The sequence below is a fragment of the Nyctereutes procyonoides genome, unplaced genomic scaffold (assembly GCF_905146905.1).
Source record: "Nyctereutes procyonoides isolate TBG_1078 unplaced genomic scaffold, NYPRO_anot_genome, whole genome shotgun sequence".
Classification (NCBI taxonomy): domain Eukaryota; kingdom Metazoa; phylum Chordata; class Mammalia; order Carnivora; family Canidae; genus Nyctereutes; species Nyctereutes procyonoides.
In genome coordinates, this window is record NW_026575046.1 from 55,436,307 (window position 1) to 55,696,878 (window position 260,572).

General features: G+C 40.0%; 5 protein-coding genes, 1 non-coding gene and 2 pseudogenes across 13 annotated transcripts; 5 read left to right on the forward strand and 3 right to left on the reverse strand.

The window, feature by feature from the left end:
• Positions 1-3,498: 3,498 nt before the first annotated feature.
• CCSER2 (coiled-coil serine rich protein 2) lies at positions 3,499-179,621 on the reverse strand. 7 transcript variants are annotated; one of them, XM_055325315.1, is made up of 13 exons: positions 179,485-179,621; positions 173,567-173,627; positions 137,017-138,466; positions 135,690-135,886; positions 92,756-92,846; positions 85,091-85,253; positions 73,399-73,594; positions 46,864-46,947; positions 41,268-41,354; positions 33,116-33,205; positions 17,508-17,640; positions 12,078-12,117; positions 4,667-4,860 (listed from the first exon to the last, which is right to left on the reverse strand). In XM_055325315.1, exons 3-13 carry the CDS (start codon positions 138,425-138,427, stop codon positions 4,797-4,799), a joined length of 2,556 nt encoding a protein of 851 aa, XP_055181290.1. In that variant the 5' UTR covers positions 138,428-138,466; positions 173,567-173,627; positions 179,485-179,621; the 3' UTR covers positions 4,667-4,796. The 7 variants fall into 7 exon arrangements, with proteins under 7 accessions (XP_055181288.1, XP_055181287.1, XP_055181289.1 ...); XM_055325313.1 differs by lacking the exons at positions 12,078-12,117; positions 17,508-17,640 and adding an exon at positions 170,276-170,335 and having other exon boundaries at positions 3,499-4,860; positions 179,485-179,620; XM_055325316.1 differs by lacking the exon at positions 12,078-12,117 and having other exon boundaries at positions 4,620-4,860; positions 17,556-17,640.
• LOC129510066 (U6 spliceosomal RNA) lies at positions 106,791-106,897 on the reverse strand. The gene has a single exon (XR_008664508.1). It is a non-coding gene; the product is annotated as a U6 spliceosomal RNA (small nuclear RNA).
• A 24,995-nt stretch (positions 179,622-204,616) lies between the features above and the next one.
• Positions 204,617-205,769, forward strand: LOC129509410 (heterogeneous nuclear ribonucleoprotein A3-like; annotated as a pseudogene).
• A 4,785-nt stretch (positions 205,770-210,554) lies between these two features.
• RGR (retinal G protein coupled receptor) lies at positions 210,555-231,027 on the reverse strand. Of its 2 annotated transcripts, none has more exons than XM_055324809.1 (7): positions 230,761-231,027; positions 228,949-229,105; positions 227,570-227,691; positions 225,597-225,750; positions 224,187-224,304; positions 223,054-223,167; positions 210,555-211,014 (listed from the first exon to the last, which is right to left on the reverse strand). In XM_055324809.1, exons 1-7 carry the CDS (start codon positions 231,011-231,013, stop codon positions 210,994-210,996), a joined length of 939 nt encoding a protein of 312 aa, XP_055180784.1. In that variant the 5' UTR covers positions 231,014-231,027; the 3' UTR covers positions 210,555-210,993. The 2 variants fall into 2 exon arrangements, with proteins under 2 accessions (XP_055180784.1, XP_055180783.1); XM_055324808.1 differs by lacking the exon at positions 210,555-211,014 and adding an exon at positions 222,011-222,636.
• Positions 231,028-233,305: 2,278 nt separating this feature from the next.
• Positions 233,306-234,086, forward strand: LOC129509848 (U2 small nuclear ribonucleoprotein B''-like; annotated as a pseudogene).
• Positions 234,087-235,465: 1,379 nt separating this feature from the next.
• On the forward strand, positions 235,466-245,576 carry LRIT1 (leucine rich repeat, Ig-like and transmembrane domains 1). The gene is made up of 4 exons (XM_055324753.1): positions 235,466-235,587; positions 239,758-240,209; positions 243,397-243,702; positions 244,663-245,576. Exons 1-4 carry the CDS (start codon positions 235,466-235,468, stop codon positions 245,574-245,576), a joined length of 1,794 nt encoding a protein of 597 aa, XP_055180728.1.
• A 510-nt stretch (positions 245,577-246,086) lies between these two features.
• On the forward strand, positions 246,087-247,276 carry LOC129509690 (malate dehydrogenase, mitochondrial-like). Its single transcript, XM_055325522.1, has one exon. It carries the CDS (start codon positions 246,159-246,161, stop codon positions 247,173-247,175), a length of 1,017 nt encoding a protein of 338 aa, XP_055181497.1. The 5' UTR covers positions 246,087-246,158; the 3' UTR covers positions 247,176-247,276.
• Positions 247,277-253,606: 6,330 nt separating this feature from the next.
• On the forward strand, positions 253,607-257,746 carry LRIT2 (leucine rich repeat, Ig-like and transmembrane domains 2). Its single transcript, XM_055324859.1, has 3 exons — positions 253,607-253,716; positions 254,207-254,988; positions 256,986-257,746. Exons 1-3 carry the CDS (start codon positions 253,607-253,609, stop codon positions 257,744-257,746), a joined length of 1,653 nt encoding a protein of 550 aa, XP_055180834.1.
• The last annotated feature ends 2,826 nt before the right edge of the window (positions 257,747-260,572 follow it).

Here is a 260,572-nt window from a genome sequence, read left to right on the forward strand (position 1 = left end):
CACTTTGGATCTTTGTGGAGAAGAAGATATCCAAGAAAAAGTACACCATGGAAGGCAGTGGTGAGGACAAGAAAACTTTTATAATTATGAACTTTATTTTTATTTACTATGCCAACATTTTCAGGAAAGAGACTTTACATCCAGTTTTTATAACTCATTTTACAAGCAAATTCTAATATACAGTATTTACTCTGGTTTTTAAAATCAATGGGGAAAACAATACTGCAGGTATTAAAGACTGTGGCGTTTTTGTTTTTAATTAGTGATGACTTAGAGACTTTAAATTCTTAGGGTCAGTGTTATTTTGTTATGGTGACGCTCTAATGAGGAGAAAGTGGGTAGCTTTTCCCCAACACAGTTAAAATATATGACGTATCTTTAACTGACAGCGTAGTTGTAGATTGGCACCCACCATCATAATCATTTATCCGAGTGTATTCTTTCAAACTGCTGCAGCAGAAAAACTGAAAGGAGGTGTGGAAAGAAAATTAGAAAATAGAATTCAAGCATCAGAATTAAGAAAAAATAGCAAGGCCATCATCCTCAAGGAAAAAACATCAGGTATTTGTACTACAGCTATAATTAATTTTCGAATGTGTGCTTAGGCATGCAAACGTAACCACCCGAACTAATTTATAAACACGAAAACTACTGTGTGAGGTGAAGAGTGAACTGAAACGATGCTGCAGTCTTACTGAACTTCGTTGCAGGCTTAGTCGGTGACTCCGAATCACATCGTCCGTGCCCCAGAGACCAGGAAATCATCGTGACAACTCTGCTCAGAAATGAAAAGTGCACTTCTGTGTCTGTAACGATCACCTATGCGACAGGAAGACCCAGAAGTGACAGCTATGGGGGATCGTGTTCTCTTTGATGCATTGAGTAAAATACTTCAGGGAACCATGAAACATTCAAAGAACTTAGTGCTTTAATGAGTAAAGTGACATGCTGAGGATATAATTCTGTGAAAGGCTGTACTTCAAACAGCAACAATTACAGAGAAATTCGTTTCAACAAAGAAAGCCACGCCCAAGAGGAGGCATTTCGATATTTCAGGCACAACTCCAAGCAATTAAGCTCATTTAAAGTGCAAATCTGATACTTTCTCTCATTATTCAGATTTTTACTTGTTAGAATACTTACTTAAATTCCCTAACATCTATATAAATACAATGAACAGTAGTCTATATGCCTGAAAACATTGCACAAATGAAAATGAGACTCCAAAAGAAAAATGCTAGAGGGTCTCAGTTATTAGAAACATTCTAAATGATACACAACTATTTAATCCTTTGTTTAATGCCTTAAAATCATCTGCACCTGTACTGATGAACTCCTTAGGCCAAGCTTTCTCTAAAGAATTTGACAAACATCCACCCACCAACAGCCAAATGTCTAACTCTACATGCTCTATTACTTTTCTCGTTCACAAATGTGAAACTTAACCAACCCCCACAAAACTTTTTCTTCAGGATTTACAATTCATATACTGCAGCCATCTACATTGCAATCATAAGAACTCAGAAAAAAAAGTGATCCGAGTTCCCGTAGAGGAGGATTTGGCACAGAGCTGACTTATAGAAGCACTAAACAGAGATCAAGCCAAATCTGAGAGTGACCCCTGATTATTCAGGCAAGTTACATCCTCACCTCATTTCTCACTTAACGTTGGACTATGGAGCAATTTTTAAAGAAATAGTCATGCAGTTTTTAAAAGCAAACTGCAGGCAAAACCTGTTTTGCACAAGCATCCTAGATTTTTTCTCTTAAATATATTAGGCTTCAATAATTATGTTGCTGAGCCAAGGCAGAGGCTCAACAAAAGCACAGAGAAGTTGATAAACTGATGGGTTAATGTTTCTGTAAATTCATCAGGGAGAAAAAAAATCGAGCAGGGAAAAGACTGGAATAAACAAAATTGCAGGAGTCAACATTTTTATGTAACAAAGGTATTTCCCCCAGACTAGGGGGTTTAGTTACAAATAAAGTTTTAAACTTTTATTTTAAACTTTTATTTGTGAATAATGTTTCACAAGAGTCTACACTAACTTCCAAATAAACCAGAAATCAATTCATCAATGTGTACTTTAGGAAAATACAGTGTGATACCCCATTTGCAATATATGACATCAGGTTTCTTTCTCCTCAATATGCAACACCACATGTACCCACTTACGGCTGCCAGCCATCACTTCTTGCCTCTATGAACAGAGAGCTTTGCTGATATGTCTGAGCACTTTAACAATATCTGGACTATGTGAAAACCTTTCTGAGCTTTAGGGCTTCTCCAACAAATGTGCTGTTGAAGGAGACTAGATTTGTGTTGCTCACCTGCTACCAAATCCACGAATGGTTTTTGTATGCAGTGAATGGCAAATTCACTCGGATGGTCCTCCGGTAGGTAAGGGAAGACTGCACCAAAATGACAGTAAACGGCTCTTTCAAAATTTCCACTAAAGCACTTGCTGTTGTTTTTCCTAAAAGGGGCAATTTCACCAGTGTACATTTTTTTAAGTGAAATTTCAAGAACTTTGAGTGACTAACTTCTTGGTCATAATCCCTTATGGTACATTTTTGGTCAGCTGATCACAACAAAGATTAACTTTGTAAAAGGCTATTTGTCGGAAAAGCATTAATTCTAATTAAAGCAGCAACAGGTGAACAGCCTAAAGATGACATGATTTGGGAGAACAGAGGTCAAATTCACTGAACCATCTGACAAGTGGCCCGCAGCATGATTAGGTTAGTGCATATGGTCCCTAAGTGGTTCCCCAGCTACCTTCCTAGAACATTAAGCTAGCTTTTAATACTTTATAATAAAACACAATGTCCCCTCTCCAATTCTATTTTTCATCCCAAAATCTACTTTTCAAGAAACTGCCATTCAAATATACCAACATAAAAGGGAAACCTGGAAAACTCAGAAAAACAAAAAGAGTTCCAGCTTCCTCAAGATAGTCTTACTAAGTTTATAATTATTCTCAAAATACTTTAACTGTTTTGCTATAGAAAATAGTTTCAATCCCTGTCCTTAGGGTATTTATATCTCATCAAAGGTTTGTGCAAACATTTCAAGTCCATTATTCCAGTCTCCAGATATTAGCAGAAAGTCAATAAATATAAATATTATAATAAAGACTTAATTTAAAATATATGCTGTGGAACCTTAAAACAGCTATCCTGGATCCATAAGCCTATAGGGTTCAAAACAATTACCAGCAACTCTAGCACCAACAATACATGTTACAAAATGAATACATCTTTAGCTACAGGCTTCAAGATGCAACCCAGGCTTTCTGAAACTTATGGAGTTGCAAAAAGAAATAGAAGTTGTGTGTTTGTGTGTGTGTGTGTGAGCCTGCAAAACAAGACATTCAAGCAACATATAATTGGTTTTTACATCACATGAAACATTTTTAGCCAGGGGAATTTGGTAAATAAATAAATACTGAGACTAACTGGCTGATCCTAGCAAGGAAAAATAAAACTTACATAGACTTCCCATTAAAAGCCTGATCTTTTATTCATCATAAAGCTTTTGCATAGACCTTTTGAATACACAAATCACTGGCCACAATTTTACTTACAGTCTACCATCTTCAATTATCACCCTATCTTTAGTTAAAACAGTAACCATATTCACAGGAGACACAGGTGAAAAGGGGTTAGGCTCTGAGAACCACAATTAATACAGGCCTTCAAAAGGCTAAATGAACAAAGCACATTGCTTGCCTGCTACACGGGATATCGGGGACTTCTTGATGTGCAGAGGGATGGATAACATGATTAGAGCCCGCTGTAGGCCGCTGAAATGGGTAAGCAAACTTTTATGTTTACCTGAGACAAATACGCTCAAATGCTCAAATATATCAACCAGGATATAAAATGGAAGAGCCAAACTATTAGAAGCTTCCACATTTTAATTTTAAGATTTGCAAGCTTTCAATGGAACCTCCGTCATGGTAGCAAACTGCACGTAAAGCTATTACAGAACAGATTGTTTTTTAAAAAAAAACAAATTGGCAGGTGATGGCTATGTACTTAATGTATCTTTGGTTTAGGAAGACGGGAGTATCGATTAGAGGCCAAACAATCCCCAGAATTCAAATTGCCGTTCAGATTCTGCATGATTTCCTTTCTTCTTATTAGTGGCCGTGGGATGCTTGTCTTGGCCTGGAAGTTTTGAGGCTCTAGTTGGGAGTTGCTTATTTGTTTTTGTCTGAAAGAGCCAGAAGGGGGGCGGAGCTTAGATGCTTTTGGATTCGGATTACTTGCAAGATTTGTCTGACTAGATGTTGGCTGAAGTTTTGATGAACTACATGGTGTGATTACTGGTGACTTTTTACAAGTGGGAGTCCTACTTGGAGAGGATTCAGAAACTGGAGGAGGTACCAAAGAATTTGAGACGGATGGTTTAAAAAGTGGTAAAGACTTGGGCTGGGATGTGTAGCCCTCCAGTGAAGACGGATTTCTTTCAACTCTCTTAGTCTGGTCTACTGCACTTGACTGGGGAAGCATCTGAAGAGAAGTAGGTACAAATTGCACGTCACTAATTTGATTATTTGCCGAATGATAAGGCTCTTGAGCATTCATGGTCATGTTCAAGTTTGCTTCAGAAGGTGTACTCTCAGCCACATCCTCAGTGAATTGTGGGCTTGAAGAAAAAGGCCGGTCTTCCACATCATAGCTGCTTTCTTGTTGTAAGCCACGTGTAAAGCTTTCATCCAGATGTGCAACACCCTGATGTATGCCCTGGATTGTGGATTCACTGTGGGCCTCGATATGTTGCGGCTTTATTAGTTTTCCCTGGGCGTGGTCTGTGGGTCTGGGAAGGCTGCTGGAAGGCTGTAGTACTTGAGGCTATTAAAATTAAAAACAACATTAAGCAACAATTCACTTTACATATGCCACCCAGAATTAATATAAGTTCCAATTAAGCTGTGTTGATACTTATGTTTTAATATAAGAAGTATGTGAGGGTTTTTTTTTCAATTGAAAAATAAACTGCAATATTCAGGTGAATTCATGACACACAAGAGTGATAATGCAAACAAAAAATGATACAAGCAGTAAACACTAAACAAGATTAAAAATAAAACAGGGGAAAAGAAAAATATTGAAGTACTTATTTACTGTAGAAAACAGATTTCCTGCCTTGATTCATTAAGTATTTAAAACTTTATAGGTAAGATACCTTGAGAGAATGATTTCTATAGCACTTTGATTTAATCTTCATAAACCACAGATAAAAACTGTGACCATTCGGAATATTACCCATTTTGAAGACTTTTTTTTTTTTTTTTTTTTTTTTTTAAGGAAAGCTGTATAACACTTTAACACACTTGGCTAGAGAAAGTATTAATTTAAAAGTGTCAAGCTGCTATACTTCTATCAAGAGTTAAAATCAACAACAGATAAACAAGGCTTAGATTGATTATATTCTTGTTGATGTGAAATTCTAATTACTCAAACAAAAACAGGTCAATACATTTAGCTAATATTAACCTATCTTTAACATTCTTGTTGAAAAGTTTCAGAATAAAATGTTTTCACAGCTTATTTGTTCTGTCTCACTGCCATATGAGGGATCAACTAGGGTTCTGGTAAATGGAGAACAGTTAACCTGCCCAAGAGTGAACACCCATTTAAAATTTAAAATGATCAGCCTTTTGAATAAACAACTCAGAGTAAAACAAATCTGAAATTACCTCTAATCTGAACTAAAGCTGAGCAACTTATAATAGCAAAATTCTTTAGGTCAATGTGCCTCACACACACTTTTCTGGAGCTCACTGTGTGATCATATTCCATACAAATCAGAGCAAACATGTAATTTCTACTATTACTTTTGGGAAGTCAGTAAAGAAAGTTCTCTTTCAATGGCCCAAATAGTTAAAGCATATGGGGCAGAGCCTATTGTTATCAATGTATAAACACAATACATACACATTCTCTATTAAATAATGTGGACTGAAAATATAAAAAAGTTTGCCAAAGGGCTCTGAAATATAGACTTTGATATTTTCTTTTTTTGCTATGCTAATCTACAAATAAATATACACCGTATCTCTGATTTCTCCAATGAAAGGGGCAAATCTATTTACACTGCATCATTCGTGTTCTGTCACTTTTTCACCTCCTCAACCAGTACTGGAGGATGACTGCGGAGCCAGGAGTCAGGCCAATTAGGGCAGGATAACAGATAATGGAGAGCCAAGTGCAATGACTTGTAAAGGGATGGCTGGCCAGGATGGTTTAAGGCCAGCAGGCTATTTAAAAAAAACAGTAAAATCAAGACAATGACTACTTAAAATTCATATAGATTATTACATTTAACTCTTATTTTAGAATATTTAAGACAAATAATCCATCTCAGTTTATTTAAGCTAAATGTCTTGTTCAAGCTTCAAGCTTTATGTCCTAAACTTCAAAGGCAGTGCGCATTTTCACAATAAACCACACAGAGATGAATACCTTCAAGAAGTAAGGTACCCAAATCACCAGGTAATTACAATTGGCTGGGAATCCCTAGAAAAAAATGACAGTGCCAAAGTAACCATATATTTTAGAAAGATTAGTAAAAATATAGAGTAGGACCATATTAAGCAAGCCAAAATCTACCAAAAGGAAAAAAAGCAACCAAAGAAGGGAAAGGTGCAGCATCAAATGGTTGATTGAAATGGGGATTTGCTTTCCCTTTTCACCTTCAAAAATATCAAAAGATATTCTACTCTTGAGTTAAAAATCTTAAAGCAACTTAAGACCTTTGAAAATATCAGTAGCAATTTAAAAATGACTTCATTGTAACATACCTATTGCTAGTATGAAAAAAAGGTATAGATGTGCTATCAGCTCAAAGCACAAAAAGGTATGACTTCCTAATTAAGTATTAAACTTAAGATTAAGACAGCCAAACCTCCAGAAAAGGAGCACTGTGAACTATAGATAAATTATCCATTAGTTCTATTCTCACTATAGTAGCCCCCCCTTTATCTGCATGAATATGTTCCCAAACCTCCCATGGTAGTAACAACTCTGTATTTACTATGTTTTTCCCTATACATACATACCTATGATAAAGTTTAATTTATAAATTGGGCACAATAAGAGATTAACAATAATCGCTAATAATAAAAGAGAACAATTACAACAATTATTATAGTAAAAGTTATGTGAATGTGGTCTCTCTCATCCTTCTTCTTGTGATGTGAGATGATAAAAGACCTACATAATGAGATGAACGGAGGTGAGTGATGTAGGAGTTGTGAATGATGTAAGAGTTGTGGCATAGCATTAGGCTACTATTGATCTGACAATATGTCAGAAGGACAATCATCTGCTTCCACATGGCAGTCAACAGCAGGTAACTGATGGGGGACCTGGGCGGCTCAGTGGTTGAGCGTCTGCCTTCGGCTCAGGGCATGATCCTGGGTCCCGGGATCGAGTCCCGCATTGGGCTCCCCACGGGGAGCCTGCTTCTCCCTCTGCCTGTGTCTCTGACTCTCTCTCTGTGGCTCTCATGAATGAATAAATAAAATCTTAAAAAAAAAAAAAACCTCCAAAATAACCAGCAGTTAACTGAAACCAAATAAAGCAAAGCTTTGGATGGGGGTGGGGGCAGAGAGGACTAGTGTACTTTTATTACTCAACTGACTACTGCTTATCAGAAAACTAAATAGAAGTATAGCAGGAAGATGTACTGCATGTACTAAATGCAATAAAGCTGCATATCAAATATTAAAGAATTTAAAAATAATAAGGTTTTTTAAAATAATAAAAATGAGTCATCTGAGGAGTTATATTGAACAATTATATAAAAGACGCCTATTACTTAATTACGGTGAATAAATTAGTAGTTTCTAAATGCTTTATAAATAATGCAGATTTTGTGTTTTTATTACAAGTTAATTTTAGCAGTGTGATCTAATTTCCCTATCCCCAAATAAATGTCCTGTTTTATTATTTATTTGAAAATTAGTTTGGAAATCAATTCCACTACCATAAGAAAAAAGTCTCTTAAAGAAGATAGAGAAATGGGGATCCCTGGGCGGCTCAGTGGTTTAGCGCCACCTTCAGGCGAGGGCGTGACCCTGGAGACCGGGGATCCAGTCCCGCGTTGGGCTCCTTGCGTGGAGCCTTCTTCTCCCTCTGCCTGTGTCTCTGCCTCTCTCTCTCTGTGTCTCTCATGAATAAATAAATAAAATCTTAAAAAAAAAAAAAGAGGATGGAGAAATGAGTATAGTGAGGACCAAGGCAATTTCTCCTCAAGGTGGATGACTGCATAGAACTGGTTACCCACTAAGGACTGAACTGTCATTAGCTACCTGCTGGCGAGTTAAATGACAAACTGCCTCTTAACCTCTACCAAACAAAGCAAAGATGCATTTCTGAGACCTTGTCGCTTGCAGCACAATTTCCCTAATTTCTGAACATTCAACTATATTAACACAAAGGCAAGATACTAACAATTCTTCCTGCCCACATTCATTACTGCTTCTATGCCCTCAGACACCCTTAGATCGAATTCTGAATAAATAAAAAATGATCCCATATTCTCATGGATAAGACCAACGGGAATGAATATCAAAGACTATTCATTTTTTTTGTAAATGTCTACAATACATCATGCATTGTACTAGGTATAGAAAAATACAGAGGTGAATACAATGCGGTTCTTATGGTTGAGAGACCTAGTGAGGGAGATACGTAAACAAATGATGAGACCATGTCTCAAGCATAACAACATATGAGAACAAAAGAAAAAATATGCTTGATTGTATGGGTCATAGAAGGCATCCAAGAATCACCAACATCTCAACTGAGTTTTAAGATGAGTTAAGAGTTTGCCAAGTAGACAAGAAGGGAAAAACATTCAGTGCTGAGCGCCAGCACATGCTAAACACAGAGGCAAAAAAAGAATATGGTATGTTCTAGTAACTTCAAATTGTTAGACTGAATTGGGAGATCCCAGTGCTGGCGGGAAAGCATAGGCAAGGGACAACGCATAAAGAAACTCCTGTCAGGCTAAGTGGTTCTGACTAACACTGATAAATTTAAACAGAGGAATCGTAAGATCATATATATATATATATATATATATATATATATATATATATATATATATTTAGGATGTTATTTTGGTGGAATTAGTGAGCAATGTACAGGAGGGGTGATTGTAAGCAGAACAGCCAGGCAGTATGCTATTACTAATAGCCTAGATGAAAAATTATAAGGGCCTAAAATTAATATACTGAAAGCAAAACTGAAAAGGGTAAAAGAGATTTTTTTTTTTTTAAAGTGGTCAAGTAAGCAGCTACTTGGAAAGAATTCAAGATGAGCTACAGGTTTCTTGCTTTGGAGATGCATGATGAAGTACTAATCTGTATCCAAAAAAGTTGTTCACCAGCCCATTCATTTCCTGGGCTCAGCACCCCAGAAGACTCAGGACAAAAGGAATCCCACCTACTGGGGAGTGGGGCAGACTTCAGGAAACAGCCTGTAGTCACAAATATGTAGAGCTTTAGTCCTCCACCCTTGCAGAGCTAAGCGCTTCTAACTAGACTCAGCAACTTCATGCCTTACTTTAGTTAGATACATCACCTCAGCACACCATTCTGAGAATTCTCAGAGGCAACGGTTACAGGTATGAAGGTCAAGAGTGCCACAGGTACTACTGGGTAACTGTGCAAGGGATTAGTAGGCTCTTCATTGATAATCTTAAATGTCTATTTTGGGCTGCTTATAAAAATAACCAGAGATACGAGCTCCTTATAGGTATGTACCAAGCTTTATTTGTTCTTATAGTTGGTGTTCCTAGTATTTGGCACATAGCAGGGATTAAATATATATTTTCTAGATAAATTAATAAATAAATGAATATTAGTAACTGGTATATTCCAGAACTGCTTCTTTGGTAATAAATAATCAAAATAATACTTTCCCTATTAGGTCAGGGATGCAGCGCTAATAACCAATAAAAACAAGTTAAAAAAAAACACTGATGAAAAATCTTATAACAGAAAAAAATGTTCTTTCTAAACAAGTTTGGGGTTAGCATAATGATTAATGTTTAGAAGGACAGCAGGAAGAATTATAAATTAACCAGGACACAGCACCTCCCATGATACTAGCTAAGCTACAACTATTTTTTACCTACAGACAGACATTTCTGGATGAAATAAGTTGGGAAAACTGAACAAGCATTCAACAATTTTCCATTTCTAATGTTAATAACTAAATATAATTATACACGTAAAACACTTAGCATAGGACCTCCTAGCATATCAAAAGTGCTCAATAAATGTCACCTATAATTATTAAAAGGTGTGAGAATGATGAATTCAAGCCATTGTCCTTTTGTAACAGGGTTTTGAAATAGAAAAGGCAAGTTTTATAGCAGAATAAAAACTAGTTGCTATACGGTAAGAGCTTTCTAGGCTTCAAATAAGTGTTTCAGTAATGTCAGTTATATCTAAGTGTTTTAAACCCATTGCAGGCATATCTGATATGATACAGAAGTCAAGATTCCTTAAGTGCCTTCCTGAAGATAAGAGAGAGCTAGGACATGCAAAGCACTTTAAAGTATAGAAAGAATTTATATACAGTTATATGGCAGAGCTAGTACAACACAATACTGAATCACTTAGCTTTTGAAATCAGACTGACCTGGGTTTGAGTTTTGACTCCATCACTTACTACTGGTGAGATATTGGTAAATTGTCTTACTACTCTGAGATGGAATTTTGTAATTTATAAAATGAGGATAGTAACAGTATTTACACCTTACCAAATTGCTGTAAATAATAAATGATAACATGCCTACCAAAGTGCTTTATATAGTACCTGATACATTACAAATACTTGAGAAATGCTATATTCTGGGCTCTGAGAGAACAGTTTCCCTTCTTCCAAGGGTAAAGAGTCAAACACTAAGTTTATATGTAAGTTTGCATGTGTGATCTCTGATTATCACAAGAGACTCAGTAGAAAGTACTGTCTTATTTTTGCAGATGAGTAAACTTAGTTAAAAGAAATTAAGTAACATATTGAAATTCACATGCTTTAGCAAATAGTAAAGTCACAATTTGAACGGAACAGAGAACTTAAAATGTGGCATTAAAACTATTATTCTGTTATTTGGGTAATTCCAATGAATTCACAGATGTTCAGAATACGCAAGTATAGCACGGTGATTATTTATAAAACTTAATAGGCAGGACACCTGTGTGGCTCAGCGGTTGAGCATCTGCCTTTGGCTCAGGGCCTGATTCCAGGGTCCAGGGATCGAGTCCCACATCGGACTCCCCGCGGGGAGCCTGCTTCTCCCTCTGCTTGTGTCTCGGCCTCTCTCTCTCTCTCTGTGGCTCTCATGAATAAATAAATAAAATCTTAAAAAAATAAATAAAAAATAAAAACATAATAGGAAAATTCAATACCAACATTCAGGGACTAACTTTCCTGGAAAATGTCCTATTTCTTCCTCAGGTGATCTATCCTACACAGATTAAGTCTTAGACACCAAACTCAAGTCATGATATGCAACAATATTTTGAGGGAAAAAAATGGTTCCAAGTGCCCTACTGGAGGAATACACTGAACACAAGAAAAGGCAAATTAGCATTCGCCACTGAGAAAAACTTCACCTTTATTGTTGTCCTACCATTTGAAAGATTTCTAGTATTAGCATAAGAAAAAATACTCATAATAGTTTCTGTAAACATTTTCTTCTAGAGTTACCAAAGATAAGATGGCAGCTAGGAACAACAAGTCCTGACTGAGAAAAATATGTCTACGTGTGTAAGGTAGAAAGCAGGAAATGTTCTAATGCATAATAATGCTACTGCATAGCAGACACAGGAATTACCTCAAATTATTTTCTTGGTACATATAAGTTTATTACTATTATTATTATTATCATTAAATACATTTTAAGCTATAAGATGGAAATGGAGCAATCTGTAACATGCCTGTATTTTCATGCAGGCTCTGACATGCATCATGCAAATTGGAAAAAAAAACAAAAACAAAAGGTGACTATGAGGAAGGTGGTAGGAAAAAAATCTGAAATTGTACTGTACCACGCTTTGTCAGAGAAGTAATGGACTAACTTCTCAACTCCTTGCCAATGGCATAATGGGAGAGCAGAGACAAGAAAAAGACAGGACAATGATTGTCAGAGACCACACACAACACCAAGGAATTGCCATGACTGGGTATAGCAGCCAACAGTATTTGCTTAGCTTTTGTTGTGTTTTTCCAGGTAGTATTATTTTATTTAATATATTTATGTAAAATGAAAACATTTTTAATAAACTTATACTCTCTTGCTAAAGAGGTTTGCAAGTTAATATAAATATTCATAATCACAGAACAAAATATATAAAACTTCTCACACTTAAAAGGAATCATTTGAAGAATCTTACCAAATAAAGTATTGAAAGGATTTTGACACAATATTTATACTCCAAAGATCTAAAAAGGTTTAGCACATGTAATCCCTTACAAATCAAGTAGAAATTTCTTTAATAATTTCAGAAAGTCTTGCACATTATAAGCCAAATATAATTCAACATTAGTTTACGTTTATTACTAACTGCTGCATTAAAGACCAATTAAAGTATAATCTGATCTTCACGTATGTCTGTCTTAAATATGATGTTCTAACTTATCCTCACATCACTACAAAGATGGAAGACATGATTGGATCCCTAATATAACTAGATTCAAGGAATTCTGCTGTATAATTCACATTAACCCATCACAACTTCCAAAGTTTTCTGGGAATCAGGAATGCTCTTATTCCTCTAGATCTCAGAACGGTGCCTCTAGATCTCAGAGAATTTAGAGAAGATAACTGATTGATAAATAGAAATTACATATAAACAAATTCTGAGATAAGGAGTTCAATGGCTTTTTAAATTTGATCAGTTAACTTGTTTAAAAACTATCACACTGATTCACATTCACTTAAGTAATAAGCATTTATTACCCAAGCACAATCAGTGTGAGGTGCTTAATTTTCATGGGTCTTTATCTCTAAGACATAGAACCCATTAGCATTTAACCTCTGGGATTCAGAGTAGTTCAGAAAACAAAACTAAACATAATAGTACCATTCCATTGCTGTGATCAATATCACATGATATAGTTCTCCAGAGTAAGATACTGCAGGCATATGGTACAACAAATACAGCTAACAAAACAATTCCACAATCTACAGAGCAGGTTGTTGTAAAAGGCTTATACAAAAAACAGCAACTGCTGTGTTTCTCATCATTGCAAAGTGCCCAGAGAAACTAGTTTATGGGACAGCCTCCTGGACCATGAGTTTGATGCACATTTCTAATCAATCAACCAATGACTAAACTAAACAGCACTTGGAATTAGCTGCAAAAATGGACAGAGTGTCATATTCTATATTATTTGTTCAATTTTTACTGAGTTATCCCAGTTTCCATTTCACTGAAAATATTTTATTTTTATGAAAAGTCACTCCCAGAGCTAATTTCTCATTGAAGCACTGAAGCTAATGCTACCCTTACATATAAAATTGATTACAGTCACATGGTAGAGCCAATCAGAGTGAGCCACATTAACATATGCCTTATGAACACGTTTGGCAGTTCAATAATACACATCAAGTGTTTCTAGAAAGTGCACAAACCCTCTGATTAAGCAACCTCCTTCCAGGAATCTACGTAAGAGAGATGATGATACTGATCTATACACAAGTATAAATGGCATTGCAAGAGTATCTCTATTTAGTGGGGAAAAATGGAAACAACATCAATGCCCAACAATAGGAAAAGATTAATTATAGTACAGTCACATAATAATGTATTAACATGTACCCATTAAAATGATACTTTCAATATTTACTAAACCAAAATGTTCATATAATGATACTATGTGAAAAAAAACAAAAGTTTAAGAAGAAAATATGAGAGTATTATATGTTCTAAGAGAAAGTATTATTCATTCAACTTTTATCTTAATTTCAAGTATACTTGTGTGCTGGGGTTGTAAGTACATAGTTTCGTTTAGTAAACATGTATTGGGTTGTGATATAAAATGAATTCTTAAGTGTCATTTGTCAAAAAGGTATGTGAAACACTCTCTGAGGGTTATAAAAAGAGGAGGAGGATATAAGAAAATGTAATCATCATTCTTAATGTAATTCTGGTTGGAATGCAGTTAGTTACCATAACATAAATTTAGAAGTCAGGCAATACTAACACTACATCAAGAAACTGCTGAGCTATTAATGTAGATGCACTTACATTATTTTTATTGTTTAAAAACAATTTTTGTCTCATCTAAGTGATTGCACATGAAAGGTAAAGCTTGAAAAGATTTCTGAATTCTTTCAAGGTGTTAAAGAGCACATTTAATAGTCTTTTTAGGCATGACAAGAAGTAGGTATTACTTCAAAATATACTTTTGGAGAAGTCAAGTATTCCTAAAAGCATATGATCTGGCAAGAAGTGCTACTTGAGATTATGATTAGGGCTTTTTACCTGCCAAAAGCCATTATTTTTATTCAATTTTCCTACTCTGAGGTAGGTTATTTATTTTTCCTGATTTTACACAGCTGGAAATCAAAAAGACTAAACCAATGTTAGTTAAGTCAATTCGGACAAAAGCTGAAGTCAGGACAAGAAAAAGACCCCTTCTATGTTTAAAAGTAGATATTTTCTACTAACCCAGAGAAAAATTTAATTTGAAATTAGAAGACAAGCATCAAGTTAAGACTGGTGATATACTCAAGAAAAGAAATGGAAGTCACAATTTCCTGAGAAAGATAAAAATATAAGAAGACCAGGATTTTCTTTTTTCTCCATTTTTCTAGAGTTATTCTTAAATTCAGTAAGAACATTCTTGGCCAGTGCAGCTTTTCTGAGTGACCAGAGCTAAACATTCCCTGTAAATATTAATTATTTCACTTTCTACATATCCAGAACAGGCTATCTCATTATGCTGGAAGATCTACTACTCTTATAATTAAAAACATAAACAAAACCAGATTGCCCTTATTAAAGCCTGCATGACTTTTGCATTTAGAAGAAAAGGCAGTTCACTTATGTTGATGTTAAGAGGGCCTCAGAAAGAACTTATTAATGAAACAGATTATAATAAAGGAGAACTCTCTCCACTATCTACCATCACTTACAGAATTAACCCATCCAAAAATCAGCCCTTTGAATCACATACTAACTAAATATGGAGACAAATATTATTTCACTAAGTTTAGTGTAGGAAGGGGAGATCTATTCCAAAACCCTCTGAAAAACCATTGGACTCCATACCCTTCTTTTCTCTATTTTAGAAAAATTCAAAATATTCTTTAAAAATTAAAATTCTGTATTTATATAATTTATATATAATTCTATATTTTACATTCTATAAAAATTCTACATTTTAGAGAAATTTAAAATATTTTTTAAAATTACAATAATAATAATGTTATTAGTAAACTGCTTTAGCTGTTTTCAGGATAAATCCAAAATAGTGTAGTGTTTAGAACGTATTTTTCCTTTAGGAATCTTCCCAAGCTCAGTCAGAAATATCAGAAAGCCATGAACACTATGGAAAATTATCACTTTCCATAAAGGAGGTCTACAAGTCTTAATGATCAAGTTCCAGGGACAGTTCTCTTACCTAAGCTGTTAGAACTTACTCAAGACTACGATGTGAATTATCTTCTGATAGGTGGCTAACACATCCAAATTCTAGAAAACCAAAACTTTCTCCTTACTAATTTGAAGATGAGGAGAAAGGAGGTTTGATTTACAAAAGTCAGAAAGACAGATCTTGATAGGGTTGCAAGACAGTGCTTCTTCATATTTGGGAAATGAAAAAGGCAACTCTAACCCAAGAGGCAAGAAGGAAGAAACATTTGAAAATGGAGGGCCAATGACTAAACAAAAGGACCAGAAAATTCTAAAGCTATACAAATAAGAAACTAGTGAAATGAGTGACATATTTTTAAAATAAACATAAATCTTTGTTTGCAATACAGAATAATCAACCTTAAACTTCAATTCCACATTATAGCTAACTGAAGGGAAGAAGAAAAAAAAATGAAGGGAAGAAGAATGAGGTAGAAGAATGGCAGAGAAAGAGGACAGGAACTAAAAAGGGGCTAGAGCAAATTCAAGGCAAGGATGTTAATCTGAGGTAAATCTGTCAAACGATGCAATTTACTAGCTATAAGCCTAAAAATATATTATCATGTTATAGCTGCCTTTGAAAGATTAGTTCACTAGCGGGTTAAAGTGATTTCTTATGTGCTAGGAATACTTACAGAGAGGAGGAAGGAAAGGGAAGTACTTGAAGACAAGAGAAGTAAAAGGGAAGCCTACAAAAGTGGTAGGAGATGGAAAAGGAGGAAGAGAAGGAATCCCTCTTCTCACTGCTTCCACTAAACAAATTAACTTGCTACTAAATAATTTGATATAAAAGCCTGTACAAACTTTCTATTTTTCTTTAAAACAAAAAGCACAAAAAGGAAGCAAAGGCAAAAAAGCCAAAAAATAAACCTCAAACCTTGTCTCAAATTCACACTGATACCTCGTAATTTTGCCTAATTCAATAAATGAATTTTTATTTAAATAAATCACATTCTTAATTTTAAACTGCTTACAATTTCTCCCTTTGGGACCTTTGATACTTCACATGGATAAAGATAATTTATGAAAAAATGATCTGAATACAAAATCAGGGCAAATCCATGGAGGAGGCATAAAAGTGACTGACTGACAATATTAGTACCTCTTTTTTATTAATATTAGCTTTTTTTGGGTGACTTTTCAAAAAAGATAAAATATAACCAACTTACCAGGTGTACTTAAGTACATAATATAAATAATAAAACACTGTTCTGGAAAGCAGATTCAATGTAAACAAAGTTCTTTTTTTTTTTTTTTTTTAAGTCAAACCATTACTAAATCATTAGAAATGTTAGTAAACCATGCATTTTCAGAAGCCATTTTCTTCTGGACTGTAAAGCAGCTGATGAATTACAAAAACATATTAGTCGTTAAAAAAAGTCCTTTAAATGATTAAAGACTTCTTTTAGATGACAGTGAAATGCAATAACAGCTTTTTGATTAGGTAATATTTAAAGAAATGTGCAATGGTCTAGTAAGCCTGCTCCCTCAAACAGTATGCATCTGTTCATATCACTGTATACAGTATGTATATTTTTGATGTAGATAAAAAATTGTTATTTATATATCTCAAGGTCACAAAAAAAGAAAATACATTTAAGGCAGATGCATGTCAGTAGGTCTAGGGCCACTGGCAATAGGTTTAAACAGCATTAGAATGAAATTAACTTCAGGTAGTTCTCCTAAGGCTCTAAGTAGAAGTCTATTCACATGCAGTCAAAGGAAGGGTTAATTAATAGGAGAGAGCCCAGGAAGTGCTGGTTTAGCACATGCCTGCAGGTCACTCTGGACAGGAGGCGGGGTGCTGGGGGAGGGACAGGTCATGCAGAGGGGAAATACCATGAACGGGAAGCCAGAGCAGGAGAGGAGTGAGAGACACAGACTCACTCTGTCTGCGGTGCGGCGGAACAGTCCGTGGGATCCCCTGGAAGGAGCCCTGCCAAGAAGAGAAGGAGGGAGCACAATACCCACCCTGTGCAGAGAGAGACGGGGTAGGGAGGTATAATAAAAAAGGGAACCGAAAAATAGAGAAACCAAAGTCATACTTTAAAAAAAATAACAATAGTGTTAATAAGAAGACAGATTTCATTCTTTTTTAAACACAGATAGTTCAAATGATTAAAAATACAACATAATCCAAACCTAGGTATTTTTTCAATATTGTAAGAAAAAATTATTTTCCCGTAGTATTTATAGTAATACATAAGAAATAAAATATTATTCTTTCTGGCATAGGTTACATTTATCATCATATAGTTCTTTTTTAAACAGCAGATCCCAGTCTTTTAACGTGAAAGCATTTAAAAGGGGAGATAGAGTTTTAATCGTCAAACACAGAAATTGCATCAATTATAAATCAGGCAACAAAAAACTATCATACAAAAAATTTTCATTTCTTTTTAAATCATAGGTTTCCAGAGGATTAGCAGGTGAAATAAAGAACATTGGCTGAAGATAGCAGAACCAACACAGCATTAAAAAAGACTTAGGATGTTTTGAGAGTAAGTATTGTCAAGAATGTGACATACAGGCCACAGGTTAAACATGCATGCTTTTTAGTATGAGTAACTTATGGCTTCTTAGATTTACTTAATAACATTATCAGAATTGGAATATATCTGCAATAGCATTTACTTCAATTTCCTCACTTTCCAGATAAAACTGGGTTATCAAGAAAAAATCTGTTCAATGTCTCATAAATAGAATCAGATTGGGTCGCAGGTCGGTTCCTAGCTCCCTCACCAACTAAAATATAACCACAAATAAAACTACTAAAACACTAACAAAACTGTCAAGGAAAATAAGCTGTAAATCATCATCATATCCAGTTCAATTTGCAAAAGAAGGTAAGCATAATTTTTCAGACGAATTAATCTGACATAGAAATAATTCATTAGAAAATTACTAATATAGTTTTTATTGGTGTTTACAGATTTAATAAACACTGGTTCAAATAAAATTTTTTTCCACTTCTGTATCAATATTTCTTGGCTCAGTTCAGTATAATCAGATACTTATTTAAATATAAGAGTAATCGTAGCTATACTGGCTCACTATAAAAAACAAAATGATCCACTTTCTCTGTTAATGAAGGGGGAAAATAGCTCCAAGAAATCATGTGGAATTAATTATTTTTAAAATATCCTAGTATATTATAATCCGATCTTCTGAAATTATTGTCTTTTCTCCAGTAATTTAGCCACAGATATTTGTGAAAAGAGCTTAGAAAATATTTAATAGGGTGATAATCCCAAGTGTTCTCCAAAGATAAGCATGATACAATTCTATTTTGCTGTTTCAGAAATGTTTTAGTTCAAAAGTTTACACAAAACAAGTCTTCAACCAAGAAGGGACATGCACTTTTGCTATGAGTTTCACCAGGGCCAAGCTTCTACCCACTGAACTGGGTAAACACACTTTCAGATGGGTATTTTGTAGATGAGCTAAACCAGCAGTCAGAGATTCCTTTTCTAAGAAATAAATGCTCTCTGAAGGTTTGTGAAAATAGTACTAACTGGGAGTCAGGGAACTGTTTTTCTTTGGATCTTCCCTAAGTCCTGAAACCTTGAAAAAGTCACTAATCTTCTGTGAGCCTCAGTTTCCTCATTTGTAAGATGCAGGATTGGAATGTGCTACAGAATGAATTGTTTGTGTTTCCCCAAAATTTCATATGTTGAGACCTATTCCCCCAGTGTGATGGTATTTGGAGGTAGGGACTTTGGGAAGTGAGCAAGTAGGTCATCAGGGTGGAACCTCGTGAATGGGATTAGTACCCTTATAAAAGAAACCCCAGAAAGCTCTCTTGCCTCCTCCACCAAAAAGGAACACAAGGAGATGGTTGTCTATGCAGGCCCTTGCCAGACATTGAATCTGCTGGTGTCTCTGCTCTTGGACTTCCCAACCTCCAAAACTGTGGGAAAAAGACTTCTATTGCTTATAAGCCATCCAGTCTATGGTGTTCTGTTACAGTTGCCCAAATAGACTAAGACAAAATGGTTCATTTCTAAGATTCTTTCAGTTCTTAGAAAGTTCATAGAATCATTATCCCCACTCCAATCATGGTTATCCTTTAATTTTATAACTATTTATATGGCATTTAAAACAATCAACTTTGTATTAAATGTTCTTGAATTAGTTCTTTGAAATAACTTAAGTCAAAGTATCTGCCACAATACCTAGAACCTGGCAGGAGTTTTAAAGGATGTTCAATGTCCTACTTTTGTTTGCCTAACAGTCCCTAACACACAGCAGACTCTAAATAATTGTTTATGGATTTAAACTGAATTAAATAAAGCTATTAAAACATAAATGAAATTATTGTATTTAACTAGAGATGAAGCTATAACATCAGGGCTGGATACACATTGCAAGCACCTAAGAATTTTAGAAACAAAACAATGATACCCATCTTTACTCACCCAAGACCAATAAATCATGATCTCTGGGATGGGCTTGAGTATGAGAGGGAAAGAGAGACAATCTTGTGAAAGAAATACGTAAATAGCTATGCCTGCTCCTGCCAAGGGGCACCTGTTTATTGAATTGGTTGAAGAGCTGTCATTTCAGTTTATGCCTAGAAAGGCAAAGAATATTACTCATTTTACTTTAGTCTCCCTTTCACTTTTCCACCCCCATCTACCTAATTCCTACCAAGCCTTCCAAGCCCAAGCCCATTTCAAACCCATTCCCTAAAAGCTTCTCTGGATCCTACCTAAATTCATTATGATCAATCTTGTTTATAAATATCTACATCATTTAATGGGCACTTGTCTTAGGGAATTTTTCTTCTGCTTTTCATTGTGTTGATTTGAGTATTTCTCTCTTCTATGAAATATAACTATCCTGAGAATAGCTTTCTCACTTTTCTGAGTGTCAACTACAGCTTCATTATGTGACTTTCAGTATAGAAATATACTTTGATTAAAATTTAATAGGAGCAGTACTTCCAGTTCTGGAAAGTTCCATCAAAAGATGAAATAGGTAACACTCCCCTCTTTTCTTTCTGCAAAGTACAGGCAAAACCTCTGGACATTATACATGAAATGAACATGAAACTCTGAAAGGTGGAGCTAAGAAGATAGACCAGCTAGGAATCTTGAAATCTGAGGACAAACATAGTAGAGAATGCGTGGGTTATCTTTTTGCTTAATGTATCCTAGACTAGGTGATGGAGAAGCCAGCACACAGAAATGCCAGTGAGTGAAGACAAAAACAAAAATAGAAACAGTGTCAAGAGAATCCTGAACCATGTCAAAGAATCAGGAAAGAGGCAGCCTAGCAGTTCATATAACCTGTACACAATGACCTGCTAAATGTCACAGGAGAAACTGTACCCCCGGCCCTAATCCCAACAGAAAAGACCAACGAGTGAGCCTAAGCTTCCATCCTTGCATGGCTCTAATATTGTCGTATGTCATTCTTGAGGTGTGTATAGGAAATATTTAAGACACTTACATTACAAATGGGACAGAGAAAGGGACTTAAAGGGTAGTAAGGTTCTCTACTTAGGAGACTACATAAGTTATGTAGGTATAATACCTACAACAACTATAACAGTTCCATACAAACTGATACACTCAAAACACTTATGTATAAACCAAAATGGAACTCTAAGAGATATACGTAACACACAGAAAGGCAGGAAAAAAAATAGAAGCAAAGAAGAGAGGAAGAAAACAGAAGAGAGGAAATAAAACAAAAAATAAAATGGCAGGCTTAACATACTGGTACATTAAATAAAAAGAATGTTCAGATACCAAGTAGACAAACTAGCAGAGTGGATAAAGAATCTTGACACAATCATATGCAGGTCACAAAAAATTCACTTTATATATAACAATATAGTTGTTTTAAAGTAAAACAAGAAAAAGTTCTACCATGCAAAAAAATAAAAGAAAGTAAGAGTGGTTATAAATTAGTATCAAATAAAGGAGGATTCAAAGCAATTACCAGGTACAAAAAGTGATCTTATAAAATTATAAAAGGGTCAATCTACCAAAAAAGACATCGTGATCCTAAATGTGTATGCAACAAACTACAGAGCTGTGCAACACATGAAGTAAAAACTGATAGAAGTGAAAGAAGAACAGTCAAATCCACAATTACAGCTGGATAGTCCTAACACTCTTCTCTTAATTGATAAAAAAATTAGGCAATTAAACTAGCAATGATACAGGACTCAAGGATGCCATCAACAATGAGGATCTATTCAATATGTACAGAATATTCCATCCAGTAACAGCCAAATATACAGTCTTTTCAAGAGTACATAGAACATTTACCAAAACATTTACCATAGAATATTACCACAGTGTAGGCCATAAAACAAACCACAGAAAACTAAAATAACAGAAATTGCACAGAATGTGTTTTCTGACCACAAGGGAATCAAATTAGAAATTAGTAATAGAAAAATTTCCAAACACTTGGATACTAAACAACATATTCATGGATCAAGGAAGTTTCAAGGAAAATTAAACACACACAGGGCATATACACCCTGAATACAAAAGAAATACATATCGAAAGTTGTGGAACACAGTTATAGCAGTAACAGAAAAGAGGAAAAAAAAACCCAGATCAGTAACTGAACTGCCACCGTAAGACACTTAGGAAAAAAATACCAAAATAAACCAAAAGTAAGTAGAAAGAAGAATACAATCAAGAGCAGAAATCACTGAAACTGAACACAGAAAAGTAGAAGTAATCAAGGAAACAAAAAGCTGGTGCTTTGAAAAGTTCAGTAAGATTGACAAACCACTACAAATGATAAAGAGTATCCGAAAGATGATTCAAATTGCCAAAATCATGAATGAAACAGGGTCACAACACAGATCCTCCAACCATTAAAAGGGAATACTCTGAGTAACCTTACAGTCATAAATTTGACATATGAGAAGAAATGGACAAATTTCTCAAAACCGCAAACTAAGAAAACTCATCTGAGATGACAGAGATCATCTGAATAGGTCTATAACAATCTAAAAATTTCCCCCAAAAAGAAATCTCCGGGCCTAGATGGTCCACTGGAGAATTCTGCCAGTGTTTAAAGAATTAATACCAATTCTACACATTCTCTTCCAGAAAATAGAACTAGAGGAAAGAATACTTCCCCATTCATTTATGAGGCTAGAATTACCCCAACAGAAAACCAGACAGTGATAGTATAAAACAAAAACAAAAACCGGAAATCAACAATTACTCCTCATGAATACAAACATAAACAATCCTTAACAAAATACTATTGATTAGAATTCAGAAATATATAAAAGAATTATACACTGTAAGTAAGTGGCATTTAGGTCAACAAGATTGATTCAAAAAGATCAATGCAATCAATAGTCTAAAGTGAAAAAAATGACACATTCATATGTATTAGTATAGCAAAAGGACTGAACAAACTCCAACATACATGATGAAAACTCTCAGCAAACTAGAAATAGAAAGGAAATCCCTCAACTAGATAAAAAGCATCTTTCAAATATCTATAGCTAACATTTAATTAATGGTGAAAGACTGAATGCTTTTCCCCCTGTAAATCAGGAACATGGCAAGAATCTTCACTTTCATCATTCTTATTCAACATACAATTGGAAGCCCTAGCTAGTGGCATAATATCAGAATAGGAAATAGAAGACCTACAGATAAAAAAGTGAGAAAACTGTTCCTATTTGCAGATAAGAAAATTGTTCCTATTTTGATGACATGCAGTCCACATATAAAAATCCATATCTACAGGAAAAACTCCCAGAACTAGGAAGTGAGTTTCCTAAGTTCATAGGATAAAAGATCCATATACAAAAATCAATTGTACTTCTAAATTCCAGCAATGAACACATGAAACTGAAATTTAAAAGAATATCATTTTAATCACTCAAAATGATAAAATACTTAATAAATCTAAGAAAGCATATGCAGAACTTATATTCTGAAAACTAGAAAATGTTGATTAAAGAAATAAAAAATGATATAAATTAATGGAGAGATATACCTTATTCATGGACTGGAAGTCCTAACACACTAAAGATGCTAACTCCAAAAGGATATTAGGTATAACACATTTTCTGTCAAAATCTTGGCAAGATCTTTTTTATTTGTTTATTTTTTATTTTTTTTATTTATTTATGATAGTCATACAGAGAGAGAGAGAGGCAGAGACATAGGCAGAGGGAGAAGCAGGCTCCATGCACCGGGAGCCTGACGTGGGATTCGATCCCGGGTCTCCAGGATCGCGCCCTGGGCCAAAGGCAGGCGCCAAACTGCTGCGCCACCCAGGGATCCCTTGGCAAGATCTTTTTTAGATAAACACAAGCTAATTCTAAAATTATGCAGAAAAGCAAATAAATTAGAATATATAAACAATTATGAAAAAGCAAAAGTACAAGGAATCATTCAACTTAAGACTTTTTATAGTTATAGCAATCAAAATAATGTAGTAATGGTGGAGGGGTAGACACATAGATCAATGTAATAGAAAACCCAGAAGTAGATCCATACAAATATATAATCAACTGATCTTTGACAAAAACACAAAAGTAATTCAATAGAAAAAGGATAATCTTTTTAAAAATTGATTCAAAGCAATTGGATATTTATCGGAAAATTATGAACCCTGACTTAAGTCTCATACCTTACATAAAAATTAACTGATATTTGTCGGAAAATAATGAACCCTGACTTAAGTCTCATATCTTACATAAAAATTAACTCGAAATGGATCACAGATTTAAATGTAGAATGTAAAACTAGAAACACTTCAGAAGAAAACAAAATTTTCAGTGTCTTGGCCTTGGAGAAGAGTTTAGATATAATGTAAGAAGCACAATTCATAAAAGAAAAAATATTGATAAATTGGACTTAAGAATTAAAATCTTTTACTCTTGAGTGACTCTTTGAAGAAGATGGAAAGACAAACTATCGGGGGAAAATACTTCCAAACTACAGCCTTTACTCTTATGTAAAGGACTCAGAGAATATATCAAGAACTCTAAATTTAACAGTAAAAAAAATAAAAATAAAAATCAAGTTAGAAAATACAACAACATGAAGACATATTTAAGAAAATGGCAAATAAGCACACAAAGAGACTTTAACACTATTAGCCATTAGGGAGATAGAAATTAAAACTACACTGATATATTACTACACACTTCTCAGAATGGCTAAAATTTAAAAATAATAACACTACTAAAAGCTGATAAAGATGCAGAGAAACTATCACTCATACAATGTTGATGAGAAACTGTTCTGGCAGTTGTGATAAACAGTTTGGGAATTTTTTTGAGTGCTAAACACAGAGTTATCATATGACCCAAAAATTACACTACTGGGCATTTATCCCAGAGAAATGAAAATTTACATCTATACAAGATCCTCTACACAAGTACTCACAGCAGCTTTATTTTTAATAGCCAAAAACTAGAAATGATCAAAATATCTCTCAATAGATGAAGTGGTTAAACTAACTGTGGATCATCCATATCAGGGAAATCTACTTGGCAATAAAAAGGAACAAATTATTGACAGACACAACTTCTTGGATGAATTTCCAAGGTGTTATTCTGAGTGAAAAAAAAAATCTCAAAAGCTCACACACTATATAATGTCACTTATGCAAAATTCTTGAAATGTCTGAATTATAGGTATGAAAAACCAGATTAGCGATTGCCAGGGGTTAGGAATGGTAGAGGAAGAAGGAAATTATTGTGACTATTAAAAGGAGGCACACATAGCAGAACTTTGTAATGGCACAATAATTCTGCATCTTAAATATGGTGGAGTTGCTGGAATCTACACAGTTATAAAATGGCACAGAACTACACATATACCAATGTCAATTTCCTGGTTTTGATATTGTACTATGCTAACATAAAATGAAATTATTGTGGGATAATGGTGAACCATACAAAGGATCTTTCTGTACTATTTTTATAACTTTTCATGAACCTGTAAGTATTTAAAATAAAAAGTAAAAAAAAAATTAGAGTAATAAAACTATAATGCACACTAGAAGAATACAGAGGAAAATTATTCAAAACACTGATTATAGTGGTAGGGTCATATTTTTTTGGGGGGGGGGATGGAAAACATATTTAAGAAAATTCTCATCTCTATAAACTAAAGGTAATTTCCTAAGTATGAAAAAGAAGAAAGATAATTTACTCCAACAGTAAACAATGGAAATAGCTATAAAATACATGACTAACTAAACTATGAGACCAGGCAAGTTCAGAAATACTGGACATCTGAGCAACACTAAGCAGCAGCACTAAGAGCAAGTGTTGCTTCCCCGTGATTCCCTATCTATTGGGAGTGTTTCTAAAACAAAAGAGAACTTGTGGAAAGAACTTAACTTAGAAACTTATTAGACTTAGATTTATAATTTGTAAGGAAAGGATGGGAGACCTGACCTTCAGCAAAAAGATCGCAGAAGCAAGACAAGTTCCCAGATGCATGGCTCTGTTTCAGCGGTGAGTGCTGGAACACAGTACACTCCTGAACTCAAGTATACTGTAAGTTACAGCAGTTTTAGGATGGATCTGAGAGCCAGAAGGTCTAGTTCTCAAATTTGGAACACATGTCTACCACCCTCTGGTCCAGAAACAGAGCCTAACTCTCCTATCATCTCTGATTTACCTTTGCTGTCTGCTTGTGAGCATCATAAACTAAGAATTGGTGAAGCTCCTGCTTCTCCGGGACAGTGCTTTCCTGTCCTGGGGGCACTCGCCCAGGCCTTAGCCTGGCTCCTCGCGGAGCCCCTCTCCCTTGGATGTCTTTTGTTTCTTTATTTCTTTTTTCCCCGTCTTCCTACCTTGATAGAAGTGTGAACTCTTCTCACGGTAGCATTCCAGCTGTTCTCTCTAAATCTCAGGCCAAATTCGTAGATTTTCAGGATGATTTGAAGGTTATCTAGGTAATTTGGTGGGGACAGGTGACTTGGGGACCCTACTCTTCCGCCATCTTGCCCCTCCTTCTCATAAACTAAGAATTAAGCAATGTCTTTGATTTAGTATCCAAAACCCTTAGCACACTGGATTGAAACATAGAATAAACTACTCAAAGTTCACTGAATGAATGAGTGAATGGTCTTATGGTTTAAAACCTGAAGGAATGTACTTTTTTTTGGGAGGGGGTCGTCAATTCCAGCTACTTAGTTCAGGTTTAAAGCCTAATCTAGGGCAGCCCCGGTGGCTTAGCAGTTTAGGGCCACCTTCCGCCCAGGGCATGACCCTGGAGACCCTGGATTGAGTCCTGCATCAGGGTCCCTGCATGGAGCCTGCTTCTCCCTCTGCCTGTTTCTCTCTCTCTCTGTCTCTAATAAATAAAAAATCTTAAAAAAAATATAAAGCCTAATCTAATGACCACCACACAGAAACTGAATTATGGATAGTCTGAAATGAAATGCTGTAGAAATGAAAAACACCCCTCAAATGGTAAAGATACACAAACAAACCCAAAAATCAGAATGTAAAATATCTCAATATCTTCTTTATATTGATTCCATGTTTAAATGATATGACTGGGTTAATCAAATATTTTATTAAAATTAAATCTGTGTGAGGTGCCTGGGTGACTCAGTCAGTTAAGTGTCTGTCTTCAACTCAGATCATGATCCCAGGGTCAAGGGATCAAGCCTCAATCAGATCAGTAGACTCAGTAGGGAGTCTACTACTCCCTCTCCCTCTGCCTTTCCCCATTTGTGTGCACTCTCTCTCAAAAAAATAAATAAAATCTTTAAAAAAATAAATAAATAAAACTAATTCTGTGTGTTTCTTTTTACTTTATTTTGGATAGTAGGGCATTTACCTTATATATGTAGCTCACATTATATTTCTACTGGAGCACGAATCTAGAGGGCAAAGTGCCTAATTTTTTCATAGTTGATACTATGAACTCATGAAGTTCTCTAACTCTAGCCAGAAAAGTATCTTTTTGCTCCTCTGAGTCTACTTTAAACTTCTGATGACTTTTTAGATGAAATGGTAGATAGGAGGTGCTTTCTGTTAGAGAAATCACAGTGGTTTCTCTAAAACACTTTGTTTTATATAAAAACAAAGAGGAGGAGGTATGCATATGAATATATTCCATCCAAGAGGAAAAATAAAATATACTTGTAGAAAAACATACCTGGGATATCTGACATATAGTTTTAACAATATACAAAATATTCTAATTATACTTTAAGTTGGTGGGAAAAAACAAAAACAAAATAAAGGAAAAAGAAAACACGAAAAATAAAAGCGTCTGAACTCAGGGTTCTAGAGGCAACTTCATTTCATAAAGCCTAACAAGACCAAGTCTTCACGTAAAAACATTTGTGTGAACTCTGTGTGGAATAAGGAGCTGTGAGCCAATTCCTCCAGAACACTTGTAGCTCTTCCCTCAAACAGCTGCTTTTTCTTAACATAGAGGTGAGAACAGATGACAGTTTTCACCTGAAGTTAGTGTGGGGATTTTTAACACTGAATTGTTAAAACTTCCTGATTCATGATTAGTTTGCTTATTTCTCCCTTTTCTGGAAGACTTTAGGAAGCTTCCTGGAATGGTCTTACTTGCTTGCAAAGGGCCTGTGGCACTTAGCACTAACAATACTGAGCTGTCCTAGTAGATGAAACTCTATCACTAAAGATTTGTCTTTCATATACTCAAGTCCCCTCTACACTCTGAATCTACATCTCCACTTAACTTCTGATTAATTTCTTCTGAAAGACTGATTTGATCAAGTTACTTCTTGAAAGCTAATAGAATTATCCATTTCTCACTGACTGCTATCATTAAATTTCTAAGAGTAAAATCTTTCTATATTTATACCCTTGATGTACAAGTCAATAAATTAAATTCTATATTACACAAATGAAATGGATCCCAGTAGTAGAAAACTTTGGTGCTATCCTTTTTTTTCTAGCTACACTGCAGATACAAACTTTGCTTCTTTCAATGGATACTTTATACAAAGCTTTAAAAATGCCCTCTTTGGTTTGGCACTGAAGGGCACAAATTTAGACACCCTTAAATTTATGACCAGACAAGTCACTCAACTTCTAAAATAAAATAGTCATATACATATAACAGAATTCTTGTTGTGTTGTCATAAATACATGCAGCTAGAATGTGATAGCTCAGCCACACAGATGGTTCCTGTCAGCATTTAGCTCATTGAAACAGTCCATATTCAATGGCCCATTTCTAAAAATGACTGACTAGACATTAACAATTTAAAAATAATTACATGAATCACATTATAATTATTTGGTTAAACACCAAAGTATATGAATATTTCACTTAAAATACTTCTAGTGGCATATGCTATATATAAACAATAGTGAATATAAATAAACACTTCCACAAAGAAATCATTTAATTCCCTTCAGAATATATATGCGTAGTAAAAGGACACCTCTCCAATTGGGATAAAATGGAATACTGAAGAATAAAATCAGGATGTTAATCTCACATAAATTAACTAATAATGCTACCCACTCCCAAATCAGGAAGGCATATAGTGTAAAAGAAAAAGGACTTAGGAAGAAGTCATCTGAAGACAAATCTTTGGGTTATGATGTTCCTTTCATTTAATATTTTGTCTCATCTCCCAAGCAAGCAAAAAAAAGGGAGGGAGCAGAGTCCTTTAACAGTACATACATCATGCTGCCCCTGGCAGACTCCTTTTCCTTTGGAAATTACGTACAGTTGACATGATTTCTGTGATATGTCTATGATAAGGTTTTCTGATTTTTTTTTCTATTTTATAAATAGTTATGATAGGAACATACTTAACTATGACATTTTGAGATATATGCATAATCCGGTAAATCTGAGACATTAGATCATAATTCTAAGCACAAAAATTGCTGATAATGTGGACCACATTCTAATTGTTGAACTTATTTTAGTTATATACATATCTATTAAATACATCATAAAATGGATTAAATCTTTGATTCACTACTAGAAACTAATTCTAAGAGAACATTTAAAAATGTATATAAAATCATGTTTTCTCACCTCTTTGCTATATAATAATGTGAGTTAAGATACGAGAGAAAACTAGTAAAGATCTAATTGTGTACATTCCGAATTTCAACTGGTAGACAACTTTCCCACTGATATTGATATAACAGCATTTCTTTCTACAGTCAATTTTAAGAGTAATCCATGTGAGTCATTATGTGACAGGTCAGGTGGATCCTTGGGTCCATCTTATAATCCCTTCTTGGAGATTCAAGGGGATAAATAATAAGAAGGTTGATAGTGTGAGTCTAGAAAGGTTTTCTGGTATTTTGGCTTCTCTAGTTCAGTAAGATGTTTAAACAAATGCTTTAAATGTATATATTGTGAAAATTTAGAATTTACTTAATGTGCAATCTTCAAACACTGATGTTAAATGCTTTGAAACAATACTGGAAATGCATCTAAAACATTTTAAATGAATCTTTTCACATAAGCGCCATCTTTTCTCACATAATCACCATATTCCTAGTATTCTTAGTCTTACTTCAACTACTTTTGTGTGAATGATTAGATACGCTCCACACTGCTGTTCTTTGCAGGTTACCCATCTTGCCACTTTATCAGGTACTCTGTCCCTCAGATGAGAATATTTCACCAGAAGCAAGACTTCTCCATTCTCCTCTGACGGTACCATAATTTCCTATAGCCCATTCTTATCTCTTTTCCCTCTTTCTTTCCCTCCCTAAATCTGAAATCCACTTCCTTTATTTTCCTTTATTTCTTCCAAAAATGTCTATTTTTTTTTCATGTTTCTTTCCACCTCCTAAATGGCTGCCAACAAGTATTATAGATGGTATCTCTCTTTTCTCCACCATCTTTCAATGCTTTCTACTACAAACAGACTTCTTCCTCGGATGCCAGGAAATGTTCTGAGGACATGCCTACATATGCCTCATAAACCTGATTTAGATTTTACTTCAGATCCTCAACTAACTCAGAGAGTGTCATTTAAATTTCTCAATATATTTAGGGAATGGTAAAGAACAAGGGCTCAGACTATAACTTTCAATCTTCCCAAACTCTTATGAGCCAGATCAAAAAAATGTCACCTACGTTAAACTTGGGGATTTTGAAATACAACATGTTTTGATTCTCTAAATCACTACCTAACAGACTCGTTGCCAAAGAAGAATCCCAACTGCACTACCCAACATCAATATCTTTTTTAAATATGTTGAGTTCCTGCTAAAAAAAGAACATGTAGAGTCAAGTATAACTTTTTAGAAGAGAAAAGAAAATCTTTATTATTGTAAAATGATTTCTAAGATACAATAATTTTATTTCAAATGGATTTTAAGTGCCAAAAACCTAAAAATCAACTTTAAAAATAAACTCGATATTTAATGTTAATAGTTAATAATTGTCTTAATATCATGTATTATATTACATTAACTAAGTAAATAAATATATGTAACTACCTCTTTACCTAAATACAACTCAGTAAAATTACTTTTTCAGTAATTCCTGGATAAAATTTTTAATTCTATCTTTCAAATGGGCTTTAACACCAACTTCAACTACTTCCCTAAACATACAACTGTGCTGCAGTTGAAATCATGTACTTACTATTGCCTAAATGTATCTTTCTACCTCATCATCACCTTTACTTGTACTGTTCCTTTTGTCAAGAATATTTCTCCCATTTCAATCGCAGAACCTCTCTCAATCCTTCAAGTCTCCTCAGTGTACCTTTGTGGGAAGGAACCTTGAACTAGCAGTGAACAGCCTGAAGCTACAGTATTATCTCAGTCACTGATTGATTATGAAACTTTAATATCCCACTTAATCTCCTTGCCTTTTGTTAGCTTAAATAAGTATAAAACAAAAGTCCTAAGCTAGGTGATTTCTAAAGTAGTAGATGGCAAGGAAGCCTAAAGTCTGGGTTTGTTAGGAGTGTTGGACTGAAAAATGGACCTTCATTTCACCCAAAATTATAGTAAACTAAGCAATGTCTTGGGGTTGTTTCCCACCATTTACCTTTGTCTGATTAATATCCAGTTTTCAGAACAATAAGATTGAAGAAGCCAGAGATGGTATAAAAACACCCATGAGGATGGGAAAATGGAACTTCTCACACTTAAAGAAATCACCAATCTACTTAGTAACAGTATCAGAAGGCACAAATATCTGTGAGGAAACTGGAGAAATGGGGGAGGCCCAAACTCCTATCTAGAAGCAAAAGGTAGTCTTATTTTGCAATTTCCTCAAACCAGTAAGTTTCCACCTCCTTTAAAGAAATATTACATCATCTCTGTCTACCGGTATATTTCACTTTCTAGAATTCAACCACAACCTTTACCTTCTTCAACAAGCTCCTTGATTCTTCCAACTAGACCTTCCTCATCTTTTGAACCTAACAGAACTCACTTCACTTTAATTGTATCACATCACCAGTTCCTTTGATAAGTACCTGCTAGTGGAAGAAGGAATCCTTATTGGACTGTGTATTTTCTTCCCCAATTCCTACTTCTACTTCAAGAGCCTAGTAACTGAGATGGGAGCTTACAAACTTCTGTTGAATAAATTAATTATTAATTAATTAATAATTAATAAATTATTAGCATTGTACCTCAGAGCACACACAAAAAATTACTTATTAGATGAAAATGAAAAAAAAAGTAATAAACTTTAAAGCCTATAGTTAGGTTTTAAAAAATTGGATTGCTGATTACATTAACCATTATGGTTCCCTGTTCATTTATGTTACTAGAATTCTACTGCTAAAATAAGGCAAGAGTCAAAAGTGGCTTATTAGGCATTTTCTTAACAAATAATGTCTATTAGTTGGCACCCAACAACAGGATTATGATGACTGAATGGCCATGTGATGATTCTCTGGCTCAGGAACACCCTGAACTAAGTTTCAGAACTCAGGTTAAATTATGGTCAGTGTATTTTAGACTAAATATATTTCAAAAAATAAGAAAGCATGGTTACTTTCTACTGTTTAGAAGAAATCATTCCCAAATCATACCTTAAACATAACCTTTACTATCTATATCTTAATGCCTTTATACTTGAGTAATTGTAGTAGAATATATTTGAAAGGTTTCAACAACAACAAAAGAATAAGCTACATCACGTATTTCCAGAGTCATGCTGCTAAAAAGGGAAGACTGCATTCTGTGGATTTCTGTTTCTTTTAGGGCATGGGGAAATACTACTCTCATAAATACATGCAATGAGAGACTAGACACTCAAATAAAATGGGCTACAGTGTGCAGAACAGAAAAGCTATTAAATGCACATTCATTTATATAAGACAAACAAGAGAAGCTTTAGAAAGCACATAAACACCTAAAACAAGAAAAATCAACTTACCTTGAAAAAATTACAGTCATGGCAGATTCAAAATTATTAGGTTAGAGGAATAAGAGTGGAATAAACATTGAAAGAGTAAATGACATGCGAAGAAGTTAAGGACATATGTTACTTACGGGAATTCTTCTCCAGGGTGTTTGAGTATATTTATCAGCATATGTGCCCTTTTCCTCTTTAGATTTCTGGTGGCAGTTACACCGGGTTGCCTGAATAAAATCACAAATGTTGACACCGGTGTAATTCCAAATACATATATTTACATACAGAGTAATCAGAGGCTCTCTCAAAGGGTACAAAAGGGTACAAGACCACCACCACAGAAACAGGGCAAACAGCCAGGTCTATTCAGTAGTTTCCCATCTGATTCAGAGATTGGGTTCTAGAGTCAGTCAGTAAAGCTAAAATTTTGAACAGTAAGAACTTTGGGAATCTCTTCATTGTCCATAAACACATTATTTATGATCCTATGTATATAAATATATACAATACTATGTATATGAATGTAAAATATATATATATCAACATACAGTTTATAAAGAATACAATTGCAAAATACAATGTATTTCTCTAAACTATAATGGTACTATAGACACTACACCACAGTTTCTTAAATTTATTTTTGACAGCAATAAACTGGATATTAAATACGACCAGTCCACAAATTAGGTTGTCTATTTATATGTGCAGTGCTTTTAAGCCTCCTTAATATGTGTTAACCTTATTGGAGTAAAGAATTTGAAGGACCACTGCCTTTTGATAAGATCCATCTGACCATTTCAGTTCACATATGAATCCTCTACATATGGTTTCACTCAAAGCATACTCATTTAGTCATTTATACAACACAAAGCAATGTACCTAATTGTGTGAACTTTGGTCTCTCAAATAAATATCAAATTTTTAAGAAAGAATGAAAACAATGATAATGAGAATTTCTCCCTAGTATGAAGTTGGACTATAACCATTTATGTATTAAACAACCTCACTGGAGGTAAACATACGTACTCTCTTGTAGGAAAACCCACATAGCAAATTCTTTTTTTTTTAAATATTTTATTTATTTATTCATGAAAGACAGAGAGAGGCAGAGACACAGGCAGAGGGAGAAGCAGGCTCCATGCAGGGAACCTGATGCGGGACTCGATCCCAGGACTCTAGGATCATGCCCTGGGCTGAAGGCAGACGCTCAACTGCTGAGCCACCCAGGCGTCCCATCACATAGCAAATTCTTGATTACTGCATCAAATTAAAACTATGTGTCTAGTTTAAAAATATTTACCAAAATTCAGAATTTTTCTTAATTTTAATCAGATTGTTCCCTTTTCCATATATAAAAGATCTAATTAAAAACAGCTCTGTAGTATAGACATTTTTCCATTCCTTATAGTACAGACATATTTCCCATTCCTAAGTAATGGGATAGTCACTGAAACAAAATTCACTGAAGAAGCAGACAACTGAAAAGTCTGTGTCATGGGGGCACCTAGGTGGCTCAGTTGGTTCAGCGTCCGACTCTTGGTTTTGGTTCACATCATGATCTCAGGGTCCTGAGATGGAATCTCACCTCTGGCTCTGTGCTCAGCACAGAATCTGCTTGAGATTCTCTCTCTCCCTCTGCCCCTTGCCCTGTTCATTCTCTCTCTCTCTCAAAATCTTAAAAAAAAAGTCTCCTAGAATTCACTGTAATAGGATATAACTTTTAATATATATGGGAGGTATGTAAAGATAAAACATTTACCTCTTTTTTTGTTTTAAGATTTTGAGAGAGAGAGAAAAAAAAGAGAGAGAGAGATCACAAGCAGGGTAGAAGGGGAGAGGGAGGAGCAGACTCCCAGCTAAGCAGGGAGCCTCATACTAGACTCGATCCCAAGACCCTGTGATCATGACCTGAGCTGAAGGCAGATGCTTAACCGACTGAGACACCCAGCCGCCCTAAAACATCTATCTTAATGCAAACACATTATGTATTCTATCCTGTGTACTGCAATTCCAGAATTAATTTCCTTTTTGTTGTCTATGTGTTAGCCTGCTTAATTAAGCTGAGTTCCATTTTCTATGACTCTATAAAGGAAAGTCTACACAAGTAATTTCACCAGATTATTTGAAGGACTCAATGAGAAAATGTATCTAAATTAACTATTACTTAAGTAGTATATTGAGGGGAAAATAAAAGGGTACTCTCAGCATTTTAAATAAGGTTTAAATAGCTGAGCTTCTATACTTTCCAGTTAAATTCTTGGAGCATTGCAATCTGATTTTATATGTGCACATTTCACACAAAATATGAATTCAACACTTTATATTGTCACTTTTCTGAAAGTCTGCATGCACACACAGGCTAGGGGTGAGTGCTTTTTTTTTTTTTAAAAAAAAAAAGGTAAAATTCATAGAAAGCTAGAACTAGAAAAGGACTTTGAAATCACTGAGAAAATCCTTCACATTTTTCCTTTTTTTTTTTCTTAAATTCCAGTGTGGTTAACATTCAGTGATAAATGAGTTTAAGATGTATAACATAATGATCCACCAATTCCATACATTACTGTGTTCATCAAGACAAGCACACTCCTAATTCCCTTCACCTATTTCACCCTCCCCATCCACCTCCCCTTTGGTAACCATCTGTTTGTTCTCAACAGTTTGTTTCCCCTCCCCCCATTATTATTTGTTTTTTTCTTAAATTCCACACATGAATGAAATCCTATGGTATCTGTCTTTTTCTAACTGGTTTGTTTCATTTAGCATTATACTCTCTACCTCTACCCATGTTGTTGCAAATGGCAAGATTTCATTCTTTTTTATGGCTGAATGATATTCTAATACATATACATATATGTGTGTGCTTAATGGAATACATATTTATGTGTATACACATACACACATACGCACTCTTGCATATATATAAACCATATTTTCTTTATCCCCTCATCTTTTGATGGACACTTGGGCTACTTCTATAGTTTGGTTATTGTAAATAATGCTGAAACAAACATAGGGGTGCATATATCCCTTCAAATTATTGTATTCTTTGAGTAAATATTCAGTAGTGTAATTACTGGATTGTACGGTAATTCTATTTTTAAGTTTTTCAGGAACTTCCATATTGTCTTCCACTGTGGCTGCACTGGTTTGCATTCCCATCAACAGTGTACAGGGGTTCCTTTTTCTCCACATCCTCACCAACACTTATTGTTGAGTTTTCTTACGTTAGCCCTTCTGACAGGTGTGAGGTGGTATCTCACTGTGACTTTGATTATCCCTGATGATAAATGATACTGAGCATTATTTCATGTGTCTGTTGGCCATCTGTAGGTCTTCACTGGAGGAATGCTTATTCATGTCTTCTGTGCATTTTTAAATTAGATTGTCTTTTTGGTGTTGGTGTTTAAGTTCTTTGTATATTTTGGATACTGACCCTTTCTTGAATATGTCACACACAAATATCTTCTCCCTTGCAGTAGGCTGTCATTTAGTTTTGTAGGTTGTTTCCTTTGCCATGCAAAAGCTTTTGATTTTGATGTAATCCCAATAGTTTATTTTTGCTTTTGTTTCCCTTGCCTCAGAAGAATGTTACGCTCTTCTTCTGGGATCCCCATATATTATGCTTGATGGAGTCTCTGAGTTCTCGAAGTCTATTCTCATTTTGCATATTTTTTTTTTCTCTCACCTGCTCAAATTGATTATCTTCCATTAATCTCTTCCAGGCCACTAATTCATTCCTCTGCTTCTTCTATGCCTGCTATTTATTTCATCTAGTTGTATTTTTTATTTCATTTGTTGTGTTATTTCTGATTGTGGTTCTTTTTCATCTCTTTGTTAAGGATCTCACTGATGTCTTCCACTCTTTTATCAAGTCCAGAGAGTATCTTTATCATCATTACTTTAAATTCTTTATCAGGCATATTACTTATATCTGTTTCCCTTAGAAGTCTCTTATTGTTGTCTTGTCCTTTTCTTTCATTTGGGACATATTTCTCTGTCTCCTCATTTTGTCTAACTCCCTGTGTCTGTTTCTAAGTGTTAGGAAATTCAGCAGTGTCCCCTGCTCTTGAAAAATAAAGCTCTTATGAAGAAGAGGTCCTAGAGTGCCCTGCAGTGCAGTGCTCCCTGTTCCCCAGGCATTTCACCTGTGGAGTTTCTCCTATGTGTGTTGTGTATGCCCTGGTGTTGTGTCCTGTTCACTTTTTCTTTTGTCTGCAGAGGTTCTCTTTGCCTGTTGTGGGCAGTGCTTGGTTCCTGGCAAGGGTGCAGTGCACAATTTTAACACCTTGGGCTTCCACAGGGCCTACTGCCAATGGGCCCTTGCAAAATGCCTGGATCAGGAGACAGTGTTGGCAAGGTTTATATAGGTCTTCTGGGGTAGGGGACCTGCAGTACTGGGGGTTGAAATAAGTATGACTGGGAAGGATGGATCTCCCAAAGCATGGGGAGGTGGGCAGGGCTTAGTGTTAGCAAGTTAGTTAGTGAATATCAGTACTTGGCTGGTTCACACAGGTGGCCATGTGTTTATGCTGGGGGAGTGGAGGAGGCAGATAGCACCGCCATCTCCTCTGTTCCTGCAGAAATCCCTCAGCAATCCTTGCCCCTCAAGGACATGCTCCAAAATGAGTAAACTACTCTCCCTTTTGTTTGTTGTGTTTTTCAAACTGCTGCTTTTATGCTGTATCTCTGTGGGTCATCATGCTATCTCTTGAAGGGCAGGGACTCCACTTCCTCTCACCCTTCAGGCTCTCTCAGATCCAAGCCCACAGATTTTTTAAAATTCCAGGCTTTAAGTCTCCCTGTAAGAACTCATGAAATTCAGTCCCTCTTGCTTTCAAAGCCAAATGTTATGGGGATTTGTCTTCCCTGAGCAGGCATCCCAGTGTGATAGTGTGTTTCTCTCCCTTCTCCATGCCTGGGCCTCCCTCTTCTCCACAGATGGCTGCAGTCTCTTTTGTTCCCCACCACATCTCCACTCTTCCTATCCTCTTTTTTTTTTTTTAATATTTTATTTATTTATTCATGAGAGACACAGAGAGAGGGAAAGACAGAGAGAGAGGCAGAGACACAGGCAGAGGAAGAAATAGGCTCCATGCAGAGAGCCCGACGTGGGACTTGATCCCGGGTCTCCAGGATCATGCCCTGGGCCGAAGGCGGCACTAAACCATTGAGCCACCCGGGCTGCCCCCTACCCTCTTCAATGTGGCTTCCTCTCTACCTTTAGTTATGGAGTTTCTTCCACCTGTCATCAGCTCATTTTCTGTATTATTTGCACTGATGTGAGTGTTATCTAGGTACACCTGTGAGATAAGCTAAGTTTAGGATCCTCTTACTCCACCATCTTCGCAGCTTCAAAAACCTTCACATTTTTTATAAGAAAAGCACTGGAAAATGGTAGAAACTGCCAATGTTATTCAGCTAATTAATACTGAAGTCAAAACAAAGCCCTCTAATTTATGATGATGTTTTGCTATTAAAAAAATAGTTTAGAGATGTGAGGAAAGAAAAAGTATTTTAAATAGACAATTTTAATTTTTATAATGTGAAAAATGTTGCAACTGATCTCTACCTACAGTGGTTTGTATCTTTCTAAATTCTCTTGATTTGAACAAGTGACTTCCTAGAGTTCCATTACTAAACTAAAGATAGGTAATGAGCTCTTCTAAAATAAATATAATTTCTAGGTTTAATATAGCAAATACAGAGAACTTCAAGAACCTTTTGCTGAGAAGTAATGCTTTCAACTTTTCTTTCTTTAGGATTCTCTTAGACATTTCTACAATCTATAAAAATTATTTGCAAGGTAAGTCTCTTCAACAAGTCAGTACAGTCTCTTCAACAAGTCAATACAACAACAAGGAAAAAGAACAGTTCTAAATTAAAAGAGATTTAAGAGATGTAACCAGATGTAATGTACAAAGGCACAGGATATTTTTGAAACTAGGGCAACCTAAAGATGTTAGGATATTAGAAGACATTAAGGATTCACTAATAAGTGGTTAAGGACAGTAATACTTCAGCTATGAACTGTTCTTATTTTCTAAAGAAATATATTAACAGAATACTATTAAAACATAATATAAAAAGCTTTACATTTTCATTACTTATTAATCATATTATCAATATACAGTGAGCTCTTTTCGTGATTTTTTTCCAACCTAAATTTTTTTTCTAGTGCAACCCCAGCATTTTGATGAGAATAATTTCATTCTGTTTCACTCAACCTTTTTATGTTCAGCATTATTATATCATTTTACGTGATCTAAATTTCCTTTATATACAAAGAAAATTAATGGATTTTGCATTAAAACCTCAATGAAACTGTGAGAGATAAGACCATTTTCATTTACTGTTATATTTCTTAAATTTGATCTAATCTGTCACCTTGGTTTTGCTGTTTTCAGATATCCTTGGTATTTTTCTACTTTTTATGTCTCTTTAAATATCTTTTGCAAGATTCATTATTCTAACCTAACAGTTATCTTAAAAGCATTTCATAAACATTTTATAATTTATTTAAGTATATCAAAATAATTTTAAAAATCCATTTGTAGAAAATAAAAACTTCAGTACTTCTGACTTCTTCAGGATTTTCCGTATTTCCTTCCTCAAACCTGCATTTTACTTAAACATTTTCAAGAATTTAACAGTAATTAAAAATTAAAAAAAAAACTTTTCATTTCAGAAAATAAAATGTATAAATTCAAAAAAGTCCAACATTCAAATGATATATAATTACATAAGATAAAATAAGGAGCAAAAAGTTTTCTCCCATTACTGGTTGGGAAGTTTAGCCCATCTATCCTACCTGAAAATGGTTTCATTCATTCATTCATTCATTCATTCATTCATTTTTAAGATTTTATTTATTTATTTGACAGAAAGAGAGTGAGTGAGCACAAGCAGGGGGAGTGGCAGACAGAGGGAGAGAGAGAAGCAGGCTTCCCCCTACCCCCAGCAGGGAGCCCAATGTGGAACTCAATACCAGGGCCCTGGGATCATGATCTGAGGTGAAGGCCGACACCCAACCAACTGAGCCACGCATTTTAATCTTTACCTCCCAATTCTTGAGTTATTTTTAAGTTCCTCCTTCAGGTATTCGGAATGCATTATTAAGCAATTTTACAAAGATAACTGAATGGCATGGTTTTCAAGACATTAAAGGTCTGAAATTTTACCTTGGTATATGAATAAAAATATGTTTAGATATAAAATATAAGGGCATAACCTTTTTCTGAAGTGTCCTAGACACAATTCTTGTGCTCTGTAATACATTTTTGCAAAATCTGAAGCTTACTTAATTTCCTGATGCTTTTTTCTTCTCCTTAAAAACTAGATAGGTTCCGATTTTAGTTTTAAAATACAAGTGTTAGGTCTTATTATTTTCCTTTTTAATTTTATATTTGGTAGGCCCTCAATTTGCAATATTCATTCATTCGTTTCTCAGATTTGTAAGTTTTCTTCATATACTTAAAACATAACATCTGATTCATCTGTCATTATTTATTCATCAGCCTGATTTCTGTAATCTGACCTCAGTGGCTCCGAGTTCATAATAACCTTTATATTCTAAGTGAGATTAATATTTCATATTGCTGAATTCCATTGTTATACCAAAACATGCTTTTGCCTTGCAACAAAGATTTTCCTTGGCCTGTTGTCATTTTTATGCCATAATGTTATTATCCTGGCCTTTCAGATTTTACGAACTAAATTATAATTAGGTTCAAGACGCTGTACATATTCTTTTTATATGAGACTGACACTTGAAATTGTAACAATTATAAAATTAAAAGACCCAAACATGACTCTGAGAGACCCTGCAATATATCCAAGTGGAGGAAGTATTTTCTTAGAATACCACTCACTCTGACAGTCTTACTGACAGAAATCTAAGCCTACTATCCAGTTTAATTTCTGCTTTCAGAGAGAATAAACGCCCTGTTCTCAATTCACCAGTTCATTTCTTTAAATATATATGAAGGAAGACAGGCCTTCATCAATAACATGAATATAAGTTGGTGAATTTCAAAATCTCCAAATGAAGGCTACTAAAAATGGTTGTTTGATGAAGACTTTCTTTACACTTGATACTTAGTATTTAGATTGAAGTAAATCACATACTTTCAGAGTTCATATAATCTAAATACAATAGTGCAACTTTGAAAGGCAAAAATAAAGTCAAATTTCAATTCTGGCTAGACCTTAAAACAAAAAAAAAAAAACAAAACACATGTATGGTGCAGTTTGAAAAGCCTCTACTTTTATGTACTATACTATAATACTTACAAGCTGATGTTCTAATAGTTGGATTTTTTCATCTTTTTTCTTTATTTCCTCTTTGAGTTGTTTTACTTCATTTAATAAATCTTCATTCTGAAATATTTTAAAAAATTAACAAGCATTAAATCAATGATGAAGAGTGAATAATGGATGGTTTGTGAAGAGGAAATTTCTTCTTAAATATGCCAGCAATTCACCTATACACAAACAAACAAAAACCCATTTTGGTCTTCTAAGAATTCATAGTGTAGGGGAGCCTGGGTAGCTCAGTTGGTTAAGCGTCTGACTTCGGCTCAGGTCATGATCTCAGGGTCCTGGAATCCAGCTCTTTGTGGGGCTCCATGCTCAGCAGGGAGTCTGCTTGTCCCTCTTCCTTTGTCTCTCACCCCATTCATACTCTGTCTCTCTCTCAAATAAATAAATAAATAAATAAAATCTTTAAAAAGAATTCATAGTGTAATAGAGTTCAAAAATGTAAAAAATGAGTAACAGTAGCAATACAGCTAACATTCATTAAGTACTTATCAGGTACTTTTAGATATCTAAGCTTTTGATCCTGAGTACAAACCTGAGACCCTGAGGTAGATAGTATTATACCCCCCTTTTACAGATAAGGACACTGGGACATAGGCCATATAGTAAAATATATTACAGACAAAACAGTAACTTCAGATAAATTTAAAGGGATGTATGAGAGTTGCCTATCAAAAACAATGCAGGGCACAACAAACAGAAGGAACAGCATAATTAAAGGCACAGAGCCATTTCACAGCTGGCTCAGTAATCAGCAAAAGGATAAACAGGGTAACAGCGAGATTCTTTTTCCATGAGCTACTTTCCTGAAAACTGCCTTACTCAAAGACAAAATACCCTGTCAATTTAGTTTATAAGAAATTCCTAATAGTATTAAATGGAAACCTACTATCAAGTTAAGCTGGAATCTCGTTACATTTCCAGGTGTAAAGTATCATTACCTTATAATTAGTTCATTGTACTTACTACTGTTAGATTATCCAGAAGTATATACTGAGGAAATAGCACCAGCAAGGAAATTAGGATATATTTGTGAATGATATATTTCCAGAGAGAAAAATATGTAAGCAAATAATTATAATATGTTGTTACTGAGCAAAGGATGTCATCTCTTGCAAAAACATTGGGAACAAACACAAAATCTCATAGTCTCTTTAATGAGATCAGAAAGAGACATTTCACAAAGGCTTTAGTATATCACATAAGTATCACAAACAATGGGGAAGAAAAGATTTTTGTAATGCTGTTATGTATATACTGTCAACTGAAGCAAGACTGTTTATTATAAGTAAAAAATGATTTCCATTCCAATTCAAAGAGTTTAACTTTTTTTAATTATAAATCAAGACCAAAAAAAGAGACAGACTGCAGATTATGAAGGATACACTTTTAAGCTATGTGGCAAATGAAGCTATTAAGATATAAGAAGTATATTTGATTATATAAAATTTTAAAGCATCCATACAGTTAATATTAAAGCTAAAAGCTGGTGAAAACCTATGCAAATATGATAAAGGATTTATACTCAAGTATATGAAGAGCCTGTTCAAACATAAAAGGATCATTTTCTAGGCCCCAAGACAAATAAACCAGTACTCACCAATATACAGATAATTGGCAAAATGTTGTATCTGACTTGTTGAAGAAATACAAATTCAAGAATTAAGGTATTATTTTATGGGTATTAAGTTGGGGGGAGAAATACTCAATGTGATTAACAAAATTGCAGGACAGAATGGTACATTATCAGACATCAAAACTAGCCTTTCTGGGAAACACATGGCTATACACAGAAGAGTCATAAAAATGCTTGCACTCTGATTCAGTTATCTCACTCAAAGAAACAATCCTAAGTATGGAAAAACCTATGACAAGGTATTACCTAAAAGTTTACAAATTCACAATTGTCTCAAAGGGGGGGGGCTACTGAAATACAACATAGCCATCATTCAGGCACTACTAGGTTCTGCCAGTGTTGGCAGAAATAGACTTGAAAATAAAATCAAAATACAATGTGATAACATATTAAGAGCCAACATGTATAGAGTACAGGCACTGCTCTAAGGATTTTACACATGATGATGGGCAAAGGAGAACATATCAGGAAATGGGTAACTCCAGGGAAGCCTTAAAGGATGAGAATGAGTTCCAAAGACACAGAAGTGTATCAGGCTTTGGATTTTAGAGTAAGAGATTCTCAGATACAGAGATGCTCTGTATTGTTGTATTACAATACAGAGATTATACAGTCCTCTGTATTATACAACAATACAGAGATGAAGGCAAGCCTAGCATACCATATTTGGAGAATTACAAGCAGTGATGTCGCTGCACAAAGGCTGTAGTGAACAGGTACTAATGTGGTTAGTAAGTTAGGCAAGGGCCCAATCATAGACAGCCATGAATACCAAGCATGGCCTAATAAGCCAGGGGAGTGCCAGTGCATTGAAGATGGATTTGACAGCTGTTCGGAGGATAAACTTGACAACGACAACACAATTAGGCTAGGGAACTTGTTAACAAGATGTAATACTCCAGATGACAGAAGGAGCCTGACCCAATAGAGTGATAATAGGGAGAAGAAGGAAGAAGAGCAGGAATCAAAATTAGGAGATTTTGGTGATTCTCTTCATGTGAAAGAAAAAGTACAAGGGGCAGTCAAGAGTAAGACATATATTTCTAGCTTCCTACCTCTGTTTCTAGGGTAATATGGTGATTAGTTGTGTCACTGGAAAAAAAAAAAAAAGAGAGAGAGAGAGAATAAAAGAAGAGAAATATATCCAAAGAGGAATATCTGTGAGTTTTAGATATACTATTAGAGATACCTGTGGGTGGGACACAGTGGAAATGTCCACAGGGCAACTGGATTACTAAGTATGAAGAAGAAATTTTATATGTTATCAAAAGATATGTCATATATGGAAATCATGACAGTAAAAAGTTCAAAAAGAACCAGATAAAAGATATAAATCTATATTCTAAAGAAGAGAAGGAACCTACAAAGAAAAGAGAAAATGGGAAAATGTTGAGGAATATAAGGAATTTTAGAGAGAATGACATAAAAATCAAGGATAAAGCTTTTAAGACAACAGTCACCCCAAATGTCTATAGCATTAAAACCAGTAGCTGCTTTCATTTTTCCAGGTTTCCAGGTTAACTGGAAAAAGGTTTAAGGAGAGTCAAGGAAGGTTTATTTGGTTTATGATAGGTAAAATACAGAAATTTATAAACTGAGGATAAAGAGAAAGTAGAGAAAGCACAATGAAGAGAGATGAGAGAAGAGGAGGTAGTTAGGTCTTAATAGCAGCAGAAGACAGTCAAGAACCTAACAAAGAATGGTCTTCTATAGTATATAGTGGCTATTTTTGCCCTGTAACTGGAGCAAAGTGAATGAGAATGATAACAGATACCGGTAAGTCAGAGGGCAAGAAGGCATGTACCAGATCTTGCTTGATGAACACAAGGCCACCTGCAGAAATGGAGAAGAGTGGCCAATAATGAGGCTTGAAGAGAGTGGTCAATATTGAGACTAGCTCATCAGGGGAATGGGAGAGGGAGCTGTCCTGAGATAAAAAAGATTAGAGACATGGCAGGTCCAGTAGAGATTTTAGACCCTAAATTTCCAATGACACAAGTCACCATATTTGTATCATTTAAAACTACACTGCTAAACCCTCTTGGACAAGAAGGGTACATAACTGGGAATTTGATGTGCAAGAGAGTCTAGTATACTGGAGCAGAATCAGCTATAGCATCTCACCTTCGAAAAGGAAAACTAGGAATGACTTAGAAGGAAAAATAAATATTGTGTAATGATATATCTACCACGTAACATTAAATATATAGACAAACTAAAAGGAACACTGAAAAAAACTGACACTAGTTGTGTAAAAAAGTTGGAATTAAATTTTTTTCTTTAAAAATTATTTCTTTATATGTGAAATTTTTCACAAAAGAATGCAGAAAAAGTCCACTTTACTTTGAAAATGTCAGTCACAAACCTTAAAATTGAGAGATGATCAGAGATCACCTAAGTCAATGGTTCTCAACCGCTATATATGTAAAAGTTTTTTTTTTTTTTTTTAAAGACCTGTCCTACTGCAGATCTGCTGATTTAGAATACTATACTCACAACAGGATGGAAGCACAGAGACAGGAAGAAATTTGCAAGAACACATAAGATAACATGTTGAAAAAGCAAAACTACAAAACCAGACGTGACTACTAATGCTATATTCTTTTGATTTTTTGGTTGTTTTATAGACAATATTGTTCCCAGTAAGTCACCCCATATCCTATGAGAAAATCATGCTTCTCTGATCTCTAATGCCAGGGTTGGCTACTTGACTTGATTTGGAAGTGAAATATGTAACATGCAAGCAGAATCCAAATGTGGTTATGCCAATGATCTTCTCCCTAAGCTACAAAAACATGTCCCAGGGTAGGGGCTAATCCTTCAACCTGGGTCCCAGAATGAAGCAGCAGCATAGAATTCCAGCTGATGTATAGCCAGTATGCAACATGTTAAAAAATAACAAGTGAAAAATACAGTTTTGTCATTGTAAGCAACCAGTACTTCAAGATTGTTTGTTGACTACCAAACCCTGAAAATAGAATGTAAAAGAATCAATTTTAACTTGGAAACATTAAATCAAGGATACTTCCATGTACTTCAGAAATAACTTCCCCCCCCAAAAAAAAAGCTTTTTTAAACTAAAAATGAGGGGTGCCTGAGTAGCTCAGCAGCTGAGCGTCTGCCTTTGCCTCAGGTCGTGATCCCAGGGTCCTGGGATCGAGTTCCGCATTGGGCTCCCTACAGGGAGCCTATCTCCTGCTGCCTGGCTCTGCCTCTCTCTCTGGGTCTCTCATGAATAAATAAATAAAATCTTTAAAAATAAATAAACAAAAAATGAGAATTATAAAAATACACTTTCAAATACTAAAATGCATCCATATTCTATAATTGTATTTTTTTTAATTTTATTTATTTATGATAGGCACACAGTGAGAGAGAGAGAGAGGCAGAGACATAGGCAGAGGGAGAAGCAGGCCCCATGCACTGGGAGCCCGACGTGGGATTCGATCCCGGGCCTCCAGGATCACTCCCTGGGCCAAAGGCAGGCGCTAAACCGCTGGCGCCACCCAGGGATCCCTATAATTGTATTTTTAAACATGAAAGAAGATGAGTTAATCTCATTTTCAGTCTATATCTTCAGTGTTGTGATTCTATATGAGAAGTACCTGTTAATCATTTTGATTGTAGTTAAAAACTTATTCATAATTATAAAAAATAATTTTAAAATGTAATAACTTATTGATTTAAGAAAAAGAATCCTGAATAGAGACAAATAATAATCCAACTGATAAAATAAATTCAAATTAAAATACTACAGTGATAACACTTTAACATCATAAGGTAACAAAAGTTAAAAGTAGACCTGATTAAAACTCAACACAGCAAAGCTTCAGGATTTGATACATTTACTACTAAATGTTTTAATGGTTACTGCTTTGTAATTTTAGTAATAAAAAAGAATTTTGAAAAATTTAGCATGACTACTATTTATACCTTATATATTTGATCACCATCTTCTGGTTCTGGACTGGATGGCAATGATAGCTGAATATCATGCAGCGAACCACTTCCATCATGCTACAGAGAGAAGAGAAGGAAAACATGAGATTAATAGAGTAATTGCAGACACTCACTTCAACCTGAATTCACCCCGACCAAACGCTAGCATGGCAAAGAACAGAAATTAAATTTTAGAAATCTTCTTTTTATACCTACACAGAGGTAGAAGACAATGTGGAGGAGGGAAAGAAGAGTTCTAGGGCAAGAATAATAAAATAACAGACACTACATGAGTGGATGAAATAAAAAGCCCTTGAAAGTTTTAGAGTAGGAAAAAGAATATGGAAATTTTCCTATAAAATTTGAAGATTATCTTAACTACAAAAAGCAAAATGAAAGTCAAATTATATGTGCTTTGGTTTAGATACGGTTTTGAGTATGTTGTTTTCCAAGTCAGAAACAATACCTCAACAAGGAGTGGCCACAAAAGTCATTTGATCAAAAGTATTAGACAAGAGTATACATATTGCAGGACTATATTTATACAAAGCCTGATAGCAGAAAAAACTAATTTATGGTGTTAGAAATCAGAACAGGGGTTGACTCAGGGGAAAGGGGCTATTGACTGGGAAAGAGCATTAGGAAACCTACTAGGATGCTGGATATGTCTTGACTGTATGGTGGTTATGTGAGTAGGTACATATGAAAAGTTTAAGCTGCACACTTAAGATTGGTATACCTTAAGTACCTTACTGGATGTACGCTATACTTCAACAGAAGTTGGAAAAAAAATCAAACTTCTTGTCCTTAAATGCAATAAAGAAAATGACAAGAATTAATAAGGTCTACCTCTTGCTGTATTGGTTAGGAATAACCAACTAAGAAATGACATATTAAGTAATTCACAATTTCAAGAAAGATGAATCAGTAAAGAATGTGCCTGGAATAATGGTGAGGGATTGAGCCCCTGACCAAGGCAGCACAAATGTGGCCGGACACCTGGTTTGTTCAGATGGTATCCAACTGCCTTGGGACACCTACTGAATCAACAAGCTTCAAGATCACTGCCATTACAATCTTCCTCAGACATAACTATCCTGAGAAAATCTCTTAGACCATAGAAATGTCCTGTATTAAAACAAGAGTGCTAAAGTATAAGACATAATCATGTAGGTCATTTTCTTTTTTATTTACTGTATAACCAATGAACCAGAATCTCTAGGTATGGGGTCTACAAATGTGTATTTAGTAAAGTTCAATAGGTAATACTGATTGACAGCAAAAAATAAGGATCTGTCAAATTTCTACAATAAATATATTTTTATTGTGCTGTTATATGAAGACAAAGAATTTGACATAAGAATGGAGGCAATGTCCTAGTGAATAACAAATGTTTTTAAAATGCCTCTTTAAATGTTTAAAAGAAAAAAGAAAGAAATTTTACAAGATTCATCTCAGTAAAAAGTTCATCTCTGTCGTAAACGACCTCACCTATAAAGACAATCCCACATCTAACTATATATTTGAGAATAAAAGGAACTGTAAAATCTGACTTATTTCCAAACATCTCCATCATCTTCCTGCCCATTGCAAAGCAGGAACCCTAGAGAATGGGACACAACACAAGTATACACCACTTTTGCCTTGGACATGGGTATAACTGTGGAAAGCAAGCAGCAGAACAGGAAAAATAAAACACCAGCTTTTAGGGTGGAGGAACAAAAACGGGAGCCCCAGGTAAAAATATCTGGGAGATCATGAAGTACCAGCACAGGAAAGTGACTCCAGAAAGCTGTATGTAAATTTCTAGGTTCACACCTCAGCAGCACTTGGCTTGAATCTGATCCTAAACAGTATATTAAAGACTGAGAAATAACATTGCCCAGACCCAATCTAGCCTCTGAAAGATGTATACTAAGAACAGATCTGACAAGCATGGCACAAAACCTTTGAAATAGAACTGACATTATGACCATAACCCAAACGTGGCTGGCCAGCTGGAACTTATAGTCTGAACCCAACCAGAGTATTTACCTGCTTTAAAATAAAAACAAAAAACAAAAACAAAAACCCCAAGTACCACAATATTCTCCATAGCATTTAAACAAAATTAAGTGTCTCACAGCAAACCATGCAAAGATCTAAGATATAATCCAAAATTACTCAACCTACAAACAACAGGGAGAATCTCAATTCACGCAAGAAAAGACAATCAACAAACACCAATGCCAAAACAAGACAGAGGTTGGAATTCATTGAAAGAGATTCTAAAAGGGCTATTACAAAAATTCTCCAAAAGTAAGAAGAGAAGTCTTGAAGGAAATGAAAAGAGAAAGTCTCACAAAGAAACAATACATAAAGTGGAAACACATACAAAATTTAAAACTACAAAGATTCAATAACTAAATTTTAAAATGCACTAGCAGGACTAAATAACAGCATTTGAGATGACAGACTGAACTTGAAGACAGATCAACAGAAATCATGCAATTTGAACAATGAAGAGAAAAAAGAAAAAAGGAGAAAAATAAAACGGAGCGTACTGAAGGAGCTATGGGACAAGAAGGAAAGATGTAATATTCACATCATTAAAGTCACAGAAGGAAGGGTGGGGGGCAGAAAAAAATGTTTGAAGAAATAATGGGTAAAAACACCTCAAATATGGTGAAAGACATAAATTACATATTTGAGAAGCTCATTCTAAAAGAATAGAAAATAGACAAAGCATGCTCTCTGAACACAAGGGAATTTAATTAGAAATATTCAAACTCTTAGAAAGCAAATTATAAACTTCCAAATCATCCATGGGTCAAAGAAGAAACCTGAAGACAAATAAGGTATTATTCTGATTTGAAGGAAAATGAAGTTACCACATTATCAAAATTTGTGGAATTCAACTAAAGCAATGCTTAGAGGGAAAATTACTGTAGAAATGCTTAGAATAAAACAAAGGTGTCAAATGCACCACTGAAGCAAAATAAATCCAGAACAAGCAGAAAGAAAAAAAATAATAAAGAGCACAAATTAAATGAAACTGAAAATCAAGAAATAGAAAGAAAGCCATGAAACCAAAAACTAATTATTTGACAATTGTAAAAGTGCCAAATAACAAAGTTAGAAGGCACAAATCAGATACATACCAGGACAAAGAAAGCATATACCAGGAATGAAACCGGGGATATCACTACAGATGTCTCAGGCTTTAAAAGTAATAAGTAAGGTGGAAAACCAAATGGCTCAGTCGGTTAAGCATCTGGCCTCAGCTCTGGTTATGATTCCAGGGTCCAGGGACTGAGTCCCCAAATTGGGCTCCCTGCTCAGCAGAGAGCCTGCTTCTCCTTCTCCCCTCAACCCCACTCCTCCTTTGTCTCACTCTCTCCCTCTCTCAAATAAATAAAATCTTTAAAAAAAAGTAAATAAGGCAATAATACTATGAGTGACTCTATACACACAAATTTGACAACTTACATCAAATGAAGAAATTATTCAAAAACCACAAACTATCAAAACTCACCCAAAAGAAACAAACAATCTGAGTAGATCTGTGATTATTAATAAAGTTAATTCACAATTTAATCTTTCTGTAAAAGAAATACTGAAGGCCAGATGTTTTCCTAGCAAATTCCTCCAAAGTTTAAGGAATAATATCATTTCTATATAATCTTAGAGAAAACATAAATCAAATTAAATTAGAAAATTAATCAAATCAAGTTAATGAGCCTTGATGCATCCAACTTTTGATTTTGTCTGGGGGTCGTGATCTCAGGGTTGTGAGACCTAGCCCCATGTCAAACTCTGAGCTGGGCATGGAGCCTTTTTAAGATTCTCTCTCTCTCTCTCCCTCTCCCTTTGCCCCTCCCACTTTCTCCCTCTCTAAAAAAGAAAAAAAAAGGACTTACAGATCAGTATCTCTCATGAATAGACACACAAAAGCCCTTAACAAAATATCTTTAAATAAAATTCAACAATATATAAAAAGGGAAAAAAGATCATGAACAAGTTAAGTTGATCTTTGGAAGATAAAACTTATTCAATAGTTAAAAAGCAATGTGATTCCACATATCAAGAGATATCTATATGATTATCCCAAAAGATACAGTAAAAGTTTCTGGCAAAATTCAGCATCCATTCATGGACAAAACCTCAGCAAATTAGGAACAGAAGGGAACTTGCTCAACCTGATAAAATCCATCTAAACGACCCTCAGAATTAACATCGTATTAAGTGAAAGACTGAAAGTTTTACCCGTAAAACCAGGAACAAGGCATTCTGTTGTACTGGAGTTTATGGCATATTATTTGAATAAGTATATAAATAAAATTTTATTCAGTGCAGTAAGACAAGAAAAATAAAAATACAAAAGACAATTAGGAAAGAAGAAATGAAACCATCTCCAGGTAATATAATTTTAGCTGTAGCAATTCTAATCTACAATACTATTACTAGAATACATGAATTTAAGAATGTCACAAAATACAAGATCAATATACAAAAATCTATTTCTATGGTGAAGAATAACTGAAAATTGAAATTTAGAAAAATGACTTCTATTTACATACATTAAACTAAAATCCAAGAAATAAACAAAATCAAGGGGAAAAATAAAAATCCAAAATTTTAAAAAAGGAAATATTTAGGTACAAATCTAACAAAATATAGACAAACTCTCTATTTAAAAAATCAATGGAAGAAATCAGAGATGACAAATAAATGGAGAGGTATATTAATGAATTTAAAGACTTAGTAGTTTTGAAATGTCTATTCTTTTACAAATTCAACTACAGATGAGTACCCCAACTCCACCAAATTCCTAGAATTTTTTGCAATAACAGAAAAGCTGCTTCTAAAATTTATATGGTATGGTAATAGAACTAAAACAAACTTTGAAAATAAAGTTGAGAGACATCATACTACTTCAAGACTTACTATTAAGCTATAGTAATCAAGAGAATGTGATATTGGCAAAAGGACAAACACTGATCAAAGGAACAAATCAGAGATCCGCAATAGGCCCACATATATGTTTAAAGGCATTTCTGACAAAAGTACCAAAGCAATTCAATAAAGAAAGCCTTTTCAACAAATGGTACTAAAATATCTATATGCAATAAAATAAAATTCACTCATACCTCACAGCATATATAAAAATTCTCAAAACAGTCTGTAGACCTGTATGTTAAACTTAAAACAACAAAAATTCTTCAAATAAACAGAAAAATCTTTGTAATTTTGGGTTGGATAAAGATTTCTTAAATATGATACCACAGATATGACCACAATACTGATATCTGACTTCAAGAGAATTTCTGCTCTTTAAAAAACTATTAACAGAATAAAAAGAGAAGCTATGAACTGGAAGAAAATATTTGCAATAATTCAAGTAAAATAATGAGCATAGTGTCTAACTTATAGAATATAAACTGTTGGGGATCCCTGGGTGGCTCAGCGGTTTAGCGCCTGCCTTTGGCCCAGGGCGCGATCCTGGAGTCCTGGGATTGTGTCCCGCATCAGGCTCCCAGCACGGAGGCTGCTTCTCCCTCTGCCTGTGTCTCTGCCTCTCTCGCTCTCTCTATGTCTATCATGAATAAATAAATAAAACCTTAAAAAAAAAGAATATAAACTGTTAACTATTTTTTAAACAATAACTAAAAATAATAATAATATGAAGCTCTAGGGTTTATAACGGACTTCATTAACTCACTATTCTACATAGTTACCTAAAAAGCAAATTCCATTTTTTTCAATATTCGTTTGTTTCATAATTTTCATGTCTGCTTAAGTACTTACATAGAAATACATAAAGAACTATCAAAAATCAATAAGACAACATTTTTGTTCATGGGCAAAATGACAGACACCAAGGAAGACACACAAATAGCAAATCAGGTACGTGAAAATATGCTCAACATCATTAGTCATCAGGCAAATGCAAATTCAATTCACAGTGGATACCAGTGCACATCTACATGAATGGCTTTTGAAAAATAGGCACAAAGATGCAAAACAACTACAACTTTCATTAATCAATCGCTGGTAGGAATATAAAATCATATAGCCACTTGGAAAACAGTTCCAGCAGTTTCTTAAGTTAAATATATACTTACCGTATAACCCAACAATCCTACAACAAGGTATTTACCCAAGAGAAATGAAAACATGTGCACATGAAAACCTGTGCAGAAATATTTATAGCAGCTTTATTCATAAATGCCAAAAACTGGAAAGTGGCACAAGAATCCTTCAACTGGTAAATAAATTAACAAATTATGATACATGCATATGGTGGAATATTACTCAGCAAAAAGCAGGAAAAGATCAGCAATATGAGGACAGCACAAATGAATTTAGAATTAATTACGGTAAGTGAAAAAAAAAGCCAGAGTCAAAGGACTAGATATGATTCCATTATGTGATAGTCTTGAAAAACCAAAATTACAGAGACATAAAAAAGATCCAGTGCTTGCCGGGAGATAGCAGTGGATATAGGGAATGACTGCAAAAGCTTGAAAAAAAAAAAAAAAGGAATTTGGGGGACGACTGTAACAGCTATGTAATTGTACGGATTTGTCAAGTTTACAGACTATACAATGAAAAAGGCTGAATTTTAGTTTTTAGTGTATGGAAGTTACACCTCAAAATAGCTGTACTAGATTGAACAGTGCCCCCCTAGAAATCCACGCCAATCCAAAACTTGTGACTGTGACTTCACCTGGAAATAAGGTTTTTGCAAATGTCATCATCAAGTTGAGGTCATAATGGATTAGCATCAAGCTTAAATCCAATATGACTGGTGTCTTTATAAGAAGAGAGAAATTTGACACACAGACATATAGGTAATGTGAAGGTCATGTGAAAATAGGAGGCAGAGACAGGTGTCATGCACCTACAAGGCAAAGGATGCCCTCAATTGCTAGCAACCAGCAAAAGCTAAAGAAGCAAAAAAGATTCATCTCCTAGAGCCTTCAGAGCACATGGCCCTAAAAACACCTTGATTTCAGATTTCTAGCCTCCAGAACTGTGAGAGAACAGATTTCTGTTGTTATATGGCCCCCCAGCTTGTTGTACTTTATTATGGCACCCTAGAAAATTAATAAAAGACCAGACTTTAAAAAAAAAAAAAACTAAAAGCAAACAGAAGGAGACAGTAACACCAGATAAATCTTAACAATCACAAGAAAAATAGAACTGATAGAATATAGATAGGGACGCTCCCGTGGCCCAGCGGTTCAGCACCGCCTTCAGCCCAAGGCATGACCCTGGGGTACTGGGATTGAGTCCCTGCAGGGAGCCTGCTTCTCCTTCTGCTTCTGTCTCTCTCTCAATCTGTGCCTTTCATGAATAAATAAATAAAATCTTTAAAAAAAAAACCCTGATAGAATATTACTATAACACAAGAGGCAAGGTAGAATTAAAAAGTATTAATGAGGATAAAAAAAGATTTTAGTGATCAAAGAAACACTCCACCAAGATGATGTGCCAATTCCAAACATTTATATACCTAAATAACAGCCTAAAGACACTAAAACAAAAATTGATAGCATTAAAAGAATAAATTGAAAAATCTATAATTATAGCAGGAAACTAACACTACTCTAAGAAACTCACAGATCAAAGAGAAAACTTTAGTAAGGATAAGGTGCAAATAATACAATTAAAAAGCTTAATATAATAGACATACTGCTACCTTAAATGTAGAGAATATATGTTCTTTACAAACAGACATAGAAAGCCACAAAAATTGAGCATACCGTAAGCCAGGGAATAATAAATTATGGTCCACAGGACAAATCCAGCCAGAGGTCTATTTTTATTATAGTCCATGAGCTAAGAATGGCTTTTACAGTTTTAAATGATTGAATTTTAAATGATTTTATAAATATCGACTAAGAGCTGCAATTTTGCTTCTTGCCCAAAAAAGCTAAAATGTGGGGCAGCCCGGTGGCTCAGCAGTTTAGCGCCACCTTCAGCCCCGGGGCGTGATCCCAGAGTCCTGGGATCCAGTCCCACATCAGGCTCTCTGCATGGAGCCTGCTTCTCCCTCTGCCTGTGTCTCTGCCTCTCTCTCTCTCTCTCTCTCTCTGTATCTCTCATGAATAAATTTTAAAAATAATAATAATAAAAAGAAAAGAAAAAAGCTAAAATGTTTACTATGTGGCTGGCCTTCTAAGGAAAAGTTTTCTAGCTCCTGCTTTAGGATACAAAAGCAAACATCGACACATTCCAAAGAACTTGTATCAGATAGATATCCTTTATTGTTAATGTACCAAGATTAGGAATCAATAGAAAATGAAAGCACATACACAAACCACTATTTTTGAAAATTGAAAAAATATTATTCTAAATGAAATAGATTTATAATATAGGCCAAAACAATTGAGAGTTACTAATGTTTAAGTTATTTACAATGCCTCAAAGAAAAAAAATCCAATTTTTTTTAAACATAAACTGTCTAGCAGTCCAGATTTAGGCAATCAAAGAGGGAAAAATTTATTTCCATCAAACCACAAGAGCTTAGAGATCATGAATAAAATCTCCAACTGAATCAATTAAAAAACCATCTCCCCTCCAAATAACTGACACTAACCAATGGTAATACTATTAAACCTTGACTCAAATAAAAAGTGTCCAAACCAAAATTGGGAAGAGCTTCTTTAAGCATTAGAGGGGGAATGGATAGAAAATTTTCTCTTTTTAAAAAACTGAGTAACAATCATGCATGTGAGGTTTGTGCTTCATATTACATATACTAAGAAACTAACATTTATTGAACAATGCTGTCACAGTCCTAAATATTTTGCATAAACATATTTAACAAATGCATAGATTTTAAAATACTAATAACCACAACACACTACTACACAAAAAATAAGCAATTCATAGTTAACAGACTGTCCATGTATACTGGGTTGCTTTATTGAGTAAAGTGTCTCAGCAGTTTCTATGGGTTCTAGTTAGGATTTTTGAAGTCTAAATACAATTAACCTTAATTAACTCAAATGCCATTCACATATTATTAAAGATTCAAAAAGATAAATAAACTTTCCTTTATTCTAAGAGCATTAGGAGACCGCTGTCTGCAAGTCATCTTCCACTTTTCTGTTTTGACATAGCATCAAGATAAACTTTTGTTCTAATATTATGAATCTTCCACATATTAACTTATTGGAAAATCCTATAACAAACTCCATCTTACCCAGGTGGTTCTTCCATGAGTTTGCAAAATCTGGGATCTTCCTAGGAGTTCCAGAGCAGCTGCAATGGACATAGATACTTGAAATGACTAACAAAAAAGTTTGGCAGCGTTGACCAATCTCTGCTGACAAGCATCATCAGTGATGTCAACAAAGCTGCCTTGTTTTTCAGATATGCTACAACATAATCACAAGAGGCATCCTAGGAAAGGGAGTAGAGGAAGAGGAGAGATTGATTTTTTCATTTTCTTTTTGAAAAGTTGCTCTTTTTAAAAACAAAAGTATATGGATGAACAATCACATCACATAGACTCTACAATGTCACTGAGAATAATTTTTGAGTTATGCTGTAATTCACCTAAGGGATTTAACATCTAATCATTCAAGCTATATTTGAGAGGATTTCTAAAATAGAAATGTATAAAGCCTGATTTTCAATAAGTGCTTCAGAGATGAGGGGATCCTAACAAATGGGTGGAAAAAAAGATATTTTTAAAACATAAAAATCTGGCATTCAAATTGTTATATACGGATAGACTAGTAATATTGTAAGCAAACACTATTTTCAAATTTCTTCTGTTTAGACTTTCATATTGAACCAAATTGTATGTATCTGAGTCAGGATATCCTTTCCTATAGGTTCCTTTTGTCACTTGAAAATGTTAGTTATAAATTTCTTCTACTTTGTTTTAATTTAAAAAATAAACTCTTTAAATCATCTGTTTACTATAGTATGAACTAAATAACTGCTTTTTTAAAATAACTGCTTCTATATGAGTTTTTCCTCAACATTTACTTTATAATCCTACTGCGTCCAATTGTTTTTTAGATCCTTCAGCCCATGTGTCTGCATTTTCTATTTTTTTCTGCTGCTTTATGTTTCTATTTGTGTCAGTACTATATCCTGCTCTAAAGAGTTCCCTCCCACCCCCCTTTCTCTTTTTGTCTTTTTCTTGTCTTTTTCAAAGAATGCAAAAAATAAGCTCTTTGGTGTTAACAATTTTGGAGCCACTTTCATGAATACCACAAATAAAGGTGTTTTGATTTTGACTAAAATGATATTACATCTATAAAAATAGTACTGGGAAGAACTATTAAGTTCCAACCATTTATTCAGTTTGTAACTTATCTTTTGTCCTTTGTAACACAACATTTTTATAATTATTTAATGCTTATATGTTTTCCTAGACTATAAGGTAGCTGTCTTGGTTACAATATTAATATCCGTAGGAGTAAGTTAATTTTTGCAACACTTAGCAAAACTTAGTCTTCTTATAGAACATACGTATTTCCTTCAACTCTTTTATACAAAATTTTGCAGGAGTCTTTATAAAATGTCACAAATATCTTTTAGAGTATTTACCAATGATTTAATGTTTTATTGATGCAGCAATCATTTCATTATTTTCTATTTAAATCTATGGTTTATAATCTTGGAGTTTTAAGTATAGCATTGTTTATGTATTAGAACAGGCTTATTTTGGGGGAAACCATAACCCACAATAAAAAGTATATTTATATCACACCAAGTTACATATTCATGAATATGTGTGCATGTATGTGTCTATATATCTAAATAAGAATGTAAGAACAGATAGTGGACAGTTATAAATATCACGTTAAAAACAAATTCAAAAACGATATTTGTCTTTGCTATATGTGATGCCCCCTGATAGTGCCTAGACTATTTTATTAGGAAAAAATTCTAGTTACAATGGTCAAAATTTATTTCAAAACCCACTAGCCAGTTGTAATGTATAATTTTAAGAAGAAAACACTACATAAAAGACAAGAATTGTGGGCAGCCCTGGTGGCTCAGCGGTTTAGCACTGCCTTCGGCCCAGGGCGTTATCCTGGAGACCCGGGATCGAGTCCCACGTCGGGCTCCCTGCACGGAGCCTGCTTCTCCCTCTGCCTGTGTCTCTGCCTCTCTCTCTCTGTCTCTCATGAATAAATAAATAAAATCTTAAAAAAAAAAAAGACAAGAATTGTGCCGCCTTTCTTTTTATCTTCATTATTACTATAGTCTTAGTACTCAACAGATGCTTAATAAAATATTCTAAATGATGGAATAACACTAATTAAATGAATACTAAAGTAAATGGTATTAGCTTTTTGAGTAGCCACATAAAATTTTGAGCAATGCAAGCAATTAAAAATCCCTGACCTTCACATTTTTTATTTTACACATCTTATATATTATTAGTAATACCTCACATTTATTCATTGTTTTCCATGTATCAGACATTATGCTTAGCACTTTATCCAAATTTCCTCATGTATTCTTTACAGCAGTCCCAAAATAGGAGCTATTATATTCTCTGTATCTTTTATAGGTAATTTGTCCAAGACCACACAACAAACAAGTGGAAGAACTGGTCTAAATTCACATTATTATTTTTTGAAATTACATTCATTTTTGTTAATTTTCATCATTAATATTTAGAAATTCAGCATTATCCCAATTATCCCACACCTAAAAACAACTCAAAGGTCTATCAACAGGTAAATGAGTAAAAACAAAGTTGTAGTATCTATATATGTGTATATGTATACACACACAACAAAATGCTCTTCAGTAATAAAAAGGAATGAACTACTGATAACCTCAATAACACAGATGAATATCAAAACCATGATCGTTAGTGAAAGAACCCAGAAACAAAAAGAGTACACATTGGATGATCTCATTTAGATAAATTTCTAGAAAAGACAAAACTTAGTAACAGGAAGCAGAGCAATGGCTGCCTGGGACAGGTTTGAGAGTCTCCAAAGGGAAAGAAGAGGATTTCTGCAGCCATAAAAATACTCTTTATCTACAAATGTAGACATATTTATCAAAATGTAAACTGTATAGGGATCCCTGGGTGGCGCAGCGGTTTAGCGCCTGCTTTTGGCCCAGGACGCGATCCTGGAGACCCGGGATCGAATCCCACATCGGGCTCTCGGTGCATGGAGCCTGCTTCTCCCTCTGCCTATGTCTCTGCCTCTCTCTCTCTCTGTGTGTGACTATCATAAATAAATAAAAATTTTTAAAAAATGTAAACCGTATAAAGAAACCGTATAAAGAAAATGGGTGTACTTTATTTGAATGTAATTCTACCTTAATGAAGCTGATAAAATTTCTTTTTCTAACTTGCTCCTTCTTCCTCTTCACTATCTTTTCCCTTCCTGAACAAGCCATTAGGTGAGACAGAGCAAGATAAGTCTCTACCCTAAAAAAGCCTACGTAAAGAATATGTTCCTGCAGAGGGGCAGCTTACCAGGCATGTCAGAGTCCACAGGAGTAAAAAGGACATTCACAGAGGGAGGAGGGGACCATGTGATAGCAGAGTCAAGCCTGAGTAGAATGAGAAGGGCACATGCACTAATGGGCAGCCTGGAATGGACTGCCAGGATCCAAGCAGACTGAGGTGGGCACACACACATGGTGTGGGCTGGCAGAGGACTACTAGAACTCAAACAGCATGAAGAGGGCATCTATACAGGAAAAGAACTAGTGTCAGGTGTCAGAACCAACTAGGACAAGAAAGGTGTCCATGTGCTGGTATCAATGGACATGTGGTATCAAGCCCAAGCAGAGTAAGGAAGCATCCAAATGGAGAGTGAGACTAGTAAGGAGTGTCCAAATCCATGGGGCTGGATGACAAGGCATCAGAGCCCAAGCAGAGTAAGGAAGGTGAACACAGAGGATTGATGAAATGAATAAACATATTAAAGAAAAAAAAGTTCTCACTGTTGGAGGAGAGAATTATAAACACAGAAAAAGAGAAATGCTGTATTTACATTGGATTAAGCTTATGATAATAAACCCACAGCTTCAATACATAGAGACAGATACAGAAATATAGTCAGAAGTATCCATATAAACACCCACAAATACATCCATGCATACTCTCAGGCCCTGAGAGGGCTTAAGGGCACTGACAAGTCATTAACAATAAGCACACCTAGCCCCCAGATCTTGGCTTCTAAATATCATTCTCCACTAGAAGTAACCAGGGTTCCTTGAAAAAATGGCTGTTTCCAGACAGGAATAGGGAAACTATTTTTTTTTAAAAGATTCTATTTATTTATTTTTTTTAAGAATTTTTTAAATTTACTCATGATAGTCATAGAGAGAGGAGAGAGAGGCAGAGACACAGGCAGAGGGAGAAGCAGGCTCCATGCCAGGAGCCCAATGCGGGATCCGATCCCGGGATCCCGGGATCGTGCCCTGGGCCAAAGAAAGGCACTAAACCACTGAGCCACCCAGGGATTCCCGGAATAGGGAAAATATTTAATAAGAATGGGATATCTTACATTTCCAAAAAAGTATTCAAAGAATGATGGGTACAAGTCAAAAATACAAAGAAGCCAACCCAAAAGAGTTCTCAAATTCCAAATCATGGACAGTGTGAGTATCAAAATAAATTATATTCACAGATTGATGACATAAAATAAGGAACTATGTGTATATGCATAATTATAATAAATAAATCACTGGGTTAAATGGAAATATGACAAGGAATACAATATTTATATAGTTTCAAAATTCTTCCCAACAAAATACTAATAAAGGGGAAAAGAGTAATGTTACAGTTGAGAAGCCTAGCAGACAATACCTTTATCAAGTCATGAAAGGTAGTATCACTAACGAGAAAACCAAAATCATGAGCCACCTGACAATGAGCAAAAGGCAATGAGAACAATGCAGCGCTGTTTCTGTGACATCCCTATTGAAGATGTAGAACCTGAATCATACGGCTACACAGACAAACCCAAACTGAGGGGCATTCTGTAGAATAATTGGCCTATAATATTAAAAAGTGTCAAGGTCATCAAAGCTAAGGGAAAACTGAGGAAGTATTGCAGTTTGAAGAAAACCAGAGACAATGACAATTAAAAACAGTATGTGATTCTAAACTGGATCTTTTTGCTATAGTGGACATAACTAATGGCAAGCTGTGAAGATTACATGGTAATAATGCATCAGTGTTCACTCCCTGATTTTGATGACTACATTGTGGCTACACAAGAGAAAATCTTTATTTGTAGGAAATATACATTTAATATTTGGCAGTGATGTACTTCAGCAAGCAACTTACTCTCATACTGTTCAGGGGAAGAAATATGAAATGAAGAAAGTACTTAAAATGTTTTTGTAAGAAGGAGAATGTTTTTTTTTAAACATTAAAAACAAAATAAAAAACACATTTCCTTCACCTCATAAAGGGTATCCCCAAAAGGATACAGTAAAATGTCATGCTTAACATTCAAACATTGAAAGCACTCCTGTTAAGTTTGGAGCAAAACAGGAACAATTCAGTATTAAACTGGAGTTCCCAGCCAGCACATAAAGTAAGGAAAAATACAAACACTGAGAAGGAAAAAGAACTGTCATTATTGCAGATTATATGATAATATAAATAAAAAATTCCAAATAAATCTATGGATAAATTATTAAATAAGTAATAACTGTATCTAGGTTACTGGATACAAACTCTTTATATCAAGAGTCTATTGCATTTCTGTAAACCAGTAACAATCCATTAGAAAATGATAGGACTTAAAATAGCAACAAAAACTTTTAAGAACTGGAAATAAATCTAAAAAAATTATACAAGTTTTTTAAATAAAACTATAAAACTTTATTAAAAATACCTCTTAAAACTGAATCAATGGACCTATATATCATGGTTTTGGATAGTAAGTCTAAATATTGTAAGATGTTAATTCTTTCTGAAATTGATCTATTATTAGTTCATTGTTATTCCCATTAAAATCCCAAAACAATTTTCATAGGACTCAACAAAATGATTCCAACATTTTATGAAAAAACAAAAGACTTTAGCATAGTTAAGATACTTAAGCAGAAGAACAAGATAGGGAACCATGATAATGCATTTTCAAGCCCTACTATAAAAATTAGATTGTGTTTCTTGAAACAGGGATAGTATCACATATATGGACCAGCACTGCATGTCAGAGGAAAAAGAGTGGACTCTTAATAGTTTTAGTATTGGACCCACTATATGATTATTCATATAGAAAAAAAATGAGGGACGCCTGGGTAGCTCAGCGGTTAAGCATCTGCCTTTGGCTCAGGGCATGATCCTGGAGTCCCTGGATCGAGTCGCACCTTGGGCTCCCTGCGTGGAGCCTGCTTCTCCCTCTGCCTGTGTCTCTGTCTCTCTGTGTCTCTCATGAATAAATAAAAACTTAAAAAAAAAATGAAAGTCGATCTCTATCTCATACTTACACACACTGAAATCAATTACAAAGTCTTTGCAATTTAATTGAGAAGGTCAAAACTTACTATTTTTAGAAAAGTAAGGGAGATTATGTCTATAATCTCAGGGCAAGAAGAGATTTCTTAAAGATTTCCGAAAGAGAAAACCACAAAAAATAGTCTGATAAACTCAATTATATTATAATTGATAATATTTGTTTATGAGAAGATAACACAGAATGAAAAAGGAGGCTACAGAAGCGAAGACATATAACTAAATACTTACATTTAGAATATACAAAAAACCTCTAAAAGAGAGACAAAAGGCATGACCAAGCACATATTCCATAAATACACAAAGAAGCTCAACTTTATTACTAGTCAGGGAAATGCAGAATAAAACCATAATTAAATATCACTATATTCCCATCACATGAAAAATTAAGAAGTTGGATAATACCAAATGTTGAACAGATGTAGAACAATGGAAAACAGCATATACTACTTAAGGGGAGTGAAACACATTGAACAATTTTGGGAAATAGTATGAAATTTCTTGAGTACAATATTTCTGTGTTCCATGATCAGAAATTTCACTCTTAATTTATTCAGAAGTTTTCACACATGTACAAGGAAAACGTTCATATTATTTGTGACAGCAAAAAAAATATTGGAAAGAAACAAAATGTACACCAAGAGTAAAATGGGCAAAGAAATTATTGTTTGTTCATAAAATTCAGAAATGAAAATTTACGAAACAGAACATAAGTATAAATGAACCTTAAAATGATGAATAAAAGAAGTCACAGAGAAACGCTTTTAGTATAATTTCATTTATATAAAGTTCTAAAAGAAGTAAAACTGAGGTTCCTGGGTGGCTCAGTTGGTTAAGTGTCTGCCTTCAGCTGGGGTCATGATCCTGGGGTCCTGGGATGAAGCCTTGCATTGGGCTCCCTGCTCCATGGGGAGCCAGCTTCTCCCTCTCCCCGCCTCCCCACTCATGTCCGTGCTCTCTCTCTCACAAATGGATAAATAAAATCTTAAAAAAAAAAGAAAAAGAAGCAAAACTAGTATCCACAGGACTACAAATATAGATGGTTAAAAATTAACAGACAAGGGAAATGCTAGATTCTGGAAGAGACGGCACTGCCATCAGGAAGGAATATACAGGAGCTTCTCAATGCCTCATTTATTAGCCTGGGCATTAAGTATAAACCTGTTCACATTTACTCATTTAACCATACCCTTATGTTGTACATGTGCTTTCCATGTAGATTTCATAAACTTTTTTTTTCTCCTGGAATGATGAAAGAAGTCTGAAGATAGAGAAGCATGCGTTCCCTGGCTTTTCTGTGGTTCTCCACGATCAAAAGGCATTATTTCAGCAGCTCCTTAATTCAGTACACTCACCTAGGATGCTGCTGCTGCCGCCGCTGCTCCTGAACACACGCACACACACACGCACACGCACACACACACTCACACAGAGAGCAAGAGCGATGGTAGAGGGCAGACAGGAGCATTATATGAGGGAAAAATTGCTGGTTTTATTCTCAACATTGAAGGTGAAAGGAAATAATTAAATAAAACATTTGTATTTACACTTGACAGTTCATAAAACACAATTATACATTTATTTTTATCCCCCAAACAGGTAGATAGGGTATGAATCATCAGGACCGATTATTTCACAATCCCAAAGAAAATGTCAGAGGTGTCATCATGCTCTTCTCATTATTACATTTTAAGAGTCTTCACTTCCTACCCTAGGGTCAAAAGAGATACTGACAATGATAATGTGATAAAAGCAAACAGGGAAAATAATAAAAAGAAATGAGAGGCAAGAAAATGGATGAGCATAACCACTTTGGAAAACTGTTTTTTGTACTACATACTAAACCTGAATATCTACATACTTTATGAATCAGCCATTCCACTCACATAGACACAACAAAAATGCACATATCACATATGTTCACCAATAGTATAGCAGCATTATTCATAATAATCCCAACTAAAAAACTGCTAAATATTAACTGTAGAACAAATAAACTGTGTATATTCACATCATGTAATATTCTTATTTATAGCAATGTGAATAAATGCAGAAAATGGATGACTTACAAAATGTTGAGCAAAAGAAGCCAAATACAATAGAGTATATATAATTTCACTTATATAAAGTTCAAACATAAAGAAACAAATCTGTTTTCAAAAATCAATAGTCATTAAAAATGAGGGACAGTGGATGCTTCTGTTTGGGGTTTTGGTAATGTTCTATTTCTTATCGGGTGCTGTCTACATGTATATTTTCAGTTTGTGAAAACTGAAATAGACATTTATTAACTACACCCTTCTCTACATGCATATTATGCTTCAAGTGTTTGAAACAGGACATATAGAATTAAAGTAAGGAGACAAAACACTAAAAATTATTTTTTCTGTATGTCCCCATGTTCTTCAGATCAGATCAAAATTCTTATTTAAAATTCCCTAAATTAGGCAACACATGAAGTGATAAGCTAAAAGATTTCAAAAGCCCTTAGTTTAAAAATAATTCTGCATTAGAATGCAACTGTGTGACCTTAATAAAAATAATTAAATCTGGGAATCTCAATGCTCTGTCATTAAAATAAGATTACTGCAATCCTCTCTGTCCCACGGTGTCATTGTAATAAAGAAAATAGGGTACATGAAAGTGTTGCTTAAACTGTGAAATAACCTTGAACTACATATAACAAAAACCGGATCAAAGGCCAAATACAATGGTTTACAATTTTAAATCTTAAAATTTTCTCATTGTGTGCAATGAGAACTCTGTTCAGGTGAATGCTTAAATATAGAGGCCTATTTAATAAAGATTCCAAAGCTGTGGGATTGGCTGAGGTGATGCAGGGTGATGTGATAGCGAGAAGTTGCCTTCACAGTCTCCTTCCTCTCCCTGTTGTCCCCCAGTGAATCGCCTAAGAATGCCACTGTGTGCAACAGGCCTTGGAATCATGAAGATTGAGGTAAAAAAAAATCCTAGTTTTATAACTAATTAGCTATCTTTTATTTTTAAGATTTATTTATTTAATTTGGAGAGCGAGCCTGTGGGCAGGGGGAGGGAGTGTTGGGGGGGGTGGGGGGACCAGAGGGGGAAAGGAGAGAAGCAGACTCCTCCTTCTCCTTGAGCTCAGAGCCCTATGCAGCTCGCTCTCATGACACTGAGATCATGACCTGAGCTGAAATCAAGAGTCTGACACTTAACCAACTGAGCTACCCAGCTGCCTCACTAATTAGCTTTCTGAGCCTCAACTTCTTCAGCTGTAAGATAAAGCAAGTTTCACCTACTTTTCTTTTTTTTTTAATTTTTTAATTTATTTATGAGAGAGAGAGAGAGAGAGAGAGAGAGAGAGAGAGGCAGAGACACAGGCAGAGGGAGAAGCAGGCTCCATGCACCGGGAGCCTGACGTGGGATTCGATCCTGGGTCTCCAGGATCACGCCCTGGGCCAAAGGCAGGCGCCAAACCGCTGCGCCACCCAGGGATCCCTCACCTACTTTTCAATGACTAGAGATAATGTGCATTAGAAAAATGCTCGGTATGCAATATAGACAACTACATAAAAGCTTTACATACACAATTCTGTAGGACATATGCATGAAAGAGAACACAATTTTAACTATTTTCAAAGCAATTAAATTTAACAAATTTAGGCTAAAACTTGGATTCTGAAACACTCTCCTAAATATTATGATTTAACCCATTCCCTCTGATATTCATTTTCTGAAAATCCCTTCAAATAATATTTTTAAAATACCAAGCAGGCCAGGCCACTCATCTGGCTTACTACTGCCTAAAGAGTAATGTTCAAGCACCTTTTGTGGCCCACAGGCCCTTTACAATCTGCCCTAAGCCTATCACTATTGCTTCTTCTCTAACATCCTACAGTGAAACCACAACCCATTACAAACTGATCTTTTAATAGGATGTGGACTATTTCAATAACTTTTTTTCTCCAAAATAGTAAATACATATTATAGAAATTTAGAAATGAGAAAATGTCGATTTAGAAAAAAAAAAACATCGCATGCTCACCATCCAGGTATCATCACTATTAACACCTTAGTGCATTTCCTTCTGGAGATACACATATATAGATATATGTAAATATATATGATTCTAATGCGTATACTGTTTTATAACATTTCTTTAGTCAACAATCTCTATCTTGCCATTTCAGAAAATTTTTACCTCATCTAAGACATAAGCCATATTCAAAACTTCCCTCAATGGGCCAAAAATGTCTGCCATAGTTGATCTGTCAAACAAATATCAATTTAGAATCTCACATTACATCTAGTTGTCCCTTAAATTTCTTTCAGTGTAGCACTTTCACCTCCCCGCACCAACTTTTTGGACACTAATAAGCTAAAAAGAATATTACTATTTTTCCTACAGAATTTCCAAATGTGAATTTGTTTGGCTCCTTCCTCTCTTTTTCTTGTATAAAAAGGAAGTTGTTAAGCAATGGCTTGAGGAATTAAAATTAAATGGTTTTGCTAGAATATAGTATGCACAATTACATGTATCACATGAGCAGATACATACTCTCAGGATAACTCAACTCAATAATGGGAAAACCATCTCAGGATTGGGGTGATGACAGTTTGATTTCTTCAGTGAACAAGTATATTTTTCTCTTGTAACTACAAATAATTTATATGATGTTATTTTGACACACTAACTGACTAGGAACCCACTGCCCATTTATCTAACATTTATAACAACAACTAATAATATTGGCATAAAGCAGAAATTTCTTTAGGGTTTGTAAAATAATGTTTCTCTAATTTTATCACACTTTCTACATTTATTTGCTGGCATTCTTCAGCAAACTTCCACCCTATTTCATTAAGGATTTAGTTACTGAAATACAGATCCCAATATAAATGCAGTATAAATGCTTAATTATTCTTAATAATAAACATTTTTACAGTAAGAAGTTGTATTAATAGTTACCTCAAAGTGTATCAGGTAAGCACTGCTTTTTCTGGCTTTCTCTTTATTATCTTATATACGCATGGGTTTTCCCATAGTCATTATGACAAATGTAGTTCATGCTCTCAAGAACCTATAACTATATTCATACTATCTCCCCCAAATTCTGCACCTAACAAATTCAGCTTACAGTTTCACATCTCCATAATGCCATAGAGTGAATTTTTTCATCTCCATTCCCAGAGCAATTTTTCTATTTCATATACTACGTAAAGATACCTCTAGTGTAATACTTGATTGCATATCTTTTTCATTCCCTGGACTTCTCTTTCACAAGTAAGGATAGTAACTTTCACCAGTGTGATTTACAGTTTGATTTGCAGATCATTTCTGGTACAAACTATATTCTGTCTGTGATACGCAAAAAAGCTTGCACCAAACTATAAATCAACTAGTCACTAAACACAGTTTAAGTTTTGGGTTTTTTCTTTGATAGCAAGAATTTCTATAAGAAGGATGAAATGTGTTTTCTATTCTGGCAAGAGCTACTTTAACTCTCCATGGACTAATAACAAACACTTGTATGAGCTACTCTGAATAGCACTGTCCAATCATCAATTTACCCTTAACTGCCAGGAACACAAAAGGAATATAAACAATTGTTTGTAGAAAAAGGCGGCAGCAAGAAGGAGTAAGGACCATGGGCATGTCACAATATCCTAAGGTGAAGAATAAGTCACTATCTATATCTTTCTATAACCAAAAAAGTTGTATAGTACCTAGTAGGCATGTTTGGATTTTGGAGGTAACATATTCCTTGTTTGGATGTGTTATTCTGGCCCATTTACCAAGTGACCCAAATAGCTGCTAGTTTTGAGTAGGACCCAGGAGGTTCTACAACAGGTCCAGGCTGCTGTGCAAGCTGCTCTGCTCCATGGATCGTATGGTATGGAAGTTTCAGTGACAGATAGGGATACCATTTGGAGACTACAGCAGGCCCTTGAAAGATGAGTCTCAGTGCAGGCCCTTACGATTTTGGAGCAAAGCCCTGCCATCCTCTGCAGATAACTACAGTCCTTTGGAGATACAGCTTTTGGCCTGTTACTGTGTCTTAGTAGTGACTGAATGCTTAATCTTGAGCCACCAAGTTACCATGCTACCTGAGCTGCCCATCATGAACAGGGTATTTATTATCTGACACACAAAGTCATAAAGTTGTGGGTGCACAGAAACATTCCATCATCAATCAGAAGTGGTATAAATTTGATTGGGCCTAAATAGGCCCTAAGGATACAAATAACTTACATGAAAGAAGTGGCTCAAATGCCCATTGTCCCCACTCCTGCTACACCGCCTTCTCTCTCCCAAACTACACTATGGCTTCATGGGGAGTTTCCTAGAATCAGCTGACAGAGGAAGAGAAGACTCAGGTCTGATTTAACAGATGGTTCCATACAATATGCAGACAACATCTCAAAGTGTTCAGTGCAACACTACAGCTCCTTTCTGGTACATCCCAGAAGGATAGCACTGAAGGGAAATCTTTCCAGTAGACAGAATTTCAAGCACTGCATGTGGTTGTTCACTCTGCTTAGAAGGAGAAATGTCCAGAAATGCAATTATATACCAATATACAGGCCATGGTCAGGGACTTAGAAGAAACATGACTGAAAAACTGGAGACAAGGAATGGGGAAGAAGTATATATGGATTGAACTCTGGGCAAAAAATAGCAAGATATTTATGTCTCATGCGAATGCTCACCAATGGGTGACCTCAGCAAAAGAGGATTTAAAGAATTAAGTGGATACTCTGATTCATTCCATGGATACCAGTCAGCCTCTTTCCCCAGCCACTTCTGTCATCCTCCATCAGGCTCATGAAAAAAATGGCAATGATGGCAGAGATGGAGGTTATGCACAGAGTCAGCAACATGGCCACCTTGGCTATGGTCACTGCTTCGTGCTTAACTCGCCAGCAGCAGAGATCAATATTGAGTCCTTCATATGGCACCACTCCTTCAATGATCAACCAGCTACCTGGTGGCAGGTAGATTGCACTAGGCTACTTCCATCATGAAAAGGACAACGTTTTGTCTTTACTGGAATTGACACTAGATATGGATTTGCTTCTCTGCTTACAATGCTTCTATCAAAACTACCATCCATGGACTTAAAGAATGCCTCCCCTATGTGGGTGGGCCTCATCCAACCCACTGAAGGGCTGAATAGAAAAAAAGGTGGAGTAGAGGAAAATTCACTCTCTGTCTGACTGCCTTTGAGCAGTCTTCTGCTGCCTTTGTATTCAGACTCATTCCACAACTTAACTGTTGGTTCTCCTGGTTCTCAGGCCTTCAGACTCAGACTAGAACTATATACCACCAGTTCTAGGTTTCTAGCTTGTCAACTGCCGATCTTGGGATTTCTCAACCACCATAATCACATGAGCCAATTCCTTAAAATAAATCTCATCTCCTCTCTCCTCTTCTCTCTCTCTCTCTCGGTTCTTTTTCTTTGGAGAACCCAGACTAATTTCAAAGGCAATTCCTTCAAACAAGTAATAGACACTCAGGGGTAATCTAGAAAATGCAAAGGTGGTTTCCTATTTGTTTTTATCAAGCAAGGCCTCTTGATCAGGTCCTGGTGATTAAGAAAATAAAGACAGCAATGAGAGGACACTGGATTAAGGAATAACCAGCAACTAAGGCAGGTAAGGCAATTACAAAACTGTTGGAATAAAATCAATCTAACATACATTTACTGAGTAGTAGGTAATAGGACTTTTACATATTTATATGTAAAGTTCTCAGGAGCTCTATAAAATTCTGTTGTTTCCACTTAAGAATTAGGCTACAGAAATCATTTTTATGCTATTTATATTTTCATTAATAGTTTCTTTTTAGTTTCCTTTCTATAAATTTAATTAAATCTTTTTTAAAGATTTAAAAAAAACTTATTTGAGGGAGAGAGCACACACAAGTGGGGGGAGGGACACAGAGAGAGGGAGAATCACACTCTCCACTGAGCACAGAGCCTGACTGGGGAGGAAGGGGTGTTTTATGATGGGAATTAACTGGAAGTCAGCATAAGGCAAGAACCAACTTCCAGTATTCTATCTCTACTCCAAGCAAAAAAAAAAAAAATAAAATAAAATAAAAAAAAATCAGGTTGCCTTTCTGGAGAAAACAGAACTAAGAAGGAAAAATCCTCTGCTCACTAGATACTGAGGGTCTCCCAATATCCATCCAGTAATACAAAATCAAGCCAGCCGGCTGACCAGCCCAGCCCACGTACAAAGAGTCCTGAATCAATTTTTTGGTTCCTCACTTTTAAATATTAATAAACAGATAATCATTAGATATTTGAGGAAAGATTCCAAAAGAAACCAAAATAAACACAAAGAACAAAATGACTACTTAGAAAAGAGATGTAATTCAAGGAACCTGAGAAATCTTAACAAAACCTAACAGAAAACACTCAATATAGTTACTGACAAAACAAAAATTAAATTATATACATAAGGAATGGAATATAATAAAGAATTTTTGGAAACTGAGGATACAATTGCCAAGATAAGAAATTCAACAGAAATGGAGAGCTGGAAAATGATATTGAAGAACTATACCAGAAAAGATAATCAAATCCAAAGGAAAGTATGAAAGAAAAAGATATAAGACTAAGAATCAATTCAGAAGTCCTAGTTAGCAATTAATAAGAATTCCAGAAAGATACAGAGAAAATGGGGTAAAAAAAAAATCATAGAAATAAGAAAATTTCACACTATATGAATCTCTAAAGAGTATGCTAAATTACTCATATATTAAGAGGGAAATATACAAACAACTAAAACAAAACTCAAATCTCAGGACATCATTGTGAAATTACATAATGCCAGAAATAAAAGATTAAAGTGCCAGAAAAAAAAAAAAAGATTACAAATCCCTCAGATAGATAACATAAACAGGCAACATAAAATGTAAAATGGATCAGAATGTAGACCCTTCCCAGCGGATAACCTGAATCCTAGAAAAGTAATGATTTCTAAGGGAAAATTCATTTCTACCCCTGCCAAACCATTAATATCAAATATTAGAGTAGACAAAAGAAATTTTCCATAAGGCAGTAACTAAAAAAAAAAAAATTTACCATCCATTTGCCCACTCTTAGAAAGTAAAGATATACTCTCGCAAAATGAGGGAGTAAACAAACAAAAAAGAAGGTATACAAAAAACAGTGAACCCAATCCCAGAATTAGGACAAAAGGAAGGCCCTACATGATAGCTCCAGAGAAATCTTCAGATGGTTATCTGTTCAGACTAGAATGGTTGGCTGACATGGAGAGAAGGACAAAAATACTGGATTTTTATTAAGTCTCTGAATACTATGTGAATTTTTAAAAACTATATCACACTGAATTTCTTTAAATTTAGTAATACTGAATAGGGAAAAAATAGAGGTAGTTATATGAAACCTTAGACTCATTCAGCTTTTAATTTCTATTACCATTTTGGGAAATTTCAAAGGTGCCCTAAAAAAATTCTGCAACTTTTCTTCTCATAATTTTTTCACTGCATAAACAAAAAGTAAAGTTAACTTGACCAGTGTTTACTGTAAAACTTCGGAGGTCATACAATGACAGAAAAGAGCTATTAAGAGAGTTACAGTTTTTCTTAAAAAAGTTTTCTATTTTTATGGTGGTTATCACTGGTTATCAATTCATGTATTTCTCTCCTGAATCATGCTACTTTTCCCATTACGCCTGGTCTGATTAGCTGGTATTTATCATGCTTCATGCTTCAGGGCAATAAACCCAGACACAAAAGAGGCTATGTGGTATATACAATGACTGATTCAAAGTAGATACCTAACATATTTTAGCCATTCCCCACACCTTCTGCTATATCTTCCTTTGACTCTGAAGCTTCTGATGAGAAAAATCTCCCCAGACTAATGAGCAGAGAAACACTATAAACCAGTCTATCTCCTAGTTACAGTTAAAATTCTATGCTCTATGTCTAGATATTTCAATCATAAAATCTCTTTCTGCCTCTAGAGAAGTCCAAGAATCTCAGACCTGAAAAAGATCTTCCCCTTTCTTGCTCCCAGCTAGCATTTAGAAAGGTTTCTTTTCAAAAAGTAATCCAACATCCATAAAGAATGGAGAAGACCAGTCCAAAAAATCCATAATCAAGTATCTATAAAACAATTTACATGACTTTAACAGGATACTTATACTAAACATCATTACTATTACTAACACAGGGGCTGTATTTCACTTCGGTTAGCCTTAACTGAGCATATATCAAGAGTTTAGTTTTGATGGACACCAGAAATTATAAGAATTGGTCCCTGCTCCTAAGAAGCTGTAACATACAAGCCTGACAAAGGTAATCCAGAAAGTAAGTTCAGCAGAAAAGCTAGACTGTTCTTCCTCAACCATAATTTTAAGCAAAATGTGGCTAGTCTACAACAAATAAAAATAGGTTTAAAACTAACCAAACATAATCATGATTTTAAATTAGTGTTTTATTCCTTAGTTTTCTGCTATGTATCTGACCTATATTCGGAAAAAAAATGTACTATTGAATGAGAAACCAGGTTCTACCATCAGCTCACCCTGTATCTTTGGACAAGTCCTATCACTGCTATGAGTCTAGATTTTCTCAAGTGAAAAATGAAAAGACTGAGGAAGACTAAACTTGAAGGTTTCAAATAAAAGTTAAATTATATGACTATGATTATATAAGTAAAAACTGCTGTTTATTTCCTACTCAGCTGAAATTATAGTAGCAGCCACTGATGACTAACTGCCTGAATACTATACTTCAGGTATTAGATCTCTAAATTTACAAATACTATTTCTAATTCTGTCAACAACCTTATAATGTAGGTACTATAAAAATAAAAAAAGAATATAGGAGAAAAATTGGGTTACTAAAAAATATCACACATTTCATAAATGTTGGAGATTGTACTGAAAGCATTATGCAAAATCCCATTTTGTTTTCTCCCACCAAAGTTATATACTATTTACATGCATTATTTCTACAGAAATTTGAAGACATTAGAAACCCAATTAAAAAAAAGTAAAGTCAATCCATTTTGCAATTCAAAATATTAGAGCTAAAAATGTTCATATATACTCACCTGATGCAACAGACGTTTCAGTTTGAGTAACTGAGTTTTTACAGCAGTACAATCTTGGACCATGTGCCGGAGTGTCATCTCATCCAGTATCACTGTATTTTCAGGTACATCTATAAACATCTTCTGAGCCTGGAAAAAGGGGGTCCCTCCATAGCTTTCAAAATGACCCAAAGGAGATTCTCTATAGGGAGAGCCTCTAGAAGGGCAGAGGAAAAAGTTGGGAGGGAAAAGATATACAATATAATTTCAGAAAGAAATAGGGTAATGAAATTATTGCAGAGATTATTACAAATCATTTATCATTATCACATAGCCTTTGATTTTGCTTATTTCAGACACTCAATTTGTTTCTACCAAAATTTCTAATCAGTTCTAGTTCTCATTAACACAATTATCTTCTGTACTCCTCCCCCTTCTTGTGTATTTTACACATTGATGAATAAACCTTATTCCTTAGAGAAACAAAAAACTCTAGGGACAGGCCTTGCCTAAAAAAATATTATATTTATTTTCCTTGTTTGAATAGATCATCTGCTCTTTAGCTTTTGACTTTAATTGGCCAAGCTATACACGGCATGATAAAAAAAAAAAGACAGCAATAATAAGTTAGCAAGGCAGTAAAACAAAAATATGGACTCATCTGGCATATAAAGAGAAGTTTTCAGAGAAAAAAGTTGACATACTTTGGAAGGTTTTCTTGGACAGGAAAGAACCTGGAATGAACTATAAAAGCATCAGGTTTGAATATGATGGAATGAAAAGCGAAGGCTTTCTGGAAAAAGAAAATGAAAAGCAATGGTACAAAGTGCAAGGCATGTTTTCCAGGGACAAGGAGACTCTTTAAATATGGCTTATGAGGCCACAGATAGCTTGAATCCAATTTATTCTTTAACTTCATCCTTCAACACATCTGCCTCCCTCAAACGGACTTCTTAATCCACAGCCAATTACCTGAAGCACACTACAATCTCCCTCATCTCCAAACCTATGTCAATCTCTCTGTACTCCTGGCCAGGCTGCCCAGCCTGCCCTCCACTGCACACTTGATCTGGAGAAGATAACTCCTCTTCATCTTAAATTAGTTGGCATTTCCTCAGGAAAAGCTTCCCTAATCCCCCAAAGCAGGGCTTGGTACTTCCACAGGTGTCCTTCACAGACCCTTCTAGTATGCCCCACCATAGTACCTAACATAGTATACTGTATTCATTTGCAATCTGTGCTAAATTATAAACTTCATGAAGACACAGACCATGTATTCTTTTCCTCTGTATCAGAGACCAGGTAGCTTTTTACTTGTTATTTATCTCTGTTATTGCTTTCACTGAATGATTAAGGAACATGGATTTTAAGCACTATGTTGTTTCTTTTCAAGCTTCCATTGCTGAAATTCTAAAGTTCTTTAGCTGTGACATAAAAAGTACTACTTTAAAATTATAATCTAGAAGCAGTCACATTAAAAAGTCCCAGTTAATAATCAAATTAAACTTTACTTTCTATGTAATCAAGTGAATAAAATAAAGATTAGAGAGGGAAGAGACTGAAGGAGACTGGTCAGCAATCTAAATATGAGAATCAGGTACAGAATAAGGCTTATTTTAGGTTGACTAAATATCAACCACATGCAAGGAACTAATGAATTAAAAACTTTCAAAGGAAGAGTCACAAATCTTTATCACAAATAATACAGGATCAAAGATTTGGTATCTAGAAAACCACAATGGTATAAAAGAGGCAGCTCTTGCCTAAGATTAAGGTTTAAATCCTGACTAGACAGTAACTAGCTACTGAAAATACTTAATGCCTTTGTGCCATAGTTTCTTTAACTCTCACTGTTTTCCAGTGCACACCAAATAAAGTTCATCCACCTTAGGTTGCATTTCAAACACTTCTACCATGAGACCTAAAATGAAACTTACATGTTCTCAGCATACTAAAATGTTACTTTCTCTAAAAGCCCTTGCTGATTCCCTCAACTAGATAAAATTAGCACTTTAGGATCCTTAATTTATTTAGTACAAATTAAAGAAATCTATATACCTATCACACTTCTAATTAGATCACAAGCCCTCTGAAAGCAGAGCCATTATATTGCCTGCACAGAAACCTGAGTTCAAATCTCAGCTCTGTCACTTACTAGCTAGTAACTGGACAAGCTACTTTATATATCCTTCATTTTCTTGATCTCTATTATGATGATTATAAGAGTACTTACACCTCATTAGGTTGATATAAGCCTAAAATGAGGTAATATATGTTAAAGTGCGTGGAACAGTGCCTGATATATAGATGTTAAATAAAAACTAATTGCTATTGTATTATTATTATTACTATAAATAATTTCCAACTTCTTTATATTGAAAAAATTTTCTAATATAAATGTCAAAAAAACACTATTATGCCATATAACCTTCACTTATATTCCCAAATTGGTAAATTTTACATGATTTGTTTATACTTGAGTGTTTGGTGTAAAACCATCTGACAATACATTGTAAATAACATAACACCTTACTGAACTTTGCTGGATAAAATTAAGATAACTGAGAAGATCAAGAGGCAAAAGAAGACAAAGATGGAACAGAAAGCAAATAGGTAACGGGTTATTTTCAGGAAATAAGAGGACACTATTAAAAACAGGAAAGGAAAAAAATAGGATAGAAAGATAATGAAGATTTTGAGATTCCACATTCTGAATGGATGAATTTGAATCTGAACTTTTGAATCTGAACATATGAAACGAAACACACATTTGAATCTGAACATTTGAAACAGAATGAGAGGTAAAATCACTTTGCAAGAGTGCAAGCACAAACCCAGGGATGAATACATAAAGAAAGTAAAGAAAAATAAACATGAGACAATAGAGGAATTATTGGACACAATACTCATATTAAGTTGACAGGCATTAATCTGTATTTGTATACAGATTTTAACAATTGTGGATTTCTGGTAGAGAACTTAGACGGTGAATGCAACAGAAGACTGCATGCTGTTTTAGGCAATACACTGGATGGTTAGCAGCGTGTTAGCAAAGGCAGATTCTATGTAGCTGACCATAGGCTAGGTAGGCTACTGAATACTGAACCAATACAGGTATGGTTAAGGCAAAAATGAGTTCAATAGTTACAGAAGCATGAGAAAGAAATGTCCACCATTACCAATATTATTTAATATTGTTGTAAGTATAGCCAATAAAATCACCCCCCCCAAAATGGGATCAGAATAACTTAAAAAAAAAGTGAATCTCTAAGAGATAAGCATTTTTTAAAACCCATTTAAATTGAATCCATACATTAGCAGCACCTGATATTCAATCCACACACCTAATAATCACATCACTGCATAATCCTTATTGCAGTTTTATTTTTTTATTTTTTATTTTATTTTATTATTTTATTTATTCATGAGAGACACAGTGATGAGGCAGATACACAGGCAGAGGGAGAAGCAGGTTCCATGCAGGGAGCCTGACATGGGACTCGATCAGGTCACGACCTGAGCTGGAGGCAGGCACCAAACCACTGTACCACCCAGGCGTCCCTCCTTATTGCAGTTTTAAAGGAATCTCCCCAAATTATGTGGCCATACCCATATACTTATATCCTTCACTTCTATTCAAACTTCTTGATTACTAAAATGTGTGATTCTGTGCTAATCTGAAGGCTTGTGACCCACACATTAGACTAGTAGGTAGAGATGTGCGTGTGTAAAAGACAAGGAGAAAGAGAATTTTTCTTCTTTATTTCCTAATCTGAGTCACATTTTGACTTCACAAAACCATTAATGTTTCTTTTCTCATCTTTAATAAAAATTGTATATTAAAAATAAATATATTATGTTTATATTCATGGTTCTTATATTTTTTCAATGTTAGATTCAACACAATCTCAATCAAAATCCCACCAAATTATTTTGTGAATATCAGCAAAGTGATTTTAAAGTCTACACGCACAGGAAGAAGAGCCAGAATAACCAATACCAAAGAAAAAGAGAGAATACTGACACTATCTGATTTCCACTTACTACATGAAGTGACAGTAATCGAGACTGTGGTACTGATGAAAAAATAGATCCGCGGAACAAAAAAAGAGAATCCAAAATGTATTCACACATATAATCAAATGATCTTTGACAAAAGAACAAAGTCATTTCAAAGGAGACAGGATAACAGAAATACCATATTAACTTAATAATTCCTCTACTGAGTATTTACCCAAGAAAACAAAAACACTGATTTGAAAAGATATATGCATGCTTATGTTTACTGCAGTATTTATAACAGCCACAATATGGAAGCAACCTAAGTGTCCACTGACAGGTGAATGAAGATGATGTAGTGTGTGTGTTTGTGTGTGTGTGTGTGCACACGCATATGTATGCACACAATGGAATATTACTCAGCTATTAAAAAAGAAAAGAAAAGATCTTGCCATTTGCAACATGAATGGACCTACATGGTATGCTAGGTGAAATATGTCAAACAAAGAAAGAAACAAACTTTTAAATACAGTAAACAAATTGATGGTTGCTAGAGGGGATGGGGTGTGTGTGAAATGAACAAAGGGTATTAAGGGAACAAATTTCCAGTTATAAAATGAATAAGTCACAGAGATTAGTCACAGCACAAAGAATACTATTAGTCATATTGTAATAATGTTGTTTTGGTGACAGATGGTAACTATCATGGTGAGTACTGAGTATAGAACTGCTGAATCAGTATGTTGTACACCTGAAATGAATATAACATTGTATATTAATTATACTTCAATAAAGAGATAAGAAAACCTAGGAAAAGATAAAAATAAAAAACAAAAAAGACTAATCTTCTCAAAAAGTGGTAACAGAAAAACTAGAATTCATATGCAAAAAAAGGAAAAATGACCTTTCACACAGTTCACAAAAATTAACTCAACATGTATCAAAGATCTAAATGGAAAATGTAAAACTACAAGATAACAAGGAAGAAAATCCAGGTGACACTGTGATGGGCAATAACTTTTTAGATACAATAGAAAAAGTACAATCCATGAAAGAAAAAATTTAAAAATCTGCCTAAAATTTAAAACACCTGCTCTTTAAAAAAAATTCATTAGGAGATTTGAAAAGGCAAGTCACAGACTGGGAGAAAATATTTGTAAAATGTCTGATAAGGGATTGGTATCTAAAATATACAGAGAACTCTTAAAATTCAACAAGAAAACAAATTTGAAAAGGAGCAAAAGTTCTACAAAGACATCTCACTAAAGAATGGCAAATGGCAAAGAAGCATATGAAAAAAATGTCCAACATTATATATCCTTAGGGAACTGCAAATTAAGACAATGAGATATCACTACGGCTCCTATTAGAATGGTTAAAATCCAAAACACAACACCAAATGCTGGTGAAGATGTGTAACAACAGGAGCTCTTATTCACTGCTGGACAAAATGCAAAATGTACAGCCAATTTGTTAATTTCCTACCAAACTAAACATCTTATTTATATGATCCAGCAACTATACTTCTTGATATTTATCAAAACAAGTTTGAAATTTACATATGTAAATACTTAAAGCAACTTTATTCATAATGGCCAAATTTTGGAAGCAATCAAGATGTGTTTCAGGAGGTGAATGGATAAATGAACTACAGTACAGCCACACAATGTACTTATTTAGTGATAAAAAGAAATGAGGTATCAAGCCATGAAAAGACATGGAGGAAATTTAAATACATAGTGCTGAGTGAAAGAAGTCAATCTGAAAAGACTACACCTACATGGCATTCTGTAAAAGACAAAGCTATGGAGACAGTGAAAAGATCAGTGGTTGCCATTAGTATTGATAGGGGTTGGGGGAGAAGGAAGGGATAATACAAGGACATGGGAGTCTAAGGATGTGAAATTATTCTGTATGAGAGGTAATGGCAGATACAGATCATTATGCATTTGTCAAAGGCTACAGGATGTATACACAGAGCAAACGAACCCTAATGTAAACTATGGATTTTAGTTAATAAGTGTATCAATAGTGACTCATCAATTGTAACAACTAGTGCAAGATGTTGATAATAGGAAAAATTGTATAAAATTGTATAAAAGAGGGAGTATACAAGGAGACTCTGGGTTCTGCTCAGTATTTCTAAACCTAAAACTGCTCTAAGAAATTAAGTCTATTAATTAAAAAAAAAAAATGAGAGTAGGTATTTCTAGAATGGCAGAATAAAGATCTCCAAAAAGCCCATTCTTCCATAAAAGCACTGAAAATACTGGCAAATTTGTCAAAATCAACTTATTCAGTACTATGGAAATCAACCAAATGCTTGCCACAACTAAGGAGCACTTATTAAAAAAGAAGAAGAAAAGGAAAGAAACCCAGTTTAATCGTGGTGAGAACAAGTCTATGGATTTTAATTTATTCTGTTGCCATGCCTATCTCCCCAGCTCTGTGTTAGCTTGAAAAACAAGAGCTTTACAAGCATAATAGCAGTGAAATGCAGCAATCACTAGGGGGAGGGGTAGATGGTAAACTGGGTTTGGAATTCTTTGAAAAGCACCATTTCCAGAAAATAGTTACTATTTGACCTAACTAGCACCTCCCTAGAAAAGGCCCATTCTCAGTTGTTTTATTTGACCTAATTCCAAGGTTTCTCAGTGGGAACAGCCTTATCTCTAGCACATTTGTTGAAAAAAAATAGTGCAATTGCTTAAAATTTCAAGCTGTGTGAGATGGCAATAGCAATAGCAATTGGGGTAAACAAGAAGGTAATCAAAAACCTTAAAAAAGAAAAACAAAACAAACAAAAAAAAACTGAGGAAGGAGATGCCCACAGGAGGCTTTGAAAAGCCCCAACATATTCTTGGACATAGAGGAGTCATACACCTGTACAGAGCTGCACACATGCTGAGGAAATGCCTGAGAAGGCCTTTACCTCTCACCCTTGGCTGACCCTGAGTCTCCGAGCAAGGAGGAAAAGAAGGCTAAGGCAGAGCTGCAAACTGCTTACCAGGTTGCTGAAAGTATCCTTAAACACACACACACACACATAAAGAGCCCCTTGGCAAAGGCTGGGATACTTATTGGTTTAAGGCATTTAAAAACAAAACAAAACAAAACAAAACCTGCTAGTCATTTGCTCAACTCCAAAATATATTAAGAGAAACACATCACAAGCTGTCAAAAGCTAAAGAAAAAGTGAGAATCCTGAATAAATCAAGAAGAATATGACTCATCAAAAGACATGCCCAGTAAGATTAAGAGAGCTGACTTTTCATCAGAAAGCATGGGGGTAGAACAGCCCGGGTGGCTCAGTGGTTTAGCGCCACCTTCAGCCCAGGGCGTGATCCTGGAGACCAGGGATGGAGTCCCACGTTGGGCTCCTGCATGGAGCCTGCTTCTCTCTGTGTGTCTATCATGAATAAATAAATAAAATCTTAAAAAAAAAAAAAAAAAGAAAGCAAGCAAGCATGGGGGACCAAAATGTTAAAAGGAAGATTGTCAACCAAGAATTCTATATCCCACAAAATTAGCCTTCAAAATTAAAGAGAAATTAAAACATCACCATATAAACAAAAACTGAGAGAATGTGTTGCTATCCAACCTTCCCTACAAGATAAACTGTAGTTAGAGACTTTAATACTTCCTCCTCATTAATGGATAGAACGAGGAAAAAGGTCAACAAGGAAATAAAAGACTTGAGCGACACTACAAACTAACAAAACCTAACAGATATCTATAAAACATCTATAGAGATTAATTTAGTAATCAAAAAAACTTCCACAAAGTCCAAGCCTAAATAACTGCGCTGATGAATTCTACAAGGTCTTCCAAAAACAGAAATGAAAGAAACACTTCCCTATTCAATATATATGATCATCATACCAAAAACACATAAAAAGCCATCTCAAGAAAAGAAAATTATAGACTAACACTTATTATGAATATATACACAAAAATCCTCAACACAATACTAGCAAATTGAATGCAGCAACACATAAAAGGATTATATACCATGACCAGTACAATGTATCCAAGAAATGCAAAGGCGGTTCAACAAATGTAAATCAGTCAATGTCATATACCATGTTAAGAGAATAAAGGCAAAAAAAAAAAAAGATTATCTCAATAGTCACAGAAATAGCATTTGACAAACTCCCAACACTCTTTCATGACAAAAACACTCAACAAAATATGAATAGAAGGGAAAATCCTCAATTGAGAATCATGGCATGGGCACTGGAAGCACTCAGGATTGCAGCAAAGCTTAAGATGAGGAGGAAAGGGTAAAGATTTTTGTCAGCATGGGTTAGGGGCCATAAGGAGGATTTGACTCAGCCAAATACCCTACATCTCAAAGGAAAGAGACTAAAGAATACTACAATTAGAAGCAAATAAGGAGTGAAGACAAAGACCTCACCTCTAAACAGTAAGCTACTAGATTGATTGGAAAATAAGAATCCTTCACATAAAAATACTACTGGGGGAATTAGTACATTTAGGAAAGTTAGATTTCAGCTACAATCTGTAGGCAGAGGTCAAGAATGCGATTTTTTTAGGATGTGAGAGAATTCCATATAGCATAGTGGAAGGTATAGAAAAAGAATGAGGTTGGGGAGAGAGAGGAGTGAAAGCTTAGGGCAGATGAAAAGAGAGCATAGTATTATGATTAAAAAAAATATAAAGGAAACTGGTTCTGAACTACCAGTCCTCTGAAATATGAGTAAGACATATTTCTATAATTAAAAAAAAAAAGACAATGATGAGAAGTAAAGGACAGAAAGGGAACTTATACTCAAGAAGTCACAGAATGGGAAAGAGATACTTTTGCATATGTAATGTTAAAAAGGTTCTGGGGTTAGTGCATCCAGATTTTTAAAAATCAAGGCATGGAGAGAAAAGAATAGTTTTAAGGTATACTGGAGAGTAATGCTTGTCTTAAATGGGGTTTCTCTCTGTACCACCCAACCCATAACTAGCTCTAGGGGATCTAGAAGTCCCAAACCCAGATGGCCATCCTAAAGGGCCATCCCCCCCGAAGGGACCAATAAACTGGTTAACCTATAACTATTCATGATGAACCAGTGCCCAATTGTTGAAAAGTTCTCCATTGGGTCAAATGACCAACCCCCAAGAATATGATGCATCTCTCTCTCCTCCCTAAGAATCACCAGTGTGGAAGATCCACAAATCACTAGTCCTGCAAACTACACTGTCTAAAAGGGATCTGTGGTCCTATGTTTTGTGAAATGGCTATATATTCTATCTTTTATTACATTTTGCAAAATAGTAGTACTATATTTACATCTTAAAGGCAATGAAAAGCCCACTATTAAAAAACTCATTTAACATTAATTTGTTTATTCCTATACTATTTGATCAGATAATTGCTCTTCTATACCTATTAACATCCAAGAATATGGTTTTTGGAAAGTGTTCTTTAACTTTTCTGAAGGATGACTCAGTCTCAGCTTTATTATTCCCAGGGACAGAGATTACTACCTCCATCCAGGTAATTCATCCATTTGGGGCAGTCTGATTTATTGTTCCATTTCAGGCTGAAATTTGCTATTCTATCTTAAAATAGAGACTTTTGCTGTTAAGAGTTAAAGATCACATCTATTCAATCCTCCAAATGACCTGGCAATCCAGCTATGAACTCAGTTCACTGAAAATGCCAAAGTACAGATACATGGTTTTGCACATGCTATTTTTTCCATCAAAATACTCATCCTTCTCCTATAGAAACTACTCCTCTGCAATCTCTACAGTCATACTTACCTGTTCAATAGTAACTTCCTTTACATACCAGTACCCTAGACGAACATCAGATGTTGCATGCTTCTGGAATCTATATAAATCACTTTACTAAGGCACCTATCAACACTGTACTGCACTAATACTGCAATATAACTGCCTACATACCTGCGTCTCCCACAGACTCAACATCCAAGAGGTATTTACTATTCAACTGTGGATGGGATGGAAGAGGCAAATCAATCTTCTACATACCCAATAACTGCAATGAAGCCAAGTGAGCTCATGCATTTTTAGCATCCTCAGAACAATGCTCTAAGAAGCCATTACCAATCCACAGTTATCACCTCTCACACTATCTCCAAATTCATCCCAGCTTGAGAATTAAGCACAGAGTTGAACATACAGGTTCTCAATGAATAACTGTTAAATGGATGAATAAATCTTATCATAAGTATAAGCAATGGCTCACATTTTAGTTAGGCTTCTAATTTTTCATAAGTTGGCCTTAAATTTACCTTCTATAAACCAACCATCAAAGATGAGAGAAGCATAATCTTCATTATTTGCAATCACGACTATCTACATCATATTCTTGCCTGATAATAAGAACTCTCCAATGTCCATTCCTTATCAAAATCCCAGCTATAAAAAACAAAAGCCAAAATAATGTCTAGAAAAATATATTCTCCATGTATTCTTCTAGATCTTCTATATTTTATCCTCACACCAAATTATACCAACGTAAGTATCTTTAGTTAAACCTCATTATTTTGTGACCCACTGCAGCACCGCCTTTTCTCACCTAGTGTAGAGATCTTTGTAGCTTGCACTAAAGAACATAAGTAAAAAACAGACTTGAAGAATTTGTCATTATTTCTACTTTGGGAAGCTGAGACCTGTCCACTATATCACAAAGCATCCCCCTTTTAAGAACTCATGCAAAGCAACTTCTTTCAGGTTTCTGTCTCATTAAAGCAAATCAATTCAGGAGAAACACATCCTTTATCTCATGTATAGTATAAATCTTGTAATGGATCAAGATTTGGTCTTTGTTTTTGCTTCAATGAGTCTTAGAGCCAATTTTTTTTTCTCACTTCAAGAACTATATGGGGTTATATATTTCCCTTCTATTGTTTCTTTATCCAATTTTATTATCTGTATTGTACCTATGTCTCAAAATGACCTCAAATCCCCAGTGAAATGAGATGAGGAAGTGAAAAGGAAGAAAATTAATAACTATCACCACTGGGTGCACACTCTAAGCCATATACTGCTCAAGTACTTGTGTCCCTTACCCTTGAACGCTGAGAGAAAGGTATTATTAATTATGTTTTACAGGTGGAAACTGAGGTAGAGAAGGTTTAAATAAATTATTTAAACTCACAAACCTATTTGTGTCAGCCCAGGGTTTGTTCCCAGGTTTGACTGTCTACAGAGCCATATTACACATAAAATCTTATCAAATTAAAGACTATGCAATGCTTCAAAAAGGCAAAGAATTCTAGCATTTAAAGTATCTTCCTCTGTTTCTAATTGTACTTGAGAACTTTTAAATTAACTTTTGAGTTACCTTCTAAGTTTTGATTTATTTATATAAGCAAAAGAAGATAAAAAAAAAAAGACAAATCACTTGGCACTAATTTCATACATCATTTTTAAATAATTAACTTTAACAAATTCAACGTATAATCATTCCCAAATAAGAGCTAGAAAGTCACACCAAAACATGATGCCCAAATAGCAAACATAAATATTTTTAGTTATGATAAAGCTAATGAAAAAAGATTTGGGCCAAAAAGAAAGAATCAGACATATCATCTAATTAGCACCGCATACAACTTGAAGTATTTTTTGGTGCCTCTAAAAACCAGATTAAAAGACAGTATTGTGGGGGCAGGGGAATAGTATGATTCAAAATTAATCAAAAGATAGGAAATGTAATCTAAATTAGACTCACCTGCTCAAGTCACTTTTTCCATGGTGATGATAGTGGTCAGGATGGCTGAGGTGGTAATGCTCCTGTCCACTCCACCTCTGGGGCGGCCTTTTCCAAAATCCTTCCTGAGACTGCCGAACATTTCTGTCTGACCGGTCAAAGCGGTTCATATTGTCACACTCCACTAAACAGATTCAAAAGCAAAACACTATAAACATGTACACACTCTCTAAAAGTTAACTACTTATAGCTTGATAATTAAATGCTGCAGAGAATATAAAAATGATATGCTAAAAATACCAGCCATTTATATGGGCTAATTACAACATCAACATTTCCAGAGGAGAAGTAACCAGTTCTTTTGGTGAAAACTGAACTCTACAGTATTCAAACTGAAGTAAATCATAAAACTTTCATATCACAGGCACTTAAGTAACAACGGCCTCAGTGTTTTAAAACAAGCAAATTATCCTTGTTATGAACATTATACATTTTAAACACCAGTAATCAGTTTTTAGTGGTTTTCATCATTATCACTGGCTGGTTCTGACTTCAGAATGAAAATGATCTGAAAAAACAGAAGATTTTAAGTCTAGCAGAGAACTCGTTCCCAAAAATGAACGCTACAATTAGCTTTCACTGATTTCAAGAAGCACAAATTAAGTTTTCGTCACAAACAGATCGTATTTCTTAAATTAAGCTCACAGTTTAGAAAGTAAGAGGCTTCAATCTGCCTACAGTAGAGTTTGTTCAAAAAGTCTAAAATGCCACTGAAAACAAAGCCAGTACTTTGCAGCAACAAATAGTACACTCCCTGAAATCCAAATGCCACAAAAACAAGGAAAGAATCTCCTTGAAACACCCCAAGCCTCTTCTTCACTTACCCAAACACTTTTTCCTCCAATATCTGAGCTCTCACTAGGAGAGTTACTCTGTACAAGGGAGACATTGTGTTGCCAGCTGCCTACTCAGACATAGTTGCATACAAGGCTCTGACAAACAGGCCTTCCTTCCTGCTCAACTCCCAGCCCTCCCTGTGGGAAGCAAGCCCAGTTTACCCTGTGACTCCATCTTCACTCAGTGGTTACATAGCTACTGAGTTAGGACTGTTACTAAAAATACAACCAAACACTAACTCAAGCCAGGAACAGGAAAGGTTTCTCTAGTCTGAGAATTATCACATGAGAAAGTTCAAACCCAGAATGCTCAAAATTCCTTGATAAAGACATTAGAAAGCAATGTAATCCCCAATTTTAAAAAAACTCATTACTTAAAAGATTATTTTCACTTAACCTAAAACTTGAAGTTGAAATATGAAAGTGTTTCATTACAGTACATCAGATAAAAACAAACTTCTCCACTCCAAGAAAGTAGTTAAAATAAAGTATAACTGTTTAATTCTCATAAACATTAAACTCACCGTAACATTTCTAAATGCATAATAATTTTGCATAACTTTTTAAAAGACTCTGAAACTTTATTTATAATCATTAGAGAAATCAACTTTGGGGAAAAACTATACATCTTATAGTTTTAAAATTTTTTAAAGGAAATTTTTTTAAAAAACCTTACATTTGAAATTATTTCAATTTCTTGTCATTTTATTGAGATTAATTATAATCTATTTCTTTAATTTTTTTTAAGTTCAATTACAGAAAACCTGACCATTAGATAAATAAAGGCACAGTGACCATTAATAATGAAAAAAATCAGGTGTAGAAGATGAGATCAGAAAAGAAAAATAAACTTAAAAATATCTCAGAAATAGGGATCCCTGGGTGGCTCAGCGGTTTGGCACCTGCCTTTGGCTCAGGGCGTGACCCTGGGATCCTGGGATCGAGTCCCGCATCGGGCTCCCTGCATGGAGCCTGCTTCTCCCTCAGCCTGTGTCTCTGCCTTTCTCTCTCTCTCTCTCTCTCTCTCTCTCTCTCTCATGAATAAATAAAATAAAATTTCAAAAAAAAATTTCAAAAAGGCTTAACACTGATTTTAGTTCATATTTGTATGAGAACTCAGAGACTCAGTTAAGCTCACTCAAGTATTTCTCAAGCTCATCAAGTATTTCTCGTGGCATTAAAATGTTACTTTGATTTAAGCAATTCTATACAGCTGAGGGTTAATCTGTATCTACTTTTATCTGAGATCATATTTAATTCAAAGCAAGTGAAGTTCTTCTACTCACTTCCCAAACAAATTCTGTCATAATAAAAATCTGATATGCAACTAGGATATCACCAACACAGCACATGCAGAGTAATAAGCAAATAAACCAGGCAAATAGGCCAGGAGATGGGGTTAAAAACTGTGGGAAATTAAAGTGCCTAAAATTGACATGCCATTTTTGTGTTTACTAGAGAGGTTGTTGATACTACACACAGGCTACAAATTAAAGCACCTGTATTGAAACAAGAGCTCAACCACAGGCACTATGGCAAATAAACACTGGAAACAAACATTTGCCATGACCACAAACGGCTATTGGTAGAAATGGAGATAGAGAGGCCTAAATTTTCAGATAAATGACTACTCGAAGACTCTTCAAGGGTCCTGCTTTATACACTGACCTTTGAACAATGTGAAAGAGGTATGGGACCTCCTGCATAGTCAAATATCCGTGAAACTTTTGACTCCCCCCAACTTAACTATTAATAGCGTACCATTGACTGGAAGCTTTACCAATAACACAGTCATTTAACACACATTTTGCATATTATATGTACTACATGCTGTGGTTCTTATGATAAAGTAAGCTACAGAAAATAAAATGTAAATAAAATTATAAGAAAAAATGCAGGGATCCCTGGGTGGCTCAGCGGTTTGGCGCCTGCCTTTAGCCCAGGGCATGATCCTAGAGTCCCAGGATCAAGTCCCGCGTCGGGCTCCTGGCATGGAGCCTGCTTCTCCCTCTGCCTGTGTCTCTGCCCCCCGCCCCCCCATGTCTACCATGAATAAATAAATAAATAAAACTAAAAAAAAAAAAAGAGAGAGAGAGAGAGAGATATCCCTTGATAAAGGTAAAAGAAAAAAGTAAGAAAATTAAAACAACTGTGTCTTTCAGATCTTTCCTAATCACAACTGAAGCCTAAAGTCCTTTCTCCCTTTATTCTTCCCTCATTCTATGCTCCTCCATTTTGCTCTGCCCCATCTCTCCCTTGACCTGTTTCCCTACCCTGAAGCTGGCAAGAAACCTTAAAGGCTCACTACATCTTTTAAAGTTAAACATCTTTCAGAAGAGGAAAACCCCATAAGGTTGGTCTCATTCTAAGCTGAGAGTCATGGCTATATGTTTTCTAAGGTCTAAATAAGACTGAAGCAATTTGCAGAGGAATTTAAAATACTTTCAGGAACTGATAACCCAGGATCCCTAGGTCTATTAGTTCATACGTTAGAGGAAACCCCAGGTGCAAAAAACAAAATGAAAGAGGCCAGTGTGAAGAATCTGAAGGTCACATGACTTAAGGACCCGTGATTGATTATGTAGAAGAGGAAGAGTTTTTCTTGACCCTGACAAGGCAGATTAACAGAAGGAAAGCATACAAACTTATTTAATATGATATGTGACATGGGAGCCTTCCCAGGAAATAAAGACCCAAAGAAACAGACCTATGTATTTTTATGCTAGGCTGATGAAAAGTGGTCAGTCATAGAGGAATACCATAGCTTAAGGAGTAAGAGGTAACTGCAGTAAACTGAAAGAAACCTAGCAAGCCCTATATTTTTAGGATTCTTCTTGGGAATCCCTTTGTCTTGGAATTAAGAATGTGCCTTTCCTCTGGGTATAGGGAAGGTACCTCTCAGTGAGGGTTATATGACCTCCTTCTGGGGAGGAGAGTGAGGTGGGGAAGAGGTCCAAGTCACTTTCCTGCTTCTGCCATTTTCTCAAACTCCTTGAGCTTAAAATATTCAATATACCACAGTGCCATATTTTGGGGTAATATGTACTGAACTCCCATCAATTGCATAGGAAACTAGAAGAGGTTTAGAAAAGGACTTCCAGACGCTGTCAACAAAGTCTTTATGAATGCAGACTGGGCTCTGATTCAGTTCTGTAAAGAAAGAAAAGATAAATCCACTGCAGACTTTAAGAGTAGACTAATGCCTTTAGGTAGCATTCAGGGATATATTCTGAAAGAAGTGTGACCTGTCTCTTCATGTTCTATAACAGATTTTTTTTTTTTTTTTTTTTATTTATGATAGTCAGAGAGAGAGAGAGAGGCAGAGACACAGGCAGAGGGAGAAGAGCAGGCTCCATGCACTGGGAGCCCGACGTGGGATTCGATCCCGGGGCTCCAGGATCGCGCCCTGGGCCAAAGGCAGGCGCCAAACCGCTGCGCCACCCAGGGATCCCAACAGATTTTTAAGGCAGAAATAGGATAAATATAGCCTCATTGCCAGACTTCTAATACTCAGAAAGAGTCTTAGAAAAGTGGAGAATACAATGCAAAATAAAATAATGTCCTCCACATATAACAACTAGATGCTTTCACCACAGCCAATCAAACACCAGAGAAAGAAGTCTCTCAGTATGCTTATAATAGCAGAGCATTGAAAAAACATGTATTCTGTATCACCTAAGAAATAAAAGAAAAAATAAAGGTGATTAATCAAAGTGTTCTGCAGGGGAAATCAAGTACTCAATTTCCAGTTTTACCCTTAGAAGATCTTGCAAATGTTTTATTGCTAGAGGAAGTACGGTATCAACCTTAAACCCTATATTATATAATCTTCCCCTCAGTGTCACCAAACAACTCAGTTATGGATAGTTCCAGTAACTCTCACTTCCCAAATCCTAGCCCCTAACAATCCAAGAAACATCTGACCAACAAATATTCTTTCCTCCTCTGTGTTATTACATATGCTACCTAATAGGTCATGATTTACTACACAAATGTAATTGCCACCTGAATATTCTCCTCATGGACTCTTCCTTGAAATCCCAGAAGATTCCTTATGAATAAGGAAGTCGTAACAAGCTTGTGTCCAACATGAAACCCAAACTAAAGATCTCAACAAGGTTTCAGTCTCTTGTTGGTAAAAACTCCACTGATATTGGCAGAATTAGTGATGCTGATCATACCAGCTTCAGAATGACCCATTCAAAACTCAATCCAAATTTGCTTAATAGCCACCAAAGCTAAAGGGAATGAAAATCAATAGTCAAAAGTAGATTACAAATCTCCTTTAAACCTAGTACCAGTCCTTGTAATATTCTTATCCTCCCAATCTAAAAACTCAGTGGGTGGATATAGTCATCCAGGTCCTCAGAGCTATAAAGAGAATAGTCATTCCTTACTCCCCAGTGGTACCAAAACTGAATACTATATTATGTCTGGTGCCCATGAAGGCTACATATTTTAGACCCATGTTCTGCTTTCTTCAGTGTTCAGTTAGCTCAAAACAGTCGATATCTGTTTGCCTTCTCCAAGGAAAATCTGTAATGTATGTGAGATGTTATGCCTCAAGGGTTCCCTCCTACTTTTCACAGTCCCCAATGAAGACTCAAAGACTTTAAATTTCCCTGTGATTCTAATTTTATCTAATATGAGGGTAACTTTTTGTTGTCCTCTAAAGAGGACGCAGGCTCATCTTTTAGCTCAGAAAGGGTATAAAGTTTCCAAAGAGTTGTTAAAATCTGTCAAAGTAAAATGCATTATCTAGGATGTGATTTATTCCAAGGAAGTATATCCCTCACTCCTCACTACCAGCCCTTAAGACTTCATATGAAGTCTCCTAGATCATCATCATCTCATTTTCCCCCCATAATTGTCAATGGTTTATATTTTCCCTCTGTGTTCTACAATATTTTTCCACTTGATCTTCCAGGCCACTAATTTAGATTTCAACACCAGCTATGGTTTCTGTCATCTAGTGAATTGTTCTTTTTTCTTTTCTTTTCTTTTCAAAAGATTTATTTATTTATTCATAAGAGACACAGAGAGAGGCAGAGACACAGGCAGAGGGAGAAGCAGGCTCCATGTGGGGAGCCCAATGTGGGACTTGGTACCAGAACTCCAGGATCATGCCCTTGAGCCAAAGGCAAACGCTCAACTACTGAGCCGCCCAGGCATCCTGACTGAACTGTTCTGTTGGGAAATCTTTTATAGCTCCAGAAAGCATTGTGCTGCAACTGTATTTCCTTGTGTTTTCATTATTTCCTTGGGCCACTCTAATCCTGGGAGTTCTGTTGTTTTTCCTCCCTGTTCTTCTTCCCAGATGCTGGCTTGATTTTTCCTTCTCAGTTGACTGGAACTCAGCTCTGGTTACCAGAGTACCCCAGGTGACAGCAAAACCTCGAGAAGGTGTAACAGTCTCTACCCCTATGGTAGAGTAGATAATGTTCTCAGCTCTTCATTCTCTCCTTTAGAATAATATATTCAGTGTCCCCTGTCACAGAGTTTCTCACTACAAACAGAATGCACTTCCCAGTACTACTGGTATTAGGCTTGGCCATGTAACTTGCTTTGGCCAACAGAATGTGGGCAGAAGGAACAGTATGTTGGTTCTAAGTCAGACTGTAAGAGATATTAAATTCATGTTTCTGCTCAACCTATTGTCCTGCCATCTGTCATGAGAGCAACTTGCTCCAAGTAATTCTGGTCTCAAAAGAAGAAACTAGGAGTAGACCTGAATTCAATTCCACAGCTGGAGCTGTCCTAATTAATTGCTAGTCTACAGATCCATGAATAAGGAAAATAAATGTTTATTTTGAAAGCCACTGAGATTCTGAGACTGTTACAGAGCATCCTGGCAGCACTGGGGGGGGGGGGGGGGAGAAATGACAAATGTCTAGTACCCTCAATAGCATTAGAACAAACACCTACACTCTCCGAAATATCCCTGCATTTTTCTAGCATCATGTATTAAAAGGACTTCATCACCTTCTTTGGTTTGTTCATCTCTCACCCCTGGGAGGCCTGAGAGACCAGGCAAATGTTGACTGACAGGGAATCCACAAATCTTCTGCAGCCAGCCTTCTCTCCAGAAGGATTTCCATTTCAACTAGAACCTTGCCCCAGGGACTTTTTTAGACTAGTCTCTGATTCTAGATCCGTCCTTAAGATAGAAAATCCTACAAATACTAAGTCATTGGAGGCAAGAGTACCTAAGCCCCTTTTACATACAGACCGTCTAAATCACTACTTCAGCACTTACTGGGATTCAGAGAGGAAGGCAGATTGGATTTGGGAATTAAAAAAAAATGGAGTGATTCATTCAGAAGATCACCATTTTCCCAGAATTAAGCTTTTTTTTAATTTTCAGAATTGATCTTTTAAAAAATAAAAAAATATCAACTTAACGAGTTTGGCACTGTTTTCACAAGTCAAATGATATCTGTTTCTCAAAATGTATTTCTTCTTAGAATCAAAATAAACAAAAGGAAGAAAAGTTGTATATGCACACAGAGGGGGAAAAGGACAAATCCTATCTACTACTTACTTTGTGATAGAGATATACAATTTAATTGGATCATACAGAATTATATCTAAGACCTACAAAACCAAGGTTTTAAATGTTTAAATAAGCTTGCAAATGAATCTATTTAAGATCACTTAACACTGCTTCTCAGTCTCAAAAGACTTCCTCCATTGAGATTAGGAAGTTTGTAAATAACAAATATTAAATTAACCATAGACAAGCAGCCCAACTATATATAGGTCCCTGGGGTTTCAATTTGTCTGCACTTACCATTTTCAAGAGGTGCATCCTCAGGCAGATCCACATCAAGCATAAGGTCATCGTCCTCAAGATCACATGATTCAAGATTATTCAGAATATCCTGTGAACAAAAACAGTAATAAATGCTATAACCTATTTCAAAAAATGTATCTAATCATTAGTTTTGAGAACATCTCTGTGAGTCTTAATTTACTCAATATTTGTGTTGTAAAAATCAACTTTTAAGATAAAACTTTTAACAAAAAAAAGATTCAGTTAGTTTACTTGTTAAACTATTTGTAACATCCTTCTCCTACTCTTCCTCCCACCAAGAAATTTTTAACTCATTTTTAAACTTACACAATGCTCAGTCTGCAAGATACTGTACTAAGTACTTTACTAATATTAATTCATTTATTTAATCTTCAAAATAACCCTATGATTTAATGACTAGTACAATTACTTGAAATTAATGCACAGAGAGCTAAAAGTAGGATGCAAACACAAAAAGCCTACCTCCTGAGTCCATGCTTTTTTTTTTAACCAATTTCCTTGATAATATGAGTAATTAAAAATGGTAAAGAACCTCCCAAAATTTATTCATATCTGGTGTAAGAGGTTGTGCTTTATTATATATAGGGATTGGACCACTCATGTAAAATAATGAAAGCATTTAACAACATGATTATTCCATTTCATTTCTGGTGCCAAGCCCATCTATATAGTACCACCTTCAGCACCACTACTAACTCGGCTTGGTTTGCCTTAATTTTTTTTTTTTCTATAAAAGACAAATAGGACTGGACTAGTCAAATTGGTATAAGCAGCCATTCCTGGGTTCTAGTTGTAACCTTGCCAGTTACCACCTATCTTGAGAAAAGTAATGTTTTGCTTTCAAAAATTCTTGTTCTGAAGTCTAATTAGCAAAATAAACAAAAACTAAGTTTAAAGTCAGGAACTGGGCAAGCCAGGGTGGCACAGTAGTTTAGCACCGCCTTCAGCCCAGGGCCTGATCCTAGAGACCTGGGATCGAGTCCCACGTCGGGCTCCCTGGATGGAGCCTGCTTCTCCCTCTGCCTGTGTCTCTGCCTCTCTTTCTCTCTCTCTGTCTCTCATTAATAAATAAACAAAATCTTTTAGATAAATCAGTCAATCAATAAATAATAAAGTCAGAAACTCAGTTTGACCTGTTGTCCACTAACGGATCCTTCCAATCCAAGAACCAATTCAATACTGCAAGATCTTTTGTTAGTATACATAAATAAAAAGATTAAAAAATCCACAAATTTTTAAACTAAGAAATTTTGGACTTGAAAAACTCTTATAGAGGGAGATGTTTACAATATTTATTACAGATAATATGAGTAAAATTAGAAATTGTTTCCTATGTTCAGTATTCTATACATAGTTTTCCAATTTTGTATTAATATAATGTAGGAAAAAATGCTAACAGTAATTCTGATTTACCACAACTGAAAATAATCTAGTACTCTTTAATATTCCAGATGGAATTAGATTAATAAACATTATGGAAGACAGTTTGTCAAAATTTAACTAAAACCTTTTTTAAAAAGACAAATTTTCCTTTCTAAGAAATTATCCCTCAGAAATAGATAAATGAAAAAAATATATGTGCAAAGTATGGTTATTGCAGCATTATTTGATGGCAAAAAAGTAGAAATGCCCAAGAACGGAAAAATGGCTAAACACAAAGTACAACACAGTCATACAATAGAATACTGTTTCCTTAAAAAATAATAATGAAAATATACAGACATGGAAAGATGTCAATCAGGGAAGAAAACAGACTTAGGTTGTTTCTAATCTTTGATAAATCCCTATAAGTCAAAAATAAAATAAGTAAGTCTAATTATGTATTAAGTCGATGGCATTATACTCAGAGAAATTATTTCAAGTGAGGAAAAATTTTCAAGCTATTTTCAGTAATTATATTATGGATGGTAGTACTGGTGTTATTCTGGTTGTGCATACATGAATATAAATGAAAACAGTTATACTGGTGTTTGCTGAAAAGTGGATTCTCATATTAGGAAAAAGGAAGTAAGGATGTAAAAACCAATGAAATTATATTAAAAACTCTACATTCCTGAATATAAGTGCAAAGTATTGGTGTGAACACAAAATGTTTTTAATCTTAAATGAAAAAAATACATTTTTTCCGCTGAAAAGGCCTACATATTAACTAAAAACTAGGTCTATAAAACAACATATACAGAATTATCCATTTCATGAAAAAAAATTGTATAATATGTATAGAAAAAAGCTGAAAGGAAACCAAAACATAGGTTATGGAGTTTTTCTTTCTTTTCTTCTGTTTTTGTATTAGTAACTGTATTTTCTCATTTTCTGCAATAAGCAATGACTTATTTACTAAAAAAATCATATCCCCTATATAAACATTTGGCTCTTGTGTATGTATAAGTATGTATGAAACAAAAAATGCTGGGTGCCCCAAGCCAGCTCTAATAACTAAGGACACAGCAAAGAATCAAAGGCAATAGAGAACCTTGTTTTCTTAATCCAGAGCAGGTCTTGGCTTGCTGAGACACACCAAACAGCAAAAGCAGCACTGCTACCACCATCAAAAAGATGTTCAACTTTTAATAACTAACTACACCCTACATTTATTTTGTGTGGTTTTCTGTAGGTTTCATTTTATAATGAAAGGTTTAAAAAATTAGTCTTAAAGAATGAGCCTTAAAGTGATGGAATGATTATGATATCACTCTGAGAACGTCCTAAGAAAGCCCACTGGAAAAGGAAGGAGAACATAGTTAACAGTAGTTACAACAGGGAGGAAGACAGGGAGAGAAAACCATCCAGATTTATGCCTCAAGTTAACACTCACCAATAAATCATTGCCTATGTTTCATAAATTTATCTGGTTACACGGGAAAATGGTCTATAACATGGGGGGGAGGGGAAAGAAGACTGCATATATACAGTATGACTTCATCTTCAATGCTAAAAAATACATTTAAACATCAGGATGGTAATAAACCAAAGGATTATTATAATTTTCCATTATGTGAAATAGTATGTACTATGCTTTTTATATTCCTTTTTATTTTTCTGTAGTAAGCTTTTATAATATGCAAAACTTCATGCTGGAAAAGTCTACCTCTCTTGGTATCAGCAAGGGTTCAAACCACACAAATATAGCCTGAGTGTGGGAACCCATCAATCTAGCACATCCCTTAACCACAATAAAAACCAAGCCAGCAGCCCCTCTTAGCTTCATTCAAACTATTCCACTCTGGGTACCTGTCCTGCTCTTCCCAGAAAGCCTCATTATGTGAGTAATAAATCTTTTCATATCTTCTTAGTGCATATGTGGCACCAATAGTTTTGACATCTAAACAAACAGGGAAGTTGACTCTGTCCCTCCATGTGGCAACTGCAAGACACACTCCCTGTAACTCAACACATATAAAAACCTATATATGCAAGGCATGGGATATACTCATAAAAAATAATCCCTGTCTTTGTCAAGAGTAGAGCCAAACTACTCTATGATATCGCTGCCTGGGCATCCATTTTGTGTGGCCAAGGGATCTGCAGGGACCTTGAACCGAAACCAACCCCTCCGGTGACTGCATGCCCTAGGTAATAACCCCAGCATCAGAAGCAAATGTGAATTGCTGATACGACTTCCTCAACAGCCCTTGTGAACAATAATCACCCTGTCTCCCAGGGTCTTCCTTTTGTGCACCCCTTAGACCCTTGTGGGGCTTACCAAAATCCTGCTCTTTTTGGTTTGAATTGACCAATCCAGACTTAGTTCAGGAATCCCAAAGCACTCTAGTCATCAACCCTAATAAAGTCACAAACCCCAGATCCTGTGACTCTCCCTATCTACACTGGTATGGCCCCTCCAGGCTGCCAACTACCTTCCTTCAGAACCTGTTAATAATAAACTTCTCTATTTCAATTTCCCTTATGGTCTTTTATTGAATTGGGGTTCACTATCCAACACTCCAGGGCTCTATTTTACAAATGTTAATTTAACAAATTGGCAACAGCACTCCAAGGCTACTTGTTTTCCCTCAGACAGACAGTTCCTTCACAATATGGTAATGGCTCAATTACTAGGAAAACACAATGGATGGATATCTAAGTCTTGAAATGTCAGAGAAAATCTAAAATCAAGTAAAGTCAGAGAAAACCTAAAGAACAGGCATATATGGCCTCTAGAACATGGAAGAGGAGAATGCCTTCTGAATAAACACTATGCTAAGAGCAAGGAAGTAAAAAGCATAATGTTACTATTCTAAATGATACCAAATTTGTTTTTCAAAGACAAAAAGTAAATACTTAGATTTTGCAGGCCCAAGGACAAAATCAGCGAATTATACAGGTATTTATATAACCATTTAAAGTGTAACCACCTAAAATGTAAAAAAACCTTATTTTTTAGGTGGTGAAAAACAAGGTAGTTGGTCAGATGTGACTTACATAACACAGTTTGCTGACCTGCTCAATGTAAATAATTGGAAGTAGTTCGTTAATACCTGTTATGGATTTAGTGTTTGTATTTTCCCAAAGTTCTTATATTGAAGCCCTAGCCCACAATACGAGGGTATGTAGACATAAGGTCTTCAGGAGGTTATTAGTTTTAGACTGGTTCATGATGGTGGGAACCCTATGATGGGATTAGCATCCTTACAAGAAGAGAAAGAAACCAGAGCACACACTCTCTGTCTTCCCGTCATGTGAGTATATCCTGAGAAGGTGGCTGTCTGCAAGACAGGAAGCGGGTCTTCACTAGGAAATGAATTTGCCAAACCTTGATCTTGGACTTCTACACTCCAAAACTGTAAAATAAATAACTGTTGTTTAAGCCATTCAGTCTACAGTATTTTGTTATAGTAGCCCTAGATGATTAAGACAACACTCACAGAGTATAACAGGAAAAGACAGAGAAGTAGATCTACATTACGAACAACTATTTAGGACAAATTAAGACCCTGGATTTTATGTCAATGACAGGGGTATGACTGATGAGTTTTCACAAGTGGTAAACTGAGATTTACATTAAAGAAATATTATCTTGGCTGCTGTGTACAAAATGAATTTAAGTAGGAAAGATAAAACAGTTTTGTGGCTATTGAAGAATCCATGCAACATATATGATGGTAGCCTGACATTAATCAGTGTCAATGAAACTGAAGAATAAGCAGTTATGAAATATACAAGGTAGTTAGGATCTATATAACCAAAGCTCACCGAGAAGTAAGAAAAGAGCCGTCGATAATTCCTTGGTTTCTGGCTTAAGAAACAAATGGATAATTCCTATTCACTGAAATAAATTATAAAAAAGGAAAACCAAATCTAATTTTAGAACCTAGTAATTTTGACATGCTTACTGAATCTTAGAGAAGGCATGCTCAGGAGATGACAATATATGAATGTAGCATTTGGCAGAGAGATTTGAGGTGTGGGAGTCAGCACCACACAGATGCCATATGAAAGATGCTGAATAAGGAGTTTCACAAGACAGACAGTCGGCAGAGTCGAAGACTGGATTCTAACATCTGTTTTAGATGATTTTCCCCTATTCATCTTTATAGGAGGTCTATGTTTACAGAGTTGTATCAGAGATATTATCAAGACTTTTCAGTAAGGATCTGGGCAAAGAAAGAAAAACAATTGATCTACTGTAATTTTTCTTCACCAGCTTACAAATGTGTCATCTGCCCAGGTTAGGAGCTGTATCATAATAGAAAGAAAACCATGTAGCATGGAAATTGGTTAACATGGGAAAGAGTTTCTGTTCCCATGTTTGTTTTGCCAGGCTCCTCTAACTGACAAGCCTGCACTTTTTGAGAGCCAATATCCACATATACCTATTTTAGTTGGGAGACCATCTAATAAGACCATTAGCTGGGAGTATGACAACAAAAACCTAAATCTGTACACTCTGGCTCCTACAGGCTTTCCACAAGCCTCACTGGAATTAAAACTCTGAATACATATTAGCAGAATCGTCACAGAATTTCCTTGGCCTCTGAGAATACTTTTCCAAATAGAGCAAGCTATGAGATAGTAGGCCAGTTCTTCCTTCTACGAATTCCTCCTTCACTAATAAACTGGAGAAAGCCTCCTATTTATTTTTGACAAATGGAATATCACTATCTGCTGTAATTATCATGAAACAAAATTATTTTCTCATGGAATACAGTTTATGAATTTTAAAACACATATTTTGTATAAATACCAATACAACTATGAGGCAGAACTGTCACCTCACCTGAAAAATCTCTCCTGTACTATCCAGTTAGAATTACACCTTCCTCCTACCCATAACCCCCAACGATCTGTTCTCCATTACTACAGTTTTGTCTTTCAAGATTGTCATATAAATGGAATTATATAGTTTGTAACTCTTTCAGACTGGCTTCTTTCACTCAACAGAATACCCTTAAGATTCACCTAAGTCATAGAACATAAAGTAATTCATTACTTTTTATTGCTAAGTGGTGTTCCATTGCATGGAAGTACCAGTTTGTGTATCTATGTACTCAATGAAGAACATTTCAGCTTTTCCAGTTTTTAGCTGTTATAAATAAAACTATTATAAACATTCATGTACAGGTTTTTATGTGAATATAAACTTTCATCTCCAGGAGTGGGATTGCTGGGTGACATAGTAAATATATGTTTAACTTCTTAAGAAACTTCTAAACCCTTTCTCAGAGTTGCTGTAAGGTTTTGCATTCCAATTATCAGTGAGTCTGGCCTTTCCTATATGCCTCTCTGCAGCTTGACTGCAAATCTGAAAACAGCAGATCTTGTTCTCAGTTTAGGACCTTGGTCCCTGTTTCCATAGAGCTCAGTGGAGACCTTATTCCAAAAACTTGTGTTTCTCTGTTCTAACTTGTCTGGGATTACCTGAATGACTGACACAAAGTGTATGTCTTTGTTCTGCCTAACTTAGAATTCACACAGGGTGGAAAAGTAATGGGCATTGCTCAAAACCACTGTGAGGCAAACAATCCACAATTACCCTGTAGCAAAATATTATAGTTGATATATATAATTGAATACTGAAAGATTGAGAAAAAGGCCAGGGAGAGTGTTCCCTTGGGAAATTAGATAATTCAAAGGTGCCATGTATAATAGGGAATTTATTCTTTGAGAGAGAGAGAGAGAGAAGTGGTGTATGCATGTACATGGTAGGGGAGGGATGGAGGGAGAGGGAGAGAAAGAATCTTAAGCAGGCTCCACACCCAACACAGAGCCTAACACAGCGCTTGATGTTCACAACCCTAAGATCATGAACTAAGCTGAAATCAAGAGTCAAACACTTAATTGACTGGGCCACCCAGATACCTCTATTGTGGGGAATTTAGAAAGCCACAAAAAAGCCCAGGGCACGATGCATCTCAGTAAAAACCGAAGAGGACCCAAAGCTTTCAACTGTAGCTGATGTCTAAGCTCAGAAAAAAGTAGTAAGTGAAGGTTAAGATAAGAGTTGTAAATGATCAGACAGGCTAAACACTGAAGGAGCACCCCAACACAGAGCCAAAATGCAAAGATGATAGATGAGAAGGGTTTTTTTTTTTAAATTTTGACTTTGAGAAATTTTTATTCCTCTGCTTTGAATTCTTCATTCTTTCTCTACCACCCTCTTTTTCTTTTCCTCCTTCCTTTCTTATTCTCACTCTTCTCTCCTCCTTTTGTCTTTTTTTTTTTGTCTTTGGCATTCAAGGAAATCTCTGTATAAAATACCAAACACAAGCTAAAGTAACATAAACTTCTTAGACCAAATATGACAAGCAGAATGACTTCACAAAAATAGTTTAGAAAAACTACTTAAAAAGCAAACACCTACAGCCTACAGCAAGTAACAAAACAAACTCTGAGAATAAAGAATAAGATTTCCAGTGCTGCCACATTAAAATATTAAAAATGTCCAGTTTTCAACAAAAATTAGGATCATGCAAAGAAAGTATCATCCATTCACAGAAAAAAAAAAAAAAAAAACAGAAATGATCACTGAAGAAGCCCAAAACATTGAACTTTGTCTATTGACAAAGACTTTAGAACTGTCTTTAATATGTTTCAAGAACTCAAGAAAACCATAGGTAGGGATCCCTGGGTGGCGCAGTGGTTTAGCGCCTGCCTTTGGCCCAGGGCGTGATCCTGGAGACCCGGGCTCGAATCCCACGTCGGGCTCCCGGTGCATGGAGCCTGCTTCTCCCTCTGCCTATGTCTCTCTCTCTCTCTCTCTCTCTCTCTCTCTCTGTGTGTGTGTGTGTGTGTGTGTGTGACTATCATAAATAAATAGAAATTTAAAAAAAAAATAAAGAAAACCATAGGTAAAGAAGATCTACCCAAGTACAGAACATCAGTGAAGAGGGAATTAAAAAAAAAAAATTCTGGAATTAAGGTACAACAAATGAAAAATTCACTGAAACTCCTGGGTTTATATTCACAATAACTGAAAGCAGGATCTCAAAGAGAGATCACCCACATTCACTGCAGTTTTATTCACAATAGTCAAGAGGTGGAAACAATCCAAAAGTCCATCAAAAGATGAATGGATAATTGTGGTGTATATACATATAATGGAATATTATTCTCTTTTAAAAAGAAGGAAACCTTATTACATGCAACAACATGGATGAACTTTGAGGACACTATGCTAAGTGAAACAAGCCAGTCACAAAATGACAATGCTGCATGATTTCACATATATGAAGTAACTAGAATAGTTAAACTCATAGACACAGAAAGTAAAATGGTGATTACCAGAGACTGGGGGGAAAAGGAGAACCTCTAGATCAATGGATATAGAGTTTTAATTATGCAAGATAAAAAAGAGTTCTAGAGATCTGTAGCACAACAATATGAATATAGTTAATGCTACTGAGCTATACTTCAAAATAGCTGAAATTATAAATTTTATGTAATTTTTTGTCACAATTAAAAATTAAGAAAGAACCATTAACGGATAATTCTTATGCAATTATACGGTTGTAAACCTACGTTTCTGCATATCTACTTGATGCCAGGTATTATAAGCATTTCAAATAAATTATCTTGATCTAGTGTTCATGAAAAAAAAAAGATCACGAGAATTTCAACAGCAGATTTGAGCAGGATTGGAAGATATATCCAATGCAATTATTCAGGCTAAGTAGAAAAAAAAATGAATAAAAATAAAAAGCCTGATCAAAATCATGACAAAATACCACTTCATATGGATCAGAATGGCTACAATTAACAAGTCAGGAAATGACAGATATTGGCGAGGATGCAGAGAAAGAGGAAGCCTCTTACCCTGTTGGTGGGAATGCAAACTGGTACAGCCACTCTGGAAATGAGTATGGAGGTTACTCAAAAAGTTAAAAATACAGCTACCCTGTGACCCAGCAATTGCACCACTGGGTATTTATCCAAAGGGCACAAATATAGTGATTCAAAGGAGCACAGGCACCACAATGTTTAAAGCAACAATGTTCACAATAGCCAAAATATGGAAAGAGCCCACATGTCCATCAACAGATGAATGGATAAAAAAGTTATGGCATATACACACACACACACACACACACATATATATAATATATACACATTATATATACACATATTTACATTATATATCATATATATACATCATATACATCATATATATAATGAAATATTACTCAGCCATCAAAAAGAATGAAATTTTGCCATTTGCAATGACAGGGATGGAATGAGAGGTTATTGTGCTAAGTGAAATAAGTCAGAGAAAGACAAATACTGTATGATTTCACTTATATGTGGAACTTAGGAAACAAAATTTAGGGGGAGGGAAGGGAAAGGGAACATAGGGGAAGGGAAGGAAAAATAAAATAAGATGAAAACAGAGAGGGAGGCAAATCATAAAAGACTCTTAACTACAGGAAACAAACTGAGGGCTTCTGGAGGGGAGGAGGGTGGGAGAATGCAGTAATTGGGTGATGGGCATTAAAGGAGGGCACTTGATGTAATGAGGACTGAGTGTTATATGTAACTGATGAATCACTAAATTCCACCCCAAAAACTAGTAATATACTAGATGTTAACTAAATTGAATTCAAATGAAAAAAAAAATTAAAAGCCTAAGAGATTTCCAAAGACACAGTAGAGGCACTTCAAAATACGCATAAGAACTTCAGAAAGAGAAGAGAATGAAAAAACAGGCAGAAAGAATATCTGAAAAAATAATGGCCAAAAACTTCTCAAATGAAAAAAGACAGGAATTAGATATTAAATAACCAAACTGAATTACAAAAAGAATAAATGCAGACAGCACATCAATACATATTGCAATTGAATTGTAAAAAGGCAAAGATAAAGTGAAAAGTGTAAAGCACCAAGAGGAAAGCAATGCACTATGCGCAAGGGATCCACAGTAAGATTAAGAACCAAGTTCTTGGGGCACCCCCGGTGGCGCAGCGGTTTAGCGCCGCCTGCAGCCCGGGGTCTGATCCTGGAGACCCAGAATCGAGTCCCGCATCAGGCTCCCTGCATGGAGCCTGCTTCTCCCTCTGCCTGTGTCTCTGCCTCTCAGTCTCTCTCTCTCTCTCTCTGAATAAATAAATTTAAAAAAAAAAAAAAGAACCAAGTTCTTATCACAAAGCATGGAAGCCAAAAGCCTATGGAATGGCATTTTCAAAGTGCTGAAAGAAAACTAAGAGTTCTCTATCCAGGAAACCTATCCTTCAAAAATGAAGGAGAAACTATGAGATTACACATTTAAAAAAAAAAAAAAAACAGTGAACACGTTATTCACAAAGTAAAAACAAAAAGCAAAATTTGTAACTAGTAGGCTTGCCTTAAAAAGATTGCTAAGGGACAAATACATAAAACAAGAATTAAACGTTAATGGGTAAACAATGTATTACGATATAATTTGTGACAATAACATGAAGAAAAGGGGAACAAAATTGTATAGGAGCAGAGTTTTTATATACTATTGAAGTTTGTATCAATTCAAACTAGATTGTCATAAATTTAGGATTTTCATTTTAATTCCTAAGTAACACAAAAAAATATTTTAGATAAAATTTTTAAAATTAGAAGAGAATTAAAATGATATATTGCAAAAAATCAATTAAACTCAAAAAAGTAGCAATTGAGGAAATAAGCAAAAGTACAAGACATGCAGAAATAAAATAGCAAAATGAAATAATAAAATCATTCTTTATCTGTGACAACTGTAAATGTAAATGGATTAAATACTCCAAATGGTTTAAACCACACAGAGACTATCAGTGTGGTTAAAAAATTTTTAAAAAATTCCAACTCTATAGTCAATATAGTCACCTTAGACTCACATTGTATAAAGACACATATAGGTTAAAAGTAAAAGGATGAAGGAATCTTGTCTCACATTTAGATCTTTCATCCATTTTGAGTTTATCTTTGTGTATGGTGAAAGAGAGTGGTCTAGTTTCATTCTTCTGCATGTGGATGTCCAATTTTCCCAGCACCATTTATTGAAGAGACTGTCTTTCTTCCAATGGATACTCTTTCCTCCTTTATCGAATATTAGTTGACCATAAAGTTCAGGGTCCACTTCTGGGTTCTCTATTCTGTTCCATTGATCTATGTGTCTGTTTTTGTGCCAGTACCACACTGTCTTGATGACCACAGCTTTGTAGCACAACCTGAAATCTGGCATTGTGATGCCCCCAGCTATGGTTTTCTTTTTTTTTATTTATTTATTTATGATAGTCACACACACAGAGAGAGAGAGAGAGGCAGAGACATAGGCAGAGGGAGAAGCAGGCTCCATGCACCGGGAGCCCGACGTGGGATTCGATCCCGGGTCTTCAGGATCGCGCCCTGAGCCAAAGGCAGGCGCTAAACCGCTGCGCCACCCAGGGATCCCTATGGTTTTCTTTTTAAAAATTCCCCTGGCTATTCAGGGTCTTTTCTGATTCCACACAAATCTTAAAATAATTTGTTCTAACTCTCTTTTTGAACTCAGCCACAGTAACTTCTTGCAAGATACATCCAAACAAAAGAAACAAAAGCAAAAATGAACTATTGGGACTTCATCAAGATAAGAAGCTTTTGCACAGCAAAGGATACAGTCCACAAAACTCAAAGACAACCTACAGAATGGGAGAAGATATTTGCAAATGACGTATCAGATAAAGGGCTAGTTTCCAAGATCTATAAAGAACTTATTAAACTCAACAGCAAAGAAACAAACAATCCAATCATGAAATGGGCAAAAGACATGAAGAGAAATCTCACAGAGGAAGACATAGACATGGCCAACATGCACAGGAGAAAATGCTCTGCATCACTTGCCATCAGGGAAATACAAATCAAAACCACAATGAGATACCACCTCACACCAGTGAGAATGGCAAAGAAAAAAAAATTTTTTTTTTTTAATTTATGATAGTCAGACACAGAGAGAGAGGCAGAGACACAGGCAGAGGGAGAAGCAGGCCCCATGCACCAGGAGCCCGACGTGGGATTCGATCCCGGGTCTCCAGGATCGCACGCTGGGCCAAAGGCAGGCGCCAAACCGCTGCACCACCCAGGGATCCCCGAGAATGGGGAAAATTAACAAGGCAGGAAGCCACAAATGTTGGAGAGGATGTGGAGAAAAGGGAACCCTCTTACACTGTTGGTGGGAATGTGAAATGGTGCAGCCACTCTGGAAAACTGTGTGGAGGTTCCTCAAAGAGTTAAAAATAGACCTGCCCTATGACCCAGCAATTGCACTGTTGGGGATTTACCCCAAAGATTCAGATGCAATGAAACGCCGAGACACCTGCACCCCGATGTTTATAGCAGCAATGTCCACAATAGCCAAACTGTGGAAGGAGCCTCGGTGTCCATCGAAAGATGAATGGATAAAGAAGATGTGGTTTATGTATACAATGGAATATTCCTCAGCCATTAGAAACGACAAATACCCACCATTTGCTTCAACGTGGATGGAACTGGAGGGTATGATGCTGAGTGAAGTAAGTCAATCGGAGAAGGACAAACAGTGTATGTTATCATTCATTTGGGGAATATAAATAATAGTGAAAGGGAATATAAGGGAAGGGAGAAGAAATGTGTGGGAAATATCAGAAAGGGACACAGAACATAAAGACTTCTAACTCTGGGAAATGAACTAGGGGTGGTGGAAGGGGAGGAGGGCGGGGGGTGGGGGTGAATGGGTGACGGGCACGGAGGGGGACACTTGACGGGATGAGCACTGGGTGTTATTCTGTATGTTGGTAAATTGAACACCAATAAAAAATAAATTTATTATAAAAAAAAGATGAGAAAAAAAAGTAAAAGGATGAAAAATATGTTACATGCAAACAGGAACCAGAAGACAGCTGGAGTGGCTACATTAATATCAGATAAAATACTGTAAGTCAAGAATCACTACAAGAAACAAAAAAGGATATCCTATATTGGTAATAGATGAATTAATCAAGAAAGTATAATTACAGACATGTATGAAGCAATCAACAGAGCAAAATATATAAAGCAAAGATTGACAAATTTGAAGGGAGAAATAGGGTTTTACGATAATATCTTTAAATGTCAATAATACGTGTTCAATAATGAAGAGAATATCTGGACAGAAGATTGTTAAGGAAATAGAGAACTTGAACAATACTATAAACCAACTGGACCTGAAACATAAGTATACATATAGGTATAGACACAGATATATAATATTTAGATATATACAACATATTTATATTTATATAAATTATTATAAAAATATAATCATTTTATATATGTTACATGTTATATATAAAAATTCAATTATATAAACATACATATATATGTATACACACAAAATAATCTACCCTATAAAAGCAGAATACACATTCTCATGTGCACAGGGCATTTTCTCCTCCAAGATACATGTTATTCACAAAATAATCCTCAATAACTCTTTAAAAACTGAAATCATAAGAAAATCTTCTTGGTCCAAATGTAATAAAATTACAAATTATAAGAGAAAGAAACCTGCAAAGTTCACACATATGGAGATTGAACAAAGCATTTTATTAAGAACTTTACAACAGTTTTTTTTACTAAAAATACGGAATGTTTCACAAACTTGCATGTTATCTTTGTGTAGGGGCCATGCTAATCTTCTCCATATCGCTCCAATTTTAATGTATGTGCTGCTGAAGCAAGCACTCAACAACATATTACTTACTCAACTGATCAAAGAAAAATCAAAGAAGAAATCAGAAAATATTTAGAGAAAAATCAGAGCAAAAATAAAACATACCAAAATTTATGGGATGGAGCTAAAAAACAGAGCTCAAAGTGAATTTTTTTGCAGCAAATGCATAAAAAGATAAAAAATATTATAAAAAATATAAAAAGATAATAAAATAATAAATAAATTTTTAAAAGAGAATAAAAATATAAAAATCAATAATCTAACTACAGCATATGGATCTAGAAAGATAATAGAAAACTAAACCCCAAAATTAGCTGAGGAAAAAAAAGAGAAAGATTAGTGCAGAACAAAATAAAATAGAAAACAGAGAAAAATCAATGAAACCAAAAGTTGGTTATTTGTAAAGCAAAATAACCATAGTAACAGACCATTAATTAGACTGACAAAAAAAAGAAAGACAAAACAAAAATAACTAAAATCAGAAGCAAAAATGGGGACATTACTACCAATCTTACTAAAACAAAAAGGATTTTAAGAGCATATTATGAACACTATGAACAGTATACAAATTAGACAATTAAGATAAATGGACAAACTTGTAGATACATAGAAAGTACCAAAATGACTCAAGAAAAAAATAGAAAATCTGAACAAACTTAGAACAAGAGACATGATCAGTCTTCACAAACAAACATTTCTCTGAAAAAAGATATAAAATAGCCAGCAAACACATGAAAAGATGCTTAACACATCACTATTCATTTGGGAAATGTAAATACAAACCACAATAAAATACCACTTAGCATCTAGTAAGATGGCTTTAATTAAAAAAAAAATGTTTAAGGTAAAAAAAATAAAGGAAAAAAACAGAAAATAACTATTGTCAAGGACATAGAAAACTGAAAGCTTTATACATTCCTGGTGGTTTATGATTCAGCTGCTATAAAAAGTTTGGCAGTTCTTCAAAAAATTAAACACAGAATTAGTACAAAGTACATGTCCTCAAAATTAAAGCAGGTACTCAAAGAAAAACATGTACATGCATGTTCATATCCACACTATTCACAATAGCCAAAAGACAGAAACAACCCCTATGTCCATCAACGGGTGAATGGAATGTATATATAATGGATATTAATCAGCTTTAAAAAAGAATATACTACCAATACATGCTACAATGTGGATGATCCTCAAAAACATCTTGGCAATAAAGGAAGCCAGACACAAAAGGTCACATATTATATGATTCTGTTTATATTAAATATCCAAAATAGATAAATTTATACATACAGAAAGCAGAGTAGAAGCTTCTAGAGGATGGGGAGGGGCAGATGGGAAGTAAATACTTAATGCGTATGAGGTTTACTTTCGTGTGATGAAAACATCTTGAAACTAGACAAGAGTGGTGGTTGCACAATATTGCAAATGTACTGTCACTGAGATGTTTGTTTTAATATGGTCAAATTTATGTTATGTGAATTTCACCTGAGGGGAAAAAAAGCTTTTGGAAATTAAAAATTATTGCTCAAATATCTTACAAAATTACTTGCACATTTAACATTTGGTCCAACATCACAATTCTAAGTATCTATCCCCCAAAATACAGAAAGACAAGGCTATTTATTAAAGATTTGCTTGTAACAATAAAAGCGTAATACATATGCTTAGAAATTGAAAGGAAGTAAATATACACAATATTTGCTTACTTTTTCTAAAATCACTGAAGTAACAAAAAAGTAAGTTAAAAAATTTTAAACAAAAACAAATATATTCATATCCTTTCCACTACTTAGCCTCCATAATATTATGTTCTTATGTAAAATAGATACTATTTGGATATTTGGGCTGTTTCCAATCTTCTCACAATTATAAACAATGCTGAAATGAGTCCCTAAAAATCCAAAGTAGAACTATACACACAAACCCAACTATGTATCAAGTTCATGGACTAACCACTCAGGGAGAAACTATTTCAAGTAGGAAAAAAAGGGGAAAAAGTCCTCAAACTGTTTTCAATAATTATATTGTCAGTAGTAGAATTATTCACAGAACAAGAGAATCCCATCAACTGTTGCATCCCCAATAGTAGCCTCTATCATTTAAGGCCTCACCAAGCAGTTCTGGTTTTACAATATGAGGTAAGGCATGATATTATTTTGCATAAAGCATTCAGGAAAAGGAAATCAATCATTTCACATAAAGCTTGTTTAAACACTCCAGTTTCTCATCAATCCATACATTACTATAGTCTCACAGTCTAAAAGTAGCCACAGTTAGGACATCATTTACAAGTTTTGATACCAAAGTATATGCGACTCCTGCTAAGAAGTACCAGAAAGGGGTTGTTTAAACCCAGTCATCATTTTATCCATTTGTGTATATAAGGCCTTAGGTCCCCAGAGGAGAAGTGTTAGGAGCCAAGGGACCCAGACCCTACTTCAATCTTCATTTTGACTTATCTACCAGACCACTGTCCCAGGGGATTCCAGGTCATTTGCATCTTTGCCTTTCACCTTTTACATTCTTCCAAACTGGGATATATAGAGAGTGGCCTTATTTAGGGCCTTTTAAGGTCGTGGAACCAGCACTGACTCCCACTGGTACACTCAATGTTCAATAGTATTAGACTGGCAACTCTGCTTCAACCTCCCCAATGTTCGATACATTCATCCCATTTCTAATAAACATCCACCCTGAAAGGACAAGTCTCCAGGCTCTCCCCTTCTGTCTTCTCATCCTTTCTTATTAATGATTCTTCTTTGTTTTCAGAGTCTTTAATAGCTATAAGGGAAACCGAGACAGCAAGTACAACAAAGGTTCTTGAACAGCTGCTTGAATTTACAGCATGTTTACATGCAATGCCCATGTAAACAGGGCCCCCTTACTCCTAGCAGGTACCATGATCTGGGTAAGGGATATACATTCAGTAGATGATTATCCCAATCACCATAAAGAGAGTCCAGTAGGGCTTGCTGTAAGGTATACAGGCACTTCATCTGGGGTTTTCCAGTAGGCATTTATAGAGGAAAGACTTTCTCTCTTCTCATGTGAACAAACTTCACAGCAGCTTTTATCCAGTCTACCAGGATACCTGCTCCCTTGGGAATCATCCACTGTATATTGCAATTTGTGACTGTTACATAGTGAGCTGTGGGTTCTATATCACCCAAACATTCTCTTCCACTCTGTAGCATTCAAAACCAAAGATACTACCCCTAAATTAGTCCAACCCATTTCAGTAAAAATTCTTCAAGAAACTGATGATGAACAGATCCACAAAATGAGACAACCCCTTGGCACTATAACCACTGGTTTCAGAAGTTTCTTGGTTTTGCCCTCCCTCCAACAGGACTAATTTTCCAGTAACCAGGGGTCATAGCAATGCTGTCTGTTGTCCTAGGATAATTGTTCCCATTGCAGGTGGCTTCAAGACCACTGATTGTAGTTCAAACGGACTGAAATCTAAGCTTGGCTCAGCATCAGAATCAGCTCCAGAACTCTATATTACTTTCATTTTAGCCATTACATATAACAGTAATCAGGGAATTGTATGTTTAGTTTCTTTCTTACGTATGTATCTGTGAGCCATCTCATTGGGAGTTGAATCTATCATCATTTCTAAATTCCATTCCATAACTTTTGCCTTTACTGATGGATCACAGCACAGCTGCAGTTTCATATCATGAGTGAATATATATAGCCATTGAAAAATAAAAATTTCCTCACTCTTTTGCCCCTTCATCCTTTCTCTTCTCAAACTACATGTTTCAGTGAGTCAGGGTAATGACACAAACTCCAATGTCTTTTCATGCTAGCTAACCAGAGTTAAAACAAACTTCATAGGTTAAAAGTATAGTCTTCCAAAGACTGACCTTAATTCAGACACTGCCAGCTAAAACTCACGGGTTCCCCAGCCCTAGAATAATCGGCTGACTACAAATCCAGAGGTTCCCAGTACTCCCTCAGGTTCAATGATTCACTAGAACAACTCACATAATTCAGGAAGGCAATATAGTTTACAATTACAGTTTTATTACAGCAAAAGTGTATAAATCATGCCCAGCCAAAAGAAGAGACACATAGAGCAAACTCTGGGATGATCCCAAATGCAAAGCTTCTGTAGTTCTCTCTCTGTGGAGTCAAAACAGGTCATTTCCTTGGTATAGTGATGATTAACAATATGCAGAATATTGGTAGCCAGGGATGCTCATCTGTGATTCAGTGTCCAAAGTTTTTATTGGAGTTTCATTAGAGAGATACAATTGACCAAATTACTGGCCATATACTAAAGTCAATCTCCAGCCCACTTTCTCTGCTCCTCAGAGGTCAGACTAATATCACATGGCTAAATGGCCTAACCCTATAATCACTGGTGTGGTTTTTCTTGTATTGTTTACCCCCATCCTGAGTCACCTCATTAGCATTAACTATCAAGGCCATCATGAACAAAACACTCCTACCACTTGTGAAATTCCAAAGGTGTACCGGTCCCCATGCACAAACTGTATACAAAAGCCAGCTGAATTCTTTGTTATACAACACAAGACTTACTTACTGTAAAACAAAACAACACAATAATACAGCATGTTATTGGCTAAAGAATAGACACATAGATCAACAGAACAAAACTCAGAAGTAGACCCACACAAATATACTCAACTGATTCCGACAAAGAGGGAGGGACAATTCAACATAGAAAACAGTCTTTTCAACAAACTGTGCTGCAACTCTTAAAGATTCTAAATTATATGAAAGAAAATTAACCCAAACACAAGTATTAAACAGAAACTAACTCAAAATGGACCACAGACAAAAATGTAAAGTACAACACTATAAAACTTCTTAAAGTAGAAAACCTACATGACCTTGGTTGGGTTTAATAATGATTTTTAATTACAATACCAATAGCATTATCTTTGAAAGAAAACACTGGTAAGCTAGAATTTATTAAAACTTCCGCTCTGTGAAAGACACTTTTTTTTTTTTCTGTGAAAGACACTTTTAAGAGAATGAAAAGACAAGGCACAAACTAGGAGAAAATATTTGTAAAACACATACCTGATAAAAGATTTATATCCAAAATACACAGAGAATTCTTAAAACTCAACAATAAGAAAACAAGTCAATTAAAAAATGGGCAATGGATCTAAACTGACACTTTACCAAAGATATATAGATGACAAGCATATGAAAAGATGCTCAGCATTATTATTAGGGAATTGCAATTTTAAAAACAATGAGATACCACTGGACACCTATTAAAATGCCTAAAATTCAAAACACTGACAATACCAACTGCTGATAAGAATGCAGAGCAACTGGAACTGTTAGTGGGAATGCAATATTGTACAGCTACTTTGTATAATAATTTGGCAATTTCTTTCAAATAAGGCTTTTAAACATAGCCTTACCATATGATCAAGCAACTGCACTCCTTGGTATTTTCCCAAGTGATTTAAAGAAACATCTGTTCCCAGAAATACCTGCATGTGGATATTTATGGCAGCTTTATTGATAATAGCCAAAAACTGGAAGCAAGCAACATTTCCTTTGATAGATGAATGGATAAACAAACTGTGGTACATTCATACAATGTAATATCATTTATCAGTTTAAAAAATGAGGTATCAAGCCACAAAGAGGCATGGGTGAATCTTTAATGCATATTGCCAGTATAAAAAAGCTATATATTGTATGATTTTAATTATATGACATTCTTTAAAAGGTAAAACTAAAGAGATTGATCAGTGTTTGCCAGGGGCTCACTGCGGAGAGGAGTAAACAGATGAAGTATAGGGAACATTTTAGGATGGTGAAACTACTCTTTATGATACTGCAATGGTGAATACAAAACATTAAGCATTTGTCCAAATCCACTGAACTTTACAGCACAAGGAGTAAAACTTAATGCATCCAAACTTATTTAAAATTCTTTCAGGAGTAAGGATCTCTGGAGGAAGTACAGAATGTAACAAACATCTAAATGTATTTATTACAAGTGCATGAAACAACTCACTGAAGGGGATGAGTGGTATAAGGTGCTGACCTAAATAACTTCAGAAACGGAGTCTAAGACTATAACTTCAGAAACGGAATCTAAGACTAAAGGCTATGAAATTCTATAAGCACTGTACTCTAGTTGATAAAGGTGTTTCCTGTAGAGGTATAAATTAACAACTCTGAAATGACTATACATATATACTAGAATTGAATAATTATACAAATGGATGATTGAAGGTAAGCAGTTTTCTTTCTCTTGGAGTGGGAGGTTACAAACAAGCAAGGGGAAAAAGCAAGAATGATGCACATGGTAATGTGCATGGTAATGTGAAATCATGTTTAGCTCAAAATGTAAATGGTTACATACAGAAATATTTATAGATAGGTGTATATATACAGGTTAGCACACATATATCTCCTCTTTCAGCTGACAAAATCTAGAACCCAACCTTCATTGCCATGCACCTCAGATGCAAATTTTCATTTCTAATACAATTATCCAATTAGAAACAGGCTCTTTGGGTGCCCAGGTAGCTCAGCTGGTTGAGTGTCTGATCTTTGATTTCAGCTCAGGTCATGTCTCAGAATCCTGATATCAAGCCCCCCACGCTGGGCTCCATGCTCAGCAGGGAGTCTACTTGAGACTCTCACCTTCTGTCCCTCCCCCTGCTCATGCACTTTCTAAAATAAATAAATCTAAAAAAAAAAAAAAAGAAAGAAAGAAAGAAACAAACAAACAAACTAAGGCTCTTTGGAGAAAGGGCTGATTCTAATACTGAGGCAGAAAAAAATACAAGGGGAGTTTGGAACATCTTGTAATGCCAGAAAGTTTAAAAACAGAAAAAGTTACCCAAAACCTAAATCACAAAAAAAAAAAATACAATGATACGGGTACAAATTAGAACCAAAAGTATAAAATATATAAGTCCATAATGATATAAAGAAATGATGGAATAAATAAGCAAGTGACAAATGAGAGAAGTCCCTTTCCATCTTGGTCTTCTATCCAAAAACCTATTTCCCCAGTCTAATCATAAGGAAAGCATGAAACAAATCCCAGTCGGGCAACATTCTAGAAAATATCTGACTACTAATATTCTTCAAAATTCTTCTTTCAAGGTCATCAAAATCAAGGAAAGTCTGAGACTGTCACAACCAAGAGGGGTCTAAGGAGACATGACTACTAATTGTAATACAGTATCCTGGAAGGAATCATAAAACAGAGAAAGGAGGGGAAAATGAAGAATATCTAAATAATATGGACTGAGTAATGAGATATCAATATTGGTTCATTAATGTGACAAATATGTCATATTAATGTAATATGCTAAAAAGGGAAAAGGAGATGTGGGATATACAGGTATATCGGCAATAATTTTATAAATCTAAAACTCAAAAGTTTACTAAAAATTGAACATTTACTGGGATCTTAATGATATTAAGAAATGACTTAATTTTTTAGAGATACAATAATGAAATTTAGCTATGTCTGAATAAGAGTCCTTATCTATTAGTAAAACGTTCAGAAATAACTAATTATTAAGGCATACTGAAATACCTACATATAAATGTACAAATGTACATTTACATGTAAATATTTTATATTACATTACCACATAAATCATGATGTGTGTAAGACTCACTCAACCCCATTTGGGGAGAGGAGTGGGTAAATACGGATGTAAGTGAAAAAAGGCCATGATTTTGATCATCCTTTAAGTTGAATACCTGGTATAGTGAACCCCCTTGGCTCTTCTCTCTAGGTTTGACTATGTCTGAAACTTTGTATAAAAAATTAAGTAACTGCCTGATCTAAAACTTAACAGAAGGGCCAGAAGATAAGACTCTAGAAGATAAGACTACCCTCAGAAGGATAAAGGACAAAAGAAAAAAAAAGTTAAAAAAATGAATGAAGAATGAGCAGAAATAGAGAAACAGGATATAATAATCAACTATTAGAAGTTCTAGGAAAAGGGCACAGAAACAATGGAAGGGATAAAATAGTAAAAAAAGAAAAGGAAATTTTCCAGATTTGAAAAGGATAATGGATCATTTAAGAAGGCTTGAAAAATTTTAGTTTGTAATAATCTCACAGATACCCAAAATATAGTGAGCAAAAATAAATAAATCCAAACTAATACTTAGCCCCAGTAACTTCTAAAGCAGTGTTTTTCATTTTCTCTCACTCCCATCAGAACACTGAAAAATTTCTGCTTAGAGCGATTTCAGATATAATACTTCTACAAGACTCTTCCAGAAATAAAGGCTAAGACAGTCTAACCCCAAAGAAAACTCAAATGGCCGGAGGTGATGACAGTGACCAAGTTTAAATAAGCTTGTAAAATATCACCACAATACAAATATTTTACAGAAGAAATTTCCTTAAAATAGAGCTTGTTCCCAGACTAAGAGACTAGAACAACAAGGCTCTATTGACATGTCTACTCAAATTCTTTACAAAGACAATGACACAAAAATCTTAAAAAAAAAAAAAAATTTAAATGACCATCATTGTATTATTGTGAATTATGTAACTAGAAAGAAAAGACTTCAGCTATAGCTCAATGCTTTATAAATTTCTTTTGCTCTCAAGACACACTTATCTTAGATTTTCTTCCATCCTTCCCAGGAACAAACCTACCTTAATTCCCAGGAACACCTTAAAAAAATAAACACAGTATACAGGGTCACAAATCTAAGAGCTCCAGATGACAAATGACTACTCACTGTTTCATTTTGGGATCTCCATGCTGAAATTATGATTTCTTATGAAATATTTTTAAGAATTCTACTGCAATAAAAATAGGAATTCCAGAGAAATGAAATAATTTTCCTGATAAGGAGAATAATTCCTGGAATAACCCCTGTGAATATGTTAGGTTACACAGCAAAAGAGGAATTAAGGTTGCAGGTGGAATTATGGCTGCCAGTGAGCTGACCTTAAAATAGGGATTTTATCCTGGATTATCCACATAGGTCCACTGTAATCAGAGGAGGGCAGAAGAGAGGCAGAGGAAGAATGGTCAAAGAGATGCAATGTTGCTGGCTTTAAAGATGGAGAAAGTGAGGAAGGAAGCATCATTAAAGGGCAGCTGCTTAAAATGGAAAAAGTTAAAAAAAAAAAAAAAAGGATTCTCCCCTAGAACCTCCAAAAAGAACACAGCCCTGCTGACAACTTGATTTTATCCCACGGAGATCTGTGTCTGACTTCCTACCTACAGAACTATGAGATAATAAATGAGTATTGTTTTAAGACACTAGGTTTGTGGTAATTTGTTAAAACAGCTAGAGTAAACTGATACACTGTTTCTTTAAATTCTATAATAAGACTTTTTTCAGTTTCTTCTGTTTTAAATCCAATCCTATTCCCATTGCCTGAAAACTTCATAGTTTAAGTATCTGTTCCCTCCATTCTGTGATACTTTCCAGGGCTGAAAGAAAGGCCAACACATAAGCACATTCCCAACTGAAAAGGAAAGAGAGTCAGTATGTGACTTGTGTGGTATTTCTGGTGGAGGCAGATAACTGTCTCTGCCCTGCCAATCTTATAATATACTGCACACCTGGGCGAAAAATCCAAGTCAAGTTCTGCTTGACTTAAAACCTTTCTAAAATTTACTTTAGCCTTTACAGGTTTCAGATGAGTAATTTTAGCCACACTGATTACCATGGTGGGTGGCAGATTTCAGTTAACATGTATGTTTGTTGACAGTTTAGCTGAGCTATTCCATCATATTGCTGCCTCAGCATACATTTTTCAAACAAACTACCAGCAAGGGCCTTAAACTGATCTTAATCCCTCGTGCAAGTATAAACCCTAGATAACAGCTCACAGTCACAAGCAAATTTAAGTTCCTTGCCTCCCAACACCTTCCCCTTGTTTTGCCATAGGCAAAACCCCTGAGAAGCTTACCAAAACCCTTGACTGGGTCTAACTGGGCAATCCACCTTAGCCCAGGAACCCTAAAGCCCTCTAACTCACAGACCCTAATAAAGGCATGTGCCCCAGTTCCTCACTCTTTCTGCCTTGATCTTCCTGTGTGGTGCCTCAAGGCAAGGGTATACTTTCTCCAGGGCCTGTGAGTGGAAAAGTTCTCTGTTTCTCTTGTGGTCTTTTGACTCACCATCCAGCACCTTGGAGGTTCTATTTAAAAATGTTGATTTAAGAAAATCATAACAATGTTTAACAAATTGAAATGCCAAATGCAGTAATGATTTAGTGTAGTACTCTTGTTGGATGATAGAAAAATAAATGTATTTAATGGCCCCAACTCCTTCAGTATTCTGAATTTCCTTCTTTGAGATTCAATTTTCTGTCCTTAAAACCATTCAACTTACAGCATTAGTGAGTGCTCACTTTTAGCTGGGCATCAGATTTTTTTTTTTTTTGCACATTACATCAAAGGGAGTTTAATATGCCTCTTTCTATGCCTAAAATGAATGCTCACCCCTCTCTTTTCCTTGGCCAACTGGTCAATTTTAACTCATTCTTTGAAACTCAACTCATTGAAACCTGAACACACAGAGTTAAAACTCCCTTCTGCATTATTTTGAGACCACATGCATACTAATCATAGCGTGCATATCAGTTATAAAATTAAACTATGATTACTTATATCTGCCAATCATACTAGACTTTGTATTCACTAAGGACAAAGACAGCCTTATCCGTATCAGTATCTTCAGCACTTAACAGTATGCCTGGAACATAGTAAAAGTTCAATACATAACTAGTAAATTTAACTTCAGATTGTAATAGACAATCTCTAAGAAATAATAAAGAGTGAAGAAAAATATGCTTCAAGGGTCACCACAACTATATTTGTTAAATTTAAATTTTTTCATATATAAAAGTTACATTAACAGGTCAAAAAAGAACCTACAACAATAATTAAATGCAAATGGAAGATTTACTAGTTTGACAAAAAATATATATAAATTAAAAGAAATTTAGTTTCCTCATCTCATTTTGTCCCCTTATCTGTAAAAACAAAACAAAAAACAAAAAATGAGTTGGATCCTTCTATGTGTTCAAATTCTGTATTCTCTATCACAGCACAGCTGAAAGTATCAGTTTGAAATTTTCATTTACCTATATTAAGACGGTCTCAACTTTCTGTAAGCCGTCCCTCCACTATGACGTCTATGCTAATGTCACAGTTTTAGTTACTTGTACCTTGCTATTATGACACGTGGTACCTTAGAAACTTACTTTGTAAATAGGTTATGTCACAATATGAATGGAAAAATACTGAGTAGTATTAAACAGCACCTTTAGTTTTTCTATTTATCTCAAATTAAATGGCTTGTCATTATAGTACCAATTTCAACAAGAATATATTAAGCCCCTACTTAGTGCCAGAAACCTAAGAGTGATGAGAGAGATGATGAAATATCCAGTATATTCAAGTATATTCTCCAACGTAACAGGAGGTTAAAAGCAACTAGACAGACCAGCATAAGATGATAACAACCCACAAAGAACCAGTCAAAGGAGTATAGATTTGACATTATAAGTAATGAGAAAACCAAGAGAAAAATAACAAGTCAAACCAACAGTTCAGGATAATTTTGGCAGAATGAATAGAACCAACAATATTAGTCAGAATTTCTAAAAGTGAGGAGGTTAACACTATTCTCCCCTACACTCAACAAATTATGCAATTTTGCCAACTGTACCCTCTAAACCTGTTTTCAAAATCACCCATCTCTCTAGATCTCCATTTTTCCACTTTAGCACAAGCTACTACCATCCTTTCGGGAACAATAACTTCCAGCATCTTGTCTAGCTCCCTTCTAATTCAATCTTCATAAAGAATATTTTTTAAATGTAAATCAAATTATGTCCCTTTCAAGCTTAAAATCCTCCCAGAATTCCCTTTTAATTTTTAGGACAAAGATCAAATCCTTTGAGCTCCATAAGAGCTCTGTACTTATAGCCTCCTCTCCTGCCGCTCCTCCCTTCTGTGTCAGTGCTCAAGCTACAGTAAGTAGCCTTCTCATAGTTCCTCAAACATTCCTTAATCCCTTCCTGCCCCAAAGCCTTCCCACATGCTGTTTACTAAAACACATAACATACTTGTAACTATGCATACCCTTTTAGCCCTAGGGCAACTTAACCTAAATATCATTTCCAAAAAATGCCTTATCTAACACCCACACTACACCATGTTTTCCAATTACATACTTTCATACTTTGCAATTCTCCTCTGTAGATCTTTCCCCACTTAATAACTGAAGATAGTTACTAAGCTAAGTATTACAACTACATCTGCCTCATTAGGACGCTAGCACCACTAAAATAAAAGCTCTAGCTCCGTGATCAACACATCCTCAATATCCTGCACCTAACAGTCACTCAAATATGTTGGATGGACTCATGGGGACCAGAGAAAGAATGGTGCTAGGAATGACAACAGAAATAAAAGTGAATGCCTAAAGAGTTTACACAGACTTACATTTAGTTTGAAAATTTAATTTCTGAATCTTTAAAATTTTTTGTAGTATTCTAATGCAGGAGTCAACAAACTTTTTTAAAAGCCCAAATAGTAGGGGTGCCTGGATGGTTCAGTCAGTCAAGCATCCGACTCTCGATTTCAGCTCAGGTCATAATCTCAGAGTCATGGGATCGAGCCTCGCATCGGACTCTGCCACTCTCAGTGCAGAGACTGCTTGTCACCCCACCCCCATCCCTAAAATATATAAATAAATAAAATCTTAAAAAACAAAACAAACAAAAAAACAAAGATTACCAAATTGTACTTTTTTTAGGTTTGCGGGCAATACAGTCTGATGCAACTATTCAATCCTGCCATAGCAGCATGAAAGCAGACATATACTATATGTAAATTAAAAGGCATGGTTGCACTGCAATAAAACTTTATTTACAAAAATAGGCAACCTGCAGGCTACAGCTTTACTGGCCCCTATTAATATATCCCAAAGAAACAGAAGGCAGAAATTAAATGCAAAAAATAAAAACTGTTCTCTTTTCATTTTAAACTCATAAAGAAGCTTTTTTTGAAGTGCCTTACAAACTTCCCCAAACTCTGAACTCAAAATGAGTTAGCAAGCATTAATTAAAAGCATACATGGAATCTTCCTTTAATGGTCAAAATTAAGTTTATCTCCTCTCTTAATTTGGATCTTAAAGTTCCTGTTGAGGCAGTAACTGTCTCTATTAATATGTATGTCTCATAACCAGAGTACAGAGCACATAGTGGAAATTAAAAACACATGCTGAACAAACGAATGAACCAACCATAGATTAGTCTTTCCCCTTTTTATTCTAGTCTGCTATAGTTTGGTGCAGAGACAAGAGGAGAAGCAATTAATCTGAATGTTTTGATTGTCAAAAAAAGGTATTCTCCAGTAAGACTGAAAAGAAACAATTTTCCAAAAGGCAGACATTTAATAACAAAGAGAAAACAGAATACAACGGTAAACATCTACTTCTTTACCTTAAAGAAACCCAGTATAAATTTATGGTGCCACATAGTGCAGCAGAGATAATAAACTGGGAGCCAATTTATTCCAAGTTTTAATTCCTCTCTGTTTCTTAAGGGATTGTGTGACTTAGCTTTTCTAAGTTTCAGCATCCTTACCTATAAAAAGAGTGGATAAGAGTAAATGATCTCTACGTCCTCAATTCCAGAGTATCTAATTTTTCTATATATAAAAGCCAAGAAGATGAATGAAAACAAATGCAAAATCTCATAAAACTGAATAATAAAGGGTAGGAAAGGGTAGTATACAATCTCCATTGTGATAAATATGACCAATAGGTCTAAAATGAAAATTCAGAATGTATAAATTGTCACAATATATGGAGATCCAATGTCCAAGAAAACAAAAACTGGGAGTTAAAAAGTAATCCCATCCTCCTTTATTTGTAAAAATAAAAAATCATGGTGCAGCACACTTAGCATGCTGAATAAATACATGTCAACAGAAACACAATGGAAATGCAGGACATCATTTCCTGCATTGGACATCAATGGACATCATCATGGACATCATTTCCAATTTCATCAAAGGAATGAAAATAGTCCACAGGAACAAAACAAAAATGAATAAGTAACAAAAAATGCTTTTATCTCAGAAGAAATCTAGATCTGTAGTTATTTTAAGGCAGCTATTGATGTAAAGCAATCAATAATATCAAATAGACACATTTATCATGTGCACTGTTAGCAAATAAAGACTATTATACTTTGTAATCAACACTGTGCTAATTCGTGTTACACTTATTTTACAGAACTGGACACTGTATTCAAGTCATTTCTATAAACAATTCTTCCTAAAAATTGAATTGAAAATATCTAACAGACCAATAATTCCATAATCCTCTAAGCTGCCTCTCTTAGAAATCAGTAATCTTTAAATTCCTTGTCAATTTACAGAAAATACAAACACATACACATACACACACACACAAGCTATTGTGAGTTATTTCCACTTATTGGAAGATAGCAAATACTAAGAATAAAAATATTCCAATATTTCCAGATAATAAAACCTATGATTAGCTTCAGTGATGAGAGACCTTGGTGAAGGCCACTTCAATAACTATGCCATCAGTTTAGAATAACGTAAACTGAAAAAAAAATGAGTTTTGCTAAACTGTGCTTAAACTTAACTATTTTATTTATAGTACAAGAGCTAAATTTATCAACGTCAAATGAATAACCATATTATTAAATTTAATAACCAAATTATTTAAATTAATAACCATATTATTTTTTTAAAAACTCAAAAGTATGTCTCCAGTCATGTTATGCAGAAACATAATGGCCCCCTCAAAGATGTCCATATCTTAATCCCTGGAACCTGTGAATGTTAGATTACATAGCAAAGAAGAACTAAGGTTACAAATGAATTACTATTGCTAAGGAGGAGACCTCAAAATAGGGACAATCTGGATTATCCAAATGGGCCCAATGTAAATCACAAGGGTCCTTAAATGGAAGAGAGACAAGGTTACAGTAACATGATGTGAGACTCAACCTACCATTGTTAGCTCCATAGATGGAAGGGGCTATAAGCCAAGCAATGTGTGCAGCCTTGAGGCTAGAAAGACAAGGAAAGAAATTCTCCTCTAGAGCTTTCAAAAGGAACACTGCCTTGCCTACCATTTTTTTTTCAGTCCACTGAGAGCCTGGGTCCTAAAACAGTATGATAAGTTTGTGTTGTTTTAACCTATCAAGATTTTTGGTAACTTGTCACAGCAATAAGAACAAACTAATACACCTATAGATTTATAAATGTGTTTTTAATTAAAATCTGAATCTGATTACAAAAACAATAAAAACCAGAATGCCTAGCATCTTTAATAATGAATTCTATTCTTCTTTTAAAGAATAGCAATTATGTAGTTCTTTACTGCTACAACACACAACAAAGATAGTATTATATGTGCTATATTTTTTCCAAATAAATATTATTTTTCCTCTTTGAAACAGTTTTGCAATAAATGCCTCTTTAATCTTAACGGTTGAGTTGATCCCAGGTTCTCAAATATCCTTCCAACACAAAACACTGTGCACTTTCCTCATTGATTATAATTTCACTGAACATTATGATAATCTAATTCACATTTCCTAAAAATCAGAGCAGTTCATGTCAAACTTTGAATGTAACCAGTGTTTGAAAAATGAAGCTTTTAGCTCTCTGGGCACTTCTACACCCAAATTTCCATTTTAATCACATAAAATAAAACAGATTCTATAAAATTTGCTACATATAGAAGCATTTTCCATGATTTTTATGAATTTTGTTGTCATTAGCTTTGATAATAAAACAGATACATGTATAGATCTGGAAATGTTTATACTGCACTGTATTATTAAGATTAAGATGTCCAAGAGCATCTTCATAAATATTCTTTCAAAGCAGGTATGATTGGGGGTGGAGGAGTGAGGCATGAGGAGTCAGAGACTGAGCAAGCTAAGGAAGACATACATACAGAGCGGCAGTGAACATGGGGAATTGGAACCTGAGTCATGTGAAAAGAGTATCCATGCTCAGGTTGGCCTAGCATATCAGGGCTTGAGCACATCAGGAGTAAAGATGGGTGAAAAGGGGGCATCTGAGGCTGGAGGTTGGCCTGGTATGAGATATGAGAATTTAAGCAGAAATATGTGGGGGATGGCTTGATGTAGTAAGCCAGAGCCCAAACAGAATAGAGACATTATCCATGCATGGTGGTGACCCACTTAGGGCTTCAGAGCCCAAGTAGGATGAGAAAGATATAAATGGGAAAGAGGAAGTGGTGGCAAAGAATAGAAATCCATTACACAGAGGAAGATAGATCACATAAGTAAATATTTTAACGATAACAGAAGTCAGGTATATCAGCATCAGAGAAGAGAGGTCACAAATCATAAAGACTCCTAACTCTGGGAAACGAACTAGGGGTGGTGGAAGGGGAGGAGGGCGGGGGGTGGGGGTGAATGGGTGACGGGCACTGAGGGGGGCACTTGACGGGATGAGCACTGGGTGTTATTCTGTATGTTGGCAAATTGAACACCAATAAAAAATAAATTTATTAAAAAATAAATAAATAAATAAATTTATTATTAAAAAAAATATATATATAGAAAAGGGAAAACTAGAATGAACCCTGTGGCATTGGATTGGAATTGGAGGTATTAATATGAACTCATGGTTTTCAATACATAAAGATAATGTAGAAACAAATATTGATGTAAATGTGTATGTATATAAGTAAACACACACATTTATATTCCCTCGTTCTTGGTCGACTGAAGATGCCTGGAAGCAGCAGCTTTTCAACAGCAGTGAGTATACCTAGCTCCCAGAATTTGGCATCAAAAACAGCATTTTCCCTTAAAAGGAACCAAAGCTTTTAGAGAAATGGCTGATTCCAGGACTAGGGTAGAAAAAGTGTAAGGCGAAACTAGAAATGTTTTGTACAAGAAAGCAAAAACTGCTCAAAGAATGACAGATCTAGCAGAAAAGGACACAGAAGTCAGCTACACATAGGCCGGAAGACTAAAGAAAGACCACAACAACCAAAACCAACATGTGATTCTAACTTGGATCTCTTTGCTAATAGAAGATATTATTAGTCAACTGGAAAAACCTGAGTGGCATCTGAAGATTAGAGAGTAGTCATGTATTAATGTTAGTATCACGATCTGAAAGGTCATACTATGGTTACATAGGAGAATGTTCCTGCTTCTCAGAAATTTTCATTAAAGAATCTGAGAGTGATGGGGCTGTAGGTAGGCAATTTACTCTCAAAGGGTTCAAAGAAAAATAAAATCATTTGTACTATACGCTGTCACTTTTTATTATGTACAAATGGTCTCTGGATCATTTGTAGATATTATCAATACCATTTATCCCAACCTCTTATCATCATCTTATAAATATGAATGAATGATGAAAGATCTCAAGAAATCTATTAATTCTTAAATCTATTAAGAAGAAAAGACAAACATGAATGAGGTCAAAAGTTTAGCCATGCAAACAGCCTTATGGACCACAGGCCAAAATCTGAGACTTTATTCTAAACTTAAACAATAGAATTTAAACATAAATAACAAGGAACTTAATAGTGATGCAAAATCTATGGTAAAATCTCTGGGAGTGGGGGGGGGTACAAATACCAGAAAATGAAAATTTTACAAAAGTAAATTAAAAAGTTTATATATGTAACTCACATCACTGGCACTCCACTTATCTAGGGTACTCATTTCACTTCACAATAGCAAGTTCTACCTCAAGATAGGAAGAAAAGTGAGTAAGACATAGTCCAGGGACTCCTGGATGGCTCAGTGGTTGAGCTTCTATCTTTGGCTCAGGGCGTGACCCCAGGGTCCTGGGATCAAGTCCCACATTGGGCTCCCCGCAGGGAGCCTGCTTCTTCCTCTGCCTCTCTCTGTATCTCTCATGAATGGATAAATAAAAATCTTTAATTAAAAAAAAAAAAAGGAGACAGACCAGTTCTTGCCTTCCAAAGTACTTCAGTATAGGTGGGGAGACCAATAAAAAGCTATATACCTCAAGGCAAAATAAAGTTTCTAAAGCTAGGAGTAGGAAGATGCAGTACAGTTAGAAGAGAGGACAGAGTAGTTAATTCTAATTGGAAAAAATAATTTACATTGTTCCTACATATATTAAGTCAGATTAGGGCAAAACTAGAGGAAAAAAAGGCAGTCTTTACCATCTAACAGGAAAAAGAAAAATAGAAAACCAGAATATGAGTGAAAAAGTGCTATAGGGTCTCATGACTGAACAGTTAACCCTTCCGGAAAGGGCATGAAGGGAAGTCTGAAGCCTTAGGAGGTGAACAGACTTGATAGGCAGAGGAATCATGGGAAGAGGCATGCTAGGCTACAGAAAAGCTTAGGCAAAGGCAGAGAATAGGAGCATTTAGAGAACTGTAAATAAACTCAAATGGTCTTTGTATATGGATGCAGGATACAGAGCCCCTGAACACAGATACAAATTTAAAGCAGCAGCAGCAACATGATCCCACTGGAGTTTAATGAAAACAGTCTGACAGTAATGTGAAAGACAGTTAAACAGGGTGAAAACCAAGCAACATGGAGACAAGACCACCCCTGAGATAATTTATGTGAATACACTTTAAAAAGATTAAAACACCCCCAGTCTCTCCCTTAAGTAAAAGTACTGCTGGCGAAATTAAACAAGAGTAAGACCACAAAAATTAGAGAATAATTTAAAACTTCCTGAGAGTTCCTCTAAAATTCACAGTAAAACCAAATGAAGCAAACACAAGCCAGATTTGATATTCCTCTCCTACATTTTCAACTACAGAAAAATTTAAAATTCAGTAGAGAACTCCTATTCCCCTAAACTATAGCTAAGAACATTTATGATATTCAGCACACATTTAAGTCTCAGCAAAGTTTAGCAATGTGAGTCACTGAAGTAGAAACCCAAATCTAGCTAGTTGTTCCCTTACTAAATCACAGGTAGAGAAATGTGGAATAAAGTGTGGTATCATGAAAAGTGAATGCACAACTACTTATTGGTGCACCAAAAGCATTCAAGCCAAAGTTTAAATATACACTTTAAAATAAAAAAATATATATATATTTTTAAGATTTTATTTATTTGAGAAAGAGAGAGTGACAGAGAGAGGGAGACAGAATCTGAAGCAGACTCCACACTAAGCACAGAGCTTGACACAGGGCTCACCCCTGCAACTACGAGATCATGACCTGAGCCAAAATGAAGAGTCGGACACTTAACTGAGTGAGTCACGCAAGCATTTTCCCCTGCAAAAAAAAACTATTTTAAGAGGTTAAACTTGTCTTCTGTGTGAAGATAAGGCTGATAAAACAGAAAAACAAAGCTAGGCACTTTCAAGGATTATCTGGTTCAGAAACTTCTAGGCATCCTATAAAAATCCTTCCCAAAATAAAAGCACTGTATGTGATTATTTAAAATTATCAGCTGCTGGGGCAGATGGGTGGCTTAGTTGGTTAAGCATCCGACTTGATTTTGGCTCAAGTCACGATCTCTAAGTGGTGAGATCAAGCCCCTGCTGGGCTCCGTGCTGGGAATGGAGCCTGCTTAAGATTGTCTCTCTCTCCCCTCTCCCTCTGCCCACCACCACCTCACACAGGCACGACTGCATGCACGCTCACTCTTTCACTGTCTCTCTCTCTCTCTCTCTCAAAAAAATATCAGTTCCTAATTATTTCAGTGTTAGGAAATCAGTCATCATGACACTGTACAAACCCCTCTTCAGTAAGAGCTTGCATATTGGCCATGGCATTGCAACAAAGGGGATCCAAAAAAGTTTTTGCCTAAAATCATGCACATACAATATGATTCTGATAATTCTAAGGAAATAATTGCTCTATTTAATTTTCAACAACAACAAAAAAAGTTAAATATCATTTAAGTTTATTGAGTTAAAAGAAATGCTAGTTATCCTGAGTGGATGTAAGGCTGAAAGCCAAGAATACCAGACTGACTATATAATAATTAGTAAACTAGTTCCCAACCTACTAATATTAATTCATTCAATTCCTCTGAAATTCATCCAAATCTGAAACAAGGGTTAGTGATTGGTCCATAGCTTCTCCAAAAGACTATCATAAAAATAAAAATTAGGGATGCCTGGGGGGCTCAGTGGTTGAGCATCTGCCTTCGGCTCAGGTCGTGATCCCAGGGTCCTGGTATCAAGTCCCTTATCAGGCTCCCAGCAGGGAGCCTGCTTCTCCCTCTTCCTATGTATCTGCCTCTCTCTCTCGTCTCTCATGAATAAATAAACAAAATCTTTAAAAAAAATTAAAAATTGAATTACCATATGATCTGGCAATTCCACTACTAGGTATTTACCAAAAGAAAAGGAAAGCACTAAATCAAAAAGGTACATATACCCTATGTTTACTGCAGCATTATTTATAATAGCTAAGATATGGAAGCAACCCAAATGTCCATCCATATATGAACAGATTAAGATGTGTTGTATATAAGCTATAAAAAAGAATGAAATCTTGCCATTTGCAACAACATGGATAGGACTGGGTATACTGCAAACTGCAATAAGCCAGTCAGAGAAAGACAAATACCATATAGTTTCACTCATATGTGGAATTTAAGAAACAAAACAAAGAAAAAAAGAAAGAAAAAAGAGACAAACAAAAAGCGGACTCTAAATACAGAGACAACTGGTGGTTGCCAGAGGGGAAGTGGGCAGGGGTAGGGGTGATAAAAGGAATTAAGAGTACACTTACCTTGATGAGCACAGAGTAATGTACAGAATTGTTAAATCATCATATTTTACACCTGAAACTACTATAAAGCTGTATGCTAATTACACTCCAATAAAAAAATATAAAAGATGATGAATAAAAAGATACTGTCATTCAGTGAACAAAGATAACTTTTTATCAGTAGCTGTCAGAGTCCTCAAGACCATCCCCCAGTTAGAGGATTCACAAGGACTCACAGGACACGATATACAGTCATACTCACATCTAAGATTTGTTCTAGAAAAAGGACATAAAACAAAATAAGCAAATATGGGGCAAAGTTGAAGAGAATCACATGTAAGTTGTCTAAAAGCCCTCTCCCGTTGCAGTCACACAGGATGCGCTTAATTTTTCAATGTCCACAAGCTGTGACAACACATGAAAAGTGTTGCCCCTTATGAATGTTCCTAAGAAATGTAGTGATTTAAACTGGAGGCTGGTCATGTGGGCACCCTCTGCCCAGCACGTACCACAACTCCAAAATCTCTAAAGGAAAGCAAGGGCTCAACATAAACTATGTATTTGTATAAACACTTCAGGCACAGTGAGCCACTTTTCTCTCTTAGGGAAAGGTTTACATCACTGTAGGGGAACCCTTTAGGAGGAAAGAGCTAGTGTTTCTGAGGACAGGCAGTATCAGGCCTGCTCTGTCAACTTTTTTCTTCACTGTACCCCATGTACATTATGAAGAAATATTAATAAGGTTAAATTATTATGCCTTATGCCAACTTCAAATAAGTCTTAAATTTAGAACAATTAAAACTAGAAGATAATAAAATAATAAATAGCTAACATGTACTGAGCTCTTGCTATAATTCTGGCATTAACTACAGTATAGATATGACCTTATTTCATGTTTACAGCAACCCCATGAGATAGAGATGATGCTCAAATACTCAACACCACAATCACATGGCTGTTGCACTACTCAGGCATGTACTTCCTAAAACTAGCCCAAGAAGTAGGTGCTATTATAATCTCCATCTTATCAAAAAAAGGAATAAACATAGAGAATCCAAGGATACATAGCTAGAACATGACAGAATGGGATTTTTAATTTAGCTTGTTCCAGAACCCTGGAACAAGAGAGTCCTGGCTCTTAATCACTGTGCTATATTGTCTCTCAATAATGCAAAATACCTATATGGTCCTAGGATAGGAAAAGATGTCTTAAACACACACACACACACACATACACACATACACACGCACACAGTAAAAAGTATAAAGAAAAAAATGCTAAATTTAATTATATCAAAATTTAACACTAGACATAGTAAAAGGTATAAAAATCAAAGTTAAAAGCCACTGGCTAAGAGATTATTTGTGACACATTTAACAAGAATTAAAGTCAGACCACATAAGAAACTTTCCTTATCGATAAGAAAAAAGGCAAAACAACACAACAGAAAAATCAGCAAAGTAAAAAAGTAATTCACACCAAAGGAAATCAAACAGCCAAGAAACATATGGAAAAAAGATAAAATTAATAATTATGTAAATGCAAATTACATGATATACAATTTCACACTCACCAGACTGGCTAAAATTTTAGTCAGATAATAGCAAGTGGGGTGAATATGAAGAATAATAGAAATCTTTCTTCTAAGAAAGATGGTAAAATCATTTTTGGAAGATATTCAGCAGCATCTAGTAAAGTTGAAGATCCAAATATCCTCTGATCCAGTAATGTTATTTTTAGGTTTATACACTATATACAATATGAGTAAGAATGTTCATTGCTGCACTATCTCAATATTATTATTATTATTATTACTATCAGTGAGGAATAACTTGAATGTCCATTAGCAGGGAAAGAGAAAAAACTGTCATTTAAGTGATACTGCACAGCATATTATACAGCAGTAAAAATGAATGAATAAATTTACTTATAATACACTTGTACCACAAAAACATAAAACTAAAGAAAGAAGTTGCAGAACATTATGTATCACTTATATAAGTTGTAAAAACACATACAAAGCAGTATTATTGGCCTCCTGGGTGGCTTAGTGGTTGAGCCACTGCCTTTGGCTCAGGGTGTGACCCCAGGGTCCTGGGATTGAGTCCTCCATTGGGCCTCTCCCTCTGTCTCTCATGAATAAATAAATAAAATCTAGAAAAGAAAAGAAAAGAAAAGAAAAGAAAAGAAAAGAAAAGAAAAGAAAAGAAAAGAAAAGAAAAGAAAAGAAAAGAAAAACGAAAAAGAAAAGAAAAGGAAGAAAGCCAGTCAGTCAACATGCCTACCTACCTAACATGGCTTTAAAGCAAGGCACGTTAGAAAAAACTCACTGCTAAATTTAGTACTTATTATTTACCATATAATAAAGTCTTCTCTTTATGAAAAATCAATGTATACAATAATAATAAAAAAACAAAGGCTGAAAAATCAATACTGTAATTTCCATGTCAAGAATTCTGGGGGGGAAAAAAAACAAAACTAAATAAATAAAACTTAGAAGGAAGGAAATGAAGATATGAGCCAAAATCAATAAAACAGAAAAAAAAAACAATAGAAAATTAGGAAAGCTCAATTTGGTTTCTGAAATGAACAAAAAGAGAGGAAATGCCAATTATCAATATCAGGAATGAAAAAGCAGACATCACTACCATACCATAAAGATATTAAAAGATAAGATAAAATCCTGAATATCCTTTTTTTTTTTTTTGAGAGAGAGAGAATGCGTGTGTGAGTTGGGGGGGAGGCAGAGGGTGAGAGAGAATCTTAAGCAGACTCCACATTCAGTGCAGAGCCCAACACCAGGCTCTATCTCATGACCCTGAGATCATAACCTAAGCTGAAATCAAGAGTCAGACACTTAACTGACTGAGACACCCAGGCACTCCTGAATAACTTTAACCAACAAATGACAACTTAGATGAAATGGGCAAATTCTCAAAAAGCAACACAAAAAGAATGGGCAGATATACTTAAAACATATTTGTTATTAAAAACATCTCACAAAGGAAACTCCAAGTTCAAAAGTTTTCATTTGGTGAATTTGTAGACATTTAAGAAAGAAGTAATATCAACTATACATAAATTCCTTGGAAGGGCAAAAAAAAAAAAAAAAAACAGAATACTTCTCAACTCATTTATGAAGTCAGCACAACCCTGACACCAAGTGTGAAGAGAAGAGAATAGAGAGAAGAGAGAGAGAGAGAGAGAGAGAGAGAGAGAGAGAGAGGGAGGGGAGGGGAGGGGAGGGGAGGGGAGGAGGAGGGAGAGGAGAGGGAGGAGAAGAGAAGAGAAGAGAAGAGAAGAGAAGAGAAGAGAAGAGAAGAGAAGAGAAGAGAAGAGAAGAGAAGAAAAATAGAGCCATCTTGCTCATGAACATAAATGCAAAAAATCTGAATAAACTATTAGGATATCAAGCCCAACAACATTTAAAAGAATAACACATCATAACCAAATGAATTTATTCAAGGAATGGAAGGTGGTTTAACATTTGAAAATCAAGAAAATAATCTACCACACTAACAGAAAATGTATAACATATAACAGGAAAAAAATTTTTGATGACTTTAATAGATGTGGAGAAAAATTAACATCTACTCACATAAAAAGAAAAATTCAGCAAATGAAGTAGAAGGGAACTTGCTTAATCTGATGAAAGATTATCTATAATCATCCCGCCCCCATATATAGACACACACACACAAATTTTAATGGTGAACTATTAAAACCTTGCTGAAATTCTATCACCACTTCAACATTATGATGGAAGTCCTAACAAGTTGAATAAAACGGAGGATGGGGACATGGAGACTTTGCAAATGGTATGACTTTATCGTAGAGGTAGAAATTCCAAAAGCATCCACGGCAAATTATTAAAAGTAGTAAGTAAATTCACCAAGATCATTGGAACAACAGCTCAAAATACAAAAATCAAATACATTTGTACATACAACAAAAACTTATTAAAATTTTAAAAGTGGGGGATCCCTGGTGGCTCAGCGGTTTGGCGCCTGCCTTTGGCTCAGGGCATGATCCTGGAGTCCCGGGATCAAGTCCCACATCGAGCTCCCTGCATGGAGCCTGCTTCTCCCTCTGCCTGTGTCTCTGCCTCTCTCTCTCTCTCTCTCTCTCTCTCTGTCCCTCTCTGTCTCTCATGAATAAATAAAATAAAATCTTTTTAAAAATTTTTAAGTGGTACTATTTATAGCAATGAAATCAAAAACCTAAAAATAAAGCAAATATGTATAAATTTTTATAGAAGAGTCAAAACATGAGCAAGAAATATTTCTGAAGTCCTAAATAAATGGAAGAACACACCATATTCACGAATTGGAAGATATACTGTAGTAAATGTGTCAATTCTCCCCAAACTGACCTACAAAGTTAATGCAATCCCACTCAAAATCCCTGCAGGTTCTGTGTAGAAATTGATATGCTCATTCTAATAATTAAAGAGATTGCAAAAAGTGAGCTAGGGAAACCTTGGAAAAAAACAAAGAGTAAGACATTACCAGATGTCAATATTTAAAGCTACAGAAATAAAAAGTGTAGCATAATACAAGGATAAAGGAAGAAACCAATGAACTAAAAGAGTCAAGAAATATATTGATATAGTCACTGATTTATGACAAAGATAACCCTGCAGCAGAGTAGGGAAATAACTTTTCAAAAAAAGAAAAAAAAATTAATCTTGACCTCTATCTCACACTATGAACAAAAATAACTTTTAGATGTCTCATATATCTAAGTGCAAAAAATTAAAAAACAAGCAAAGCTTTTAGAAGAAAACATTGGAATATATCTTTAAGACTTCAGGGTAAATGAAGATTTTGCATTTCCAAACAGTGCTAACAATAAAGGAAAAAATGTAAACTACACTATATTGAAATTGTTAACTTCTATTCAAAAGACACTATTAAGAGTTTTAAAAAATAACCCATATATATGGAATATATACACATGTATATAAATGTGCATGTATATGTGTGTGTAAAAAAATTTATGTTCCAAATACATGATGTTTTTACAAACTGAAAAAGAAAAAATGCATACAGTCCAATATAAGACGTCACAAAAGAGTATATCCTAAGGGCAAATAAACATATGTGAAGGTACTCAATAAGCAGTTATCACAAAATACAAGACAAAAATCTCAGTGCAATACTATACCCCCACCAGAATAGAAAAAGAGAGAGAGAAAGCACAAAAAGAAAGTGGAAATTTCTGAACGCTCATTTACTACAGTAGGACTGTACAGCCACTTTGGAAAACTAATAGCATCTAAAGCTATATACATAAATACTTAATCCAGTGGTACCTCTCCTGAATATTTTACCAACACAAATGCATAAATGTTCATCTAAAAGTATGTAACAAAATATTCCCAACAGTAGCAGTTGCCAAAAACTGGAAACAACCTGAATGTCTATCAATATCGGGATAAAGTAAGTTGTATTATCTACACACAAAGGAATATTATATAACAAAACCATAAGCAAACTACAAAAAGTATAAAATATTGGGTCAAAGAAGACATATAAAATAGACATGTTTATAATTCTACTTTTATAAGTATATACAGGTAAAACTAATCTATAGTGATAAAAATCAAAACAGGTTGCATCTCTGCGGGGAGGGGTTGAGAAAATGACAGAAAAGCGCAGCAAGAAACATTCTGGGGTGATAGAAATATTCTCTATCACAATGTGGATGACTTAAACAATTATACACAAATATTCAAAATTCTCTGTGCTGTATGAAAAATATTTGTGCATTTAATTTAATGTAAATACACAACAAAACACTATGCATATTTAAACAACAACAACAAAAAATCACCTAGATTCTAGATAAGTGATATGCAAAGTAATCAGCCTACAAACTGTTAAGAGTCCATAACAAGATAAGGAGCTTGCACTACAATGAATATCAACACATTACTTTCTTCAAAAAGAAAAGTTTTACCATGAAAACAGAATCAACTAAACTAAATAGTGGGTTGAATTAAACCGTATTAATAAGTGACACAGTGGACTCACATTCTAATGAAAGCTCCTTATCTTGACCTGGGCTGGAAGGAGCACCACTGTAGAGAACAACCATGATGGTGATTGGAGAACTAGGTGGGATGGGAGGGGTGTGGGGAGAGGAGACACAGGCTTTGGTGAGAGGGTTGGGGAGACTAAGAAAAATGAGAATATGTTAAAGTTCTTTTGGGATTAAGTTTTAAATATGTATTTAAACTACTCTAGGCAAAGAAAGGAGAAAAAAAAAAACAGAAAAAGGGACAATTAAATAAAAATAGTTAAGATGGCAGAATGAAGTCCAAATATATCAATATATGCAAACATAAAAGGACTAAACTCATTGGTTAAAAGAAAAGAAGAAATTGTAATTTAAAAAAATTATAACCTTTTTGCTATGTATCAAAAAGGTTCATAGTAAAAGGATGGAATATACATAAATAAAACTGATAAAATATACTAGTATCTGAAAAGGCCTTAAGACAAAAAGCATAATGAGGAATAGAGATCACTAAATTATGACTGTAAGTTCAATTTCACCAAGAAAACAACTCTAAACAAGTACCTAACAAAATACACTCAAAATATAAAAAGCATAAAAATAATAGATTTTCAGAAAATGGTAAATCCACTATCACAGTAGGAGATCCTAACACTACTTTCAACATTTGCCACCAATCCTCCATCCTTTCTCAGACTGTTTTCCTCTTAAATCAGAAGATCTAAGGTCTTCAAGACCAATGGTCAACCCAGGTGCGTCCTGAACTCTTTTAGAGGCATCATTAAGATATAGGAGAAACAATGTCAGGTACTACGTGGATTATTGCTGCCATCTGCTGGACACAATGTTCATTCCCACGTCGATCATACTTGACTTTAACAAGTCCTAGTGAGAAAGCTTATAAAGCCCTAAACTGTAATATTTTCTAAACTTGTTTTATCTAATGAAATAGAGATACTCTCTCTAAATTAAATATGTGTCCCTTCTATGTTTGTGGAATTAAACAATCCTCTAGTAACGATGCTTATTCTTTTCAAGTCACAGGTTTATGAGAGTATAGAAAATTACAATGCCTGAAATCTACTTGGAATTTAATATATCTATGAAGACTACCAATCTTTCCATACAACTACTGCAAAATCATATTTTATACACTGAGTAATTACAATGAGTCACTTCAAACACACCAACGATTCTCTACTCATACAGCGTATTAGCCACATTACTTGCAGTATCTCTTAAAATTTGCCTTCCAGGCACACAGGAAAATTACACTTCCTACCCAGTTAGTACCTTAAAGTTGCTAGGGTCAATGGTTGTGAGATAAAGTACCATGTGGCATCTGCACGCCAAGGCGAGTAACTGCACACGCGAGACCTGGCTGCATTCTCCCTCTACAACAGCGACAAGACAGGGCCTCCAAAAGAGATGGTGAAGCCACCTTCTCTTGGAGATGGTGAAGATGAAAGCAACTTAGAACACTGAAGAAAGTTGCCCTAGAGTTTTCAGACTTAGAATAGACTTGGGAAGAGGAAAAACAAGCTTTTATTGTGTTAAGCCACTGAGTTGGCACTTAACCGTTACCTCAGCATAGCCTAACCCAGGATTTCTCAAAGTGGCACTACTGACACCTTGGGCTGAATAATCCTTTGCTGTGGGTACCACTGTCGGGCATTAAGCAGCATCCCTGGCATCTTCCCACTACTCTTCAGTAGCACTCCTCAATATGACAACCAAAATTAGCTCCAGACATTGCCTTCCTCCCCAAATTTGAGTACCACTAGCCTACCTTAACCTGAATACAGTATATCTATATACATATACGTATGTATATTATTAATATGTATGAGAGTATATTTAACTCAATTGTCATATGACACAAATATATGCTTTATTAGGTACTAAGGTCAGACGTTTTATAGGCTCTTAACAGATATGAATTTCCTTTCTTAAACTAGGAGAGCTAATTTATAAACTTAAAAAAAATCCAATCAGTATTACAAGTCTTTCCATAGGAAGGTAAACAAAACGTTGCAAAGGGACATGTAAATCCATACATACAATGCTGTTCATTTCCGAGGATTCATAGCTCCCAACTGGATGGACATTTCCAATGGGCTCCAAACCCTCTTCATCCCACATGTATGTTCCATCAGAGCTATCAGATGGAGAGAGCTCAAATGAAGAACCAGCTCTGTAATCTGTATCTGGTGAAATCAAGTTATTCCCAGAAGTATGTTTTGTACATTCACTCCTGTCTTCAATTGATTTTTTAAAAAGAGAAAGAAAAAAAAAGTTATTAATTCACAAAAATGTATTTCTCAGGTTCTGAAGAGATAAATTCTAATAATTTATTAAATAAAAAAACTGGCAAAAAATATTAGTAACTACAGTATTTTCTAAATCCCAAACAATAAAAAAAAAACAAGAAAAAAATCAATCTTAAATAACCTACTGAAATATTTTCCAATACACATAAAGAAAATTCATTGAGCTATCTTTCACTTCTGAAACATTTCTAGAATTATAAATAAAGCTTCATATTCTTTTAATACTTCCTAAGATACTTACTTTTACACACTGGCCATGAACTCCTTACCCTGTATATAGCATTTAACCTTGCAGTTACCTCCTTGTAAGGGAAACACTTGTTCTGGTATTCACTTCTAACTAGAAGACCTTCAGACAGTCAAGGGTTTATGTATATCTTTAAGCATGGCCTAGACCCTTCACCAGATCACAGGTCTACACCCAATCCCTTCAGTTTGTTCTTTTTTCAGGCCATACAGGCACCTAGATATCTCTCCAGACTTTTAGTGCCAGGATAACCAAATATAAGGGAAAATGTTTAAACAGGTACTAATCTCACTTTCCTCAGTTAAAAATATAAAGTTCCTCTGAAAGTATAACTATAAAGTTTATTAAACAAGAAACCAAGTCCTCCTTTAAAAAAATGTATATTTCCTAGGATAAAAACATTCATTAGATTGGACATAACCTATATTATTACCAGTTCATTTACCCTTTGGCACAGCCTTACTCTAAACAAATAGCATCCATTACCATAAGGGAATAGATGGTCTAAACTGGCATGCCACTGTCGAGGAAGTGGGGGGGGGGGAAGAATTCTGAAGCATGACAGTCAAACAAGAACAAAGGTAAGATACATTAGGGGAAGAGTATTTTTACTGACATTGTTTTAAATAGTGAAAAATAAGACCCAGAGCCAAAGCAAAATAAAAGTTGTCCTGCCCCAATTTTATCTAGATCCATCCCTCCACAAAATTGACATGACATTATCTTGGAATTAATCAAAAGGTAATTCTAAATTTAAGTTCAGTTATATTATCTAGGAGAAAGCAAACAAACTTAAGGTATTAATATTTACCAGAGACACTTATATCTATCCACTCGTCAGTTTTACTTTTTTCATTTTCCTTGGGGGAATCAAATATATCCTTTGGTGGTACATTTTCATGCTTTTCTTCTTTGAGACAAATTTCCTCTGGAGTTATTCTAGTTCTGTTGGAGTCTTCTATATCTATAAAATCATCACTAAAATCTTCACTTAAATCATTCTTATCAGAAGATGACAAAGACGACAAGGAAATATCATCCACATCATCACTCAAGTATCTAATTTTAGCATCATGCTTCATGGTCTGGTCATTTTCTGTTCTGTAACTATCATTTTCAATTAGTTCTTGGTCCTTATTAGTAGTTCTGTCCTTAGCCATAAGTTCAGCATCTTCTTCTACACATGAATCAGCAGGTGAATTTTTATTACCATCAACTGTGATAGTGCCAGAAAATGGAGGTCGGTTAGATTTCAGTAGAGAGGGATGAACCATCCTATAACCCAAAGTGGAAGTTACACCAGGGCCATTTGGTAAAGCCAACTTCTTTCCACTAGCAGCATAAGGCCTATTAAATCCATACCCTAAGTGATCATTCCCATTGAGTACCTCTGACTGCCGGGAATTTCTTGCTAGCATACTTGACCTCAGAGGTACTCTAATGGGCAGCTGTTGGTTCTGATAAGGCTTTGTAAGATCTGCAGCTCTATTGAAGGAATGTGATCTGGTTATAGATGAAGGTGGAAGGAATGAATTCTGAATGGAATGTGAAAAACTCTGTGACCTTACCATTTTTTCACAAGTAAGAGATTTAATATTGTCTAGGGATTGTACTAAGCCTTCTCCAGAACTGCTTCTTGTGGCACAGGAGTTTGCTCTAGGCCTTTGTATGCTACTAGCTGAACGGTTTCCATATAATCCATTCAACTGTGATTTTGGAGCACTGACTGAAGAATATGAAGTCCTTCCTAATAATGTGCCTTTGGTGAATTTACCCAAACTAGGTGGTCCAGTCAAAGACTTTTGGTTTAACTCCTCTGTAGATGACACAAACATAGTGGATGGCTTTGCTAACTTTGATGAGAGTAAAGAAATACTTTTCAAGCCTCCCTTTATCCCATTTTTATCAAACATTCCTTGAGTAGGTGCATGTTTTTCAGGATCAATTACTTTATCGCGTGAAGTTTGAATACTGTTCCGCTCTTCAACACTTTGTGCACTAAGCTGGTATTTAGTTGCCATTCTCCAATTAAATGAATGGGATGATGGGCAATCAGAGCCATTATTTTTGATGTAACTTTTGACATTGTTACTCTTAGAAGTTCCCAATAAATCAACAGGTGTCCCATTTGACATTGGCTGCAGTGTACTTCTCACAGATTTTGTTCCATACTTTGGCAACTTGGAACCCAAAAATGTCTTGATTTGTGTTTTTTCTTCCATGAGCTATAAGATGCATTTGTTCTTAAAATTTGACAGAATCTGAGGAGACAAAAAAGGAGATAAAATGTTCTTAAATAAGCATAATTACATGGGTTATAACATAATAAGAATATATATTTGTAGACAATTAAATGCAGCAAAGCTCAAAACCTACTTATGATTCCTACCAAACTCTCAATAAATATTGAATGCACTAATTAAATTAATAAATTGTCATTAGGAGAAAGTAAAGAACATTTTTTTTAAGATTTTATTTATTTATTCATGAGAGACACAGAGAGAGAGAGAGACAGAGACACAGGCAGAGGGAGAAGCAGGCTTCATGCAGGGAGCCCGACGTGGGACTCGATCCCAGGTCTCCAGGATCACGCCCAGGGCTGAAGGCAGACGCTAAACTGCTGAGCAACCGGGGCTGCCCAAGAACATTTTTATAAACCTGGGCTATGCATAATGATAGCAAAATCCAGAATTAACAAAATTAGACTGCCAATTTTTATTGTATTTTTTAAAAAAGAAACACTTCTATAGAAAGAATGCCTATCTTCCAATTTCCAATCCAAATTATTTTTTTTTTCACTTTGGACATTATCTCCTTTAAAATAAGAAAATGTGATTTTATTATTTTTTAAGCACATTTGATCTTATAAAACAATACATTTTTAAAATTCATCACTAAAATCGTGGTAGGATGTAGGAAAAGAACACAATAGCACCAAAAAAATTCTTCTGATATTAAGTTGCATTGTATCCATCTCAAAAGAGCTTTCAACTGGTAATATAAACAGACACTATAGAAGGTGTCATGGTGAAAAGTATAATAGTTTTGATAAAATTGACTAGTCCACTTATCTCTCCCAATCCTAACATTAACAGAAAATGATTATATAAAAATTCTAAGCATACAAAAATGCAAAATATGAATAAAAGTAAAGTATATGCCTTATGGTCACTGATGGCTTTTAAAATTATATATCTTACAACACTGTTATTTGTTGGTTTTGTTTCTTGATTAAAAAAATCTGATTCTAAGCCATCCCTATGCTTTAAAAATTCAAAGTTTCTAGAGTATGCATGTTATTAACTCAAAAGTAAACATTTAGGGACTCATACATTCAAGTAAAGATGGCGCAGCAGCACATGTCTAAAACTTTTAAATGAATAAAAATATGTCTAACAGGCATGCTTATCCTAAGTGGTTCTGCCCATAGGAGCATACAATCAAAGTTTGGAGGCTTCTGGTTTAGACTTTGCAGAGGGATGAAACAGAATTCTAGAATTTCCCAACCCCAATAACTAATAAAAGGAGAGGAAAAAAAAAATATATATATATATATTCCTCTGTGTGTGTAATTTTTAGCCAAAACTCACCAGCTCTGTCAAACAAAAATTGTTTAAATACCTCTAAACTTTAAAAAGTAGTGGCCAGAAAAAGATTGTGTACAATGTGGTCTGGCTCCTAGCCTGATGACACTGACTAAAAGCAGTAATGAGAAAAATAAGTGAGTTGATAAAACTTCAAAGTTGTAATAAACATCCTCCAGTTTGGATAGAAATATATGATTTGGCATGCTTTAGAAAAGTACAGGAAAACATCTTCAGCACAGAATCTCTGAAATCTCAACTGAGGCACAGCAGGACCAGAACCCACTGACTTCCAAGACACTATTCTGACTTAAGGGAAGGGTCTGAAGCCCCTAAAATTGTACTACACACTCAGCAGGATGGAGTGAGGCTAGCAGACACTTAACAAAATCTAAGGAGACAGGAGAGCCTGGAGCACCAGAAGAGTCCCTCCCACAACACACCACCTTATACCCTTCAGCCTCAGAGAAACAAAAAAGAGAACAGCATACAACAGCTCAAAAGGTATACTGAGGGGATACAATAAAAGGAGGAGAAAAAGTAAAAGTCAAGGAGAAAAAGGTACCAATGGGAATTCACCCCTGTTATACCAGGGCAAATACAAAGTCTTGATCCAGCTATTCGAGTCTCTAACTAAAAAGATAAAAAGAAATGGCCACATAACCATATAAACAAGAGAGTAGAAGGAAGTAAAGTAACAAATAATGACTATGGTAAGCAGAACAAAGGAAGAACCCAGCCTGAAAGAAATCAACAACACAAGAAAATAAAATTCCCAGTGAGTTCTTTGTAACAGAGAACAACCTAGGAAGAACAAACATTTAATAAACAAGAATTCAAATATAAAAAAGACAAAACAGGTAAGTTGAGATGAGCTAAGGAAATCAATTAGGAAGGAAAGAAGCAAAGATTGAAAATTAATGGGCAAGGAGAAAAATCTTAAAATAACCTGAGTACTGAGGAGAAAAAAAGACAAAGAAGATGTAGGACAGAGATTGAATGGAAAGATAATTAGTCTCCCTGACACAGAATAGCTAAACAAATAGAAGAAAAAAAGCAGGTCGACATAATAGCAATACCCCTAAAATAAAGGGAAAACAACCTACAAAAGGAAAATTTTAAAAATTTTATTTTTTTTAATTTTTATTTATTTATGATAGTCACACAGAGACAGAGAGAGAGAGAGAGAGAGAGAGAGAGAGAGAGAGAGGCAGAGACATAGGCAGAGGGAGAAGCAGGCTCCATGCACCGGGAGCCCGACGTGGGATTTGATCCCGGGTCTCCAGGATCGCGCCCTGGGCCAAAGGCAGGTGTCAAACCGCTGTGCCACCCAGGGATCCCCTAAAAATTTTAATTAAAAAACTAAACCACATATCTAAGTACATATCTAGGTTAAGTTAATAAAATATCAAGGATGGATAAAGAAGTAATCCTCCAGTAATGCAAGAAAAAAAAATCACTTTGTCACAATGACTGAGAGTTCGATTTCATGGACTGCCATTTACTAATAATCCCTGGTGGTTTATAGAGACCTATTCTGTGTTGAGTGCGAGAAAAAGGAGAATTTGATCCATTAGTCATTTGTTCATTTATCTCTTCCGTTTACCTATTCTGAGTTCAAATCAATTAAGAATCTCACACTGACCAGAAAGAAGAATAGCTCTTTGGTATCTGGACAGGTTAGGTTTTATGTTTCTGTGTTAACTCTGTAGCCACAGCTAAAATTGTAGAATTGGAAACAATAAACTCTCAGTATCTGGGTGGCTATATATCCACAATTCAAAAAGGTCTTTATTTCTCATCCCAAGTACAGATTACTTTTTCTACTCCTGAAGAGTATTAATAAATTAGATTTATAAAGTCTCTTAAAGTAGCTCTGTTCCAATTAGCTTATAGAAACAAATATGCATTTATAGATTGAATATTACTAAAATTCCCAGAAAAGAATATTGATCTTCTAATATTTAAAATGTGTTATACTTTTAAAAATTATTCTTACAGAAACTAAGTCAAAAAGGTTTTAAGAACCAAGTCCACATAATTAAGGTAAGTATCTGGTAAACAAACCTAGTTTAATGGAACAAATCTGTCTTCTGATTTTTTTGTCAGTGTTAAATATAATGTAAGCATATATTTTTATCTCAGTAGAGTAACTTTAATGAAATACATACAGGTTTGGTGATCAAATAGACATTCTTATTCATAAAACAATGTTTAAGATTATGAAAATGTAAATCTGTGTTTAAACCGAATGATCATTCTGACAAACGTTTTATTTCAATAGTAATTATGTTTTATGATGTCAGCTTTATGGATAATTTTCAAGAACTTTAAAGGTAACCTAAAATGTTAGGCCAATATTAAATTGAATTAACTAATGAATAATCATTAACTTACTAGATCATTTCTAAGTAAGATAGAATACTAAAACATTAATTACACAGCATCATTTCAAGTTTACATACTTTTCCTTCTTGTTATTACAGAAACTTCTTGTTATTATACAGAAAGACTATACATTTGAGACAGGTAAAAGAACACACTAAGTTTTGATACTTTGAGAAACTGTACACTGGATCCCATTTTTATAAAGGCAGCGTGACGGAAATCACATAAAGATGTGGGTGCACATGTATGTTTAAACACAACAAATTGTTAATAGTTGTTATCATTAGAGAAGTGAGAATCAGGTGAAGGGAAGACTTCTTTTTACCTTTACATCTTTATTATTCAAATATTCTAAACATGCCCATATTTTTACAATGTAAAAAATTTTAACTACAAAACTGGGTCTTAAAAACACCCATTTATTCAATATGAAAACAAGTCTTTTAAAAAATTTATTTATTTATTTAGGTAATCTCTACACTCAATGTGGTATGCAAACTCACAACCCCAAGACCAAGAGCTGCATGCTCTTACAGCCAGCCAGGCACCCCTCAATATGAAAACAAGAATTAACAGTTTAACTAAAAACAATTACTCAAAATCCAGTTCAATATTATGTGAAATATACTTAAAAGACATAAAAAATAGAAGATGTCTGAATAAGAAACAAAGGATTTTTTATTCAACAGACAGAACATCTTCATAAATTACCATTTCTATTTCTCCAGACCACCTCAATTCAGTATGTTTCACTTATCAATTTTACCTTTAAAAATGTATTTGAAACTCATGATTTCCATTCTATAACTCTAGTTCTTACCCTCATCATCTCTTTTAATATTTCTACAAAGGCTTCCTACGTTATAAAGACTCCCATCTCACTTTTATTCAAACTGTCAACAGTTAGTTACACTCTTATAGCACAGATCTGATCATATCCTTCTACGGATTAAAAACTATCAATGGCTCAGGAACAACAAAATAAAACCCAGAATCCACTACAGAGATCAAATTTCTCTATTTGGCTCTACACTATCTTTGCTGACTATACATTCAAGCTGATGCATTGTTGGTCATTCCCCTAAATCTATTCTGTATTTTCTACTTTTTATGCCTCTGCTATTATAAAGACCACCCTCAAGGCTCGACTTTCAAAGCTGAAAATCCCTACACCCACAAACCTTTCCGGTTAAAACTGATTTCACATCCTTCTCTATTCCCTTTGTAACATTAATATAGCTGAGTCTGTCTTATAATTGTGGGCATGTCTATTTGACCCATTAGGAAGTACATCTGTTAAGAGCATAAAATGAGTCTTAAATACTTTGGGGCCTGCCACAGGACCACAAATTTGAAAGCTCCTAAACTTTTAAGTAAATTCACGGTCCCAGCGGGGCCTGTCTGGTAAGTAAGTTCACAATCTCTTAGTGCAAGTTAATTGAATAAATACTAAGTCAAGACTGAAAAATAACTTTGCTTTTTGGGCCTGTGATTGTAATGATATTAGATTTAAGGGTCATTTTGCAAATCACTAAATAACATAACATTAAAAATTCTGTCCTCTGGTGAATTTGTCTGTGAGTCAGGAAGGCTTTAACATTTCCTTGTCACATGTAGACTAAGGACAGAAAATTATATTCTTTCACTTCTCTATTCCTTTATTTTACTGTCTAAAATAAGAATAATGTATATTATCTCCCAAGAATATCTTAAGTATTAGTAACTTGGAGGCATAAGATAAGCCCACAAGAAAGACACACTACTGCTACAAAGTGTTTGGGGGGCTGCCATTCAGAACAACAACAACAAAAAAAAAAAAAAAAGATTAGAACCTGAATGAACTATTTCCTATCAAGAGTATATACTGATTTCTAAACACACAAACAATTGTAATAAATGAAATCCATCATCTTGGGCTGTGCTCTTAAGTCAAAACTAATCTGATGGCTCAACTGTAAAGCTTCCTTATCTGCTTATATTATGAATATTGTCACTTCATTAGTTGATTCATGAAACTTTCTCCTACATTTGCTTATATAACTATGACATGAAATAAAACTGACATTGTGAGTCTGCCTCATTTTAGTAGCTATAGTACCTCTGATGAACTTTCCCAGATATGTAGTCTGTTAAGTGATTAAAGAATACAGTCATAACAATTTGTAAAGTACATGCTGGCTACAAAATCTAATGATATCATCTTCTCTAAAACACTTCAGTATTGTCTGAGAGCTTTAATTTAATGGTGAACTAAAAATAATATCTGGCACATGGCTTAGAAATGTCTGAGATTTTCTGATTTAATTTCTGTAAAATGATTTTTACAATATAGCACATTTATAATGTCAGTATTTCACATTTGAAAGAATCTTCAAAACTACATATAAATTCCCTTTTAAAAAACTAGTAAATCAGGGGCGCCTGGGTAGTAGCTCAGTCAGTTAGGCTCCCAACTCTTGATTTTGGTTTAGGTCATGATCTCAGGGTCCTGAATCAAGCCCCATGTTGGGCTCTGTGCTTAGCGGGGAATCTGCTTGAGATCCTCACTCTCCCTCTCCTCCTGCTTGTTCGTCTCCAACACACATTCTCTCTCTCTCCCTCTCTCTCTCTCTCTCTTTCAAATAAATAAACCTAATAAATCAAAGTTTCTTGGTTTTAGGTTTTATTTTTTGTTTTATGCTTTTTAAAAGGAATCCACAATTGGATGAGAAGGGGAAAGAAAAAGCAAACTTTATTGAGCATTTACCTGATGGGTATCATGCCTACTATTCTATCCTTGTTTAATCTTCATAACGCTGTAAGGTTGTGGATGTCCTCCCATTTTAAATAGATAAACCAAGATTTGGAAAGGCTAAAATGCTTGTCCAAAAATTCATTCACTACTGAAATGGATTCAGGTTCAAGTCTACCTGATTCCAGAGTCCATGAAGACTGCCTTCCTGACAAAGGAATAAAATATTCTTTTCTTTTTAAAAACTTATTTGAGTGAGAGAGACAGAGAGAGATCTCTTGGGGGGGGGCAGGGGCCGAGGGAGAGAGAATCTCCAGCCAACTCCCTCCTACCCCAGCAGAGCCAGACTTGGGGCTAGATCCCAGGACCTAGAGACCATGACCCTAGCTGAAATCAAGAGCCTAACTGACTGAGCCACCCAGACATCCCAGGAATGAAATATTCTGAGAGGATTACTGAGAAGTATAAGGGACTCAATAGCTAAGGTTGGGAAGTATAAAGACTGCAAAGAACCAAGGTATAATTAAATCAAAAGTTTTGCAAAGCAACAGTAGAAGCTTTCATTTTTTTCAAATTCCTTTCATATCCATTACCTTATCATCTGAGGAACCACCCACTCACATTCTTTTTTTAGTTTTTCAAATAGCTTTTTAGAAGGTATGAACTGCCTGCATTTTAGGGATTTACATAGGCATAAATTCACTACTGACACCCAGAGCAATTAATTGAACAGTCACTTCTTAATATGCACTTTCACATTCAAATAACTGTATCTTAATTTAATTTTTTTGACCTTGTATTACTCAACCACTTCCCCCAAATTTCCTTCTGCCCTGTTTCTCCTAGCTTTCATCTGTGACATAAACGGATTCAAAGGCTTGACTGCAATAATCAAATAAGCAAAAATGGCACCTTTATCCAAAAGTAAAGGTTTAAAACAGTACCTCAATCCAGATTGTTTGTGGTTTTAAAAAGAGCACACAAAGCTCGACACAAAGCTCCATTACTGTATCAAGCCGACTTTTCTGTCCTCCAGCTACAACTTTTTACTCAGGCATATGGAGATCAAAGCAACTTGTGAAAGTGAGGCTTTAAACTAATTTGTGGCTTAGGAATATTAAATAATGTTATTAAATTTAGATTCAAGGCATATTATTTTCTGAAGTTTTTTAATTTAAGGAACAGGAGAATACTAGTAGATAAAGAGGAACCAGAAGCACCCTTGACCAAACACAAAAATTCTCTCCAAATTTTACCATTTAGTTCTGATAAAACTTAAAAATTATGTGGGGCATGCAAATGACATTAAGGTGCTGAGGGCTAGGTAAAGATGACAGGTGCCAAGCTGCTTGAATTATGACCAAACCTAATATCTGAGTAGTTGTGCTGCTTTTTTTTTTTTTTTTTGAGATGGGGGCGGGGGGTAGAGGCAGAGGGAGAAGCAGGCTCCATGCAAGGAGCCTGACATGGGACTCGATCCCGGGTCTCCAGGATCACACCCTGGGCTAAAAGAGGCACTAAACCCCTGAGCCACCAGGGCTGCCCAGTTGTGCTGCCTCTTAAAATAGTATACAGGCACAACAATTAACCAGACATTTTATAAAACACTGGGTATTGAAAAATCACAGTATGCAATCCTTTAGCATTTTGGTCTATTTAGGACTTGCTCAAGTAAAGTTTCTAAATTAAATAAGGCAATGAGAACAGGGATATAGAGAATCAGGTGTCAGAGAGAAGAGTGACAGGGGTAACATTAATACAGATGGATCATTGCTAGGTTATAAGTTCAAGGATGGCACAGACTGAGTTTGATACACCAGTGTACATTACCCAAGCCTAAGTTTGTTCAGTATATGGCACACACTAAATATCCTAAAATGAAACATTTTATTAAGATTTAAGATTTACTGAAAGAATACTTTCTTAGAGGAAAATAAATTTTGGTAGGAATTTTGACCTAATAGAATACAATATGGTAATTTAAAAAAAAAAAGAGCTATTGGTTACATGCAACAATACAGATGAATCCAGCAAGATCTTTTACACAAAAGAATCCAGAAGTTTAAGAGTATATATAGTGTGGTTCCACTTACAGAAAGATTAGAATGTCACTTCCACTTAGGATTTAGAAAGCTGCAATGAATGTCACTACTACCTAATAACCTGGAATAGATAATCTTCAAAATCCTAATTTTTTTTGAGCCTATCACAGAGCCAACATCAGAATACAACCAAATCAGCCAAATTCCAAATGGAGCCAAGACCATCCAAGAAGGGACATGACATTTTTTTAAGTTTCACTTTCAGCAGAGCATAAAAGAAGTCACCACCATAGGAGTATACGCTAACATTTTCATGGATGCATAAAAGCCAAATGTGGAGTAAAATGTCAGTTTGAAATAGCAAGTTCTTTTCCATGGGCCTCAACCTACTATTCAAGGAAAATACACTATAGAGAGCTTCCTTCCTCTCAGTGGCACAAGCATGCAGGAGATAAGACGCTAAGCTGGGACAAGGACAAAGCCCCACTAGCTTCTATGCATCCTTCTGTTTTATACAACAAAGCCTTCAACTGCTGGGGACAGGGCAGCAAGCCCTCTTACCCCTAGGATACAGGGAAAGATCCAGTGCACCTGGGGAAATAAAATGGAACATAAAAAATGCTCAAATGATTCATTTATATAACAGCAAGGTCAAGAACAAACTAATTTTGATAATAAGGATTAGAATAGAGCAATGGATCACCAATGTTGGTGTGTATCAGAACCACCTGGGAGGGCTTATTAAAAGAAAATTGTCCCACCCACACCCTATAGTTTCCAAGCCAATATGTCTAAAAAAGAGTAAAATATGTCTAAAATACACATGTATTTCTTTTTTTTTAATTTTAAAGATTTTATTTATTTATGAGAGACACAAAAAGAGAGGCAGAGACACAGGCAGAGGGAGAAGCAGGCTCCATGCAGGGAGCCCGACGCGGGACTCGATCCCAGGTCTCCAGGATCAGGCCCTGGGCTGAAGGCGCTAAACCGCTGAGCCACCTGGCTGCCTACAACATGTATTTCTAACAAATTCCTAGGTGATATTGGGGTTACTGATCTGAGGTTAACATGTTGGAATGGAGATTACCTCTGTGAGAATTTGCTGACTGAGGTGTCGGCAACAGCTATAAACTTAATCTGGATGGTGTTTTTCAGGTGAATGCTTATGTAAAAATTCACCAAGGGCTACATCATTTAAGGTATATACATTTTATTGTATGGAAGTTATAACTCAAAAAAAAGTTTCTCTAAAGAATTAAAAAATCTTTACACTAGTATTTCCTATATTTCAAATAATAATTGATGATAAAAGTTTTCCTTACAGAAGAATCATAACAAATGCAGAAAAAATGACAGAAGCACAAAATAAGACAACCAAATATACATGTTGTTGGGTGCAAGCAATCCCTAATTAATATATCCCTAATAAATATATCCAAGTAGCAATCATTAATGACTGTTAACTCCATTAGGTGAAAAGATACCTGATTCTGAATCAGTCTTATGTCCTATTATGAGACAACAGGACCTACACAGTAACATCTATGAAATATTCTTCCTAAAACAAACTCAACTTGAATCTATTCAAGCCTCTAACCAGTTTACAGGAAAGACAACGAACAGAAAAATACGTTAAACATTAGGACATCATCAGCTAAATCCAAAGTGTGAAAATGCTACAAGAGGAAGGATTTAGTTTCTTTCATCACCAAATAAATGGGAAGAAAATGTTATAAGTTTAAGAGATATATTAACCAAATGCAATGTGTAGACTTTGCATGGATCCTAAATTAATCAAACCTCCAATGATAACTGTTTTTGGGACAATTCAAACATGAATTGAGCATGAAATGGGCACTGGGTCATACGGATTTTATTTTTTGTTGTTGTTGAGTGTTAAGAGTATAATGCTTCTATTTAAAAAAAAAGTGAAAAAAAAAATAAAAAAATAAAAAATAAAAAAAAGTGTTATACATAAAACAATACTGACAACTCCTAAAAGTTGAGTGATAAGACACTGGGGTGAGGGGGAGTCACTATACAGAGAAGTATATCTGATACTCGATAATTTTTTCTTTAAAAAAGTAAACATTGAGGCACCTGGGTGGCTCAGTAAGTTAAGTATCCAACTCTTGGTTCTGGGTCAGATCATGATATCAGGGTCCTGAGGTCTAGCCCCAAGTCCAGCTCAGCATTCAGCACAAACTTTGCTTTAGATTGTTTCCCCCCTCCCTCTCCTTCCCCTCTGCTCCTCCCATTGTGCCCAGGTGAGCACTCAAAAAAACAAAACAAAAAAAAAAAACAAAAGAAAAAGAAAACTTTAAAAAATAAATGATTTTAAAAAGTAAACCTTAAATAAGGATGTTTCTATTAGAGGAAGAGAGATATAATAAAGTTTAGCACATTCTACATGTTCCCCTCCTCCTCATTAGCATTCATTTTACTCTCCAACCTCCTCCCCCCTCTCTTTCTTCCTCCCCTCCCCCTCAACCTCCTCAGAAGTACTTCTCTGTTTTCCTCCAGTAAGACTCAGTTTGTACTTCCATTCAGAGAACTCCCAATGCCTAGATCTCTACATTTAACTTCTCCGACAAAGGCCTCTTGATTTAGCAGCACCAAAAGCCTCAAAGGCCTGAGAGATTCTATCAAGAGAAAACTAACTATCTTGCCAAGTGATAAAGGGTAATGGTTAAGAGGGCTGTGGAGTTGCCCAGATTAGAATCTTACACTCAGGAGTGTAGCACAGGACAATACTTGGTCTCTCATTAAATGTTTTTCATACGTAAATGATAGATAAATAATAGTACCTAATCATAGCTTTTATCTTAGACTGTGCTGTTTTTAGATTAACATTAACAATCTAATCTGATGAAGCCAGTCTGGACCTGTTTTTTTAACATTTGCAACGGGATATTCAGTGAAAACACTATCAAGTAAAGAACAGGCACCCTTGGCCCTTACACACATGAGTTCTACCCTAAAACAAAGCTCAGAAATGATGCAAAAAGGGTTGTGTCACACATGACTTTGTGGTTCACAAAAGTGAGATACTTAATATTTATTTTTTAAGTAAAACAAAATGTTTCCACCAAAACATCTAGGTCACAATACAATGTATCCATTTTCAGTTTTATTATCAGCATGGCACAGAACCTCTCTATAATACTCCCAGCTCCCTTCCCCTATTTAAAAAACTTTAAGCTTTAAAGTTTAAAACTTTAAAAACACTGTTTAAAAAAGAAAACTATTTAATACAAGACAGTATATTATATCATAAAGCTCATATTTTAATATTATTATCAAATGTAACTTAACAAATACTTAAATAGTAAACCAAACTTGTAAACTAGGTAACAAATTGTTCTGATAACCAAATACTGAGTAATATAAGGAATTAAATAATATACACTTGGTGCAAGAGCTATAGTAACACCATAACGTAAGCTTTCTCTAATGATTCAGGAAGCACCTCAAGACCACAGGCTCTGTCTCAGAGTTATCACAACTCAATTATTGTTGTGAAAAATTGGAATAGAGATTTCACTGATTAGAGATTTCTAACTAAAATAACTGTACTGAGGCACCTGGGTGACTCAGTGGTTGAGCACCGGCCTTCGGTCAGGATCACGGCCTTCGGTCAGGATCACGGCCTTCGGTCAGGATCACGGCCTTCGGTCGGGTAGTGATCTGGGGTCCTGGGATCAAGTCCTGCATTGGGCTTCCCCACGGGGAGCCTTCTTCTCCCTCTGCCTCTGTGCGTCTCACGAATAAATAAAATCTTTTAAAAAAATATATCTGGATTGCAGTCCTCCATTCCTACATAACTTCAAAAGAATGGACATCTATGTTTTCTAGTTCCTTCACAGTTGCAGATAAATCAAGTTTCTGGTAATTCTTGAATTATATACAATAGTATTAGAAATAACTGAATTAGCTAATCCTTTAGAAATAAAGCTCTTAAAAAAAAATCTGTCTATAGCTGAGTTAGATGTCCCCATCATTTGAATCAGTAATAGCAGGAGGAAGTTACAGGAGTCCTTTCGAGGAGCAAGCTTCACACAGCCAATCAGGCTCCTGGGACCACAAGGCAAGAATAAATGCTGAAGGTTCACAGATCCTATATACCAAGGCTCCTCTACTCACTTTCTATTCATAAGCTGCTATACATGTGAGAATGAAGCAAAGTGAAGATATGAGAGAAGATACAAATCTTTTTCCCTCAATAATTCTGTTTGTACATGCCCATCAGCATAAGAAGGTTACCATGAATATGATACTATCTGAAGATAGACTTTTCTTGCATCAGCTAACTACTTGAACTAATGCTCCAGCAAAGCTGCAAAAACAACAAACAAACAAACTAGGCTGTCTTAGGTCACCATCTAACTTTTCAAGGGCAATTGTGACATTACGAGATTTTTAACCTACATGCTAACTAAAACCTAATTTCAAAGATGTCCTTTGTCATTACGTATGTCTTCCAAATGGAAGCATTTAGAGGCAGAAGAAATCAAGATAAACAATTTAAGATCACATGTGTGTTCTCTATGAAGTCTAAATGGCTAAACTACAGCCAGCAGGTAAGGAAAGAAATCTGACCTGAAATTAAAAGGAAAAGAACCCATAGCTAAAAACATGCATTAAATCACACTCTCTTCTCCAACAAAACTATTACCATATGCTTCTCATAACACTATTACAATGTTATCTTTAATACCATTTATTCACTGACTTAATGTTCACTGAGCACTCATTATAAGCCAGTCACTGGACAAGGTCCTGGGGAAACAGGTGTGACTAAAACAGACATAAACCTTGCATTCATATAGCAAAGACTAGACATGCATGTAAAGACAGTAAAACATGCATAAAAGTGTAATCACTGTAATAAAAGATGGTATCATGACATATAATAGGAATCAAGTCCAATGGAAGGGTAAGGGGGGTGAGGGAATTTTGAAGGTTTCTATGGATAGTAGGTAGTCATCTGCCCATAAGCGCTCATGGTTGATCTGTTGAGTTTTGGGACTCACAGCTCCCACAAAATATCATGGTCTCCCACTAACATATGTTTAAACATAGAGTTTCTTCTGGCTGGAATGCACAACCCCTCACCCTTCAGAGTATCAAGCAACCTTTGCAGAGCCCAGCCCATGAGGCTAAAGTTGTGGACTCTTATATTTTGTCAATAAACCAAGAAGTACTCCTCAGACCACCTCAGGTTTATGTTCCCTCTACTGGAGGCCAAGTTCTTTGAGAAACCAGACTCTATGCCTTTCACTCATCTGTTTCTTCACTCTAGCCTTAGGATGTAGCATGGCACAAAACTGGTGTTTTATAAATGTAGGTTGTTTATAAATGAACAGCATATCCCTTAACAATGTCTTGCTGAGAATTGTTTTACATCAAATCCACAATATTAACATTTTTGTATAAAAAGCTTAAGACAGCTTGACAGAAAATAGGCAGTATATTTCAACAAATATCTGAGGTCCTACAGAACTGACTTATAAGCTTCTGTTTATAAGCTCCTCTTTTCCTAGGCAAAAAAAAAAAAAAAAAAAAAAAATCCAAACCCACGATATTGGTTTTTTCCTCATCCTTCCACAAACCACAGTGGATTATGAAACCCAGTGAACAAACCATTCTCTTCCCTGATAGCTCCTTTCTTGGTTAGTAATTAATTCTAATTTGGACTCTCAATCCCTACTCCTATCCATGATGCCTAATTCTTTAGTCTTTTTCAAGAAGAAACCTACAATTTTTGGAATAAGACACCATTGAAAAAAACTAAATTACAAAAGAAATGTGACATGACACAATCAATCATAGTCTGAGAGTGCTTTTTACATGCTGACCCCTTGCGTGATTTAGTTAGAAGTATTCTTTTTAAGCTTTATTTAGTTAAAAGAGAGAGAGAGAACATAAACAGGAGGGGCAGAAGGAGAGAGAGAATCCAAAGAAGACTCTGCACTGAGCCCCAAGTGGGGCTGGATCCAACAACCCTGAGATCATGACCTGAGCCAAAACCAAGGCTCAGACACTTAACCATCTGCATGCACCACTTAGCAGGCCCTAATTACAAAGTATTTTAGATAATTACACCCCACGACTGTTAACAGCAAGTAGGATATACACACTTTAACATTTTTAAAAAGTAAAAATCCCCAAACTGGTTAACAGCGTTTAATCAATCCCTAGAGTACTGACAGAATCTTCTTGATTTGACAAATATCATAATGATTAAAGTTGGGTGCAATGTTTCCATCTATAAATTATGATATATGGATAAAACATAAGGACCATTAAATATAAGAATAATCTTACTGTGCGTAAGACAAACACATTTCAACTTTCTCCTCTGCAGGGAAGCCCCGCTTAAGCCACTGCATACCTACACCTCTGGTTACAACACTTTTATTAAGCACCTATGAGACAAGATGCTGAAAAGCAGACAAGGTAAGATATAGTACCTTCTAGGAGAAGCTTAAGATCTAGTAAAGGAATTCCTACCTAAGGAAAGAATGTCTCATTATGGTAATTACTTACATTTACTCAGTCATCAAATGCTTATTGAAAGCCAATTACAAATCAGGTTCTGTGTTTGAAGGTTCAGATACAATAAGACATTCCATACAGAGAAAAAAAATAGATAAGGAAAGGGCAATGAAGTTCTATAATGGCCATAGGAGAGTGTATAGAGTAGTACATGGGAGTACACGCACACAGACTCCTTAATTGGGAGAAGGGGATATCATAAAAAGCTTCATAGAGGAAGCAATGTTTAAGGTGGGTCTCAAATGATAAATAGCGAATAATAATAAAGACATTGAATGTGAAAAGTAATACAGCCTAAGAGCATAAACAAAAGCATAGAACCAGCATTTGCACATTCAGAAAACAGTTATTAACTATTATTAAACAAGAGTAGAGAACAGATTTCAAAGAAATGCAGCAGAAAAGGAGAACACTAGAGAGAAAAAACAGCCCACAAAAAGCCTTACGTGCCATACTAAGAAATGAACTTTACTATGGGAGTTAGGAAGTCAAGGGTTTTAAGCCAGAAAAACATTGATTTGACCTCAATATTAAAATTTTTGAAATTCTGAAATGATTTCAGTATGAAGGAAAGACTAGAGGAAAGGGCAGATAGGTCAGATTATGACATGAGAAAGATGGCAAGAATTATAACAAAATGGTTAGAGAAAAGGTACAAACTCAAAAGGCATTTTTTATGGCAATATTGAACCTTAAGAATTTTATCACAACAGTGGGAACAAACTGAGAGTACATTGTTTAACTGGAATAAATGGATGACTAACTAATTGTGATTAAATGTAGGAGATGAAATCAAAAATAGGGTTCATAAATTGCAGGCTGTCTGATTTGACAGATGGTAGTACCTTTAGCTGAGGGTAAACATTATTATCTGGAAAAAAGAAATCATGAACTTAGCATGTCAACCTAACTTTGAAGCACCTACAGAGGGTACAGGTGGGGTGTTTACAAATTATGTAAAGAAGTCTGAAAAGCAAGGACAACATCTAAATGGAGATGATGATTTGGGAATTGTGAGCACAGAGATATGGTCAAATGTTCCACAAGAAACAAGTGAGGTCACCTAGGGAAGATGCAGAACAAGGAGAAAAGGGCTAAGGGCACTGTCCAAGGAATGGATCATCAACATTTAAGGAATGAAGAGAAGGGGAAAAAAAAAAAAAAGCAAGAGAGAAGGCTAAGAATATATAATCCAAGAAGACAGAAAAGAACTGGAAGATAATTTTTAAATGGGAATAGTAGTGTCAAATTCCATAGATAAGGAAAGAAAATCTAAAAACTAAAAAGAATGATTGGACTTGGTAGTTTACAAATTTGGTCATTTTTGCCAGAGCAGTTTCAGGATACAAGTTGAGGCACAAACAAATGACTACAGTGAGTACAAGAGTAAAAAAAAGATAAATGAAGTCAGAAATATAACCCATTCTTTTAAAAGACAAGAAAGAAAAAGGCAATAACTTGAGAGGATATAAATACAATAGTTTTGGGTTTTTTTTTTTGTTTTGTTTTGTTTTCTAATTTTGTGCTCTCTTTTCTATTTCTAAGATGCAAGGAAAGAGCTAAAGAGAAAGCTAAAAATAAAAAATAAATTAAAAATGGTGGGAACAATAGCTGGAGCAAGCTCTCACAGGATATAAAATCTAGGTGGATTTCAGTCCAATTATAAGGCTTGGAATGTCAGACTAGAAGACAAGGCAAAGGTTCTGATTTATAGCTGTGTTGCAAGGAAGGTGGCAGTGTAACAGGCACACGGTTCAGGGCTCTAGCCCCAGGAACACTGAACACTGCAACTATGGTAGCCACACTAGTTGTAGGCCCCATCAGCCCACCTTAGTCAGGACTGGCTGAACCTATAGGGTATGGGAATTATACCTGCAGCTGAATGGAGCTAGAGAAGGTAGCAACCAGCTCTTACTAAATGTTATGAGCACACAGGAAAATTACACAATACAAATAACTTCAAAAATGTTAAGTATAATGAAAATACCTATAGTATATAATCAATAGTTTAATTAAAAGACTCAGTTTTAAAAAATTCTCAGCATCTAGCACAGAGTCTGACACATAAAAGACATCAGCACATACAACTGAATGATGTTCTGGGGCTACCTCAGGCCAAAATCTCAAGAGAGAGTAATCTGTGGAAGGTATACTCTGCAGTGTTTCCATGACTTGAACAAGAAACTCTTTTTTCCTATGGGACCAGGAGGGTAGAAAGACCTAATTGTCCCTGCTGAAGACCAGAGAGGACAACATGATTGTGAGGAGCCTTAATGATAATAGCTATTTTTTATCAAGAACAGTATTGTGCATGGTACTGTGTTAAGCAGTTTATAAGAATTATCATATCTTAACCTCACAACACATTAGAAATACATTTATTTTCATTTCAAAGATGAAAGCTGAGGTTTGCAAACATCAAGTAACCTGCCCAAGTTCATATGGATATTACAGGACCAAGACCATTGACCCCAAGTCAGTGGCACTCAATATAGAGTTCAGTAGTAGTACTAGTGGTAGGAGTAGGAACAACAGAAGTAGCATCTAACATTTTTATAGCTCTTACTATGTGTTAGGCAATGTTCTAAGGATTTTACATATATTAACCTATTTAATCTTCATAACTACTTTAAGAAGTAAATATCTTTATTCTACAAACAAGGAAACTAAACAGAGAGGGGTTAAGTAGCTTTCCCAAAGTCAAACAACTAGTAGTAGTGGGGCTAGAATTCAAATTTAACCATTACCCTATATAGCCTCTCTCCAATTCACTTTCTTAAGCTAACATTCAACATGCCTATGTTTTCCAAACTGCGGATCATGACATAAATATATTAGTTTATGACAAGCAAGTTTTGTTGTACATGAAAAGACTAGAATAAAATGGACCTCCCCCCCGCCCTTCTTTTCCCAGTACCTTCTTTAGTGCTGGACAAGGTGGCTGAGATCCTGAAGGTGGCAAATTGCAGAAAAAGCATTAAGTAATGGATCTGTTTAATTCTGTAACGAGTGACGAAGGAAATGAATTTAACAGTGAAGTATTCAAGAACTTATTCATGGAGCACAAATCAGAAAATCTGTTTCTTCTTTTATGAGTGTAATAGTTTTATAGAATAGATAAGAGAAGATGTTTGAAGATTATTCAAACTAACTATAAAGACATAAAAAATATTTTTTTAAAGAAATCAATACCTCAGGAAAACTTCTAGAAGAATATTAGGAAAAGGGTAGGAAGTTGAGAACAGAAAGCTGAAGATGCTCAACTTAACTCTAATAAAAAACAAAACAAAATAAAACATAGCCGCTGAACACAAGTATTATTATTTTTGTTTTAATAAAACAATTAAAAGAAAAAAATTAAAAGAAAAAAGAGCCAGTTACCAGACCCTTTGAAGAACTAAAAACAATATACAAACTGCAATTTTTTCAAGAGTATCATAGTAAGAAAAAAATTCATTTTTTGACAATGAACTGTAACATGGGTTCGGAATTGTATCTTAAAATAACTTTTTTAAAAAGTTTATTTTTTTTTTTTTTAGTAATCTCTACGCCCAATGTGGGGCTTGGACTCATGACCTCAACATCAAGAGTCACAGGCTATTCTAAATGAGCCAACCAGGCACCCCATGTATCTTAAAATAACTCTTTATGCAAACATAGCTAAAGCTAAGAAAATGAAATATGAAATATAAATCAGAAGAATACTACAAACAAGAAAAGAATTAAAGTCTCTTCTACATTAACCCAAAGAAGATACTTCTCACCATAAGAAATTAGAGGTGGTTAAGAAATCATAGAAATAATTGAAAAGTAATGCTCTAAATTGGAAAATGACTCCAAAGAATACAAAAACACTAATTCAAAAGGATATATGCATCCCCATGTTTACTGCAGCAATATTTACAACATCCAAATTATGGAAGCAGCCCAACTGCCATCAATAGATGAATAAAGATGTTGTGTGTATATACACCACACACACAACAGAGGAATATTATTCAGCCATAAAAAAAGAATAAGATCTTGCCATTTGCCACAACATGGATGGAGCTACAGAGTATAATGCTAAGCAAAATAAGTCAGTCAGAGCAAGACAAATAAATACCATAGGATATCACTCATATGTGGAATTTAAGAAACAAATGAACAAAGGAAAAAAAAGGGGGGGGGGCAAACCAAAAAACAGACTTTTACCTATAGAGAACAGATGAGTGATGGGAGGCAGAGGAATGGGTGAAACAGGTAAAAAGATTTAAGAGCACACTCATCTTGAGGAGCACTGAGTTATATGTAGAATTGTTGAATCAGTATATTGTACAACTAAAATGAATATAATACTGTATGTTAGCTATACTGGTATTAAAACAAAAATAATAATTAAAAATAATAAATAAATATGAAGATGGCAAAAGAGCACTGGAAGAAGTGGGTGATCCAGATGATGCAGAAATTCTGAAAAGCAGTTTGAGAAAGAAATATTAAGTAAAAGGAGAAATACTGAACTGAAAACAAGTCAGCTCCATCATTTTAAGGAAGCTAAGGAGCAAATAAGAAAAATAGTAGCTATAAAATGGCAACTGAAAAATTTTCAGTAAGACAAGACAAATGAAGGAAGAATGATATTTTTGTAAAGAGGAAAGAAGTGAAGTTCAGGGAAATCTAAAATTTATTAAAGAACAAATAGAAGGCAAAGAGATGTTGGAAGAGTACACACATACATGTAGGTATTGATTGTTTGAAAGGGAAAAATATCAAATGGAAACTGACTGATGTAACTGAGAAATTAAAATCAAAACTGTCTCAGGGTGAAAAAGAATTATCTTACTTGGGGTGAACTACAAAATACCCCTGGAATGAGCCACTATAAGAGAAAACACTAGCAAAGGAGAACAGAAGTTCTCAATTGCCTCAAAAGGCTTTATCTGAATTCTATAATCAAGCTGTCAAAGAAAGATTAAAGTAGGGAACCTGGGTGGCTCAGCAGTTGAGTGCCTGCCTTCGGCCCAGGGCGTGATCCTGGGGTCCTGGGATCGAGTCCCACATCAGGGTCCTATGTCTCTACCCCTCTCTCTCTGTCTCTCATGAATATATTTTAAAAATCTTAAAAAAAAAAGAAAGAAAGATTAAAATAGATTAATGATTGTAACATGGTTACCGACAGTTTCTTCACGTGGAGTGATTCTATTTGTATGTAGTACTGATCTTTTTTTTTTTTTCTTTTTTAATTTGAGAGGGAGAGAGAGAGAAAGACCATGTGCCAGCAAGCGTTGCGGGGCGCAGGGGGGACGGGCAGAGGGAGAGGGAGAAGCAGACTCCCTGCTAAGCTGGGAGCCCTGTGAAACCAGGCTCAAACCCAGGACTCCAAGACCCCTGAGCTGAAGGCACGTGCTTAACTGACTGAGCCACTTACGTACCCCCGGTACTGGTCTTATTGTCAGGTCAAAAAACCAAGGCATGTCACATTCGGTGGACTTAGAGTAAGAAATTTGTTCACAATGTTTCTTAAAATTAAAGCAGTACAGTAAAATTATTTTATGTAAACGTTTTTGCTTTTAAAGTGTCTCTTATAAGGAAAACCAATACAAAACCTAAGATGGTTATAGCTTCAGCAGTTTCTATAATGTACAGTTGGATTTTCAAAATTAATTTTGCAACATTTCAGTCATTTTATATTTTGGAAATTAGATTTACTGTAGTAATATCCTAAAGCAGACTTTTCCTATTTAGTAGTAAGTCAATATCCTTGCTACACATACAATAATAGAACAGAATAAAAACATAAGAAGGCAACAGGACTACAAAGTGTTTCATGACACTTTGTTATGTGTGCATATACATGTGCAGCCTGTAAAATGTTCTGAACATCATAAGACTTAAAATATACAGGATAAAACTTTTTATGTAATGTCTAAGAAATTTTTTTTCTGCATAGGTATTGCTTAAAATATAAAGACTATCAACAAACTTCTGCATATAAAGAAATCTTCTTGCACCTTGGCCACCACTCATCCAGAAGACTGTTCCCCTCATTCTTCCTCTTTCCCCAGTGCTTGTCCCATAACTAGCTGATCTGAGTGGACATTGCCACCTTACGGCCAGTGCAAAGAAATGTATGTCTAGGGACCCAGCTTATACACCTACTCTCCTTCATTCTACCTTCAAGACTGAGCCTCTTTTGCCTTAAAAGGACTGTGCAGACAAGTCACCATTTTGTCTATGTTCACTCTCATAAGTAATCCTATACCATACAATTTCTTATTCTGGCACTGTCCACAGAACTTTCTGTGATAATGCAAATGTTTGATGCCTGTCCTATCCAATACTGTAGACGCTAGCCACACGAGGCTATTGAGCACTCAATGTGGCTAGGGTGACTAAGGAGCTGAATTTTTACCTTTATTTAATTTTAACTCATTTAAATTTAAAAAGCTATATGTGTATAGCTAATAGCTACTATAATGGAAAGCACAGTCTTACATATAAACATAAAAAACAAAGTATTTATCCTTCTCCCCTTCTGTCTTTTAAATCCTTGTCCAGTTATTATTTCAGAGGAAAAAAGCCTTTTATTTATTTTCATTCTGGATATGAATCAAAAACAAAGCGTGCCTGTGGAAGACAGATAAAACTTAAAAAATAGATAAACCACATCTGTCAGAATGGCTAAAATCAACAACACAAGAAACAATAGGTGTTGGTGAGAATGTAGAGAAAAAGAAGCACTCAAGCACTGTTGATGGGAATGCAAACTGGTGTAGCCACTGTGGAAAACAGTACAAAGGTTTCTCAAAAAGTTAAAAGTAGAGCTACCCTATGACCCAGCAATCACACTACAGAGTATTTACCCACAGGATACAAGAACACTAATTCAAAGGGATACATGCACCCTATGCTTATAGCAGCATTATTTACAATAGCCAAGATATAGAAGCATCCCAAGTGTCCATCAATAGATGAATGCATAAAAAAGATATATAAGGGTGACTGGGTGGCTCAGTAGGATGAATGTCCAACTCTTGGTTTCAGTTCGGGTCATGGTCTCAGGGTCGTGGAATCAAGCCCTGTGTCAGGCTCTGTGCTAACAATGGAGTCTACTTGGCCCTCTCCCTCCCCACACTTGCACTTGAATGCTTGCTCTCTCTAAAATAAATAAATAGATAAAATCCTCAAATATTTATTTAAAACCCAGAAGATATAGTATGTATTTATAATGGAATATTTTTCAGTCATAAAAAATGAAATCTTGCCACTTGCATTGACATGGATGGGGGGGCTAGAGTATAATGCGAAGTGAAATAAGTCAATCAAAGATAAGCACCATATGATTTCATTTGTGTGTAGAATTTAAGAAACAAAACAAATAAGCAAAAGGAAAAATATGAGAGAGAGACAAACCAAGAAATAGACTCTAAATTGTAGAGAACAAACTGATGGTTACCAGAGGGGAGGTGAGTAGGGGATGGATTAAATAGGTGATGAGATTAAGGAGGGCCCTTGAGTGATGTATGGAATTGTTGAATCATATATTGTACACCTGAAACTAATAGCACACTGTATTATAACCGGAATTAAAATAAAACTTAAAAATAATGAATGAATCTATAAAAATATTTTGTCCAGCATGGTTATTTATGACTAAAAGGAATGTTAGCTGGAATGTCCCAGCTCATCAGAACCAGAAATGGAGTCTCCTCTTATGACTTTAAGAAAACTTAAAATTTTCCACACACACAGACTTATTACTTTCTCCATATGAAAATACAAAAGTGACATAAAAAAAAAGATAAACCAGGGATCCCTGGGTGGCGCAGCAGTTTGGCCCTTGCCTTTGGCCCAGGGCGCGATCCTGGAGACCCGGGATCGAATCCCACGTCGGGCTCCCGGTGCATGGAGCCTGCTTCTCCCTCTGCCTCTGTCTCTGCCTCTCTCTATCTCTCTGTGACTATCATAAATAAATAAAAATTAAAAAAAATTTTTTTAAAAAGATAAACCAGATAAAAGTACCTTCTTAGCAAGAACAGTATTTTGAAATGAAATATTTTAATGTAATAGAAGAAAGGGCTATTAACTTCTATACCTTTGAAAATGCTACTCTGTCTACAGTGTACTTCAATAAAGCAGAATTTTAGAATTGGGAAATTACAGCTCATACAGGAAACTGAATCGAGAAAAGTTAAGAGAATTGCCATTCAGAGTCTGCTGACCACAGAGCCAGCCTTTCTCATACAGGATAGGCCTAGCAATTCTTTCAGAATTCACTCAACCACCACTTATGACAAATTACTAGATACAAAGAATAAGAAAGAAACCCTGCTCCCATTCTTTCCAAGTGTCTACCTATCTCATCTAATAAAACTTGATTCTTTTTCATGTACCAATTAAAAGAACAATTCCAGTTTTATTTTTTAAATTTAATTACTAACATCCAATGGTGTCATTTTCTATTATTCTTGGTTGGCAAATATAAAATAATGCTTTCATAAGAAAAAAGCTTTCCAAGTTTAGACATTAAATAATTATTTTTTTTAAATATAGTTATCCATTTATTCACGAGAGACACACACACAGAGAGAGAGAGAGTGAGTCAGAGACACAGGCAGAGGGAGAAGCAGGCTCCATGCAGGGAGCCCAAAGCGGGATTCAATCCTGGGTCTCCAGGATCACGCCCCGGGTCGAAGGCAGCACCAAACCGCTGAGCCACCCGGGCTGCCCCTGGACATTAAATAATTCAATGCTAAAGACATTTTTCTGTAAAAATAAGGTATGGATTTATTTTTAAGATTGCTTTTAAATATGCTAATTTTAGCATATTAAGCTTTGTCTCAGAAATAACTGCCTAAACTCTAGTTATAATTACTACTTATTAGTTTTGATTATAAATAATATTAGGGATGCCTGGGTGGCTCAGTAGTTGAGTGTCTGTCTTTGGCTCAGGGTATGATCCCAGAGTCCCGGGATTGAGTCCTACATTGAGCTTCCTGCAGGGAGCCTGCTTCTCCCTCTGCCTATGTCTCTGCCTGTCTGTCTTTCTGTGTCTCTCATGAATAAATAAATAAAATCTTTGAAAAATAATAATATTATTAAAATATTAACCTATTTTAGGACAATTAGAGTATTGGTACAGAATATTCAAATAATATACTAGCAGTACTTTGAATAAATAGACAGCAAAAAATGCCTTACACAATCCCTTGGTCATTCACTATATTTCAGGTCTCTACCCAATTTGATATGTTACCATGAAAAATTCAAATATTTTTTAATCTCAAGAAACCAAATTTTGCTCCTTAGTTTAACAATTTTAACTGATGAGTTCAAAGGGGTTAACAGTGTGATAAGGCCACAAAACAAGCAATCTTACTACTACACTAAACGGAACATAATATCTAAATCAGAAGAGTTAATGCAGACTATTGAAGGCTCACTTCCAGCTGGGAAGACATTAACAGTTCTAAGCATTACATTTTCCCCTTATGAAACTAACCATAAACTAGTCAGTTGGCTATAATAACTAGATAAAATTTAACATTTTACTTTTTACATTCTTTTAAAGTATTTCCCACATTACTACAGTTACATTTATTATTTTAATGGCTACAATAGCTACACTATATTACATCAAGATAATATGCTTAAGTCATTTAACCACAAATTACTAGACCAAAGGTTATGAACATCTTTATTCTTTAATATGCCACTTTTAGACTTACTCTGACAAAATGGATATATACAGAGGGACTAAGAGTGAAGAACTATGTTACATAATATAAAGCATTTACAAATGTGTTAGCCTATCCAACAGAATATATGTTACTATCATATAGTTTAAGGTGTCAGAGAGGGACAGAATTAGGATTAATGGATAAAAATAACTGAAAGGCAGTTTCAGCTCAAAATAAAGAAAATCTTTCAAACTATTAGAATTACTCAACAAGGTAATGTGCTATCACATAAAACACTAAGGTGTGCCTCTGAAAACATTCTAAAACAAGCTGAATAATCACTTGCTGAGAGAGTGCCGACTCTTACACCGGGCGGGCAGCAGACCAGATAACCTCTTATGTTTCCTTTCACTAAGCATACTCAAATATTTAATCTCTTGCCATGATCCTAGCAAGGTGCTAGGTGCTAAGTATACAAAAGTTGACAAAACAGACCTGGCCTCTATCGCTTTTGCAATCACAGCCCAGTGTAGGAGACAGAGAAAAAGAGAAGGAAAACAAAGACAAGAACAGGCAAACAACTATGAATCATAAGTCCTATGAAGGAAAAACAACAAAGTGCTATAGGAGAAAACACAAGAATGGGCATCAAGGAAGGCATCTCAAGGAAAAGTATTTAAGTTATAACCTAAAGAAAGAAGAGTAACTAGACAGAGTGCTCTGGCCCAATGGAAAGCCACTGAAGGTTATAAGGAAAGTGACATGATCTGATTTTCATTTCTAAAAAGTCATTGTGGCCGCTATGTGGCAAATGAATTGGAAGGGAGAAAACACTGGAGCAGGGAAATAGTAAGCAGCTAGGCAGGAAAGAGCCTGGATGAGAAATGATGATGGACTGAGCAGGTTCAAGTAAATGGGTAGAAAGGAGTAGAAGAGTTAGTTGAAAATCCAGGCAGGGGGAAATGGGAACTGTGTTACTGGGTGACAGATTAAATGCAAGGGATGAGGAAAAAGGTAAAAAAAGGGAAAAAGAGAAATCAAGGATGACTCTCAGATTTCTGGCTTGAACAACTAGTCAAATGGTGCTGCCATTTTCTGAAACGGAAAGACTGGAGGAGAGAGACAGATTTGGAGTAAAAGGGGAATCCAACTTTAAGTTTCTATGATTTTCTTTAGATCCTTAATAACCAAAAATCTCATTCTTTATTTTCTGCTCTTTAAAAGGCAGTCTGTATAAGGAAAGAAACGCTATAAAGGAGACTTGGGGGATCCCTGGGTGGCGCAGCAGTTTGGCGCCTGCCTTTGGCCCAGGGCACGATCCAGGAGACCCCGGATCGAGTCCCACGTCGGGCTCCCAGTGCATGGTGCCTGCTTCTCCCTCTGCCTGTGTCTCTGCCTCTCTCTCTCTGTGTGTGTGTGTAACTATCATAAATAAATAAAAATAAATAAATAAACATTACAGCAAAGGGCCAGAAAATTTAAAAAAAAAAAAAAAAAGGAGACTTGGTCACTGAAAAAAAAAATGGAATGCAAATGGTAGATTAATTGTATCAGTGTTAAACTTAGTGAAGTCCATAACTGAATAGTGGTTAGATTTTTTTTTTTTAAATCCCCATTCTTAGAAAATACATGTGGAAAAGAAAAAGAAAAAAAGAAAATACATGTGGCTGTATTTAGGGGTAACATATGCAACTTACTCTCAAATGCTTGGGTGGGGTGTGTATATTGCATGTGTGTACAAAAGACCACATATATGTATACAGACATGTATGTACATGCATATGTATATACGTATATATGAAAGAAAGGAAATAATAAATAGCATTAAATTTTGACAATAGGTGAATCTGGATAAAGATTATTTGAATATTCTTTGTACTATTTTCATTCTTGCAACTTTCCTCTGAGTATGAAATTATCTCCAAATTTTTTTAAATGTTAAGCAGTCAATACTATACTTATCTTATTAAAACTAAATAATTCTAATTATTTTTGACTCACTTCTTTTGTATTTCTCCCCAACCAGTCATTCTGTCTTTTCTATTACCCAGAGTAGTATCCCCATCGGGAGACACGAAGCATATACAACAGCTCCACAAAGAAAGCATGACAAGAAGTGAGGGTATAACAGGCTTCTTGGAATTTGTAGTCTCCCATGACATACAATATCTATATCTCTTCTCTCTGGAAGGTACTAAGTCCTATGATCTGATCTGTATCAGTCTGCTAGATGACAGTGTTTTATAGTTTTACTTCTCATGTAATATATAGCAATAAACTCACTGTAGAATCAGCATGTTCATGTGACACCTGCCTGGATTAAGTGCTCCTCCTCTATGATCCCATACACCTCTGGGAATAGCAACTAACCCACCATTTTATTTTAAAAGCATATCTACATGTGTTCTACTGTCTCTATTAGACTGGGAGCTCCTTGAGAATAAGGACTACAATATATTTGGGTTTTTTCAATTCCTAAAGACTATCATAATATGTAGAAAAAACATCTAGTGAAAGCTATTGAGTAAAGAATGAAAGTTACTGAAAAACCTAAATATGCATGACTGCCCTTTTACTTAGAAGGTATTCTATTTCTTCCCCTTGGACATAACAGTATGTATAAAGAGTCACTCTAATTCCTTAGCAAGGGAGACATAATTTCTAAGTGTTGCTGATAAAGAACTGAAAATGCCAGTAATACTACACACAATCCCCAAATAATGTTTACTTCAATAACACAAATAATTATAATTTTATAAAATACGACTAATAAAATGTAAAAGTGTATACCGAAGGCTGAGGCCTAAGAATCAACCACACCTTAAAATCAAAGTACATTTATATTTAACCTATACTCACTAATGGCCAATCAATGCAAGGAACACTTCAGTGACAAGAAAATACATGTCATAATATTCTAGCCAGAACTTTGTTCTATCTCATCAAAGAGATTTTAAGCAAAATTACGTAAAGTAAGAATATTCAACTTAGTAAATAAATGAAAATTTATTTTACTAATCATTTTACTATTAAAGGTAGTTTTTTAAATGCTACAATTAATGTTGCCAAAGAATATATGATTAAATGAGAATATACATAAAGTACTCCAAAAACAAAATTATAAAGCAGATATTCATCCTTAAGAAAAATGACTATATGTTAACATTTCAAAATGTCCCAAATATCAAATGCTAAAATACCAAATGTTTAAAAGACACTTCTGAACTTATAAAAGTAACAAAACTTAGGTGAGTCCCTAGTAGGGCCTGATCTGTTTTTAGCACTCAGAAAGGGCAGAACTCGGAGATTCAAATTGAAATATAATTTAAAACCATCAGTTTGTCTTTCCAGTCACTTAGGAATTAGCTCTTCCTCTGTTTCAAGCTTGATACTGGTTAGGTCTACTTGTGGTTTATATCGTGTCTCTCCTGCACTCATGAGAGTTTCCTGATACTTGGTACACTGTCCCTGTGTGCTGCCCAACGTTATTGCTCTGGACTCACCTAGAGGGGCCCAAACACTCCAGCCCCACCTAGAGAATGGTAGGCAGCCCAGCTCTGCCGTTAGACCCCTGACAATGGTGAGTATGTGCCTCTAACCATCCTCTTCAGCCTTCTCCCATTAATGAAAGAAAAAATACAATGTCTCCTACCCAGCTAGGTATTCTGTCTACATCCTTGCTATTTTCCTAGTTAACTTTAGATTTTCCCAACTCATAAAATATAACGCACATGTCAATTTCTTTTAAAGGCGGGGGGAACAGAGGGAGAGAGAGAATCCCAAGCGGGTTCCATGCCCAGTGCAGAACCCAACACAGGTCTTGAACTCACAACCCTGAGACCATGACCTGAGCCAAAATCAAGAGTCAGAAGTTTAACTGAGTGAGTCACCTGGGGGCCCATATATGTCGATTTTTAGTAATTCTCAAATCCATCCTGTCTTCTCCAATACCACTTAATCTAGACTTTTACCATCATTAGCCAGAATTCTAGCATAAGGTTCCTTAATTCCCTATCTTCACCTTGTTTCTGTTAATCCACCCTTTATACTTATCTCAGACTTAATACTCAAAATTATAAATCTGACCATGTTACTCTTCAATTTTAAATCCTTCAATGGCTCTCCAAAGAACAAATGCCTTAAAGCAGTACTAACAGTAGCAGCTGGTACCTACTGAGCATTTGTGTGCCAGGTATCTGCAATACCTCATTTAAATCTCACAACAATCCTACAACATAGATAACTTTATTATTCTGATTTTGCAAATTTAAGGAAATTGAAACATGCAGAAATCACATAATCTGTCCACAGACACACAGATAGTAAGCAAATATAGCTAAGATTACAAAGGCTTTCCAAATATGGCTATGATATTCCTTTGCAGCTGTTCTCTCCTATCACTACCCAACAAACCCTGCCTTACACTCATGCCAAACCACCCACTCTTTTCTAGTTAATTAAAAAAATATCCTATAAGATCATTTTGCTGCAAGACCTCTGTTTCCCTATCTTTCCTTGCCTTTTCCCTTTAATCCTTAGAAATAATATTTTCTTAATCCGCAAATTTCTTATACAAAGCATAAATTATTTCTTAATATCATCTTCTAGAGATATTGGGAAATTGACCTTTTATGGATACATAAAGATTACTACTCCATGGTTCAGGTGCTACTTAGGGTAGAAGACAAAAAACTATTTTGTTTCTGCCATTCCTCCAGATAGAATCAACATGAATTTCTTTTTTTTTTTTTAAGATTTTATTTTATTTACTCATGAGAGATACAGAGCGAGTAAGAGAGAGGCAGAGGGAGAAGCAGGCTCCACGCAAGGGAGCCCGACGCAGGACTCGATCCCGGGTCTCCAGGATCAGGCCCTGGGCTGCAGGCGGCGCTAAACCGCTGCGCCACCGGGGCTGCCCTCAACATGAATTTCTTATACAATATCCAGCGTCAGGCAGAAAACTTACTTTAAAGGACTTTTTACAATGGTCTACTCAAGATATTAGAGCCTGGCCCAAGGAAACTGTAAAGGGAATGGAGAACAGCGCCAAGAGCAGAACTTCCCAGCTAACAGAAAATGAGGGCGAGGAGACCAGAAGTCAGGGTGATTCCCAGGTTTATAATTTGAGTAACTGAGTGACTGGCAGCATCATTAACCAAAATAGGAAAATGAGGTGAATACATGAGTCTAGAGAAAAACATGTACTTAATTTTTGATGTTTCTAAGTTTCAAGTTTTCTATTATACAATCAAGTGAGCATTATAAGTAGCAAACCTAAGGACTGGAGTGCTCAAGAGGTAAACAGGGCCAAAGAAATGAACACAAAGGTGATAATGTAACACAACATGTGTTCCAAGAAAGCATGACAGAATGAAGATAAAGAGGTCAGACTGAAAACCCCAGGTCACACCAACATTAAAGGATGGGACTGGTAAAAGACAGCTGAGAACAATAGGTAAGAAAAGGGAACAGGAATGATGTCAGGAAGGCAGACAAGGTATTATGAACATGGGCATGGTCATCTAAAAGGTTCACACCATATTTAACAACTAGGAACTACATCCAAGAATAGATACAATTTCAGTAAGTAAAAGAAGCAAAAGTAACAACACTGATGGCAGAATGGCTCAAACAAAGCAAAAAAGGAAAAGTATGAAGTGTGTTCAGAACGGAAAGTAGAAGAGTTTTGTTGGAATGGAGAGTTCATGTAGCAGAAGAAGAAAGGAAGTCTGGGCCAAAGCCTTTGCATTCCAGATTATATTCTATTTTGGATTTCCATGAGCAGAAAGAAGGACTTGGTTGTTTTTTTGTTTTTTTTTTTTTTTTTTAGACAATGAATCAATCTAATGACAGTGTTCATGAACTGGAATGACAAGGGAGTTAAGGCTAGACAAACTATTAAGCAGTCTTAAAATTATCTAGGGCCTGAAAAGGACTGGTAGTAGCCAAAGTAAGAATTAAGGAGTACATAAAAAAGAGATTTCTCTACTCCCAAGGTGCCCTAGATATTCCACTATTACTAAAGTACTATACTCATCATATATCACAATAGTTCACGGACTGAGACCTTCTCTTCTTCAGCCTCTCATCACGAGTACTAACAAATCAGGAACACAGGATGTGGCCAAAAACTATTTGTTGGATTATAATAGAACTCAATAATGATAAGATATGAAGTGAGACTTAAAAATACTACACAGAAACCCAAGTAACTTACAAGATGATGCTACAGAAAATACTAATGCAAAGTCAAGATCAAGTAGAGAAAATGAGTTTAAGATATGTCTAGGGTAGAGACGGTGAGGAAGGATAACCAAATAGAAACATCAAAGAGAAAAAAATTGAAACCACAAAGGAAAATATTCAGATACTCAGACAAAAAAAGATTTGAGATACATAATCTATCTGAATTACTCAATTGTATAATCTTTACAAATTATATTGATGCAAAAAGCCCAACCAAATGGGTCAATCAAAACCGGGTCAACATTGAATAATCCTTTGCTTTACTCAATTATTCAATCAACAAAAGTTTATTGAGAGACTCTAAGTTTAGTGTTGAGGTAAGGAAGACCCAGCCATGAAAGCAAACAGATTAAAAATACAGCAAATACTACAATAAGATAACTTCGTGCAAATGTTACAAGAATACAAGTAACAGAGAATATAATGGAGGAAGGATAGAGGAGACATGATGAAAATATGCCTAGAAGCTTTCCTAGAGGAGGAAACTTTTATTTGGGTTTTTAAAAAGAAGAGGTGATTTAACAAAGTAGCTAAGAAGTTGGATGGTATTCTGGAAAAAAGGAATATTATGTGCAAAAACATAGAGATGTCAGAGTTTCCCTTCTTCATGGAACCATGACAGAAGATAAAGGCCACATCAAGTGGAGGACTTCCTGTACACAGACAGCAATTTGACCATTCTTCTGTGATAAGAAACATTAGATATGCCTTAGAACCAAGTAAGGAGCATTCTGAATCCTCTACCACAGAGTGCTGGTGCAGGCAGGAGGTGAGCAAGAAGCCAAAAAAAAAAAGGGTGTCTAACATCCATAGACAACAGAAAGCCACAGAAGATTTTTAAGCAACAATAAGACCTTACCAGATCTGTGTTTCAGAAATTCAAGTCAGTAGTATGGATAAGTGGCTAAGGGAAGAAAATCTGGAAGAAGACCAATGAAGAAGATTAAAAAGCGATTACAGTAATGCTTCAGCACTAAATATTGACAACTACTTACTCAAACATAAATGAACCACAGAAGAAGGCATATAAAGTAATGTAACTGTAATATGGGCTTTCAACATAAGTTTCTAAACTCATCTCAAACATCAACTCAATAATCAGAAGCAATTACAGAAAAAGCGTGGCCAAGTACATTAGGAAAAAGGGAAAAGAATGGCCATCAAATATTTCTCTTAAGAATACTTCACTTACACTTTAAGTTTTTTTTAATTGAATAATTTTTTTCCTTTTTAAAAAACGGTACTTCACAGTAAACCTACCATATTGGACACAGATTACCAAAACAGATTTTAGAACCACAGGGCAAGCACTTGTGCAAAACTGCTGAGAATGATAAACAGGGAGAAGTTACCAGACAAAAACAGGTTAGCAAAACAAACAAAAAACACACATTTGTAACTCACAAATAAAAACTAGTTTTGAACTGATAAAAATTCACCAAATTAGGAATAGGAGATGTTCTTTAATACCTCTCTCCACTAGCTACTGCCTTAATTTGAAAGAAATAGGTCAATACAGAAGGATATATATTTGATAATGATAGACCGTGGGATCACAGATTAGAATTAATTTCATTTATTTTTCAAAGACATGGCTCCTTTAATTTTTCCCTCTCTATTGGATCATTTTACCGGCTATAAACATTTTTGTATTTGTTCAAATATACTAGAAAAGCATTCATCTTTAAAAAAAATAATTCCTTGACTCCACATCCCTTCTAGTTATCACCCTGTTTTTCTCATCTTCAATTTATAGCAAACTCCTTGAAAGAATCAGTTGTCTCCAATTCCTCTCTACAGCTCTCTCTTAAACTCCCTCCAATAAAGCTTTCATCACCATTAATCTACCGGGAACTTGTTATAATCACCAATGATTTTCATACTGCTAAATCTAACAGTCACAACCTAGTCCTGGATCTAATAACATCTGACACAGCTGTTCACTCTCTCCCTCCTTCTTAAAACACTTACGGGCTTCAGGGATACCATTCACTCTGAGACCCCCTCCCTCATAGTGCTTCTTGCTATCTTTTGCTAGCTCTAACTCTTCTCTAGCTCTCCCTCTCCTTTTCCCTTTCCCTGTCAACATTACAGGACCCTAAGGCAGAATCTCTGGGCTTCTTCTCCAGCCATACTTCCTAGATTATCCTAATCAGTTTCCAGGGTATTAAACACTACCTCTATGCCAATGACCGGAAATTTCTACCTCCAGCCCAGACCTCGGCCCTGAACTGCAGAGTCATGTATACCTCATTGTGTCAGACAACATCTCCACTTGGACTGCTAACGTAACATGTCCAAAATTAAACTCATTCCCACCTGCTTTTCCTAAAGTCTTCCCTATCTTAGTAAATGGCAATTCCAATTCTTCCACTTATTAGGATAAAACCAACAAACAGCCACATCCAATCCACCATCAAATTTTGTTGGATTTGCTTTCAAAATGTATACAGATCGCTAGCACTCCTGCCAATCCCTGCCTAAAATCACTATCGTCTCCCACACTGAATTACTGCGGGAGCCTCCTGAATGATCTCATTACACCTAGCCTCAGATAGTCTCTACATAAATGCTGAGAGGTCTATTTAAAACAAGCCAAAATCTTTCAGTGCTTCTTCCCTTCAGAGTAAAAGTCAAAGTCCTACTGGCACCCAAGGCCACGTATGATCTACCACGCACCCGTCTCCCAGCACCCCTTACAGTCCCCCACCTCATCTTCCACTAATCATTCCCCTCATTGCCTCCAATGATCTATGTGCGGCTCCTCAAGCAAGATGAGCATGCTTCAGCTACAAGATATTTGCATTACTTTCATCTTCCTCAAACACTCTCTCCCCTAATCTCTGCAGATTAGATCACAATCTCATTTCTTCCATATATCTGCTCAAATATCATCCATCATTGCAGCCTTCTCTAAGCATCTTATATAAAACAGCAGCATACTCCTTGCATGCTGTCTTATTCTGCTTTTTCTCCACAGCACTGTCATATTACATATACTCTTGCTTCTTTTCTGTATCTTGTCATTAGAATGAAAGTTCCACAACAGCAAAAAATGTGTTTTCTTCACTGCACTATTATTAGGAAGTGCTCAGTGGGTATTTCTTTAATGGATGGATGGCATGAATCAGGAAAATCCAGACTGAGGATCTGGTCTCAAAGCCTGGGTTGAGAAGATTTACAGTGTGGAACTTCTCAACTCCCGGGAAAATGCTGACTGCAAAATGGCCATGAAATGAAGAAAATAAACCCAAGAAACTTTTTAAGAATAAAAATAAAAGAATAAGAAAAAAAAATGGCCATCCCTGCCTTCCCACTCCCCAGATATGTTTCCTATAACCTGGCCTATGGACTCAGAGTACCACCAGAATATCACCAGACCCATTCTACACTTAAATAACTGTTACAAATAGTTCCTGCTTTTCTAAACTATGATTGTCAGAGAAAACTGTAATTGCCAACCCCAACACTGGCTGCCAAGTCATAATGGTCAGAGAAAGCTCTCAAATTTCCCCAAAGCACTCAGGCTGCAACCAAATATCATTAATATGATGACAACAACAATTCAAAGTACCTTCTGGTGTCTGCCTAAGTTAGCTGTCCCTAGTGTATTCTCTAGGGGCTCTATCGTCAAGATTATGGTATCCTGGTAAGGGGGAGGGGTGTGTTTGAGGAAGCTGGGGGAAGGACAGAGAAAGAAAGGAAGAAGAGGGGGGAGGGCAAGGGTGCTGGAGGGGGAGCAGGAGAGAGACAGAGGGAAGGAGGGAGGGAAAGAGAGGAGGGAAGGCGAGAGGGAGGCAGAAGGAGAGTGAATGAGAATTAATTCAAAGAAACAGGGCCTAAATTTATTTTTTGTATTTTAAAGAGAGGTAGATTGCCAGGGAATGGAAAGGATCTACTAAGCTATAAATTATCACATTACAGAAGGACCAAAACCCTGAGACATCCAGCATTCCTCAGCTAAAAAGCTGTCTTGCATCTCCCACTCCCACACCCAGAACTGAAGATATGGGGTAGGGGACCATGTTAAATTGGACAGTTGGGAGCGGTGAATGGGGAGAAAAGTGTGGTAAAAACTACAGAAAGGAAGGGAAAAGAAAAGTAGTTATCCTTTTGACGCCCTCTTTACCCCCTTTTTTATTGTACTTACCAAGTACAGAAACCAGCCAGATGAAAATTGGGAAGAAAGCAGAGCGAAGAGTAAGGATGCTCTGAAACAAACAAGAGCAGAAGAAATCAGGCACAAATTCCTTTTCTAAGTGGCTCTATGAAACCAGTCATGTGAAATAAATTGGGAACTGACCAAGGAAATTTAAAACAAGCCCCCCACCTTAGATAACTACAGGACAGAGATTCATAAATATTTGGAATGATGGCCCTAGGGCATTTTTAAGATCAACAATCCTCGAAGATGATCCAGCTATATTCAAACTGATCAACAGGGAAAAGTAAACAGATGAAGAACTTCAGCTTTCATGGATGGATCCAGTCTTTAGGACTCCTCTAGCTTCTCAATGGTTCCAAATCTCAAAACCACCAATCAGAAGTCTTGAAAGTCAGAAAAGTAACTCAGGGGGAACATCCGAAAGCAATCAACTCAGCAGAGAAGAGCTGAAAACTCACAGATTACATCTAACATATTCTGATTTGTCAATTCACTTAAAAAGGAAGGAGGATTCTGACTGGTTGCTCTCAATAGGCTGAGTCACATCCCAGCATCAGCACCAGTAGCAGGCGTTAGAAGCTAAACGCAGGAAAACCACAAGATACTGAGAAAGGCAGGGAGGAAAAAGTCAGTAACAAAGACAACGTAGCTGTACGTAAGCGTAAGCACCAGACAGCAGCGTATCCCACTGGGACACAACAGTCAGAACTGCCTATAGCCTCAACGGAATCCTGTATTTACCTTTGTGCTAATATTTCCCTCCCCTTAACACTCCTCCCCAGTCTGGCACTGATGGCTCTCCCTGCTTCTCCCTGACACCTGACACCTTCTAGAGCTCCTCCTCCTTCAGGCCCTCTTTAATTTAGGTGATTTGGTGTTTCCCCACCCCCAATTCAGTCTTCCGTCTTCTTCTTGTTATTAGTTCATCCTGTATTAGCTCATGCCTCCTACTCAGTCCCTGTCCTTGAAAAATGCACATAATCCAATAGGGCGGGTGAATGTGTCACTAGATTAGGTGCAATACATCATAGTCAGTGCCATGAAAGATAGAACAAAGTGTCGGAAGCACAGATTGATTCGTCATTACCCTACTCCATAGGGTAGGGAACACTCCAGCTTCCCACTCTCCTGCACATGAGTTACTAAGTCCTGTATCTTTCTATAATATCCCCTGATCTCCAAATCCACTCTGCATTTCAGGCTTCATTTCTCATATGACCTACTTCAACCACCTTCTATCAGAAACACAATTCAATATATTTCCACACTGCCACATCAGCCAACTCCCTAAACAACATACCCTATCATCCCTTTGCTCTCAAACATCTAATATCTTTCCATTGCCTACAAGACAAAGTTCAAATCCTTAGCACAGAAAATAAGATAATACAGTTCTCAAACAGAGCCTTTTAAAAGTAGTTGACTGGGTAACAGTTCTACTGCTCACTAGCTGTGTTACCTCTGGCAGGTCACTTTGCCTAAGTTTCCTCATTTGCAAAGTGAGGATACAAAAAGGACCTACCTCCTATGGTTGCTATGAGAGATAAGTAAGTAAGCAACTCCATGCCAAGTACCAGCACCGTATCCAGCATTCAATGTTAACTATTACCCTGGAATAGCTCATCTATCTAGAATGTCTCACTCCCCAAAGGAAGCAGATAACCGAAGCTTTACTTTCATATATTTTAGAATGATTAACAATAAGTGTTAAATCAGAAATGACCTTCCGGTTAACCATGAACCAACAAAAACTTCAATTAACCAAAATATGCTTTCCTGAAATTTTCATTTGTCAAAATTTACTATAATTTACTTAAAAACAAGTATCCATTCATTTAAAAAAATAATAACTAAGTTAGTTTTTTTTTCTTGTTTCCTATTCAAGCTCAGGAAGGAAAAAAAAGCAGCTGCTTACCAATGGAAACTCAGATATTTATAAAAATGTGATTCTCTATAGTACAAAATCCACATAAACTAAATTCAATCTTAATTGCATATGTTTCTAAAGATATATACATATGATAAAATAAACTCTAGAAGCTTAGGAAAATAAAAGTGTACATCAGATGGTAGACTGACATTCATTCTCAGACCTCACAATCAAAAGATGAAATCACAAAAAATTTTTTGTAAGTCAGTGATTTTAATAATTTTAAAAACTGCCAAGTCCACGATAATAAAAATAAAACAGATCAGAAACATATTTTAAGAAATTCAAATATTTATGATGTTAAGTGCTTACGAAAATTGGTAAAAAGATTCCAATAAATTTATGGGCAAAAGACAAAACTCATACAAAGGAGAAAGTAAAACTAGAAAAATACTGCATTTGCTTTTCTATTGTAGATAGTGATGTTAGCCCAGTAGGTACTCTTACACCTATTTTTAAAAAACAAACTCTTAAGAACCTATAAAAGTATGATGAAACTGGTCAACCAAACTGCAGGAGGCAGTGTAAATCAATAAAAAATAAATAAATAAATAAATAAATAACCTTTCAGAAATAAATTTGGCAATATTTTTCAAAAGTGACAAAAACCTTCATGCCCCTTGCCCTTGTAATTCTCCTTCCCGGGTCTTTATCCTAAAGGGAAGAAGCAAAACATAGCACAACCGTGTGATAACTGCATTCCTTGCAAAACAAGAAACTAGTATGTCCAACTATTAAAAATAAGTAACTCAATTCACTGTAACATTGTATAATTGAAATGTACAAAAATCACAGCAAAAAAGAAAACATTATATATGAAAGTAAATATTGAACATTGTATTTATGCTTTGATTATAGTATAAAATCACGTAGATTTGGTGAGAAACAAATGAGAAGAAAAAGTAAACTTTTTTTTTCTTATTTCTTTCATCATTAAGTTGTTTGTAAAGTAAAAAGCTTGTTGGAATTGATCAGGCCCACTAGAGTTAAGTACACGCTTGGAAACTGGCTTTTCAGAGGCATAAAACCACAACTGTCCATCTTCTTTCCCCCAAAACCTATGACGGAAGAGTAATAAGATAGGCTCTTCTCACGCACACACTAGCCCTACGTGTAATTTTAGCCGTGCTACCAGCCATCTGTAACCTTATTATATTAAAATCTCATTTTACCATCAAAACGTAACTATATGTGGGATCTCCATATGGCGAGCAGAAGCCACTTGTGATGGGGCATCTGGAGATGGCCCCAAGCACTGAAGTTAAAAACTATTTGGCCAACGGAGTAGTGAAGGTTAGGTTTCTCCTCTATCCCCAAATGAATAATCATGTTTCTCACCACTCAAGGGCTCTGAGGTCCCAAGAGTGGCAGCTAAGTATTCAAGGAGGGAGAAAATACAAGCTGGTTTGTTCTCCCTCTGAAAATTGGCAGCCTCCTCATCTTCCCCAAAAGCACCATGAAGTAATGAAAAGGACACAAGCATGAGGTCAGGAGATGTGGGGTACGACTGACTCTAAGCAACCTCAAACAAGGCACTTACCTTTCGAGCGTTAGTTGTTTAATGGGTAAAATTTTTAAAGCTGAACCAAGTAATTTATTAATTCCTTCAAATTCAACATTCTATTTATAGACCCCTTTACTAATACATGTCTATGCCCCTCAAAATCTTCCACTCCGATTGTAGAACAATCATTAAGACTTTGAATTAGGAAACTGGGGACAAAGGTAAAATACAGTCAAAGCTGTATCTCAGGTCTGTCCCTTTCTACCTGCATGACCTTGGGTCAAAATAAAGTCCTATGAATTAACAAAGCAGCAATCCTTACCGGCCATGCATTTTTTAGTCTTGCATCACAGAATGCATTGGTTTTTGCTGTCATAACTGGGGTTTTTAGTCCTAAGCAGCAATACTTTGGACTGTGTTCTTGGAAATTTCAATGCAACTCGCATATTCATTTTTCCCATGTTTTCCGATATTACAAGAGATAGTTAACAAAGTTCGCCTATCTTAAACCTATATTCAGAATTAAGAGCATTCCTCAAAAATTCAATTAACGGTTGAGTACCTGTACCACATAACAGTACATGGGAGAGTTGCAAAGGTCCTTTCCGAAGAAACCCGAAAATCTTATGGAGACAGACACATAAACACATCATCACTAACTGACAAATGCTAAATGCATAACAAATGATGTGCATTGGGTCAGTCAAGACAAAGGGGATAAGATGTCTGGACCGCTTCCAGAGGTGATATTTTCAGGAGGGTCTTGAAGAGCAAACTGTATACGAGGTAGAGAAGAATTCTCAACAGAGTGAACGGTGTAAAATCACAAAGGAAGATGTCATCTTCCGAGAACCCTTAAGTAGTCTTTGTATGGAGAGGTGGGCAAAATGGTAGAAACGGAATCAGAAACGCAAGTTAACAGCCACTGTAAAGGACTCTGACTTCGATCACACACAGATTATGTAGAGTCATGATGGACTCAGCAACCTATACTGAGTCACTGATGGAAGCAAAGTCCCCTTCTTCCAACACACCAAGCAGTTGAGCCAAAGCAACAACAACCAAAAAAAAAAAAAAAAAAAGAAGGTCTCCATGTGGAAATACAGGATAAATGGCTGGTTGTTGCTATTGTTTCAAATGAAGACTTCTTCCTCTCAGGACGCTTCTAGCGGTTTCTTACCAAGGCACATCAGTATCACACCGGGGTGAAAGAGTAAGAATTATGGCTAAAGGGCTCAGGAAAGTGTGTGTTGAAGTCAATGGTCAATGGTGTTGGGAACACTAAAGGAAACCATCAAATAATACTAAAGAGCCATAATAAATCACAAGACAAAACAGGAATAAATGTCTGAGAAGATGGACTCGAGGCAAAACATTCAGGAGCGTTTAAGACCTTATCGTATATGGATTGCAGATAAGCCATGTTTTGTGCATGTGGGGGGGGGGGGGGTGCCCTGAGAATCTCTTTCGGTTAAAGGAGAGCTGCCACCACTAAAAATCTTTAAACCAGCCCAAAAGATGATGTGCTGTTTTTGTTGTTTTTGTTTTGTTTTGTTTTTAAAATGGCAAAAATAATAGGCTCCATTATATTTTAATCGGGAGAATAGGAATGCCTTCGCAAACGTCTATCCTGAAAAGACTAGAGCTCAATTTTCATCACGGATGGGAGTGAGACATGCACATTTCACTCTGGGACCTCGAGGTCCGTGCGTCAGTAGGGTCCACACTGCCAAGGCCTAGTCTCGGGGCTGCAAGCCTCCCCGGCTGGGGAGCCCTACAGACATGAATTGGCAATTATTGCAATTCAAACTCGGGCTTAGCCACCAAGGACTGTAACTCAGAGGAACCATTCTTCCTTTTACTTTGATTTAAAAAAAAAAAAAAAAAGTAGGAGCATTAAAAAAAAAAAAAAAAAAAAAACCACCGATAGGTCTAAAGACAGCAGGTGTCCACAGGAGAAGAGAAGCAGCATCTGGACCCTCTGGCAACCGTGGGGTCCACCGAAGTTTGGTCTCAGGATGTGCCCTAGGGTGTGTCTTTGTTTGGGGCCCATTAAAAAAAAAAAAGAAGAAAAAAAAAAAAGAAAAAGAACAGCCGTCCTTCGGGGCACCCGGGTACTTTCCCCCATCAACCCGCACGAGCATCCTGGCTCTGAAATCACTGGGGGACGTGGCCTCGCCCTGACTGCTCCAGGAAGGCGCGGCCCCAGCGCCCGTCACTGCCCGCGGGGCGGGGGGCGTCCGACCCTCCCCGCCCGGGGCTCCGCGCTCGCACCTCCTCGAGCCGCTCGGGAGCGCGGGGGGCGCCGGGGGGTCACGGCCTCGCCGCAGGTGCAGGTGCAGGGCCCCTCCCCCCCGGACGGTCGCGCCCCGGCCCCGACCCCGACCCGACCTCGACCTCGACCTGACCCGACCTCGACCCCGACCCGGCCCGGCCCGACCCCGGCCCGCCCCCGCCCCCGGCTCTCACCGTGCGGAGGTCACGCCGCCGCCTCTCCGCCCGCGGGCCGCCCGAGGAGCCCAGGTGAGGCGAGGGCGGCCCGTCACATCCCCGCCGCCCGGCCCGCCGCAGCCAGCATCGCGTCCGCGGCCCGAGCCAGCGCCTGACTCCCGACGCGCCGCGCCCCCTCCCTCGGCCTGCGCCCGCCCTGGACTCCGCCCTCCGGGGCACGCGCACCGCGCACGCGCAGCCCCGCCCCCGGCGCCCCCCGCGCAGGCGCACTCCCCGCGCGGCCAAGCCCCGCCTTCGGACCAGCCTCGGCCCACCTCTGGCCCCGCCCCCGCCTCCGCAGGCCCCGCCCACCCCGGGCCGCCCCGCCCTCCGCCCGACCTTGCTTCTCCGCACCGGAGCTCGGGGGTCGGCCGCGGGGCTGACCTGGGCTGCACCCGCGCCCTGCTCTAACGTGCTCTAACGTGCTCTAACCTGCGCTGCGTGACCGCGGCCAGACCTAACTCCGCCTCCGACCCCGTGGAAGCTCAAGGGTTGAGCTTCGGGATGGATGGGGGCTCCCCTCCCGCCTGCAGTATTCCCATCCTGTCCACCCCTGCGCCCCCAGCCCTGCTGCGCTCTGCAGCCTGCCTGAACCCACCAGACCGCGGGGTCTTGCTGAGGCTGACGGCTAAGATTTGCAGCATCTCCATGGCACCGTCAATCTGGGTTCCTCTTGCCAGGAATTGGTTCCTGCTTTCCGCTGGAGGAAAGCCCGGACCTAGGTTAGTTCCACAGGACGCCCCCCGCCCCTCCCGATTCCAACCTGGAGCTTGCCCTCGGGTTCTGGGTGGCCTTATCCCATCGGTGCAAAACAGGCCTGCAGTACAGTAGTTTGAGAACATGTTTGCCCTGATACCCCTTCTAAATGTTGAGTGTTATTTTTGGGTATAAAGATTTTTCGCTCATGATTAAAAAGCCAGTCCTATGCATTTTTAAATATCCTCACTCCTGAGCTAGGTGAATTTCTTGGTCTGAATAGACTGGAGTTAGGGACTTTATTGGAGTCAAGACTTAATATTTATAAGTGTAAAATAGTATTTATTTTGTGCTACCTGCTTGCCTGGATGGCCGGCAAAATTGTTTTCCTTTAGGTTCTTTTTTTTCTTTTTCTTTTTTTTTCCTTTAGGTTCTAAGATCATATCCTTTTGATGTCCTCGGATGAGAATTACAGCTGCCTCCTTGGGTGTACAGCCTCAAGAAGCATTAATTATTTCAGGCCCATGTTTGGGGAGTTAGGGCTTGATAATAATCCCCTTTCCTTACAAACTGCCCCATAGGCACTTAGCACTGGAAAAGCATATTTGGAGTCAGTATAAATATTAATTTTTAGAGCTTTTGCCAATTGAAGAGCACAGGTAAATGCTATTAATCCAGCCTTTGGAGCATAAGTATTTATTGGAAGGGCTTTTGCCTCAATGGTCTTAGTTTAACTATAACATACCCAGCTTTTCTTTCTCCCTTATTCATGAAGCTACTGCCATCTGCAACTGTGGACTGTAAATCAATCATTGTTATCTGCATATTCAATAGGGGAATCTTTTAAATCTGGTCTGCTAGAATAAACAAGATCAATAATCTCTGAGCAGTCATGCTTTAACAGAGAAGTATGATGGTCAGGTACAGGCATAAGAGTAGCTGGGTTTAAAGTTTGACAGGTTTTAAATATTAATTTAGGTGTGTCTAAAAGCATAGCCTGGTATTTAGTAAGTCAGCCTCCCATCATCCATTGGTGGCCTTTGGTCTCTAGGACACTTTGGACCTGATGTGGAGTCATCAATGTCAAGGATTGTCCCATGGTAAGCTTTGAAGCTGCTTCTACCAGGAGGGAGGGCTGTTCCAGCCACTGCTCGAAGACCAGCTGGCCACCCATGAGCTACATTATCAAATGACTATGAAAAATAGCCCACTGGTCCTTTTTCACTTCCTAATTTCTTGATAAGAACTCCCAAAGCTTGTCCCTGTTTTTTTCTGTTACATATAAAATGAAAAGTTTTTCTAGGTTTAGTAAAGCCAAAGCTGGGGCTGATGAAAGCTTAGCTCTTAATGTTTGAAAGGCTGTCTGCTGGGCTTTAGTCCAGAGTAAAGTTTCTTCATCGGGGCCTTTAATTGAATCGTACAATGGTTTGGCTAAGAGCCCAAATCCAGGAATCCACAAGTAGCAAAAACCTGCATGCCTAGGCAAGTACGGAGTTGTTTATTTCTTAACTGGGGGTCCAAGGTCTAATATAGCTTTTTCCAGTCAGTAGACAGGGTGCAGTGACATGGTGTTAGTTCATATCCTATATATTGTACTTTCTGTTTAGATACGTATGTCTTTTTAGGGGAGAAGTGATACCCTCTGTCTGCCAACAAATTAAGGTAAGTTATGGAATTACTATCAGATGTTTCTTTTGCGGGGCTAGAGATTAAAATATCATCCACATAGTGAACTCTAGTCCCTTGAGACAGGGAGATATCATGGATATCAAGTGCAGCCCCGAGTAGGTGAGGACTATCTCTAAATCCCTGCAGCAAGACTATCCGAGCTGATTGAGCAGCCTGTGAGCTTAAAAGTGAGGTCCAGTCAAATTCATAGAATGGCTGTGTTTCTTCATTTAGAGGGATGCAAAAGAAGGTGGCTTTTAAGTCAAATACTGTAAACCAGTTGGGATAACCAGGGCCCTGGGTGAGAATAGTATATGGATTTGGCACTATAGGATGAGGAGACACAACTGCTTCATTTATAGCTCTTGAATCTTGACTCATTTCATATTCCTCATTTGGCCTTTTTACTGGTAAGATTGGAGTATTATAAGGAGATTGACAAGGTCTTAAAAATACCATGTTTGAGAAACTTAACCATAAGTGGTTGTAAGCCGGCTTTTGCCTCAGGTTTTTTAGGGGTATTGGGGGTATTGTTTTTTGTGAGGTATAGTGGTTGAGTCCTTTGAGGTCATTTTATGGGTTGGGCTTTGAGAGCCCATCCGAGGATGTCAGAATCCCAGACCTGCGGAGTTACTGCCTTCCAGATATTAGAAGAGATATTGGGGTAAGGTTTTAATTCTCCAGGTGTTAAAGAGAACATGTCATCCACCTTCTTTTTTAGTGAGAGCAAACCTGCTCTCTAGTTTATATATCAAGTCTTGTCCTAGTAATGGAGTGGAGCAAGATGGAAAGACTAGAAAAATATGAACAACCAATCGACTTCTATATTTGCAAGCTGAAAGCATTGTCTGGTGGCACATTTTAGTTTACCCTTCTATGCTAACAGTTTTATGGTTAGAAAGACAAGTAGGGCCAGAGTGCTAAATAAGAACAGAGTAAGTGGTTCCTGTATCAATAAGAAAATTGATAAACTTACCTCCCATATCCAAGATAACCCAGGGCTCTGTAATCTTGCTGTCAAAGGCAGCCAGACCAGCTTGAGGGGCCCATCATGCCAGACCCTCCAGTTTCTGCTCTTGGGTGGGGAAGTGAGTTCCTGTCTTCATCTTTCTCTGGAGTTGAGGACAGTCTCTCTTCCAATATCCTTTGTTCTTACAAACAGGACACGGCCCTGGTGGAAAGCATTTGTCTGACATTCTTTGCTCCAGTGTCTCATTTGGCCACACTCATTGCATGGGGTCTTACTCGATCCTTTGTCTGATAGAGGCATTTTCTTTGGCCCCTGGTTGGTCTGGTGTTGTAGGGAATCTGCAATAGCAGCAGCCAATATTTGAATCTGTATTTTATCCTGCAGTTTAGCTCTCCAGTCCTTTTCCTGCTATAAGGCCATACCTCTATTATTAAAGACTCCAGTAGCTACTTCTAATAGGCACTGGGTGGAGGTTTGGGGACCTAAAGTCATTCTAGTCATTTTTTTGGCAAATGTCAGGTGCCAACTTAAAAAATGCATGGTTAGTGTGGTTGTTCTCTCAAATGAGATTGTGTCCAGATTTGTATATTTATGGATGGCTTCTATTGAGCGACCCTGAAATAGAGCTGGATTCTCATCACCTCTTTGAGTGACTTCCTAAATTTTATCAAAGTTTACAGGTTTAGAGAATCCTTTTCTCATTCTTTCTATTAAACAGGTGATTATGGTCTTGTCTTTCCTTTCCCTGTCTCTTTTGGTAATTCCTGGGAGATTCAGTATTGTAAACAACCCCCCACCTGATGACAGCCTCTATTCTGGCTGCTAGCTCATCAGCAAATTCTTGAGCCCCTGCCCAGATATGATTCTTTTCCTCAGGAGTACAACAATGGGTTAATATGATGTGTATATATCTTGCCAGATCAAATCAAACTTAATAGATCATTGTTGAAAGCCCTCCATAAGTTGAGAAGGGTTTTCCGAATATTGTTCTGTTGTTTTATCTGAGTCAGGTCTGTCATGGAGAATGGGGCATGGATTTTAATTGTGCCCATTTCTCCAATAGCAACCTCCCTAAGAGGATGTGATCCAGATTTAGGTGGAGCTGCCAGATTATAGTTCTGCTCCTGGTATGTCCAGCGGGGCTGGGAGCTGAGGGGTCTTGAGGTTTATAAGGAAGAAGGATAGCAACAGAGGCAATGTCCTCTTTGTTTGGACCGGCCAGTGTTTCCTCCAGTAGCCAAAGTGAATTAGGAGGAATGGACCTATTTAGACAATCATCATCCAGTATGTCCAGAGAGATTTATTAACCTGGTTGGTAGCTAGACACATTCTGCAAGAGGGCCTTAGGTCAGGGTCCTGATTTAGGGCCATGAAGGCCTGGACACTAGGGTACCTCAGTCCATTTTCCCAGCTTTTTGCAGAAGAGACCTAAGTGATAGATTATACTGAAGCTTAATGTCCCATCAATAGACCGTTTTTCCTTGTCTCTCAAGGAGTACTGAGGCCATGCAGTATTACAGAAGAAGACCAGGTTTTTTCTTAAATCTTGCAATCCAAATTGATTCCAGTGGGTTAAAAGGCATCCCAAGGGAGAACCCTTGGGAACTGAAGAAGATCCCATGTTCCTAGAAAAGTAGAGAAAGTCCATTACCAGAAAAAAATCCATCCCCAACTCCTAGGTGGCATCCCATGAAGGATATGTCAGAGATTCCTGGTATCAAAGGACTGGAGCAGTCCATTCAAAAGAAGTTGCTATAATCACCACCCTGCCTTGTAGGAGGGATATGGGGGATATTGCCCCCACTTCCTGATTGCATCCTAGACTGCAAATGGTGCCAGTGAATGGTCCGAAATGTCATGCTGTGCCATGAAGAACTTGCCATTTTTAACCCAGGGAAAACACACAAAAAAAATGTTTTACAAGGGGAAAATTACCCAATTTTGTAATTTAAGTAGTGAGTAAGGGACATGGACAGAAAACAGTAAGGATAGAAATCCACCATGATCTAAGCGACATTTCAACACATGTAGTTTTTACAGCTGGCTTCCCTAGGAAATAGTCCCTGGTTGGGTTTTAACTCAACTGGGTACTCATTTCAGCTGGCTCCAGGTGGAGGTCATGCCACCAAAAGTGGTTAGGCCAGAGATGTGAAGGGGACCAGATTAGACCAATTAGGAGAAATCTCAGTCTTAAGATTGGCAACTGTCCTAGTGACTTAGATGACTGTCCTGTGCCCAAGAAAAGACAATTTTGCATAAAGACAGAAAGGATGAGAGGCCATCAAGTTTCTCGGTCTTATTACCATTCCGGTACCATGGTACTAACTTCCAGCCAACAGGCAGGTTTTTTTCCTCCCTCTAAAGTAGCCATGGGCTAGAGGATTACAGCCTGAACAATCAACATGAAAGTATTCCAATAAGCCCATAGTCTTTGAATAGCCCCTGAAATGACAGGAGAGAAAGAGAAGAGGAATTACTCACCAAGTTGGCACCAAAGCTCCGAGTCCAAGTGAGAAGACTTGAGCCCCAGGTTGAGCACCAGAATGATGAGTTTTGATGTTTGGGTCCAAAAGTGAATGGTCAAGAAAGAATTCTTGAGATGTTTCCAGTGCAAAAAGATGGTTTCATTAAAGCATAGGACAGGACCTGTGGGCAGAAAAAGCTGCATTATAAGTCTGAGGAATGACTGATTATGTAGTTTCTTATCCTATGGAAGGAGAAGGTGATATTAGGGCTCCAAGAAATTGAGTCTATAGGTTCCTGGAAGTCTGGCTACTATTAAGATTGTGTTTTTCTTGTAAATTATTAGGGCAGTGACAAACTGATAGAATTTCAGGTCCTGCATGACTGTGATCTTTATCAGTTGGCCATTTGTTTTTCTTTCTTTGTTCTTGGGCAGTCATGAGTGCCTGGGGAATGAAACACATCCCACTGCCATCTTGTGGGCCGAGGGTATGTGGAGTGTCACTTTGCCTTTTGCCCTCAGCTTGCCTTTTGTTACCTCATCAGTTTGAGATGCTGCCTTTGTCATATATTACCTTTATAAATGGAATTGAGTCTATTTCTGGATTTTTAAATTCTGTTTTATCGATCTTCCTGTATATTAATGGGCCATTACCAAAATGTTTTAAATATAAAAGCTGTATAAGATCAGCTCTAAGTCTCTCTATTGCTTTCTTTTTTTCAGAGGTTTTTTGTCGAATTTTGCTTCTCTGTTCCTCAAATTTTATCATCAACTAATGTGGTTTCAGAAAAAAAAAAACATAATATTTTTATTGGAATTGGTCTGCATTTATAAATTAGGGAGAATAGACATCTCTATGAGGTTGTATCTTCCTATCCAGCAACTTGATGTCTTTCCATTTTTTCATATTCAAATTTGGGATTTCTTAGTCATTTCACAGTTTTCCTTCTTTGGTTATTATGTCTAATATCTATGCCTTGGTATTTTGTGTGCTGTGATAAATGGGGACTCCTGTTTCTTGTTTGCATGTGTGAAGGTCTTTAGGTTTTATACATTAGTTTGATAACTTTTTTGGATACTTTACTAAATTGTCTTGTTTGTACTACTTTTCCCGTTAATTCTTTGGTGTTTTCCAGATATGCAGTTTGTTCTCTGTAAATATCCCTGGTTAATGCCTCCAACTTTATATTATGTAATAGAGGACATAATGACATTATTTTGTTCATTTCTTTAGCAGAAAAGCTAGTAAGGAGATAACTTTTGAGCTATAGTATATTTATTTATCATGTTAAGGATATGGGTATCAATTTCTAGTTTACTAAGTGTTTTGGCTTAAAAAAACACACAAATAGATGCTGAATCTTGTCAGATGCCTTTATTACATCTGTGGAGATGCTTATGTATTAATGGGTTTTCTAATATTGCCTTCTTTTGCATTCTTGAAATAAACCCCACTGGATCACAAGGTATTTTTTAAATTTGCTGTTAGATTCTATATTTTTTTTCATTGACATTCTTTAGTGAAAATGGTCTGTAGTTTCCCTTTATTTGAATAAAAATCTTTGGACTTTTTTCCAAATAAATTTGAAATTTATTGGAATAAAAACCTGGCAATCCTTATCAGGTTTGGGATTAATATTTTATATGCTTCCTAAAATGGAACACTAAGATAATTTAACAGTGGAATTACCTGATCCTTAAAGATTATGTAGAATTTCTTTGTGAAACCACTTGTCTTTTTTGTATATGCTTTGTGTTTTTCTTTTGGCGGAATAACCTTTCAGCCTTTTCATTTCTTTTACATTAACTAGTTTTTTCGACTGTATGTCTCTCTATTAGGATCAATTTTGGTAAGTTGTGTTTGCCTAAAAACATACCTATTCCTTCTAAGTCTTTACATTTATTTGCATAGTTATACAAAGTATTTTCTTCTTAAAAATCGTATTCTCTGTTTTCATGCTATTTCCCCCTTATCATTTCTATTTTTGTATATTTGTGCTTTCTCCCTTTTTTAAAGATTGTATTTATTTATTTGGGAGAGGAAGAGCATGAGTCGGGGAGAGAGACAGAGGCAGAGGGAGAAGCATACTCCCCGCTGAGCAGGGAGCCTGTCTTGGGGCTCAAACCCAGAACCCTTAGATCATGACCTGAGCAGAACCCAACTGCTTAGCCCTAAGCCACCCAGGCGCCCTGTGCTTTCTCCCTATTTAAAGCTCAAATTAGCTAATGGTTTCTGTATTTGTGTTTTTCAAATAAGCAACTTTTGGATTTGTTAATTCTTCTCTTTTCTGTTTTTGAAATTATTGTTTGTAAGTTCATCTTTACTAATTCCTTTCTTCTTTCTTTTGGCTTGTCTAATTTTTTTCTAGCTTTTCATTTTGGATGTTAAGTTATATTTATGTTTCCATTTTGACTGTACCAGGTATTTAAAGCTGTAAGTTTTCCTGTGGTACATGATACATGCTTTAGCAGTATCACAGAGATTGTGTGTGTGTTTTCATTTTTATCTTCAAGAAATTCTGCTATTTTATTTTTTATTTTGCCTTTATCCCAGTAATTATTTGAACATTTTTTAACTTAGCAGGGAAAAGAAAATTAAAACATTTTAAGAAATTGCCATTAATTTCTTTTTTAAAAAAATTCTATGTATTTATTTGACAAAGAGAGAAAGAGAGCACAAGCAGGGGGTGTAACAGGCAGAGGGAGAGGGAGAAGCAGGCTCCCTGGGGAGCTTAGGATCCTGGGATCATGATCTGAGCTGAAGGCAGACGCTTAACTGACTGAGCCACTCAGGCGCCCCTCTGTCATTAATTTCTAGAAGTATTATTACATTATGATTAGAGAATGTTATTTGTATATTTCTATTCTTTGGAATTTCTTGAGATTTTCTTGGTGGCATAACATTTGCTCAATTTTCGGCATATTCCATATTCACTTGCATAAAAAGGCATATTCTCTCTTTATAGGATCTATCTTTCCCACTTAATAATGGACAGAAAACCAAAACTGTAAGACACTGGAGGGCAACCTTTAACATTGAAGACAGAGACCCAAACAAAAAGACCCGAAGGAACCAGAAACTGCAGGAAGAAGAAAACTCCCCTCCATATACTCCCCTCCCAAAAAACTATAAATAATACGTGCAGAGAAGAAAGAATATTGTGTCCATGAAACAAGAATAGGTATTATAAAAAAGAAATGTCCTGAAAACACAAAAGAACCCTTGAAAATGAAAGAGATACAGCAACAATTGAAAACTCAACAGAAAGAATGGAAAATAAAGTTGAAAAATATCTCCCGGAAACTGATACAAACACAAAAAGGGATGGAGTGTAGGGGATAAAATGATTTAATTAGATCTCTTAAAGTTTGCCAAAGTCCTCAGCTACCAAGAGGAAGCCCCTCACCACAGATGATTCACTGTGGGATAAGGGCTTAGTAAGCTCTCCCAGGAGGCTGGGCAGGCAGGGTATGTGCCCAGCGGTAGTTTCCTTTTCCCACTGTGCAGCCTGATCTGGATGTTTGCCTCTGGGTGCAGGACAGCCCTTCACTGGTCTGGTATCCTTCCTGGGCACTCCAACCCAAACCCTTGTGGTCCTTTGCCCCTGTTCACACTAGATCTGACCCTTTCCAATCAGATGAGACCACTCCCAGATGGGCCAGGCACTGGACCCCAGGCCCCAAAGGTCTTCTTCCTGTCTTCTATCCTCAGCCATTTCTTAGGATGCTGACTCCAAATCCATCTAGTATCACTCCTAAAAAACAAACAAACAAACAAACAAACAAACAAAAAAACTCTCATTTTGTTTCTTTTCTGTCCTAACATGGCTTAAAGTCCTTTCAGGGAAAAATTCTCAAAAAGGAGTTCTGTTAGCAATGCAAAAGTGTCTGCTAAGTTAAGGAGAACCTACCAGTCCTTAGAAACACAATGGCCACTCTGCTCCTGCAGGGGTGAGAGGAAATGCTTTAATTCTTTCTAGATGAGTCACTGTTCCTGATGCTGGGCACAAGGCCACTTGCTAAAGCAGCAAAGACACCAATGCAGGTTTAATTTTTATGCCCTGGAATAAAACACAGAATTCCATATGACTCTTAAAACAAATGCGGTGACTATATGGGTACTGATGTGGAAAACCACCAGGAAGTTTAAGTGAAAACCCAAGTTTCCCTGTGTTGATGGAGCGCGTCGCTCCAGAGACCAAACACCTGGCTCTGAATCCTGGCTCTGCCACTTGACACTTTGCTTTGGGAAGCTCTAGGCAAGTTACTTTCTCTGTCCTTCAGTGTTCATACCTGTAAATGGGAATTAAATGAAGTTGTTATATATAAAAATAAAAAAAGGGGGGGATCCCTGGATGGCTCAGCGGTTTAGCGCCTCCTTTGGCCCAGGTCATCATCCTGGAGTCCCAGGATGGAGTCCCACATCAGGCTCCCTGTATGGAGCCTGCTTCTCCCTCTGCCTGTGTCTCTGCCTCTCTCTCTCTCTTTCTGTGTGTCTCTCGTGAATGAATAAATAAAATCTTAAAAAAAATAAAATAATAACATAAAATAAATGGGTTCATTTATATAAGCCCTTAGAACAATGCCTACCACATAGGAAATGCTAACTAACTAGATATTATAGTATATTTAAAAATAATGAAGATGTGACAGGGTTGTAAATTCATTTAAACTGTTATTCAGATATGCAGATGTATTCGTTTGCTATGGCTACCCTAACAAAGTACCGTAGACTGGGTGGTTATACAGCAGAAATGTGTTTTCTCACAGTTCTAGGGGCTGAAAGTTCAAGATCAAGGAGTCAGCAGGGTGGGTTTCTTCTGAGGCCTCTCTCCTTGACCTGTACACGGTCATCTTCTCTCTATATCCTTTACATGGTCTTCCTCTGTGCCTGTGCCCTAATTTCCTCTTTTTATAAGCACACACATTATATTGGATTAGGGCTCACCCCAAAGATTTCATGTTAACTTCATCACCACTGAATACCTGTCTCCAAATAGTCACATTCTGATGTCCTCAGGGACAGGACTCCAACATGTGAATTTTAAGCAGACACAGTTCAGCCCATAACAGCAGAGAAATTTAAATTCCTTTGTCTGACTATAACTAAGCTACCTTTTTTTTTTTTCCTGAATCCTTACCTGATGTTTTTTAGGAGGGAAAAAATTACTAAAATATCAAACTGTTTAAAACTTGGACATAGCTGATCCTTTAAACAATACCTTTGAAGAAGTTGGATCAATTCTGGGTAAAAAGGCCTAATATCTCCATGGCTTTCTCCATTCCCTGCCTCTCTCTCTCTCTGGGGGCAAGGGGGAGGGCCACAGCTTTCAAGACTTCACGGTGGTGGGAAGAGTTTTGATCCTCAAACATGATGGCTCCTGCCTCCTCTGCCCCCCTCACAGAGGATTGCAGAGGAGGTAACAGCAGATATAGTTCTCTTGACTTATATGGGGCTCCCTAGTTCTCCCTGGATGACTTAGTCTCTCTTTAGGTCCTGCAAACACAGAAGACCCTCTGAAATGTGTCTGTGATTCTGGGCAGGTGGTTAAACAATGGGCCAGGGAGGAGAAGGATGAGGGGTGATTCCAAAGCTCATGTCATTGAGGACATTGTCGACAGGGCTTCTCAAAGAAGGGACAGGAGTCTCCATGAGCATGCCACATATGTAGCAGGAGTTACTCAGGAGCAGGTGTGCACCTCAGTCTGGCCTAGTGGCAGCTTCTTGAAGCAATATGGACATCCTAAGTTGTGGGCAGCAGCTGAGCTCTTCCAAGTGACCCCTCTGATTTAGAGCTGAGCAGGGTGCTGGGTAAATATGCCCATGCATCAGCAGCCAACAGTGGTGCCAGTGATAGGAAACCATCTGCTTAGTGGCCCATGGGCAGCCTTTCTCGCTTCATCCCAACTGGCTCCTATGCCACATCTGGTTCCAGTTTCCCTGGTTCTGGGGACCGATTATGGAGAGGATATCCATCCCAGACCACCGGCCAGGAGCCGGTTCTTCTAACAGACATTAGAAGAGGATGTGTGCCCTTGAGAATAAGTGGTCTGTGCGTGACAGACAGGCAAGAAGTCTGCCCCTGACTCTGTGGGTCAGGCAGGTGTTAGGCTGAGGGTCTGAATACATAAGTGTCCAGGGCGTCACCTCCATAAAAATGAGCATGTTGGAATCCAACCTCCCAAAAGACCAATTTCAAACTGCCCCGTAGCCCTCTGCCCTGCCCCACATGCACACTGCACGCCCGCCGCTTGGCTCACCCGCTGACTAGGCCTGAGGTTTCACACTGAAGGATTTACCACGTTGGTGGGAAAGGCAGGGCTGAGAATGGCTGATAGCTTTTAAAATCCACATCTATAAACTAACCATTGCCATTACTAACAGCAGAAATTTAAAAATAGACAGTAAACTCTATCCCTTGAGAATTCTGAGAGGATGGTGGTTTGTTAGGATAGAGTAGAGATGAGAAAAAAGCCAGCAAAGTTCAACCTGACGGAGGCTGGAACTAGACCGAAATATATTCCTCCCTCGTAGAAGAGTCAGGGGTGTGTAGGCCCATGTTGGTAGGAGGAGTGTGACTCCATCAAGTCTCTACCATCTCTAGGGTGTGGCCCTCATCTTCAAGGTCTAAGTCAGCAACTGTGTTCTAGACAGCAGGCCACAGAGAGGAAGGAAGGAAGGAAGGAAGTGCAAAAGGCATAGTGTCTTAAGGTGGGTTCCTGAAAGTGGCCACAGGACACTTCCTCTTACATTTCCTCCACCAAACTTTATTCACGATCACAACTAGTTATGAGAGCCTGGCAAATGTGTTCTTTCTTCTCTGCAGTTCTGTGCTCAGATATAAAATCTATAACCACCGAAGAAAAGGAAGAAGAGGGTGGGGCACGTGGGTGGCTCAGTGGTTGAACGTCTGCCTTTGGCTCAGGGCGTGATCCTGGGGTCCTGGGATCGAGTCCCACATCGGTCTCCCTTCATGGAGCCTGCTTCTCCCTCTGCCTACATCTCTGCCTCTCTCTTTTTGTCTCTCATGAATAAATAAATAATTTTTTTTTTTTTAAAGGAAGAGTGTGTATCAGGGGCAGTCTCTGCCACAGATGACTTCAGTGCAGTGTTTGGTTCCTTCTGCCTTCACTCCTTTCACTCCTTTGCATCATCTTGAGGACCAAGGACACAAAACCAGGGGAGGCAGGAGCCTCCATTTCCCCCTGAGCCCTGGAAATCACTGGGGGCAGGAACAGGAACAGAAAGCAAGCAGAAAGACTGAGCACTTTTCCATCCTTCCCATCAAGTTGCTTTCCAATGGAACTAGAATACAAGAAGCAGCCACCAGAAGGTTTTAGAGCATATAAAAGGCAAGATTAGAGAAGAAAAAAAACCATAAACTAGATTGAGAAAAGGGACCATGCCTTCCTATGCAATTATATTCTTGGTACCTAGAATTACCTGTAATGTAGTAAGCATTCAAAAATATTAGTTAAGTTGGGGAGGAAAAGGCTAACTTTTTAGGAAGTGATGATGCAATAACCTGCATGATCAAGGAGTAAGGAAATTGAGATATCTCGCGGCCCTGGGCCCTGAGAAGGTTGCTGACCGTGACTTGTGGAAAGTGACCCCTTGTTTATATTACACGATAAACACTCTGATAAAGCAGAAAGGATTGCTGATTTGATACTGCTGAGCCTTGCCCTCGCTGTATAAATGCTATTTGTCTGCTATGGCTGGGGAGGTTTTGTGACTCTGGGCTCCTTGCCAGGCGTCAGCATGTCATTGTTGAAGGTCCACAGACTCCCTTCCAGAAAGAGCCATTTCCCTTTTCAGCTCAGCTGTTCTGGGAGAAATTAAAGTGCTGTGGTTAGAACTACTTCATTCTCATCCACCAGTGGTAGGAAAGCGGGAGAATTGCAGGGAGGGTGCCACCCGCTGAGTGGGGGGTAGGGAGGGGTAGGGTGGTGTCTGGGGGTTGGGAGAACTCAAGGGGTACCTATTACTGGAAGCTGCAATATAGGGAGCAGAGACGGCAGGTTGAGAGGTCCTCAGAATGACCTAAGACATTTTTCCAAAAGTCAAAGTCAAAGAAACGTAATGGCATTAACAGGAATGAGCAGCTCTCTCCCAGTCATGATGGAAAGAGGGAAAAGCCAGGTGAGGAGTAGTTTGTAGGGTGTGCTACAATTTGCATAGGGAAAAAGAAATATATGTATATGCACAAATATTTGTAAATTCAAAGGCCATCTCCCAAAAGATACACTCAAGAAATGTTAACAATGGTTGCTTTCGCTAAGGGGGATTCCATTACTGAGGGATGTAGCATGAAAGACTTTATTTCACTCTCTACCCTTGCGTGGTTTTTCTTTCTTTTTTTTCAGGTAGGCTCCACTCACAACCCCAAGGTTCAAGCCTCGAGTAAGATCAAGAGTCGAACATTTGACTGGCTGAGCCGCCTAAGGACCCCTCCCTTGTAGAGTTTGTCAATATTATATTCTGTGCAAAAACAAAAACAAAAACAAACAAAAAACCCAAACCACTCAAAATGGGAAATAAATAAAAATTACATAATAATAATAATACACAACCAGAAAAGAAATGACCAGAATCATTGGTGGAAGTATCATAAAGCTAACAAAATTATTCAATCTGAAAATAGGAAAAGGGTAGAATTAATAAATAAACCCAAGTCAAGAAGCGGAAACACACAGAAGAAGATCCAGAAATTTAATAAAGAAAAAAAATAACATAATTTCTACATGTATTAAGGACAATATTTTAAAGACATTGCACTATGTATCTCTCGATGTCCTCTAAATCAGGCTCCCCAGCAGCCACCCTGCCATTAGGGCTCCAGGGAAGGTGGCCAAGTGTCCACCACGGGAAGAAGGAGGAGTTAACACTGGAGAAGTGATTTCCAGACAAGAAGGGAAGTCACTGAAAGGTTCTGGGGGTGGCGTGGGGAAGAGGTAAGAGAGAGAGATACATAAAGGGTCAGGTGCCCGTGCTCTTGGTCTACCAGTATCCACATTTGGATTCTAATGTTTACATGGGGGGGAGACGACAGGGGGAAATCACCCCCTTCAGGGAGGAAGCCTAGAGCAAAGGGAGCTGGTGTTGCTCTTCCCCTTTGGTCCTGCAGAAGGGTGCCTCTCACAGGGAGCTCCCACGTCATTTTAGGGGCCCGGAGGGGGCACGGGATGCCCCTCAGAGGGACAGCCAGACGAAGCACTCCCCCAGCCCGTCCCCCTGTTTCTCTTGTGTGATGCAAGGACTCCCGAAATTCTCTCAGGCTCCCTCGGCAGGCACACGTCCATTTCCTCAATAATGTCAGAGCTTTAACAGTTTTTATAAAAGTCCTGCGCAAACGTGGCTACAAGCGCGAAGAGGATGGTGATGACAGTGATGAAGCAAAACCCTGCAGGACCCCTGACCGCACGCCAGCTCTCTCCGCACAACCACTTTTAATCACAACATTAGTTTTAGGTATTCTCTCTTCACTTGCTATAGATTTGAGCTCTCCTACGTCACCTGCTCTTCCCTCCATTCTCCCAATATAGCTCTATACTATTTTTGGTTAAATCGATAAACGGTGGCTACCTTATTATGTCTACGTTGACAATGTTCTTCGTAGAGCTGGGGAGAGGGTTATGACTCCGCTCCCTTTCTTGTATAGCTCTGTGTTGTTCTCTCCTGCAGTCCTAACATGCTTTCTTTTCTTTCATTAAATAATAACCACAAAGAAAAGACCTCATGGTATCAAGTAGGGAGTCATCTCCTTCCTTGACCAGCAGACAGAGCCCTCTCCTAGGGCATCTGTCTGCCTCCTCTGACCTGGGCCTGCTGCCCTGATGTCACTGAGAGGCTTTGGTTAGGACAGTGGAGGAAGAAAATGTGTCTCGTAGAAGGTGGTAATTAGCATTTCTCTCTAAAATCCAAAGAGCACCAAGGAAATGAGCTCCTCAGGAAGGAGGCCACTCAGGGCATGACCCAGGTCCTCATCCTGCCGTGGGCCTCCTGCTTGCACCTGCCTCCCTGTGGTCTCTTTTCTTCAAACCTCCACCCACCATTTGAGCCACACAGCCCCCATCCAAGGAGCTAGGCCTCGTTCCCCATGCCCAACCTATATGGCTCCAGCACTTGCGCAAGTCTGGGTCTTTAATCTCAAGCAGCCCCCTGGGCTTCTGCAAAATGATGGGGAACTCCTACCCTATAGCCTAGTGCCCTGTGAATCCTGGGCAAGGAGGGGCTTTGGTCTTTAGAGGCCAGTGGCAGAGGTATATGCTGCCTACCATCTGGTCAGCTTTCCTTTGTCACATTCCTACTGCTCTTGGGCTCTTCTGCTTCCTCAAATGATACACCCATTAAATCCAGCACCAACGCCCACATGTCCCATGGACATATACCAATGTTAATTGTCAGGGACAGTCCCCAAACCTACAATGAGGAAAGGGCTCTTCCCTGACCAGTCTTATAATTAGTAGCACACCTCTCCTTTTCTGGAGAGTCATTATGCTGCATTGTTATGAGATGTCCTATTTGGTTTGTTTTCTCGGGGCTGACCTAAAAAATAGAGAAGCCGTATTACCCTTTGGAGGGGCCCCTGGGTTATCCCGAGAGGGGCTGTGAAATGACCCAAAAATGCCTTCATTTCATTATCACCCAAGAGTCTTTGGTCCCCCAAGTCCTTTCCAAGAAGGAAAGGGAGATAATGGCCAGTTCTCCCCATTACAGGGATGTGTGGTATGTTTCCAATTTTCTGTATAGTGGGAAAAAAAGAAACTGGAAGGAAATGCATATGTGTGTTAGCAGTTGTTATCTCCAGGTCTGGACATAGATGTGATCATTTTTTCTTTTTTTATACTTTTCTGCATTTTCTTCTTTTAAAAAAGATATCTACCATGAGATGCTACCTAACAAAATTTTTTTTAATATTTTATTTATTTATTCATGAGAGACACACAGTGAGAGAGAGGCAGAGACACAGGTAGGGGGAGAAGCAGGCTCCATGCAGGGAGCCCATGTGGGACTTGATCCCGGGAGCCTGGGATCATGCCCTGGGCTGAAGGCGCCACTAAGCTGCTGAGCCACCCAGGCTGCCCCTAACAAATGTTTTTAATATTAAAAAATACCTGTCTGTCTGTCTATCTATCTAATCTATCTATCAAGTAGCAGGAGTAAAAGAACCTATCTTGAGTTTGAGTTGGAAGAAGTCTACTTGGACACGTTTGACCCTGGGGTCATAGGATCAGAGGTTACTCCCCAAGAGCGAGTGCTCCATGATGGCACAGACTGACCACTGTTGAACCCGCAGCACCTACAGCAGCGCCTGGTGCTGAGTGGGCCCCCAAAGTATGTTTTTAAAGTGCACTGGTGAGGGGCGCCTGGGTGGCTCGGGGGTGGAGCATCTGCCTTCAGGCAAGGGCATGACCCCGGGGTCCTGGGATCGAGTCCCACGTTGGGCTCCCTGCATGGAGCCTGCTTCTCCTTCTGCCTGTGTCTCTGCCTCTCTCTCTGGGTCTCTTGTGAATAAATAAATAAAATCTTTAAAAAAATAAAATTAAAATTAAACAAATGCACGGGTGAGTGAGTGAGAGGCAAGGAACTCCCGCAGGTGGAGCTTGATCCTCGGGTGGAGGCCAGGCCTGGCCTCCCTCAGCTTTGTCCCTCAGCCCAGTATTTAATACCCAAAGTTCCGGGAGAACAGGGTGTTGTAGGTAAAGCTGAGGGACTTCTGGAGACCAACCCCCTGCTTTGCAGCTGCACCAAGAACAGGCATCACAGAAGGTAGGGAAGGTATGTTCATTGCCCTGCTTCTTCAAAGACCACTCGTGCTCTCTGGCAATGCCCCCGCCAAAGCCAGGTGAAGCCCACCCCAGGGGGGCTGAGGGGCTCGGTGAGGCAGGGAGCCCACTGAGTAGTTCTGAGCCACTTAGCTTTCCCTGCCTCAGGCGCTGTGTTAAAATTCATGGTCAGCAGGATGCTCTCTTAAATATTCCTATTTGGGGGGAGGGCAGTGCAGTTTCTGCCTTTCCCCCACCTTGCCAAGTCTAATAATAGCTCGTTCTTGAAGGTGAGGAGACAAGACTGTAACGGAAAGTGGAACTTGCCACTTCGATCATCCCTGATTGTTAGGCCTGTGGCCTAATTTGTCCTTGTTCTTCCCTCCAGACAGCTTCGTGATGCCTGTTTAGGTATTCTGATCATTTTTGCCAAACATCATTGCTCAGTAGTCAGCATGAGGGCGGCAGGGGTCCCTGGACCATGGGTCTCTGGGTATAAGATGTCCACTTGAGGTCAAGTAGCAAATACTTTCTACCTCATTTTTATCTCTAGGTTATAAAGAGGGGTGTTGTAGGGGGAGGGACTCCTCAGAATTGTCCTCTCTAAAAATGGAATCGGGAGACTGGTGAGCACCCCTCAGAAGTCAACGTGGACTGACACGCTCAGCTCGGCTTCCACGTACTTTCTTTGGACGCTGTGATGGATAATTTTACGTCAATAGGGCTAAGCTACCATTCCAGTTGTCCGGGCGAATGTTAGTCTAGATATGAAAGTATTTTGTAGGTGTGATTGACATTTATAATCCATTGACTTCAAGCAAAGCAGATTACCCTCCAAAATGTGACTTGGCCTCATCCCATCTGTTGAAGGCCTTAAGAGCAAAAAACTGACATTTCCCAGAGAGGACACTCTGCCTCGGGACTGTACTCAAAGTTCAGCCTAGATTTCCAGGCAGCTGGCCTGCCCTGCAGATTTCTGACGGGCCAGCCTCCACAATTATGTAAGTTGATGCCTTGAGACAAATCTCTCTCTCTCTCTCTTTCCTTCCTCCTTCTCCAACCCACCCCCGACATCCATTGCCCTACATCTATTACCCTCCTTACTCTCTCTCCATATACAGATAACCTATTGGTTCTATTTCTTTGGAGAATTTTGACGGTGGCAGAGACTCCCTCCTTGGCCAAACTTAGCCTTGACTGGGTCCTCTTCTTGACTAGGCCCCATCCTTGGCCTGCCCAGCCCAGTTTTACCAAAGAATCCACCCACCATCCAGTCAAGCTCTTCTTCCTCTGCACTTGATACCTAACCAAATATCTCCTAGTGAGTTTGTGTCTTCTCCATCACCACGCCCTGGCTATAAATCCCCACTTGCCCCTGTTTGTATTTGGAGCTGAGTTTAGTCTCTTCTATTGCAATGGTATCGAGTAAAGTCTGTCTTGTCATTTTTAACAAGCATCCACTGAGTAATTCCTCTGTAGCAATACCGAGCCCCAAATCCAAGGCTGGTTATAAGGATTTTAGATTCCAAAATCAAACTCAGATTCTCCTATGGCTGCTATTTCCTGTGTTCCTATAGCAATCAGAAATGCTAAAATCAAGAAGAGCACACAGGCTGGCCTGGGGTGCAGCAGACACGGGGAGGGAAAAGGCAAGCAGAGGGAGGGGGGAGGCTGTGCTTTACTACAACTGCTCAAGTGTGGAACATTATGGAAGGTGGTAGTTTTAATGGATGGGAACGCTTCTAACTCCCTTTGGCTCACATGGGTAAATCAGATGGCTGGCTGCAATCTGGTGTGAGGTAGGGCCCAGGAACTGAAGAACAAGACTGTTTAATCACAACAAGCTTCCTTTGTGTATAGATGTCCTGTGTGAGGACATCTACAAGATCCACAGAAACTTTAGCAATATCAAATCGTGGAGAAGCTTAGGATGCCAGATTAGGTCTCCGAGGACTGGAGAGCCTCTCTAGAAAGCAGCTGCGGATCCACAGAGGGGTGGCAAGTGCTCATCTGGGTGAGGGAGTCACAGGGACAGCTGACACATTAAACAGATAATGCCATCCTTCTTCTGAACTCCTCACAGCGGAGTGAGCTCAGCTGCCATCACTCTTCCCCCAACCTCTTGAAAAGACCACAGGATCCAGGTGGGGATCCAGCCCCAGACAAGTGTCCAGCAGAGAAAATGAGTTGGAAACCAGGTCAGATAGACAAGGACAAGAGAAGGCGTAGCCTGGGATTCAGTGGGCATTGACTGTGGCCCAGCTGGTGGTTGAGGCTGTGATGTCCTCCTGTCCTAGTTGGAAATATTTCAGGATGTGGGTGGGGCTGCCTCTGCAGAGGAATGTCACTGACACTTCAACAGGGAGGGCCTGGGGCAGTGAGGCCCTATCCATCTTGTCTTTCCAGCTCCACTTCAGCAAATATAGAGACATATAAAGGAGTGTCTCCCTTTTGTTGTCAAAAATTTGCGACTTTTCCTTCAGTGACCTGCATCACTGCGTGGTAATGATAATACTACTACTACTCATAGCTACATTTTATTGTATACTTGCCATAGGCCAAGCACATAACATACCTAATTGTACACGATCAACCTTATTATCCCCATTTTACATATGGGAAAGCTCAGGCTTATAAAAGTAAATGCCCCCAAATTACACACCTAGTGGAAACAGTGTGAATGCAGACAATCTGTGTTGACACTTAACCACCACGTTATCTTACCACAAAAGGTTTTTCCGTATGTCTGTTGATTGCTGAACCAACCACGTCTCAGGCTTCAAGGTGGGTTCCTGGTCTTAGTTTGTGAAGCCGATTCTAATCACTGGTAACCTAACCACACACCAGAATATCCATAGGCTGTGGTCAAGCACTGGCGCTCTTAAGTCACTGTCTTAGGACATTGCCAGTCCACATCTTCAAGGGCTGATCTTACTTTCTCCCACTGAGTAGGGATGTAACTACTTGCTGGCTCCTTGTAGCACCAAGACGAGCTCCCCTCAGGGCTGAAGAAGTGGTTATGGAGGAAGAAGTATCCCCTGGCTTCAATCAGACCCCTACAATAAGAAGTAACCCAAGTATGTATTACCTCATCCAAATGCTCTTTAGTTCTTCTTAGGTAGGTCAAGGGTCTGCAGTGCTGTCAACTTTTGGAAATAGCAGCAGCCAGAGTATGAGGAGCTGGAGCTCTGAACTCTGGAGCTCTGAAGAGACCTGGAATAAAATTCTTCCACCACTGCTACAGCTGATTCATACAGGCTCTAGAGAGCTCACTGTGTGCAATTTTTCCCAACTGCGGTGATAGCATGAGCTTCACCATGGTGGGAATATTTATACCACAGAACAAGAGAAATACTACAACCCAGAGCTTCTTTATGGGAGAAATAAAGCATATGAGCACACCACTGGCTCAGGCTGTCAGAATAAGGCATAGGCAATGTCAAAGTCTCTCATTCATGCCTCTGGGTTTTCGTCTGTGCTTTTCTAACCACCCTTATACCACACAGGGGAAGTGGGAATTAACATGGTTGGTATACTAGTTGTCTATTGCTGCATAAAAAATTGCCCCAAAATTTATTGGCTTAAAGCAATAGTGTGCCTTATGTCTCATAGTTTCTTTGGGCCGGGAATTTGGGAGAGACTTGGCTGCATGGTTGTGGCTTGGAGTCTCCTATAAAAGTGCAGGCAAGATGTCATCTGGACTTCCAGTCTGAAGCCAGAGCTGGAGGATCTGAGCAAAGTTGATTCACTTCTATGGCCAGCAATTTCATGCTGGCTGTTGGCAGGAGGCATCAGTTCCTGGCCCCATGGACTTTATCACTGGATTGCTTGAATGTTGTCACCACTTGAGAGCTGGGTTCCTCTTGAATGAATAATCCAAGAAAGTGAGATAAAAGCTGCAATGTGTTTGCTGACTTAACTTTGAAAGTCAGATTTAAATGCTGCATTTCCACAACATCCTGTGGGTCACACATCAGCCCTATTCTGTGTAGAAGAAGACTACATGAGGGTGTCAATAGCAGGAGGCAAGAGTTACTTGAAGCTCTTGAAGGCTGCCTACCCAAATTTGTATACAGAAATTGTAATTTACTCATCCAAGAGGACTGGTAGCAAATCATTTTCTCCTAAATCCCATGGCCACCTGCCTGATGTCTGTAGCAAATAGTATTTTTCTAAGCAATAAAAAAGAGGGTGGCCATTGGATAAGCAAAAACAAATGACACTGTCTGCCACATTATACACTCTCCAGACAAGAAACCCTTCTTGTGTCCACCGTACAATTGGCCTCTACATGTGTCTCCCTTGCTTATTAACCAGAATAAATTGCTCCTGTGTCTTTTATGCTTGGTTTGCACAAGCCAACTTTGTGTCTCTCTGATTAAATAGAAAGCCTTTTCATGAGGTGGGGCTGGGTCTCCGAGCAGAGAGCAAATAAAAAAACAAAACAAAACAAGGCTGATGTGCAAAGTAAGAGTTTCTTTGCCCCTGAGGAGACAAGGGCAAATGCTTCCACTACATTTGGTCTGATCACAGGTGCATAATTCTGAAGCTGCTGCTTGCTGGGTTAATATCCAGGTGGAAGGAAAATGTTCTGTGACTGCTCCCAGACAGTTGTCTTGGAAGTATCTGAAATATTTTCAGAGCAGTGTACAAGGAAGGCAGGAGAGGCGAAGGCATTTTTTTTTTAATAACAAAGTTCTTCTGATTATTGACAACTGATTCCTTGATAGTATCAAAGGTACAAATGAGTTCCAAGGAGGAAGATACGGTGCCCTTCACATCACAGACTGTATTTTTTACTCAAAACTTTAATACGGAGAGCCTAAGACAGTAAGTGGTTAACAAACCTTCACCTTGTAAAAATATTTGGGTAAAGAAGACGTCATGGCTTGTGCTCTGTATGCCCTCCAAGGCCCATATCGAAGACTTAAATCCAAGGATTCTCAACTAGAAAATGCCATATGTTTTCCTCCTAACAGAGATATAACTGGGTCTGGGATGGAAGACTTTGAAAGCAGCTTTTTATTAATTAGATCATTTGTCCCATCCACCTGTTATGAGTGTACAGTGTGGAAAATCACACCATGCACAAGACTAGACTCCATCGAGCCACTTGTGATGGGATCACTAGACAGGCGGAGTAAAGAAGCGCTTCACACGGTGGTGTCTGGCCTTCAGTGAGGCATGAGGTGAGCACCTCCTAGTTACCACAGCGACAGACACAAGGGGTGGGGGCCGGATGGCGCTATCATAGAGACCGTCGTAACTGGTCGTTTTCCAGGGATCCCAAGTGACAACCCCTATTGACCTGAAGCAAGGTTCCCTGTCTCTTCCAGAGACTGTTCAATGTGTTCTTGTCAAAATCCCTTGAAACAGGGTCTTTCACAGAGCAAATGTTTTTCATTTTGATAAAAGTCAGATTTATCAGATTTTCCTTCTATGCATCATCCCTTTGGTGCTTATCTAGTCTAAGAATACTTTGCCTGGCTCTATATGCTATAGATTTTTTTCTTTTTTTTCTAAAAGTTTTATAGTTTTATACTTTATATTTATGTCCATGATCCATTTTAAGTGATTTTTGTATGAAGTGTGACACTTAGGTCAAGTTTCATTTTTATTCATTTATTTGTTTGCTGAATCCTACGGATGTCCGATTGCACCACTTCTCCCTCGCCAAAAATCAGGTGGACCTACTGAAATGGGTCTTTTTCTGAGTTCTCTGTTCTGTTCCACTGATCTACGTGACTGTACTTCTGCCAATATGACAGTCTTGATCACTGTGGCTCTATAATAAGCTTTGAAACTGGGTGAATGGATTCCTTCCAGTTTATTCTTCCTTTTCAAAAATTTTAAGGCATTTAAGTTCCCTTGCCTTTCCACATACAATTTTTAAAGATCTATATCTATAAAAAATTTTTGCTAGGATTTTAACAGCAATTGCATTATACCTGAGAATGAACATCTTTACTGTGTTAAGCCTTCCAATTCATGAGCATGATGTGTTTCTCCATTTACTTACATCTTTTTTTTATTTCTTCCATCAGCATTGCATGATTTTCAGCATGTAAGTCCTATATATGTTTTGTTAGATTTACATCTAAGTATTTCATTGTCTTTGAGCAATTGTAAATGGTACTGTATCTTAATTTCACATGCAAATATATGGAAATACAATTGATTTTTGTATGTTTTTCTTTTTTCCTTTTTTAAAGTAAGCTCCATGCCCAGCACAGAGTCCAACTCATGAGCCTGAACTCACGACCCTGAGATCAGGACCTGAGCTGAGATCAAGAGTCAGACACTCAACCAACTGAGCCACCCAGACACCCCCGTATGTTTTTCTTTTATCCTACGATCTTTCTTGAACTCACTTGTTAGTTCTAAGAGTATATTTGTACATTTGCTAGAATTTTCTATGTAGATCATTTGCCAACTGCAAATAGAGGCAGTTTTGTGTCTTCCTTTCTAATCTGTGTGCAGTTTATTTCTTTCTCTGGCCCTTATTACACTGACTAGAACTTCTAGCACTATATTGAGTTTACTCCTGATCTTGGGGATAAAGCATTTAGGTTTTTTGCCTTTAATATGATGTTAGCTCTAGGTTTCTTTAGATGTTCTTTATCAAGTTAAGGAAGTTCCCTTTATTCCTAGTTTTCTGCGAGTTTTTATTATAAATGGGTGCTGATTTTTATCAAATGTTTTTTCTACATCTGTTGATATGATTGTGTGATTTTTTTTTATCCTTCAACAGTTTAATCTGGTGGATTACATTGATAGATTTTCCCATATTGAACCAGTCTTGTATCTGGAAATTAACCCTCTTGGATCATGTTGTAAAATCGTTTTCATTTACTGTTGATTTTTATTTGCTGATATTCTAAGGGCTTTTGCATCTACATGAATGAGATATTGGTCTATAGTTTTCTCTTTGGTTTTGGTACTAGGGTAATTATAGGTTCATAAAATGAACTGGGAAGTGTTCCCTCCTCTTCTATTGCCTGGAAGAGATCGCATAGAATTCGTGTTAATTCTTCTTTAAACATTTGATAGAATTCTCTGTGTCTGGAGATGCTGTTTCTGGTAGACTGTAAATTGTAAATTCAATTCCCTTAATAGTTGTAGGGCTATTAAATTATCGTTTCATATTGAGTGAGTTGCGGTAGTTTGTGCTTTTTAAGACAACGGTCCATTTCATCTGTGCTGTGAAATTATGTGTATGGGGTTGTGCGTGGTATTCCCACATTAATTCTTCTACTATCTGCAGAGTCTGTGGCAATACTCATGTTTCATTCCTGATGTTGATAATTTGTGTCTTTTTTTTATTCTTGTCACTATTATTAGGGTTTTGTCAATGTTATTGACTTTAAAAATCTGTTTTATGGATTTTCTGTATTATTTTTCTGTTTTCAACTAAATTGATTTTACCCTTCTCTTTACTATTTCCTTCCTTCTGTTTGTTTGGGGATTATTTTGCTCTTCTCTTTGTAGATTCTTGAGGTGAGAACTTAGATAAGTGAGTTAAGACCTTTCTTCTTGGTCTCAAAATGGAGGTAAAACCACAGCCCGGTCGCCCCCAGCCCCACTCAGCCATCACCGCTGCTGCTGGGGGGAGGAGGGCCATGATCCAAAGGAACCAGAGCAGTTGAGAAAACCGTTTATTGGTGGTTTGAGCTTTAAAACTACAGATGATAGCTTAAGAGAACATTTTGAAAAATGGGGCACACTTACAGATTGTGTGGTAATGTGAGTCCCCCAAACAAGACTTTCCAGGGGATTTGGGTTTGTGACATACTCTTGAGTTGAAGGGGTGGATGCAGCAATGTGTGTCTGGCCACACAAGGTTGATGGGTGTGTAGTGGAACCAAAGAGAGCTGTTTCTAGAGAGGATTCTGAAAAGCCTGGTGCCCATCTAACAGGGAAGGAAATTTTTGGTAGTGGTATTAAAGAAGATACAGAAGAATATAATTTGAGAGACTACTTTGAAAAGTGTGGCAAAATTGAAACCATAGAAGTTATGGAAGACAGACAGAGTGGAAAAAAAGAGAGGATTTGCTTTTGTGACTTTTGATGATCATGATACAGTTGATAAAATTGTTGTTCAGAAATACCACACTATTAATGGGCATAACTGTTAAGTGGAAAAGGCCCTTTCTGGACAAGAAATGCAGTCTGCTGGATCACAAAGAGGCCGCAGAGGTGGATCTGGCAACTTCATGGGTCATGGAGGAAACTTTGGAGGTGGTGGTAATGTTGGCTGTGGTGGAAAATTTGATGGAAGAGGAGGCTATGGTGGTGGAGGTGGTGGCAGCAGAGGTAGTTATGGAGGAGGCGATGGTGGATTTAATGGATTTGGAGGTGATGGTGGCAACTATGGTGGTAGTCCTGGTTATAGTAGTAGAGGAGGCTATGGTGGTGGTGGAGCCACCAAGGAGGCAGATGTGGTGGTGGTGGAGGATATGATGGTTACAATGAAGGAGGAAATTTTGGAGGTGGTAACTATGGTGGTGGTGGGACCTATAATGATTTTGGAAATTAGAGCGGACAACAGTAATCAAATTATGGACCCATGAAGGGGGCAGTTTTGGTGAAAGAAGCTTGGGCAGTTGCTATGGTGGTGGTTATGGATCTGGTGGTGGGAGTGGTGGATATGGTAGCAGAAGGCTCTTAAAAAATTCAGAAAAGGCCTTCAGTTCTTAGCAGGAGAGAGAGCAAGGAGTTGTCATGAAAGCTACAGGTTACTTTGAGACAGTCATCCCAAATGCATTAGAGGAACCATAAAAATCTGCCACAGGAGGAACGATGATCCATAGTCAGAAAAGTTACTGCAGCTTCAACAGGAGCCCTTCTTGTTCAGGACTGTCATAGCCACAGTTTGCAGAAAGTACATCGATTGATTAATGCACTGTAGTGTCAATTAGATGTGCATCCCCGAGGTCCTTTAACTGTTGTAGCTTTGTCTTTTTCTTTTCATTACATCAGGTATATTGCCCTGTAAATTGTAGTCGTGGTACCAGGAATAAAAAATTAAGGAATTTTTAACTTTTCAATATTTGTGTAGTTCAGTGTTTCTACATTTTAGTACAGAAACTTTAAAAAAATGCAGTTTTGAAGGCGTTTCTTGTGACTTAACCAGTAAAGATCATTGTTAATCACTATTTTGTATGAATTTTGCTAAAGTGAACTGTAAAGAAATCCCTGCTGACTTGCAATTTAAGGGGGAAATCTATTCTCTGCGTTTCCAAACCATGAAATGAATGGGCTCTGACATGTGGAGAGAATAGATATTTGTATGTTTGCAATGTGTGTTTTAGATAAATAGAATTGGGTATTTAAATTAGCATATGTGTGAATTTGATATAGCATTAAGATTTACCTTCAAATGAAAAAAATCTCAAAATTCCTAAAGAAAAAAACCTTTCTTCATTTTTTAGATTGAGATATGATTGATATGTCACATTACACTCATTTCAGGCATTCAACATAATGATTTCGTATACGTACATATGGTGAAATGATCATCGCAATAAGCCTACTCAATATCCATCACCGCACACAGTTACAGATTTGTTTCTTGTGTTTAGAACTCTTAAATTCTATGTTCTTAGCAGCTTTCAAATATACCACAGAGTATTGTTAACCACAGTGACCATGCTGTACATCGCCTCCCCATGACTTACCTGTTTTATACCTGAGAACTTGTGCCTCCTGACCACCTTCACTCATCTTGCCCGCCCCCACCCCCTGCCTCTGGCACCCAACACTTTGTTCTCTGGATCTGTGAGCTTGGGTTGTTTCTTTCGAACTTGGTTTTTAAGATTCCACAAGTAAGTGAGCTCATATGGCGTTTGTCTTTCTCTGACTTGTTTCACTTAGCATAATGCCTTCTAGTTCCATCCACGTTTCAGCAAAAGGCAAGATTTCCTTCATTTTTGTGGTTGAATAATATTCCATTGTGTATACACCACATTTTCTTCATCTTGTTCATCCATCGATGGACACTTAGGTTGTTTCCAGGTCTTGGGTCTCATAAATAACGCTGTAATGAAAATAGGGATACAGATATGTTTCTGAGTTAGTGTTTTTGTTTCCTTTGGATAAATACTCAGAAGTAAAATTGCTGGATGATGTACCAGTTCTATTTTTAATTTTTTGAGGGACCTCTACTCTGCATTTCACCTTTCTTCTTTTCTAATAAATGCACTTAGTGCTGTCGGTTTCCCTCTCAGCACTGTTTTAGCCGCATCTCACACATTTTCATGTGTTGTATTGGGGTTAAATGCCTTTTAAAAATTTCCCTTGAATAAATAAATAAAATAAAATAAATCTTAAAAAATAAATAAATAAAAATAAAAATTTCCCTCGAGACTTCTCCTTGGACTCATGGATCATTTAGAAGTGTTTAGTTTCCAAGTATTTGCAGGTTTTCCTCTTATCTTCCTGCCACTGATTTCTAATTTGGTTCCATTGTGATCCGAGAACACACCGTACAGGAGTTTAATTACTTTAAATGTGTTAAGGCTTATCTTATGGCCCAAGACATGGTCTACTTTGGTGTATGCTCTGTGACTGCTCGAAAGACCCTGTATCCCACTGCCGGTGGGTGGGATGCCCTGCACCTGAGGACCCGAGGTGTTCCCTGGCGGCATCTGGGCTCCCCTGCATCCTGACTAACGCCCCACTTGTCCACCCACCACGGACAGGGAGCTGCGGTCGTTTCCCACTGGACTCTGTGTCTTTCCAGCTTCCTTGTCGGTTCTAGCAGTCTGTGCCTCACGTACCTTAGAGCTCGGGGGTTTTGTGAACACATTTAGGGTCGCTATGTCTTCTTGGGGAATTTATACTTTTCTTATGATATAGAATTCTGGTCATTTTCTTTGCTCCAAACTCTATCTGACATTAATGTAGCTCCTCCTGAATTCCTTCGAGTAAGTTCTCCTCTGTCCCCTCCATTCTGCCGTGGGGCCCATCCGCCAAACTTGTCATTTTGGTCATTCTATTTTTCACTTCTGAAGTGTCCGTTTGGTTTCTCTTTATATCTTCTGCTTGTTTGATGAGGTTTGCTAGCTATTTGTATTGTTTTGAGCGTGTGTCTAGTTGCTTGCTGAAACATTTTTATCACGGCTGCTTTGGAATCTTTGTCTAATAATCCTAACTTCCTTCTCATCTTGGTCCTGGCATCTACTAATTATCTTTTTTTTAAAAAAATATTTATTTATTCATGAGAGACAGAGAGAGAGAGAGAGAGAGAGAGAGAGAGAGAGAGAGAGGCAGAGACACAGGCAGAGGGAGAAGCAGGCTCCATGCAGGGAGCCCGACGTGGGACTCGATCCCGGGACCCCAGGGTCACGCCCGGAGCCAAAGGCAGATGCTCAACTGCTGAGCCCCCCAGGTGCCCCTGATTATCTTTTTTAATTCAGTTTGAGATCTTCCTGGTTCTTCATATAATGAGTGATTTTCAACTGGAAGCTGGACGTTTTCATATTACGTTAGGAGCCTCTGGATCTGTTTTATCTGGCTTTCTCTGGCAGAGGATGGTGACACCTCCTCGTTATTTAGAGGTGGAGGAAGGAGTTCAGGGTTTCCGTCTGGCCTCTGTTCATGTCCAAAGTGGGGAGAAGGCTCTACATTGCTGTCAGGTGGAGGTGGATGCTCAGGCTCCAAGCATGTTCAATGCTGATACCCTGGGGATTAACTTAGTTGAGGAGGAAAGTGCTAGCTCTCCACCTGACCTTTCCTGATACCACCTTGGCAGGAGCAATCGGGTGCATTGTTATAGCCTCACAAGAGTGGGAGTATAGTCTCCTCGCTCATTTTTTCTTAGTGCGGGTGAGGAAGGGGAGCCATAATTTTTTTCCATGGTGTTTGATTGAATGGGGCCAGTCATTGTCTAAAAGTGTTCTGTTTTGCTAGAAATGTCTTTGCTACAAATTCCACTAGAGAATATTGCAACAACTCTGGTGACTGGACTTATAATGGTGATCATTTCATAATGTATGTAAATGTCAAATCACTGTGTTGTATAATTGAAGCCAATAAAATATTGTGTGTCACCTGGACTTCAATTTCAAAAAAGGATGATGGAAAATCAAAAAATATAAAAATGACTGTGAAAAAAAATGTATTCAGATGTAGAAGAAACGTCCACTGACAAATGGATGGACAAGTGGGCCTTGGATTGTGTGAATATGATGTAAATAAAGCCCGGACAGAGGAAAGAAAAGCACTAGGAAGGAGTATCAGAGTGCAAAGTGGAATCTTTCTGCTCTGGAGAGGCACTGCTTTGGGACACGATTATAAGCCAACGATAGTCAGAGACCTGTGAGCTAGGAAAAGGACAACCTGCGTCACTTCCTCAGGGAAGCCCTCCTGGATCCTCCCTTTAACTTTTGACTTTCTTCTGAGCTCCCGTAGCACTTTCAACTCGCATACCCCAAAACTAAGGTATATGGGAAGATATATATTGAGATATCATTCACAGACCATAAAAATCACCCCTTTAAAGTGTATGATTCAGTGGTTTTTAGCATATTCGCACAGTTGGGCAATCAATACCACTATCTAATTCCAGAACAGCTTCAATATCCCCAGAAGAGCCCCGTATCCATTAGCAGTCACTCTCCTTTCCACGATTCCCCCAGTCAGACAACCACTAATCTATTTCCCGTCTCTGTGTGTTTGCCAATTCTGAATATTTCTTATAAATGAAATAATATATAATGTGGTCATTTGTGTCTTGCTTTTTCCACTTTCATCCATGTTGTAGCATATATTGGTATTCCGTTCCTTTTTATGGCTGAATCATATTTCATTAGCTGAATACATTACATTATCCACGTATCAGCTGGTTGGTATTTGGATTGTTTTCACATTTTAGCTATTATGGATAATGTTGCCATGAACATTAACATATATAATATTTTTTCTAGAAATATGTTTTCAATTCTCTTGAGTGTATACCTAGGAGTAGAATTGCTGGGTCACATGATAACTGTTTGTGTAGCTTTTTTTAGAGGAACTTCCAAATTGTTTTTCCAAAATGCTGCATTCTCACCAGCAATATATGAGGGTTCCAGGATCTGCACATCTCTGTGAACACTTGTGATAGTCGATCTTTTTTATTATAGCTGTCCCAGTAGGTGTGAAATGATATTTCATTATGGTTTGGTATTGTTAACTAAAAACTAATAATGTTGAGCATTTTTTCAGGGGAATAATTTGCTATTTGTATATATTTTTTGGGGAAATATATATAAAAATATTTTGCCTGTTTTTTAAAAAATTGGTTATTTGTCCTTCTATCATTGAATTGTAAGAACTCTTTATATATTCTGGATACCAATCTCCTATAAAATATATGGTTTGCAGATATTTATTGCAGTCTGCAGAGGCCTTTGCATTCTTGAATATCCTTTGAAGCACAGAAGTTCTTAATCATGAAGTCCAATTTGCCCATTTCTTTTTGTTGTCATTGCTTGCATTTTTGGTATCCTATCTAAGAAACCAGCGCCTAATCCAAAGTCACAAAGATACATGTCTGTGTTTTCTTCCAAGAGTCTTATAGTTATAGCTCTTACATTTAGGTCAACGGTCCATTTTGAGTTGATTTTTATATATGGCAGATGTCCAACTTTGTTCTCTTGCGTGTGATTCCTTGTTGTCCCAGCACATTTGTTGACTATTCTTTCCCTCTTGATTTATATTGACATCATTGTTGAAAATTGGTCGATCATAAATATAAGGATTATTTCCAGGCTTGATTGCATTTATTGATCTATATGCCTGCCCTCGTGACAGTAGCACACAGTTCAGATTGCTGTCACTTAAGAGTAAGTTTTGAAGTCAGGTAGTGTGAGTCCTCCAATGTTGTTCTTCTTAAAGATCATTTTGGTTGTTCTGGGTCCTTTGCACTTCCATGTGAATTTTAGTATCGGACTGTCAGTTCCTGCAAAAAAAAAAAAAAAAAGCCAGGATTTGACAGGGATTGAAGTAAATTTGAAAGCTACTTTGAAAAGTACTGTCACTAACAATATTAAGTTTTCTAATCCATGATTATAGCCTGTCTTTCCATCTGTTCGGGTTTTCTTTACTTTCTTTCAACAACTTTTTTATGGCTTTCAGTATATAAATTTTGCAGTTCTTCTGATGAATTCATTCCTAAGTATATATTTTTTTAAATTTCAGTTGCTATTATAAATGGACTTGTTTCCCTAATTGAATTTCCAGAATGTTCTCTACTGTTGTATAGGAAATCAATTGTTAATTTTATTCTGATTTTGTATTCTGCAAACTTTCTGTATTTGTTTATTACCTCTAATAGTGTCTGTGTGGGGGCATCCTAAGAATTTTTAAATATGAGATCAGGTCATCTGAAAATAGGAAAGTCTTACTTTTTTCCTTTCCAATCTGGATGTATTCTATTTCTTGCCTATTCATCCTCCAGCACAATATTGAAGAGAAGCTGTAAGAGTGAACACCCTTGCCTTGTTCCTGATCCTAAGCAGAAAGATGTCATCCTTTCGCCACCATGTATGATGTTAACTGTGGGTTTTTCATAGATAAGCTTTATCAGTTGGAGGAAGTTCCATTCTATTCCTAGTTTGTTGAATCTTTTTATCATAAGAAGGTCTTGGCTTCTTGTTAAATGCTTATACTATGTCTATTAAGAAGGTAGATTAATGTTTTTCATCAAAGTTATAAAAATTTGGGCTTTGATTTCTTCAAATATTCTCCTTGCCTCTTCTCTCTTTTGTCTCTCTCTCTGGGACTCCCATTATGTGCATGTTGATATTCTTCACTCTGTCCCACAGGTCTCTGAGACTCTGTTCATTTTTCTGAATTCTTTTTTCTTTCTACTGTTTACACTTGAAAATCTCTGGTGGTCTATCTTCAAGTTCACTGATCCTTTTTTTTTTTCCTGCCTTCTCAAATTTGTTGTGTTAACTTTGAAAACAACAAACCCAATCCAAACCCCTTAGTAGACAGATGAAAATGCAGACCAGAAAAATTCAATGAGTCACCCCCCCAGCGAATCTTTCATGTCAGCCACTGTATTTTTCAACTCCAGAATTTTTATTTATTTTTTTAGAAGTGGGGAGAGGGACAGAGGGAAAGCGAGAGAGAGAGAATCTAAAGCAGGCTCCATGGTCAGAGCAGAATCCGACCCGGGGCTCGATCTCACAACCCTGAGATCATGACCAGAGCGGAAATCCAGAGTCAGACGCTTAACTGACTGAGCCACCCAGGCGCTGCACAACTCTAGAATTTTTATTTAACTCTTTTTATAATTTTTTTTATTGACATTCTATACCTGGTGAGACATTGATCTTGTAGTTTCCTTCAGTTCTTTGAACATGTTTAAAATATCCAATTTAAAGTTTTTGTCCAGTATGTCCAATATATGAGCTTTCTCAAACAGTTTGTATTAGTTTCCTAGGTATGGGACATACTTTCTTGTTTCTTTGCGTGCCTTATAATTTTCTGTTGGAAATGAGATTTAGGAAAATTTCCTTAATAAACACTTCTTGGATTCTTGGAAGATTTTGGTTGATGTCCAGGATTGTAATAACACTGATTTTCTAATTTTTTTTTGCCAGTGTTCTCATTGCTTTCATGGTGATCTTCAGAGGCACTTAATTCCATCGTTTCTGCCTACACCCCATAGCATTTTGAATTAACCTCTATTATAGCACTTATAACAAATGGTATGTATGACCTACTTTATTCCCCTGCTAGGCTGCAAGCTCCTAGAGGGAAAGGATTGTGTCTCACTCACCTCCTTATTTTTCCCTTCCAGAGCAAATCCAGGTCTTTGGAAAATAGCAGGCTGTTGCTGAAGCAATGAGTGATTGAACCCCTAAGGAAGCTAACCACTGAGGAAAAGTTTATGTTAACTTAGAGTACTATGGTCTTATTTCTTAATCCTAGAGAATTCTGGAAAAACTATTCTTGCATTTGCATCTAGACAATTCTGGTCATTTCCATCCCAATTGTGGCACTTTGTAATCGAGTGTCCTAAGGCAGTTTTCGTAATCATTTAGAACCTCAGTTTTCCATATTTTTGCAACGTGGATAATAATACTTAAGATCATAACATTGCGGTCCTAGTATGGTTCAGAAGATTAGATGAGATGACACGTATAAAGCCCATAGCACAGTGGAAGGCAATGCTGCTCATAATTATGAGTGTTTATTATTCTTGCCTTTCCTAACTCCAGGAAACTTTAATCACTTCCTGTTTAATTTGAGCAAGGGTTTGGCAAATGCACCTGCTGACAGCAACTGATGAACAATGCTATCTTCAACTCTCTCATGCCTGAGCTTCCACAAAGGCCTTCTTTGAAACCCATGCAAGCGGAACAACCAAGGTGCTTCATCAATGGGGCTCATGTACTGGCAGGGCTCCAAACAGAAAAAATTTGCTGCCTTGTGGTGCTGGCCAGGTGTGGAGTCAGGGATTGTGAGGCAGCCTTCCTGGAGGACTGGAGGCTTCGAAGCTGGGGGAGGTAAGAACTCCAGGACTGACCTAGGAAGAGAAGCAACCCTACAGACTCCTGAAAAGCAAAACAGAGGGGTCCCCAGACCTTCCAGGATGATGTCCTGGGGGAAGAGAATGGGAGGCAAGTTGTGCTGAGAGCTCTCTAATTTATTGAGACTTCCTACTATGGCTTTTCTTGGAGAGAAAAAAAAAGTGTTTTTTGTTTGTTTGTTTGTTTTTAACTTTGAAAACAATGAACCTAACCCAAACCCCATATTAGACAGATGAAAAATACAGAGCAGAAAAATTCAATGAGTCACCCAAGATCAGACAGGAAGAGAGCAGCAAAGCTCCAAGGTAGCTGTTGTTCTGACTGGGAGTCCAGGACTTTTCCCATCTTATCTGCTGTGACCCCTGTCTTGAGTCATGTACATATCTCATCTCCAATAATCGTTTGTCTGACCATAGACACTTGGATCTACAGTGTTTAAAGAGCTAAAATTAGAATCAAGAGGGTGGGGTTCAAACACAAGACCTGGTGTCATCAGTTAACTTGTATGAATCTCATTGTTTTCATCGAAAAGATGGGGCTCCAAATCCCCTCCCTGCTTCTCTCTCCTCTTGTTATTCTAAGCAGCACAGAAATAAAAGACATGGAAAAGATTCTTCACTCTAATTTTTTTCATCCAGACATTTACGAAGATCCACCATTCATTCCCCTAGTAGCATAATATGGATACTCACGGCTTTATTTGGTTTGGAAGATCACTAGCCCTAAACCTTTAATCAGAATCCTAGGCCACGCCTCTCTTCCTACCAATCCCTGGGCTAGGAGTCAAGGGGACACTGCATCCGTGGCCTGACATTTGTCCCTCTGTCCCATACCTCCAGGACGCCATGTGACGTGAGTGACTCCACCCAGGACGATGCCCTTTGGCTCCTGCTTATATGTCCCAATGCTCACCGGACTCAGATGCTTGAGTGTCTAGGAGATACCTGTGCTTACTCCCCTCCAAGGGGCTCCCCTCCGAGCCTTGCGGTCCTCCCCATCTCAGCACGACACCTCCAGAAACACAGGTGTTTCTGTGTTCTTTCATGTTCTTTCATGCCCTCAAACCTAATATAGTTGACAGTAATGGAAGTTGGAAGTTCCTCCTCCACACCATGTGAATCTTCATGGCCGTGTAGCCCCTATACCATCTGGGTAGGGCCGCTCATTCCTATATCTTCCCTGGTACAAGCCAACAAGGGTAATCTCATCCCTCATCCACGTCGTGTCCGGTAACGTCCATCTAAGCTGACGAGGCTGTGGGCAACAGATATATAGTGGGGGTATGGGCAATTGTCCAGAGATGACTCAATCAATCCGAGATCAGGATTTTTATTTTACAGTTGTTGGAACGATGCCTGCCCCTCCCCCAGGCAAATAAGACCATCTTGCCACCATGTATAGGTCTTGCTGTTGAAGCCAAGAGGTATGGACTTGCATCCAGGTATGGACTCAGCGTAAGGATAAAGGGACGCACAAAGGGTGGGGGACAGACGGAGTGGGACTGAGAAGCAGAAGAATACATTTAGAGCCCTGATCAAACCTTACTTGAAGCCCACATCCATCATAGCTTTCACTTTATAAGTCTGTAAATCGTCCTTATTTTCTGAAGAAAGTTGATGGAGTTTTGTTTCCTGAAATCGAAAGAACCAAACCAATAAACGTATCCATGCCACTAGCGAATTGTTCTATTTGCTTCCGAAACCCTGTGTCGTGTCTGTTCAGTTCTTACCATGAGTGCCACCACCACCACCACCACCGTCACTGTCCTGGCCTCCACGCCGCAGCACCTCCGGCCCGAACCGGCCTCGTGGTCGTCGGCACCCCTCGCCTCCCCTGCTGCCTCCTCCCACGTAGTCGCCACACAGAGACACGAGTTAAAAACAGCAACCAGATCTGGCCACTTTCCTGATTAAAACCTTTCCAAGATGTTAGGTTGTTCTTAACACAACAGCAACAACGTCCAGCCTAGTCCATCCTTGTGTCCACACCTCCCGCCTCTCACTTTGCAGCCCCGCTGGGTGCCGTCTCTGAAGCTCCTGTTGCCCTGGCCCGATGGCCTCATGTCCCTTGAACAGGCCCGATCGCCATCCCTGGCCTGGGGAGCTCGTCCCTCTTCCCCCCCCGCCCAGAGCTGCCGAGCCAGACTCTGCCCCTAACAAGACCCCCGCGACCCTGCACACTGCTTGATGACGAGAGGACTCAGTCTCCCTCTGCACCCATAGCCCGGAGCCCCCGAGCCGGGGAGCTTCCCCAGACACTGGCAACCTTACCCAGTGTGTCCAACCTTTGTATGCCCCAGTCTCTCGATTACTCACAAGGCCCGACCCTATGAGCCTGTAAATGATATCATGGTGATAAAACAAAAAGCCTTGGGCTGAGGATCTGCTGGTCTATGATCTTTGGGATTTGGGGAATTAGTAAGAGAAAGATGAGAGCAGGCTGTAGGACAGGATGGAGGAGAGTACAAATCATAGGCTTCTGGAGGAAAATGTGCGTGCACATGTATGTATATTAACACCACGTGTGAGTTTATTTTTTTTTGCATGTGTGAGTTTATCAGTATGACTGTGTATATTATATATGCACGTGTGTATATATTAATATGGGTGTGAATATATACCAATATGTATGCACCTGTGTGCTGTAGACACATAGGCACGTATGTTATATATGCGTGTGTCTATATATCATACATGCATGTGTGTGCACATATATATGTATGGGTGTGCATATATTAATGTGCATATGTGTTATATATGCATATGTGTATATGTGATACGCACATGTGTGTCTTAATATGCATGTGTGTATGTGTTATTTGCGTATATGTGATATGCATATACTAATATGCATGTGTGTATGTGTTACATATGCATACGTGCACATATATTAATATGCATTTAATGGACGTGTGCATAAAACAGCAGAGAATGGCCTCGGAGATGACTCAGTAAATCTCAGCTAAATCACTCTTTGTAAGACGGCTGTTTCCCGAACCCCCCCCCCCCCCCCCCCCCCGCCTCCCATCACTGGTTCTTGATCCTGGTTGCACAATAAGACCACCTGGGAGCTTTTAAAAATCTCATGCTCAGCTCTTCAGACCAATTACACCATTGTCTCGGGGGGGGGGGGGGTGGACCCAGACGTCAGTAGTCTATAAATCTCCGCTATGTTTCTCAAGCTCTAAGTGCCCACAGATTACCTCATGGGGGGATCCCTGGGTGGCGCAGCGGTTAAGCGCCTGCCTTTGGCCCGGCGCATGATCCTGGAGACCCGCGATCGAATCCCACATCGGGCTCCTGGTGCATGGAGCCTGCTTCTCCCTCTGCCTGTGTCTCTGCCTCTCTCTCTCTCTCTCTCTGACTATCATAAGTAAATAAAAATTAAAAAAAGAAGATTACCTCATGGGGGGCTGTTAAAAAGCATATCCCGATTCGGGAGGTCTGGGGCGGAGCCTGAGAGTCTATCTTTCTAACAAGCACTTGGGCGAAAGTGGTGTTTTCGGGTCCAGAGACCACACTTGGAATCGCCCAGACCCAGATGATTCAAATGTGCAGATAAGTGTGAGAACTCTGAGGGTGTGTGGGAAATTAACTGAGGTAGTGGATTTGATGCTGCATATAATCGTCACTCCTCCACCACGATTTTCCTATATACCTGTTTCTTAAGTGACTAATAGGAAAATTCAGGGGGAAGCAAGAAATAGCCGGTAAGGTCCCTGATGGAGGGAGTCTAGTGTTTGTTGAACAGCCACTATGTGCCAAGTGCTTTAAGTTATGCCGCCCCGGTGAGTTCATTTTGGGGGGGTGGGGCATGGAATAAATTCAGAGATAAGGGCCTTGCTCCAACTGGGGTCCACACTGAATGAAAGGCACGTCCCGGGGTCATGCCCGGGTCTCTCCAATACCCGAACCTGAGCACCTTCTGAGCTGCCCTGCTGCCGCTCACCTAAGAAGCAAAGGCCTTGAGTGTGCTTGGGCAGCTGCAGAGGGACGGGCAGCTGGGCTGAGGGCGCCTGGCGGGGAGACAGCGGGCCATTGTGGGAGCGGCCCGGGGGGATGGAGGAAGAACAGGTGTGCGCTGTCAGGGCCAGGGAACAGCTTAGGAGGGGAACAGCAAGTTGCCACCACCAAGAGGAGGCGAAGATTCAGGGATTAGGATTTGGCCTCCGCCCAAGGCTCTTCCAGTGCCCGTTACCGTGGAAACACCACCATCACCAAATGCCATTTCCTGCACATTCGCTGAGGCTCGGGCTGGCTCTCGGAGCATAGCGCTTGGAATGTGCTGGAAGACTTTGGAGGTTTACATTTGGTAGGTTTCCAGTGACTGTTCTGGAGGCAAAGACAGGGGAGCTCCGTAGGGCCGTGGGGAGGCCTCTGGCTGATGGGCGGGCAGTTGTGTTTCTCTCAAGGAGACACATAGAGTCACATCATCCTCAGAGGTAGAAAACACTAGACATCAGGCTTCTGCACCCAGAGCAGCCAAGAAGCCTGCCTGGGATCCTGCAGGACCTGGGCTCCCCGGCTCTTCCCGAGGCCTGGGGCGGGGGCAGGCTGGAGCCATCACTGAGGTGGCACTGCCACCTGGCGGGGGAAGCCGGCACCGCGTGGTCCTGACCTGCGAGTATTCAAATCTCTGCTTTCCCCCTCATTTTCTCTTCCTTGGGACAGAGTCATGATATTCACGAGATGGGGAAAAGCATTCTGGGGGCAGTTTGACGGACTGCAGGGTGGGCTTGTATTTGAGCAGATTGCACCGGGAGCATCTCTAGCAGGGAAAGCAATGGAAATCCCATCAATTATGCGGCAAAGAGAAAGATACCAATAAATTAGGCCCGTTACCTTACTACCGAAGTTCTTTCTCTATGTGCAACAATCCCCTTCTCAATGTGCAAAAACCCTCTTACTTTTAAGCAAAAATATGGGCATGGTGTAGGCTCTACTTAATTCCTATTTCCACCTTTGCTGATGAACCAGGCGCACAGCCCTTCCCCTGCCCCAGGAAAACCATCCCAGGGGGGATGTGGGCGCCAGAGGCCTGGGACTGTACATTCCTATGCCTCAGACACGATTAGCTATCTTGTTAGTGACTTTAGTTCAAGTTCAGTTGTCGAAGGGCAGCAAGGAGATGGGGCGGGCGGGGCGCGGGGGGATCCTATTCCACGGTCCTTATGTCTCTTTACAAAAGTAACCTCCGGAATAAGTGTTCCTGGGGACGGTAGGTGATCTAAGAAGATGGGTTTTGTGCCTTTTCAACTGGGCTTCATACAATTCCAGGCTCTGCAGAGGTGAGAGTGGGTGGGTGCCCCACGTGCCGCTGAGCCGGGCCGCAGCTGGACGCCCCCTACCTTCTGTCGTCATGTCTTGAACAATACGCTTTGGGGTGACCCGCAGCAGCCACTAGGGCTGCTGCATGCATGCACCACCCGCCAGGCAGCTTGAACAACAGAGACGCATTGGCTCATCGTCCTGGAGGTACAAGCCCAAGATCCGGGTGCCATGGGGTGAGCGTCTGCTGTGAGCTCTCCCCTTGGCCTACAGACCCCCCTCCCTCGCCGTGTCCTCACCTGGACTTTCCCTGGGGCATATGCACAGGGGAGGGAGTAGAGAGAGAGCAAGAACTCTCTGGTATCTCTTCTTACAAAGACACTAGTCCTGTAAGGTCACCACCACCCCCCATGACCTCACCGAACCTTGAGCCTTTCTGTAAAGATGACTCTCCGAACATAGTGGCATTGGGCGTTAGGGCTTCAACAGATGAATTGTAGGAGGTACAGGAGCATACTCGATTCTTAACATGAACCTCGTTTGAAAATGAGTTAGACTTTCAATAGGGTCTGGAAAACCTGGAGTCCTTGCCAGAGCCCGTTCACCCTGGGATGGAAGGGATGGGCCAGGGAGGGCTTGTGGTTCACCTGGTGCCACCCAGAGAGAGGATGGCAGGCCTGGGGCCTCCTCACCCTGGGCTCCGGCCCCCCACAGGTTACATTTTTAAAACAATGGAGGCGTAAAAACTAAATAAATAAATAAAATAAATAATTTAAATAAATAAATAAATAAATAAATAAATAAATAAATAAATAAATAAATAAAACAGAGGTGTCCGGGTTACCAGGTCAGGCCACAGAGGCTTTGAGGGAAATCCAGAAGGGGTGCAGGACCCCACACGCTGCAGTCGCGGGGGACAATTCTGTTGACCTCTGTGACCAAGCCGGGCTTACAGAGAAGCCCCAGGGCACGTCTGACCTACCTAGAACGAGGGAAAGAGCGGAGTTTCGAGGTAGGGACTCGCAGAGGTCCCACAGGGCACCCCTGGGTCACGCAGACAGCCCCTCCTCCCCTGCGAGGCCACAGCCTGACCTTGGTCCCTACTTTCCACTTCTGAGCCACGTGATATGGTTTTTACTCACAAAAGCCAGGAAGAGATGAGGAGGCCTGGACTGGACGGGACCTGGGGGCTGTATCTCCTCCTCTGCAACGGGTGGGATGGGGGTGTGGGGTCTGGTCACCCCGTTCCCTCCGTGGCCACAGGGCCCAGGTTCTCTGGCAGGATGGTGATGGGGATGAGTGGTTGGGCTGGTGCATCCCTGTGGAGGGGCGGGGGCTGTCCCTACTGGTGGAGGCCCCATAAGTGGAAGGGGACAGAGAGCCGGCTAGGTGCTGCTGTCCCCCCGGGGGACGAGGTGGAGCTGGCCGGGGAGGGAGGCTCCCCAAAGTCAAGGAGCAGGGGGGCCGGGAACAGACGTTGGGGAGACGCAGTCACCACTTTCTGCTGTTTTTCCAACTATGTTCCCAGGAGGAAGTAGGAGCTTCGGGCTGGGGGTCCCGGGTGCTGACTGTCCCCCAGGTCAGGCCCGGGCCACGGGCTTGCAGGTGGGCGTCAGAGGGGACCGGCCACCACCTTCCCCGGTGCTGGCGGCTGGTGGCAGATGGGCAGGGAGGCTCTGCACACAGTGTGGGGAGCCCTGAGCCCCTGAGCTGCCCGGACCCCGGGCGGAGAGGCTCCACCGACACGGCCCCCTAAGCCATCGCTCGAGTGAGAGGCGTCCCTGAGCCAACGACTGCCGCGGCCTCGATCCCTCCCGGGGCCCTGTCCCCCCACCCCCTTTGCTACCCCCAGTCCAGGGTGGACAGGCCTGGAGCCCACTCCGGCCTCCCCATAGGCTCGGGCTGCAGGGTTGGCTCTGGAGGTGACCTCCTCCTGCCTGCCTGCACCCCCCCAACCCCCTGGGCACAGGTCAGTCCCCACGGGCTGTGTGGGGACACGGGCTACCCTGATCGGCATCTTCAGCCTCTTCATCTTCCCCTCTTCTCTCAAGTCTGGGGGTCACCTCCCTCCTCTTCTCACTGTTTCCTTGTCTCACCTTCCGGGGTTAGTGTCTCTAGTGGCAGGTGAAGGGCAGGCCCCCAGTAAAGACAGTTTAAGGACACCGGCTGTGGGGCAGGGTCAGTACCTCTGGGCTCTGGACACCCTCTCTTTGTAGCCATGCGGCCCCAGGACTTGCCTTCTCAGCTCCCACTGCAAGACCTAAGACCCCGACAGGCCTTGGAGGGAGGTTGGGTGGCATCTTGTCTCTACAGCACCCAGCCCGTGGAATAGACTAGAAGACAGAGCTGTGGGGAAGGTTGCGGCCCTGTTCACGCCACTGGGTTTTGCAAAATGACTGAACCGGCCTCCCGTGCAGTTACATCTCTGTGACCTGATTTTTTTGCAACCGCAAAGCTGAGAGGCAGGTCCTGGTAACAGGGAGCCCAGATGCTATGTCATGACCACCCTGCCCCTGCCCCCAGGGACCTGTTTCTTCCCCGCTCAGCATCTGGGGCCTGAGCCTTCATCTTTCCCACATGCAAGGTGCCTGGAGCAGTCACTGTCTCTTGGTCATCAGACCTCCTGCGGAGCCCGCCCACCAGCACCCTGCCAACCACCCCATTTCCCTGCAGGGTAACGGGCCCCACCCGGGCCTCTGCACCTGCTGCACCTCATCGCGGAAATGCAGACTCTGCTGGAAGCACAGATGTGCATCCAGGGACGGGGACCCAGCCTCACTGTCACAAACACAGATGCTCTGCAGGGACTATACATGCACAGCTGGTGGAAGGGGGCAAGCCCTGGGCAAAGGGGAGAGCTGCCCCGAGTCCTACAAACAGTCACCACGGAGCCTCCGGCAGGCTGCTGGGGCCTCTTCAGACATCTGGACTTTTAAATAAATTTTACCGATTTTTTTTTTTTTTTAAATGCTGGCAACTGAGCAACATGCAGCTCACTGTCTTTGACCGACGGGCGCTGGGGGCTAAGTGTCAGTGAGCACCTAATGTGCCAGGTAACGTCCTGGTCCCTTCTGCACGGCGAAGTCACCATTTCTGCCTCACGTCTCATGAGCCAGGGACAGACGCATGCACAGCCCCGTCGCTTGCACCAGCTCTCAATTTAATACGTGGCATTTGAACGCTGAGAGCCTGGGTCGCGCTCCCACACACAACGCGAGGCTCTCACCCCTTTCTGTGTAGGACCCCGAGCACAGAAGCTGCTGCCGTGAGTTTCTGCATGGGTGGCGAGTACACGCCATGTCGCTTAGACCTCACAGCTGCCCCGGGGAGCCCTTAGGTCACGGGTCAGGAAGGCCTGTGCAGAGGGAGTGACCTTCCCGAGGCCGCTCAGCCTCTGGAGGGGGTGATGGAACCTCGGGTCTGTCTGGCTCCAAGGTCCCGGGTCCTCCCATGCAGCCTGTGCTGTCTGAGTCCCCAGCATCTGACCCAGGGCCAAGCCAAACAGGGCCATCCTGGGGGCGGGGGGGGGGCAGGTGTGGAGCTCGGCTGCCGGGCAGGGCTCTGGGGCAGCATCCGAGCACAGGGCTTGGTGAAGGGCATCAGGCGTGGGCCCGGGGCCAAGCAGCCCTGCGGAGAGCCTCACCGCGCGCGGTCCGGCTGGCTCCTCTGCGGTGACAGGCACTGCCAAAGTCCCCCATGGACCGTGTCACTGCCCAGGGCATAGTGGATGGCATTGATTGTGGGTGCTGCTTTGGCAATGAGGGCAGGCACCTGTCATGACACAAGGGCTCAGGGAGGAAGCCTCGCCACCTCGGCCCCCCGCCCTGGTCCCCCTTGGTGAGCCCCCACCCCGCAGCCTCCCGGCATCTCCGCGGGGCTGGTTCTGCAGCGCCCAAGGCTTCTCCTGCCAGTTGGCTGGCGACGCAGAAGCACGCTCTGTCCCGAGCAGCAGTCACGGCCTTGGCCGGCTGTCCCTGCCCCTGTCCCTGTCCCTGTCATGGCACATGGGGCCCAGGCAATACCAAGCAGCAGCCCCGTGTGGCCCCCAAGACGAGCCGATGGCCAAGGCGCTCTGAGTGTCCGGAGGGAGAGGGGAAGAGACCACCAGGAGCCCAGAGAGCAGGAGAGATATGGGAGAGACGAGAGGCCCTGAGGTGGAGGGAGTGCGGGCAGGCGAGGTGTCCGTACCATCTGCAGCTTCGGGGGGACGGAGCGCACATCGGCCATGGTGGCGTAGAGGTACAGGAGGGCGTAGGGGCCCCAGCAGAGCAGCAGCGTCCTGGCTGGCACGGTGGTGCTCACCTGCGGAAGGGGGTCGGGACCCAGGGGCCAGGTGGGCGAAGGTGCTGCGCCCGCCGAGCAGCTCGGGGCCAGGCGGCCTCCCTGGCACCTGTTGTGTCGGCCTGCCCGGTCCCAGGGGTCACGTCTGCCAAAATGGCTTGATGACATCCACCAACCTGGAGGCAGGGATGGGGCGGAGGAGGCGCACCCTCTCTGGCCCGCGCTCTATTCGGGGAACCCTGGGCTGTGGAAACGACTTCCCCGGGGCCCAGGGCTGCTCCTCAGCGGCAGCCCCCCGATTTGTACCATCTTTTTCCAAGTCACAGGAAAAAAATAATAATGTGGCAAATTAAGTGTCTCAGCAAAGATTGTTTCTTTATGCACGGTGACCACGTGGCCCCTGCAGCCCCAGGCCTGGGTGGGTGTGAGCCTAGCCTGTCACTCCTGGGTTCGGGGCTCATCGCATGATCACAATCCCCCCCACCCCACCCCGAGAGCGGTTGCGAAGATGAACCAGCGAGGTGCACAGACCATGGTACTAGTCCCTGATTTTTTGTAATCGAAGCTTTGGCGCTTATGGCTCGTCTGCCAGGGATTGTCTGGGTGACACAAGAGACCCGTGGAAAGGGACTATCAATGCAGAAACTCAGAAACAGCCAGAAGGGCTTATTCCGCAGTCTGGTTTGCCTCGGGTGGATGGGCTTGCGGGTGCGATTTCACGCTGTGGTCACAGCAGCCCGTGCCGGAGATGGAATTAAACATCCCGGAGCAACTTAAAAGGAGCATCGGAAAAGCCTGGGGTTCCGCGCCAACCTTGAAACCCTTGGGAGGGACGACAGTGCCGGTGCCTGAGTCTGAGCGGCCCCGCCCCCTCCTCCCAGCGCTTGGTGATGCTCGGCAACGGGGACCCCCGGGCTCTGTGGGTGCTGAAAGCTCTGCTCCCCGCCGCAAACCCGGAAAACCCCGAGGCACGAGCTCTCACATGCTGGGTGGTCCCTGCCAGGGACAGAGGGACTCCCTCTCGGGGAGCGCGTCCTCACCTGGAGGTGGCCAGGCTTCTTGAGTTTCTGCTCCATGAGCCGATAGGACACGAACGTGATGAGGAGAGGCAGGAAGAAGTTGAAGAACGCCATGGTGAAGAGGTAGCTGGTGAAGCTCCTGAGGGCAGGGCGGGAACAGGGTCAGGACCGCGTCCCCGGCCAGGTCGGCTGTCCCCGGAGGCGCAGCTGCCGTTGCTGGGAGGAGCTGCTCCCGGGTCCCAGGCAGACGCCCCGCAGAGACAGGGGCCATCGGGTCCTCCTTGAACTTGCCTTTAGGAGCCCGAGGGCTGGGTCGAGGATGAGCCCCCCCAAGCCCCTGGTGGGCAGCGCGGGTGCACAGGGCTGCCTTCTGTATGCGCCCCACGTGCAAGACAGGATGCGTCACTTTGGGAAACATGTTTGCCAAACGGGGGCTATGTCAACGGACCTCGAGGGATGATCGTTCAAGGAGTGTCCTTGGCACAGGGATCTGAGTGGACACTGTCGCTGGAGAAATCATCGGAAGGATCCCGGGAGGACCTGGGGTCCCGGGGCGGGTGTCACGGGAAACTGGGAACAGGTGGGAGTCACAGGATGGCTGAACCCCATGCTGCGAAGGGAAGTGCGCGTCATCCTGGTGCTGCCCAGTAGGGAGGAGTAGGGGGAAAGGCTGCCTGAGGCCTGGGTGCTGGTGGGGAGGATGCCTGTGAGGGTGCCCTGGGAGGACACGTGTGCCCGCTTGGGCTCTCAAGTAGGCTTCCCCTGGAAAGCCTGTCATCAGGGCCAGAAGCTTCATGAGTAAGAGCAGATAAGCAGAAGCAAGAGGGGGGCTGGAGCCCATGTGGCCCCTCCCCAAGATGACCCCTCAAGTGTCTCCCTCAGCCCTGGTGTCCTCAGAGCCACTGGATGGGGCAGTATAGACACAGGCTCCATGATGTGGGTGCCAACATGCATCAGTCTTGTCTCCCTAGGGCTCGGCCCCTCAAGCAGATGCTCCGGAGCTTCAGAGAACTCAACCCTAAGTCAAGGAGGTCCCTCCCAACGCAAAGACCTTAACATCCTTGGACTGTCCTGAACAAGGGACACGACTCCCCTTAGAAGCTGCTCAAGTCGGAGCCGGGACGAAGGGGCCATGGGGCTTGGCGACTGTTGTAACCGGCGCAGGCCAACAGCTCGTTGGGGAACATCCCTTCTTGGGCACAACTGTATACCCCAAAGTTTGCATAACATGCCCGCTGCTTGGCCAGCGTTCAGAATGCGTTTTCCCAACTCCCGCTGCCAACGTGCGAGCGGGTATGGAGACCAAGGAGCTGAGATTGGCAAATGTTGATGGTTCCCCATTCGGACTTCCTGCTGTGACACTGGGGTCGTGAGGATTCAAAGCAAAGATTCCCAAGGGAGGGAGCCGTGCAGCCGCTCCTCCCTCCTCACCTGTCCACCCTGGAGTAGTCCAGAGTGCAGCACGTCCCCAGAGGCTCATAGTCATAGCGGCCCCAGCCCAGGAGGGGCAGGGCTGCCCAGAAGACGGAGGACAGCCACACGCAGAGCACCAAGGAGATGGCCGTGTTCCACGCCAGCTGGCTGCCTGTGGGAGAGAAAGGCGGGGGGCAGGAGGAGGTGCTGGCTGGGCAGAGCACCCCCAGAATGGACCTCATGGTCTCACGGAACGTTCCAGAATCCTGGCTTTGGTGCGACTAGCTTAGCGCTTCGGACCAGCTATGAGGTCCTGCGAACCCCCAGTTTCTCCTCCACAAAATGGGAATGAAAATCCCTGTCCCAGGGGACTGTCGTGAAGAATAAGAGATGATGGGGGTGAAGGTCTCCGAGTAGATGTTCTCTACCACCTGCTTTGGAGGACGGGGACGGGGACAGGGCCCAGGGAGCCACGAGGAGGTCGGTCACACTTCCCAAAGCCGACCTGGGGAAGGTGCACGGGCAGTGGTTCAGGGGGGGTGGCTGCGGAGGGACCCACCGTCGCCCCCAGCCCTTGCTCAGACACAGGTCACCGTCCCTGCTGCCAGGACACCCCCTGAGGACTGTTGACCCGGAGCTGGGGCCACCTGGGTGTGGATGGTGGGCCTCGGTCACGCTGAGCGGCCCCATCCGTGTCCCCTCCTCCCCGGCCCGCCTGCTGTTTACGGGTCCTGCTCTTTCGTGGGCGCGGCTGCAGGGCACAGGGCAGGACTCAGCATGGGGTTTGAGCAGCACAGAGGACCAGGCCTGTGGCTCCCTCATCTTGACGCTGTTTGCACGGACTCGGCCCAAGATGCGGGGACTGGCAGCCGCGCGTTGAGGTGGAGAAGGCGGGCCCTGGGCACACTCGCGTGTATGAGCGCACAGGCCTGTGTGTGTGTGCACATGTGCACGGAGCACCGGGCGGGCAGGTAGGAGTGGCAGGGAGAGGCGTGCCAAGGTCACATCGGGCGGGGCTGCTGGACCCCATACGGGCAGAGGCGGTTGTCCTGGTCCCCGAGGGTGTGGGACTTGCCTGGGCGGGGGTGCACCTGCGACTTTCTGGGCGTGCCCGGGGCCCAGGCCTTGCACAGCGGGGAGGCTGCCCGGGGCCCACTGTCCCTGCGGCTGCAGCCCTAGGCAAGCTCCGTAACTGCCGCGAGCCTCTGCTTCCCAGTCTGTGTGTTGGAGTTTGCAACAAGGGCGCGCCGAGCCCCGGCTCCCCGAAGTGTGTTCACCCAGCCCCGACGGCAGGTGGGATGCCGGGCAGCGCCGGGTGAGCGTGGCTTTTACTCTAGCACGTACGTACTACAATCATAGGGACACGAAGGCCATGATCTCAGTGACACTGTTTAGGATGAGACTAGAGCGGGTGTTTAAATTTTTTTTAAATGAATCCCTTTGAAGAAAAAAAAAAATCAAGTCCCTAACGGAGCGGAGTGGGTGATCCAGTGATCCGGCTAATTATGAAGGCGAGGGTGGGAGGGCGAGCTTGGGAAGTGCAGGGCTGGCCTGGCCTTCCGGGCGCCTGGCACGGGGGAGGTGCCGCGGGAGTGTGGGTGCAGGGACACGTCCCCCCCCCCCCCCCCACACACACGCGCAGGCTGCCTCTCTGCCCCCAACAGCTCCCGTCTGCAGGGGCTTGCGCTCTACCCATGATCTCACTTGACTTTCAGAACAAAGCGGGGGGGGGGGTTGCTCACACAAACCGCTCTTAGAAGAGACACAGGTTCAGAGAGGACTCCTGTCTTGCCTGAGGCCGTGTCGGGGCCCCTGTGGCCCTCCCAGCAGGTGCGCTGGCAGCTGCCTCCCTCCCTCCTGCGCCCACGCCCCACGCTTAGGGACACTCATGTCCACCCAGTCCCTGGGGTTGGGAAACACTGAGGGGACCTTTGTCCCGACTGACTGCTGCGCTCATCGTAAACATGCCTCCCCCTGGCGCCCAGACTTACGGGTGCAGTAGTGGTGGTAGCGCCCCCAGGCCAGGGCCGCGCTGCTGCAGATGCTGGCCAAGGCCGTGGCGAAGCCCTGGAAACCATGGGCCTGGCAGCCATCGGGGCCGTAGGGCCAGCGCCTGCGGAGACACGGGGCAGTGACACTGCCGTCCGGCCCTGCCCTCCCCCTGCCCCAGCCCCAGCCCCGCAGAAGCCTGGAGGGCAGGCACCCTCCTGAATGTGCGCCCAGCTCCCCAGAACACAGGGCTTCATTATCTGCTTTTCCTGCAGGGAACAGGGGCCCCAGAGGCCCAGTCCCGGGGGTGAACGGGTGGAGAGTCCCTGGTCTCTGTGAGCTCCGCTGCACCTCGCGGGGTGTCTGGGTGGTCAGAAGCCTCCAGCACAGGATATAGACATCCAGGGAGGAAAGCCTGTGCCTTTATAGACGGAGAGGGAGGGGCACTGAACCAAGGTCAGAGGGCACACGGAGGCAAGGTCACAGGGGAGGCCCAGGGCTCCCCAACCTCAGCCCCTTGGGCCAAGCAGGCATAAAAGCTCCCGTTGCCTCCCTCACCGAACCCAGCGAGGGGCAGGAGGAGATCAGGGCAAGGAATCCTCACGGATTCTGGCCCCACAGACTCATCAGCCCCGAGCCTGAGCCCTCCGGTGGGCTCCAGCCTCCGTTCAAGTGCCTGGAATCAGGGCAGGAGTGTTCAGGGCGCTTCAGGGCGCTTCAGAAAACAATCTGGTTGACACCGTGTTGAAAGATCCTGGTTTAGGGGCCCCTGGGGCTCAGTGGATGAGCATGTGCCTTCAGCTCAGGGCGTGACCCCAGGGTCCCGGGTTCGAGTCCTGCATCGGGCTCCATGCAGGGAGCCTGCTTCTCCCTCTGCCTGTGTCTCTGCCTCTCTCTCTCATGAATAAATAAATAAAATCTTTTAAAAAAATAAAGAAAGATCCTGATTTGCAGGTAAGGAGGTTTTAGACACTTGTCAAAATCCCTTTGGCTTTTACAAACAATCCTGGGTGGGCTTCCTGGGTGCCAGGTGTTGGTTTAAAGTCATTTCCAAACAATAATAAGTGAGTCTGGTAGTAATACTCAGCTTCCAGAAGAAGTCAAGAGATAGCAACACAGAAGCCAGGACTCCAATCGAGGCTGGCCACAGGGCTCCCGCTGGGAATCCCCACGGGCAGCGAGCTCTGTGAGCAGCCCCTGTGCTCCAGAACCGAGGCTCTGCCGGGATAGCCTGGGATTGAGGGTCAGCCTCCTCCGGCCTGCCCGTCCTGGCCCTGCAGTGCTCTGTAGGTGGGAAGCGTGACTCTGGCCTGGCTGCCTGGTGCCCAGAGGTCAAGCCCCAGGCCAGGCCCTGAGGGCAGGGAAGGGGGGTGTCTGGTACCGGAGGAGGCTGGATGTGGCTGCGACCAGAGCATTTAGGCTGATCCCAGTGTCGGCCACAGCCAGGCTCAGCACCAGCAGGTGGGTGGGGGTCCGCAGCTCCGGGGTCTTGCAGAAAGAGAGGATGGTGAGACCATTGAGGCAGAGGCCAGTGAGAGCTGGAAGGAAGGGAGAGGCTGGCGTCAGGGCTGGAGAGGCCACCGGGGGCCGCAGCAGGGCCTGGGGCCTCAGCAAGCTGCACCCCAACCCACCCCGTGCTCAGTGACCTGGCTGGTGCCGATCACTTTGCCAGGAGGGGCTGGCTGGGCGAGACCCTGGCCCGAGGAGAACGCACATCCCGCCTCCTCCTTCCTCAAGAAGGGGGGATCCAGTAGGTGGCCACAGGGTTCTTGCTGGAACGATTGCCCTCACCGACAGCTGCCGACACTTAACACAGGCTGGGCACAGGGCCGAGAACGTTCCGGGGACATCCCCGGCAGGCCTTCACCTGGACGCTGTGCTCCCCGCGCACAGCAGGGACCCGGGCTTCTAGGGGCTACTGCACTTGCCCTAAGCACACAGCCGGTGAGCCGGGCTGGCGCCCAGACTCATGTCTGTTTAGCTCCAAAACAGCACCCTGAGGGCCGCATGACAGCCCGAGGGAGGGCCTGGGAGAGGGGCCCCGAGGGAGGGCCTGGGAGGGGGGCCTGAGGGAGGGCCTGGGAGAGGGGCCCCGAGGGAGGGCCTGGGAGTGGGCCCGAGGCGCGAGCTGGAGCTGCCGGGCAGCTGGTGAGTGAGCTTGAGAGCCCAACCTCGGGTGGCACACACCTGACCTCGAGCTTCAGCTTGGTCCCTCCCTCCTCCTGCTCTCTGAACCCTGGCCTCCCTGTCCAAAGGGAGGAGTCGGGAAGGATCCTGCCTTTGCAACTCCCAGTGTTTAATCACTAGGAGGACAGGGGAGAGAAGAGCATTCTAGAAAAAGGGAACAGCATGTGCAGCGATTTAAAGTGATACGATTTCAAGGCCTGTTGGAGGATGAGAGGGATGCTAGGTTGAAGGGTTCCTAAAAAAGAGGGAGGACTCCCAGATAATGGTGTCCTGAGCCCCCCCCCACCAGCCTCCCCGGGGCCACTTGCCCGACTGACGAAGCGGGCTATTTCTGTGGATCTGCTGTGAACAAGGACCACGCTCCCTATTAGTCCAGTCATGGGCTGACCCAGCACCAGGTCTGCAGTCCCACCTCTGGGCCCAGGCAGGGACCTCAAGGAGCCAGGTAGCCCCTGGACTGGAAATGCTTAGGGCTGGGGAATGGAGATGGGGGGCAGGGGTGGGAGGGTGGAGCTGGACAGGATGGAGGCAAAGGAAGTTAAATCCCGAGCGTCTATCAAGGTAGGCACTTCCTGCCCCCGGCCCCCGCTTGGGGTCAGAGAACCGGGCTGACTTGGTTGCAACCACACAGAGAGCAGGTGACAGAGCTGCGTGTCCCCAGAGCCTCCCCAGAGGCCTGAGCTTACATGGGATTCTTAGTGGGATTTCCGGGGAGTGAATTAAACTTTCTCCCAGCTGGAGGGAATGAAAAGGCCTGAACCCTGGTTCATGGTCATGTTCCGGGCAGATGGCCTTTGCTCTCGCTCCCTGGGACTGGCGCCTCTCTCTCTCTCTCTCTCTCTCTCTCTTGCTCGGCTCCCAGCTGCAGCCTGCATCCCACAGGTGCACCCGCTGGGCACCCCATGGGTGCGGGCATGGAGGAGTCAGGCTCCTTGTCGCCTCCAGAGCTGTGGCCTGCATCCGGGGGCCCCTGGTCCCCATTCCACCCAGGGCTTTCCTGGCTCACCTTCCACCAGCAGCACCGTCCCCACAGCCAGCACCTCCAGCTCCCCGAAGCCGGTGGGCAGGGCCCCAGAATCTGCCATGCTGGACCCTTCTCCCCAGCGGGCCCAGCTCTCCTCCGCTCTCTGAGCCGGGCCCCACCTTTTAAAGGGCCGTCCCACGTGCTGGCACACGCAGGTGATCACGCTAGACCTGGGGCTCCTTCTTGGGGCCCCCGGCCCTGAACTGTGCTTCGGGCCCAAGTAGAAGGAGCCCATTCACCAGCAGGACAGTGCGGCCTTTGTGAGGCCGGAATGCAACGGCTCCTCATTCATTTCAGCCCCATCGGGCAGGATTAAGGTCGCAGAATCCAAACGGTGTGTGGACCAGAGCCAAGTCAGAAGAGTGTTGCATAACCAAGGGGGGTGGTGGGGGGCAGAGCGGGGCTGGAGCCGCAGCTGTGCCTGAGGCCTGGGCAGGAGCCAGGCCCTTCCACGCGTGACCTCACAAGCATCGGGGGAAGAAGCCAGCCGTGGTCGTCGAATGAATCCCAGCTGGGACCGGGGACTGAGCAGCTACATGCCTCAGAGTGGGACCCCTGGGGTCTCCTCTGTTCAGTCCTTAGCAAGCAGGGCACCTCCTTCCAGGGCCTGCACAAGACTTGGCGAGCAGCGTGGGCCACGGGGACGGCCTGGGGCGCTGACCCCGTGGCCCCCGGGAGCCTTGGCTCCTATAAATGAGAAGTCGTACTCTGGCTGACAGTGCACGTTACATCCGGGAACACTGACCGAGAGGAATTTCACTCGTTTTTAGACAAAGAAACGAAGGCCCAGAGCCCTGTGAGCAATGCAGCTCAGGTTTAAGCCCTGCTTAGAGCCAGGCACCGCGCTTCCTGACCTTAGCATGATTCCTACAGCAACTCCGTGAATTAGGGTCCATCATCCTTTGCACTTCATGTGGGGGAACTGGCTCAAAGCAGCTAAGAACTGACCTGAGGTCACGCAGTGATTTGTGAATGGAGCGAAACAAAGGCCTGATCTCCTGTCCTTGGGCTCCAGGCAGGTGGCTCGCTCTACTGCACGAATGTTCATTCCCCTTTTGCTTTTCGTGCTGCCGGTCCCCACATAGGCAAGCCTGACCACCCCAAGGCTGGGCCGATGGCTCACATCCTCCTGGAGCCCTTTCCTGATGACCCGGCTACCGCATTTCCCTAATTTCTATCTCGCATCCCTGGTTCACACGTTCGTCAGGGTTCTTTTCATGCCTACGAGACGGCAGGGAAGGCAGGACGGGGCCTGGGACTCAGGGTAGAGCTCAGTGAGGCCAAAGAGAGGCAGGAAGCCGCCATCCCCAACAGAAGGAGGAAAAGGCGGACATGTTGGTTCGGACTGGAGAAGGGATGGATGGGAAGCACCGAGAAAGCCACAGTGGCTGGACTGGAAGAGAGGAGGAGAAGGAAACCAACGTTTCCTGGAAGCCAAGATTGTCAAAGCAGACCCGGCATTTCATACGGGCCCTGGGGCCCGACGTACCCCGTCATGCCTCCCTGGCCTGGGCCTGCCTAGGCCTACAGGTGAGAGGGACTGAGGAACCTTCTGGAAAAGCTGAGGGAACCAGGAAGGGCATGCCGGACCGAGAGCAGAGCTGTGGGGTCACAGGCGAAGAAGGCACGAGTGAAGGGTGATGTCCACGTCTAGGTGTGGGGTGAGGTGGGAGGCAGGGGACACGCAGCAAACGCCGAGAGCGCTTTCTCTACAGACTCCTGCGCTCCTGACCCGCAGAGGACCAGCGTGCTCTCTGCCCTCATGCAGGGACTCCTCGTGCCTTTGGCGCTGATGACGACGCCCACGAGGCATCGGCTCTGCCGGCCAGTTCTCAGACTGGGGGGCCGTCCAGGGGGTGGCTGCTTGCGGGCCCCGGGACTCACCTCCGTGGGTGCCCCCATCTCTGAACCTGCCCAGTACCTGTGGGAGCAGGTGCCTGCAGGTACCCGGGAAACTGGGTCCTTAGTACGTAGCAGGGGGCCTGTACCCCCATAGGCCGTCGATCTGGGGAACGTGGGGTGGTTGATCTTCATGACCACGCAGCTCTCGGGAGAGCTTGGCTCTTGTCTCGTGGGGTCGAAGAATGAGTCTTGCACACAAAGGAGAGCGAGTAAAGCTTGCTGAGTGAGGGGACAGAGACGGCTCTCGGAGCGATGAGGTCCCGGCAGGGTCGCCAGCCTGGGCCCCTACTGGCAGTCTTTTTATTTAAAACTGACCAGGGAGCCTGTGGCCTTGTCGTCTTTGGGATGTCCTGATTTGAATAAGGACTGGTGGGGACACCTCAGTGGCTCAGCGGTTGAGCATCCGCTTTCAGCTCAGGGCGTGATCCCCAGGTCCCGGGATCGAGTCCCAGGTCGGGCTCCCTGCATGGAGCCTGCTTCTCCCTTTGCCTGTGTCTCTGCCTCTCTCTCTCTCTCTCTCTCTCTCTCTCTCTCTCTCTGTGTCTCTCATGAATAAATAAATAAAACTTTTAAAAAAATAGAATAAGGAGTGGCTCCGTTTCCGGTTTTCGGTTTGTCAGGGGCCAGCGCAGGCCTCAGGCAATTTGAACAGTTTAACTGCAAACATGGATATCAGACCAAATCATACAATTTACATTAACAATATGAATGACAAAATTAAAAAAGAAGAATTGAAGAGATCCCTATATGCCCTGTTTTCTCAGTTTGGCCATGTGGTAGATATTGTAGCTTTAAAGACCATGAAGATGAGGGGGCCAGCCTTTGCTATTTTTAAGGAACTGGGCTCATCCACAAATGCCTTGAGACAGTTACAAGGATTTCCATTTTATGGTAAACCAAGGCGAATCCAGTATGCAAAAACAGATTCGGTATAATATCTAAAATGCGTGGCACTTTTGCTGACAAAGAAAAGAAGAAGGAAAAGAAAAAAGCAAAAACTGTGGAACAGACTGCGACCACTGCAAACAAAAAGCCTGGTCAGGGAACACCAAATGCAGCAAATACCCAAGGAAATTCAATACCAAATCCTCAGGTCCCTGATTACCCTCCAAACTATATTTTATTCCTCAACAATTTACCAGAAGAGACTAATGAGATGATGTTGTCTATGCTGTTTAATCAGTTTCCGGGCTTCAAAGAAGTACGTTTGGTACCCGGAAGGCATGACATTGCTTTTGTTGAATTTGAAAATGATGGACAGGCTGGAGCTGCCGGGGATGCTTTACAGGGACTTAAAATCACACCGTCCCATGCCATGAAGATCACATATGCCAAAAAATAACATATGGCATAGTTGTCTTTCAAGGACTTGGTGTTATTTAAAGTGTTTGTTTTGATAACATTTGGTCAGGCCATTTTAATAGTTGGGATGTGGGTGAGTGAAAGAAATGTTTGTGAATTTAAAAAAATAACTTAGTTTTTCTTTAGCCTTATTGAGCTATGAAATAGGAAGGCCTCAATTTTGTACAATAAACTTTTATTTGTATTCTATACATAATTCTACGTTTATTCCATCGTCCTATCACCAAATGTTTATGCTAGTCTAGAGCACCTCTTAAGATATATAAAACTAATAAGATGCTTTCCTAGTATTATTTTGGAGCAGCTAATGGCAGAAACATTGACTTTTTTTTTTTAAGATTTTATTTATTAGAGAGCATGGGCAGGGGGAGAGACAAACAGAGAGGGAGAGAGCGAATCCTCAAGCAGACTTCTTGCAGAGCAGGGAGCCCAATGTAGGGCTCCATCCCAGGACCCTGGGATCATGACCTTAGTCAAAATCAGATGCTTAACTTACTGAGCCCCCCGCGTGCCCCCATTGAATCCTTTTAATAAAAGAGAATTAGATCAAGCTTAAAAAAAATAGAATAAGGGCTGGTGATGCCATCTGTAATGATTCCCCTTTGGGTCTGATCATTCTTTGTAGGTCACAGGTGACTCTCATAAAAAAAAGTGTCTCCTCCACCCCTACGTAGGTCAGGGTGGTCTGAGCTGTTCCCTGATCTCTGGTTTCCTTACATCTCAGCATTTGGGGGACTTTCTGTGGTTCTGACTCCATGGCCCCCTCCCATCTCTCCCCACCTAGCCTTGTCCATCCCTTACTCAAACACACTGAGTAAGTCCCACACACGTCCCTTTTCCAGATGAAGAAGAGACTGTGCAAGGTCACGGCCTGGAAATGGAAGAGCTGGGATTTGAACCCTGGCCCTTGCACTTGGGCTTTTTCTAATGTTTTGATGGCCTTCATTTCATTTTTTTTCCCGATCAAACTCTCCCAGGAGAGAATTTCCAATGGCCAGGACTGTCTTCATCTTCTCTGAGTCCAGGCACCCCAGCAGGTCTGTGTAGCCCCCGCCTGGCTGCACGGAGGTACTTCGCAGGCGAACAGCCAAGCTGGCCAGTTCGGGAGCCACTTGCCCCCCAGGTGGCTGCCCGTCTGCCCCACCTTGCCGCTCCCCGGCCCCTCCAGGCCTGGGGCTGTTGCCACGGAAGAGGGTCCCCCGCCCTCACCCTCCGGACTGGGTATGCCAGGAGCAGTAAGCCGCTGAGTGCTGTGGCCAGGGCTCCCTCCTAATCCCCGGTCTGTCCCTGTTTATCCGATGGCCTCAGGAGGGGGGGGTAGGAGTGCTGATGAGCCAGTGGGCAGCTGCTGGGCTTCCTGGGCTGGGACAAAAGAGCAGTCCGGGGACAGGGCCCTGCCTGGGCTATAGGGGAGCCAGGGGCCATGAGGGTGGCAGTGGGCATGCTCTGGCTCCTGGCCCTCTGGGGGCACCCCCACGCCCAGGGCTCCTGCCCCTCTCAATGCAGCTGCAGCCTCCATGTCCTGGGTGATGGCAGCAAGGCCAGGTATGGCACCAGGGGTGTGGGATGGGTAGCCCACGCCTGTCCCTGCTGGGCTGGGTCGGGATGGCTGGACGCAGGGGGTGAGACCTCCATCTTCCGGCCCTGGGGACCCAGGTATCCTAGGGCGCTAGTCTGCTCTGTGTTGTCTTCCAGCCAGCAGGGTGCTGGAAGTACCAAGTCCCTTCACTCATGGGGGTGGGGATGGGGCAAGAGTGTGCCCTCCAGGGACTCTGTCCTGAGTCCTCTTCCAGGATCCTGGGGGAGAGGAACCCTCTGAAGGGCAGGGGAAGCCTCCCCCTTTCCTCTTTCTTCTCTTCTCCCTCCTTTCTACTCCACCATCCTCCCTGCCTCTCCCCAGGCCTCTTTCATTCTCTTGCCTCACCTCCTGGGGGTACACAACCGCACCCCAGGTATTTCCTACCTCCCCACCCATCATGCAGCCCCCTGCCTCCTCACGCTTCCCCAGCTTTGGGGCTCCTCTGGCCCAAGCCGGGAAGCCTTGGCCTGCACCCAGTTCGATGTGCTCTCTGAAAGACCAGGCGTGCCCATTCCATTGCATGTAAGCACCCCTCCATCCTCGGCCTTTTCTTTCACTTCCCCAAGCCCCACCTGAGCCCCGAGAGCACCTCCATCCTCTCCTCTCCTTCCTTTGGGACTCTCCAAAGCCACTGTGAGTTGTAGACTCTTGCTCTTCTGCCGTCGCTCACTCTCCTTTTTCTCTCTGGCAGTGTCCAGACCATCTTTTCTCTGACGTCTTCAACTTATCCACGAATGACCATTTATTTGCGTTTCCTGACTTGCTCAGGGATTCTAGGTCCTGGCTCAGGAGCCAGAGCCATCTTTCCTACCATCTTTTCAACATTTTGGAGTTCCATTCTCTCTTTCTCCCTCATCTCAGATGGGTGCTGGGAGCCACTGATGGTTTCTGATCAGGGCAGCAAGGTACCAGTGTGACTCTTACAACGATCCTGGCCATGGGCGTTGGGTCAATTAGGGTGAGAGGGGATGGAGAGAACGGAGAGGCACGTCCAGGAAAGGATACCCCATGTGGTCCATTCTTGACTCAAGTCTCTGATGCTCCAACTCATATGGATCATCAGACTTAAGGATCTTTCCCCCCAATGAAAGCCAGGGCTGAGCCCTGAGCAGGCCAGGAGACCGCCTGTGGCCAAGACAGTGTGACCAGGGTGATAAAGAGCCTCTCCAGCTCCCCAGAGAAAGCCCAGGGCTCAAAGTCACGCAGCATCGGTGACCTGGTCTTGGAACCCAGGGCTTCAGCTCCATCTCCAGATCTCGTCAGTGATGCTGTCATGGGCAGGGATGCGGGGCGAGCTCCCCAGGTTAGCCTTAGGATAGAAAATAAAATTCCAAGGTCACTTTCCAGGGCCCTGAATGTCGGCTGGTGGCCATCCCTCCTCTGAAGGCAGAGCCCTGACATCAGTTCCCCTCCCTCCACCTGACAGTCTCTCGGCTCACCTGCACCCGCACGTCTGCAGGGCGCATCCTCTGAGGGCGACAACGCCTATAGGAGGCCCCGAGGTCCCAGGGGCCCCAGGAGGATAGCGTGGTCAGACAGAGGCTCTCCTGCATCTTAGATGCCTCCCTCAGCCCACCTCCAACCAGCACGGGTCAGAGGGGCGGTCCCTACACCTGAGCGCCTGAGGGACCTGCCTGTACTCCGTGCTTCCGCGTCATGGATACGGTGTGTGTACCTGTGGGTACTGTGGTTTCCTTGGGCGGCCCAGTCTGGGCACCTGGACACAGGTGTCCCCATGTCCTTTATGCTGTTTGCCCCGCCAGATGTGCTGGCTCCTCAGTGGTTTCTTTGGTCCCTCCCTTGATGATTTTTTCCGCCTTTCTGGACGTGGTTTCCCCTCGACTGCCTTCCTCCCTCCCCCATCCAGACCTTCCTCTCTGCGACATCCAAACCTTCATTCTCATTGAAAATATCACGCTCTTTCCTCCTTAGCTTGACAATAAGCTGTGAGGGGACAGGGGCTGTGACTATGACGTTCTCGTGACTCTACAGCACCCATCGCTCAGTAGGGGGACCATGCACATCTCAAGAGTGTGGGTGGGTGGGGGTCACCGTGCCTCATATCCAGCCTCAAGTTTCACGTCTTGGAGGCTCTTGCCCTGTGTACCTGACGTGACTGTGCTGCTCTGGGTGACAGCCCCCAGCACAGCCCTGATTCGTAGGCTCCCGGAGAGCAAGGGCTGCTTCCTTTCCTCTCAATCCATCCTCTGCTTTCCTGTCGAAGTTAATAGATCAGGGCTTAGGAAGTCGCTGTCTGGGCAGAGGGATCATGGCCAGCAGCTTGCGGGGCCTGATCGCCAAAGTTTTTGAGAGTCGTCCTCGCAGAGCGTGGCACCCCTGCAGGTGACCCACGCAGAGCTGGTTGGTTCCAGGAGCTCGTTTACACCCCGAACCCCCCCTGCAAGGGTGGATGGAGTCTGTTCCTGGAAACAGAGGAAGTGGCTGTGTAAGGTGCTCAGGGACCCGCGGCCAGCAAGTAGGGCGCCCGGATGGGAGTCCAGCCGCAGGCCCGCAAGGTCCGGGCCCGCCTCGTGGTCCCTGAGGCTCCCTGACGGCGGGTCCCCACTGAGACAGTCAGAGAGAGGTTTGAATCAGTACTCAGATCGGTTTTTTTTTAAAGATTTTTAAATTTATTTATTCATGAGAGACAGAGAGAGAGAGAGAGAGAGGCAGAGACACAGGCAGAGGGAGAAGCAGGCTCCATGCAGGGAGCCCGATGGGGACTCGATCCTGGCACCCTGGGGTCACGCCCTGGGCTGAAGGCAGTGCTGAACTGTTGAGCCCCCGGGGCTGCCCTGACTTAGATCTTTTTTTTTTGTTTGTTTTATAAATTAATTTTTTATTGGTGTTCAATTTACCAACATACAGAATAACACCCAGTGCTCATCCCGTCAAGTGTCCCCCTCAGTGGACTTAGATCTTTTTGATGAAGGAGAGCCAAAGCGGTCACAGGGCCTGAGGCCCAGCGTGACACGGGCTGCCCTCAAGGCTGCAGCAGCCCAGGTGAAGTGGGCTCGCCCTGCCTGTCCACTCTGCAGCCTGGCAGCTGGTGGGTGCGCAGGGACAGGTTAGCGGGAGGTCCCCGGGCCAGTGACCAGACCAGGGCCCCTTGGGCCCCCCCAGGAAGGCTCTGGGAGCAAGAGCAGCTTGGAGCCTGTGTTCGAGGCTTGATGCCCCGGCGGGTGGGGGGTGGGGGCCTCGGGACTGCCTCTAGGCCCCCCCCCCCAAGGCTCTGGGAGCAGGAGGATCTTGGAGCCCGGTTTGGAGGCCGGGTTCTCCGGGGGTAGGTGTGTGGGGGGGTGGAGGTGTGGGGGGCCCTCGGGACCGTCTGCAGCACCACCCCCCCAAACCCCCCTCCGGAAGGCTCTGGGAGCAAGAGCAGCCCTGCCCCTGCAAGGGCAGTAGGGCTGCTGTCAGATGCCCCTTCCCGCCCCTTGGCCCGCAGCTTGGAGCTGGCCGGGAGAGGAGGGGGGATGGGGTGGGGGAGCCCTCGGGACCGTCTCCATGCCCCGCCCCGCCCCCGGGTTGGCTCTGGGAGCAAGAGCAGCTCAGAGTCCAGGGGTGGGGGTGGGGGGGTAGATCGGGGTGGGGGGCCCTCGGGACCGTCTCCATCCCCCCCTCCCCGGGGAGGCTCTGGGTTCGGGGGCTGGGTGTCTGTGGGGGGGTGCTGGGGGGGCCCTCGGGACCGTCTCCATCCCCTCCCCCGCCCCCGGGGGGCTCTGGGAGCAAGAGCAGCTCAGAGCCTGGTTCGGAGGCTGGGTGCTCCGGGTCGGGGGGGATGGGGAGGGTAGATCGGGGTGGGGGGCTCTGGGGACCATCTCCAGCCCCCCCCCCAGGCTCTGGCAGCAAGAGCCGCCCCAGCCCCTTCAAGGGCAGTAGGGCGGCTGGGCTGTCGGATGCCCCCTCCTGCCCCTTGGCTCGCAGCTCAGAGTCCGGGGAGGCCGGGGAGGGGGGGGGGGGGGTAGGGTGGGGGGGCCCTCGGGACCGTCTCCATCCCCCCCGCCCCCCGGGGAGGCTCTGGAAGCAAGTGCAGCTGGGAGCCCGGTTCGGGGGCTGGGTGCCCGTGGGGGGTGGGGGTGGGGGTGCGGGGGGCCCTCGGGACCGTCTCCACCCCCCGCCCCCCGTTTCCCCGCCAGGACGGTGGTGTGCAGCGACCCCGACATGACCCTGCCGCCCGCGTCCGTGCCCGCCGACACGAGCCGCCTGCGCCTGGAGCGGACGTCGGTGCGCCGCGTGGCGGGGGCCTTGGGGCCGCTGGGCCGCCTGGAGCAGCTGTGGCTGCCCTACAACGCGCTGGCCGAGCTCAGCGGCCTGATGCTGCGCGGCCTGCGGCGCCTGCGCGAGCTGCGGCTGCCCGGGAACCGCCTGGCCGCCTTCCCCTGGGCCGCGCTCGCCGACGCCCCCCGCCTGCGGCTGCTCGACCTGCAGGCCAACCTGCTGGCCGCCGTGCCCGCCGACGCCGCGCGCTTCCTGCGCAACCTCACCTTCCTCGACCTGTCCAGCAACCGGCTGCTGAGGCTGCCGCCCGAGCTGCTGGCCGCCTGGGCCAGGCCCTTCCCGGCCGGCCAGCGCGCCTCGCGGGTGCTCGGTAAGGGCGGGGCGGCCCGGCCGGGGGGGGGGGTCAGGGGGTCAAGGGGGGCCAGGGGGTCGCGCCTGCCCCGCGCCCGGGAAGCCGGGGCGATGCTCTCTGCCTCCGAAGTTGGCAGTCGGGTGCAGAGGTGATGCTCGGCGCAGAGGGACACCGCGGCAGGCACGGGCCGTGCCCCCCCCCACCCCCCCCCCCGTCGCAGTCCCCCCGGGCCCCCCACCCCAATCTCCCCCTGCAGGGCAGCCTTGCCCAAGGCCACCCACCCTTTCTGGCCACGGCCCCCATCCCAAGAGCTCATCCCAGGCGGGGAGCCTCAGGGCGCAGCCACTTGGCGGGACCCTGCGGGGCTGAATCAGTGCCCAGGCCTCGGGGCTCCCTGCACCCACATCCAGCCCAGCTGCACGTCTGCTCCCTCTCCACGCCTTCCTTGCCTCCCCAGCGAGCACGCTGCAGGCATTAATCTCCGGGTCAGGTGCACCCCGGCACCCGGCTTCCAAGGATGCCCAGAGTATGTGAGCACCCCAGCAATCACGCTGCAGGCCTAATCTCCGGGTCAGGTGCTGCACCCCAGCACCCGGCTTCCAAAGATGTTCAGAGCATGTGAGCACCCCAGCAATCACACTGCAGGCCTAATCTCCGGGTCAGGCGCTGCACCCCGGCACCCAGCTTCCAAGGATGCCCAGACCATGCGAGCACCCCAGCCCCTTGAGAGCCTCCTCTGAGCACCACCAACACATACATGGAAGGAAGGCGGTCTGAGCTCCTGCTAACTGGTCCCCCTGCAAACTGGTACCCTCGCGCTGGCCAGGTGCTTCTGCGTGGCCTTGAAGCTTCCCTCAGTGTCCTGTCCCCCCACAGAACTCAGCCCTCACCACATCCTGGGCCAGATAGTCCCAAGCACAAGGCCCTTTGTTTTACAGATGAACAAACACACCCTGGGGGATGGTAGGAAGCAGTGGGGGGGGGGGCAAGGCCCAAGGCCTCCAGCTGTGAGGGGGTGGGCACCTCAGGGGGGGGGGCGAGCAGACGGTGGAAGGTAAGGAGTGAAGAGAGACCTGGTAGGAGGTGCCTGTGGCCTGTCCTGGCTCAGAAGGGCTCCAGCACCAGGGGCAGGTTGGAGCAATCTCAGAATGGTTTGGGGCAGCTCGTGCCCTAAGGCCCAGGAGGATCCTGTGAGGAGGGGATATTTGGAAGTCTTGTTGCCTGGGACAACAGCAAGCCCCATTCCAGCTCCATCCACCCTGCAGGCTTTCTCGCCTGATAAGGGATAATGTAGAGGAGAGAACTCAGATGGAAAAATTATTGATTCCAAAGTAAAATTTAACTAAGTTCCCTTTTAAAAAATATATATATGACATATCTCATATATATATGGAACTGATAACATATTCCAACAACCATGCGAGGGTTTGAGGCAGCCAGCGTAGGGGTGTTGAACGAGTATTTTAAATAAGGCAAATGAGTATAAGAGACCTCCAGGTCACACAGCCAGGAGAAGCCCCCTCCCTGAGACTCAGTTTCCCAAAGCAGAGTTGAATCAGTTATACTGGCTGACCCTTCTCTCTGATTCCTTCTTGCTCGTAATGAACCGATGGCTTACCAGCTGAACCAGATGTCTTTTCCTGCCCAAGGCACATGCCACGAGGATGACACGTGGCATTAACTCATTCTGGAAAATTAATATTGATTCTAATTACATGACTCACACATAAATGTATGTAAACGTTTAAGATATTACAGAGAAAGCCAAAAATCCTTTTGTTCCCTCTTCTGATTCCAGTTCCTACTCCCCCTTCTAACAGGTAGCCACTCTTAGGTTTATTTGCATGTTTCCTATCTTTTAGGATGCATTCGCAGTCACATATATATATGCACACAGAAAGAATTTCTGAGTTTTTCAAAAAGATTTTTATAGATTTATTCATGAGAGACATAGGCAGAGGGAGAAGCAGGCTCCATGTGGGGAGCCTGATGCAAGACTGGATCCCAGGACCCTGGGAATCATGCCCCGAGCCGAAGGCAGACGCCCAACCGCTGAGCCACCCAGGCGCCCCTCTTTCTGTGTTTTATAGAAAATCTCATATTGTATAGACCGTGCTGTATATATCAACCAGCACTGACTTTTTCACTCAATAGTACGTCTTGGAGATCTCTGTAAGTTACTACAAATGGATTGATCTCATTTTGGAGAAACTACTGCAGAATGTTCCAGAATACAGCTACACGACAGCTAATTCAGCCGCTCTCCCTTTAATGAGCCTTTAGATTGTTTCCATTATCTTACCAACCCCTAGGATGGCGCAGGGAACATTCCTGACCGTGCACCCTTAGGCACGCAGACAAATGTTTCCCTAGGATAGGACCTGAGAAGGGGACTCCTAGGCCATGCAGCACGCACTTAGACATTTTAAGATTGGTCCGGGGATGTCCAAGTGGCTGGGCGGGCTCTCGGCCCCCACGAGTAGGGCAGGAGGGACACCGGCCACGCAGGCATCCCCGCTCTGAAAGGTGACTGCCCGTCGATGTGGACTCTAGTTCTAGGGGCTGGGCATAGGCCGTGATGAAGACACACGGAAATCTCTTCCCTCCCAAGGCTAATAATGAAAATAGTGGGAACGCTGAACTTCAGCCAGTCTGAGGGGTGAACGTTTCCCTGTCATTTAACTTTGCTGTTTGCAGTAATTCGTGGGGGTCTGTGTTACAACAGGTAAGGGCCAGCCGGCTCACCGTGATGATTCTTGGGGGGCGGAGGTATCATCATCCTGCAAACCTGAGATGCTGTTTGCATCTGCTACCCTGTGCCAGTGGTTAAATGCAGCTAGCAGAGGGATGGGGGGAGGATGGCGGGAGAGGGACCCAGCGTCCCCGCAGCTAGTGCGCAGAAGGGCCTGAGACTCACAGATGTACAAGCAGGTGGATGTGGCCCCCTCAACCCCTGACGCTTCCCCTCCCAAATATATCAGATACGTGTATATAAATAAGTCACACGCCATTGATTCGTGCGTTCAAGATTAAGCACAGGCTTCAGGTTCCATGGCTACCGAGGCAAGGAGCTGCACCTGGAGGCCAGTCCCACTGACCCTGAGCTCAGGACATGCCGAGCCCTCCCTGAGGGGGAAGAGGAGCTGGGCGCGAGTGGATGTGGAGATCAGGGGCTCACCGCCGGCCTCCCTTCTCCTCCCCGCAGGCCTGCAGGACAACCCCTGGGCCTGCGACTGCCGCCTCTACGACCTGGCCCTTTTCCTGGAAAGCTGGGCCCCGAATCTGGCCTTCATAGAGGCCAGGCTAAAGTGTGCCAGCCCGCAAAGCCTGGCTGGAGTGGCCTTCAGCCAGCTGGAGCTGAGAAAGTGCCAGAGTCCAGAGCTCCGTCCAGGGGTGGCCAGCGTCAGGTCCCCTCTGGGCAGTGCAGTATTGCTGCGCTGTGGGGCCACCGGCGTCCCTGGGCCAGAGATGAGCTGGAGGAGAGCCAACGGGCACCCGCTCAACGGCACAGGTGTGTGAGCTCCGGGGACTGTGCAGACTGGGCGGGTCAGGGGTGGTCTGGGGACAGTGGCTCTGAACCTGTCCTACAGGAGCCTGGGAGCCCCTCTGTCACCCTGGGACGCCAGTTCCCCCACCCTGGGAGGAACAACATGCTGCCGTTTGGGGCGGGGGTGCTCCTAGTAGAAGTAATATTTAGAGTGAGTTTCCCAGTTGTGGTTGTGAAGCCACCAGGAGTCATAATCATGTGTGTTACCACCTACTGGGCTCCTTGGTGCACACGGAGTCACCGAACTTAAAAGACAACTTGATTATCCCTGTCCTATAAGTAAACAGACCCCGAGAGGCTAAGTGCTTGGCTCCCGGCACGCAGCCGGTGGTCTTTGTGCTGTGTAGACGGAGACGGTTCGTCTCTGGCCCGGGGGGGGGGGTTTGCAGGAGCCACGGCCCAGCTGTGTGCGGAAGGGGGGGTCAGGAGGAGTAGTTCCTTAGCACCTGACCCTGACCGGAAAACCCCGTGACCCGCCCCACTTGCTTGGAGGTTCTCCTTCAGCTGGGTCAGCGAGTGTTGCTCAAAGACCGGGGTCTGGAATCAGTTTACAAAGCTGTATGAGGAGCTCCGTTACATAAAACCAGGTTGAAAATGCTCGGGGTGGCAAAGCCTCGCATCCAGACCGACCCCCTTACCCTCGAGCTGCCTGCTGCCCTGAGGCCGTTCTGTAGGACTCCGGGGCCTGATGAACATGGCTTGAGCACCCCAGATTTAGAAGGCAGGTCGCCCTTAGACTTAGCTGGAGCCTGGGTCCCCCTAATGCGAGCCCAGGGGATCTTGAGCCCCTTGGCTCGTCTAAGAAAAGCTGAATAACTCCCAGGGTTTTCCCGGGACGGCGGGGCCCCCGTGCAGCCCTGAGTGCCTGCCGCCCAGGAGGGAAGCCTGGCCGCCAGGCCCACTCACTGGCCTCTGTCCCCCCAGTGCACCAGGAGGTGTCCGGTGACGGTGCCAGCTGGACGCTGCTGGGCCTGCCTGCCGTGTCCCCCCGTGACTCTGGGGACTACATCTGCCAGGCCAAGAACTTCCTGGGAGTCTCGGAGACCGTCATCTCCCTGGCCATCACGGAGCCCCTGGCTTCCACGGAGCGCGGTGGGCTTCCAGAAGCTGCCGCCTACAACAGGGTGGTGGCCCGGCATGTCCCCGACGGCCCCGCGCCTGGCGGCCCGGCCACTGCACCCCCTGGGCCCGACGCCGAGGAGGAGCTGGGCCTGCAGCAGGTGCAGGCGGGGGCCCCGGGGCACCAGGGGGCCCGGATACTCAGGTCCCTCAAGGTGGTGGGGGACACTTACCAGAGCGCGACGCTGGTGTGGAAGGCGCCGCAGGCCGGGAACACCACCACCTTCAGTGTCCTCTACGCCGTCTTTGGGCAGCGCGACATGCGGCGGGTGGCCGTGCAGCCCGGGAAGACCCGCGTCACCATCCACGGGCTTGTGCCCAAGACCAAGTACGTGGCGTGTGTCTGCGTGCGGGAGCTGGTGCCCCAGAAGGAGCAGTGTGTCATCTTCTCCACGGACGAGGTGGTGGACGCCGAGGCCACCCAGCGCCTCATCAACGTGGTGGTGATCAGCGTGGCTGTGGTCATCGCCCTGCCCCTCACCCTGCTCGTGTGCTGTGGGGCCGCGCGGCGGCGCTGCCGCAGGTGTCCCCCGGGGGGCCCCGCGGAGGCCGGGGCCTACGTCAACCTGGACAGGCTGGGCCACAGCGACGACGGCTCCGAGGAGCTGTCCCAGCACAGCCTCAGCGAGGCTGCCGGGCTCCTCTCCGCGCGGCCCAGCCTGGACTCGCAGGTGGTGGGCGCCCGCGGCGGCAGGCGGATCAACGAGTACCTGTGCTGAGGGCGCCCGGGCCACACACCTGCTCGGCCCACCCGCTGACTCGACCTGGGGCCACGCCACGGGGTCCTGGCCGCGGGGACCTGCCTCCGCACGCGCGGCCCACCGCAGCAGCAGCCAATGCTCACTAAGCCCTTACAGTGTGCCCGCCAGTGTCCTCGGGGCTTTATAGGCATCGACCTCATTAATTCTCATCACAGCCCTTTGCAGCAGGCCCTACGTGTTCTCCCCATTTTCCTGGAGAAGAAACAGGGGGATTGACCAACTCGCCTGTATCAGTCATTTTTTTTTTTTCTGTGTAACCACTAAAAGCAAGATGTTGGTGGTGTGCAGCAGCGAGCACTTATTTTCACACAACCTACAGGTCTGCAGCTTGACCGGGGCGGCTCTGCTCCGTGAGTTCTCTGCAGGGCCCAGGATGGAGCGTCAGTGGCGACTTGGAGCAGACTTCTTCCTTGGAGGGCTTGGATGATATCAGAGAAATGAGCAAAAACATGCAACATCGAGTGTGGAGGTCGTTGGTGTCACCTGCCAGCCGCCGGCTCCTGCGCCTGCTCTTCGGCTCCCTGCCCGCTCCAACCAACCATGCTCTCTGCCCTCGCCTGCCCTGCCGGCGCTGCTCTCCGCCGCAGCTTCAGCACCTCGGCCCAGAACAATGCTAAAGTAGCTGTGCTTGGGGCTTCCGGAGGAATTGGGCAGCCCCTTGCACTGCTTCTCAAGAACAGCCCCTTAGTGAGCCGCCTGACCCTCTACGATATTGCTCATACACCCGGAGTGGCCGCAGATCTGAGCCACATCGAGACCAGAGCAACCGTGAAAGGCTACCTCGGACCTGAGCAGCTACCGGATTGCCTCAAAGGCTGCGATGTGGTGGTTATTCCAGTCGGAGTCCCAAGAAAACCAGGCATGACACGGGATGACCTGTTCAACACCAATGCCTCAATTGTGGCCACCCTGACTGCTGCCTGCGCCCAGCATTGCCCTGAGGCCATGATCTGCGTCATTTCAAATCCGGTCAACTCCACCATCCCAATTGCAACGGAGGTTTTCAAGAAACACGGAGCTTACGACCCCAATAAAATCTTCGGGGTGACGACCCTGGACATTGTCAGGGCCAACACTTTCATTGCAGAACTAAAGGGTTTGGATCCCGCGCGAGTCAATGTTCCTGTCATTGGCAGTCATGCTGGGAAGACCATCATCCCCCTGATCTCTCAGTGCACTCCCAAGGTGGACCTTCCCCAGGACCAGCTGACAGCCATCACTGGGCGGATTCAGGAGGCCGGCACGGAGGTGGTGAAGGCCAAAGCTGGAGCAGGCTCTGCCACCCTGTCCATGGCATACGCTGGAGCTCGGTTTGTCTTCTCCCTTGTGGATGCAATGAATGGGAAGGAAGGAGTTGTCGAATGTTCCTTTGTTAAATCCCAGGAAGCAGACTGTGCCTATTTCTCCACACCATTACTGCTGGGGAAAAAGGGCATCGAGAAGAATCTAGGCATTGGCAAGATCTCCCCTTTTGAAGAGAAGATGATAGCAGAAGCCATCCCCGAGCTGAAGGCCTCCATCAAAAAGGGAGAGGAGTTTGTGAAGAACATGAAATGAAAGGGCAGCCAGCTAGCAGTCCGTTTCCCTAACTTATGAAGGCGTCATGTCCCTGCAAAGCCATCTCCTGTCCTCATGTTTCTGTTGCGTTAACCACCAGTGTCATGTTAACGTCACCGCCCCTTCCAATCGCAAGTCCGTCAATGTGTGCATCAATAAAAGCAGGCTTCCGTTTTTTTTTTTTTTTTTTTTAAAAAAAAACATGCAACATCTCTTAAGTTCTTGGCTCTAGAACCAGCACGCCGCCATGGCTGCCCGTGTTCTGTGGGCCAAAGCAGGTCCCATGGCCTAACCCAACTCTCACAGAGCAGCAGAGGACAGTTCTCCCAGGGAGCTGATGATGGGGCAGGAAAGAGTCTGCTGAGCAGTGATCTGATCTACCCCGCCCCTGAGGTACACAGCTAGGAAGTGGTAGTTGTGGACTCTGGACCAGGCAATTGGTTCCAGAATTGATGGTCCCTGCCGCTCCCCTCTCCTGCATCTTGATCACATTTATGTTAATTCATAGACACCCACACCTCTGCTTGTGCATGAGCCACATTTGTACAGACACACACAGAGATACACTCTCTGCCTTCATTGTATACACTTAGGGATTCCCAATGTTTTTTCTCTGGATGCTGCTCTGCCTCGATAATCATTTGATTTTCAATAAATTCTAGAGGTTTGGATGATGCCCAGGAGACTCCTGCTTGTTTCATCTCAGAATGTCAGGCTGGAGGAATCTGAGATGCCCTCCATGGTGGGTGGCACCGTACACTCAATGCTGTAGGGCACACAGCTCATTTGTCCTCAGAGAGTGGCCTTTGTAATTTGACTGAAACTTAGCTGGGTTCCTGAGGGTGTCTCAGGGCCTTCCCAGTTATTCAGGAAGCCACCTCAAAGTGGGATTCTTGCTCAGTTTGCTTAACACTGGGAAGCCGCTGAGATATCGTCTCTGCGCACAAGCAAAGGTAAATGTTCCCAACAACAGGGTCAGTGTCATGTCTTGTCTGCAGGACTGAGCTCCTCCAGAGTGTTTGGTGCCAGGGCCTTTAGATACCAACTAAGGAAATTCAGGGACGTCAAGGAAACAATTTTGCTGGTATCAACCAACAGACCCATATCGTGTTGAACATTTGCCAGATAGGAAACAGTGTGATGTGGTGATTTCTTTTTTTTTTAAGATTATAATTTATGAGAGGCAGAGAGAGGAGGACAAGCAGACTCTGTGCTGAGTGTGGAGACTGACTCGGGCCCAATCCCAGGACCCTGAGGTCATGACCTGAGTCAAAACCAAGAGTCGGATGCTCAACCGGCTGAGCTGCTCACATGCCCCAATACAGTGATTTCTAAAGTTACTGTACTCCCTCTCATATTTACAAAGACCTGACAACATATGGTTCTGTTTTCTCTCATTTGATCCTTACAACAACCCATTATGGAGGCTGAACTACTTGATTTTACAGATGAAAAAACTGAAGCCCAAAGAGTTGAATAACTTATAGAGGGTGGTGATGGATTTTTCTTGGAGGGTCTAAGTCTTTGATAACTTCCTGACCAGGTTGAGGATCTTCCTTCAGTGTTGATCTCTGCAATGTGATCTATAGCAGCTCCACTATGGAAATGGATTTTTTTTCAAATCATTGAAAGCCATAAGAACCATAAGACCACCAGTACACATGAGCATGGAGTTTAAATATATGGATATTTTCTGCCCATCATCTGGAGGGTGCATCTGACTATAACTTATGGACCATAGCCATTAAAAAGAGAAATTGTTTGGTTGGAAGTTGACAAAACCACTGGCTACATCACGGGTCAACAACCATATATGCCGTAAAGAAAACCAGATAGTAAATATTTTAGGCTCTGTCACTGACTCAGCTCCTCTGATGGAATGTGAAAGCAGCCATAGACAATATATAAGTTGATGGGCACAGGTGTGTTCCAATAAAATGTTATTTACACTAACAGGTGGCAGGCTGGATTTGAATTTTTTTTTTTTTTAATGATAGTCACAGAGAGAGAGAAGCAGAGACACAGGCAGAGGGAGAAGCAGGCTCCATGCACCGGGAGCCTGATGTGGGATTCGATCCTGGGTCTCCAGGATCGCGCCCCGGGCCAAAGGCAGGCACTAAACCACTGCGCCACCCAGGGATCCTGGCAGGCTGGATTTGGCTCCCAGGCTATCGTTTTCCAACCCCTGCGGTAGTTTTATCAAGGCATTTCTGTTGTTGAGACCCAAGACTCAGTTCTGATTGTTTGATACATGAGATTGACAGGCACTCCCCAAATTAGAACAAGATGGAAGCGGCCACCTATTGAAATGGTTAAGATATTTCTTCTAAATGATTGACTGAGCCAATCAAGGTTGAACAATTATAGGCCCAAAGACAACTAAGATCCAGTCAGTTTTATTAAACCTTGTTTGACGAGAATTCAGGAACTTAAAAGCAAGATTTGTTAGTATTTATCCAATATCATGAGGTGTGTGGGGTGGAGGGAGGAGAAAGAGAGAATTCAAACTTTTCAATGATTTCTTAAGACCTACTTTGGTGGTCTGGATGGAATGACCCCCAAGATGGTCAGCCTCCAAATATCCATCTGTCAGTCTTCCTTTTTGTGTTCTTTCTTCCCTGATTTGCTCTGGTAAAGAATCATCCTGGATTATGTTCATGAATATTCATACAACTGGAAAAAAAATGAATTCCCATTGTGAAAAAATAAAATGATACCTGGTTTATATATTGGTCTTTGGTATATGAGTCTGGTTAGTATAAGTTGGTCCCTGAAAACCTGCTTAGAGTCCAGGGAAAATAATTTCTGGTCTCCCAGTGGTGAAGACCATCCTGCACCATGGTGATCCTACAGTGTGCTGTCCTTGGAAACCTTGTCTGGATGTTGACTGTGATTCTCACATCTCCATCATACCTTTTTTCTGACTGCAACATGCTTATATTCCTTTTGAGCTGGGCAGGGGGCAGGTCTGATGTCACTTATCTCGAGTTCCGTGTGTTGGTTGCAGGGTACAAAAGGCAAGTAACAGAAATTATACCCTGGAAAGTGGATGTGGGCTGTTGAAATTAGGCTATCGATCAAGGGACTCAGTGAACAGTGTGTTTAGAGCTCTTAGAGCTGGAAATTTTTAACTATCATATACTCCAGTAGAAATAGAAATAAATTTAAAAGTCTTTGAACACGTTATTTGATTGCAAAGACATTGTAGTCAGGATAGCTTAGGCTTATGCTGTGCTAACAATTACCAAATTTTGGTGGCTTGCCATAGAAAGATTTATCCCTGTTCTTGAGTCTGTGGGAAATGTGGATGGAGAAAGGGTTTTGCTCCATTTATTCACCCGGAGACCCAGGCTGACGACGACTCCATCACCTGGAATGCTAACAACTGCTGTAGCAAGGGGGAAGAGAAGCTGGAAAGTCACGCAAGGGCTTTTAAAACATTATTTCCTCTAATAGTTCATTATCCAGAATGCTAGTCACATAGCCTGCCTACTTCGGGAGGGCTGGGAACGTAGTCACCTGTGTGTCCATCCCAGGCAGGCCACAGAGCATGCATAGCCAGGAGGACACCTCAGACGGGGTTGGCAGCAGAGGGAGGAGCCAGGGAAGAGCACCAGCTTGAGAAAGAGGAAAGACAGCACGTCTGCTCCCCGATATGTCACCTGGCTCTCTGTCTGAACTGCCCCAAAGTTCTTCCAACCCTGGGGTAGCATTTTCCAATTGAATAGAAAACTGTCTTAATAAGGTTCTATTAAGATGTGCCAGGGAGCCATCAGCAGGAAGCCATTTCTATCTTTTATATATAATCGTGTCATAAACAGAGTGAACCCCCCCCCCCATGGCTCTTCTCTACCAAAAATTCTAAGCCAAGTTCTTGAAAACATCCTTCAGGAAGGGACATGGGTGTGTCATAGTCTCAAACCCCTTCCCCTTGTTGTTAAATCTCTTGAGTTTAGGGACACCACTTAATCACTAGTTGTTCAAAGTAAATGACACAACCCAGCTTTAATTGCACCAGTCTCTCGCCTTAATTGACAACACAGCTACACCCCTGCATTCATATGCCAAATAAGGAGACCAGGGGATCCCTGGGTGGCTCAGCGGTTTGGTGCCTGCCTTTGGCCTAGGGCGCGATCCTGGAGTCCCGGGATCGAGTCCCACGTTGGACTCCTGGTATGGAGCCTGCTTCTCCCTCCTCCTGTGTCTCTGCCTCTCTGTCTCTCTCTCTCTATCATGAATAAATAAATAAATAAATAAATAAATAAATAAATAAATAAATAAATCTTTAAAAAAAACAAAAAACAAAGAAAGAGACCAGAAGATGAGGGGGTCAGGAGAGAAGAAGGAGCAATGCAGAAGTGGTCAGCATAATTCCAGAGACGACATGCCAGTGGATGTTCTTCTCAAGCTTTCCGCAAATCACCAGAAGGTTAGGTTCACCTGGATTCATCTGAAGAGGATAGCGTGGGATGAACAGAGGAAAAAATGTGGGGGATGGAGATCTCTTTAGGCCCTTATAGTTTGACGTGAGAAAAGAATTCATTAATGGGTTGCCCTGCAGTGAATTGAATCACATTTTTTTCCCCAAAAAGGCAAGCTTAACAAATCTTGGGCACCATGGTACAAGTCTCAGGAGTGAGATCAGAGTTGTCTCCTCACCCCATCAGGCCAAACTAGCTGGGCCCTTGGGCTCTCTTCACCCTCAGTTGCTGTATATGAGTTGCTTTGGGAAGGGCATGATCTCATGCAAGCAATCTTTGCAGCTGAGCATCAACACATGCCTTGAAAGGGGTCTAAGGCTGCACATCTCCATGTCTAGCACAAGCTTTGTACCCATTGCACTCTCTTTGTTTTGATTTTTAGCTTGAGAGGAAATCCAGAGATCTGGCCAGATTGTGGAACTGACAAGAAATTCAAATACATCTGGCATGGATGAAAAGCCTGGAGTGTAATCAGCTTAGTTGATGACCCATTTCCCCCATCCCTGGCTAACTACTAAGCGGATTTTCTTCCTTTAGGCCTTTTGTAGGGTATAATGTATATTATGAGTATTAGGAGAACCCAAGGAATGTCCATATTCACCAGGAAGTACCGTAAGTAATAAGGAAGCCGACTTTGTTGCTCTTCAAGTCTGTTGGTGTAGGAAGGGAATTAACATAACTCATGTACGTTAGGTACTTTATATAGCCTCAAAATTTCCTAGAAACACTATGAACTATTTATTAATTTCATTACTTTGCATAAGAGAAACTGAGACTCATGTACGTTGAGTGACTTTCCAAAGATTTCAAGACAAGGAAGAATAAGCTAGAGAGAAGACCCCATGGCAAAGGGTCTATAAAGTTTTGCCCACCAGTGATTCCTTGCACCCAGAAAGTGTGTGGCTTAGAGTAGATGGCCAATAAATATTTGTTGAATAAGTACCCCAAATCACATAAAACATAAGTCCTTCATTTTTATCATGTGAAATACACAGCATTCAGGGCAAGTTGTGAGATCCAGGATAAGAAACACACTTTAACTCATTCAGAAAACCTCTGTACTGTGATGCTTCTCTAACCCCGCTCATCCAAGTGGCAGAGGTAGCCGTCTTAGTGCAGTACAGTAGTGAATCCATCACAGGCGTCGGAGAAAGCCAGTGATGCGAGTGGTCACATCTCGTTACCCCCCAATCTGCATTCACTTCTAGAGAGTGGGTGAAAATCCTAGCTTTCAGGGACGCCTGGGGGGCTTAGCGGTCGAGTGTCTGCCTTCAGCTGAAGGCGTGATCCCGGAGTTGTGGGATCGAGTCCCACATTGGGGGCTCCCTGCAGGGAACCTGCTTCTCCCTCTGCCTGTGTCTCTGCCTCTCTCTGAGTGTCTCTCATGAATAAATAAATAAAATCTTTAAAAAGAAGAAAGAAAGAAAGAAAGAAAGAAAGAAAGAAAGAAGAAGAAGAAGAAGAAGAAGAAGAAGAAGAAAGAAAGAAAGAAAGAAAGAAAGAAAGAAAGAAAGAAAGAAAGAAAAAGAAAGAAAGAAAAAGAAAATTCTAGCCTTCAGGAGTCAACTGTGTAGATGAAGTATTAGATGGATTCTGGCCAAATAACTCAAACTGTTGTGTTCAGGATAGTATTACCTGCCTGTTTCTCAGATCATTCTGTAAGAAACTGAGGGAAGGTGGTATCAGTCCTGAGTAGGAGAACTGGCTTAGAGTTTGCTTTCTAGACTCAAGAACCAGACAAAGGGTGAATTTTGTGACCTTAGTTAAGAGATATAGCTCCTTCCTCGTGGTTCTGTTGAGCTTGTGATCTAGGCCATAACAGAGCATACAGGGGCTTTGTCACTGCTGTGCTGACCTGCATCACCACGGATTACCAGTAATAGGATTTGCCACTCAAAAGCCTAGACTACACTTACTGAAAACTTGCAAGGTAGTTTCTTGCAGAGCAGTATGGCTTCAGTTTCTCACTATTTCCTGCTAGTCCTGGTCTTTCTGGATTCAAATGCCGCTCAGCCATCCTGTCAGCCAGGATGTACCTGCTCAGAGGACAGTTTCGGCAGGTGCGCTCTGCTAACAAGATGCCAGGGGGTTGTAGGGGATGGGCTCTCTTTGGGGGTGATGTGGAGTGGGACCAGGCCTAGATGTGGCAGGAAATCAGTGAAATCTCTAGTTGGCTCTGAACTTTGGAGAACTGTGCACTTTCACCCATATGGGTCTCTTATTTCAAGTGAATAACATATATTTTTTCTTTGAACTCATACCTCTAATGCCAGAATAAACCTAATCTCACTTCTCTGATGTTTATATTTTTTGAAAAGATTTATTTATTTATTTGAGAGAGAGAGAGAGAATGCATGGGTGGGACGAGGGGCAGAGTGTGAGACAGAGGTGAAGCAGACTCCCCGCTGAGCTGGGAGCTCAATGTGGGGCTCGATCTCAGGACCCTGAGATCATGACCTGAGCATAATCAAGAGTCAGTGGCTTAACTGACTGATCCACCCAGGCGCCCCACTGATGTTCATCTTAAAGCATTTGTGGTTTCTTGTACAGGACTCTGCAGTGTATGTCTATCTCTTTGGGAAAGATCCCAAGGAACCTTCTTGAAGAGTTAAAGTGGTTGAGGATTGAAAATTCGCCCTTATATGAACTACCTCGAGGGTCCTTCATCAACATGAGCACTTTGGAACACCTTTGGCTTAATTTTAACAACATCACTGTGATACACCTGGGAGCCCTGGAGCACCTGTCAGAACTAAAAGAGCTGAGACTGGAGGGGAACAAGCTCCGCTCAGTACCATGGACAGCATTCCAAGCCACCCCTCTCCTGAGGGTGTTGGATCTCAAGCACAACAGGATTGATGCGCTTCCCGAGCTAGCGCTTCAGTTCTTGGTCAACCTGACCTACCTTGACCTATCCTCCAATAGGCTTACGGTTGTGTCCAAGAGTGTCTTCTTGAACTGGCTGGCCTACTGGAAACAACGGCAGCCTGGCTGTGGAGCCAAGACTGTCCCCATCCTCGTGCTGGCACTGCACAACAATCCCTGGCTATGTGACTGTCGCCTGAGGGGATTTGTCCAATTTGTGAATTCCATCAGCATCCCAGTCATCCTGGTGAATTCCTACCTGATGTGCCAACACCCTCTCTCCAAGGCTGGGCAGCTTTTTCATGAAACTGAGCTCAGTGCTTGCAGGAAGCCACAGATCTCTACCCCCAGTGCCAGTGTCACCGTCCAGATGGGACATAATGTGACCCTGAGATGCCTGGCACAGGCCAGCCCTTCACCAACCATTGCATGGACTTATCCCCTGAGCATGTGGAGGGAATTTGATGGTAAGCCACGTGCGCCCTCTCAGTGTATCTGGGGGAAATGGTGAGGTCCACAGCAACTCTCTCCTCAATAGAGAGGTTCTAAACTGGGTCAATCGTGATGTGAGGGTGCGGGTAAGATTGGGCTCGGCCTGAATTATACCCACCACAACGGGGAAGTTTCCAAGACAGTGTTCCACCATCTGGAATGATTTTAAATGTTGCATACAGACCTCTATGGGATATACATATATATAAAATATATAATTATATATAAATTATATTATATATTATATATAATTTATATATATGTAAATATATATTATAGTAGACTTAACATATTGTATAAATATTATAAATTACATATGAATAGATAGATTCCTTAAGAGTGTTCTAGATGCAAAATACTACACTGTATGTTCTTAAGTCATAGAATTTCTGACCAGGACTGATTCTAGAGATCATCTATTATTGATTGCCTAAAATTGCTGGAGCAGACCCAACCGGGGTACTTGTTTGAAATAAAATCTCCAGGCTCCTGCCTTGGAGATTCAGATTTCCTGTGTCCAGGGGTGGGCCTGAGATTAACGCCTATTAACAAGTGTTCTCCCTTCTCCCCTGCTCCTTTCCCCAAGTAATTCTTACCATTGGGCAAGGTTGGGAATTCCTAGATGTTGACTGAATTTTACACTTCCCACCACTCTGTGGTTCAGACCTTACTGGCTTGAAGTTGTAATCCTGGGACCCAGGTGAGGAAGTGACCTCCACGGGCCCCATCACTGGGATTCAGACCCGCCTCTCATGTCCTGAAACTCTATGGTGTGTTTTCATACCTCAGCTGGAATCCCCTTTAATGTTACCCTGCAGGGTTGGGACAGGAATGGTCTCCCTTGGGATATCTTAAAGTTGTCTAGAAGACAGCTAGACCTATCTGAGTAAAGCTTGAGAAATACAGTCAGTTACCTAGATATCTGTTATGCATGGTGATAAGCCGCTGGAAGATTAAAAAAATACCTAAGGAACTGAACTGTTGAGTTTTTCCTATCATTTCAATCACATCTTATTGGGTTGAGATTAAATACTAATGAAGGAGAAATGTAGGATTTATTATCATAGCATCTTGAAGAACAGTGAGATGCAGGTAGATGTCTTTTTTAATGGTCTGTAGTCAGTGCCTTTGGTACCGTGTTATATTATTCTCTCAGTAATGACAACAGCTTACACCGAGTGCTTACTAACAAACTTACTATTATCATCCCGTTTTACTGATGAGGAAATCGAGGCCAGGAGAATCTAAGCAACTGGTTCAGCACCATACTCTTAGTAAGGGATAGAATCCAGGCATTTGGCTCAAGGCTCTGAGCCTTTCTGCACCTGGGAGCTAAAAAGGCAATTCTTTTAAACAACTTTTTAAAGATTTATTTATTTTTTTTTTGAGAGAGTGAGCATGCGCACATGAGTGGAGAGAGGGGAAGCAGAAGAGGGGGAGAGAGGGAGAGAAGCAGACTCCCTGCCGAGCATGGAGCCCAGCTTGGGGCTTGATCTCATGACCCCGAGATCACAGCCTGAGCTAAAACCAAGAGTTGAATACCTAACCCACTGAGCCACTCAGGAGCCCCCAGGAAGGCGATTCTCGAAGCTCACAACATCCCACGGTTGCTAGAGATCTGTCCCCAACCATGCTGTTAGCTCAGCGAGGCTTCTGGTGGTTTGGTTGGAGCACGAGTGGAGCTGGAAGTGTGGTCTTCGTAGGCAGAAGAATGAGGTTCCAGGACGGCCACTGCCTCTGAGCACGTGTCTCTATGGGCAGGTTGCTGAATCACTCCAGTCCTCAACTTGTTATGAGTAAAAAGGGGGTACTTACCTTATAGGGTTGCTGAGAGGCCAATACCAGGAACGTAAGTTTGGTAGGCGGTCACCTCCAGCTCAGGAAAAAAGCAAAGAACGGGTGTTGCTGGGCACCTTCCAGCTTTCTAGCAGGGACGCGCCCTTCAGAGCCCTTTCGCTCTCTCTCCACCCAGTGTTGACTTCGTCAGCTGCAGAAGACACCGCCCTGTCCGAACTGGTCATACCTGCAGCCCACCTGGTGGACAGAGGCAATTACACCTGTGTGGCCTCCAACTCTATGGGCCGGAGCGCGCTGGTCATCGCCCTCCACGTGCAGCCCGCCCAGACCCCAGCCACTGCCCGCGCCCCTCCTTTGCCCTCGGAGGGTGAGGCCTACATCGACCTGCGGGTGGTCAGACAGACGGTGCGCGGGATTTTGCTGGAGTGGTTTGTGGTGGCTGACGGCCCCCGGGACCCGTGGTTCACCCTCTACATCGCGTCCGATGCAACGCTCAGGCCCGAGGTGGTGCACATCGGCCCCGGGGTGAACACGTACGGGCTGGAGGACCTGCGGCCCAGCACGAAGTACGAGGCGTGCCTCAGCCTGGAGGGCCGGCCCGCCCGCAGGGGCCGCTGTGTGGTCTTCGTGACGGGCCGGGCGCAGGGCGAGCTGGCCGCGCGGGAGCGCCTCCTGCACGTGGCCGTGGTGCTGAGCGCCGTGCTGCTCACCCTGCCCGTGGGCGCCTACGTGTGGGCCGCCCAGGCTCGCTGCCGCTGCCCGCCCGGGGGACTGCGCTGCTGTCCCCGGCGCAGAAGGGGCCCCCGCTGTCCTAGGGCGGTGCCCCAGCTCAGGGACTGCTCCTACGTGGGCCACAGAACCCCCCGTGGGGATGGCCCGGGCCGCAGAGACACTGAGGGTGAGGCGCACAGAGGCGGAGAGCAGGACTGGGCCTGACCGGTGGGGCTGGGCACGGGGCCCTGGGGGGCCGGGGGGCCCTGGGGGCCTGGCCCACTAGTCCCCTGTGGCCTGGCCCATCTCGTTGACACCATCTACTGAGCACCCACTCTGTTCCGGGCACTGACCTGGACCAGCGATCGGGACTGGGGTGCCCGGGGAGCTTTATCCTGTCCTATTAATGATCTTATTATAGGTGGTGGCTGGGAAGCAATAAACATGACCCTTTCCCTGTGACATTTACATAAAACTTTCCCATGGGCTGTCCAATTGGAGAAAGGAAGAGTTCGGAGAGGCTCTAATTCCATTGTTTCCTCTAAGTGTCTGCTCCGCAGTATTCCGGGGTGTCCTTCAGGAAGTATTACTCTTCCTCTTATTGGAAACTCCCAAAAAGATCACATACGTTTGACGCTCCAAAGAGCTGCCCTATGGGGCAGTGAGAGTCTGGTGGGTGATGTGACCCTCGATCCGTGGGTGTCTGCGTCCCCCTGAGCATCCCTTGTACCCCTGAGAGCTGATGCCACCAGCAGTGAGGAACAGGAGGGTGGCTGCAACCCAGGGCTCACACTCCAGGGGTTGTTAGAAAGTAGAGCTGCGAGGGCCATCCACCCAGAAGGAATAGGACCTCTATGAAATCGTACGACCCTGTCATCATATCATTGTCACCTGCAGAGGGGGGCTACAGAAAGAATCCTGATTCCCACCTGGTCTCGTGAGATTCTCAGCTTCAGGCTTATTCCAGCCGTGTGTCCCTCACATCTTGGTGCTGAGCACAAGTGTTTGTTCCATGAATGGGGATATAGGCTCCACTCCCTTCCCTATTAAGTGTTTCAGGTTCTCCTATTAAACCCTTGAGAGGTGAGTGTCTCCTCCTTCTGGGTGCACATGGAGTGGAGGCTTCCGTATGAATCCCGGAGACAGCACATTGTCCCTCGGGGCAGCCTTGCCACTGGTGAGCTTCCCCCAGGGATTTTTTTAAAAGTCTTTATTTATTTATTCATGAGAGACAGAGAGAGAGAGAGAGAGAGAGAGAGAGAGAGAGAGGCAGAGGGAGAAGCAGACTCCATGCAGGGAGCCTGACGTGGGACTCGATCCCAGATCCTGGGATCACGCCCTGAGCCGAAGGCAGATGTTCAACCACTGAGCCACCCAGGGGTCCCTTCTCCAGGGATTTAAACCCACATCTGTCTTTTCAGCTTCTCCAGCAGCCCCAGGAAAATCCCCCAATGACTGTTGATTATAAGTCGGTCTCCTGGCACATTTTCTCCCTTCTTGCCACCTTCTTCACCAATTCCTGCTACCTGCCAGGCCCATGTCATGCATCATGCCCTCCAAAGCTTCAAAAAACAAAGCCACAAAGACATTATCACACCTAAGAACACGCATTTTAAAAAATCGTATATACATACGTATCTGGTCATATGTATACCGACACGTGCACGTGATGCAGCAGGGATTTTGCTAGTGAGGAATTTCCCATGATGCATTTTGGAAAAAAAAAGTGGTCCGAGCAAAGCAGGAGCTTGTACTGCTCCTGACCTCTGTGTGGTTTCCTTCATGGGACCGGGGGCTGCCCAGGGCACAGCGATTCCGAGGCAGACTGGGGGTGCCATGAAGGCAGGAGAGGATGTTCTGGTCTCCACTTCTGGCAGAGACAGCTTCGGGCAGGCCTGGAGCCGAAAGGACAGGAGGGGACAGAGGGCCACAGAGGGAGCTCATCAGTGAGCAGCGGTGCCTGGCGGCTTCTATGAACACGATCCAGGGAGAGAGAAGTCCAGAGAGTCAATCGGAGAAGGACAAACATTATATGGTCTCATTCATTTGGGGAATATAAATAATAGTGAAAGGGAATAGAAGGGAAGGGAGAAGAAATGGGTAGGAAATATCAGAAAGGGAGACAGACCTAGGGGTAGTGGAAGGGGAGGAGGGGGGTGGGGGTGAATGGGTGACAGGCACTGAGGGGGACACTTGATGGGATGAGCACTGGGTGTTATTCTATATGTTGGCAAATTGAACACCAATAAAAAAATAAATTTATTATTTTTAAAAAAAGAAGTCCAGAGAGGATTTCTGGGAATCTGATTATTTTAAGACCCTTAGATTACCCTTTAAAAAAACCCTGGGGGTAAAGATGTGCATTATTCAGATCGATTAGGCAGTGTGACAGCAGGGCTAAGAGCACAGCCTGGAACTCCGGAGCCCAAGAACCCAGTTTCCTGAGCTTAAATTTTGCCTTTGCTTTTTCTTACCCAGTAAGAAGTCACTTTGTGACTTTGGGCAAATGACTCTCTTTTTTTTCCCCGTGCCTTAATCTCCTCACTTGTAATGTGGGGATGATACTACCCACCTCTGGGGTTTTCCTGATGATTAATGACTTTTCACATGGAAAGCTCTCAGAGCAATGCCTGGCACCTCGCAGGCTCTCAGTGATGCCACCCCAGCCAACGTCATCGCCCTCGAGAGGACCTGTGTCGATCTGTGGGTCAGACTCGCCTACAGACGGCGCCGTCTGGAACCGCAGACCTCACCAGGATTACGTACGTGTGGATACATGTCGGGCTGTGTGTGAAAGCACAGTGCCTAAGCTAACGCCCTTCGCATTCTGTTTAACTTTTTTTTAAAGATTTTATTTATTTATTCATGAGAGAGAGAGAGAGAGAGAGAGAGAGAGAGAGAGGCAGAGACACAGGCAGAGGGAGAAGCAGGCTCCATGCACCGGGAGCCCGACGTGGGATTCGATCCCGGGTCTCCAGGATCGCACCCTGGGCTGAAGGCAGGCGTTTAACCGCTGAGCCACCCGGGCATCCCACATTCTGTTTAATTAAT

Bases quoted from the DNA above. Each gene is read 5' to 3' on its own strand.
- CCSER2 (XM_055325312.1), bottom strand. From the start codon at position 138,427: ATGGAAGAAAAAACACAAATCAAGACATTTTTGGGTTCCAAGTTGCCA. The intron at 135,887-137,016 runs GTAAATATTAAT...AATCAATTGAAG, and splicing joins GATAGATATAAGTGTCTCTG to ACAGGAGTGAATGTACAAAA. The intron at 33,206-41,267 runs GTAAGTATTATA...GATTTTATTCAG, and splicing joins AACTATTAGAACATCAGCTT to GCAACCCGGTGTAACTGCCA.
- LRIT2 (XM_055324859.1), top strand. From the start codon at position 253,607: ATGGCTTCAGTTTCTCACTATTTCCTGCTAGTCCTGGTCTTTCTGGAT. The intron at 253,717-254,206 runs GTGCGCTCTGCT...TTTCTTGTACAG, and splicing joins TCAGAGGACAGTTTCGGCAG to GACTCTGCAGTGTATGTCTA. The intron at 254,989-256,985 runs GTAAGCCACGTG...CTCTCCACCCAG, and splicing joins CATGTGGAGGGAATTTGATG to TGTTGACTTCGTCAGCTGCA.
- LRIT1 (XM_055324753.1), top strand. From the start codon at position 235,466: ATGAGGGTGGCAGTGGGCATGCTCTGGCTCCTGGCCCTCTGGGGGCAC. The intron at 235,588-239,757 runs GTATGGCACCAG...TTTCCCCGCCAG, and splicing joins GGTGATGGCAGCAAGGCCAG to GACGGTGGTGTGCAGCGACC. The intron at 240,210-243,396 runs GTAAGGGCGGGG...TCCTCCCCGCAG, and splicing joins GCGCGCCTCGCGGGTGCTCG to GCCTGCAGGACAACCCCTGG.
- RGR (XM_055324808.1), bottom strand. From the start codon at position 231,013: ATGGGCTCCTTCTACTTGGGCCCGAAGCACAGTTCAGGGCCGGGGGCC. The intron at 225,751-227,569 runs GTAAGTCTGGGC...TCTCTCCCACAG, and splicing joins CTACCACCACTACTGCACCC to GCAGCCAGCTGGCGTGGAAC. The intron at 222,637-223,053 runs GTACGGACACCT...GTGTCATGACAG, and splicing joins TCCCCCCGAAGCTGCAGATG to GTGCCTGCCCTCATTGCCAA.
- LOC129509690 (XM_055325522.1), top strand. From the start codon at position 246,159: ATGCTCTCTGCCCTCGCCTGCCCTGCCGGCGCTGCTCTCCGCCGCAGC.